This window comes from Melospiza melodia, chromosome 1, assembly GCF_035770615.1.
Source record: "Melospiza melodia melodia isolate bMelMel2 chromosome 1, bMelMel2.pri, whole genome shotgun sequence".
In the NCBI taxonomy this organism is placed as follows: Eukaryota; Metazoa; Chordata; class Aves; order Passeriformes; family Passerellidae; genus Melospiza; species Melospiza melodia.
This window is the reverse complement of record NC_086194.1, coordinates 32,648,535-32,888,649: the sequence shown is the minus strand read 5'-3', so window position 1 is coordinate 32,888,649 and position 240,115 is coordinate 32,648,535. Positions and strand designations below refer to the sequence as shown.

General features: G+C 42.1%; 7 protein-coding genes across 9 annotated transcripts; 1 reads left to right on the top strand and 6 right to left on the bottom strand.

Moving 5' to 3' along the window:
• The first annotated feature begins 24,922 nt into the window (after nucleotides 1-24,922).
• IGF2BP3 (insulin like growth factor 2 mRNA binding protein 3) lies at nucleotides 24,923-136,667 on the top strand. Its single transcript, XM_063153171.1, has 15 exons — nucleotides 24,923-25,194; nucleotides 26,418-26,478; nucleotides 49,104-49,152; nucleotides 93,775-93,826; nucleotides 93,920-93,983; nucleotides 102,110-102,394; nucleotides 104,553-104,687; nucleotides 105,248-105,370; nucleotides 107,769-107,904; nucleotides 109,737-109,868; nucleotides 124,694-124,813; nucleotides 128,800-128,874; nucleotides 131,754-131,885; nucleotides 133,001-133,114; nucleotides 134,049-136,667. Exons 1-15 carry the CDS (start codon nucleotides 25,020-25,022, stop codon nucleotides 134,148-134,150), a joined length of 1,755 nt encoding a protein of 584 aa, XP_063009241.1. The 5' UTR covers nucleotides 24,923-25,019; the 3' UTR covers nucleotides 134,151-136,667.
• Nucleotides 136,668-139,589: 2,922 nt separating this feature from the next.
• MALSU1 (mitochondrial assembly of ribosomal large subunit 1) lies at nucleotides 139,590-145,993 on the bottom strand. The gene is made up of 4 exons (XM_063153180.1): nucleotides 145,810-145,993; nucleotides 144,091-144,269; nucleotides 141,586-141,667; nucleotides 139,590-140,394 (listed from the first exon to the last, which is right to left on the bottom strand). Exons 1-4 carry the CDS (start codon nucleotides 145,991-145,993, stop codon nucleotides 140,216-140,218), a joined length of 624 nt encoding a protein of 207 aa, XP_063009250.1. The 3' UTR covers nucleotides 139,590-140,215.
• A 2,216-nt stretch (nucleotides 145,994-148,209) lies between these two features.
• On the bottom strand, nucleotides 148,210-166,289 carry GPNMB (glycoprotein nmb). The gene is made up of 11 exons (XM_063153161.1): nucleotides 166,011-166,289; nucleotides 160,976-161,125; nucleotides 160,126-160,269; nucleotides 158,611-158,790; nucleotides 157,255-157,413; nucleotides 156,478-156,786; nucleotides 155,171-155,293; nucleotides 154,378-154,480; nucleotides 153,261-153,466; nucleotides 151,684-151,771; nucleotides 148,210-150,932 (listed from the first exon to the last, which is right to left on the bottom strand). The coding sequence occupies exons 1-11, from the start codon at nucleotides 166,246-166,248 to the stop codon at nucleotides 150,779-150,781; spliced, it is 1,854 nt and encodes a 617-aa protein (XP_063009231.1). The 5' UTR covers nucleotides 166,249-166,289; the 3' UTR covers nucleotides 148,210-150,778.
• Nucleotides 166,290-184,417: 18,128 nt separating this feature from the next.
• On the bottom strand, nucleotides 184,418-191,305 carry LOC134416464 (nucleoporin NUP42-like). Its single transcript, XM_063153147.1, has 7 exons — nucleotides 191,197-191,305; nucleotides 189,596-189,845; nucleotides 188,851-188,945; nucleotides 188,458-188,534; nucleotides 186,506-186,592; nucleotides 185,333-185,417; nucleotides 184,418-185,199 (listed from the first exon to the last, which is right to left on the bottom strand). Exons 1-7 carry the CDS (start codon nucleotides 191,303-191,305, stop codon nucleotides 184,589-184,591), a joined length of 1,314 nt encoding a protein of 437 aa, XP_063009217.1. The 3' UTR covers nucleotides 184,418-184,588.
• A 3,335-nt stretch (nucleotides 191,306-194,640) lies between these two features.
• LOC134416456 (nucleoporin NUP42-like) lies at nucleotides 194,641-198,656 on the bottom strand. The gene is made up of 5 exons (XM_063153135.1): nucleotides 198,270-198,656; nucleotides 197,346-197,417; nucleotides 196,770-196,856; nucleotides 195,605-195,689; nucleotides 194,641-195,465 (listed from the first exon to the last, which is right to left on the bottom strand). The coding sequence occupies exons 2-5, from the start codon at nucleotides 197,358-197,360 to the stop codon at nucleotides 194,891-194,893; spliced, it is 762 nt and encodes a 253-aa protein (XP_063009205.1). The 5' UTR covers nucleotides 197,361-197,417; nucleotides 198,270-198,656; the 3' UTR covers nucleotides 194,641-194,890.
• Nucleotides 198,657-198,794: 138 nt separating this feature from the next.
• KLHL7 (kelch like family member 7) lies at nucleotides 198,795-220,963 on the bottom strand. Of its 3 annotated transcripts, none has more exons than XM_063153114.1 (11): nucleotides 220,945-220,963; nucleotides 216,283-216,385; nucleotides 215,171-215,264; nucleotides 213,851-213,975; nucleotides 211,943-212,118; nucleotides 211,374-211,548; nucleotides 210,069-210,211; nucleotides 205,158-205,398; nucleotides 201,940-202,141; nucleotides 201,588-201,685; nucleotides 198,795-200,052 (listed from the first exon to the last, which is right to left on the bottom strand). In XM_063153114.1, exons 2-11 carry the CDS (start codon nucleotides 216,359-216,361, stop codon nucleotides 199,769-199,771), a joined length of 1,617 nt encoding a protein of 538 aa, XP_063009184.1. In that variant the 5' UTR covers nucleotides 216,362-216,385; nucleotides 220,945-220,963; the 3' UTR covers nucleotides 198,795-199,768. The 3 variants fall into 3 exon arrangements, with proteins under 3 accessions (XP_063009184.1, XP_063009193.1, XP_063009177.1); XM_063153123.1 differs by lacking the exon at nucleotides 220,945-220,963 and adding an exon at nucleotides 220,868-220,880; XM_063153107.1 differs by lacking the exon at nucleotides 220,945-220,963 and adding an exon at nucleotides 220,293-220,451.
• Nucleotides 220,425-226,305, bottom strand: LOC134415207 (collagen alpha-1(I) chain-like). The gene is made up of 2 exons (XM_063150868.1): nucleotides 226,189-226,305; nucleotides 220,425-221,090 (listed from the first exon to the last, which is right to left on the bottom strand). Exons 1-2 carry the CDS (start codon nucleotides 226,303-226,305, stop codon nucleotides 220,425-220,427), a joined length of 783 nt encoding a protein of 260 aa, XP_063006938.1.
• Nucleotides 226,306-240,115: the final 13,810 nt, after the last annotated feature.

The following is a 240,115-nucleotide window of genomic DNA, read 5'->3' as shown; positions in this document are numbered from 1 at the left end:
TGGAGATTGTTGCTTCCAACAGATAGATCTGTCAAATTAACATCCTACTTAGCACAAGTCCATATAAAGTTGTCAGTGGGAGCAGCATTGTATTACAAGGTTCATTTTATGCTTCATGTTCAGTGATGTAAGGCAGTCCACTTGAAGAACAGGTGAAAGTGGTAATTCCTGCTGTCCTGGACATACTTGTAGATGCCTGAAATGTATGAATAATTGCTGGACTTAATTGGCCAGCTCTAAAACTGGCAGTCCTGAAAAGGAAAGGGTCATTTGCAGCTGTTTCCTCATTTGTGGGTGGGGCTTTTTTGGTTGGTTGGTTTGTTGGTTGGTTGGGGTTTTTTAACTGAGATCACTTGGGCAGAGATCTCTGGGTTAGCAGGGTTTTTTTTTTAACTTTCATGGCTTGCACTCTCCCCAGGAATGGCAGTCTCATCTCTGCTTTGTTATGAATGGATTTAAGAACACTGTTTCTTTAAGCTCCAGGTTCTGTGTATGAAATTAATTAGCCAAAGTAATTTTAACTGTTTCTGCAAACACAGCTACTAAAACATACACGGTTTTCTCTAGACATTTTTGTACTTCTAGTCCTAGGTGAATTGTTAGTGTAGTTGGAACTCTGAACAAATACTACGCTTTACAACAGAGTGACAAGTCAACCTAAGTAAAAAAAATTTGATGTTGCTCTGTGCTAGGACATAAGAAGCTGAAGTTCAGAATGAGCTGCAGGGAATATTTAAATACTTACTTTAGACAAACCTGACGTTTATCTAGGTTTATGTATAGCCTCAATTCTAGGCGTAGCCTAGAGATTGCAAGATAACACTTGCTCTTAAATATGTCCTGTTCCCAAATGCTTCCAAGAAGTGGCCACAAGAAGTTCACAACAGCTGCTCCCCAGGCTAGTCTGAGGCTGTGCATGTAATGGAAAATTTGCACCCGATGGCAACAGTTAGGAGACATGCTGGTTTACATGTGGAGACAGAATACCTTCCAAGAGGGGGTGTGTGTACAGAGACAATGCACACGAGAGGAAGTTTGTTAAGACAGTTGTTTAGCCATTTGTCCTGTGTAACTATACTTCAAATCTGCAATGACATTAAGACTTGATATTGCAGTACTCAGCAAAGCATTTGACTGTGGTGCTGCATGATGTGGAAATGGTGAGGCCCAGGCAGCTCAAGCATGCTTTTTGGGAAAGCACCTTCTGCTGCATGGCTTCACAAAGTAACAACTGGTCAGGCAGACTGTGCACCACTGCCACCCTTTACTATCAGTCCACTTGGCTGCTGCAGTCCTCTGGAGCTAATGTGAAAAACCAGAGAAGAAAAACAATCTGGGATAAACATTTTCTATTGCTTTCTACCAAAAGCAATTTGGTTTTTTGGCTGGGCAAATGATGCAAATGAATTTCCCTCATTCTCACAGTCGCTGCCTTTGCCTTTAAACAGCAGCATAAAGGAGAACACAAATTCACCTAAGCCACCTCACCTTCAGTGTCTGTAGACAATTTCTTATTTGCTGATGTTTTACTTCTGCATCAAATCTTTCAGGTAGCACTGCATCTGTACATAGACAGGTAGGGACTGTTAAGTTCAGCAGAGGAATGTTTTTGTGTCTTTCATACACTTGTATTTGTAAAGACAACACTTTGATCAAGTAAGGGTCAGTATGTCCAGAGAGCACAAAAAATGCCACCATCACACTTTCTCAGTTTGAAGTATTAAACTGGAACAAATAAAGCCTAATACTTTCCCTTCTCTTGCTTTAGATACAGAAGTTAAAACATTCATTAAAACTGGCAGATACACTAATGGTCTTGGAAAGGGTACAAGCCACTTCAGTGAGTCTGTTGTTGAATTTCCTGGGGAAGTGAGAGACCACCTTATACAGAATGATTTCTTAACCTTTCTGGTAGCAACTGAGGCTACATTTTTGATATCTAATGGTAGATCTCTTTCACATTCAAATAGCAACTGAATTGTTTTGGCAAAACATGAAAGAAGATCTTTGTCAACAAAGGTCTGCAAACCTTTCTTTAAGTCTATGTGCAAATACTATGATGCGAATTGTCCCACTGTGCAAAAGGCCAATGGTGCTTCCTGTGTAAGATTATTTTTTAAGCTTAAAATGTAGTTGTTTCTCTGTACCCCCCTTTTTCTCTTTTTTTTCCTTTGTTTTTGGTGGAGCATTCCAACTGTGAAGGTATCTGATACGTTAGGGATCAAGAATGGAGAGCTGTGGTTACCACGAGCCAATATTGGTGTAATAGTTCCACCAGTTCTGATCTGTGATTCCAGCCTTGTTCTTCTTCCAGTACTGCATTAGGACAAGGATGCACTCTCTGCACAGAATCTCAAGTTCAGTAATTTAGAATCTGCCAAAACTTCCAGGCTCAATTTTCTCATGCTGGACCAGTCCCATAATACTTGGATTATAGCAGCAGTGGTAAGCAGCACAGGCACAAGGTAATCTTCTACCATGCTTCTTTGTCTTTCAGGATTTACCCCAAAGGAAAGTACAGACAGAGAACTCCTCAAGTAGCTTTCAGGTGTATCACAGGGGCTTGTATAGACCTTTATATTTGCTTTAAAATAAATAAATAAAATCCATAAACTAACTGGGGTAGAACAGTGGATCAGTTCTGTGTGGAGCGCAGTGTTGCAGCTCTCTAGATAGAGGAACCAGGGGCTGCCTGGACCCCTTTTTCTCACTGTTCCATTTTTGCTCCTGTTCTCAGCATGTTAAGTAGCCAGCCTTTTGCCAGTTTGGTTTGTGGATCCAAGGGTGTGAGGGAGATGTGTATTTGCAGTAATACCTCAACAATTTTAAGATGGCCCTCTTTGTCTCATGGTAGAAATCTCGTAAAAATCATGGAGATAAAGAGAGCCTGATGGATGGCTAAAGGTAGCTGATGGGTAGGGTATCATATCCTATATGACATTGGGATTTAATAATTTGCAGTGGCTCTCCTGTTTTTAACAGGTTCTGTGGAAGCAGATGCCTAACTCCCACAGCAGTGCAGGAGAGAGGAACCATGGAGCATTGATTACTAAATCACTGTTGATGACACATGATTCCACTACACTAACAGCACACATCATTACAAATACTGTCTAGCATCTAATCTCTCAATAAACACACGGACTGCCTTCACCAGGGAACATTCGACTGGTTGATGACTCTCACATGCACTGCTGGGATATTTTGGTGTGATCTGAACTGTGGTAGGATGGCAACAGAATGGAGGACTTTGCCAGCCAGCAGCTGTCTCCTGCTTCTCACCTTTCACAGTCTAACATGCTTTCCTAGTGCTCCTATTTCTTGTCTCCTCCTTGATCTAGATGTCAGCTTTCCCCTTTCTCCGGACCACTGGATTCAGTGCAGGATTGGGCAGAGAGGAGTATCATCTAGGGAACAAAAAGGTGATCTCTTTCACACTGAAAAATCCCAGATGTCAAATCCCACAGTTATTTTACAGCTGAATTCTCTCTGGTTGATGATCCTCACTTCCAGGCAGAGCTGCTAATTTGGATTTCTGTGTTATATCTTTGCCAGTTTTGTGTGGTAAATGCTTAGGAACTGGTTTCTTTAAAAAACCCAAGCAAACAAACAAACAAACAAAAAAAAAAACAAAAAAAAAAACCCAAAAAATAAAAACCAACCAAAAAACCCCAAACACAGAAAACCCTCACAAACACAAACAAACAACAAACCTCCAAACTCAAAAATCCCCCAAAACAATTATCCTCACCCCCACAACAAAAAACCACCTCAAGCCCCAAAGATTTTAACAGTGCATCAAATACAACTTCAGTCTGACAATTTATAGTTCCAGGAGACATGAATATTTTTCTGCCTTCAGAGCAATGAATTAACTTTAGAGGAAGGTTAATTACAAGGAGTCGAGTTTCCCATTAGCTAAGCCCTGACTTCCCCACTGCTGCCCCCCGCCAGGTGAGGGGCTGCTGCTCAGCACCTCCTGCTCTCGCTGGCTCTCCTCTCCCCCCACTGCAAGGTGTGGAGCATAGGAAAGTGTGCTGAATGCTCTGTTTTCCTTGGCAGAGAGGGGAAAAAAGCAGAGATAACAGGTCCTAACCTGCATTTCACATTCCAAAGCCTTTCTTCTTTGTGTATCAGCGGACACCTGAACAGGGAAGATGCCAGCCTCATCCCACTGGGCCATGTCCAAAGGAACATCTCGCAGACCTGCTGCCTCTTTAGAGCAGGTAGAGCAGGGTTATTTGCCAAGCTGAAGACCAGATTCTTGCTTGTGTCCAAGTGTCTTTTATGTGTTTACAACAAATATAAGTCATATTTAAAGTGGTTGATGCCAAATCTTCTGCTTGAGCAGTGACAGTAGCACAAACAATCACGGCTGTTGCTGTGCAGCCTGGGTATCCCTCCAGTGCAGCTGGCTCTGCCAAGGTGTGTGTGATACCACCACATCCACTGCTGGCACTCAAGAGAAAAGGTAGCAAGGGCAAAACTTCACAAAAAACCCCAAAAATCCCCAGTGCTGGGCTCACACCCACAGCAGAACATAAAGAGCAGGGTTTTTAATGTTTTAAAGATAAACATTCTATTGAAGTCTAGATTTCCAGACTGTTTTATATACAGTGTGTTTAATTTCTATCTATTGGAGGCTAGAAGGGAGCCCATGCAGCAACTCACTCTGTTGAATTTCATAGAAAGGAGTTAGGAACAACAAATCTTCAAAATATAAAAAGACAAAACCTTATGGAAGTTAACAGCTGGACTAAATATTGACGTAGCTGAAAATATTCCCTGGAAAGGAAAATTCATACTGGGATTGAGTCATGTGATGTGGTGGAAATGTAGGAGAACTGGATGGGTACATGGGTAACCTTGGAGAGAAGATTTGCTCTCAGTTCTCCATATATGAAGTTAATAAATGCTCTTCTTCCAATGTTTTTTTATTTTGTCTGTTCCAGCTTTGGAAGATGGTGGGCGATTTGCAAGAGGATCTGTGAAAGATGATTAAACAACGTGATATAATTGAAAAATAAGTTTATAAAGTCTAAGCTAGCACTGACAGATGCAGAACATGTAAGAGTGGCCTCAGGCACAGGGACAGCCTTAATGAGTAGCCTCATGCACAGGACTGGGCTGTCTGATCCCAAGTAGATGTCACAGGAGATGAGTTTTCAGAGGATGCAGTTCTGGAACTAAAAAATACAAGAGGTTTCTTTCTCATGTGGATTCAGATGCCGAAGGAGCAGAGCGCTTTCTTCAGTTTGAGGAAGGGGTTGAGCCCCTTGTCTCAGTCCATGCTTATCCCACCCACCCCTGGTGTCCCCAGCCCAGTGCTGGTGGGGAGGCCCCTCCTTGCCGAGCACCCATGCAGTGCCTGCAAGCTGCACATTGCAGAGCAGTTGGAAACACAGCCTCAAACACCAAGACGTTTAAAAAATATTACAGAATTCACATTTTAATATTCCCCTAAACTTCTGCAGTTTAGCAGATCTTTAGTTGCACCACTGAGCTAATTTAGGTCATCAAAGCCAGAGAAGCCTGAGATCTTAACCACAGAAATCAGAGTCACTCAGGACAGTGGTTATCCCTGGTTTAACCAAAAAGCAGCTGTACAGCCCAGTCCAGAGGCTGACCATTCAGCCTAAACCTCCCACCAGCAGCACCCAAGTGGATTTTGGCTCACTCTCCCCTACCAACCACCCCCCACTGTCAAACAGGGGTCCCGGGGCTGCAGCTGTTCCCCACGCTGAAATCAGGGGGACTGCTGTGGGCAAAACCTGGGGCTCCTCTACCCACTCCTAGCCCTAGGAAAGACAAAACATTCTCTCAGTTCTCTCCTCCAAAATATTCTCCCATTTCTCCGCTACCAAACCTGGGGGTTGAGAATTTCTAACCTTGAAGACCTCCTGTAACTGAGCACTGACTGATGCCAGCCAGGAGCACCTTGGGGATTCCCCATCCTTTGCTCTGCCAGTCCCAGGTGAAGAGGGATAGAAATGTGCTTGGTCAGAGACTCAGCAGCTCCATCACCTGCTCTGGGGCACCTTCCAAATCCACCAGCCACACTGCGCTGCAAGCCAGCTGCTCCAGTGGCTGTCTGAGCAGGCAGGATTGGAAATAACTGGTATCGTGTTTGGGCTGTGGAAGCAGAAGTATTTAGAAAGTTTGAATTGTGGCCCTCCTGTTGTTTGAATCCTTTGGGAAGAAGGTGCTACTTGTGCTCCAGATTTTAATTTCCTTTTAAATGGCCAGAGGAGTCCAGAAATGAATGAATTAAAAAGTTCATCTTTTCCTCATGAGGGTCCCTGGTGCCCATCTCTGACAGGGGAGTACAGAGAAAGAGAATCTATGTCTGCTTCTGCCCTCTTCCATCTGTGCTTAACCCCTGCCTTGCCTTTTCAGTCTGAGAAAGATATTTCTGTGTTGCACCAGTGAGGAAGACTCAGTGGAGCCTTCATCCAAGTCCCAGCCATGCACAGCAGTGGCTCCAGGCAAGCCTGCACAGTGCTCAGCCAGAATGGGGGCTTGGACCCCCCCAGCTGGGCACCTCCCCTCTGGGCTGTGTCCAGGTGAAACACCGGGTGAGAGTTTGGCACCCAGGTGTAGCTCAAGGTGAGCGAGGTGCTGCTGGCTCTGTGTGCCTGTGTGCCCAAAAGCACAAAAGCAGAGGTGTCCACTCCAACCCTGTGTGCCAACCCAGCCAGGTTAAACACTGCTCAAACCCTGTGTGCCAACCCAGCCGGGTTAAACACTGCTCAAACCCTGTGTGCCAACCCAGCCAGGTTAAGCACTGCTCAAACCCTGTGTGCCAACCCAGCCAGGTTAAGCACTGCTCAAACCCTGTGTGCCAACCCAGCCGGGTTAAACACTGCTCAGACAGCACTCATGAATTCCTGAGGGGAGAGGCAAGAAGAGCCAAGAGTCTGATACCTGGCTGGAATCTATGCTAGAATCTATCAAAGCCTTAAACTGGAAAAACTTTGTATGAAATTGTTTTACCCAAGTTCCCAAACTGCAAAAAGAAACAATTCTGTGGGGAATAGTGGATTTCCAGCTACTCACTGAGAGGAAATCTTCATTGTCTGTTGGAAGTGCACAACCAGAGATGCAAAAGCAGCATCTGCTTGCTTCTATGTCTCTTTTTTTGTGACTGTTGCAATTCTTCTTTGACTAAAAATACCATTAATCAGTTTAATTAACTAATAGAAGCAGGTAGCTGGGAAATTGCTAGACTGTAAAGGATATGCCTGTTTTTTTAATTAACTCCCCACAGTGGGCAGATCACTTGCTTATTTCTTCCTTTTGCATCTTCAAAATATTTTTTCACAAGTGAACATTTTACAGTTCTCAGTTTTTCCCATTCTTGTTGTAGCCACTAGTGTCTGACTTTCTGGGGTATTGCAAGCTGCATTGGAAAGGAGAAAGTGGGCAAGAGATCTCTAATGCATAAGAGGGGCAAGTAAGCAAATATAATGAGAATTAAGCAGAAGATAATAGGGCTGGAGTATCCACAGTGGGGGCAGTGTGGAGGAGCCAGTCAAATGAAAACTTTGTTAAAATTCGAAGCAAAATGAGCAAGCCAAAACTTATCGAAAAGCAAGACCTTTGTTTTCTGAGCATGGACCTATCCCTCTGCAAGGGCTCTTGAGCTCAAACTCCGTGGAGAAAAAAGTAGAAGAGCTGATGGTTTTGCACTAGCCTGCCTCAGAACATTGGGGTTCCCATGCAGAAATGTATCTCTGGGGAGGTGGAGAGATTTAACATCTAAGCTTTGGAGCTTAGCAGGGGAAGAAAGCCACTGTCAGAGGAAGGTGTTGTTTAATGAGAGAGGCACCACAGAGACCTGAAGGAGGCAGACCTACAGGCAATGCCATGAAAACTCCAGCAGTAAGGCTGGAGATGAGGGCTGGGTTATTGACAGAAATACCTGCACTCTCATGTCCTACCCTTGGGGATATAAGTCGCTCAAAAATTTTTCTTATTGCTCCACTTTGGCACAAGGAGAAAAGCAGTTACTCCTTTCTCCTCTCCTGTGGTCAGAAACCCACTCACAATCTGTAGCAATCAGGGCTCCTCCTTCCTGGCAGGAGACAGCAAAAGTGAGTGGGGAGCAACTCCTTGTGTCACCAGGGGCAAGACCTCGGCTTTTGCTTCTCTGAATAGGACCAAAATCTGCTCCAGCCCAGATCCAACCTCTCTGATCTTTTAAAACACGTCCTCATGTCTTTTTCTTGACCAGAACTTCTGGTAATAGCTGGATTTTAAGGACATTTGAATGGCAAGTCCCTTTGTCCTGGAATAGGTACAGATTCTTCAATTCCTGTGGCAACTGTTAGTCTGCTGAAACAGAGGAGATATAACGAGAAAGCAGGAGGAAGAGCAGGATGGGGAAGAGGAGGATGGGAGCAGGAATGTATCCACTCCACCACTTGTTTCCTGGAGAGAACTGCAGCTTCTTCTGACTCGCTAGAGAAATATACTGGGAACAACGGCAAAACAGAGTGTAATGTTTATTTATGTTCTTATTTTTAAACAGAAATAGTGAAGTTTAGTCATACTCAACAGACAGTTTTTATTTATATAGAGTATAGTAACCTTCCAAATGACAATGCTTGGTTCCATGTCCACACTACCCAGACTAATCGCTGTAGAGACTCATCTGCTTTTCCCTCCTCTGCTCTGAAAAAGCACTGAATAACATTCTTAAACTGCAAGCTTGCAAGGTGTCACAGGTGTCACCCTCTAAAGTAAGCAACCCAAATGACCAAATATCCCCTTTGAGACAGTGTCACTCTGTCTCTCCATGCAGATAGTCTGTGCTGCCCTGAGGATGAGCTGGGCTGCGTTAGCAGAGAAAAAGCAGAGCAGGTCTGGTGGCTTCCCACCTCTGCACTGTCTCCTGAGTTGGGACAGTTTTGCCTCAGCTTCTGCACCTGGTTCAGCCGCTGGATATGTGAAGTTAAGCAAAACCTCCAACACTCCAAGCATTTAAGGTAACTTTTTTGGATAGCCATGTATTTTTCATTAGTAAAACCATTCCCTGTGTTAATCTTTAGGCAGAAGGCTGAAGAAGTAGAAAAGTGCCTCAGGAGTGCTCTAGATGTTGAGTGCTCTGAGGGTACCCTTGCAACCTTCACAAGTTTGGAAACACTTGTTGCTTGAAGGTAATTTGAGTACAGGATGCACCTTTTAGCCCATGCACTCTGACAGGAACAGTGGTTCCAGAGGTGTAACTGGGGTGTCTCACAAGCATCAGGTTATGAATGTGTTTGATGGGCAGCAAAGCTGTGTTTATCCCAGGGACACTATAAAAACCTCTTGAGCTTCTATAAGAGCTTGCTCTCTTTTGGGGATTGCTTTTCTGCATCACCTGATTTCTTACCCCTTCCCTACTTGTCCTGTGAAGCACACAGAGGAGAGAGCATAGGGAAAACCTCCCTGGAAGCTCAGCAGAAAGCTCATGGTTCCTGATGGGCTTCCTGTCAGCCTGGGACAGACCTGCAGCCACAACCCCCCAGCACCTGTGGTGTGTGTCACAGTGATCCCTGTCTCACCCAGGAGGAGCATTGGGCTTCCCCCCTGCCCTCCCAGCTTGCCCAGCCTCACAGTGCCAAGGGAGGAGCTGTGTCCCCCACCAGCACGAGCCTGTGAGCCAGCCCAGTGCATCGTCCTGAGGCTGCAGGTGATAAATTATGGCTGTCTCTGGCAAAGTCCGTGTCCCAAAGATGAAATTCATTCCTTCTACAACTTCTCAAGGAAAAAGTAAATTGCAGCTGCTGCCTCTGTTGCAGCACACCCATAGGGAAGCTTAGCAAATCCAAGGAAGGGAGTTGCTATGGTCTCTGGTTGAACCACGAGCAGCTGTCGATGTATCCGGTTCTGGGCTTCAGCACCCATTTGCCCCATTGGGACTGGTGAAATGGATATGGGGAGGTAACCAGGCTCTAAGAGCAGCATCTCTGCTCATCTCTTGCTGAGCCTGGCTAGCAGCAGAGAGGATTTCCACTTGAATACCTACCCAGATAGCTAAAACCATCCTCGGCGGCATGTGGAAATATAAACCTTCCTTTTCCCGCCTGCCAAAGCCACCTGCTCTTGTCCCCTCCTGCTTTCTACTTTTAGCTCATTAGTTCCACTGTGACTACACTCTGCTGTCTCACTGCCTTTTACTGAAGGCACGTCACAGGCAACTGAATGTATCTGAGCAGCTGCTTGACCCGCTTGCTGCTGAAAATCAGCACGGACCAGTGGTGAGTCCCTAATTAATAACAGCCCCAGGGAAGAAGCAGCCCCAAAAACTCTGACAGCTCCAAACACTGACAAGGTCTTTTTGTCACACTCTCCTTTCTAAAAGTTGGATTTGTTGATCCTTGTGGGTCCCTTCCAACTCATGATATTTAATGATTCTCTGATTCTATGATTTCTAACTTGTTTGGAGTAAGAAAGATGAGCCTCCATGGCAATAGTGATAATTTTATGAGTTAGCTTCTTAAATATCAGCATGACAACGGCTCATTGAAACGTGCTGCCAGCTTACTTCCTTGATGCTGATATCCATGCAAAAACTTCCCATAATCTTCTACTAATCAGGAGGAATGTGAGTAGAACTCTGAGGAGGTACCCAAGAATTTTCAAATTCCACCAGGTGCATTGGATCAGGCTTAATCAGGAAAGGCTCAGCTTTGATTCTCTTCCTGTGCTGGGAAGGTGGTCTTCCCCTCTAACAAGACAAAGTGTTACCTAGATCAGCATCACCTTTATAATCAAAGTACAGTTCCTCCTTGGCAAAGATGGAAGAAGAAAACTGTCATGTGTAAGAGAGAGATAGGAAGGATTTGCCACTCATTTGGGTGTGTGGCAAAAGCTAAATGGCATTTGTGATCTTCAGCAACAGGAATAATGAATGCACCAGAAGTGAAGAGAGAAAGGAGGCATAAGGAAGGAATTTCCTGTTGCTTTGCTAAACCACACTGGAATGTGGGCAAGGAGAGGGAGACACAAGGTACAAGGCAGAGGACAGGAGTGCAAACTGGAAAATTCAGAAATTGCTCAGGAAGTTACAGAGGGAAGGGAAGGGAAGGGAAGGGAAGGGAAGGGAAGGGAAGGGAAGGGAAGGGAAGGGAAGGGAAGGGAAGGGAAGGGAAGGGAAGGGAAGGGAAGGGAAGGGAAGGGAAGGGAAGGGAAGGGAAGGGAAGGGAAGGGAAGGGAAGGGAAGGGAAGGGAAGGGAAGGGAAGGGAAGGGAAGGGAATCAAGAATTTGGAGAGAAACAATTTGTGGAAAGAGGACATTCTGGGACACACCATGGGACAAACACACTTTGGAGCAGGTGGCTGTGGAAATTTTGTGATTTCTGCCTGTGGAGAAGAGTGGGACTGAGCAAGATGAAGATGAAAATGAAGAAGAAATTATGCTTGTCCAAGAAGTCACTTCTGGCAGTGGATGACACTACCTGGAGCTTAGTGTTTTGTCCACTTTCTGCAACCAGTGCTAAGGGTTTCCCTCCTGCCTGTCCCTCTCTGTTACCTCATCTCTCTGCAACACTGTCGCCTCCTCACTTCCAGCTGCAGTGAAGGTTCTTGTTACAGAAAGTTGATTTGTGATGAATCCATTTGTATGGTATATTGCTGAGTACAAACTATTAACATTTAAATCAATAGCCATGGAACTTGTAAAATTACATAAACAGCAGAGAGATTTGCAGGAAGGAGAAGGTGATGTTTACAGTCTTAAAAGTCATTAATAAAGAAGAAAAACTTCAGTTTCAGAGTGAGCTACAAAAAGAGTTTTATTTCTCTTCCTGCAGATAATACACTGTTTTTCTTCTAGAGTCAGACAAGTCTTTAGCCACTGAGTGAACAATATGGATTTTTGACTACCACTCTGCTCCTTTTTTTGCTTTCCTTTATGCTGGCATGAGTTTGCTCTTCCTGTCAGACATCGGTTACTGCAAACCCACAAAGATCTCATCTGCTTTTAACTTCCTCCTCTCAACTCAGGGTCTGCACTGCTTCTTCCCCAGCACAGTGCCAATTTCTTGGCAGAAACTGCCTCTGCTGTAGCCAGTGTCTGCCTGAGCTTCAGAGCATGCTGACCCCAGCATTTCCACCAGCAGCAGCTTCCCGAGCCCACAGCTGCCCCACCCGTACGTCTGGTGAGATGTTTCCACCACCAAAGTCCTACTCGTGGGAGATCACTCACCAAAATAGTTGTCAGATATCTGAGCACTGTTTTTCAAGAACAGTCCCCTGAAGGAACTGCTCAAGCATATTATATATTAGTCTTTCACTGCCCCTTGGGGCTGCTTCTTCTCTGCCCCCTCCAAAACCCAGTTGAAACTCACCGGGTTCCCTAAAGCAGCAGTAAAGCTCCAGCAAAGCCTGACACTCACCAAATCTGTTCTCAGAGGCAATGGGAACTCTGCAAATGGGGAAACCTACACGAGGAGTACATCATCCCATAGCTCCGTGCCTAAACGGGCTTCCAGAGGGATAGAGGCACCAAATACTGCTCAATAAGGAGAAGAGGGGAGGGAGGCAGGTAGAGAGACAGGGAGACAGAGAATAACAGCTGGGGAAAGAAAATTGGGTGGAATATTAAGGTCAAGAGTTGTAAAGGAAAGGAAGGGGTAGAAAAGAAACAGACAAATCAGAAAGGCATGGCTACAAGTCCGGCAAAGAAGAGTAGAGACTGAGTAGGAAAATAAGCAGCACCAGAGGTTTGTCACGCTTTTCCTGTGTAAATACACATCCAACTTCACAACTAGCTGCCTCTGTTGAACAGCAAGGATCCTGTTGCCCTGAAAATGAGAATGTGAAGGCACTGGAAAGGATAGGATTGTATTTCATGAAAATAAGAGGTTCTGAACAGGTCTGCAAGGAGAGTGCCGGTACCGTGGTAGGGCTGAATCCTGTCTCTTTGTGGGATACAGCTCCCACAGGGTGACCTGCTCTCTGGCTTAGAGCCTGCTACCCTTTTCCCTTTGGCTTTTGCTGGCAGAAAAGGAAACATTCTCAAAATCACTGCCTAGGATATCAGTCTTTCTGAGATCAGAATGATGTGTTTTATCTATGCAGGGATGTGAAATCCACTTTCTTGGGAACCACGCATGTACACACTCTTCTTCCTCTGTCTCCACTATCTTCAACACCACAAAGAAAATGTGAGGAGCCAGCATCCCTGCTAGGGGCATATGTCTGAATAGGCACAAGCTTAATAATGTCCCAATTTAAATATGTATAGAGCCAAGTGTGAATTGTTAATGTAAAAGCCCGCACATGCTCAAACATTTTGGGGTGGTTTGGCTTTTCCTTGGCGGTGAGGTTGGGGCTCTTTCTCGAGGTCAGCGCAAAGGAAAATATCGATGTCTTCCCTTTTCCCAGTGCTTGGAAACCGGGATCTCTGTTGTCTTTATCCCTGGTCTTTTGTGGCTACTGCAAAGGAGCATCTTCCAGAAGGCACCGCGTGCTCGTCCTGCAGCGGCCGCTGCCCTCCCGGCCCTTTTCCAGCCGGGGCCCCCGCCGCAATCCGCCGGCACTCCGCGACCCCGGCGGGGGCTGGGGGCGGGGGCGGCGGGGCTGGGCAGGGATTGCCGCGGGTGCGAAGGAGCGCGGGCCGGGCGCGGGGGGCTGGGAGAGCGGCGGCGGCCGCGGGCGCGGGGAGGCGGCGGGGGCCGCGCCGGCGCCTCCCGGGGCGCTGCCGGTGCCGCCCGCTGCCCTCGGGGGAGGCAGCCCCGGCCCCCGCGGCCCGCGTTCGGAGCGGGGCTCCCGGCTCGGTGGCCGGGCGGGGCCGGGCTGCGGGCGGCGGGGGCGGCCGGGGCTGCCCCAGCGCATCCATCCCGCGGGCCGAGCCCCCCGCGTCCCCGCCGTGCGCCAACCCCGCCCAGAGCGAGCACCCGACGGAAGCGGCTGTCGAGGGCAGGGAGCCGGGAGGTGAGCCCGACGGCCCGGAGCCATCGCCCGCTCTCCGCCGGTGCCCACCCACCGCTCCCGCATTCCCGAGCAGCGCAGAGCGGCTGCCTCAGCCCTGCCTCCTGCGCGCCCCAGCCCCGGCCCGGGCACATGTCCTCCCTCCCTCGCTCCCTGCCCCGCTCCCAGATAGCCTGTCCTCCGCGCCTCGACAGGCTCCGCATTGCATCGTTAGGCAGCAACACTCGCAAAGACAAAATACAGAGGGGAGGGCATCTTCTTTAATTTTTTGAGCCTCCCCATTCGTGTTTTGGGTACATCACAGTGTCCTTGCTGTCTGTGCTCCACTGGACGTAGGTGAACACGATGCACCCCAGAGTTTTCTATTGAGGCACTCAGCTGTAAGGGGACAGTGTCCATGTAACCCCAACTTCTGCTGCTGTCCTCACATTATCTCTTTGTTTGGCCATGTGTTTGCAGAGCCTATTTTCTGATCCTGTAAATGGCACTAAATCTGATGGGTTTCAGCAAGTAGTGCATGTTTCTACCTAGCATCCAATCAGGGAATTCCTAAGTAAACCAGGAACAGAAAAAAATTTACATTTGAAATGAAAATGGCGTATCTGGAGGCACCTAGTACCCACAGCACCAGCGTGGATTTGACTCCTTTGTGGGACATGGGTGTCCTGTTTGAAGAAATACTAGATGATGAGTGGAAAAATGGTAATTTCCCCCATTCCCAAAGGACAGCTCTCTGTGCCCACATGCAAGTGTGTTAGGATGTGTCAAAGAAAAGGCAGCATTTCTGTGATGCTAATGAGCTCCACTGGCCACTATCGCTCTGCTTTTCCTTTAGGACTTGATGGCTGCAGTCAAGGCAGCCCCACCACTTCCCTCCAGGATATTTCTCACCACACCACCCTGTTGAGTTTTTTCCTTGAGAATTGTTGAACTTCTTCAGAGAATTTTGCTAGAAAGGAACCCATTCTTATTTTAGGACAACTCCTTACTGTTAGGAGACAACATTGGCCAGAGCTGAAATGAGTTTTAAAAATTGTGTTAAAATATTCTCTCTCAGTGTTGTTTTCTGTTTAGTTCAGTTTCACCTAGATCAGAGTTTAAAATGGCAACTAACCATAGTGCAGGTCCTCATTCCAAGACAAGGAAAGGTTTTCATCTGTTACTTGGTTAGGCATTGATAGGGATTCCTAATGCGGTCAGGGGTATAGTGTTTTCACATATCTAAAGCTTATTCCAAATTTATTTCAGGGATCATGTACAAAAAGAGTTATGGAAAATAACAGATACCCTGGAAAGACTAAGTAATGTGTTCAGTATTTAACTGCAAGGAAGACTTCACCTCTCACACCCAAACAACAAAACACCGTTTTTATTTTAATATGTTGTTGGTATTTCTTGATTTTTTTAAAAGGTTATTTGCTAATCTAGGATATACTTCTTCAGGACTTTAAATTGTTTGTATCCCTAAAGTGTATAAAGAGCAAATAATTAAAAATAATAAAGATATAATCAATTAAGTTGGTTTGGGCATTACAAAATCTTAAAAACCTCCAACTAATTAGAAAATGCATTTGTTAAAAAATTTAGAAAATTAACATTTTAGCAAGAACATTAGTACAGAAGAAAAATTATACACTTCTGAAGCATAATGCAATGCAAAACAAAATTATAGGATTATTAGCTTAAAAATTCAGCAGCTTTGAAAAAAAAGTTTCTCGATTGTGTGTATGTTTTTAAAATTTGAATATGAGTTTTTCAAGCATAATGTTTACAACCAGAAATAGTCATTTGATAACCAGAACTCAGAGGTGTTCAGAGCTTTCTGCTGCTTGACCTACAACTTCAGAACTGCAAAGCATGTCCTGGCTTGTTTTCGCCAGGCTCCACAGAAGCTTTAGGATGAGACTATGCCTGCACAGATGCGTCTCGTGCTGTAGGTTTGCAACAAGATGTCCAACGTGAAAGAAAAAAACCCAAACCAACAAAAAAACACCCAACATTTTGTACAAGACTAAAACTAAATCAATTGCAACTTTATCTGCAGCAGATGGAACCAGTGGCTGTCTGTACAATGGGGTTCTTGTAGGGGTTTCAGGTATAAAAATCTCATATCTTTTTCACTCATTTTTTTCAGTCATAATTTATAGATAAAACAAAATATTCCCTCAGGCTACAGTTTGTCAAGGTTTGGGGGGATTTTTTTCTTCTTTTTGCTCAAATGAGTTTCTAGGCTGCCTGGAAATATGTATGGGGTAAACTTTATTTTTCTATGGGAAAAGAAAGGGGAGCTCCCTCTTTTCTAATTATTAAGACAACTGAACTTTGAAACTTGACATTTTGCTGCTTCTCATTGGAATACACCCATGAACTACTTTGAAGTTTGTTTTGAACCTCTGAAAGTTATTTACAGGACACGGGGAAAACCATAAATTAGGTTGACAGCTTTTGCATCCAGAAAGCTGATCTGGTTTGTTCTCTTTCTTCAAAAGGCAGCAACTGAAAATCCCCTTTGCAGCTCAGGAGTGTAACCTTCAGCCAGGCCAGGGAGAGGTTTCCCAAGGAGCTGAGGGGGCACCTGTTGGCCTCTGACTTGGTGGAGCCAGGAAACGCTCTTGTCTCGCTACTCCCACTGCTCAACTCCCCCTGCCCACACTTCTCCTCTGAGTAAATAACCACAACTTGCTAAAAACCTGAGCTTCCAAAACTAGCAGTTCCTGGGTGAGCTTTAGACTCCTAAAGCTTAAGGCAGTATTAAAGGAGTGCAATTAAAATCAAAAAGTTATATTTAATCGAATAATTAGATTATATGACTGATATGAAACATCCCCATGTATTATTATCTTTTTACAAACAGTGATTTAATTATTTTGATTATTTTTATTTCAACTCCAGGAGAGAAAGCTCTATTTTTACGAATTTGTCAAAGTTGCGGGAAATTTAAATAAAACTGTGTAAATTTCAGGGTTTACTTAAGCAATTTGAACACTGAATTCAATTAATTTACTTTGTATCTGTGTTTCATTGATAATAAAACAGATATTTGGATTTTTTTGTTTTGAAAGAAATTAAGATCAGATTTTGACTAGAACCATATTTCAGCTCAAAATTAGCATTTCAGCATTGAATATTAACATTAGAAATCCACACATGACTAAAACAAAGGGGCACAAACACTTTTGCATTTTCCTGCAGCCATCATTCAATGTAAGAAAGTAGATTGAAGCATGCAATTGACATTTTTTTTCCACCCAAAGAACAAAAAGAAACACATTTTGTCATTTCTTTGGTAATGCAGCTTTGACTATATTTTTTACATTATTAACTTAAGGCAAATAAGGCAGGTATTAGCCTTGCCTCTAGCTGTTGCCTGTGAGAATGTTTCAGTGTTTACATACAGGCTGGGGCTTTATCACAGGTCTGATGCAAGAAAGCTGAATTTTTTCTCTGGCCTCTGTGACCCCATTACGGTACTTTGTTAGTGTGCATTCTGTGAGCTCAGCCCCACTCCTACAGCATGACTATACGTTCAAACAATGGACTCAAAACAGGCTTGCAAAAAACAGCCTCAAACCCGCCTTGCAGGCTTGGGTTTACCTAAATAAATCACTTTTTTCATGTTTTCCTGCTTGATTTTCTAGCTTTGGTTTGAGTAGTATTTTAAGAGCATTTAATAGCTCAGATAAACTGTTTACTGTTGCAAAACTTTAAAGAAACCAAAAACATTTCTAGAAGAAAAACTTGAATCTGAAATTTGTAGAAACAACTACTTAGTCTAAGATATGTTTGTGTGCCTCCAGTTGTATCAAGGACTGCTCAATTGAGATGTAAATTGAGCTTTAAAACAGGAATTAATTAGCATGAAACCAATGCTATATGTATGCACTTTAATTTTATCAGACTAAGGCTTCTATTTATTTTCACAGCTTTTGCCTTATGGGGTTGCAGGGCATTTTTGTTTTACAGGTCTCTCTTCCACTACTTAAATACTTTTCTTGGTACAACTTTTAGTTACTTCACCTTACTCTGGGAAATAACTAGACTCTACACAAAGTGTTTTAGAAATAATACAGCCAAGCTTCATTGACCATTTAGCTGTAGAAAACCATAACTTGGGGGGAAAAATATGGAGATTTCCTTACATTAAAAGATTGTGCCAGCCATTTTATTATAGTGACAATACCTACCCAAACAGATCTCTTACAATCAAAGTTCCCCAGCATTTAATACCAAAACCATGTACAATATATTAAGGTAATCCATTGCAAAGGAAATAATTCTATGGTGTAGCTTTCATGAGAAACACAAAAGGCTGAACCTAATTTATTTTAGACCAGATAAACAATTACTGAAATGACCTAACGAAATCATTCATATCTAAGCACTAATGTCTGCAGGAGGGGCCAACAATGCCACAAGCTCAGCCTTCAGTTTCACAGGTACTTTTAAATTGCCATATAATCCATAATTCACAGAACCAAGTATTCAGTCTTATTAAGAAACAGACCGGAAACAAAAACATGACTATAATTAACATTAGGATGGTTTCTGATCTTGAGAAAAATAATACATAGCAAACGACAGAGCAGATATTGTAGTGGGAAAACACACTTTAAATACAAACATTCACGACCACATTCTTCAAAGGATATACATATTAATGGCCAATTTAAACAGCTCTTTTCATGAATGTTGCATTGAAATTGGAATGCTTATTCCTGACAAAATTTGTAAAAGACCAAACGATTGCCTGAACTGGATCCAGCAACAGAACAAAGGTATTTTAAGTTATTAAAACAAATTAAAACAAAACAAGAAAAAGTAAAGTATGAAACTTCAGCAGCTACCATATTAAATTTTTTGCCTAAATACAACAAAATAACTAATTTGTATCAAAATTAAGATATTTTAAAATATTAAAAGCAAATTGTTGCAGAGTGTCTTCAAAGGCCAACACTACACTAGTGTTTTTTAGAGAAAGGGAGGGGATATATCCTTATTAAAAAATAATGGCTACTTGGAAGGAAATCTGGCCATCAAAATCTAACCAATACCAGGTATTAAAAAGCAAATTTAACATTCCTTCTCTATAATTTTGAGATATGGAAGGTCCTGGGGCTGAATTCACAACAGATCTACGAAAATGTTAGCTGAAAACACCGTTATCATACCAGTAAGGCAAGAGAGATTCTGGAGAGGAGGGTCTCATTGTTCTCGCCAAAGGGATTTCATGCTTGGGTTGCTGCCCCATTTTACTCCCTTACTTGATATTTTTTTCCTCTTGGCAAAAGATCTCCTCGATGAAAGGAGGAGCAAACAAGAAATATATTCTGATTTCTCTAAATTGTAAGAAAACAAAACCAGAACAAAACCCCATCTGAAACAAGTTAAAACACACTTCACTCATGAGAAACACTTTTACTTCTTAAATAGCGTCTTCATTTTCAGTTCTTCATTCCTTGTAAAAGCCACACAAAATATTCTTTACCTAGAGGAAGCCATATTGGCAATTATTCCTGTCATTTGATCAAATAAAGTTCTGATTTTGTCTGGCTGTAATATATATGATATATTTATATTTTTAGTACGTGCTCCTTCCAACACAATTGCAAAGATCTCAGATTTCAGATATCGACCTGAAATATGGTTAAGCTCTCCTTTGAAAATCCCATTTTAAATCCAGCTGTGCCAAGTGAAGTGAACACTGATGAAAAGTTTATGTATTATCTATAATATATATATAAAGACAATTATTTTCATGTAATCAAAATGTGGGTGATCAGATTTTTATTTTACAAGATCTGTTCGCAAAGATCTGTTTGAAAGATGAAAACAAGATACATCGAGCATTCAGTACTTTGAATAAAGAGATCCCTGACGAAATGGGAAAAAAAATTACTTACTTTCAAATCAGCATGTAGAGATTCGTTCTAAGCCACAGTCACCAGCTTTCACATACCGGACTACTTATTTAGAAATTGTTTGTATTATTTTACTGCAGTAACACTGTGATCACATTGCATTACAAAATCAAGAACTCCTGCAACTTTCCGGTCAGCAAAAGAGCACAGACAGCTAACCTCTTTGTAATTCTTTTTTATTGGAAAAAAAACTCGAACAGAGCTGGCTACATTGTTTTATCTCAAGCTCTAAAACTTCCGATGCATCGTGCAGGTTTATTTGTTTCATTCCACGCCGGCACCGCCGCGCTCTCCGTCGCCGATTCATCGAGTTTTGTAGCATTTTACGATCACAGTTTCCAAGCCGGAGCGGAGCGGGACGGACCCCGGTGCTCCCGCAGGCGCTGCGCCGAGCCCCGGCCCGCCCCGGCGGCCGCCCCGCTGTCGGGGGAGCCGAGCCGAGCCGAGCCGAGCCGAGCCGAGCCGAGCCGAGCCGCTCGCAGGCAGCCCCGGCAGCGGAACCGGCCGCCGGCACCGAGCCGTGGCCGCCTCCAGGAGCCGCCCGGGCGGGCTGGCGGCGCGAGCCTGGGGAAGCTCCCCGGGAGCGGAGCTGCACGCCCGGGAGCGCGGATGGCTGCGGGGGCGACGGGCCGCTCCCGCCCCGGGCCGGGCACTCCGCGCCGCTCCCGGAGCGAGCATCCCGCGGCTCCCGGAGCGAGCATCCCGCGGCGCCGGCAGCGCTGCCCGTGCCCGTGCGAAGCCGCGCGCCGCCGCTCCTTTGTTCGCCGGCCCTCCCGGCGCGGCGGCGGCGGGGCGGCCCTCGGAACCGGCACCTCTGCGGCGTGGCACCCACTTACCGCCTTACAAAGCCGCGGCCGCCGCCGGGAGGGAAGGAGGGCGGGGGCGGGCTGGCTCTCCCGTCCCCTCCCGGCCCTGCCCTGCCCCGGCCGGTGGCGCCGCGCCCCCCGCCCGTCTCGTCTGCTCCGCTCCGCGCTCCCCTCCCCGCCCCCGCCGCCGCTTTCGCGCCACGCGCCCCGGGGGCCGGCGCGGGAGCCAATGGGCGGCCGCGCCGCGGCGGCGGGCGGCGCTGGTAGGCGCAGGGAGCAGCCAATGGGAGGCGGCGCCGCCGCGCCGCTTTACTACGAGCGGCTATGGCCGCCCGCGGGGGCTGCGCGCCCCGGGGATGGCAGCGAGGCGAGGGCGGGCAGGGGGCTGGACGGGCGGGCGGGCGGGCGGACGGACGGACGGATGGATGGAGGAGGCAGGGGGCGCGGCCGGGCCAGGCCGGGGGCCGGGCGGGTCAGCGCGGTTGTCCGGTCCCGTCCCGTCGGCGCGGGTGTCCGCCCCACGAGGACCGGCGGCTCCGCGCCCGCGCCGCCGTGGCGGAGGCAGGGGCGCGGCGTCCCCGCCGTCGTGGCGGCGGCCGCCCGGAGCCCGCGGGGATCCCCGCCGCCGCCTCGCCCCGCGCCGCCCGCCCGGCCCCGCTGCCCATCGCGCCCCGGCCCACGCGGGAGCGTTCCGCGGGCGGCCGCAGTCCAAAAAAATCCCCACGAAACCAAAACCCAGCCCAGCCCAAAAAAAGAAATTTGGTGGGAAATATTTGGGCTGCGGGCGGTCCGACGTGCTACCCACCCACCGTGCGCCGAGCCCCGCGGACAGGGGGGGCTCGGGCCTCGGGAGGGGCAGAGGGAGCGCCCTGCCCGCCCCCGGCCGTGCGAGAGGGGGGACGGACACGGCGGCGGCCCGCGGATTCTCACCCGGAGGTGGGGAGAAGCACATGGTTGAGTTTTAATTCTAAACGGCAGAATGTCGTAAAAGCCCTTGCTAATTAAAGATTGGCTGTGCTTCCTTGTGTGCAATATTTATGTAAGTATTTCAACTTCTTCTTGGCTTCTGTGGTCAGAATGAAACAAATGAAATACAGAAAAAAATTTAATTTTTTTAATAATGCCTTTTCTTACAGAAGTAAATAATAAAATACATTAAGATGCGGGAATGCTCTGTTGTGTGCTCACGCATTTGATTTGTGACTGCCAAAATAAAATACATCTCAAATTTTAAAGCTATGTTCTCAATAACGTTAACATTTGGGGGTGCCCTACTGGTCTGAACTATATTCATCTGTGCAGGGAAGTGGAGATTTGTCAGGCAACGTGAACCAATTTTTGCTGTTGAATTGCCTTTTTTGGCATTCAAGATTTGGAATTACTCTTGAAACCACTAACCAGCCCACACTTCTTAACAAACAAAGCTATACATTATTTAGATTTACAGAAAATATTTCAGCTTATTAGCAAGAGGTTTTCAGAATATAAAAAAAAAAGAGGGGGGATTGCTAATAAGTAAGGGGATTTTTTTCCCCCAACCATCTGATTACAAAGCGGTTTATGGTGTTGTTGGGCAACTGATGCATAGTGTTATCATGAACATTCAATCTTCATTTCTTAAAGAAATCTCATAACTAAACAGATTTTCAGATCAGAATATTAGAAGAAATATATGCACCCTGTTTAGCAATTTAAGAGGAAATACCAGATAATGCTATACACCAACCATGTAGAAATGAGCACATGCAGCCTGCCTTATAGATGCAGTAAAAATCAAATTTATAAAGAATGCAATTAATCTGCAGGAACAGTGACTAATTCCTTTCACAAGTTTAACTAAGAATTCAGCTGTTTGGAGGGGGCTGTTTTTAACTTAGATAAGCAATTATTTATTTTAAGCAGACTATAGAGAGTGGGGTTATGAAATACAAATTCATTTAGGAAAGAATTCTACATGCAACATCAAAAAGTCATAAACAGGTTAAATCCCTAGGAAAAAAAAAATTTTCTCTCTATCCCCAAGATAATTATTTGCTAATTTCCTACAAAATGGAAGTTGTGATTAAATTCTGATTAGTGAAACACAAAACACTCGATTTCCTCAATCACAACCTGACAATTAAAAGTTCATTAAAATAACCCTGAGATTAAACAATGGGTCGAAATTACAAATATTAGGGTTTTGGTCAACCAACCGCTTGGATGCGCACAACAAAAGGGCCGTGTTTCCAACTTACTGCAGCATTCCCCCAGCCCCTGACGGTTTCACAATGGTCTGGGGCTCCAGCCTCATGGTGAGCCATGGCTCCTTGCATCATCATACCACCACAAGAGAAACCTTCAGCGGCTGACTCACCCCCGAGCGCTGGGTACCACCGCCACCATCGCCGAGCTGCGGCGGCCGCAGCGTGCGTAACAAAAGCCTGACCCCTGCGCGGCTTCCAAGGAGATTTAAACCACCCCTCTTTAATTGTGTACTTATTAGAAGTTAGGCACAAAGCTAGGGAGCGTTCCCCTTTACCAGAGATTTCCAGACATGCCACAGGACATGTGGAAATCCAGTCACTGCTCACTAATAAAAGTATTTAACCATTTTCCATGGATATACCTATTAAAACGTACCACAAGAAGCCTACCACGGAATAAATGAAACCTTCGGCTAAAGTGCGTTGAATTATTAAACAAAACCTACTAGATCGCTATATTAAACACAGTGCTGGCTTTCATTTCCGTATCCTTTCTTCATCTTCAGGCAACGTTTTGTTTGCACTGGAAAGGCTCCACACCCCCAAACCCCTCCCCCACAAGCCCACCATTGTATCTGTACGAATGTGGAGAATTATGAATGGTTCCTTAGACCGGGCAGGGGGAGGAGGGGAGGAAAAGAGGGGGGGTCGCCAAATCCCTTTGTGTGCCGTTACCAGCCGAGGGCAACGGTGCCTTCGCGTTTCCCCCCACGCCGTCCACCATCGCCCAGATGGGAAGGGAGCGCGGCCCCCCCGCCCCTCCCCGGGCCGGGCAGCTCCCTCGCCCCAGGACTCTCTTCTTCATCATCCCCCAACTCTCCTCCACCCCTTTGTCTTTTTTTTTTTTTTTCTTTTCCCTCTCCCCCTCTTTCTCCTTTCCGTAAGGCTCAGCAGCGCAAGGGGCACCGCGAGTAATGCGGGATCATTACCATATGGGGCTCCTCCGGGGCTGGAGGGACCCCCGCCCCCGCCCGCAGCCCCCCAGCACGCAGCCGCGCTGCGCGGGAGCGGATCCCGCTCTCTCGCCGGCCGCCTCCCCCCCGCCACCGCACCCCCTCTTTTTCCTCTCCCTTTTCCTCCTCCTCCCCCCAGCCCATACTGCCGGGGAGCGGGATCGCCCAGGCACGACCCCGATGAATAATCCCCACCGCCTGGCACGGCGGGGGAGGAGCGGGCCGGGGGGGCGGGCATTGCGGTGCCTTTTCCCCTCCCTCGCCGGGATCACACCCCGCTCACACGGGGGGAGGCGCGGCCGCCCAGCCGTTTTTGGGCGGAGGGGGCGCACAGAGCGCACTCCCCCGCGGAAGGGCAGAGGCGGCGCAGACCGGAGCCCACCCAACTCCGGTTTCCATTTCCCCCGCCCTCCGGCCCTCTCTAAACTTGTCCTGTCCTGTCCAGCCTCCCCCCACCCCTCTCCCCGTCCTTCACCCCAGCCATCCTCCTCCTCCTCCGTGAGTGTGTGTGCGCCCCATCCACTCGCTAATTGAAGAGCTGGGATTCCTCACGTGAGAAGTTGATTTGTAGTTTGAACACGTGGCTCATTCAAAAAGCCGGAATATTCAAGTAATTTTTTTTTTCTCTCTCTCCGTCCTTCCCTCCCCCCTCCCCTTCTCTCTCTCTCTCTTTTTTTTTTTTTTTTTTTTTTTTTTTTAATACGGAGAGGCGGCGCCTGCATGCACGTAGTGTGACATTTTCATAGTCCGCCTGCTGCTGCCAAAGGGGCTTGGGGGCAAGACAAAAAAAGTAGTTTTTTTTTCCCCTTCCCTCCTCCTTTTCCTCTTCTCAGCCCGCCATCCGCGGCCCCGGCGCTGGGTGTTTCCCCCGTGCCCCCCATGCGCCCGGGTAGCACGGCAGGCACTTAGGGCTCCCGTTTGGCCACGCTTTTTTTTTTTTTTTTTTTCCTTTTTTTTTCTTTTTTTTTTTTTTTTTTTTTTTTTTTTTACCCCTCGAGAGAGAGAGGGAGGGACACAAGCTGCAGATCTGATTTTTTTTTTCCCCTCTCCCTGTCTCTCTCTCTCGCTCTCTCCTTCCTCCATCGCATTTTGTTTTATTTCCCCCTTCCTCCCCACCTCCTCTCGCAAGACGAGGGTTGCAGCCCGCGGTGCGCGCCTCCCCGAGCCGCCAGGAAGATGAACAAGCTCTACATCGGCAACCTCGGCGAGAACGTCAGCCCTCTCGACCTGGAAAGTCTCTTTAAGGACTCCAAGATACCCTTCTCGGGCCAGTTCCTGGTGAAGACGGGGTACGCCTTCGTGGACTGCCCCGACGAGAGCTGGGCCATGAAGGCCATCGAGGCACTTTCAGGTGAGCGGCCCCTTCCACCGCCCCCGCCCTCTCCCCGCAGCCCCGACGGCTCCCGCCTCTCGAGCTCTTCCGCGGCCGCGGAGCGGCTGCAGCGGCGGCCTGGGCCGCGCCGCTGCTCCGGGGGGTGCTGAGGGGGGCCGGGGGGGTTCCCGTTCCCTCCGCCCTCAGGTGAGGTGGGAACTGTTTTTCCCGAGCGCGGCCGGAGCCGCCCGGCCTTCCCGTGGAGCCTTTGCGCGGGGCTTACGCGGCGGCGGCCCCCCGGGAGTGGCCGGGGAGGGGCGGGAGCCTGGGCCCAGGGACCCGCGGCGCGGCGGTTCCCATGTTTTTCCAAGCCCCACGGCCAGCCCTGCCCGCCCGGGGGCCCTCGCTGCATTGGGGGGGGGCGGTGAGTGCAGTGAGGCGGAGGCGGGCTGCGGGCGCGGAGCCCTGCGCGGGGCAGCGCCGCACACACCCCCCGGGCACAGCTGGACTCCCCCGCAGCCCCGCGCTGGGGCCGCCTCCCCCCGGAGCGGGCTGAGGCTCCTTTCGGCTCGGCTTAGGCCGCGGGGCTGGGGGCGAGCCGCTGAATCGCTCCAAACTTGGGAGGGGGCAGCCCCGCCGCCCCCCCGCCCCGCGCTGCTCTGCTATTTATTTCGGTTTCTCTTCGCTGCTCTCACGCACCCACCACCGCCTCCAGCAGCGCCGGTTCTCGGCCCGACATCCTGTTTTTGTATGCTTAAAAAAAAAAATAAATTATTTTCGCGTGAAGCGGCTTTGCGGAGGGCTGCCGAGAGAGGCTGCCTAGGAGGAGATGGGCTCAGGTCCGCCGGGAGAGGCTGCTTCGGCGGCGACGGGCTCGGGCTGCGCTCCACGCCTCCCTCCCCGCCCGCTTCCAAGGCACAAAATCGCCCGAAGTTGGCGGCGCGGGGGGTGGCGGAGCCCCCGCTGCCCTCCCCAGACGGGGCCGAGCCCGGCTCCCGCACACGACGCTTCGCTCCGCGGGCTGCTCGCAGCGGCGGCGCGGGGCGGGGAAGGGGCCCCGGCGAGGGCAGCGCGGCTCCCCCGCGGCAGCGGCCCCGGGCGCCGGCAGTGCCGCCTTGCCGCGCTCCGCCGCCCGGGCTGCCGATGAATGGGCTAACGTGTTGCGCTCCCGTTTCCTGCTTCGCGCCCCTGCGAGCCCGCTCCTGGAGACGGGGACGCACGGCCGCGCTCGAATATTTTCCCCTTTCTGTTTATCTCGGCAGGTAAAGTGGAGCTGCATGGGAAACTCATAGAAGTTGAACATTCGGTCCCGAAAAGACAAAGGTAATTTATTTTTATCCACACCCCCCAGCCCCCCCCTCCCCTCCCCGCACCGCCCCTTGCCCTTAGTTATCCAGTGAGAAGCAATTTGAAAAATGCTTAGGTTTGTGTTTCTCTTCCCCGTAGATAAATGGACCGCTTTCTTAAACCCACAGGCGTGCAGTCAGTGCAGTCCGAGAGGTTTTCTAGAATCACCCCATGTATTTATAATGTAGTGTCTTGGCCAGGCAGCAGTGTTACTATATAATTTATTTTTTTAAAAAAACACCTTTCTATGGGAGAAGCAAATTATTGTGGTCTGATGGCAAATGATCGTGTAGATTTTTAAAATTTAAAGTTCTGCGAGAGGAGTTAAAATCTGTGTGCTAGCAGGAAATGAAATGTGGTGTTGTGCACTGTATAACGGGCAAGCACGTGAGCTCTGCTTCAGCAACAAAAAGCACCTTGTAAATATACTGGTGGTTATATTTTTTTGATCCTGCCATGTTGGAATCTGCAGCATTTTACAGGCACATAGTAGAAGTCTCATCTGTATTTGAGAGGATTTTATCATCGCTATTTTGAGCTAGTCTATAGAAGCAGCAGGAGAAGGACTCCTTCCCAGTAAGGACAGGATTTATGCATCCTTAATTTCTAAATATACGTTTAATTTTTGCAAAGCAGTAACTTTGTTGGGCCTCGTGTAAAGAAGCAATATTTGGAATAAAGCAGTAGTATTTTTATGCTGCCTATAGCAATTCAGCCTGCTTCTTTCACAAATATTTATATGATAGAAAACCTGGCATGCACTAGAGAGTAAAAAAAAAAATAGATCAAACTTTCCACGTGCTTGTCCCTGCACTCCATTATTCAATCTGGGAAGTATGTCTGTCTGTGAAACTTTATTACAAGGGACTTCTACTATTTCAGGATTATTTTTAAAATTGCAGTCTTTTTAAGGTAGTTGATTGGAGAAGATGGTTTATCTGTCTCGATAGGCACTTTATCATGGTATTTTGAGAATTAGAAGTTTGATCATCTGTTTAGTGTTAGAAGAAAGCTTCACTTTGAGAAAGTATGGAGGTTTTTTGCTCTAGTTAAGGGAAGGGGGAACCCCTCTCTGGACAAATTCATTGCATGTGACTCTTTATGGTTGTATTTATTTGATACTTTTCACTGAAAATTGTTATGGTATATGTGCTTTTTCTCCTTTAATGTGCAATGCATATAGTATTGAATTACAGTAGCCTGCATTTAATAGATTTTGGATAGAAAAATACTGTTGTAGATTGAATATACTTTTAGATTTAAGAAGAAAATTCCATGGGACATCTAAAAATTGATGATTTCCTATTAGTCTAATAAATTTACTGTTATGCTTGTTAATCTTAAGCTTGCACAAAGAGCATTCTATTTATGCTTTTGAAAATAAAATCATTACATTCATATAACGGTAAATATAAAATCACTGGTGCTTCCCCAACTTTTTTTTTTTTTTGTTTTGTTTTTAAATCATTGTTTAATGTGTTTAAAAGTATTTCTCAGTTCTTTCAGCTGCCAGCTGAAATGGTGTAAAAGTCCATTCTTTGTCTTGGGTACCGTGTCCTATTTGTGAATTAGCAATTATCAGAAACATTTATCTGTCTGTAACTTGTTGAAAAGAATTCTGCACTGAGCTTCAAGCACTTTTCTAGGCATGTGTTGCCTGCATATAGGCATATTGAAAAAAATTGCAGAGGTAATTGTACCAGCATACCCACGTTGCTTCAGCCAAAGCCCTTATTTGTTAAAACACCGTTTCACCGTGCATTATCTTGTTGGAATGCATTAGATATAGTTCAGATTTATACTACTGTTTAACAGAAAATTAAATTGTATTTCTCATGACTGTACTTCCTTCCCCTTTGTTTCTGCTCCCCCTCTCCCCACATCTAATATAGAGAGCCACTTAAAATTCATTCAATGGCCTCCATATGTAATAGTGACTCTCTTGTTCCTTTTATAAATATCTAATAATTTTTTGGGTGGGGGGGAAAGGAGGGTGTCAAAAAGTTGGAGGTTTTTTTTCCCTTGTTTTTCTAAACATTGCTTACTGGGCGCATATTTCGAGTTGTTAGTTACATGTAAAAGTGCAGTTTCCAAATGTTGAGTATTGTTGGTGAAAGTGGCAAAGGTGGTTTCAAAGTAGCTTATTTGAAGTCCTTGTATCTTTTTGCAGCAGGGGAAGGTGCGGGAGCAGCTGGGGTGTGGTGGGGGTGTCGCTGGCCAGGCCCACCCAGTGTGTTTGTGGGAAGGGAAGCGCTTTCCAAAGGGCCCTGTGCTCTCCAGCGGGCTGCAGAGACATGGCTGGAGAAGTGACGCCATTTAAAAAAAAAAAACAAACGTGCATGCGTCAAGTCTGTCTTTCAGCATGAGAGTACAATTCATAGTTTGGTCAAATGATTGCTTCGTAAGAGCAAAAGTTGTTTTGTAGTGCAACAAAATTATTCAATACATTGTATTGACCTCTGCTGCTTTGAGGCAGCCTCATGGAGACTCCTAGCTCCCCTCCTCACAGCCTCCTTAAACACGATTTTTATGGAGGTTTCTGTTGTTTTATTTTTAATTTTTTTTACCAGGGTATGTAGATTATCACTCACAAAAGTAGTTTGTGGGTATCTTTCTCCAGGGACAGCTGAGGTGCACAGGAGGAAAGGGTAAGGGTTTGGTAATCCATATCCTTGTCACATAAAGGAAGGTCAAGAGGTGGTGTCAGCTAGGGCTGCCATAAAGTTGAGCTGAATCTGGAAGACATGGAGTGTGCCTGGCTTGCTATTCAGGGCGAAATTCTTGGGCCCAGTAGTCACTGCATTCCAGCCTTTGCTGGATCTTCTGATTTGAAGTGGGCACACCCAGGTTTGCAAAATTGCCTTCCTACCTGCTGTGGAAGGAAGCAAGGAGAGAGCCTGTGTGTGGCTTTCCTCCCCCCACCACTTCCCTGGAAGTATTTAAAAAACAGACCAGGAGATACGCTGTGGTTGAAAAAAAAGAACCCTGGTCAAGGTTTTCTTGGTGGAAGGGTGGGGAATTACTTTGGGGGAGGTGCAAAGCATTTAATAAGCTCAGGAGTAGATTCCTGACTTACTATTGAAATCTCGAGGGAATGCCAAAGGAATGCAGCATTTCTGCATTCAGACCCCTCGGTGTGGAAGAAGGCTATTGCAATATTTAAGGGTTTAGGTCACTTTATGCAGGAGTTAGAGGAGGCATTGTAATGGTTTTGACTGCGAGGGAAGGCAGGGCACCGTTAGTCACATCCACGCTCAGCTGAGCTTTCTCCCGAGGAAGCGGCGGGAGGGTGGTGGCTGCCCATGGCCTACGTGGAACTTGTGGAGCGAGGCTTTGGGCACGGCCTCGGCGCGGCCCAGGAGCAGCTGGCATCTCACAAGGCGATGTAGGCTGCAATCTGATTATTCAAATGGCCCTGATGTCACTTGTGCGTAATGAGGGGGGAGGGCAGCCCTGGCTCTGGGCACCTGGGGGTGTGCTTGGCGCAGCCTCCCGGCCTGCCTTCCGTGCCCAGGTGGGCTTCCCACCCAGACCTGACCCCCTCTGCCTGCTCCTGGGGCCCTCAGGTACCTCAAATGCTCACACACACCTCACTTGTGCTAATCATGATGTGCTTTTCCAGTTGGAAGGTTGATTTCCCCCCCCCCCCCCCCACCTTGAGGTGGGCTCTTTGTTGAGAAAATAAATTCCCTGTGTCTCTTCTGGGGGATTTGTTTGGGAAGGGAGCAGGAGAAGTGGGTAACAGAGCTGCACCCTAGAGGTTATGCTGCTTCTTGGGGGGAGTAATGGCCTGCCAGCTGGGCTTCACCTCTGATGCTGAGGCGTCCAAAGGCTGATTTGAGGAAAACAGGCCCCAAGTCCTCCTTGCAGCCCCTTGTGTTCCAAGAGTGACCATTAGATGGGAACTGTGTTGTGTTGCTGATTTTCAGTATAATGAGGGTTTGTGTCTCATGTGCACAAGGAGGTGGGAAATGGTTTTGTGAAGCTAAAGTATTCATGGAGTCTGCAATGGTCATGGTTATTAAAAAAAATTAATTAGTGGCATTGATTTTTAGTTTTGCTTCTGTAAATATCAAGGAAGTAGAGATATGCTCAAAGAAGACATGTTAGAATATACACCTTTGCTGTATCTGCTCTCTTTTCTGTGTGCAGACTTACTGGTTTTGAGAGTGCAGGGCCAAAACTTTACATAGTGACTTAAAGTTTTTATTCTGTTTCCACATTTGTTTTTGCAGATGTGAACAGATTTTTTTTTTTTTGTTTTAATCTTTGAAATTTTACAACTAGAGTGGAAACACCAGTTGTGACTATTCCTATACAGACAATGAGTTGTTATGAAAAAACTAGATAATCTTCACCAACCGTGTTAACTGTTACATTGTGGGAAATTTAATTTTTATAGTTCCTCATGCTGTTTGATCATTAATTAAGAAAAAAATCCCTTCTTGCTGCAGTTTTTAAAAATCAGCTGGAACACATGAAACACAGCTGTAAATGTGTGTCCTGAAAGGTTGGTCCTGTTCTCCTTTTGCTAACTTCCCTTTACAGAAGGTAGCCTGAGAAATATACTTGTAGTGGACTTGAAATTGTGCATAGATATGGTAAATTTTAAAGGAGTGGAATAAAAAATAACATTTTGGAAGTGTAATTCAAGGGTAGTAAAAATATGACCAGGAAATGTTTAAGATTTTTTTTTATTATTTCTCCTTTTTTTTCCCTTCAAGCATGGGGTAATAACATTTTCCACATTTGAGACCTTGAAGGTGGCATTTTTATAAAATGGGGCTGTGTTCATTTCAGTCACTCTTTTAAGTGCAGAGCATAGGACTCTACAGTGCTGGAGTCCTTTCATGGCTTCTGGCTAGCTACTGGGTGGACTTCAAATGCTTAGTTTTGACCTGAAAATTTTTAAATGGTCTAAGATTTACCTACCTAACAGAAACTGTGATGCTTCCCATAATGCCTGTGAGAGAGGGACCCAGGCAGAATTAAAATACACCTAATACTTAGTTATGGACAGGGCTAGTCCTTCAGGGAACCTCACACAAAAGATTCTTTGCTCCTTAAACCTGTTCCTCTCCTTAGGGTCATTTTATCTTTTAGTGTTTTATTGTCCTGTGATTTTGCTAAAAAATACGTAGTGGCATGGACCACAGCTAAAGACACTCTTTGTTCTGGTGAGTTCATCCTTAATGAGCTCAGTGAGATAGGGACAAGACAACATTGATGGAGGACCTTTTTTTTGTCATTAAGTAAATGGATAGAGAACACCTGCAAAAATGGAATGCTCTAAAATCTAAGTATGGGTGAAAACTTCTTGCTTTGTATATAGAAGGGGATGGATTAGAAAGTTTGAATAGGTTTGATCCATTTAGCAATATCAAGGTGCTTTACATGGTTCTAGAGTGTTTCGAGACCATTTTATTTTAATGCACTTTTATTTTCATATGCAAAATATCTATCTCCACATGAGTCCATTCTTCATCTCTAATGATGGAGAATATAGAACTATGTAAAGTTATTTGCTAATTACTGTTGAAAGCAAAGATAAAACCATAACTTTCCCTTATTTTGTCTAGAATCATGATGGAATCAAATACTTGAGCATTATTTTATAGTTTTAGTCTCAGGCTTCCATACTTTTTCCTTTATTTTTTTTTTCCTGGGCATGTCAAATGTAGGCGCTTGAATTCCTTTTCACCCTGTATCTTTGCTGGATGAGTGTTACCTCTGCTGTCCAAATGAGGAAAATATCTTGGATGTGCCATCCAAAAATCTCCCTGTGTGTCTGTGTTGGGGGTGTGGTGGGGAGACCAGATAGCCCAGTGCTTTCTGGTGCTACCCAGGCTCTCTGGGCATGTCTGTCCATCTGGATACTTCAGTGATGGTTGTTCCTTGTCATCAACGGGAATGTGTGATTTGGCTTTGAAAAATTTTGTGTGCGGGAGCAAGAGCTCCCGTGTTTTTGTGGTAAGTATCAAAAAATTGTAATTTTGTACTATCTCCTGGTTTTGCTTCTTTCCAGATCTGCAATATTGGTTTGTGAGTGTGTCTTCAAAGACAGATATATTTAACACAGAAAGAAATCTTGATATATGTAGTGGAATACTTAGCAAATGAAGTGCATATTAATCAATATTAATTGACCCTAGTAAACCTTAAAATACTGTATGTGTAAAGGCAGTAAAAGAGTGGTGCCAAAAAAGGTGGTTTTCCAATTTTTTTTTTTCTGCCAGTGCATTGAAATTTCAAAATGAAAAATTGCAATATTAATTGTTATTTTGCTGACTCGTATCACTGTGACAGCTGGCACAAGAGGAACCTATAGTATAAAATGTCTCCTGTTCAGCACAGCCCCAGCAGCCATGTGCTTCCCCCATAGCCTGCCTCTTCATGGTGCAGGGGAATCAGCATCTGCTCAAACTGTCCTTCTGCAGGCCTGAATGAATGGGAAACTGCCACTCACATGCAAAATGAGGTGCTCTGTGCTTTTAATTAAGTCAAAATTTGGATACGATCACAAATAATGAGTCAAAGGAGGGATCTGAGTCTTCTTGGGTATGGGACTAAGTACAGAAATGAAACGGCCTTGAAATAGAGAATCTTCAGCTGGGAAGGGCTTTACTCCATTTTAAGTTTTTTGGTGTCTTGATTATCTTGTGGCTGTAGCCTCTGCATTATTTCTCACCAATCAGTGGTTTCTAAGAGAATGTGTATGTATATGTGTGTCTCTCGTGTGTGTGTATATATATAGCCACATATGCATTTTAAAAGATTCTATTACCATAAAATAATTTGCAGTTTAAGAAGGGACCAGCTAAAAATATCTAGAGAATTTATAAAAATAGTAAGGTTGGGAGTTTTTTTGGGTTTCTTTTTTTTTTTTTCCTAGTACCAATACCCTTGAACACAACTGGAGCTGAATGTTCACTTTTGAAAGATTAACTTTCATGCTCAGCTGAACTTTAGGAATGTTATTTTAAAATATGTAGTCTACACCATGTGTCTAATGCATTTTTCCTCTTTGAAAGTAAAAGTGTTTTATTGTTTTGGTAAATTGTTTTCTAATTTTTAAATGTTAAATATACATGTTCTGTGTGTTTTCCCTCAAAAATGGAGCTCACTTCACCTTAGTGGAGCATTAAAAATTGTAGAGCAGAAATCAGAATTCCCAGTAAAGGGAATTCTAGTGTGTGTGTGAACAGAAATTTCTGTTGGAAAAAATAATAAGCTTAAGTTATTAGTTGGATTTGCAGTTACTTATTTTCCTGAAATTTCATATTAAAGAGTGGTCAGAGATGGAGTAAAAACCTTGTTGGGCTTGGATTTGGAATTATTCATTAAATATCTAGCATGGATTGATGGAGGTCGGGTTCTAATTTTCCAGGAACAATCAGGGCAGGAGAGCAGGGCTGGGGCAGCCCCTGCCTCGGGTGAGTTGTGCTGTGCAGGTGCTCCACACAACTTTGATCCCAGATCCTGCTCCTGCACTCTCTGCCCCCCTCCCCTGCCATCAGAGGGAATCCTGAGCCCCCAGTGTGCAGCAGGGAGACTCCTGGGAAACAGAGGTGACAAAATGTCTCTGGCTTTGGTAGGGAAAATGCAAGTATCTAGCAAAGGCAAAAGACACCAGTTGTTTGTGTTTTCTTAAAAAAAACAAAACAAAAAACAAACAAAACAGTAGTTTTAAAGCAGTTACAGAACAGATAATCCAGAAATTTAATTTTGGTGATAGAGTGGATTATTTGGTTTATAAGCATTGGGGAAATTCTGTGCTGTGGTGGCTTCCTGGTTATCATGGAAGAATAGTTCAATTTTTCCTCCTACATCTAAATTAGAAATTTCAAAGAAGAGTCTCTTTAGGACAAAACATAATTTATGGGATGCTTGAGGAATTCAGGTAGTACTTTAATCTATGACAATAGATTATAAATATAATGTAAATATTATCCTTTTTTAATATTAATCCTGATATACCTGCTTTAAATGATTTTCTGGTGAAAGTTTGGTGGCAAACTTATGCAGGTGATGGCTAGGGAAAAAAAAATTGTCTATCTTGGACTATTGCAGCTAACTTAGAAGTTATTTTTCAAATGATGTTGCTAACTGTGCACCAGCTTGCACAGGCTCCCCTCACCATTGAGCTGCTGGTTTGTCAGAGTTATGTACTTCTGTGCTGTGGAGAGCACAGGAGTCTTTCCTACCAGGGCAAGAGGATTCCTGAGTGAAGCACATCTTTCTTCATGGCAAACCATTGCTGTGGTGCACAGAGGGAGCTGTTCACCAGGGCCAGGCCAGAGGGATTGGATGCTGAGAGTGTCTCGATCTCAGTGGGTGCTGGGGCTGATCAGCAGCAGGAGCTCTCACACGGTGAGGTTTGTGTTAACAGGAGCTTGATTACTGAGTTCTAGGTGGGTGGTGGGCAGCAGCCTAACTTGGTGCTGTGCTAACCAAAAGTGTTAAAAACTGTCATTGCTGGTCAGGAGGCACTACTGCTGACCTGAGAGAAGTGCTGGGTATCTCAGTACTTGTTTGATACTTGACTGTATGAATTTTCTACATGCACAGAAGCTTTTAACATAGGATGAGAAATAATTGAGAAATGGACAGCTCTTACTGTTGTGTTTTTGTTTTTTTTTTTTTAATACTGTGTAGTCATTACTAAATTTCTTTTCAGAGTTTAATTCTGGAACTCAGTAGTAGTGGTGTAAAATTTTTCTTGTCCTGCTAATACTAGTTCATTTGAAGATCCATCAGAATGCTTATTCTGCTAAAATACTTAAAAAAAAAAATCCACCCCCAAAAGCAACCAAACACACCACATTGTTGTTATTGTCAGAAAGTAGAGAATATTTTTTTATTAAATACTAAGATATTTTTTCCTCAGTAATGATTTGAGTCTTAATAGCAAATGGTGAGTTCCTGTTCTATTTGATGCCTTGCTCAGGGCTGCTGCTTATTGTATTTATTTAGAATGTATTATACGCCTCTATTCAGAAATGTTCTTTTTTTTTTCCTGTCATGCACTTGAGAGAGGATTTTTATAAATAATGTAATTTCTTCCCATTCTTTTGCACTGGCTAGTCTTAAACAAGAAGTGATTGTTGACATGTAAATATGTCCCAAATTCTGCATTTAACATAGTATGATAAGCTTTAGATAAAAGTGGTGGACACGCCCTTTGTGCAACTGGGCTTTGTGACAGTTGTTCAGTTGAACTCAAAGCACGAGCAGAATTGTGTTTAACCTGTTTATAGTTGAAGCTACCAATTTTTTCTTGGAAGTAGTCTTGGGAAAAGAGTTTGAAGACTTGTCATTAACTGAAGTCTTGAAATTATAAGGATTGCTCTACCCTTGTGTTTGACTAGCTTCGTTAAAATCACAGAATTTCATTCAGTGGCTGCGGTTGGGTTTTGCCTGCCTCTGTGGCAAATAATGAGCTTATGCATATTGCTTTTCTTCCTGGCCCTTGGGCTCACGTCACCTGATCCACAGAGTTCACCCAGAATGACTGTTGCTGGTTTTGCACACGCTAAGCTCAGCATCTTAACGTGAAACTGAGACTTCTGCTCGGATCCAGCGCCGCACGCGTGGCTATTTCAGCCTCCCGCTGTACAGCAGGGCTGTGTTCTGTGTTTTGTGCTGGAACACTTCAAAAAATGGTTTTCCAAATCAAAGTTGAAGTGGAGGTTAACTTTTTAAGCTAGATTTCCACGGCTGGTGGAAATCACATGTGATTTTTGTATTCCAGAAAGCCTCTCTTTGACATAGTTCTCCCTTGTGTCACCAGATGTATCATTTTGGGTGGTACCTTTGGACAAAAAAGGCAGTAAAAGGAAAAAAAAGGGCAAAGCATGGAAAAGTCTGTCCAAAACGTAACCATGTTTTACTGTGATGAAAGCCTACAAATTCCAAATGGCATTAGAGCAGTGATAGCTTTCTGGAGGTGGCTGTGGTGTGTCACTTATCTGTTGAGACTGGGGCGAGATAAGGAGAGGATGATCTGGTTTGGGGGGGGCTGAGGAGGTGCCCTGATCTCTTTTCCCTCTAACATCCATCCCTGTGAACTTCCCTTGCTCTCTGTGTGTAATGTGTATGTGGCTGTGAAGTATTAAAGCATGTCTTTGAGGTTTGGGAGAGGCAGTGATTGCTTTGTTTTGGGGTTTTTGGTATTCTGGTTCTGGTTGTTACTGCTAGTTTTGTCTCATTGCATAGCCCAGCTCTAGGCACGAAGCTGGTGCCAGCATCATTTGAAATAAGCTGAATTTTTGGGGGGATAATGGTGGGAAGTAAAGAAGATGCACAAGCAGTAGTGTTAGCAAAAGGTGATCAGTAACCCCCAAAGAAGGATGACTTATATCTGTGGTTAAATACCTTACAACACCACAATCTTCCTTAAGCTTTTTTTTTTTTTTTTTTTTTTTTGCTATTTTAACTTTCTCCAGGTCTTTAAAAAAATGTTCTTAAATCCTCAGTTGCTGGGTATATCTATATCCAGGTGGAAAGGCTGAATTTAGAAGCTTTGAGAGACATTTAAACTATGCTAAACTGTGCTCTCAGGTAAAAGCAACTCAATCTGTTTGTGGGGGCAAGTACCACCTAATTTGGGTATCTCTGTTTATGAATCAGTGCCATGTGATTGTAAAAATAAGATAATTACTATCTTGTGTGATAATAAGCTTGAACATCTGTATACAAACTAAAGTCAAACTAATTATCTGCTAAATAATTTATTAAATGTGGTCAAAATTATCATCTTAGTTCGTATGAACTTTGCTCATAATCTTAATTTAAATACCCAGCAAAATGCCATGTCTTTGAAAACTGCAACTTACTAAATGCAAATAATCTTAACGCTAATGATGATTAACTTATAAATTATACTTATGATTTAACTGGTTAGCTGTAGCATGATATAAGCATTTTCTCTTCTTTAAGAGTAACTAATCAAAAATTACAATTTTGCTTAGTTTAATGTGAAGTGAGTTAAAACAATGTCAATATTAAATGCTCTGTAAAGAGTGTACTTTCCAGTGCAGAAATGTAAACTCTGTATTTTGTTCTCTGGTCATGGCAGTGTATTCAAATCTACAATGACTGTGAAAAAGTCAGTGCTGTCTGTGAAATTCATCCTCAAAACCTGATGCTATATCCTGTTTTCTGTGAAAAAGAAATTTAAAAAACAAGAAATTATTTACAAGGTGATAGTATTATCCTATAATTGCTCTATATACCACTAGCTAAAGTCAGGGTAAATTTTTTAATAGCATTACTAATGTGGAGGAAATCATTATATATTAATTGTAAATGTTGCTAAAGAAAATACACTCACACTTGTTATATACAAACAATTTTTCAGAATAACTTCCCTTTGAAAGAAATTGTAGAATTGAAATGTTGCATAATTTAAAGTCAGTGAACAGTTGAATTTTAGTTGTTGACTTTTCCAGTTGAACAGAATGAAATGATACTCTAAGGCTTTAATCAAGCCCTGGTATGAAAGCTCAGGGATTGCTTTCATATATTATACTATGTAAGCCTGTGTGCACTAATCAAAGCTGCTATGACAAAAGCACAGAAGATTGTTTTGGTAATTCTTAAAAATGAAGTTCAATGCAAGATATAATTAACAGCATTTCTATTAAGTCAATATAAAAATATAAAATATTGCAAAGGACTGTTTACACACAATCTGTGGTGCTTTAACTATGGCAGTACAAATTATTTACTGTGCATGAGGATTTTACCCTGACCAAACCTATTGCTCTTAAAAAAAAATAAAAAAAATTGCATGGTTATTACTGCATAGATTCACTTCTTAAAATATGTCAGCTAGAGAGCTAATTTTTTTCAGTAACCAGTCTTTAGATCACACCTTAATATATAAAATATTGCTTACGTGTGCAAGGTGTGTCTCTTTAGTTCTATGTACCAGCTGAAGGATGGCACATTCTATTCTTCAAGGGTGTAAAAAGGGTATAAAATTTTTTGATGGGAGACTGTGCAGGTCTTCTAAATAACATGTTACATTTTTCTGAAAGTACAGTTGTGAAATAATTTCATTTGGTGCTCTTCTCTGCACAAAATTTTTGTGCAAGTGAATAACATTGAATTTGTGGAGGACAATTCTTCAGAGAAAATTACTGAAAAAGTGAAAATAATGTTTGAAAACCATACACCAAATTTGTTTCTCTTTGCAAGTAACAAATAATAGAAGTAAGAAGTAACAGAAATATAGAGAAAACAATGGCATTTAGGAAAGAAATTAGGAAATGCATCTATTGATATTGAGCATAAAAATGTCAAGTTCAAACAGCAGAGTGGTCACTTTTGATGACTTTTGGGTTTTGCCAGGGCAGGTGAAAGGAAGGGAAGCTGTTTGGTGGTGAGAGTGCAAACCCTAAGGGTTCCAGCACTCCTCTGGTGAAGGTGTTATATCCCATCTGATTTAGGTCACTTAATCAGTTTAAGGCCACGTGGAATTGCAATTAATAAGGGACAGCACTTGAGAGCTCTTCTTGCTGGTGTTCTGTTAGTTCAACAAAGTGTGCTGGGGAAATGATGGCTGGAGCAACCACCAAAGTGAGAGTTGGCATCAGTGCAGTCTTGGCTACAGCATGCATCAATTTATACTTGAAAAGTTTGTCTTAAACTTGTGTTAATAAGGCTTATTGTACTGAAGCTGTTTAGATAGAAGAACTTACTTATTTTAAAGATGATGGGAAAACAGTGAGCTAGACATTTCTGATGTAAAACTGGTGGAGTATTCTACTTTTTCTCCTGTTAGTGTCGTCTAGAAGATTTAAAAGAAACAGTTTGTCTTTTCAGCAATTTTAAAATTTTTCTTGATTTGCCTTGAGATTGAAAGGTAGAAATTATTTTTAATTTAACAACAAAAAAAAAAGTTTTTTCATGTGAGCAAATTACCTGCAGGTCATGTTCCAGACTTTGCTGGAACATCAGATGATGAGCATAGTATCTTTCAAATGCTCAATTATCATGTCAGTCTAAGCTGTCCTCTTGCAAGTAATAAAAATGGAAGTTTCAGTCAGTGTGGATGCAGAAGGAAAGCCATGCATGCATGTGCACACACACACACTCTAAATACTTTGAGTGGCTCTAAACACTGGAAAGAGCCTGATACCTGCAGCTCCATTTGTAAGTGTTGATTTGCTCTGTGCATTTGTTAATTTTACTTTTGGTGTATTTTGTTCTTTTAAGCACTAGGACTATTAATATTTTTAGATATTATCATATATATAGTTGCCTAAATGAAGTAGTTTGCCCTTGTTTCTATCCTTTTTTATCGTGGAAGAGAGTTGAAAATGTCAGGGAGCCAGTATGGTAGCTGAAGTTCACATCTACACTTAAAACCAGACTAAGAAAATATTTCAATTATTGAAGATATAGCTGGTAAGCTTTTTGAAATTAGATGGTGTTTTCAGCAGCATGAGTGTTTGTGTTTCCTTTTTCTAGACCCCACAGGAATCTTTGTTTATGGAGATCCTTTTTTAGGAATTGGACATTAATTTGTGTCAGTTTTTGTGGAGTAGCCGGAGAGAGGCAGTGAGCAGGTTTTCTTTAAAAACTGCATGTGTAGGGTGAAACAGCGAGGTGATGGTGAAGTGGGGTGAGTCCCTCACCTACCCTAATGTCACACTCAGTTTAAGTTCTGAAATAGCTTGTTCTCATCCTGAATGTTTTAAATCTGATATTTGATAGTGCAAAAAAAAAAAAAAAAAAAAATGTAGCAAATGCTGAGACTGAGTAAAAGAGGTCTTCCAATTAAATGTTATAAGTGCATAGGAGAGCAACTCTTGCTATTTTGTTTCCCCTCCACTCCCTCCCCTCCCACAACTGAATTTGTTTAATCTGGAGGGTACAGTGAACTCAAATTGAGTATGAACAACTGTAGTTTCCCTTAAGTGTGACCTGAAGGAGACCAAAATAGGTTGTGCTCCCTGTCTATCGCTGTGGTGTCAGGAATCTGGGAAGCATTTCCCATGTTCTCTGCACACACGGGCTCGTGGTTGAGCAGTTGGTCTCAGCAGCATGGTGGCTACTGAATTCCTCTACAAGTGCTGCTAATTTTATTTGGATATTTCAGTCTGAGAAGGGTGAATCACTGAGTTATTGTTAGATGAGATCTAATCTGGTGCCATACCTCCCGTACCAAAAAAAAGTTGCCAAAATTTTACATAGTATGTGCTACGTGTTCCTTATTTCCATTGGATTTCTACTGGTTTGCAAACTGTTGCCGAGTAAGAGATGGTAGTAAGGAAGAGGTGCAAAACAAAAACACTGCAAGGCTTTATCCAGCAGCTACTTAGAACAAAGTATCTTGTTGGCTTTTTGATTTTTGCAGTCTGGTACCTTTTTTTTGCTTCAGAAATCACTCTGAAGTATCCTTCACCTTTCCTTTTTGCTGCTCGGGTTCTTTAAAGGGAGCTGAATTCACTGGAAATTACAAAAAAAAAAAAAAAAAAAGAATGTTTTTTTTTTGTAACCTGCTGCTCCCTATCCCCTTGTGTGGCCACGTACTGCAGGGGAACCTGATACAAATTTCGGTCTGGGGCTGCTTCTTACAGCTGATGTAGATTTTCTTAGCTGGTTCATAATGGAACTAGTGACTGCTCCAAGTGGCAGGGCCCTGTGGGCACTAGGAAAACAAGTGATGGGAGAGAAGAGGCCTTTGGCTATTTTGGTGGCTGAAGAAAATGAGGGGTGTGGAGAAGAAAGGAAAAAGCTGAGCACAGTGTTCCATTAAGAATATTAAGTAAACAAAATATTTGTGCACGCTTAGAAGTCCTTTTGCTTTTAAAGGTGATTATTTTCAATCCTTTGTGCACCTCATGTGTATTTTCACTTTTGTCTATATCCCAGTTAGTAGCAAGTTAGTTGTGTGGTGAGAGAATAGATAAGTGACCATAGCTTGAAAAAGTTTGGTCATCAAAATCAGCTTCATAGTAGAGTTGTTTAAGGAATAGAGACCCCTGCTCAGAGGAGGAGGGAAAGAGAGAGTGTGACATTTGGAAAAAAAAAAACTTACACCCCTACCCCACCCCAAAAAGAGGGGGTGGAACCAAAGAAAACCAACCCAACCATAAATGTCACAAGCCACAAAGATGAAAAAAGCCATTTTTCTGAAGGACACTAAAACTTGCCATTAGATTTAAAGCAGTGTTTAATTCTTTACTAAAAAAAATTAAATCTTGACAACCTTTTCTGTTAACAACACCTGAAAAATGAAAGTTTTTTCCTTTTTAATGAAAAATTCAATGTTAATATGGCAATGGCAGAATCTTCAGAATTTTCTTTTTAAAGTGCCTTTATGGTCCACTCAAGGGAACTCACAAATAATAAATTTAGCTTTTAGTTTAATTAGTGATGTGAAGAATTGTTGGGCTAAAACCCAAAAGCAGATGATAACAGGTGAGAGCCTACTATCCAGGTGATCCACTCAAACACAAGAACCGCAGCTGGGCTTACGCTGCTCGATGTGCCTGCTTTGCACCATGGGGCTTGGACGTGCCCATACAAACCTCGTGGCCGCCCTTGTGGAGCTGGCAGTCCATTCACAAAGCTGCAGGTTCCTTCAGAGTGCCCGAGTTTCTCGTGCAAGGAGAGGGCGGCTGGGCGGGCTGGTGGCTTTGGGCGCGGAGCTGGCGGCGGCGCTGGCACTGCTGGCCCCGCGCGCGGCTTTCCGACGGCTGGCCCCGGGCAGAGGTAGTAAACAAACCCCGTGTTTTGCAGGCAGTGGTAGGAAATTTGATCATCAGCACAGAGGGATCTGTGAGGTAATCCAAGAGTCATATTTTCATTCTCAATGCTGAGATAATGCACCTCTGCGAAGCGGCCGCTTCGCTGGGCTGTATGTGCGAGATGAAAGGGGAAAAGTGTAGTTAGGAGCCAACTATTGTGTCTTGCATGGGCTTTGGGAAAAAATTTTCTTTGTCTAAATTTTATGGAAAATCCTTATTCTGAGCGGTAGTACAGATTGCTTTTAAATCTGGGTCTGGGATTAAATGAGTCAACACAAAGAGAAGTATTGCTGCAGTTTGCCTGTGGCTTAGCCAAGTTTTGTCTGCTTGAATTGCTGAATTGGGTCTGAAATTCGAGCAATAACATTTCCTCTTCAAGTATTGTGCTGACCAGATCAGTGTGTAGAAATAAAAAGTGGTGATGTTTCTTAACAATTCAGTATTTGAAACCCTTCTCCTTTATTCTAGGGAGTAAGGTAAGTTGAAGATGAACTGGCTGTTTCATGAGCTAACAGCTTGATTAGACAAAATATAGTAATGGTGCCATCAGGGTGCCCTGTAATATAGACTAGAAATTAAATACCTTTTAATACAAGTGATATAAACACCTCTGTTTATCAGTTAACTGAACCTGAGTTTGTTTTTGAAAGAAATTCAGAGTACCTTCATTTAAGGTAGGAAGTGTGATCATTTGGTTTTGTATTAGTCAGAACTAATTTTTAGGAAAAAAACATGTTGAGATCTCTAACTGCATGAGTATATGCATACAAAATTTCATAGATAAAGATGGCTTAGAATATCCATTCAATAAGCTTTATTTTAATGGACTTCCTGCTGTTTATGAGGTACTTTCAGGAGTTAAATGTGAAAAATTTAGAGTGAAAAGATTGCTTAAGTCAAAATTTTCAGTGTGAAGCGTGGGGCAGGCAGAGACTGCAGCACCTCTTGCAGGACAAACCACTCCAGTGGCTCAGTCTGTCATTACTTCCACTTAGCATAAAGAAAATAATGACAATTCCCCCTCCCACACCCTGTAACTAGAAAACTACTGCTTTTTCCCCCAAGCGCACTGATCTGAATTGAGAGTTAAGGATTATTTATTTTGTCCTGTACACGTGGCTGCTTTTTCCCCCCCTTTCTTCCCACTAGAAGTGTGTTAAAAACACTGATTCGCTCTGTTGTGCCCAAGCATCAGCTACTTGAAGCAACCTGAGGGGGAGAAACTAATGTACTCTGTGTGGGGGTAGCTTTTGTGTGGGATTTTCCCTGCCTGTTTTTATTTTGCTGGCTGCAGAGTAAATAATAAGACACCTCTTTCCCTTCCCCTATAAATTCAGTTGATTACCAGCAGTTTTCCATTTGGCTAGGAGAGTTGCTAACTTTGTTTCCATGGCTGTTCCTGTCAGGACTTTTCATACAGAACTCATTTCTTACCGTATGGCGTTACCCACACTCCATAGAAGGTTTTTTGCTGTGTGGTGTTTTTTTAATGTTTCATCTCCAGCTGTCTATGTTCAGTTTGGGTTGTCAGTGAAGGAAGGCTGAGAACTGACAATTTTTGTGTTCCTGCCATTCTTTGGAGCTCGGGGAGAAGAGGGGCTGTTTTGGTGAGTGGGTTTGCAGTGGCATCAAGTGTAGCTGTCAGAGCTGGGGCACCACAGGCTGGGAGGCAGCACTGGGGGTACCAGCCTTGGTTCTGTGGGTATTGGCACACTCTGCACCTGTGCCAAGACTGTTCCAGGTAACCAGCATGGTTACAGACCTAGAACACAGGAAATGAATAAGCTTTTGCTCTTTGCTTGCTCTTAAGAGTGGCAAAGGTAGACCATTTGCTTTCTATCCCATAGGTATTGAGTTCAAACAGTTCAATGGACTAAGATTGTGGATGTTCACTTGATCTGCTTTCAAACATGTTTAAGTCTTTTTCCATAGGCTCTTGTTGAAAAGGAGTATGTTTGTGCTCTGTGGGTTTAAGGCATTAATGTTGTGTGTAGTTTGTATGGCTGCTGAAATAAGAGACTATTAATGGTGTTATTGTTGAGAAATGGGAATTAAGGAGTAGGAGGCAGCATGTTTCTGGGGGGGAGGGAGGATGGCAAGAAGGGCTCTGGTGAGAGTGTAGGTACAACCGTGTGGAAGTGCAGTCACTTTGATACTTGCATTTGTTTCCCTCTGTAAAATTTTCACACATCTATGAGATAAAAAAAAAATGGGGACTGTGAGCAAAAGCATGATACTTTATTCTTTGCTTTATGATTGTCTATCTTCTCTTATTTAAAATTATTTTCCCCTATGGGGAGGTGCAATCTGATGTGATTTGCCTTTGCTAAGTGTCATATAAAATACAGAGTGAGACTGTATTAGTGAAAGTGTACAGTGAGACTTAATACAGGGAGGCAAAAATAGACAATTTTGACACCCTTTTAACTTACTGGGAACTTGGTCTATTGAAGGAAAAGATCCTGGTGTACATATTGAGGGCAGAGAGAGAATGAAAGGGTATACATAAAAGTGAAGAAGACAAGCCACAATTTCAGCATTTTCTTTCTCCCACTACCCTCTTCCTAAGACATATTTAGTATTGTTTCATATGTGTGGAGGGTTCCTGTGAGCTGGGAGCACTGGGTGTCCCTGCACATGTTTGTTCTGCCTATTGATGTAGGAGAGGTGGCCCCTTCAGAGATCACTAAAATGACTTTTAGTAAATTATCCATCTTTGTGGCACTTTGCCCTTTCCGTCTCTGTGCACACATGTAGCACAAATATGCTGATTTTGCCTGGTGAAGGGGCACAGTGGTGGCTGCTTGTTTTACTTGTTTTCAGTGTTGCAGATATATTTGTGTGCCCCAAATACAAAGCTCCAGAAGAAATATGTTGGCAAATGGTTGTCAGCAGTGGCTTAAAGCAACTGAATTCTCTTACCAGGATAGTACTTGAAAAGAAGAATCAGAATGTGTGCAATTCCTCTTAAGGAAAGTAAATTTTTGCCAAACAATTGTTTATGGAGTGCAGAAACCAGAGAAGTCTCTTTTCTTACCCAAAACACTTTTATTACGTATCTTTGAAAAAGAGAAATGAGTGGGAATACCTGTTCACATTCTGTGGACATAAGTAGCTTTCCAAAACCTTATACAGAGCACAAACCTAATTTGCCCAGACTTTTTTTTTTTTTGCAGTTGACATCTATTTGCAATACCTATTTAGAATGGGAGAAATGAATTAAGAAATCTGCTTAAACTGGAAAAAGTGCATACACAAGTCTTATGTGAGTCACATTGATGAGAGGTGCTGGCACGGTTTTACTAAGAATTTCAGACTAGATGGGCTAAATATTAAAAGAAACTGAAGTGTAATAAAATACCTTCATGGGATGAGAAAGGAGTGGTTTTTGTTTTACCCACTTGGTGTGAGTGTAAGTAGTCATAAAGTAACAAAACTTGAGATTTTTTCAAAGCAGAACATAACAAAACCTCTGTAGGGTTCCGCTGCCTGGGATAAAAAAGCTTTAGGATCTTTGCATATTTCTACTTCGCTGAGGAAAACAGGGTGATGAGGAAGATGGAAAGCATCCTGAAAGAGCTAACTGCCTGAGATGGGAGTGTTTTTCCAGGAAGATACTCTATACTTTTTCCTTTCCCCACCTATTGAGCGGAGTTCTGACCCCGTGCAAGGAGTGCTTGCAGAAACCAGATCGCATCCTCACGGAAGCAGCTGCAGCTCCGTTAAACTCAGTCAGGATTTGTCAGCTTCACCCCTTTCCCTCTGCCACACTTTTGCGCTGGGTTTGGGGTTTTCCCGAGGCGCCGCAGGGCCGGTTTCCTGCGGGCGGGTGCCGGCGGGGCCGCTCGCATCCCGGTGTGCCGGGCCCGGCGGAGCCAGCGGGAGGAGCGATCGCGGGCGGGCGGGCGGGAGCTGCGTCCGCGCCTCCGGCCCCACGTGCGGCACGGGAGCGCCCTGCCCGCCGCTCCTCAGCCCCTGCCAGCGCCAAACAGCCGGCTCCTGTCAGCCCTCCCTCCTGTGTGTACAGCTACGAGCTTCGTGGGCTTGTAGGCGTCCTTAAGGAATGTATTGGGACTTCTCTAATAGCAAACGAAATGGCAAAATCTCAATGTGTCCGTGATCTTATGCAGGTTCTGTGTGATTCCTCTCTCGGCCATGCAGAGCTTTATTCAATTATATTTTTCCCCCACGGCTAATTGAGATACAGAAATAGTGAAATAAAAAATTTCACATGCAGCGGTAAATAGCAGATTTCAAACTTGTGCACTAGGAGACAAGTTAAAATTACTTGCAGCCAAGAAACTGATGAAGGTACAAATAGCTCCAAATTAAGTGGTGTGTTTATAGCTACTCTTGTACTTTTGAAGTGACCTTTCAGTTTTGTACAATAGGTGTCTCACTATTGCCATAAATTGAGGTGCACAACAGGACTGTACCTGTTTTGTACTTAGCTTGCCGTTTTCTTTTGCTGTTTGTGAATGTGGCAGGGGAACCAGTAATTTTAAGGTGACATTTCTTCCTTGCTTGTGTCCTTTCCTTCTCCTTTTCAGAATGTTCAAGTTATTTCTGGGCTACAAATGTTGGCTGGCTAAAGTTTTAAATTGTATCAAACTTTTTCAGTCCCTTGAAGCCACAAGGGGAAGGAAAAAGCCCAGTGCCAAACCTTGTGCTAGTCCTTAGCATTAGATGATTAAAAGCACAGATTGCATTTTCTGGTCCATCATTCGGGAGTCGAGCAGTAGAGAAGATTTTCAGAAGGATTTCCTTCTGAAATGAGATGTGAGGTGGTAGCTTTGTTAAACTTGTATAAGTGTTTCTGGAAAGGACTTCCTCCCCTCCAGCCCCTTCTCACCAGTGGATGTCCCCTGTTCAGTGGGAGCATTGGTGGCCAAACTCGGATGTGGGGCTGGGATGAGACCTGCTGTGGGTATGGGGTGTTGGGCTTGGGTCCTTCTGTGAATGGTGCTCCCTGCTAGGAAACTCATGAATTTTAATTTGAATCTACAAGTCTGAGAGTAATGGCACAACATGCTTGAAGCACATTGAATAGTGTATTGGCTGCCAATTTTGTGGTTTGGGGTTTTACTGTATTAAAATTGCCCAGTATTTTTAATGTTGTATGCACATCCCCTTTTATGTTCTACCTCAGGACCCAAGTTCCAGGTTGCTGTGTGCGATTATATTTTGATGTTTCAGAGCAGTGTGTCACTGCTTTAGGGTGACTGTTCTGCAGCAGTATCACTAGCTGAGATGGTGGTCTGAGGGAAACTTTGCAGGCTTCAAGGAAATGTTCTGCTCTCTCTATTACAGTGAGGCAGCTCCTGACTTTCCCTGCTTTACTGAAAATGAAACCTTAACAGGGTTGTGTGTGGTTTGGGTTTTCGTTCTCCCTTCCTTGCCTATTTATATGATCAAATGCTGAAGTCTGCTCCTACTTGCTTGAGAGGGAGTGAAAACAGCTGAGAAATGCTACAAAACTAAGGCTTGATTTTGTTTTCTGGCCAAATCATGTTTGTTGCTTGATCCATGGTCGCTGTAGTGTTGGGGATGGCACCTCCACATGAGGAGCAGTTCGGGCAAGTGGCTTTGTGCTGTAACCTCTGCTTGTGCCTTGAACAAAGCCTGTGGGGAAGAGCGTTTTAAGATGTAAAACACTCACTGCAGGCCTGGGTAGGTGGTGGTGTTAGGGAAAGGAGTGTATTTTAAAAGGATTTGGGGGCAAAAAGGAAAGCTTTTGATTTTATTGCTAGACAGGAACATCTCAAAAACTTGTTTTGCTTGAAGACTTCACTGGCTTGTATAAATTTAACTGTTATTAAAAAAATCCTTAAAGTGTTAAGCATTTTTTTCTGAGAGAGGCCATTATTGAATAATTAAAATGTGAGGTAGAACTAAGTGTTTGAACACAAGACACTTATTTTAGCTGCTTTGGTGTACCAAAATGCAGTTGAGACTTTTGAAGTGTCTGCTCTCTCTTGTCCCCTCTCCCTTCCCCAGAGCTCCCCAGGATGGTCAGGCTGACCCCACTGGCTCAACATACCTGAGCCTAGCCGAAACTGTGTTAATCTACACATTCTTGTAAATCCCAAGGGGTTTGTGGCATCTCTGGCATTTATTTGTTCTCTCACTTTGGGGGAAGGGAGAAGACAAAGGACTTGGCTGTGAAGGCAGCCAGCACACTGCCAGGCTTTGCAGCAGCACTTCAAAGTGAATGTTTTGTTTAGTAGATAAGTGAAAACTGATGTAAATTTGGGGTGAAGATACAATAAATTTACTGATTCTTACCCTTTCCTCCCAATAAGGAATGAAGAATGTTAATCATGTAAATATTAGAAAATAGTCCATCATTAGATTAATGAAAAGCTTAATATTAAACCAAATGTATTTAAATTTGTATTCCTTACCTTGAAGGATTGTGACATTGTGATGCATTGTCTTGTTGAATTATAAAAAACAAAACAACAAAAAACTCTTCAAGTGTGTAAAGGAGAACCCAGTACAAATACATGGGATCATCACACCCATTTATAACAGAGAATTAGATACTGAAGGCCTTAAAGCTAAAATAGAAATACTCTTCAGGAAAAGTGGAGGCTTCATGAAATGTAACAGCTGTCAAATGTGTAACAAGTATTTCTGTAACAGTTCTTTGGACTTGAAATGGTTTTGACCTGACATTCCCCCCTCGGCGATCTGTTGGTTTTTTTGAATTCTGTATTTGATTTTGCCCCTTTTAGTATGACAGATGCTAAAATGTATGACACTGCTATGTATAGTCTATCTTGCAATAATGTTTTCTCTGGGTTTTTTTTTAAACTATTTTCTTTAATTTATCTGCAGGAGTCGGAAGCTTCAGATCAGGAATATCCCGCCTCACTTGCAGTGGGAGGTAGGAAGTTACTTTAAAAAAAAATTTATTTTTGCTTAAAAACTATGCTTCTGTTTCTCTCTTTATCCACAGGACTTTTCCCCTTCCCCCACCTTCCACTTGCGTTGCACACACCACCCATTCTGTTCTGGGGAGAAATCCTTTGGAAGAGGGAACAATAGAGCCTTCTAAGCAATTCAGATAACTGCCTTCATTTCTGTTTTCCAAGTTAACCATAAAAAATGTTGAAATGGATTCCTTGGTGAATGCTGACTTCCTGATGCAGTCACTCTCTTAGACTGAAAGCTCATCCATTTTGGACCTTGCTGGTGTTCGGTGTATGAGTTCAGCAAACTTAATAAAAATTCTTATTTAAATAATTGGTCAAAAACTTTTACAGAAGCAGAAATTTAGTTCTGGTCCCTCTTTGGGTGTGGATGTTTTGGGGGCTTTTATTTTCCTTGCTCCTCTGTATTGGTGGCATTATGGCAAATTGTTTGTTCACAGTATTCTGATTATTGGCTCTCACCAGTATGATATGTACTTGCTATTTACACTCCACAAATAGTGTTCTAATTTTTGCAGTAGATTGCCAGCTGTGAGAACAGATAAATAAGTTTTCTTTACTCTTTTTTCTGCCTTGTATATGTCTAAAATGTTTTTTTCAAGTTTTATTAGTGTCAAGCCATCCTCCTGCCTGAGGGGATTTGGAGGGTGGTGGTTTTGGGGATAAAGATCCTGTAGCATTGTTCTCCAGCTTGGTCTGTGGCCTTCATCTGACTTTCCATCTGCAGCTACTTCTTTGTTTGCACTGCCTGATTGCCTCCTAGCTTTGAAGGAAAATGGAGGCACTGGTCTGTTGAACCAAGGCTGTCACCACAGGGTCTCTGTCCGGTGTCACAGCACCTCTCTCTGCTCCAGCCTGCCTTTCTGCTGCCAGCTGTCCTTTGAGCTTTTCCTCTGCACCTCCCAAGCCTTGCACACTCCTCAGCTTACCAGTATCCACTTGGTATCTCTTATTTCAATTTCATAACTGCTTTTTTATGTCAAACTTCTGGGAAGCATAGTAATAGAGATGGTTGAGGCTGACTAATTTGAAAATGAAGTTATTTTTTGGTACAAAATTCCTCTGAGGATTTTGTGTAGGAATAATAAGTATCACAGCAGAGGCATACAACTCAGATGTGAATAAACAGATGTTTAACAGAAGTGCTGAGTAGTTAAAAGAAGAGCAGAGTACTTAAAAATGCTTCTACCTGCTCATGACTCCTTACACATGTAGCTGATACTGCTAGTATAATACAGGTATCTAACCTGTTTTCCATTTGATTTCTGACTGAAATGATCCCTCTTCTCTGTTGTTGCAGTTTCTGTAGTGACATCTGGTCTCAGACAGATATTTTCTCTGCCCATCTTTTTAAAAACACTTTATCTTCCTAAAGTTCCCAAGGAAGAGCCAAAATTGTCCCTGTTAAAATCATCTCAGCATTGCTTACATGCTCTAAAGTTACTTTTACAGACCTGACCCTTTGAGCACAGAATTTATAGACCCAAAAGTTTCTACAATACTTTTTTTGCATTCTCCTGTGACACCAGAGTTGCCTGGCAAGTTCAGTTTGTACACTAACTTCCTAAAACTTTTCTTTGTAAATGCTGGTGGTCTGGCACCTCTGCACTCAAGCAGGTAAGCTTTGCCTGTCCTTAAAATAGTAGTGCTGATAAAGTACAGTGACTGGTGATTTAATTCATCAGAGAATTGTCCCATGTCAGTTTACATTGGGTTCTGGTATCTTGTTTTTGGTGTTAAAATCCTTGAAAAAACTTCCTTTGAACTCTGTAAGAAGGTTTTTGATGATTCCCCCTTAAAATAAGTCTTTCTTAAAGGAGAGAGTAGAAATGTATGTGTTCAAAAAAGGTATTTATATTGAAGCAATGTTCTTGCAGAATGCGTTCTGAGTGGATGGTATGTGAGTGTGCATGTGTAGCAGCTGGAGTGATTTTACTTAGATTGTGTTTTATAGTCCCTCTGTGCCAATTCACTTGCCTCATCACCCCTTTGTTAATTGCTTGAATCAAGACTGATTTCTAATAGGTGTGAAATCCTTAGAACCAGAGCAAAACAACTGATGAAAGAGGTCTTTAGGTTAGTTAGTCCAGCCCTCATGTATGTTCCAGATTGAAATACAAAACACACTTTGTACTCTGCAGCACCTTTCCTTTTACTGTGACACAGGATATGTGAAAAGAACAGCAGATTAATGTTCCTGTGAACTGTTTTACCCCAGTAAAGCCACAGTTCAAAAGGTTCTGGTGCCATCCTTTGCAAAAGCTGTAGTAACTATCTTGTTTTAATTTTTTTTTCTTTATAAGAACAAGCTCTTTATAAAAAGCCCATGGGAGTGCCCCTAGAAGTCAGTGTGCTTGCCTCTGGTTCTGTGAGTCACAGCTGTCCTTGTGGCCAGGGTGTCACACAGTGGTTCCTGCATGCCTTGGGCCATGTGGGACTGGGACCAGTGAGGACCTCTGTGCACAGAGATGGCCCTTGGCCCATAAGAAAACACCCACAGGACCCTCTTTAAAGGGATGCATCTATAATATTCTCAAATACAGCTCATCTGGAACAGAGATTGGTAGCAGCTCCCACTTCTGAGCACCACAGATGAGTTTTGCATCCTGGTTTCCAAAACCAGAAAACTTTTCAGGGAATACTGAAGGTTAATTTGAACTGAGAATGTTTTGAGTTCCATCACCTGAGGAAGGTGCCCCACTGTTGATATAGGTCCTTTGTTCTCCATGTAGGTAGAAGCTGGCTTTTGAGATTTGTGGAATGCTGGAGTAAATCCATTTCTGGTGAAAACCTAGAAACCATTCCACTGGTGTACCCTCTTATCTTTCTAAGAGATGTGCATGTCTATTTAGTAAAATTTAGTGCCATTAGTAGAAGAGAAGAGAGAAATCATTTAGTGATAAGGAGATTTTGACTTCCCCCCCTAGATGTAACTGTGTGTCCTGAAAACTCATGGTAAGGCACTTGTCCCACAGTTATTCTATATAGATTGGGAAACAGTGGGTATAAATGGCCAGAGAGTAACAAGACTTGTCAGGAATGAAGTTATTGAAATTCAGAGTAGCTATTTGCTTTTCTGAGTGTCCCTTTTGACAAAATATTCCAACTAATGTTCTCCTTCATGTAGGTTGACATTACTGATTAAAATATGACTCTCAAAAGCAGTCATAGCAATTGGGCTTGTTTCCTCTGTGTTATGTAAGCCCTCACTATGCACTTATCAGACCATCATGGTATAGGCAAAAAAGGTAAGATAACCCTTTTAGACCGTATTCAGAGCTAAGTGGTGGAGAAAAGGGCAGATAATGAACTGCTGTAATCTGCTGAGTTACTACTTTGAAGCAAAACTGTAAGGTTGCTATCCTGAAGAGCTCACTTGAAAAGTGCAGCTGTAAAAGATAAAATTCTAATTTATTCCAAGTCATTCAAGGTTAAGTTTGTACAAAACTTGTCTGGTAATTAATTTGAACTTCACAAGATTTTTGGCAAGATTCTGTAGGTTTCTGTATGTGTGGGTTGGGTACTCTTGTGCTCCTTGCCCAGATAGGAGAAGCTGGAGGTGGAGGGAAGACAGCATCTCTGTATGAGCTAAGAAAATGTAGAAGTTGCCTTAGACTGTGGTTGGGGTCTGGACTGATAAAGGGTCAAGTTTCTACTCATCCATGAATTCACTTGCATCTTGCCCCTACCCTCACTGGGCTGTCTCTGAGGATTCTGGATCAGTGACTGGTTCCATAGAAGCATAATGACTTCTGCATGCATAATCTTCCTTTTAGGCTGCTTACACATAATTTGCCTATAGAGGTTATTGTATCCATAATTTGTAATTTGGAGCACTCAAGCATGATCAGATCTTATTGTTTAAATAAATCCTTTTATCTTGTTGCAAAGTCTCTTTTGTGAAGCAAATTGTCGAACAGTTAGTGCATCACTTTTAGTGGTAATATGTGGGTAGTAGCAGTGTAATATGTAGTGGTAGTACTCTTCCCCTTTTCTGTCCTCATTTTTCAAATACAGAGCCCAGACTGATGCTAAGAATCATGACCAGTGAAGGATTTGGAAAACCCTTGTTTCCTATGCTCTAGATATACCAGACTTATCTCTTAATCATTAGAAACAAGTACTCTGGCTGTGTTGCTGCTGCAGAAAAGTAAATAGATGTCTTTTTACTCTTTCCTGAACTGCAATCTGTAGCTGATTTGACTCCTAGTTTGTAATGGCAAGTACTCTCTCTCTTAGCTTGTATATATTCAGCACTGGAGGGGTATTTGCAAGACAAAATTATAGGCCCTCTGGAAGGAGATATAGGTATGGTGATTTAAAACTGAAGTACCTATGCTTCTGGTGTACCACAACGGGAATTCAAAGAGTTCTGAGAAGGAGCTGTGCAATGCCATCCCCTTTTACCTCTCTTTCTTTTAAAACATTTTAAAACTGACATCTATGGGTGTAGAAGATGCTTCGAGAGATTTTCTCTCCAAATATTTTTTCCATGTTTAGTGAATAAAACACTAGAGAACAGACTTTCAGGACACAGATGGTGCCAGAAATGGCACTTGCTGGCTCAGCAGGAAGGTAGCTGTTGAAGAGTTCCCACTTATCTTCTGTGGGCTTATTTCCTTATCGGTTTGGATGGAGCAGATAAACAGATAGTGTTGATGAACTTGGTAACAAAAAAGGTAGACTAAAAGCTGAGCCTGTGAAGTGTGAACCTGTTGAGTGAGCAAAGAAAGCAGGAAAAATGCTGTGAATGTGTATTCCTAGCTTTGCTGTGAGACTTGCAGGTTGCTTTCGGGGACAGAAATGTGTGGGAAGGAAGGTCTGATTTAGCTCTTCTGAAAGCAAAAGAATGTTACTAAAGAGGGTTTGCTTTTCCTCACTTTTTCATGGAAATGAAAAATGAAGTCTCATAGTTATGTGGAGACCTCCAATGTTTCAGATTCCCCAAGCAGAAGTAGTAATGGAGAAGGATTTCTAGAGCTGCAAAGTGAGTCCGGTTTCTGATTTCCGACCGTGCGAGGAAGGTGGAGATGTCTCAAACCTATCTGCATATTTTGTAAGACAACTTTGAGTATCACTAAAAGAATAGATACTGATTCTCACTGGGCAAATGTTTGTAAGCCTTACGGTGCATAAGTAACTGTCCTGAGGATCTGTAGTAGCTTGTATTGCTGCTTTGAATAAAGCAGCTAAGCTCTGTGGGGTCACTGCATCTCTGAAGAGATGCAGTGTAAAAACTAATCTTTGTGAGCTTAAGATGCAGGGTATGAAGAGGACAGGTGGGGATCTTGTGGATTTTAAGAAAAGAAAACCAATGAAACTATAGCAATTAAGAATAAGTTATGATTATGTAAAGCAGATATTTTTCATAAAACCAAGATGTAAATGGGAGCTGCAGGAATGAGCTGTAAGTAAAATGAAAAGAACTCTACAAGCAGGGTGACTCAACAGTAAAGATGTATACAATATATCAAAATAGGGTCTCTCACCTCAAGCTTCCTCTAAGAATCCTAACTTGATGTAGTGCTATAAAAATAATGTTTAGCTATAAAAACGCTAGCAGAAAGCTAAGCATGCACAAATCTGCTGCTGCCTGCTAGGTCTGGGAATCTCTGGTAGGGATCTTTGAGAAAACAGTGTGCTACATCAGGCACTAAGCTGTATTTCTTGTCAATTGCTACTTGTCCTACTCAGCAGGTGAATGGAGAACATGTTATTCTGCTCCCTGCAACAGTCTTTTACATACTGGAAGACCTATGATGCTTTGGGAGGTTTAAGGAGGGAGTTTAAGTTCTTTCAACTTCTTCTCAAGACTCTTATTTCTAGACTATTGATTGTTGTGAAGTCTCTTGCCTGGGAATGTCCCATGAGGCTTCTCCAGAGTAATTTCTATAGTTTAGGATTGCTTTGAGCTCTTGGCACCAGGTATATTGTCACTCCATTTCAGCTTTGTGCCATCTTCAAATTTAGTGAGCAGAAACCTGACATAACACTAGATGGTGTATTCCCTGCAAACCCTGTGAAACTGAGCCTTTTGGTTTGACAGGGGGCTGGTGATGACTGTGACCTACAGGGATCCCAGGGTCAGCCTCTCACCTGCTGTTGTACTGTTGGCAGAGTCTGCCTTATGGGCTTGTTGTACGGGAGAGTGTCAAAAGCCTTTGGAAGGGAGAACCCCTTCCTTTCCCTGATGAGTTCTCTTAGGATGAGAAACTGGAGATATTTATCAAGAATTATGTACATCAAACAAAATTTGAATCTTGATCACATACTTCATTTGATTCCTAACTACAGGATAGAGGGCAGGGTACCTTCTGGGGCAGTGCAGACCCTCAGAAAGGCACTGCTTCCTCCTGGGCTTGGCTCTATACCCAGGGGAGCATGGGGGGCTGCCTTTGCTTCTCCTCTGACAAGAAGAAAAGAGAGGGTGATCATCTTTCCTTTCTTATCTGACCTGGGACACCCACTCTGAATTAACTGCTTTTCCTCATCCATGTATATTTCCCATTATCTGGCTGGGCTTAGCTGCAGGTGAGGCAATCTGATACACGAAAGTGACCGTGGCAGACCACCCAGTTTTCACTTCAGATGACATACTGGCTTGTGTTGGGATTTTAATTGCCTGGCTTAATTATTAGAGGGTGATATTTACAGGTATATGTGAGGTAATCAACACTACTTGCAGGTGTTTAAAATACAGTGAGGGAGTGGAGGTCCTGGGATAAATATGCAATTAGCATACTTCTCACTTAGGTTGATTTATTCTTACAGATGTGTTGGTTACAGCACTGCTGATAATTGTCATACAGTTGTTATTAAAGAGGGGAAAAATCCAGCGAGGAAAGCTAATTTTCTTTGAGATTTGGGCTGCAGCATTTTTTAATTTAAATCAGAGTCCTACTAAAAACAGTTGATAGTGATACTTTCATCAAACGTCTGCCCCTCTGTAAGACTTAATGTCCTAGAAGTCCCTAATGAAGGTATTTTGTTCTTCTTCTATTATAGTTGTAGGCTTAGAAAAGTCACATTGCATTAGTTAATACAAAGGTTTCTCTAGGAAACTTGTATTGTAGTAGCTAAGTAGTGAGTAAGGAAGTTAGAGGTGAGGTCAGGGCTCTGTTGAGAGCCCAGAAGCCCAGAAGATATAGAAGGTGATCTTCCAACCAGAGGAACTAGACTTAGTGTTAAAACCCTGCTTCAGAGAAATGAGGAGACTCATGGTATCACAGCTGGTTGACTGACCTAATTCCTAGGTGTGCAAGTTGCTCTTCTTACTCCAGGGAATTAAGCCAAAGGACATTAAACCAAAAGAAGAGGAAGTAGAAGATTTTGGGCTGTGCTGCAGGAAATGTGGTGATGGGTGGATGTTCAGGAAGCCACAGGACTCATATGGCAGAGGCAAGAAATTTGGCTGAGGAAGTTTTAAACTGTGCCTTGAGGTGTCTCAGCTTTTTGATCATGACCTTGAGCCAGCTGAGTAGTAAGTTGCAGTGACTTTGGAGCAAGGTTTGTGAGATGCTGTGGAGGGGACAAGGAGTGGAGAAAAGGTTCCATTTGGACCTGAGACTTTTAAGCTGGGCCACACAACTTTGTGGTTCAGTGAGTTGTCTACGTATCTGCTTTAGGAGTGTAAACTGCTTTTGGTTGTGATGGGCTCTAATTGTCAAAACACAGCAAACTGGTGAGTTTTAAGTGTTAAATTCCAGCTAATATGTGCATAATATTTGTCTTTTGAGACTGCTTTTGTAGCCTGGTCTTACTAGTCTTACTTCCCTTTCAGAATTCAATGCTAGAAATAGCCATGTGAAGGGTATAGAAAAAGGAAGAAATGTTTCAGTGCAACTGTTTGACCAAAAACTTTCTCCCATCCATTGTCCTGTGACTCAGATGAGAAAGTCTGTTCTCATTACTGATTTTTAGTCTTCTGTGATAAGGGAAATTACAACTTGTAATCTCTTAACTTTTCAGAAATGTTCTAATACCTAAAACAGCTGTTAGTGTGCAAGAATTTTGGCATTGTCACCATAGGGTTGCTCGGCACTGTTAAAACAACATGTTGCTAGCAAGCCTAGAATAATAGTTACTTGTTTACCCTGTCACTAACAGTGACCCCAAAACTTGAGAAATCTTAACATAGAAAATTTTCTTGGTTCAAAACTTTTTGGGAAACCAGCCACCAATCCTTCCTTTTTGTCTGCAGTTCTAGAAACATGTTGGTGGAGATCTTTGTTCAAGGACTCAGTTGTAAAGGTGTTGCACTCCTTAGCTATAATTTCTACTTAAGGAGTCACTTTAATCAGGATGCAACCATTTATCCGGCATTGTGACATGTTTGTTCTGAGAATTACAAAACCATTCAGGTTGAAAGGGGTCTCAGGAGGTCTACAGACCAACTTTCTGCTCAAATCAGAACTCTGGATTGAATTCAAGCCACTTTGCTTAAGGATTTGTCCCCTCCAGGAGATCTCTAGAACTGCAGTTCTGCAACCTCCCTGGGTGACCAGTTCAAAGGATTGATTATCCTGCTGGTGAGAATTATTTTCCTTGTACCTGGTGAGGACATCTGTTGTGCCAGCTTGAACCTGGTGTCTCCTGCTCTCCCACGCTCCCCCTCTGTGGAGAGCTTGGGTCTGTCTTCTCAGTGGCCTCTGGGGCAGGCTGCTGCTATGCTCTCCCCAAAGCCGTCAGTTTTTGGGCTCAACACGCCCATTTTCCTCAGCTTTTCCTTGACTGGAGAGGTGTTCCAGTCTCCAGTCACCTTGGTGGCCCTTCGCTGAGTTTATTCCAGGTTCTCAATGGCTGTCTTGTGCTGGAGGTCCCAAAACTGGCTGAAGTTTTTTTCCTGTGAGTGGTTATCCCCTTTTACTCAGTATTCATTAAGTTTCCTCCATCCATTGCCTGTGTTCTTGTCAATGCAGGATGTTTTTGACCTCCTCTGCTGCCAGATCAGACATTTGTTTCTTCCCTCCAGGTAGGATGTGGCCAGGTAGGGTGCCATCCTCTGAGCCCTAATGTTACCCAGTAGAGCATCATTACTGGAATTTGGGCTGAATGTAGAACCTCTGCAAGTCTCTAACCTATATATATAGCAGGCAAACCTGTCTGGGAATGGTGTTGCAGCTCTGCAGATAGATCTTGGATGTTGTATGCCATTGCTGGATGAATTTCCTTAAACACAGTGATAAATTAAGCCATTGTTCAAACCACCCTTAAGTGAGGCAGCCTGGAAATCAAGTGAGTAGCACCACCACAGTGCTGGGAAGAGCTGCATTTCACAGGTTCATTGCCACTGGTACTCCAACAGCATAAACCCCAAACTGCCAAGGAACTGCTTGCTGAAAATGGTAGGTTCTGAAGCTTTACAACTTCATAGCAAGTCTCAAAATGTGTTTTTGGCCCACAAAGTAATATGCTTTTCTTATAAGAAATATATGCTTATCCCTGTCAAAGATATTGACATAGTTTTTCTTTGTCTCTTAATTAATTATTCATGCTGCCTGATATCAAAATCTTACTCGGTTTTCTCTCTGTCAAATAAGGAGCCAGTAGTTCCTACTGGTGTTAAGTCTTCTGCTGAGGTGCTGGTTTTAGATGCTGAGAGTGCAGCCCAAAAACTCCTGAAGAAATTAGACATCCATACCTTTTCTGTGAAGCTGCTGGTAAAGCTACATGCTTTTATAAGGAAAAAGACCCTTCAAATGTTGTAAAATTGGTGTGATTAAGAAAATAGTTACTCCTGCCCCACTCTTAGGTAAGTTCTGAACTAATTTCAGTTACCAGCCTTGAAAGAAGAGGCCACTAGCAGGGATTGTTGCTTCAGACTGACTTACCTATTGTATAATTTGAAAAAGAATTGGAGGAAATGTATAGAAGAGTTGTTCCTCAGGCAATAGAACAAGAAATTTTGACTTCTTGTTCACAGTAGCCAAAGGAATAGAAAAATGTTGATTTCAAGTGGCCTCAATGATTCTTTATATATAAACTGAGAAGAATGGATTAAGAACAGGAAATCAGCAACACTGGGTCAGAAGGGAGGTTAATGTACAGTAACCCACCTTTGCTGTGCCTTGGGAGGGGTACAGCAATAAGGGCAAGGATATAGAGATAGTTCACCAGAGCAGTCTACTGGCTTTTGGCATTTTGCAGCCCTGAAACCTACTGACCTAAAACCAGTGAGTTTGTATTTGAGAAATTAATCTAGAGTTTCTGGCAAGCATGTTGTTGAACCATGCAAATTCCTGACATCCACAATACACTGCAGTGAGTGGATTCTTAGGGCATGTTGAAGGAAGAACCATCCCATTTCACATGCTTTGAACTTCCACCCATCTCCCAGCTCCTGTATTGGAAGGAAGAGTGAATAGAAATGTCTTTGTTAACTTTTTCTCCTTCTCTATTTTCCTTACTGTTTCAATGGCCTTTATTCCTCAGCCCTTTCTTTTTCATGCTGGAGAGGTAGAGCCTGCTTAGCTGTTTTTTGGAAACTGTTTCCCATTCTTTGATTATCTTTGTCCATTCTTGGAATTTTTTATTGGTTTGGAATTGGGAAATGAAATCTGCACATTCTTAATTTTAGGTTGTTTCACTTTATGAAGGCAGTTGCTGTCGGACTTCTCTGTGTATGTGTTAGGCTTTGCTCCTTTGAACAACAACAAACCCCTTCCCCCCCAAACCAACCAACCAACCAACAAGAACTTGCAGTAAAACCTGTAGAAAGCTAATAAGTGGAATGGGGCTTGCTTCTTATGTCTCAAGAGATTAGCAGACTTTTATTTTTTATGATGGCCATGGCAAAAATCGACAGTATCAGTCAGTGGCGCAGATCCTCCTCTGGGCACGCTGCTGGTTGCCAGGAAATGTTATATTTGAATCATATGTCTAACACATGTTGACCTAACTTTATGCAACTGACTCTTTAGTGGAGGGAGGGAAACAAAATGTGATTATTTCCAAGGGTCTGGCTAGTTCCAGTCCTATTGATGCTATAATGCAATGGCAGTCGGAACATTTCTGCTCATAGCTGTGCTTAGGCATGTGGGATTTTTTCCTCTTTTGCTAGCCAAGTAGAAACTGGCTTTTGGGCTATCTCTCAATGACCAACTCTGTTGTGGGGCTGCTCCTGACACAAATATTTCATTGCTACTTGTACAAGTACACTGCTGGATTGTCTCTGTGCTCCCTTCCACAGTCAGTTTTGGTTGTAGCCTTGAACTTGACCATTCAAGACTGAGGCCCCATCTTTGTCCCCTCTTGCAGCTCCTATTTGCTTTCATCCAGTGCTACGGGAAAATCTTGAGTTATTTCTTGGATGAGGGGAATAGGGGAAGAAAGTGAGTTCAGCTGCAGAATCTCCTGCAGAAAAATAGGAGACCTGCAACTGAGGCAAGCAGTGGAGCTGTTGTATCAAGTCCAGGAAAATGTCACTTTTACAGGAAGGCCAGAGATACCAACCCAACCTGCAGCTGCATGATGCCATTCCATCCAGCAGCTAGTGCTCACTCCAGGAGCTGGGTGATTTGGGTACTGCCTGCTGGGCTCAGGCCTTCAAAACTTGCAGTTGAGGACATGAAGGATAGGTAGGAGGTCTCTAAGATGTACGTGAACACCAGCAGAGCCAAATCTGCTGAGCAGGGGGAAGAGAGGTAAAGGTCTGTTAATTTTGTGTTATTCTAAAGCCCAAAGCTCCCTCTGATCCCATGTCCCAAATTGGTAGCCAAGTACATGTGGGCAGGGAGGGATGGGAATGTAACTTGAAATAGCTCCCTTATTTTCAGACATTGAGTGTTGTGGCAATCAAAAAGGGGGGATGTGACTAAAAGCCATCAAAACCACTTCCAAGCACATGCCTTTTAGTGAAGCAAATGAGCAGGGTTTTTAGAATATAATGCAAACAGGAAATCACTCTGAAAACTGTAGCCCACCATTAACTTGCTGGGGGAAGGGAAGACAGATTTAAACTATCCTTGCAAACAGCTGCTTTGTTATAAAACCTAATAGGGGATTGAATGCATGTGTAAGAAATGAATCCAAATCAACACCTTTTATTGGGTGCTGGGGTTTTTTTTGTTGCTCTTAGTAATAAAATCATGCTGCTGTTATGTGAGTAGTAGATAGCTGTTCATGCAACAATTTCACTTATTTGCTCATGTAGCTCCTTCACTGAACTTATAGTTACCAGTGTGAGCAGCAGCTAGGAGGCCAACCTCAGCGATGTACTTTGAAGTGGAGGGGTTATAATGATGTGCCAGTGGCTTCTAGGAAGGTGTTGCTCAGCCCTTTGCATTGGATTTATAATGAAACCTGTAGCCTTCATGATTGCATATAGCAGCTGTTGCCCTTTTGGATGTGGTAGTTGATCTGCTGCCCATGAGTGTGTGCTAGTGTCATTGTGGAGATTCAGCAGAGTTTTAGCCTGGGCAAGTCTTACATGCTACCTTCTCAGCACTTTGTTTCCTTTTCTTGGCTTGTTGTTTTCTGGTATCTCTGCTTTTCTGTCCAAATCTATAGAAATTTACAGGAACCACCATGGAAGCTTAAGGTGAAGTGATGTGTATTACATCCCAACTACAGGAATAGTTTTCTTCTTTTGGGGTACAGGACTCATGTGGACCTGCAGCATTCTCACAGGCAATGTGGGATCAGCTCATAATTCCTAACTTTATGATTTGTTGGTATTGGTTATTGCAACCCTAATGGTCACAAGCAACCTAAACCAGGAATGGCTTAAGTACTTTAGTGACTGCAACCTTATAGACTTGCCTGTTGCCATTTAATTTTGGCCTCTTGCTAATGTTCAGTAATTAGCACGTGTGTAGTTGATCAGCAGTTTGGGTTTCATACCCAGGAGGTAATCTGTTCCTGGTGGCATGCCTTTTTTTTCAAAGGTGTAGTAGAAGAATCAGCACAGTGGTGGGAATACTTGAAAACTTGGCTTTGTGTCTGGGACTGCAGTGGGAGTGTGCAGAGGGGATTCATGACACATCAGTGATTGGGACTGTCCCAGCTGTGCAATCTTCTGGGAATTGTGATGGACTCTGAACACCTTTAGCAGATGCAGGTGGCTGTAAAAAAGGCATGAACATTTTGGATATGTAGTGTACATTCCAAAGCCAGCCTTCAGGTATCTGAGCTCACTGGCTGTAGAATTCATTCTGGGATCTAGGAGGAGGGTGGAAGGACTATGAAATATATGAAAAGAGATCATAAGCTTTTGCCAGCTCAGCAGCTGTGAGAAAAAAAAAAAATCAGGTATTGCTTACTGATGCTTCACCACTTTGCTACATGCCAGCTTCCAGTCTAAGCCAATGTCTCGTGGTGCCTCTGGACCCTATGGAAATGCACGCCATGGTGACTCTTTTGGATGGCCATATGTTCCAAAAGTAACTTCTGCCTTTGCAAAACAAATAGGAGAACAGGAGAACTCTTAAAGTGGTGTCCTCACCTAACTAATGAAATATCTTAACTTGCTTCAACATGGAAGTGTGGGTTTGTTTCCAAAATAGATATAAGCTATGCAATGCTTTGTTTCAGCTTGTCAAAGTGATCTTGCAGCTTCCCTAGGATGCATGAGGCATTGATGCGTTTGCAAGTGCCCTGTGTGCCTTCCTGTTTAAAGTCTGCAGGCAATCACCTCCTCCATCCTTTTGGAATGTTACTGTCTGCAGAGCAAAGACAGGAACAACGAATTTTGTTCTTGCAGTAGGAATACTTGATTTTCTGAGACTTTGCATGTCAACAGTTCCATCTAATTTGTCATAACCAACCTGTTTTGTGGCCACCCTTGTGTTCCATTGTTCATGTTTCCATGGAGTGGCTGTTAATTGTCCATGGTTTAGACAGTGAAAAAATGCACATCACAGAGGTGAGCAAGGCATGGGTCACTGAGACTGCAATGTGTAAGGGATGTTAGAGTTGCAGCCTCCAGCATCCTGGGATTACATTGACTGCCCTGCATTGTTCCCAGTTCTGCTGCTATTATCTCCTAAGCTTTGTGGGATTAGAAGCATTGCCTCCTACATGTAACTTGTAAGATGTCTTTCTGCTTGGCAAGGAAGGTACAATGCTGTCTTTTGCTTGCATTTTTGATGCAATGAGACCAGCTGTTTTAGTAGCTGATGGGACCTTCCCAAATGCAGGGGAGACCTGCTGATCTTGAGATTAAAGAGCAAACTCATCAGGTCTGTTTGTTATATGGCCTTTGTTGTGCTGGGGGTGATGGCAAACTTGAAAATCTGTCCCTGACAATGCCAGGCTGCTGATGCAAAGGTGCTTGGAGCTGGCCCCAGGATTCTGCAGGGCAGGAGGTGTTTGTGCTGGGCTGGGGGGCTGCAGGTTTGTGGTGGTGGAGCACAGGAGTGTCTGCTGGAGATCCCTGCTGCTGCTCCTGGAGCCCATCCCTTGCAGCGCTTGGCACCAGGAAGGGTCTCCACAGGCACTGCCCTGCTCATGCCATCACAGACATGGAACTCTGCAGGGTTTAAGGCCTCTAAAAATATTTTTAATAAACATGCACACCACTGGATCTAATACACAAATGAAAAGACTACAGAACTTCTGAGTTGCAGCAGTTTGCCCCTCTCAGAGAAGCAGGTGGTACAGTTGTGTGAAAAGGTGGAGTGGAAGTCAAGTAATATGCTGTTTTCTGTATTGACTCTAAAAAAAGGTCATATTTGAGAAGTAAGCAGGTTGTAAACTGCCCTATAACTAGTGGAATGAAAAATCATCATGGTACAGTGGTTTTTGACAGTTTTTCTCTTTAAATTTCCAGTTTTAGTGGAAGTAAGTACAACTAGAAATGATCAACAGCTGTTCCAGCAGAACTTTGACAATTTTCTACTCTGTATGTGGTAGAAAATATGATCTCTCCTGCCTTCTTATATCTAACCAAGTTCATGTGATTGAGTTTGGGACAGAAGAAATTTCCATTTTGCAAGTAAGAGAAAAAGTTGCCTTCAGTCTGAATGGGAAATTTTCAATGAATAATGATAAAGCTAATGTCTAAAGTATAAGAGTGGGTACTGCTGACCTTTTCTGCTAGAGAGATCTGTGTGGGGCGAAGCCCCTAAAAACCCCACTGACTTCTGCAGCATGTTGACTTTGTTCACTGTCACTTCTTTGGGTCATGGCAAAAGCTTCTTAGCTGTAAAAGTTAAGAGTTTAAAGACTTCTTTGTTTTGAAAATGTGGAAAAAGAAATACTTCTAAAGAGTGTTTATCTTTTGTCATCTAATTAGGGTAGATAAAGGTATAAACTTCCTTTCACAAGAGTTTTCTCTCATTCAGGCAATGGTAAATTTATAATCAAGTGAGGGATCATTTGAATACTAGGTTTCAGGACACTGATATCATCACATTCAATTTGTGTCTAGGAAGTTAATTATAGATATTGAATATTAGTTCTGCTTTTCTTTTTGACATCTTAAACTTGGCAAAAGAAAAATGTAGATTATAAAAAGGTTGAAAATTAAAGTCTCTAGCTGAGTTCTAACATCTCATGCACAGTTACTTAAACTTTAAAAAATGCTTTTAAATAGATCTTCCCAGACTGTTAGGCTGATGCCAGATGAACAGTTATGGGGTATTTCTATAAATCCGCAAAGGAAAATTTTACCAAGAGCTGAATCCCAATTTTTGTCTGCAAGGAGGAAAAGTTAAAAAACAAAACCCAAATAATCCAACAACAACCCAAAACCCAACCCTTTCTTGGTTTGTACTTAAAACCTGATAATAAGCATTTTCATAACTTTACCTGAAAAAAAACCCACTGTGATTGTCCATGAATTATTCTCTCATTTGAAGTCCCCCATCTTCCTCCTTGCCAAGTATTTGCTTTTCACCTGTTTGGTTTCTTTCTCTGGGTTGAGCAAAAAGTGAGCTAAAAAAAAGTTTCTGTTATCTTACCTGCTTGGTAACCTTTCTGAAGCTGGTGTTAGCAGGGAAGTGTAGGTGCTGTGAGCCATCCTGGTGCACACTGGGGTGTGTTTTTTCAGCAGGCAGTTTACCCAGTGGCTTTCTAGGCCTGCAAACTATTGGATGAGGCTTCATACCTGGAGACTTACTGCCCCAAAAGGAGACTCCTAGCCTGTGAGCCAAGGGTCCTGTCCTGTTTGCCAAGTAAGAGAGCTCTGCAATTCCCTTTTTCTTTCATTTCAACAAACTCTTGGAGGAAGTTGTTTTTATTTTCTTGTCTCCCACCTCCTGGTCCTCGATGCTCTCTAAGCACAGCAGCTGCATGGTAACATCCTTATGCTGTATTCCATGGGTGCTAGAGGGCCTCCTGGATTTGTAGGGCACACAGCTTTCCTGGGCCTTTTGCTTCCCTCAAAGATCAGGACAGGGTGGGGACAGAGGGCATCTTATCCTCCTTGCCAGGGACCAGTGCCAGGTTACATTGTTATGGAGAAGGTCTTTTATGAGCTTGAAGTCTTGAGTGTGTGGATTTTTTTCCCAGTTTTTGTGTTGTCCTGGTGCTGAAGATGTCATTCTTTCCAAATAATTTGATAGCCACAAGTTGGAGGATACAGAGATGGTAAGCATTCCAGCAGTGCTTGAAGATGCTCAGAGTGAAGGGGTGGGAAATCTTAAACCTATTCTTTCTGGGGAGTGTGAGGAATAAGTAGTTGGAATTATAGAATTGTGAGTATTTCTTTCACCAAAATAAGTAGGTTTTCAGGTTGCTTTGTTTTTTCTTGTTCTAGAGAGAAAATTAAAATTGTAGGAACATTATGATTTTTTTATAGGCATAAGAAATACCTGGTGGGTGATGTGGCAAACATTACTTTAGAACTAATAGATTGCTTCACCACTTGCAACTTCATGGATGCTTTCTATGAATTCTGTCTAAAATGTCTGCTTCTATTTAATTTTAAGGAAAACTGGCATTATTTTTCTAAATTAAAAAAAATCTGACATAACAAGATATCAAAAAATCTGATATAACAGAACTGCAAGGAAGTTTTATATTGTGCTAGCTCAAAGTGGTATTCTTAATAAAAAGCCTTCATATTTTGTGGTAGCCCATAACAGGAGTCTTTGCACCTGTGATCATGTGTATCAGATGCACACAAGATCCTCAAGTAGAGATTTTATGTTGTGCCTATCTTGTGTATAAAGCTATAACCCATAGAATACACAGCCTCCATCAGTTGTTAATGGTCATTATGAATGCAAAAATCTGCTAAATGAGATATACGGGACAGAAATGACCATAAGTAAGCTTAGACCTCCTAATTCCCTATCCATTGCTGTCAAGTCATAGTCTGCTAGGGGTTTAGAAGAATATTCATTGTATTTGGGAAAGAAAAATATTATCAGCACAGCAAATGTTTCGTACAGAACTGATTGTGCATTATGCTGTTCTGCAAACCACTTCTAGAACCAAGCTCTAAAGGTATTAGTTAGCAGTTCTGCACACTCATTCTCTTTTCAAAAATGTCTGAATAACACTTGGCTTGTTCACACTTTTTGAGATTTCCCTTACCTTGTTGGGTTAATGAAACTGCTTTTTTCACCTCACTGCTTGTGTTGCTTAAATACCTATCGTCTGATAGTATCTAATTTCTAGTGATCATTCTTAGGTGATATTTGTGTTTTTCCTTGCCAAGGTATGATGGTCACCTGAAACAGAGGTAACTATTTTGCCAGGGTGCATTAACTTCTCCTTTATTTTTGCTATCATTTCAATTCATATCATCATTACCTCTTGCATGCTTTTGCAGCTTTGGCATATCTGGCAGAATATCTTGTAGAAGCATTGCTTTTCATTTCCCTTGGAGAGCGATCCAGATGTAGCAATGCTGTCTAAGGAAATCCTGCTCCTTGACTCCAGCTGCAGTCGTGAGGGGGTCATTTACATGGTCTTTGCTCTTTCCTGCAGTCCCATGCTATTGTAGCTGTTGTCTCCTCTGTGTATCTATAAAATTTATCAGTCAGCCTAGCCTTTCACAATCTATCAGTGAGAGGATCTTTACTCCAGGAAGCAAGAAAACGGAAGATTAGAGAGAAACGTGGGAAACTAAAAGACGTGGATTCTTCCTTTCTGTTTTCTTGTGATGTAAGATATACAGAATAATTTTGCAATATATCTGAATGTAAAATTTTTTTTCTTATTTCTAAGAGCTACTTCATCAAACTGTTCACTGAGTAATGTGAGAACACTGAACATGTGCTATCACCCAAAATACACAACCCACAGGGTGATACTGACTCTGGATGCAGGTACCATGATGCCTACCACTTGCATTGGAAGCGGTGTGCTCCACTTAAAGTCTGTTTTGGGATCATCAGAGGCATTTGAATGAGCAGGGCACTTGCTCTTCAATGTGTGTCCTGCGTATGTCACTGATTTAGTGAAATTGGGGTTTGTGTGGATGGAAGTCCGCCATAAGTAAAGGTATTTGTCATTTTGATTTTCTAGTTTGGTTTAGGAGATGAACATAGGTTTTTTTAAAATATTCCTGAAGTGTGTTGTGTGCTGTTCCCTCTTGTTCATGATGAGTCCACTTTGCGTCGCACAGTTCTTCACAGGTGCTTCTTACAGTACTTGGGGGCCATCTGTGCTCCTCACTTGGTGACCTGTGACAGAGTTTGTCCCCACCAGCCCTCCTGCTTTCTCTGGGCCGTGCCCCAGCCGGTGGGGCTTGCCAGGGCGTGGAGAGGCAGTTCGCATCTCTCGGGAGTCGCTGGGTGGGTGCTGCGGAGCGCGGCCCCTCCCGGCACAGGCGGGCTCCTGGCCTTGGCCGGGCCGGGACGTTCCTCGAGTGCGAGCGCCGGGCTCGGCGCGATCTGGCTTGGGACAGCGCCCGATGGCTGCGCCCCTCCCTCAGCCACGGCCCAAAATAAACATTGCGCAAATTGCAGGGCCCTCAGACAAGCGACCAGAGAAAACTGCTGAGCTTCCACTGAGATTAAGACTAATCAAAGTGGGCAGTGATTGCAGGAGTCAGTCTTTGCTTGGAGTGTGTTCTAACGAAGCCTTCGCTGCCCCATGAAGGCACGGAAAGAATATGAAATGACACAACCTACAAAGACTTTACCACTAATTGCATTTTATGTTGTTCAGCTACACCGCAATCTTTCTTGGTCTCATTTTTGGTGGAAAACCCTTCTGGTAAAGAGGAAAATTTTGTGTAGGCTAAGTAAGTAGGAGACATTGAGCTTTTGCCATGAGGTGAAACATAACTTCTGTGGTAAATACACTTCAAAATGCTAATGTAAAAAAAAAAAAATCAACACCCCCTCCTGCAAATCAGTGAATTCCTGTGTCTCTAATTAGTTTAATGGAGAAAAAAAGATGGTATATGAAATGTATACAGTTTCATTTTATGAATTCTAGTTTACTGTGTGAATAATTCTTTATAAACATAGCTAGTGATTTAAGTGATGACTCATTAATGGTTTAAAAGAAGGATAGTAAAAATGAAACGTGGTTGTTTGTGTGAGAGCTATTTTTGTGTGTGTGTGTGGTTTGGTTTTTTTTAAAGTTATTTTGGGAGTTACTTTCAGTGGAATCCCAAGAGTTCTCTACAGTGCAACCGTGATTGCCCACCTTGCTGGTTTTGGTTTTTCCTTTAATACAGTGGCAACAAACTGGGAAATGTTGCTGCCAGGAAAGCTAACTAAAGGTACAGCTTTAAAGAAGGGCTACAATGAGGGTGATGTTAAAATGGTGGTAAATTTTGATACTTGCTACAGTACCAGATCATATCCTCCTACTGAACTGAAATTATGATTAAAACCCAGTGTAATTCTAACTTTTTTTGAAGTGTTGCCACCTCAGTGATTCTGGCTGGCCAATTCCATTCTATGCAAGAAAATTCCTCTTCTTGAACACTGGTAGTAATCTTAAGAAGAAAAAAATTCACAGTAATTAAGTTTTAGAAGACTTAAAGCTCTGTATCTTTTCTTATATGCTAGTTCTTCAGAGCAAGGCTTATTTTTATGATTCATTATATAAATCACTCTGTTTTATTTAGCACTTTACTGAGAGTATTGGACTTAAGAACAGTATGCATGCCTCCTAAAATGTGCATAAATATAAGAACTAAGATACACTGATAAAAAAGCCATGCATTTAAATTTCAAAGAAGTGTCATTTCCTGTCTGTTTTACTACAAAAACTTGCCTATGCATGGAGTTGCAGCAAAAACAACTCATCGAGGTGTGTTCTGCACTTGAGCAATTTGTCTCTTAGTAATATTGTTGCTTTTACATCTTCCAATTAGCAGAACTTAATTCTAAAGATAGTCTGGGCTTAAAGTAATGGGAACTCCAAATTCAGTGACTCGTGGGAGGTTCTAAACCAGTCTGCTTTTCTCAGCCTTGCCTCTTCATGTGTGTATAATCAGGTCTTGAAATCCATAGTTCTTTTCCATTATCTAAAAGATATACATGATTTTGGTTGAACCTTCTGTCAGACCCTCTGCTCATCTGAAAGAAAAAAAAGGCAACCATGCTTTCAGAACACTTCCAATGAAGAGTTAGAATTATTAACTGAAGGTTTACGGCAGAACAGTTGCCTTGAATAACGCTGTGGTATGTTACTGCTGATAGATTAGGAACACTGACCTATGATTTTTAGGCAAGCGTTTGACTTGGTGGACACTTGGTGTGATAGTTTTAACAAATGTCAGTGAAAGGTTGTTGCATTTTGTAATAAGACAGTGTTTTTAAAACAGTATTTGCTTTCATTTAAGGCAAATTATTTCAGAATGGAGAATTTTACTTGATAGTTTGAGAAAAAATGGTAAAAAACAACCCTGAGCATAACCTTGATGCCTTCAGATTTATGTGGTTATATACCTATTTCCCCTTTCTTTCCTTTTTTTTTTTTTTACTTTCCTGATGCTTTTCCACTTTGCTGCTGCTTCTCTTTCCTGAGTCTCCCCTGTTCTCCCTGGTCCCTTTCCCAACAGAGTGCTGCACTGACTGACCAGTTTGGATCCCAAACGCTGTCTGGATGAGGCAGCCCCAGAGGGTCAAAGCTCTGTAGGGCTGGTGGTGCAGGCAGACTTTGGCTGGAACTGAGGGTTAAAGGTGGCCTGGAGTGGCACAATTTGTGCTTTGCATGACAGGGAGAGTGGGGAAAGGACAAAGGTAGCCACATGCCACACCTGAGATCAAGGTTTTGAGGTCAATATGCAGCAACCCAGTTAGTAATTGCTTGGGCTTGGAGGGCAGATTAGCTGCACCCTTCACCCCTGGGTTTAGCTGGGTAATTTTTCAGCAGTAGAACATCCACAAATCTTTAGAGCTGAGCTCTCTAAACTTCAGCAGTGTGGATGCTCACAAAGCAGTTGTGCTGGGCTAGTTTGTGAAAATGTCACCTGTGGTTTACACAGATCACCTGAGTAGTAGCACAGGAGTATGATCATATTTAGGAGAGAAGCTGCAATATGGGGATTAGGTCCAAGTCCTACTTTGCTTATCCCAACACAGTAACTTGGAACTGTCTTTTGTTTCATTCGGTTTTCTCTTGTTTTTTAGCAGTGTGTTTTGTGTGATGTATTCTCTTGTATGAGCAAGTGTTGAAAGTGAGGTAGTGTTAAGCAAACATCTGTTCCTATGGAAGATTAGTGGGATCTCTGTTTCTCAACACCTTATTTACTAATGCAGCCAAAAAGAGATGCAAATATCTCTCCACTTTGTTCCTCCCCCTCAACTCCCCAGTCCCAAGTTGTATTTGTTTTCTTGCTTTGCTGGCAACAGGAACTTTACAGTGGTCCCGTGCTGTCCTTATTTACTGTCCTAAGAACAGCACAGTTTGCACATCAGTCACAGCAGCCAAGGCCAAAGCAACACTGCCATTCTGTTAACCCTTCAGAGCAATGTCTGACCACCTCTTGTGCCATCTGCTCCTGCCTTTGACCTGTTTGCTAGTTGACCTTGTCTTCTGTCCTGAACTCTGTATGGCTAGCCCTGGGTGTAGCTGTCACGTGTACTTGCTGTTGGAGTACCTGCAGTCTGTGGACCATGCTGGTCAGCACACAGCACTTGTTTCATTGTCAATGAGAGTTTGAAAAGAAGACACTCTTGAAAGTTCTGTTAACTTTGCTTAAACAGAACTTAAGGTAGTTTCTCAAGCTAGTGAAAATGAGTGTTGAAGTCAGCATAGGTGTGGAGATTTTTCTATGCAATTATAAAACTCAAGTAAACTGACCTAGGTTGTTTTTCTTCCAATTTCTGACTTCAGTGCTGTAACAGCTGAATGGCTTTTGCCACTAGAACTCTGGAGAGCATGTGGCAGCTAATTTTCATATTTTTGTTCAGAATGAGCAGAGCCTACCACAGGCTGTTAATTAGTACCTGCTCTAGTATTTCTGTTTTTTGCAAACCTGTTGAGGATGCTGCAGACCACATACCAAGTTGTAAGGTTTTTTGGTGGGATGGGAATGCACATAGCTTTGAAGAATAAAACTCTTGGGTACAGAACCCAAGCATTCTGTAACCTTAGGTAGAATGCTGCTTGTCTTGCACATACATTTGTCCTATTAATATCTTATTTTATTTGGTTATTGCCATGTTTTCAGGCAATGCAGTGCTTCACAGTTTTCTGTTCATTCACACATGGCTATGCTAGCATTCTGAGTCAGGTGGTGAAGGTTTGGAGATCTGACCTTGCTTTGACAAAAAAGATTTGTTTAATAGCTTTTAGATGGCCTAAGCACAGCTCTTGTGGTGCCCTGATGCCACTACAGGGGAGAAAGAAGGAGTTTATATTCAATTTTCTGAAATTGTGCAAATTTTAGTCCTCGTTGTCTTCCTCACTGCAAAGCTTATTAGCTAAGTGTAAAGGTGCTCAGTGAGTCTGCCAGTGCCTCACAGTAAAGAATTTTCTTGAAATGACCCAGCTGAGATTTCAGATAAAGGACACTTGATAGTGGACAATGCAGCAGACTTGTCTGTGACAGTGGCTGGAGACAGTAGTGGGTATATAAGTATTAATTGAAAGCAGAGGGTCAATACATGTTATATGTATTGGCAAAACCTTTGTTGTTTGATAATTTTTCCTATTTAAAAATGAGAGCTACCTGGTAAAGCGTGACTTTATGGTGTTACACAGAGTGTTAGAGTTTTGGAAGTATTGAATAACAGTAGAAATGATGGTCAGGGTTAGGGCTTCTTGCTTCCTTTAGACAGCTGTACAAGCTTTCATCCAGTGGTGAAACATTTTTCTGGGGTTTTTTTGAACAGCTGATGCTAGAGGTACTGAAAAGTTTGAAAATTAGTCATATGTAGAACCTAAAATAGAAAACCAGTGGGGAATGTAAGGTCTTTGACAACAGTTCACTTTTTTTTTTTTTTTTGGCAGACCCTTTATCATTCTTGCCTATCTGAAAGACTTTCTTTTCACTTGAAAGACATTAATGTAGTCCATTAGCTTTCTGTTTACTGCCCAGCCCCTCGGCTGCTTCAGGATTTTTGAGTGCTGTGCAGCCATTTCCTTCCGCTAGTGCTGAGCTCCGGGGCTGCGTCGGAGCCCTGATGCTGCCCTGGTGAGTCACCCTGTAAAACTGAAGCAGTCCCATGTGATTATTCACACACAAGATTTGGGCTCATCTGTCTGTAAATAAGCATGTGCTTGTCTACCTTGTTTTTCCTGTAAACTGCTGAAGCAGTGAAAGTGCTTTCTAGGCATGTGCCCTTGACACACAATGCTAAAAATAGGGCAGTTTGACATTGCTACAAACTCGCAGGCTTCCTAGCTGTCTGAAGAGTCACTCCCTTATTTAAGCAGTCGTTTGAGTAGGCACGTTTTCACTCAAGAGGTGTTCTGAGTGGGTTTTTTGTGTCCTAATCTAATACGTGGAACTTCCAGTTTTATTTCTTCTGTGTATGAAGCAAGGTTGGGCAGCATATCTGTAATGCTTTCAGTAACTTTTTATAATGTCACTGAAAGAGAGAAGAGGTGGGTTTTGGCCTGTTTAAGGTATCTGTGCCCTTTATGATATTTGTGCTTTATTGAGTATTTTAAGCACTTGTTTCACTTCTGAAATCATATTGCTGTTTTTTGTCCTGGTTGTTGTCACCATTACTGAAACCATTTCAGATGTGGTTGAGACCTTGTTAAAAGAACAATCAGTTATGTTAGCCAAAGCTGGTCTATTTTTGACTGTGCTTTTGTTATACTTTTCTTCCAAAAAAGCTGAACTAGTTAAGCCCCTGAAAGCGTTTCATGCTGTTTTACTGGCGTGACACTGGCTGCACCATGCGAAGGTTGCTGTACTTCCCTCAGATGTGTTCCACAAAACTTGTGCTTTGGACCTGTGTGCTGTGACACCATGTGGTGTTTCCCCCTGGTCATTCAGGAAGCAATTCCTCAGAGCACAGCCTGGTTGAAGCACAAAGCCTGCATTTGGAGCCTGATCCTGAGAGACAGCTCTCTGTGCTGGGTGTAAGGGGGATGTTTAGAGCTGGCTATGTGAGGCCAGGGGGAAGGGGAGGGGAAGAGAGATTTATTTTAACTAACTGAAAGCTTAATGTAGCTTCCTTCCTTCCCTGCTTCCTTTGCCCCCTGCTTTACCTTTACAGTAAGAGCATACAATAGTCTGTGTGTCTTTATACGTGCTGCCCAAAAGGAATGGGTGGGTTTGCCCCAGACTGTCCTCCCAGCGTGCCTGTGCCCTGTGCTGTGGCAGTGGTGTGAGGATGGCTCAGGCAAAGCAGGCTCTGAGCAGGGGACAGGGCTGGAGGTGGTTGCTGTGTGATCAAGGACTCTGTTCATCCCCCAGCCCTTCAGTGGAAATGCTGGTCTAGCAGCCCTGAAAATTCTGCAGCGGCGAAATGTGGGGAGCGGGGCCGCCTGAGCAAGCGGCATCCGTGGGCCAGGGACAGGCTGTGAAAGTGTAAGAGATGTGAGCAAGCACTGATTTTGGTAGGGCAAGGCTTTGCTTTGCTAGGTTGGTGCTGATGAGACAGCAGAGGTCTGTCTCATGGCCTCCTCACATGGCCTTGCTAATCAGCCTCCTGTTCTCTTGGTGTGGTTGTAGCCAGCTTACAACTCAGCACATCTGCTGCTCTAGGTGCAGAAATTCCCTGTGCCCCCTCTCTCTCTCTCCACTTCCTCACATGCATCCACAGGCTCAAGACTTCCCTCAGGCCTTTCTCTTGTAGCTGGTATGACTGCAAGCCCTTCCACTGCTCCTTGAGGTCATGTTTTGTGGGCTTTGGAGGGCTCTGTGCTGCAGATGCCTTCAGAGCAGTTTGTGTGTTTTTTCAAGAGGTGGCACATGGAGAGTGACCAGTGCTGTGGGGAAAAACCTGATGGGACTAGCCTGGTAGAGGGAAGACTCAGAGGTTCAGTGCTGGAAGCAGCATTTGCAGGGAGCCATGGCTCTGCAAACATAATTTGGCTTATGCCAAAATGATTGCCCTTTCAAACAGAATAGCTCTTAGGGCTTGCACCATATCCTGCCTTATAGCAACACTTAGTGTTGCATGGAATTCCTTGGCACTTATACCCATGAAACTCTTGAGTGACTTTCACTTTAAAATAATCTGAGATCCTTGAGAAAATGAATGTTTAGTCTCTGTACTTCATCATTCTCTATTGCTTTAGAAGCAGAACTGAGGAGTTTGCAAGCTGTGCTTAGTTTCTTTCCCAGCTTGAGCCACCATAAAGAACAAGTTACATGGCATTAAAAGACAGAGACTAGGCTGTAAAGCAGTACAAATTAAGCTGTGCATTTCTAAATCATGAATAATTCTGAAAACCCTGTTGTATGAGAGAAATGCATGTCCCTGCATTTTTGAATCAGTTGCAGAAACAGCGTATGGTTGGGACAAAGACAAGGGGTGGAATGTGACTCATGATGCATGAAAATATATAATTCACTGAAGTCTTTCACTGCTCATAAGCAACAATCTAAAATGAGAAGAAACATGGCTTAAAAAAAATTTCTAAGCATGAAAGGACTTCCTCTGTTGGTACCCAACAGGTTGACACCCTTGGTGGAGTGGCTGCACGGCTTTGTAAGCAGTGCCTGGTCTCACTTTGTGAGATTTGTGGCCAGCCACCCTCTCCAGCCTCTCACCCCACTGTCGCCATCTGCAATGGCTCTTGGTGGTGCAGGAGAACATGGGCTGCTGCTGGTGAAGCTGCAGGTGCACATCTGGCTCCCACCTGAGGCTTTGTCCCTCCTCTCTCTTGGTTACAAGGCAGGCTCTCCGACCTTGCTGCTCAGGTGCTCAGAGGTGCAGTGCAAAGGGCAGCTCTGCCTGCTGCAGCCAGTCCTGGGCATTCCTGCATGGATCCCTGGGCTCTGCATGTGCTCACACGTGCTGGGAGCGCAGCCTCCTCGGCAGGGATGGGCACTGCAGGCCATGAGCTCATTTCCACGGCACCTCACACAGCTGTGTGGGGCTGAACTGCATGGTCCTGTCTCCAGCTCTGCAGGCCTTGGAGCTTCTCTTGGGAAGTTATTGTTGTGAGCAGGCATGTGCTTGACTTGCATGGTTTTGTGCTGGTGCCTGTGACGTGGGAGGAACAGGACACGCCTCGGCAGTGCCGTGCCTCGCAGTCCTTACACAGATGGCCCATCCTCGTGGGGTCTGCTTCCTACCAGATTTACAACTGCCTGCTCATTATTACATTTGGAGCTGTGTGTGAGTGCTGTTTGTGGAGTTGCCTGCATATTTAAAGTTTGCAGAGATACAATTCTTCTTGGTGATGCCTGGTAGAGACCTGTGCCGCTTTCTTTACTTAGCAGCTGACACCAGAAACAAAATAAACCCCAATATACTTGCCGTGAGGGTTTGATTTTTCTAAAGCTAAATAAGTAAGATTAGACACACTTTCGAGGGTCTAGAATATTTGCTGTCTCTGCTGGGAAGGGCAGGGGTGCTGAGCTCTTCTGCTAGTTGGCTTGTTCTGGGTTATGGAATTTAAGTTTTGACATCCAAGTTAGAAAACTGAGTGTTTTTTTGGAGCTGATTGGTGGTTTGGAACCACTGCAACAGCACAACATATACTTGCATGGGGTAGTTTAGAGGTATATACAATGGAGCATTTATTCACTTTTTATTATTATTGGCCAGTGCAAAGAGGTGATTGTATTTTACACAAAAACCCAGAATATTTCAGCCTCTCCATACATAATTTACCACTTGGAATTTTGTAATTATGGTTCTAGTTGAGCTTGGAGTTGGTAACTCCAGAACTTGAACTGTTTGCCTTCTCTCTAATGGTTAGAAAATGAGCTTTTATTGAAAGGTTTAGGATGACCCATGGCTGCTCTTTCTTCGTGGTGTAACAAATGAAGGACAGGCATACAGATGGTTTCCTGCCTGCTATGCTCACAGCCCTTCTTGGGGCTCATGTGTTGCTGATGTGTACTTACATATTGCACTTAAACAGTTTCAGAGCTTTGAAGCTGGAATTGCAAGTGTTTCCTCAAACTTTTTAAAGGAAATTTATTATGATTTTTATTTTCCAAAGCTGATGATGGCTAAGAATGAAGAGATTTTGTAGTTTGTGCATCTTGATGCTCCTCTGTTACAAACTCAGATTGTTGCCTGTTATGTTCATGGCACTGCTGTGATTGGTAAGGAGTTCTTGTGTTGTCACTTGTTCTGCGCTACTCTGCTTTTCATGCTTGGCTTCCACTGCCATATTTAGAGAATTTTTTTAAGGCAGAAATCATATGTAAATTATATCAGCCTTCAAACCCCCAAATGAAAGCTTTGCTACCTTTTCTATTTTACAGCTGCAATTAGCTCCATGTACTCTTAGCATCCACCAGCTCTAGAGCTTTGTTTTCCCTTTTTCTTCAAATCACTGCACACCTATTTGATACTTCTACAATGCTTTTAATTTCCATTTAAGAACACAATAGAAAGTAGATTTGGAAAAACTAAAGGGAAGAAAAAACAAATCCTTGTAATACTGCTCCTTACATATTTTGTATTTAAAGGGCAAATGTGTTTACACAGCTGTACTTATTTGCTCCCCCAGTATGTGAACTGTATGAAAGATGGATGATAATGTTTTTTGCCTATACACTCATGTACAGATTTATATTAGCAAATGATGTTTTGCTTTATGACCCCATTTCTGTCTTTTAATGCTGCATAACTTGCACTTCATAGTTGGCTCAAACTGAGAACAAAACTAAGGAGCTTGCAAACACCTTGGTACTGTTTCTGAAGCAATAGATAATGATGAAGTGCAGAATCTAAGCATTCGTTTTCTGGAGTATCTTGGATGATTTAAAAATGAAATTTATTCAAGGATTTGATGAATACAGGCTTACTCTATGCCAGTTACTGATATATCAAATTATATTTGTAGAGACAAGAGTTTTAATATTTTCCCACTGTGAGTGAAATGACTGTGGATGTTTCCCTTTACTTCACACTGCTACCTCCTTTGAGATGAACATCCTCCTCTCTGCTACTTCTGTATTGTTAGTGTCTTTACCCAAGTGTCTCTCTGGAGTTTGCTCTTTGTGTGCCATTGTAAGATGTATGTGGACAACTGAAGGTATCTCCAGCAGGAGTAAAACCTGACCAAAAAAAGACCTAAGGGCATTAAGTCTTTCTACTGCCTTTCATGAAGAAAAAAGTGTTTGAGTGCATAAAATGTTTCAGTACCTGTTGGGTAATGGTAGAAGTCTTAATAAATCTTGATATGGGAAGGATATCTGGAGTGGTGAGTGTCTAAAATTCATCCATACTCCGACCGTACAGATTCAAAAGTTCACTCGAAATCACTGACGTGTAGATGATTGTGCCTTATGCTGGGTGAAATGACCTGGTGTTTAGATCTTGAATAACTCTAGTGATGGTGTTTCATATAGCTGTTCACAGAATTTGGGCGCCCCACCAAAAGCCGAAACCAACTTCAGCCTAATGCATCAGGCTGGTCTTTGTTCTGATACCAGGTAGCTGCAGTTGTTGTGGGGCAAGGTCTAGATTTGGTCCTCAGCTGCAGTCCTACTGTGACACGAGTGGTGGTGCTTGGGTTGACTGGACTTCAGCAGACACTGAAGGCCAGTGAAAGCATTTGAACTTTAAGCCAATGTTCTGTGCATGCAGCTTTGTGTGCGTCCATGTTGGCATTGTCCTCTTCTAAATGGTATGTGTGGGGAAAAGACCACAGGTGCCTCAATACTGAGATATGGGATCAGAAGTAGAGGGTGTGTCCATGTCCAATGTACAGTATTCAGGTACAGGGTTTCCCCTTACAAAAGGATGTGTACAAAGCCTACTGTGTACTGTGTGGTTGCTGAACATCTTTTCCTAAATTAGTAATTTTTGGTGTTGTAAAACTGTCCCTGGTAGACCTGCTCTCAGCTGCTGATGTGAGTTCTAGTCATGTTTTTTATGTTTGGCCCGAGGAATATTTAGCTATGAATACCTTTAGGAGGCCACTTGAACTGTGTTTATAATAATAAACACAATGCTATGACAAGATGCTGAATTCAGTAAACAATATTCCATATGTCCTACCAGACTCTGAGATGTCACTTTTTAAAATGAACCAGTTGTGAGTTAAGTGACCAATATTCATGCTATCCTAATGCTAATGCTGTGCAGGGTTCTTTGAGGTGTGTGTGCTGTGAGCACATCCCACAACCTGTGTTTTTATGCCCAAAGTCAGCTTGCTCTTCCATGCTGAGTCCTGCTACCCTGCAAGTGGGAGGGGTATGAATGAATATGTGCAGTATGTTGTGTGTGTGGATATGCATTTGTACACAGTAGAAGGACACTATTTTAACTTCTAGAAAATATATAGTCAGCTGCATGCATTGAAGCACAAGCAGCTGCCATCCACATCGGCAGCAGTGGCAGTGAAGACCTCAGCAGGAGTGTGGAGAGAAATGGGGGGCTGGACCACTTCTGTGAACAAATTTAACTTATCCCAAGGATGGATTTGCTTAGACTTACATCTGCCAACTGCCAAAACTAATTTGAATGTTTGTCTAAGAGGTTTCTAGGAGAACAATGTTCTATATTACAATATTACTTAGGAGAATGTACTAAGGTGGTTAATATGACAAATAGCTTCACTAGCTTCATGTTTTTCTTGTTGAAGCTTGCTTTTAGCATTTCTCCTGTGATGAAGAGCCAGCTGAAGGTGTTACCTGTACCATAACAAGAAACAGATGAGAGGAAGTGGGTAATGGTTATTTGTTAGCTTTTTAAAAAATTATACCAAGTATTTATGTAACACGTAGTCACAGATGTAGTCAAGAGTGCAGATAAATCAGGCTTCCTTTTCCCAGAATTTGGACAGAGATCTCTTGAGTTATTTCCTCATTTCTTGTCTGCAGATATAAAAATATCGCAAGCATTGAAGATTTTAACAGGAGTTTTAATGCAGCCAAAACAGTAAGAAACATCTTCTCATACAGGCATTGTTGTTCAGAGACTTAGGTTCTGTATCATTGTCACATCAGAATTTCATTGTTAGCTAGATATTGCGAAGAAAAATGACTAGAGGTAACTTTTCTACTTAAAAGAACCCAAAGTGGATAGGGCTGAGGTGGAAGACAGGAGGAAAAAGTGGAAAGCCTGCTTGGTAGTCTTGTGTTAGATACCTTCACATACAATGCCCTGTTATTAAAAATGTACTGAGGGGAAATTTTGTCCTCTGATTTTAGTCAAGACTCATGGAAGGGGAAAAAAAACCATTTAAAAAAAGCACTATTAGTTAGCATTGAGATAGATGACTTCAAGGGGAAGATTGAGAGTGGAGCAGTTGGTCCATCAGTCCAGAAGGCCTGGTCATTTTCTCATCTAGAAGTAGGCTGCTGACATTTTTGTGCATATCCATTCTTGTGAGGATTCTTCTGAAAGGGTCAAGGAAAAAAATACCAAGCAAACTGAAAGTGAAATCTGTCTTGTTTGTCTCTGAGCATGCAGAAATGAACATTAAATGAATCAAAATTTAACCTCAGAAGACACCGGTTGACTGAAATTGGATATCTAAGACTGAGTATTGAAATGGCTGCCAGAAAAAGGAGGGTCCAAGATGATTTCTCAGAGTTAAGTCTGTCTGTGATAACACCTGGTGTGTACTTTAAGAGCTGCTCTGTGATGGCCACCGCTGATAAGAGGTTAAGGAGTGCCCTGCATTGTCCTGGTGGGAGACAATGCAAGGAATAAAGCTTGTATGGCTCCTTGTCACCATCTATTCATATTTCCAGAGTGTTAACCCTGAGGTGATTCCTTTATCATATTGGAAGGCATGAGAGCCTTCATTAACCACAAAGAGGGCACACCCTGTGCATGTTGTAGTGTGCAGAGGCAAAGTGTGTCTGCCTTAATTATGCTTTTTGTTCCTGAACACCCCAGAACTGGGCTGGAGGGTGACAAGGGAAAAGTCTGGGTTGGGTTTTCCCTTGCTTCTTCAAGGAAAAACTAATATGGTCATCCACATGTACTGAACTATCTGCCTTTTTCTTGTGAAAGTTCAATATTGCAGATCAGGTTGCATGCAGAAATTTTCCTGCATGCTACTTGGGAATAGCAGAAGATAAGTTGGAGCCTGCAGCAAAGATGAGCATGTTGGAGTGTCTGTTTACAAATCAAATATCTGCCTGGCATGGCCTGTCCTGGCAGCAGAGCTGTGTGTGCACTAAAATTAAAGAGGAGGCTGGAAAGGGAGACATTCCTTGTGTTCTGGGCTGGTCTCATTGGTTCAGCAGCATGTACCACTTCTGTGCTGCTGGCATGGCGGCCAGCACAACTACAGTAGCACATTGTGCACTGGTGGGTAAGAGCTCAACAATAAGGGACTGGAAAAGACCACTTTCCATAGGGAGGTTTTTAGGAGGCTGAATATTACCAAAATAATTTCACAAAGCTATATAATCTGAAAAGCAACTGAAGTGACTGCTCTTGATCTGCTGCCAGACCTCATGGGGTATTGCTTTCCACAGGCTGCTGCAGTGCATTCGGCCATGTTACCCCATCCCATAATTTTTTTCTGCCATAACTGAGCTGACTATTTGTGCTGATTTGCAAGTTAACCATGCTCTCAAGTAAGCAGAGGGAAAAGTGATTTTACTGTTGCTATGTGGCAGAATGGCCAAATGCTTGCATGTATTTTTGGGGTGGTACAGAGTGTTTAGACTTTAAATTCTAGCCAAGGGTGTTCAGGTTTCTAAGCCTGCCTCTGTGCCTGGCAGCAGCTCCTCTGGTGTTGTCAGCCCTGCTGCCAGGGATGTTGTGATGTCCTGGAGGGGACAATATGGCAGCCTGTTAGTCTGAAACTCCCACATTCATTTAAAGTCAAAAATATTACATGTTGGTAAAAGGCCCCCAGTGCATGGAGCATTTTCTATTTTTAAAGTAAAGAAACCCTGTGATGTCCTCAGCTTATCCTGCCTTGCAGTTTGGAGCAGTAAGTCAGCAGAAAGGCACTGTTTGTAGTGCTTCCAGGAGCTGTGCTGGTGCAGAAGCCTATTCTCCACATTCAGTGTCCACGTTTTTTTTAGAGTTTGACACCTTCTCGTTGCTTATTGGGAAGTTTGCTTCTAGTTTCACAGGGGAAGAGGAGGGTTTGGGTTTTTGCATTTATTTTCTTGGCATTTAAATATTTCTCATCTCCTCTGGGATGCTGTGCTCTGTGTCTTGTGGTCTCTGTTTGTAATTTAAGAACATTTCTTTATTGTAGAATATGTGCAACCAGGCCCACCTTTATTCAGTTGACTCTTGTATGAAGACTATCTCAGAGTACCTTGGTGCTGAGCACAGCTCTGTGTTTATTAGAGGATTTTGTCTGTCATGCTTCTGATTCTCCATCCTGCTCCCCTGCTTTCAAGTATCTGGGTGATGAAAATCATGTTGTCAGTGTTGTCTTGTGTTTTATGGCTTCTGGTATATGACTGCTTAAGCCTGCTGAGCTATTTCTATCTCCCTGAAACAAGCACCAGGGGATGTGTTATGTGTAAGGGTATGTGGTTGTAAGGGAGTGTGGATTAGGTGACTTCTAAGGTTTCTGCTACTGTGTTTCTCCATCCTTCTCATTTTTGTTCATCTTATGTTCCCTTGCACTGGTGAGCTGCTCTTGTGTGGCCTCTGACCTGGGATCCTGATCTTCCTATTTGCTTCCTTCTCTGACCTGGTTATGATACAGCTTGTCCCTAAATGCTGTTGTTGAGGTTTTCTTGGATGGCTTTCATGATGCCTCATTTTACAAGCACCTCTAGAACTTACTGCTTCCACAATAGCTCAGACTTCATCAATGTCCCTTCCTACACGGCTCAGATCATGTTCCCTCAGAAATCCCTCCTGACCGCTCCCGCCCCGCTGTTCGCCTCCATCTCAGGAGACCTGGCAAAGGCTGGCCACTGCTCCTGGTGTCCATCCAGCCTCCCAGCTAGGCTACACCTCCTTCAGCTGCTTGTTGTGCATTTTGCTGTCCAGGCAGCCCTTGGCTGCACCTGCAGGCTCTCTGGGCTACCCTGGTTTGGTGCTGCTGCTCGTGCACAGCTGCTGAGCTCATGCGTGCCTCTAATGCTTCAAAATAAAGCTTTGCCCTGTTCCAGCAGTCTTCTACTACTGCTCTCTGCATCTTCTTGCCATCCTTAGCTCTGAATAGAATGTTCATTCTTATCCAGATGCCATGAGCAAGGATTTAAAGATCTGTGATTCCCTAAATATTCAACAGGCGAATAACCAAGATTTCTTAGTTCCTCTTACACCGCCTCCTCTTTCTTTCCATGTCAAGAGCAATGCACTGAAGTACTCTTTCCCTCAGTGCCTAAAAATCTAATTCCCCTTCTGTTGAGCTGAGTATTTAGCTATGAATCAGTGAAAAAATCAGAATGAAGTGTGCATTCATACAGGCGTATACTGGGATTTACACTCCTACTTCCCTTATTTTAAACAGTGCTGGCTTTTTAAATGTCAAAAAATTTAAATTTAAAGTTTTTTTAAGGAGAAGGAGTTGTTTTGACAAGGGAACATAGTTTGTTGTACAGTAAATGTGAAAGTGGTAAATGGCATACAACTTCTTCATGCTGTGCAGTATTCTTCACCTTTACTCTTAAATTTTAGTGCTACAGATTGTTTTTATTAATGTTCAGGGAAACATTGCTGTAGAGAGTTATAGTACTTTCAGCAGAGGATGGCTTGTGCAGCTACTTATGGAGTAGCAATGAAACACAACTTGAGCCACTTATTCAAATATTTGCAGTGCCTGTTCAGAGCATAAGAAGGAGGTTGCATCAAAACTGAGTCCAGGCTTCTGGAAAACAGGTTTGTGTTGAGGGGTTTTTCTTAAGACCAAGTGTATCAGTCTAGTCTGGTGTAACCAAACTGCTCAGATCCTTGCTCAAGGATGACTTTTGCAAAGGACAACTCTACTGAATAAAAGGACAGTAAACACCTCAAGACCTTATATCATCCACATTATTTAATATTCCCCTTTTCCTCTATGAATCCCAATGCTTGTAAGAAATGAGGGTAGGTTTTTTCAGATCTGTATAACTACTGAGTGATAATTACTGCAGAGTGAGTGCAACAGTGTAAACTTGCCTCCTTTGTGATTGCATTTCTTTTGTTTCCCCTTTAAAATGAGGGAAAACATTCTAATTTTATTAATAATGTGGTTGAACAATAAGCTTGAACATTTGAGAGCTTGCTGGGGACTGAATGCATTCTGCAAATGGAAAGCTCACTACTTTGTAGAAGGCCCTGAATGCAAGTAGATGGAAGTGAAGGTCACTCTTACACCCTAGGTATAATTAACTCATTTAATTGTGGCCCTTTCCATTGAATTGTTCCAGTGATCTTACTCTTCATTCAACTGCTCCTTCAAAACTGATTCTTAAAAGTAATTCACAGTTCATAAGCTGTCAGCTAATACTCAGCATTCGCACTCTGAATTGTTTTGCTACATATAGGTCAAATGCTATTAACATAGTGCATCTCTTGAAATCTTAATTTCTAGTTTAGATAATTGCATTGAAAAATTTGTGGCTATTTGTAAACATCTTGAACCTTACCTGTCAGATTAGTGCATGAGTTGGCCTTAATACCAGGATTCTTTAAGGTAGACTGGGAAAACCCACACATCTTGGTAAATTTGTGTTTAACAGAATTTCATTATAATATTTCTTTAACTTTAGTGTGGATTTTAGTAGCTTGGTTTTGAGTGTTTAAATTTGTACACCCTAATTTTGATGACGGAGTGATTAGGTAGCCACTAGATTGTGTGTTTTACTTCAGAAATTTTCTGCACTCAAAAAACCCATGTTTCCCCTTTGCTCCAAGGTTCATGTTTTTGGAGTCTGAAGGCTTTGGCAGCATGTAATTGTTGTTGTTTGCAAAGCTTTCATCTCTGTGTTAGCACTGTGGAAACCTTTACTGTGGATTTTATTTCAATTCAGTTTTGCAGCTCAGGTAACTCAAGCATTTGAAGATGGTGTACTTGTTCCACCAGGATCACTCCATGTTATAAAGTGTGTATAATTTTTGCTTCTCTTTGATCCCAGGCTTCAGTTCTTGAGTATTGCCTGCAACTCCTCTCCACTTTTTTTTCAGTGCCCAGCCCTCACAGTAGGGACTAGGTAAGGTTGCCCTCTTTCCTCCCCTTTCCCTGGAAACAAGCCACACTAACTAGGAGAGGTGGGTTAAAAAAAAAAGGGAAAAAGTCTTCTCTAGCTGTGGGGATTGACTTGTGTAATTTCAGGAATAGGTGTTACAACTGCTTGCGTAACTGGGCTGCCCTGTGAGTTACAGGACAGCTACTGATGGTCTGCCCTCAGGGGCAGGAGTTTGGTCATGCCAGCCCACCTAGGGAAGTGAAGTGCATGGTGTGCACCTACGGCTTCAGGGAAAGTTTTGGATGAGGATATCCAGCACCCATGTGCCTGGAAGCCTCTGTAAATGCAAATAACAGCTCCCTCCCTTCAGCAGTCTCCTGTCTGTCAGAACCTCATTGCTTGGAGGCCAAACCTACACCTCTGCTCCGCAGCAGTGCTGTCCTCAGTAGATCTGCTGAGAAGCCGAAGGCAGGCCATGCATCCTATGGATGACCATTTCATAAAGGGAGAAGGGGAATCTTACAGCTCCAGAAAAATGCTTCAATCTTTTTATAGTTTTTCCTGGTTATAAAGAGACTCGAGATAGTCATGAAGTGGTTGTTAAGGACTTATCTTTTTCCTGGAAGCTTGTCATTTTGCATCTTGTGCACAATAGAGGGAATGTCTCAGACGTGATCTCCATCTGAGTTATAATATACTACTTTTTTATCTGCATTAATCTGTGAACTAAATCCATTTTACAGGATTTTCCTCTGTGATTCCCTCTATCATTTTTGGATCGTTGCAAGCAGATCTTAGCAGAAATTCTTAATGTTAAAATATGGGACAACCTTCCCAGGAAAGATTTCCCTGGTATCAAGCTCTGGCTTGGCTCTGTTTCTACAAAGCACAGTCATATCTGTACCAGAGGGAACACTTTTCATACATGTGGCCCCTTCTTGAAATTATGCCTGTGCCCTTGTGGAGAGATTTCTTGGAATTTGTAATTGTTGATAGGTTCCAAAAGATGATTTGAAAATTGATTTTTTTTTTTTTTTAAGTCTGACAGATATTTGTTATAATTGCAGGATTCCAGCTTTACAGAAGGCATTTTTTTGAATGCACAAACTATTATTGTGCTGAAACTAAAAATATCAGGCTAGCACCAGCCTTGTAGAGCAGTAATGAAGTGGCATCAAGACTTTTAAATAGCTACAGAAAATAGCTTTTAAAAGTGCTATTTTTGCACACACAGACAAAAGAGAGTAAAGTGTATAGGAGAAATACAATTTTCCCTGATAAAGCTCACAATTAAAAAGAACACATTTTCTGTAATGACATGGAGGTAACAAAATTGAGAGGACTGAAAGGATGAAGGGGACAGGAAAAAACATAGATGTTTCTGTTCTAGTTTTCATGGCCCAGAACAGGACATGGCAGCTTGCACTGCCAGGCTGAGCCACGGCCTTCCTGATGGAGACCAGTGCTTGGTGCCTCCACAGGAAAGGGCCAAAACTGCCAATAAGGCACCAACTGCATCTTAGTATAGCCCTGTGAGTAAAGCAGAAAAATCATCCTTTATCCCAGTGTCTTTTCCAAACATTTCTTTAAGATTTGCCGGTTCCCTTGCTTTTGTTCTATCATTTAATCAGAGTTGAGTAATGAGTGTTCAGCGGATAGTAATGCTTTTAAAACTTTTTTTTTTCTTTTCTTTCCCTTTGGCAAACTACAAATGACATGGTAGAAGTAGTGAGGAGTGTTTCCACTTAAGCTGCCCTCCCCAGCTGGAGAGGAGGCAGCTGAACATGAGCTGGTGCTGCTGCTGCATCCTGCTACGTTTCACAACCCCCATGTGCCAGCCCGGCGTGTGATCCCTCCCTCCCTCCCTCACACCGAGCCCAGAAATGTCCTGGTAGCCCGTCTGCCCCAGGAGGAGGGACCCCAACAGTGCCCACAAGGAGCTACTGGGAATGGGGATCAGCTCCATAAAACAGCAGCTCCCGCCTTTAAGGACCAATCAGTGTGACAGTGCTTTTTCATTTCTGGAAATAAGGATGGGTACTGAATCAGGAGGGTTAACATTAGTGTTAACCTGGTTCATAAACTCCAGTGTTATCTGCAACTGCACTTGAAGTTACACCCTTAGTGTGAAGAGAGGGGAGATTAATGAAGTATTGTAGCAGATATTGTGAGGTGCTTAATTGTGTTCAGATAATGTTGCATAAATACTTTTTCTCTGTGTTTTCAAACTTGTTTTCATTTAATTTAGATGAAGGGTGAATAGAAGCTGCCAATTTGGCCATCTCTATATGATTCGTTATTTCATAATACCTGTATCATATTCCCTCTCAGTCCTTTCCAAACTGAATTATCCTGCTCCCTTTAATCTCTTTGTGAAGGAGGCCACCCATGCATCTAATAAGTGAGGTTTTTTGCTTTTCTCTTAAACATGTCTCAAGTACTTTTTTTAGCCTTGCAGACCATTTAACGCCATTTGTCAGCCTTGATACTATGATTTTTCTTTCTTCATCTCGTGCATCTTTAGCATAATGTACGCTAATCTTTTGTCCTTATCAGACATTAAAGAGACTATTTCCAGCTTAGGGTGTAATGTGGGAACATGAAAGCACATGAGAACTTTTTGTGTTCTGTGTTCAGCACCTGGGCTAATCTAGTAGCCCAAAAATTTCTTTTGAAATTTCTTCTCTTTTCAGAGCTTTATTAGAATATTCTCTCAGTGAATTTTTCTATTGTATGAGTTAGTTTTTTTAGAAAAAAGGAGAGGGAGGGAGTTTTGATACTGATGTTATCTGTTATGATTTATCATGTTGCTTATACTTGTTGGATTCCTTTTTTTTATTTAGAAACCAGCCTTCTATTGGTACATCATAGTAATTATACTTTAAGCAATTTCTGACTTAGCAGATTCAAGGCAGGTACTTTTAAATGCTATTTCATATTAGTGTGGTTTTAAAGCATTTAGCCCTCTTTTTCCTTTACCTTTTTAAATATACAGGGATTGTGTGTGTATATATATATATAACAATTTAAATGGTCCAGCAGTATTATCTAGAAATACTTAAACACATGTGGTATGTGGAGTTAGTTATAATAGTTGTACTCACAGTTCCACATGATGTTCTACCTGATACCTATTTTCAGTTGCTTCCTATGTTTTGCTTAATTCAAAACACTGAAATTGAAATAGTTTACAACATCCCTTACCTCCTTATTTCTTTTAATTGAGCATTTCAGAAGTTCCACAGTTACACCAAGGTAAATGGGGACCTGCTGTTTGCTCTTAGCCCTGTAGGGAGGGATGCTGGCTGGGGCCAGAGGGTGGCTCTGCTGCCACCAAGTCCAGCCTGTGCAGTGGAGATGAGCAGTCCATAAGAGCTGTGACCCAGTTATTCACCACACACTTTCTTAATTTGTTAGCAAGTCAAGGGCTTTGAGGAAGACAAACCCTTTTGGTTAAGGGGAATTGAATTTGTTGCCATGGCAAACTGAATCCTGCACGTTCTGGTCTCTGGTGCTGTGCTCCCCTCCCTAAGCAGAAGTTGCTATTAGTTGCTAACAGTGGCTTCAGCTTGTCTTGTGATGAGCCTGAGGTCTTTCCTGCAGAAGTGCTGTGTTCCCCTTACTACCAGAAGTGGCACTGAAGCTGCCCTTTGAACACACAGACGTGCTGAGCACTATGGAAAATCAAGCCCTTGGTGTCCAAATTGGTCACTCAATTAGTAGATCCTTTGACAATTTTGTCTTTGTTCTCTGTGGTTCAGCATTACATTCTTAAAACCCTGGTAATGCCACCTAAACAGAATTGTATTATAGGGTAAACTTATTATTAGTTTTGAACATTTGGATACAACTGTAAGTTCCCAGGAGAAGAATTCACTCCAGGGTTTGTATGGGATGTGGTAAATAAGCCAGAGTTATTGTTTTCAGGCGCTGCCTTTCTGGTGTGTGCAAACAATGACTTCAGCAGCTTCCAGGCTTATTTTTCTGATTCTTCCAGACTATGGTCATGGTTTCATGAGACAGTAAACTGGGTTTTGGAGGGCCTACAAGATGAAAAACACCATCACCACACGCTGCAGCGCGTTGAGCCATTGCAGACTGGCTTTGCCTATTCAAATGCCTTCACGAGGTTTTGGGAAAATAACTGTGTCCTGGCAGACTGAATTGGGTATTCCATGTCCATGCTGCTTTGCCTTCACAAGGAACCAGCATGCTCTGACCTGTTTGGTGAAAATGGGCAAAGTTGCTGTGTTTGGGCTGTGGGGGGTGGCAGTGATGCAGGGAGGCTGAGCAATGCACTGGGTGACCTGGAGCTCAGTTCACCTGTCCACCACAGTCTGCATTCAGGCAATGCAGTGTTATCCAAGTTACACCTTTCAAAAATAACCCTCAGGAATTTATTAGGGTCTTCTTCAGTTTAATTTTCCTTCTAAAGCCATGCTAGCTGGGATCCTTGTTGGGAATATTGATTTTTTTCTACCAGCCAAAAATAATGCCAAACTGAAGGTGCTTTGAGGAGCCTTTTTGCCAAGGTCAGTTGTTGGCAGCTGATGTGGCTGTGAGAGGAGCAGCACCTCTGCCAAGGTAATATCACACCTCCAAGTCACAAAATGCCAGGTCTGCTCCTGCTGCACTGCAAATTCTAGTACACCAGGGCCTGGTGGGGGCCACATCAGACTAGTTAGGCTCAATTAATATAATTAATGGAAAAGGACATTATGGTAACTTTTTTTTTTTTTGTTGACTTAGGTATATTAAGAAAGTACTTGAAATATGGAGATGGCATTCATGGTTCAGCCAGGCTCAGTATCTGTGATATCAGCACTGCTTTTTACCCCACCCACATCCTCCTTTCATTACCTGGCTCTTTTGTTTTCCTTCACCCCCCCCCCCCAATTAAATAAAAAATTTTTGTTTGTTAGATCACATTGTAGACTCAAAGACTTTGCAGCCAAACATTTCTATGTGGTTTCTCAACTGAATTACCCTAATACTTCTGTCTCTTTTAGCCTCTGCTATTTATGATTTCAGTTGTGTTGTCTAATTTTAATTCCTTGTCAACATGACACAGGAGTCATGGAAACAAGGGGGTGGTGGTGGTGGTCTAATGGATTTGGTCTACATGAGAGGAGAAAATTTCAGGTTCTCCAGCAGCAGTGTGACGTTCCTGTCGCTAGGTGCATGTGTGAGAGAGAAACAGAATGGATAACTGTGCTTACAGACCAGATGTCTTGAGACTAATTTCCTTACAGTGTACAGCAGAAGTCCTACAGCACTATGAGATGATGTGTATAAAATAGTCTGTTCTGAAAGTGTAGAAAACTGCTCTGATTTGTTCAAAAGTGCTGCTTCTAAACCTGTGAAATCTGTACGAGAGCTGCGGTATTTTAACGTGTGCATCGAGCTCTCGGTTTCACTGAAGAGTAATGTTTCCTTCCTTTTTTTTCCATGTAAAGGAGCCTTGATTTGTGGGGCTTGGTGTAGGGTAATGCTGTTTATAATGAAGTCAGAATTGGCTTTTAGAGCCTGATGAATGAAAGTCCACAGTATAAGACTGCAGCTTTTTGTGAGAGAGACATCTGTGCTATAACAAGAGCAGGAGACCCAATTTAGACAACTGCTAGAAGGAGGGCTCAAGAAAAGGAAAGACCTTTTTTTTCTAGCTTAGATTAAATATTTGTACAAATAAACTTTTCAGCTGCTCATCAGAATTGCTGCTGCACCACCAACTTGGCTTTGAATTTTGTTCTGATTGCCCAACAAGGCTGTACACGAAGAGTGTTACGGAAGAGCAGCTCAAACAAAACATGTTTGTTTTGCAGCAGAACTATGGGCTTTGGACTAGAGAGAAATTTGGGGAGAGTGAAAAGATAGCAAGAGACATATGAAGAAATGAAAGATGTAAATAGAAACTGACTGTTGCAGTAAATACATGTAAAGCAAGGAACTTGTGCAGGAATTGAGTTCTGTGTTTTCAAAGTGAGTTACAATAAAGGATCTGGCTTTGAATATGACTGCAATGACTTTTCCCCACTGGATCAGCTGGTTCGGTTAAAAGTGTTCTCACCCATGAAGCTTGCTCCTCACACTCACTCACACATACCCCAACTGCTGCTGGAACTTTTGTACTAGTGCATTTTTATTTAAAAGGCTACCTCTGGAGTGATGATCACACTTAAAGTCCTGCTGCATGAGGCTGATGGGAGATGAAAATTCAAGTTTCTCCTGAAGACCATGCTGTAGAGAGCAAGTGTCTTTGACCAAAGAGGATTGTTTCTCATTTTGGTTAAAGCAAGCTCCAATCCTTTGAGGAAACTTCTCATGAATCTTTTCAGTAAAGCAACTATTTTAAAAAGATGGGAACCACTTGGATTAAAGCCCAGATGGACACTGTCTCTGACTGAAATGGATCAGAAGAGGATTAAGGAGCAGTATAAGTGGAGAACTCCTGCTGGAGAGGGGTGTGATACTGTACATGCCATTCTGGGCTGCTCCTCAGCATTAACAGCAAAGCAGTCTTGGGGTTCTTAGGCTCCTGGAAGCAGACACAAGGGATAGTGGTGAGAAGTTTCTGATGGCTGATCACAAACATGCTGAAAGTGCTTTTTAGAGAAAATGTGTCTTTTAACAGTTGTGTGGATTCAGCTTTAAAGTATTTATTTTATTAGTGAAGATGGTGACTTTAATATGTGGGTTGCAATATAAAGGTATGCTTAGCCCAGAATATAAGTTGAATATAGAAATACCTTATAAAATATTGATTAATTATTACCAAGCAAACTGTTGTGGTACCTTTGGTATTCTAGCACTCTTTGCCTGTATGAATAAGGATGAAAATGAAATTCTGTTTTAAAATGATGGAGCTTTGGGGGCAGAGTGGCCATGAGTGGTGGTCTGCACAGTTCAAACATAATCACAGCTAAGCACACTTGCCCATGTTGTGGCACGGTCTGTGGTGTTGGGCAGCACAGGTGTTGGCATACTGTAGGGACAAAGGAATTGCTTAATCAGACTAGTGAACTATTTGGTATCTAATTTCAGATAAACATCCCAGAAAGGATCTCTAAGCCAGGAAAAGCTTTGCTTTTCTTGTTTTAAATCCCTGACCCCACCTGGGGTTCTGTTCACCCACTGGTTTCAGTGGATCCCTTAAGCAGTCTGTGAAAGGAGGTTTTCCTCTAATCTCATGCTGTGGCTCTCTTGGCTTGTGTGAGGTACAGCTGCAGACCTGCAAGACCTCACAACTCTCCCACTCATCTGTGCCAGTGTTTTAATTGTCTTAAAAGGATCTTCCAGAGACTTTTAATTTGTTTTAATCCCCTGGAGCATCTCTGCTTCAGTAATATTTAGCAAATTTCAGCGCAGACATTCACTTAGATTCCAATTGTCAGATCCGAGGAGCAGCAGAAAAATTATTTTTTAGGGGATTGAAAAGGGAAATTCTCAGACTAAGCTAATCTCTACTTGTAGAATGAGAGGACAATTAACAACTTGTCTATGAAAACAAAATTCTTGCCAAGAAAACTTACTAGAGTCTCTACAAGAAGGATGGGGAAATTCTGCAGTCAGAAGCAGTAATGCATTCTCAAACTTGGTGAGCACTGAATTGCCTTTTAAATACCTGGTTTGAAATGTTACCTTTGAAACATCTCTGTGCAGTTTAAACTTTAGTAGGTGGTAAAGAGTGGAAATTGCACTGATATAATTTGTCTTTGGGTTTGGCATATAAAATACAGTTGTAGTAAAAGTATGTGGTAGATGGATAGATTATAATTTAGGAATTGTAATCTCATGGAGATGTAGTCTGAATTTTACATCTTTACATTTTTAGGGACTGGGGGTTTGTGCACACTTGATTGCTGGTTCTAGCAAAGGGAAGTGGCACAGATGCTTTTTTATGCCAACTGCTTTCCTTTATCTTTGCTTCTTTGTTTTCTTCCTTTCCCTAAGGGGTTTCCTCCCTTTCTTACTTACATTTCTCCTTAAGAGATTATCTGAAGAAATGTCATTTTGGTTACAGAAGGGTGTGCAAACTTACTTTTTCACTTCTTAATGTAAATTGTGAACCTTTCCAGCATCAGTTAAATTTGAGACAAAATGTTAGGATGCAATACACCACAATGCTGCTGCACTTCTGTCTGTGCTAGTTACTGCCAGAGTCACCATTTTCTGCAACATTATTTCTCACCAGGAAAAAAATAAAACTCTATACCATGTGAATTTTAGATGTGGTACAACTGTGGGTGTGTTAATGCTTTTACAGGAATACTCTGACACCTTGATTTTTCTCCAGAAGCTTGTGTATTTCCCCCTTCTTCATCCTCCATTTGACAAGAATAAAACTATGCAAAATACAACTACTTAATTTAGGTTTCTTTTGCCACTTGTCACATACATTTACCTGTTTCTTCCTAGCTTTCTACTGAAGGAAAAATTAATTGTGATTTTCAAATAATGGTGAAGGTACTGTTGTGAATGGTTCCTCTGGCATGGTGATCTTTGAGAAATCTGTCAAAATAATTCTGAAACAGCTCTTCGTGTGCTGGTTTTTCCTGTTACCTTCTCCACACAGACAATTCTCCACTAAGGAAGAGAATGACACTTTTATGTACAACCTAAGTGTGTTAGGAGGAAAAACCCCAATAACTCTAAACAGGGACAAAGATAGATATATGTTCTTGGAATACATGGAGAAAGTTTTATTTTGGATTTGCTGTCCTCTAACTTTTTCTGCCTCTCCTTTAGCCCACTCTGAGAACAGTGAGTTTTTTTTTGAAGGTTTATTTTTATTGAAGGTTTATTTTCAAAGTTTGGAATATACAGTGCAGTGTGCCTGCCTGAAGTTTTACTTTGTGTTTTCACATTAATGAAGTTTTAAATGCAGATTTTCTGACAGGAGAGAGAAAAAAAGCAATGTATGCTTGTTCTTCCTGGAATAATAATTTCTTCTTTATTGGAATGGCTGTCTTAAATGATCTATATTCTCCTACGATAATTTAAAAGATTCTGGTGGTTTTTAGAGGCTTTTTTTGTTTTCTTAACCTGCTTTGAAATTTAAATCTGTAATTTTTTTTGCCCCTTATAGGTGCTGGATAGTTTGTTAGCTCAGTATGGAACTGTGGAGAACTGTGAGCAAGGTACTGTTACTACTCTCAATTTGCTTTTAAATTTGAAGTGGGAAGTGAATGCACACTGAACTTACCCTCCTCCTGTTGCATTTTCCTTTCTAGTGAACACTGACACTGAGACTGCAGTTGTAAATGTAACATATGGCAATAAGGACCAGGCTAGACAGTAAGTATCTTTTTTAGTTGTTTCTGTCACCTAACTTGCATTTTGGAGTTCATGTTGTTGTGACTTTACGTGTGCCTTTGCTTCTGATCACGTCACCATTTTAACAGTAAATTAAGGCTTGACTTCTAAGAAAGTTTGGTGTAATTCACCTTAATTAACAATTTTTAAAATCAGCTTTGCTTTCATTTTGATGAAAAGTGAATTAATAATTTCAAAAAATGGAAAAATTGAAGAAACTTTTTTATTGGGGAGAGCAGAAAATTAATTTGCCAGTTGGGGGAGGATAGGAGTTATTGTTTAATGATTTTTTAGCCACATTTCAGTAATGCCTTCTTGCAGTGTTCATTGTTTTGTGACTGTTTCTTAACAAACAATCATAGCAAAAATAACAGGGGAAAAATATGTAGCTGCTAACCAGAATACAGGACTTTTTTGTTAGAAAATTTAATGCTGCTTCCCAACACACAAAAGGCATAATATGCATACCTAAAATAATTTATTTGGTATTTTTGAAATTTAGGCTGCCTACTTTATGCTTGCCTATATCTTCAGTGATTGCGAACTTTTAATCTAGTTATTAACATTTTTAGAATGTTTTACTTAATCATTGTTTGTGCATAATTTTCCTTTAAAAATCTGTATTATGTACCATGCTAAAGGTTTAATTTTGCTTCTCTACCATAAAAAAAGGACTTGTGTGGTTCTTAAGTTTTAACCTGGTGACAGAAACTTACTTCCTCTCTTTCTAGTCATGGCAGGTCAAACAAAACCAAACTCATGGAATAGCCTACCACAATCTATTTTAACTTTGAAATTTCTGCCACCTTGTGGCAAACTAAAACCAGCAGTTAAGATGCAGGGTGTGCTTATGGTGTGCATTAATTCAAAATTACAAATGAAATAATATTTGTACATATAATTAAGTAATTATCATCTGTGCGTAACTTGAATGCGACACATGTATTTAATCTTTCAAAGCATTAGGTTACTTGTAAATGTATTATAAACAAATGTGATGGGAAACTTGTGTCAGTGGTATCTCCTGTGTATGCTGGAGCCAAAGGAAATGTTTTCTTGAATTCACTGTTTAACTTTTCTCAAAACCTGAATTGTTCTAACAAGTCCTTCAGGTTCTTCTGTTGCTTTTGATTCTGCTGCATAGCAATTAAGAAAGGCTGTATTTCTAGTTCTGAAGAAATCATGGTGCAGTGTTACAGATTAGTACTACGTGTGCCGGTTTCTCCTTTGAAAATATAAGGAAGTACTAAAAATATCATGGAAAGAAGTAGAATATATTTTTTTGAGCTGTCATCTGTGATGTGGGTTCCTGGACTTGTCCACTCCCTTCTGAAGATGAAAACAACAGTTTCTTCCCCAATTTTAGATGCTAAATTTTAGGGTCAATCGCAAGGAAATGCTGGGATAAGCAAAGACTCTGAAGAAGTGTCTAAGATGATAATTTTTTCTTTTCCATAAGAAACCATGTGACACTAACTGAGAACCTGTTGAGTTTGAAGCAGGCAAATTGGCATGCAGCATGGGTGTTGTAGGGCAGCTGAAGCAATGCAGGTTGAATGGTGGCAGTTTTGCTCCTTGGAACAGGTAGAGAAAGTGGAGGAACATTGATTTGCATTTGTGAATGGTTTCACATGACACGGGTTTTCTAAGCAGATGAGTCCATATTATGTACAAAAAATATTAGCTCAGATTGTCTGAGTTTGGGAGGTGACCTTGCAACTGTTTAGAAACCCAAGTCTCTAGATCAAGGTAATTTTAGGGAAAAAACTGTGAGGGGTTGGAATGAAGGCTCACTACAGGACCTGCATGTGTGTGGATTTTCCACAGTGACTGTTTCAGTGAAATGGTTTTCCCAGACCTGACCTAGCTCTGCTGCTTGGAACTGGCTGTGGGGGATGGCAGTGGAGAGGGAGCAGCGTGCAAGTGCTGATAGCTGATAAGGGCAGTGCTGGTCATCCCGTGAAGGACATGCAGTAACAAGAACTGACTTTATCAAAAGCTGTTTAGGGCTGCAAAGAGTCAGCAGCTGGTAACAAGCTTTGTAGTTTGGAATTCAGCTCTTTAGGGAAAATTTGCTTTGCCATGGCTTTTGGATCAAACACCATGACATGAAAATTTCAATGCTGCCACATACAGTGGGTCCCTAGTTCTAATTGCACCTCAGCTGTACTTTTTGCAATGCACACACTAACCTCTCAGTAGTGTTGGCTGAGAGAACATGCAAAGTTGGCTACTTCCCTGCTGGATATCTGTATGGCATTGCCATGACTCTTGGAGTGTGTACTGGCAGTGTGAGGTGAGGGTGCTGCAACACAATCTGGAGATACTTTTGATAAGCAAGTGTGGTATGCATTGCTTGGAGGACAGTACTTTTGAATAAAACTTGTGGTTCCACCCAGCTGGGAAACTAAGCTGCCTTCTGTCTTGCAAATCTAAGTAGTTGTGGCAGAGGTTTTTTCCTCTAGGCTGGTACTACAGTTGTGGCATGTTCAATTCAGGTCTGCATCCAAAATTAACTTGGAAAATGAAGACACTGAAGATTGCTGCAGTCTTTTTGAGAAAGAAGTCTTAGAACAGACAGCACCCAAAATCTGAGATGTGCACAGTTCCTGACTTCTAGCTGGGACAGAGGTCTGTCTTTGACATGATGTGGTGGTGCCTCTTTCCTACTGGAGAGGCACAGTGTGTCTTGTCAGAAAAAGCAGGATGCTGCTTCTGTGACCCCAGAGCAAGGGAGCCAGCATGGCAGATCAGGTACTGTTTGGCAGCCCAGGAGCATTGTGGAGGGATGTGCAGAGCAATGTGTGGGTCTTGGAAAGCCACTTTTGCTCTCTAGCACTGTGAGTAGCAAAGAGAAGGCTGGCCCTACCAGGTCTGACACCACATCCCTCCTCTCCTCTCCTGCAAGCACTTGGGAGGAGAAGAGATTTGTTTGAGCTCTCAAACTGCCCCTGCTGCTCTCCCTCCCAGAAACTGGAGAGGGCTTTACCAAGTGTGTGTACTGCTTGGTTAGTGGCATAGGCAATGATTGGATGTTGTAGTGGGTTGTGGAATATTTGAAAGAGAGGAGAGGGTGAGGGACAGAGCCTGGAGCCCGTGGTTCACCCTGCACAACCCAAGCAGCTGCATGCAGGTGCTGAGGCAGCCTGGCACGTGCTTGCCAAAAGACAATCCCCCTTCTCCCAATATCAATCCCTGGCTGCAACCAGCAGGACATGCTGACTGTGTCCTTGTGACATGCTGCCACCTAAATTATGGCTGCTGGCTTCAAAAGTTATACCACCCTCCCTTTTCCTGCCCCAAAGATTCCAGTGTGTAGGAGTCTAGTACATGCTACAGGATTTAGCTCTACCCAGGATTTTGAAAGTCCACTAGTGATTACCTCTTAATCAGAATAATTGCAAAAAAAATTTTATTAGCCTTTCAATGAAAAACACATCTGTGTGTGTATGCACAACATGTATCCTTGAATGAATGAGGGTTCACATAACTAATACTTTTACATGCCATTGTGGGTCAGGGCTAATGTTACCATAGGAATCATAATACTGAAAACTCAGTGGTGTATTAAAAGCTTAGGTTTCATTTTGGCTTTGTTTTCAGAAGTACTGGTGAAACCCAGATTTTTATTTAATGTAAAAAAAAATTATGCTAAAGAAAATTTGCCATATATGTCTTCTCATATGCAATTGTATCTGGTCAGGGATGAAAAAAGAAAAGTGGTGTATGTAAAAGCCTCATGTGAGAGTGAAATATGTTCTCCTTCTATTGCTTAGTGTCATCGTGCTATCAGTGGAAGAATGATTTCCAGCACAAGACTTGCTGCTTTTACTGTAATAATTTATCTAGGGTGTTTAAATTCCACTAACATCAAAAGGGAGAAGGCTGGGCAAGCACCCTCTTGTAGGGAACTCATGAGAGGACAGTGGTGAGATGTCATTTTGATGGGAAAAACTCAGGTGACTAATTTACAGAATAGTTGTTTAAGGTTTCATTTTCATGTAGAAACTCTTGGTTCTGAGCAAGTGTCACATGAACATGAGCCAGGCTGCTATCCATCTTATCAGTGCATAGACAGTAGTTGCTGCAGTCTCTTAATGAATTCATTTTATTAAAAAATTCAGAGCTATGCTAAGAGAATTCTGTGTACCAGCTCTCGCTGGTATGTGAAATGGAAACATTTTCTGTTTCTACTAAATATAAATTTTAAACAATGACTTCAGGGAGGAGAGCACCTCCTAATGGGACAGGTAACTGAATTTTTTTCTCCATCTTTGTCCTCGTTGGGTGGCTCTTTAGGCTTTTAGACTCTGTATAAAAGTGGTTTGTGGTTTGTTTCAGCAGTGCTCCCTGACAGAGACGGTTTGCATGGCCTTTATTAACTTGTGCCCATGGAAGGAGAGCCCCCAGCACTTGGGAAGGCAGGGGTCTCTGTGGGAGGACAGAGGTGGTGCTGCTGTGTTCTGGAGCCTCCAGGTGGTCAGTCAGTGAGAGCATGTGCTTTGCAGAAGGAGCTTGGTGTAACCTGTGGTTGGAGGAGTGCAGCAGTGACAATAGCTTTGCCTGAAACAGATGCCCCTAGTGCTGTGAGGAGCTGGTCACCTGCTTTGAGCTGAGGCTCAGACTTCCCCTGAGAGCAAGGCCGGCTCTCCTGATAGCAAGTGCTGTCCTAGATGCTGTTCTACAGCAGTTTTGCATCCATCTAGAAGACAGTTCTTAACCACTTGTCTCTTCCTAGGTCTTCTTCCACATCTGTCTCTCCAGCCCCCAAAGCACTGCCTAGATGCCTCTAAAACTGAGCTTGTTATGGTGCTGAAGGGCTGCTGAATCATGACATTGCCTAATTCTAGCCCTAGGTTTAGTGCCACAAAAGTGGTAAAAATTAGTCCAGAAGAGCTGAAGTGTATGACTGTACTATAAAAGTCTAGTGAAAATTGTCAAATATTGGAACATGAAGGCCAGAATCAACAAGCCAGAGGGACCTTTCAAAAGCTGAGGTTTGTTCTCTGTAAGAAATGCACTAGAACAGGGTATGTGCTACATCCACTGCAAATCAGTTATCTTGGCATTCCAGTCTGTGTACCCAAATCAGTGTAGAATATGGAACCACATACCCAGGAAATATCAGTTCCACAAAAGGCTTGAGAGATCAGTATTTAATTACTGATTCTTCTTCTGACTTCCCATCATTTGAACAAGTCAAATTATAAAACAAGTCAGGCTGTAAAATATGGAGAACTCAGTGACTCACAGGGTGAATTATTAGTGTGTTGTTTTTCCATGTCATCATATGGCTTTTGTGGCCAGAGATTGTTCACTGCTGACATAATTAATTTTCCACAATGGCAAATGAACTTTTCTCAGTTTGCTTTGAATTTAAGGTACTTATAGACAGATGGAACCATTTAGTAATTTATAAATTGTTATTAAGAAGAAAAATTCCAACCTTCTTTCTAGGAAAAGTGTGGTGCACATGTATGTGTATATGCAAGTGTGTGTGTATATATACATAGTTGTTGCTGTAAAGTGTTTTTTGTGAAAGCATGATAGGTATGAAGCCTGGTTGCAAACAATAAGCCTACTCTTTCCTTTCCCAACCACTTCTAAGGAAGAGTGAGAAGCCTGTTGCCCTGATTTACTGTCAGGTTTTATGTTAATGCTGGGATTCTGGTCAAAGATGTTTTAAAGCCAGAGGAGGCTGATGCATTTTGGGAAAGAAGCAATGCCTGAACTTGTCAAATAAAGGCTTGGAGGGAAATGAGCTGGGATGGACGTTAATCTGGAGCCTATCAGCACATTTGCAAAATTGTCGGTGTTCATCTCTCCAACATCTTGATGTTTGATTCCAAAAGAAACAGGGCTTGTGCAACTGGATGGTCTGGCAGTGCTGTTTCCCTTCATGGTAGAAATTCAGCCTTCTGGTTGATTTCAGGGAAACTCAGCCTAGAAACAGAGGTCGTGGATATTTGCAACCAACAAGAAATTAGCCTGTTCAGGGTGTATGGAAAGGAAAGGTCTCAGACCCCTTTTCCAAGTAGGATGTCCAGAAAGAGAGAGAGGCTTCAGTGGAATGTCTTTCAGACATTGGAAATCTATGCAAAAATTAAAAATTGAGACAAATCCATAGAAACGTAAGTCTCACTAGTCTGCTCACTCCTCTTCCTGTTTTGTAAACATGTTTTATTGTGTAATAAAATGCTCTTCCAAGTCCATGGAGTAAAAGATTAAAAATGTCAGCTCTGAAATAACCTCACCAAATTTTAATCCAGCTCGTTTGCCACTTGCTGTAAAGGATTCCTCTATTATGGGAGTAATTACACTCCTGGCAATTCCCAAAGGACCTGTGTCTCATTTGGTTAACAGAAGTATTTAATGAACAGTGATCAGTTATTCAATATTTTGCTTTCTTTGTTCATTGGCATTGCCTTGGGCCTTATTTATTATCAGCCCTTATTAAACATTGTTCCAAAGACACAAATTACTTATTTTCTCATAAGCTCTTTACTGTCAGACTGGAGTATTTTGAGGATGCTGGCTCAACCCCTGGGAGAAGACGGACCTGTTATCCTTGGTATCCAAATACCACTTCTTAACTGGGCTTCAACAGCTCTTGTGACCCAGACTGTGAAATGGGACACCCAGGAGACAAATAGTATTTTTCACTTGCTGGCCTTGAAAATGTAGGCAACTGGCTATCATAATCTTTTATCTCTGTAGTAGAGGCAGGCATAAAAGTGTTGCTGAGGCTAATGTTTGGTAAACTGGCAGTAGTGTCCTGCAAATATTCATGAATGGAGGGGCAGGGTTAAGTTTCTGAATTCAGAGACCTACCTCCAGAGCATATAGTTGTTGGAGCTTTATAATGAAAGTATTGGTGAGCTCTTTAGTAAAAGATGCAGACTCCCTCCCTCCCACGAAGGCCTTCAATTTAAATTTTGGTTTTAAAGAAAATCTGTCAGTAATCTTTGGTCCAATATTAAGTCTGGCATATTTCAGTGCATATTTCAGTGACCAGTATATTAATGATAATCTGAACAGTAATACTTTAAATTCCTTTTTGGGGCAAACATGTTTATTTTATTCCACTGGTTTACCAATGTGTAGCTTAGTTATCCCTACTGTTTGCTAGATATTTAGTCTTATTGACTCTAATCTGTTTGGGAGTGGAAGGTGTCCTACCTTCTGGAAATCTATCATTTTTGAGTTGAGTTGTTCCTCCTGGGAAGAGGAGACCCAAGAGCGCCTGCAGAGTTGTCCTTGGTTAGGAAGAGGGACAGAGCAGACGGAATGCTGAGTGACCAGGAGCTTTTCAGCATGAGAGACCACAGCGAGAGAGGGCTGGGTACATTTGGGCAGTATCCCTCTTCAATGCTTTACTGTAAGAACAAGAGAAATTGAAACAACATTTTAAGTGCCTTCTAACAACTTTGCTTTCATGGGGAGTTTAAGATAGACATGGGGCTTTAATTTCCTTGTTAACTTTTAAACTTACCTTCAACGTGACTAATTAATAAGTTGCAAGGTGCTGTTGCAGTCTAAGGGGCATTTCAGATGCCATTGACTTGGTTTGAGTGCTTCTTTTCCTGCTGAGGTGAAGGTGCTCTCTTCTTTCATAAAAACGTGTTTTTTCATTCCTGTCACAGCTATATCAGTTATTGTGAAAGCTCCAGCCAAATAGCTGTGCTGGCAAAAACCCTAATGAAGGTGCTCTGATAGCAGCTAGAAAGTTTTCCCTCTGGTGCAGCTTTAATTCTATTTGGGAAATTGATTTAAATTAAATCAGGCAAAAGAATGCTTTTGAGTGTATAAGCTCTGTCTCCTGTGAGGTTTGGCTGGTAGGGTTGGACCAGCAAAATCTTTAAAGTGTAAAGAAGCCCAGGACAAGCAAGAGCTAACTTGTAGTGCTTAATACAGTGGCTTTGTGTAATCGAAATCTTGGCTGAAGAGTTTCAAATGTAACTTTTCATCTTGGAATGTGTTTTTAGTTTCACCACACAAGTCAGAGAGGACAGAAGTCTGTCTGAATAACTTGTCATTTCATAAGGCCCTGTGTGTGCTCGTGGGGCTTTTTTTTAATCTCCTCTCTCCTCCCCTTTCCAAATAAACAGAGCAATAGAAAAACTGAACGGGTTTCAGCTTGAAAACTATTCCTTGAAAGTTGCTTACATCCCCGATGAGATGGCAGCCCAGCAACCTCCACAGCAACATCCCCAGGGAAGACGTGGATTTGGCCAGCGGGGCCCTCCCAGGCAAGGGTCACCCGGCGCAACCACTCGGCAGAAACCGCAGTCGGACGTTCCGCTACGGATGCTGGTGCCCACTCAGTTTGTGGGAGCCATTATTGGGAAAGAAGGAGCAACAATCAGAAACATTACCAAGCAGACACAGTCCAAGTAAGTCATTTTACAAAACTGATTAATAGCTTTAATGTTGTGTCATCATTGCTTGTGTAAAGAGGAGTTTGTAAAACTTCAGTATACTAACCTGCATGATCAGAGAGCAAATGAAGATGACAGAGAACAGGAAATATTTTGCAATATTTATTTAAGGACTGGATTCTGTCCCTGATATGTGTTCAAGTGCTATCTGACTTTTTTATCCCTCTTTAAAATAGAAGTGCTAGCAGGATGGTACTCTGTCGGAGAGTTTTGCTTTCAGATGTACTAATATGGTTCTGGCACAAAAAGTGAAACTGAAAGAGCTGTAATATGTTCTGGGGGATGTACAGTCAGTGTGGTGATGTACCCAAGTGTCCCAAGTGTACTTCAAGTGTTTATCTAGTTTTAGTTAGATAAGGGCATTTTTAGGATTTGTAAATGTTGTCCTTTCAAGATGTGGGGGGAAAAGCCCTAAACAAGGAACTTTTTTTATGTCCCTGCTTCCCCCTCTGTTTCTGGAAAATACATTTGTTGATATCAAGTTGCAGACCACACCAAAACACAGATTAAGGAAATGCACAGGAGGCAAAAAGCAAGCTGCTAAGTGACCTAAGAAGCTTAGAGCACTGGGGTCTAGAGACACTGGAAGAAGAGATTGTTTCCAGTGTGTGTTAAATCCTGCCCACAAGGAAGAGCTCAGCACAGACGCAGAGGGAGGGAGGTGGGGTTCTTATTGCAAGAGTTTTTCTAGGATGCCCCTAAAAGCAGAGAATTGAAAGGCTGCCTTCAGAAGCCCCCACTGTAGGAGCCCCTAGTTTTGTAGTTGCAGCATTCAGGACTTGGGAATGAGCTGTGTGTGAGGGGAATGAGGGTGGGCAGGAGCCTCAGTTTTGAGAGTAGTTAATGAGGATAAGGGACTCCTCTCTAATTACACCCCAACCCCCTACAAACAGGCTTACCCCCCTCCCCAAACCCAGGATTATCATAACGCTCCCTCCAACCTCTCATTAGCACAATGTAGCCCAGGAGACTATTCAGCATGTTTAACAACACAGGTTTAAGAGATTTGTGGTGTCCTGACAAGACTTGGTTGTAATTTTTCTATGGGTAACCAACTTTTCAGGTGATACATAAAACATCTAATTCTTGGACTATAAAAATCCTGGAAGATTGACATAAGAAAAGTTTTATGTCTAGAAGAAGGGTGGGTGGACGAGAAATAATTGCAGGTTGCTAACTTTACAGATATGTGACTTTGAGAATGATGTTTTCACTGGTTTGGGGATTAAAAAAAGGAAATTTCATCTACTTTCATTTCCACCAAGGATTGCCGAGATGGGTTTCTTGGAAAATGTTGCATTGTAAAACAAAATGAGTTTTCAACACTTGAAAGAATTGCAAAAATAAAGGGGCTACTTGAAAAGCAGCATGGTTGTTTCAGTTAGAAAACAGCTGTTACATGTGAAAGAGGGGCAAAAACAAAAAGCAGAGGTGGAAAGAATATTGGCAGGGAAAAGTAATATCCAAGGCATTGTCTTTATGCAGGTAATAACTAATTTTTGTTAAATTCTTAGAGCTGCATAAACCTGTTGTAGAACAAGGCTAGTAGTTTCAGGGTGGTAGAGCGCAGAGTAAAGGTAATATAAGGACAAAATCAGGCCAGACAAGTATAAGAAACTAATCTTGTGGATGGATGCAAAGTACTACCATGCTACTTGCTAGCAGAGGAGTGCTGGGAAACTCTGCTGCTGAGGTATTTAAAATAAGATGGGACAAAGCCTGACTGTCCTGCAGCTGCACAGTCACTCTAAGTGGAGCTGTGGGGCTGGAGATGGGGCACTGGGAAAGCTTGATGAGATGTTGTTGTCTTCAGGGGTTTGCCACATTCTGTCTATCAACCCTCCTGAACATCTTGAGGGGAGTTTACCAAGAAAAGGAGATCCCAGTGTCTACAAAAGTGGGGTTTAGCTGGTAAAATCAGGACAGGAGAGGCTCTTCATAACACTCAAATTTGTACGTAGGAAATGCTTAAGTAGTCGTAAGCTTTTCAAAATTAAACTACTAACATATAGTCACTGTTAGCTCAAAATAAGTTAGTTTTACAACAGTTGGAAGTGCACAAGGCTTACCATAGAGTGTGTGGTTACCATAGAGTGTTTTTCTTTCTTTCAAGAATTGATATTCATCGTAAAGAGAATGCAGGTGCTGCTGAGAAACCAATTACCATCCACTCAACTCCTGAAGGCTGCTCAACAGCTTGTAAAATTATTATGGAGATCATGCAAAAGGAAGCTCAAGATACTAAATTGTGAGTAAAAAGCATTTCATCGTGGAAGCATTAAAAGTTTTGAATTCTCACTAGCTCCATTTAAAGTTATAGTCTTTAAAGCTGTTAACAAGTGAATATTTGCTGTTATCCATATCTTAGTAGGTAAAGGTACTGAGATATTTTACCTTACAGGATCGTCTACTTGCTTAATTAGCCCCAGCATGCTTCTGTGATTTCAGTTGTTGTCTGGCTGTGATTTTGAGGTGAACTGGAGCAAATATGAAAGTTTCTTGAGCAACTGACAGCTTTTAGTCTGAGTGAGCATAACAAGTTGTGAGCCCTCACTAAAAGCCTTAAGATCTATTTCTTCCCTCCCAACAGCTCTAGTTACTTCAGTCTGAGCTTTATTTAGTTAAAGGTATGTTGCAATTGAGTTATAGGTGATAGTGCTTGAAAGCCCATTGCACTTGGACTTATTCTGCATCCAGTGAAAGCATGTAATTGTGGATATTTCAATGAAAACTAAATTTATCCATAACATGCATAAAAGCTTGTACTCTGGTCTCCAAAAGTCTCACTAGGTATAACTTCCATTACAGTACAGAAGAAATTCCCTTGAAGATACTGGCACACAACAACTTTGTTGGCCGACTTATTGGCAAAGAAGGAAGAAACCTGAAGAAAATTGAGCAGGATACAGATACTAAAATCACAATATCACCGTAAGTTTTTGGTGGCCTGATTTTCAGTGAGATGTTAAATGGCAGCAGTACTGCTGTGGGATGTTCAGGTACAGAGTTCTTAGAAAAATATTCTGTGTGTCGAAGGCTGAGATAACAGCCCTTCAGAGGCCTTTCCATCACATGGATTAAACTGTTGCTTAAGCTCAGTGAAATTTCATGTAAACAGTGAGTCTTCATTGTAAACTCAGTCAAGAGCAAGCCTAAAAATAACATAGGCTATGTGGAGCCTGTGTTAGACTAGATTTTAAGTGTCAGTTGTTTCTAATATATTATACCATATGTAATGATGATTGTTTGAAACTATAAGTCTGGATCAGTTCGGAGCTATGTGTGAAAATGAGTGAAATTAGTGATGTTTTAGTTTCCAGTATATATTAAATTCTTGGACTGGAAAGAAAGAAATAGAGCAAATGAATACTGAAAATGGTATCTTTAGTAGCAGTTCTGTCCCTCTTGACCACTGACAGCCAAATTACAACACATTGGCTAGTCTGGTGCAAAGTAATAGCTTTTTTGGTCTGACTTTGTGAGGGTATCTGAGACCTTTTCAAATTTAGCTGAGATTAAACAGGAGTTTTCACCTTTACTGGAAATCTGTAAATCACTGATTAGATTAACATCTCTGTAGAAGCTTGGCAGTCAACAGTAGTTTTACCCTGGAGTAATATCTTCAGAGAACCTCCTGTTCTGAATAATGAATGCTCTGGCATGAACTTCCAAGCATTTGAAGGCATCCTGGATTTGGCTTTAGCCAGGAAGGGTGAGAATTAGGCTTACAGGCTGTAGGAAAGGGAAAAGGTTTGGAAGACACATGAAGATGTGTGAAGAGGTGTGAATACATGCAGGAGACAAAAAAAGTAGTGCAGGAAATAATTCAAACGAGGACAAGGAAGCTGCGAGTAAATGTGGCTCTTCAAAAAGAGGAAAACAAATTTAGATGAAAGCACCTGAGGCCTTCCTTAAAGGTGTGTGTGTGTGTTTATGAATTAATCAGAGGAAAATAAACAAATGGAGAAAAAGCACCTAAATAGGTGTGCTTCAAGAATAGATTTTACAGGGCTAGCATGCTCTCCTGAATATGTTTGCATAAACATTTTATCTGCAAACAGTACACAGACTATTAATGCTAAAAGGAGAAAAATGAGTACAGAGTACATGGAAAAATGGTCTTCATTCCATGAAATCCGCTTGTCTTTATTGATGATGACACAAATAACACATTGTCTGTAAATAGCTACAGAGTAGTTTTTAATTTACTGAGTTAAAGGCTTCTTTGCATTATAATCTTGGCCTCAAGATTATATTTGTCATACTATGCCTAAAATAGCCCCCTGAAGTCATCTGGTGTAATCAATACAAAAATGAGAGCATATATGCCCATTGATTTTGCTATTTCTAATTAGTCTTTCTCATGATCTCTTCATTCAGGCCTTTGGGTAAGCTTGTCCATAGATTTAAAGGCAGATGGTTTGGGAAAGTGTTTCCTCTCTTCTCTGGGATGTTTCCCAACATTTTCCTTCCAGAGGCAGTACTTCAGTGCTCACGCACTAGAGAGTCAAGTGGATGTGTACTGTGCCTGCCCCTGCTCGGCTGAGCTGTGCAGGCTGCCATGCTGCCTGCTGTGCAGGAAGGCAAGGCCTCGTGTGCTGCTTCCTGTCCTTCCTGCCATGGGTTTCCTCACTCTGCATCCTGCTCTGTGCTTTGTCTGCACCCCTCTACCTTTCCTCAGTGCATGGCTATGCCATGGCTTCCCAGTGTGTTTAATCCACGTTACCACAGTAGGTTTGCATCTGTTGCCAAATAGAGCACTGGTTTAAAGCAGTCACCCTTTCATTTTCCCTGAGGAGTTACTAGTGTTGAGCAGCAAATGCTGACTTGCACACAGCTTTTCTTTTCCCCACTTTGAGGGTTTGGAGGCTCTCCTGCAGTTTCACTGAGGCTGGGCTTTTCTCCAGTTTCCTTAAGGAATATACCATAGTTCTCAAGGAAAGAATGTTTTTATGGTGTGCTTCTGAGGTGTCTAAAATGTGTGTGAAGCCCTGTCCCAGCTGGCAGTGCTGTGTGAGGTGGGACAGGGCTGCACTGCCCTGCAGCAGCTCTGTGTGCTCATGCACAGTGTGTGGCTCTGTTTTGTGCAGCAGCCAAGTGTGTCCCAGCCACCTCCCCCCCCGCAAACCTTGCTGTGAGGGTTTTGTTGGGTTTCCCATGAGGACAGAGTTTCCCCACATTATCTGAGGATGTGTTTGAACCCTGTTATGTACTGATACTACAGCCTTTGGAGGGCAAACTTGACATGCTTGGATGTTGTTACACTCAAACGATAAATCTGGATTATCTTCTTTGTTTGCTAATTAACTGTGCTTCTGTGTCATTGCAGATTGCAGGACTTGACGCTCTATAATCCAGAAAGGACCATTACAGTTAAAGGCAGTATTGAAACTTGTGCCAAGGCTGAGGAAGAAATCATGAAAAAAATCAGGGAGTCCTATGAAAATGATATTGCTGCTATGAATGTGAGTTTCCTCAGGGTGTGGGCTCTTTCTGGGACTAAAACCACAGAAGGATTTTGGGTGTGAGAGACCCCTGGAGGCTGCCTGGCCCAGCAGTGGGTTTGCTCAATGTAGGCCACGCTTCAAATTTAAGCCAGGTTGTGTAGGGACTTGAGTTCTCCTTAACATTTCCATGGATAGAAACCCATAGTGCCTCTGGGCAGCCTGTGCCCTGTCTCACTGCTCTCATGATGATTTTTTTTCCTAATATCACATCAGAATTTTCTGTTGCAGCCTCTCTGTTGCCTCATTTATTTGTGGGAGTGTAGGCAAGCATTTTTGTTATTTATGTATGCTATTTTAATGGAGACTTTTTCTGGTTTATTTTTGAGTGGGAGAACTGAGAACTTTATTTAGACTGAGGAAATGAATGAGCATTTAATTTTTTTCTTGTTGCAAGGACCTGAAGCAGGGTATGTTTGTGCTGTTGTGGCTTATGTGCTCTGGCTTGCATGTTTTTTAAAGAAGTGATTCAGTCTCATCACATAAATAGCATAATAATGTGTGGAAGAAAGATCCCTCCTGTTTTTAATTATTTCATTTAAGAAGGTCTTATTAAGGTTTTTTTCTTGATGTAGATGATAAAGGCATTTACCTATTTGAAGATGATTGGTGATTATATGATGAAAACAACATACCTCATTAGTTTGCCAAAGTATTACTAATGCATATTGAGAAATGATTGAGATTTTTGATAGTTAGGAAAAGCATTGTATGTGCATGTGTATCCAAATCTTATGGTCTAGAGTTGGAATGGAAATGTTTTTTCAGTTTACAGTAGTCCTGACTTTCTAGAAATGTTTGTTTTCATGCTTATCCTACCAAGTGAATATTCTCCCCACTTTTCCCCCGTGTCCCCCACACGAAGCAAATTGCAATACATGAGGTACTCACGAAGAACAAAGTATTCAGTAATGGTGCATTTTTGTTTCATACAACAAGCAGGAACATGGGGTGAGTTAGAGACTGTACTGCTATTTGGCAAAGGTACGGAAAGTCAAAAAACTACCTCTGTTACTGTATAGGTTTTGAGTTTAGTTTGTAGTGATTATTCAGGTAGTTTCTGAGGTGGTGAAGTTTTGAGGTTTTTTGGTGTCCTGTGATTGACTTATCTTAATGGCCTGAGATAGCACGTGTCTCTCTAGCTGAAATATTTCTAAAGCATGTTCATGTTTTTGAGTAATAATCTGGAAAAGGGAAAGGGGTGCTGACTAGTTTTGTATCAGACAACAAATGCTTCCTACCACGTGACGATGTCACTTTTCTCAGGTGTGGTCAAGCAAGGGACATGCAGCTTTATAGCTGATCCTTTCCCAGCAATTTGCTGAAGATTGCTGAAGATATCTCACTTCATCTTTTGCAAGGGAGGGAGGATGGGGTGATAGTGTCACATACATGTTCCCCCAGTGTAAGAAAAGCAGGGCTTTGTACATGATCTTTCTCTGTTTCTACAGGGCTGTCTTTTTAGTATAAGGACAAAACTACTGTTTTTCTGATAAATTTGTTCACTCTGAAAGTAAATAGTACTATTATCTGAACATCTTGCTGTAAAATTTGAAATGTGTTTTGATGACTAAGTTGTAGCAAGTGATCCCCATCTGCCTTTCCTACTATGTGTTTTTGATGTTATTGGTCTGTACATGTGTCTGGGAAACAGGTTTGAATGAGAGTCCTTTGGGTAATGGAAATTACTTTCTTTTAAAATAACATCCCAAAAGGTTAATAGCATATGCCAACTGGGATTTTATTAGAGTTAATAACCAAGACTCTAAATCTTAACTCTTCTGCCATTGCAGCTTCAAGCACATTTAATTCCTGGATTAAATCTGAATGCCTTGGGTCTGTTCCCACCTTCTTCTTCAGGAATACCACCTCCCGCAGTGAGTGTTGCCTCCGCTGCTGCTGCTGCTTCATATCCACCTTTTGGGGTAAGGGAAGCTCTGATTTTGGATGGTCAGTGCATGGTGATACTAATGTCTGCAATGCTGCATTTTTTGCCTTTTTCCCCCAGAAAATCTGGAAGGGTGTTTTGCTAGCTGTGTTCTGTCATTTTTCTAAATGCTGTCTGTCTTCCTGCTTGCACACTGAAAAGTATTTCATGTGGCTGCAGTTGGGAGCAGGCATTAGTTGTTTTTCTAGTGAAATGCTCAGTGAAACTGGAAAATAGTGCTGCTTAGAAAAGTTAGATTTTATTTTATATAGAATTTGAATTATTGCACAAAGAACTTCCACATAAAATAGCATTTCAAAATTGCTGGAATTGGCAATTAACAATGCTAGTCTGCAGTTTTATTCCTTGTGGTATGGAAGGAAAAGAAATTATCTCTTGTCATGAAGTGGGAATCTATGTGTAGCTAAAGTGTTTGTTTGAATGTAGCAGTTTTATAAATGCCCTGTTGAAATGCAATACTGCTAAATATATAGTATGTAAATTGCATGGATCAGTCTCCAGAAAGCTGTGATTTACTTGCCATTTTGCTCTCTAAAAAATATATGAAAAAGTTTAACAGAATCTTACTCAAATTCTTTGCTGATTCGTAAACATAAATGAGGAATTTTACTGTGGAGCAGAAGGTGATTCGTTGTACCAGAAACCTCCAGAGTCAGTCTGGAGCTGAGATGGTGCTTTGCTTTCAAGAAAAGACAACCTCATTACAAGGAAAAGGTGGTGTTTTTTAATCTCTTTTCTGTTTCTGTGCTGCTGGCTGTTAGCAACTCAATGCAAGGTGAATTTCCGAAACAATTCTAAAAAGTCTCTTAAGAAGTAGATGGCAGAACTTTACAAACTCTGCTGTGTTTGACTTGGTCCCCTTCTTTGCCCAACAGTGACATCTAGAGAGCTAAGTCTGAGACTCTTCATGAACTAGAAATGTGAAAATGCAGCACAACACTAAACTTCATCAAATAACTCAAGCTATGTTGTACTAAAGGGTAGTTGTGGTATAAATATTTTTCCCAGAGGAAGAAGCCAAGAGAGAGACAGTGCAAGGACCAGGAAAAATTCTTCTCTTGTAGCATTGTTTGTAAGAATGAACAACTTTGGTGTTATGAATGTATTATGAACTATTTTGAGTATAATAGTGGCTTTATCAGAAAAATGTGCTTCAATGAAAGCTACAATAGAAATATGTTTATACTCAGTTATTTTACTGTCAATAGCAGAGCCTCCATTTATGACAAACAAGTTCTCTCCCTCACAGTCCTTCTGCACTTCAATTAGATTGGCAGACTAAACTAAACAAGACAGGTTTCAGCTTCACTGCATTATAGAAAATGCCATCTCTGGTAATGAATTGCCTCCAGTTTTTTCTTAAATACTAGATGTGGTTTGTTAAAAGTATATAACTTTCTATATTGGTAATTAAAAGTGTGGCTTTTCCTGTCTTTTTACTCCAGATTTGCAGACTACTTTGCTATTCTTGAGATTCATATTGTAAGCCCACAGTTCTGTTCATCACTCAGTTTATTTTCATTTCTTTCCCACTTTCCCCCCCTGTTGTGGTTCCTTTTGCTTTAAATATGCACCTAAACAGTGCTGAATTTGGTGGTTACTCCTGTCTGTCCCTCTGTTGCTAGTGCACCTTTACCCCCCAAATGCACCTCTTTTGGCCTGCAAAGATCTCTGGCAGTATCCAGGTTTCTGGAAAGAGGATAATGGCAACATCTGGAAAAAAGCATCAAGAAACAAATGTCATTGTGCAGAAACTGTGCAGCTGGAAGTTCAGATCACTGTCTGAACTCTCTTGCTTCTGTTTGTGCTCATTCCTCTGAAATGGCTCTCATTCCGTGCAGTCTAGATGTGTGACCCAGCTAACATGCAGAGAGAAGGGATGAGCTTACAGACTGGGAGGTGAACTCAGATTTTGTGGAGGTTGGGGGTGGCACTGATACAGCCCCTGAGGCAGACACTAAGGGCTTCTAAAGCAAATGTATGAACAAAGGGAATTATCTCACCTGTTTGTAACTAAATGTGTTGGTATTTGGAAAAGAGCAGGTGGCTCTGTGGGCTTCAGGTGAGTCAGCCCCTCAAATTACTTGGAGTGCTTGTTGCTCTCTGAGGAGAGAAAACAACAAAAAGTATGAGTCTATTCCTTTAATGGATGCATTAGTTTCCATTTGGAAGACTTTTAAGTCTTGTGTATGAATTAATTTTCTGTAACTTTTGAGCTTTACTCTCCTCTAACTTTTTCCCCTAGTAGAACAGTTTTTCAGACACTGATTAAATTGGTTATTGAGGCATTCACAAGTAGAAAGAGAAAAAAAAGTCTGGCTATATTTTGAAGGAGAAATTGATACATTTTGAAAGGCTAAAGGTAACCACAGGGGGAGATCTAGGAGAACTCATGAGGGATTTAAAAACTAAAATAAAATCTGTGTGTCTAAAAGAGGCTTTGGGGAAACAAGGTCTTAGAAGAAAAATTAATGAAAAACTCCCAGGGAGACTTTATGTCCATTTACCTATGAGCTATTTGTTACCAAGTTCATTATTTTGACAAAAGCATTTGGACAACCCAAGTCCCTTTACCATGTTTTCAGTGCATGTCCTTTTATGCTTGGGAGCAGGGATTAGTGGATATTGAAGATATCCCTTTCAGGAAAGTGGAAATCCTTTCTGAAAACACTGCTGGCATCAGGGTCTAAAGAAGTGTATCCTGCTGCTGCCCTGCTTATTTGTGTGTAGTGCAAGTTTTCCTTCTGCTCAGGGCTGCCTCTTCCCCGTCTCCTGTAAGGTGTGCTCCCCAGCAGTCTCAGCTACAGCATCACTTGGCATCCAGGTGTCTGAAGTCTGTGCTTAAAGCTGTACAGAGAGCCTTGGGACACTCCTGTGCTGTGTCTGAGGGTGGGTTTGAAGCTTTTATTGCAAAATCTGTGTATGGACCTTTTCTTCACCTCATTGTGGGGATGGACTTGCCTGGGGCTCTCCCTTGGGTCAGAAGAATCAGGTGGTTGAGTTTGGGAGTTAGCAGCAGGGTTTCCATATGGAGCTGATGGTTCATATGAACTACTTTCAAGTGACAAGGTGTGGCTGTGACCTTGTATAGGACTTGTTCCCAAAGAAACTGAAGTGTCATCTTAATTATTGAAACAATGATCTGTCACATTCCTGCTTCTGCGTTTTTAACATGGGTATAAAGAGGAAAAACCTGCATAGACAGATCTAGGATTTTGTAACAGTGCCAGGGCTTAGCAACAGTTCTGAATGCTCATACACACAGCTGGAGCCAAGTGTTCCTGAAACATTCTGTACTCAGGAGCTTGAGGCTGAGTAGTTAAATAGGTTTGGCTGTGCTAACATGTGTGATGCTTCATCCTATCCCTCTTCATGCAAACCTTTAAGACATTTGACAAGAGCATAAACACTGTTCTCCAGCTGCTTTAGCTACACTCTGGTATCACAAACTTAGGAAATGGTGATGTTATCAGTTATCAAACACTAGTTTGCATTTAGTTCCTTGGACTGGGTCACATTCAGGAGAATGATTTCCATGTGACTCAGAGACCTTGCTCCATGATGGTTAACTGTGATGTACAGCACCAAAACCTCAGCTAAATTAATCTAAAAAGATGCAGATTGTGTCTCAGTAATAATCTGGGTGCTGCTTTTACTCTTTGTCATGGCAGTGGAGCCCCCACAGGAAGGCACAAGTTGTCCTTGGTACTTGTCTGGTGGCAGATACAAACACACACACGGGCACGTGGCCTTTGCACGTGGTTAACAGTGTCTGATTACCACAGCAGTGCAGGCTAACCATCCATTTTCTTGTATTTTTACCTACTGCTAGCAACAATCCTTGATATTGAAATTGTATAGTTTATTTGCAGAGTCCAGGTTCTGTTTGCCTGTTCAAAGCACTCATTTTGTGCAGTTGCTGAAAAGGGATGCAATGGAATTGCATATTGTGTTTCAGTTCTTGAACGTTCCTCTCTCTTCTTGCAAAAGTCCAAGATCTGTTTGATTTTTTCCTGGATTCCTAAAATACAAACAAATCAGAATGTGAGAATCTTTGCAGTGTTTATGGTTTGAGGGAAAAGTAGGACTTAACTGAGACATTTAAAAGTATTAAGAGCTAAAAATTCTTTTTACTGTCAAATGGCTGTGATTTTGCTCTTATGATCCTGGTGATAGGCTCAAGCTAATGGTCTTTTTTTGACTGATCAATGCCCTTGTGTGACCATATTAAGGACCAGTAGCCTTTCTGTGCTTATTTGTACCCAATGTCTTGTCCAGCTGCCTTTGGACCTGGAAAACCACCACTTTCTGTTTATCCTCAAATCTTTCTCCTTAGCTGTGCACTTAAATGCTTGTGTGTGTTGCAGCTCTGACACGATTGCCAAGAGCTTTGTTGGTCTGCCCACTGTCACTTGTAAAAAATGTCATGACCTGAGCACCTGCACAAAGTGCTGGGATTTCTGTGAGGAGGAGAGTAAGGTTCTGCAAAAGGGAATATCAACCATGCTTATGTTTTCCAGAAGATATGTTGCCACCAAAAAAAAAAAAAAAAAAGAAAGTACTTTTAGCAAGTATCCCAGCCAAACTGCTTCAGATGTAGTGTTGTACTGCTCAAAGCTGTTTTGATGGAGTTGTTGCTTCTGTCTTCTGAACTGTGGGGAGAATATGCACGTACTTGTCTCTCAAGAATAGAATTTTGTTCTCATGCAACACTGAAGGTTTTAAAGCTTCAAGCAAACAAGAAATCCTTATCTTAAAATCCAACTGTGTACAGTCATGCAATTAATACACCTGGCCCACCTACTGGGGTTAAGTGGGTTGTGCCCTTCCTTTTATAATTGGAACTTTGCATGTTTAATTTTACATCCAACTGCATTTCTTTTGCAGCCTCTGGATCTGAAATTTGGCATCCCAAGGGCATGGGGGAAGAAGGGATAACCTGTGGAGACCTCATCCTGCCCTTAAATGCCCTGAAACAGGGTAGTAGAATTAATTCTGTCTCATGGCAGGTAAACTCAAAGTAAGGTGAGAAGTAGAGAGCTTTTCTCCATAAGAGAAGTTCACACCAGCTGCTCCTCTTCTTCTGTAAGGTCATGGAAGAGATACATGAACTTCTGCCCTGTGAAAGTTGGCTAGAGTGAAGACATGCTCCTCTGCTTGCAGTGGGACTGCTTTCTCTGCTGGCCTTTTTGGACACCTGTTGTGGCTTCTTGAAGCTCTGCCTTCAAAAAAAGAGCACTCTTTCTAACCTTTTCTTTAGCCTCACAGTGAACTTTTATGTGATATGCATATGGGCTTCCAGGAAGAGACAGAGAGGAACAGGAAAATTAAAGAAAAAAAAAAACCCAACAAAACAACAAAAACAAAGAAGAGGTCATTTCATACAGTAAACAAACCCAAGAAATCAAACCACCTTTTTCTGATTACAAAAAAACTCTTGTACAGTTAGGCTGATAGGTTGCTTTCCTTTATTCTTTTTTGCCATCTCTTGAAGCTTTTTGTTGCAGGTGAGGAACATGCCAATGGAAAACTTTCTCCTTAGAAGATGTTGTGGTCAAGAGAAAGATTCCTTCTTTATTCTCCAGTCATTTTCTTAAATAATAATAGTAAAGAAGACAACCTCTATATTGAATAGACGTAAGAGAAGAAATAACTGCATTGTGCTTTTGGCAGGAAAGAAAAGTAATTTAAAATGAAAAATTGCTTCATTGAGGGCCTTCATTTGATGCCCTGAGCATAGATGAGAAACACAAGGAAGAGGAAAAACTGTCCTATGTTTCCAGGTACTTTGACTCTTACTTGGTGAAGTTGGGCTCCTTTGGATGTCTGGGTTTGATAGGATTAATTTGTGCAACTGTTATGCCTGATCTACCCAGAGGCAGTAATGTCTGTTCATCTATGATGTGTGTAGTTGCAAGTGGCTTTGCCCTAATTTGCCCAGCTTGTTAAGCAGTAGATGATTTTTGAGAAGCTGTCCTGCAGCCAAAAGAGGATGTGGTTTTGGGGGATGAAGAAGGATTTGCCAGTGCTTTTACAAAATGATTTTTCATTGGTGAAATTAGAACCATACATGTGCAGCACATGCAATCTTGAGGAGGGCACTGTAGGACAACAGCACTGTCTGAAAAAATCTACCTGCTAATTAGACTCCTTTTGAAGACTGCAGCCTCAGTGCCTTGAAATACACCTTTACTGATGGTTAATTTCTTACATTCATAATGAGGCTTTTTTTTTTTTGACAACTAAAAAAATTTAGTTCTTGGTGTGTAACATTGTGGGATTGTTTTGCCCTGTGGAGAAAATGGTTGGTCTTCCCACTGTGTTGAAAGTCTCCTGCTTCTTCCATGCTGTGCTGGCAGGGACATGTGTCCAGAGCAGTCAGACTATTCTGCCTCTGGAGATGGACCAACCCCTCAGTGAGGGAAGGAAAAATGCAACTGGCACCCGATGATGTTCCAAGATCTGGCAGGTCAGTGGTATAGGTTGTCAAGGTGTTGAAGCCTCCAGTTATTCTTAATAGCTTCTTTTAGAGTTCTCAGGTTGTCATAATGCAAATAGCATCACTAGTCATCCATGCTTTTTAAAATAAAAATGGTTTCTTCTTTGCTGCAAGTTTGAATACTTGTAGAGATTTGTAGTTTCTTGGAACAAGAGAATTAGAATTTGTGTTGGTTCCCTGCTTTTAGATTCTTGTGGGAAGATTTAATTGTTGTTCCCTTTGACCATCTCAGAGTCTCAAGCCCTAAGTACCAGGCTCCAAACCTTCTGGATGTTAAACTGAATGGGAAATTTAATTCCTTAAGGTGCCAAATATTTTGTTACTAGGGTGTACTGAGCTCCTTCAGGCCAGAAACAATAGTAGGTCAAGTCCTCATTCTGTTGTATCTGGCTCCATCTCTGGTTTGTTTGTTAAACATGACGGAAAAATAAGTGATCTTTGTGTTTACACAACTTGCTTTTCTGGCAGCTGTCAAGGAATCTGAGAGCAGTCCCTTTATAAACCAGAGCTGATGAGTACCTGCATCTTCCAAAGCCATTGATTTCATGGGCAACTTCTATGGATTTTGAGTGTCCGTATGACTGCTGAGTCACAGCTATTATTTTTGAAGTGGAAGTGTTTATATGCTTACACTTTTTGATGGTCATACAGTGTTGCAACACTGAATACCTATGCTTACTGCTTGTGAATGACCAGCAAAATTCCTGCTTACATAGTTTCACAATCTGTTCCTTATGTTGATTTCTGATTTTGGCTGTCTGTTCTGAATAAAAGGTGGCAGATTGCTTTTTTTGGCATTGTGGCCAGTCAGATTTTGCAAAAACAAAAAGTTCATGCCATGTTCAGAAATATGTCAAACCAGTTCCTGCTTGTAAATTGCCTTATAAGCAGCCTGCCAGAAAATGTTCCTTCTCTGCTTCCGTGATTTGTACTCCCTTGTTGCTAGCTAGGCTGTCATGTTGGAAAAACTTCTATGTGTGGTTCTTTTAGTGACTTCTAGTAGTCCAAGAAGATCCTCAGTTCAGAGACAATCATGATGAAAAGTAGTCAATTTGAGAGCCAAGAAGTGGAATGAGTAGTACTAAGTGAAATTATTCCAGTGGCATCTCACTTAAGGTACTGACCACTGTGTAAGAACAGCTGTCTTTGAGTTTCAGGTGTTGAAATGTCGTAGTCTCCAAAATGGAAATGTAGACAGGGTGGGCCATTCTTAGATTTTCAACCCAGAGGAGAGGATCAGCTCAGCTAGATGGACAGAGGACACTCACACACAATTTCTGGGGCTGATTGTAGGGGGGAAAGAGGTAGGGCTGCATGGCCTTTCCATGGGCTGTGTGTCCCAGAAAGGGTCATGCCCTTGGTTCATCTAGTGACATGAGTGTTTCTCACATAATGCAGCATTTGCACTAAAGGGGAGCATCTTGGATTTACCTGGGGCTCATGGGAAGGTGGAACCCTGGCTGGAGGGTGGCTGGGCAGTTCATGCATGGCAATGTGAGCAGTGCTTTAATGTGCAAATCAAAGTGAAAAATATGCATTGCTTCTTTTAAATTGTTTTGCTACTGCTTGACTGACTGAATTCAGCAATGCAGAATCCTTCTGAGTGTGATCCTGGATTTTCAGGCAGTGAGTGTGGCAGAAAGATTTAGACTCTCAGCATGGACCTAAATCTGTTTGAAGTAGACCTAAAAAGCTTGGAGGGTGCAGAGAGTTCAGGCTGCAGTTTGTTGATTTGTGCTGGCAGCAGCGCTTCAGCTCAGTGATTGTACATGATGGTGCCACAAGGTATCTGCAAGGATGTTATGAAACTGTGGATCATGTTAGACCTATCTGCTAAAACTTTGTTTTCCTTAATGAGCCCCTTGTTTCCAATGAAGGCTTAAAGTTTTAGCACTAGTATTGCAAAATGAATACTCTAGGATTTCTTTCACCATCATCTCAAGCTTATTTCTTATCATTGCATTGAATCCAACTAGAATGTCTTCAAGGATACTTGGCTAAATGTTCATTTCCCCTTGCTGCAAGTTTTCATTACTGAATAAATAAGAGCATTTAATGTAGCTGTGGGCCAGGATAATTCTTCACAGTACATTGCAAAAACATGGTTTAAATTTTGGCTTTGGATCTGGTACAGGGTTTGAATAATATGATACCTCACTTCCTGACAAACTCAGGGTATTCTGAAGACTGAATGAGCTGTCTGCAAATCTGCCTTGTCTTGGTAATCATGGTTTTTGGGAAGAGGGTAGAAAAGCAAAAAAAGGAACTTTTTAATGCAGTCACTTACTGTCTGTATTAATTTACTTCTGCCAAGTGGATTTGTTTACTATGTAAAAAAACCCCAAAAAACAACACCAGTATCTCACTAAGCTAAATGGTAGCTCCATGCAGTCTTACAACAGTTCTTAATTATTGCCTTCATAACTAAAAATCCTGATGCTGACTTAAAATGGATAACATGACTTTGTGACTTAAAATAAATGTCTTGTGCTAAGGTAATTTATTTGCAACATGAAACATAACAAGCTTAGGAACCAGGAAAGATCTGATTCTTCTCCCATTCATGTCTGGCTTAAAAGTCTATTGACTTCAGTGGGTACAATATTTTAAAAGATTTACAGCCTCATCCCAAATGTTGCCAAGGATTTACCAACCACATGCATTTGATGGAGCAAGGGATCTATGGAGACACTTACGCACATGACTGGAAAAAATTTTGTACTGTTGGCAGGCTTGCAGAAAAAGACTGAGATTAATGCTCAAATTAACTTGAGGGACATAAATAACAAACCTACCCCCTTATGAGCCCTGACTCATGCTGACTGAGGGAGCTGTGGACTGACCTAGCAGCATCATCAGCCAAAATCAAGCGAGGAGGGGTCGTCTTGGGGAAGAAATGAGGAGGCAAATATCTGTTGGCTTTTCTGTGTATTATTTGTTGTTCTCTGTTGTTCTTTGTTTTGTTTTTCAAATGCCATTTTTCAAATAGGATGTCCATTCCCTCAGCTGTAGTGGCTTGGGACCTGCTCTTTTACCTACCACCCTCTACTCTGGAGGGTCATAGCTTACTTTTCCTGAGTTTTCATTCTTGCCTGGCAGTGCTATGGCTCTGTTACCCAAGTGTGAGATGAGGAGCAATGCTTTTCCTTCTGACAATCTAACAGGTAAGGGAAAAGCTCTCCTCCTGTGTGACTTTCTGCAGTTTGTAGGATTGATGCACCAGGAGTTGGCAGAGAAAAGTTATAACAACCTTATCCTAAGGGCAGATGGTTTCTACAAATCTTTCTAACCCTGCAGGCAAGAATTGCAGAAAGAGGAGTGAATCTGCGAATTTTCTTGGCTGGGACTCCTCAGCTTCTAGCTCTGGTGTGCAGCAGTAGCCCTCATGCTGAAGGACTGGTGGCAATATCCCAAGGAGAGGAAGAACCTCACTCCTGCTGAAACTCTGGAAACCAGGAAATGATGGCTATGCTAAGCCAGTTTCCTAAGAGTTAATGTGCTAGGGTTGGCAGCAGAAGGAACAATCTCCTGTAGGGCTGCAGGGTCTGGCTGGAGTGAAGGGGATATTCCTGATGCTACATGCAGTGCAGGGGCTCCAGGTGAGCCCAGAGTAATGGGGAACCAGCCAGGAGTTACATGATTTACAAACAGATCAGTTTGTCTTGGATGGTGATGGTGGGAATTTAAAAGGGAAATATCAAAAAAAGAAGATAAATAGTTGGTATGGACTGTTGGGCTAGGGACAGATGGCTGGAGCTCAGGGACTTGCAGGAGGTGTGGAGGGAGGTGTATCCAAGCTGCTCCAGGAAAGAGTTGTATTAGTGTAAAAAGTCAGAGCTAATGGTGTGCTGCAGCAGTTGCTTAGTGTCATCCAGTGGGGTAGATTAATTTCCATCTCTGTGTTAGATCACCATTTTCAATCATGATTTAAATGAGCAAGCAGGAAATCTGATTTAAGTTGACTTATTGAATTTTATATGTGTACTTTAGTTATCTTTCTGAAAGCCGTAGTCTGTACCTTTGCTTACACTGAATGTCTATTTATACAAGTATGCAATTTCCCATTTGCTTTGGGTAATGTATATTTTCCTTTTTCTGTTAAAAATGATGAATGATGCTTTTCTTATTTTCTTGATTAATTTTAACTTCTGATTTTCATCAGGCAACATTTGGATGGAAATTGGAATCCAATTAATGAACAAAACCAGCATTTAAAATTGTTTTCATTAGTTCAATGTGCTGGATATAGACAAAAATTCCTTATCAACCCTGTTTTGTGACTAAAGCAGACTGATTTTTGCAGAAACAAAGCAAGTACTTTCAGCTATTTATGAATTGAACTAATTGTTTCTGGTCACCATGCTTTTGAAGAATCTGTTTTGTATATCTAAGAATCTTGGTTTCTGGAGCTCTTCTCTTAAAACACAAAGCCACAGAATCCCAAAACAACCTAGATTCTACATAGAAGTGAATATCTCAGTGGTCTGTGTGCCACAGCTACACAAGACAAACTTCTCTTATTTGGGTGGACTAGCCATGAGCCCATACTGCAAATATTGCTGAGGCAGAAGAGGTGGTCTGTGCATCACAGATACTGCAGAGGGCTCCTTGCAAATTAGGGTGGATGGATAGACTACAAATCTTGATGAACCCAGGCTGCTACTCTAAAAGATTTTCTTTCTGCATTCCTGTCTGTTCCCAGGGCTGGGCTGACTTTGAATAAAATATTTCCTTATGTAGGGGGAAAAAAAAAACTGAATGGAGAAGAAGAGAAAATTGTCCAGGAGACCTTACTCTTGTCAAAAAATATATACACGTACATATTTTGGCTTTTAAATTGTAAGTATATATTTAAGCAGACTTGGCTATAAGGGAGAGAACGTTGAAGCTCAGATTTCACAGAGTGGGAAATCAGTTCCCTAAATTTAGTGCTTCTAACATATGTTTAAGGTCTAGGAATCTATTTCTGCTATAACTCATGTTAGGAGTTCCTGGAAAGCTCTATGACTTATGTGGCATGGCATGGGTAAGATTAAATTATAGCTGATTTTGTTCCATCCTGAGATCCCCAGAAGCATCTGTAAGATTGATGGGTGGTGTAGTCATTGCATTAGGTTTTGATGTGTTTCTTTTGCAGGCTAGGTTTCCAGTAAATACAAAAGGATTTAAAAATTATTGTGGGTAAGGAGATGGACAGATAGTAATTTGAACCTGGTGTTGTGATACTCTCAAAAGCCTTAAAGTTAGACTTGATTTCTGCCAGAAGAAAAAAAGAAAGAGGAATATGGTTTTTGAGTGGTTAAAAATCAGTGTGTATAACATAATTTCTCTAAATCTTGCGTGATGCTATACTGGAGATGAATTTGGTTACATATATATGCCAATGTGGTGCTCCAGACAAGAATTTAAAAAATTCCAATGTTTGAACTGCTGAATATTGACAGATTCTCCACTATTCCTTAAACATGTATCATTATTACAGCAAAATGCAAGTATGCTATTAAAGAACATCAGTAACTCACAGAAAAGGACTTTTGAAAAAACGTCCTTTACGATAAAATAAGTTGAAATGCATCAAAAAGTCAAAACTATGAGGAAGGATGGGAGGAAGGTGCTACAGTGAGGTGATTGCACAGTTAGAAAGGCACAGGTACATCTTTTGTCTTCTGTTGCCTTTGCTGCCCACGTTTTGTGTTTGAGGGTGAGGCAGCAAAAAGGAATTTCAGTGGTGGATTGAATCCAGCCAAGAAAGTGGCTTGAAAACAAGCTTTGGGAAGGAGAGGGGAGAACTGCTCAGCAGGCAGATGGGCAACAGAGGGAAGGCAGGAAATATATGCAAACAAAAATAATGAAGTTTGATTTGTTTCTATGGTACAGAAATGTGTCTGGAGGTGGGTTTAGGTAGAAGCTGTGTAAATTCTTGAAAACCAAGTCAAGTTACACGTTTGCTTTGCTGCAGTGTTGTAGTAATTAGCTGGAAGAGGCTGGCTGGAGAAGCATGTGGCAGGAAAATTTCAGCAGTGGATTTCTGCAGGAGCTGAAGTATGTGTGGACAATTGAATGTAGGGGTCAAGAAGAAGAAGAGCGAGCAAGGGGGTGGATAAGCTGTCAGGACTGGAATGAGGGGTTGCCTCTACACTCAGTGCAATGGGTCCTTGCAACAAAACTGGAAAAACCTAAATGCTTCATGAACTTGCAACCATTTAGAAACAGTTTTTTGAAGCGCTAAGATCAAGTGAGTACCTGCAGTAGCATTTCCAAATTGCTGGAAATCTTGCTGGATTCACAGTGAACATGTTAAAGGACTTACTATGACAACACTCAGGATGTTTGTAATAATAGGAGAAGAATATGAGTAATCTTCTGGAAACTATATATACAAGTATATACTGAAGTGGCTGTATCTTTCATTACAAATATGTAGTTTTAGGGTGTAGTTTTGAGATCATTTTAAATTGATCTGGAGGCAGATTAAAAGAGGTGTTCACACTTTTTCCCATTCTCTAATTGTTGTTTCTTCCTCCCTTGGTCACAGACTGCCACTTGTGTGTTGCTCTGGTTATTTGGGTCAGGGACTTACTGCCTGCCTTAAAAACCAGCTGGATCTGCAAAGCTGCTGGCCTCAAAGCATGCAAGGCAGTGGGGAGGCTGGGAGTGGAGGGCTGCATCCATGTGGATTCAAACCAGCATGAAATGCCTCTGAATCCTAATGCCTTGTATGTGTGAAAACACAGGGTAAACTGTGCAACTGCTGCAATTGCCTCAAGTGTTTCTGTTCCCAATATCCTATTTTGGGGTTTCTTCACCTGGTACGTGGAGCTGTGCCTGGAATTTGTATCCCCTGAGGTTACAGTTGACTTGTGTTTACTGAAAATGAAGCGGTAAAACTTGGAAACGAGCATTTTGTTCAGATTTGTTTATGGTTAGTGCAGTGGGACTTTGCCTTGAAAGACTTAACCTTGAAAGGAGTTACTGAAATTTAAAAATAAGCTGGGGGTGTTGCTTTTAGGATTGCATCTGCTTTTTGCTTTGTGTTACATATAGCAGTGTGGGGCTTTTTCTGAAAATATCATGGAAAAAGCTGCTTGGGTGAGCTTCTCCATGTGCCTGTACCCCTATCAAAATACAGAGCTGAGCAAAGCTCAACGAGCTTGGTTGGTCCCATGTGCTCTGCTTGCTGGGGCTCAGTGCATGGTGGGCACTGAAAAAGCAAGGAAAAGGATTGTCTGCATTGTCTCAAAATACCTCTGCACAAAAAGGGCTTGTTGGCTTGTCTTAGTGAGGATGAGCAAAACAAATTTCAAAAATACATGAGAGGGATACACAGAGGAAGAAAAACTTTAGAAGGAGAGCTGTGTAGTGTCTTAAATACCTCCTAGTTCAAAGACAGGCTTGTGTGAAATGCTTTTTAGGGGTAGCCCTGATGCAAGTGGATGGATCAATGGTCCAGTAGCATGGTGTGTGCTTGATGGTGCTCCCTTCCTTTGAGACAGGCTCTTCTGGGGCTGCTAACAGAGCTGTGAGTTACTGTGGCAGATGCACTCCTGCAGCTTGATCATTGCTCTGCAGCACGTAGAGAGGATCTCGAGCGTTGTGTCATGCTCTCCAGCTGGGGTGTCTGCTTGGAAGCAACAGGAAGATGCAGTGATGCCTGATATCCAGTGGGTGCAATGCTGGGGTCCTCTCACTTTTCAGAAACACGGTGTTTAATTTACTAGCCTGTGTGAGGAATGCTGCCAGGGCTCCAACTCTTGCATAATGTTACACAGGAGGAATCACTGGCAGATTTCAAGCTGGCTATCATTCCAGATCACTCCCACACAAAGGAAATTGTAGCGTATATGTAACTCTGAGGCTTTTTGTACTGCTCTCAGCACAATCTAAAATTAAAAATATTACAGGGAAACTAGAAAGAGTTTGCTGCTCAGGCTGTAGTAGCCTCTTTCTGCTTGTAGTAGCCTCATCTGCAGGGTCTGGCATGTGGAAGAGAATCCAGACAGCTACAGGTAAGAGCGAAAGCCTCACAAAGAAACAGCTCCTCAATTGTTTTTTAAAGTTCTATGCATTAAAATTGTGAGTATTTTATACAAGACGAAAGAATCCTCTTTTGGCTCAAACTGGTTTTCTTGTTCTGTGGATTTTGTGATTTCCCAAAAAAGCCAGACCCTTAATACTCAGACATCACAGGGGGAAATCTTATTTCCCCCCTCATTTCCATGCATGCCTGTTCTGTACCCATTTTCCTGTCAGTCTGATTCATAATGTTCAAAAACATTCACTGCATTTTTGCTTCTTCCCCACAGCAACAGCCCGAGTCTGAAACTGTTCATCTGTTCATCCCAGCCTTGGCAGTTGGAGCTATTATTGGCAAGCAGGGACAGCACATCAAACAACTTTCTCGTTTCGCAGGCGCATCTATTAAGGTATTATTACACCAGCTAAAACTTTCTGCCTATTCTACATGACACTTTCAGCAAGTTTGCACAAGCAGTGCTTTCCTGAACATCCTCCCCCACTCCATGCTTAGAATATGATGTGATAAATAGTACATTTGTTTATAAATCATCTTTTAATCTTCCCTGAGACAAGATAATTAGAAGCATGTTTTCAGACGTCTCCTGAGGTGTGAAATATAAGCTGCAAAGAAAACTACTTTGGTGGTCTTAGAAACAGACTTGTGCCTTAATGATGCAGTGGTTAAAGGCTTTCTCCTTGCTTTAGGTAAAGTGAAAATTGGTGGGGTAAATTCCCCTCCTAAACACAGCAGCCCAGTAGAAGTCCCTACCCTCGTGGCAGCCCCTGGTCTGTGCCAGATGGATTGGCCTGGGCTGTCAAGCTCAAATGGCTCCATGCTGAATTGTTGGTGGTGGAACTTCACCCATGTGCTGCTCCAAGCTCCTGGGGCCAGTCAGTCCTCAAACAGCACATTTACCTTCTTGTTATTAGGTTTAACATCCAGCTGTTTGTGTATTGACCACCTCAGTGTAGCCAAGAACAGGATGGTCTGCAGAGGCTGACCTCTAATAGAAGCTTGAGTTTTAGTCATTTTGGTCAAATCTTTCTTGGCTGTCTACAGAGGTTAGTTAGTACCAGCTGCAGTTGTAGGAAGGCCCTGGCTTTTGGCCACTAATGCCCTTGTAACCACAAAGATCTACTCTAAATGCTTGAGCACTTTTTTCTTACAAATAATATTTTCTGCTGTTTTATGCTGTAATGATAATGTTTTGTCCTAAATTAGAAAAAAAAGAAAAGTTTAGAGAACAGCAGCATGTAGCTTTAGTATGCTGTTAGATGGGCATTTTACTGCACAGATAAAACAAATGCTTTTCTCTCAGCCCTCTTTATTTTTGTTTCAGAGGAGTGATCTGTTTAGTGAGTGCTATGGCAGGGATCTGCCAAAAGTCTGGGGCACAGGGCAGGAGCTGGTTATGCTGAGTTGAACTTGGTGAAGCTGAGCTTGGCTTGGAAGGTGCTCATCTAAGTATACAGAGCAAAATAACTGGGGAACCCTGATGAATGAGTCTTGTGTGTGGTTTGCTTAGTGCTGATCTGTTTACTGGCCAGTCAACTAATGACACACTGCCCAATTCCATCCTTTTTTGAGCAGAATGTTAAATAGTTATACTACCCAGATGGTTTACATTAATTGAGCACTAATAACCATATTTTTAGGGGGAAAATGAAACAAGAGAAAGTGGTAGGTGTCAATATTTCTTTATCAAATCTGTCTTGCGTGGGGCTGTGATGCATCATATGTATTTCCTCTTCTCCTCTCCATTCCTCCAGCTTGTATCTAAAGTTTATGGAAGGTACAGCTAGGTGGAGAGAGAAATGTGAAACAACCTGGACCTCCAAGAACCCGTCCAAACTAGTTCTTCAGTTGGTCCTTGGAAGAGAGTTTAGTGGAAAGGGAATTTCCAGTATTTCTCATGCATCTGGCTAACAGTGGCCTCGGGCTTCCTCTACTGGCTGGCACCCCTCTACCCCATGCATTTAACATTTCTGTCTTAATTTAAATTCAGATAAAAGTTTTCTCAAGCTCTGGTCTTTTGTTCCTTCAGTAGGAATAAAGTAAAGATTTTTTTTTTTTGTGAAAACATTATTAAATCTTAACAAAAGTACACAGATTCAGGGTATGCTTGCAAAATTGGGATGCTGCATGTGTACTTATCTACTAAAATAATGCAGCATAACCTGTAATCTGGCAAAACAATGTGGAGCATCATGCTTGCTTCTATGTGAAAGTATCAAATATGGCAACTGGTAAATTATTCAAAACTTCTAAACTTCCCTCATGTTGAAATGGGACCACTTCAACTTGCCCTCTGTCATAACTTTGGAAGGAAATGATAAATTGTGAATCAAGGAATCTGTGCTTTTAGCTAAGAGTTGGAGGAAGTGCTGCCTGAGTAACTTCTAACTTGCCCAACTGCAGTAACCATACTTTGTGGAGGAAGTCAGTCTGTGCACAGTGCTTGTTTTGAGTTGTGCTGTAGCTTGGTACAGCTGAAAGCCTTTCACATCCTCCTGCATCTCCTCTGTGCTCGTGCTGAGCTTTGTAGATCTGGTGAAACTCACAACCCACGATGTAAGAGTAAACCCCAGATGCACTGGGGTTCTGTATGACGCTGCAGTGTCCAGGCTGTCACCTCAGAGGTGAACGTGGCTCTTGCTGAGCTCAGGTTGTGTCCCAGTGCTGCTTGGCAGTGCAGGCTCACTGTGGGACTCCAGACTCAATTATTCAGCAAAAGAGCCAGCAAAAGAGATTTGAGTTGTCTGTTGCCCACCCTGTGCTGCTGGGACCTGTTGATGACAATTGTCATCTCCTTGGTTAAAAATTCCTTGCAGGGCAGCCCTTCCTGATGAAAGCTGTGTTTGGGTGTATCAAGTTGTCAGTTTGTGGCTTTTGGCATATAAAAGATTTTTTTCTGGTTAGGAATGAAAAGTTGTTTAATCTCAGAAGTTAAATTCACCACTTGTATAGTATTTGTATGTATATAAAAACTTTTTCCAAAGGCAGACAGAAAAATTAATACAGAATTGTCTTAGATGTTAGTTGGTATGTGTTTCTTTTGCAGCCCTCAGCCATGTTTTACCCCAGCTTCTGAGAACAGAATATTCTAGGCTAAAATCAAAGCAAGATATGTCCCAGAACATTTAGACACACATAGGATGTAATGAAGGTTTGATGGAAAATATTTTTCCTAAAATTTTAATGAAGGTGCTGGTGTTTAAGAAAACTAGAGGTGGCTGAGAGAAACCTGTCCACTTTACACAAATGACAATTGTCAGGCTGAGCTCTGTTCAGTCAGCTGTCTCTAAATGTGCCCTGAAATTTTGCTCCTCTAAAATACTTTTTCCAAAGAATGAATGGATTTAGTCTGTGCTTGTTCTTACAACGTCATGACATATAAATGTACTGCTTTAAAATTAATGTGTATTTTTAGATCTATCCAATTGGAATTCATAAATAATGAAAAATAGATATGCAAACCAGATAACTAGTATGTAATGCCTTCTCCATCTTAGGGTACAATATGAATAATGTTACAAACTTTCCTTAGCAAAATTCTTTAGTGAAAATGATGCCTGGTGACTGGTAATTTGTCTGAAATAAACTACAGCTGTTAAATATGAATAACATCCCTATGCCAACAGCTGAGATGAAATTCTGTAGTGTTTAATATATTGCTCATTCAACAGCAGCTATGTAATACTAGATGTAACAATGGAAATGTCAGTTGTGATAAACAAAAGATTCATTCGGAATGTCAGAGGCTAGCTTGAATTATTCAATGCCACTGGAGTCTGAGAAAAACACCCACAGAAATCTTACTGTTGTGGTGACATGAACTGCTAAAGACCCTACAGGCATCTCTGTCTCAGCTCTGGTGGAGCTTAATTTTTATTTGGGTCACACATTGTCCGGTATGGAGGAATGTTTTGGATCTGATTAGTTACAACAGTAAAGTGATCCTCTGTTCTCAGGGGAATGGATGAGAGCTTTTGCTAATGAGCAAAACTTGTTAGAAAGACTATTCAAGCTAGTGTGTAGGGATGAGAATCTGTTTATTAACCAGATTTGTCTTTTTGAAGGCTACATGTCTTACATCACTCATAGCCACATGAAAACGCCGTGTGGGATTCTGCCATGTGTGGACGAGTAGCTGTGTCTTTAATTTTCAGAAGTAAATTTGCTCATGGTGGTTTAGCCAGTTTCTCCATATTTCATTACAGCTAATTAATGCACTTTAAAGAGAACAAGCCCATCATGACTGAAGTGTGATGCTGCTGCTGTAACAAATAATTTTTCACTCCTGAACAGAATGTGAGACTGAAATGGGGAGGGGGTGGCTTTAAACTATTCCTTCAAAAGACAGCTACCAATAGCTATGTTTATCCATTCCAGATTGCCCCTGCTGAAGGACCAGATGCTAAGCTGAGAATGGTTATCATCACTGGACCTCCAGAAGCTCAGTTCAAGGTACAACATACAAAAACTTGTCAGTATGTAGTGGCCTTTGGATCCTAAGGGACAATATTGAAAAACGAAACTCTTGGTTCCAAGCACGCTTTATACAAAATTTCAGAAAATACTTGAGTTTTGCTTTCCTTCTGCTGGAAGGTCTCATGGGAATATGAGTAATACAGTACTATTAGAGGCCACATTCTGGTCATCTGAAAAAACATGTGTGTTCCATGTAAGTGAGATCAAGTCTAGCATAAAAATATGGCCATATTACATTCCTAAATGTCTCTTCTATCTACAAGCACCTTTGAGTTGAGTCTTTTAATCTGTCTTGGTATGTGCAACAGTTTTGTGTGCTTAATTGAAATAACAAAGCTGACAAGATGAAATTGAGTCTTCCCAGGTTGCTGTTTTGTGCCAAATGGAAAATGCTTCTTGGGTAGCTCTACAGATAAATGTAAGATTTCTAATTGTATTTCCACTGCAACTACAAGGAGATATTCAACCTGATTATCCCATCTGTGCTCAAATTAAGTTCCAGAGTGGCCTTCTGCCTTAAATGTCAAGGGATAAATCTAGTTACCCCAAAAGGAGTTGACTGTGCTAGGAGTGATGCAGGCAGCTCAGTGCAGCAGCCTGGCATCATCACAGGTGTGGCCTGGAGCATGTAGAAAGTCACTTGAGAGTTTCTTGTATCCTGGCATCGTTTTCTTGCCTATTCTCATTTTTGACTTTGTATTTTTACTTCAGGGCATCTTGCAAGAAGGAGGTGCACAAATTTCAGGGATATCAGTTTCATTAATGCCTTTAGGATTTTTGGAAAATTATCAGGGCAGGTATTTTGCAGTGGTAACTACAAACTTAGATGCATTTGTGATTGTTGCTCAGTTACCATATGCATTTGAGATGCCATTGAAGGCAAAGCATGACTAGGAAGCTCTGTGTCCTTGATATTTTCTGTGTGCTTGTGGGCTTGGCCACATGTACTCTTATGGTCTGGGATCAGCAAAAGGTCAGATACTGATCAGATATCAGTGGACTTACCTTCAAGGAGTAGCATGCCAAAGGAAATTTGGGCATCCCTTATCCTGACTTTTCATGTAGGCAAAGGCTTGTCCTCAGGTTTCCTCCCCAAGATAAACTGGGAGTCCCACAGGGCTCTTCTGGAAGCTCTTCTCTCCAACCTGACTCCTGCAAGGAGGAAAGTGTCCCTTTTCTGCACCTCATATGTAGTTTAACACCAATCAATCACTACTTTGCACTTGAGCTCTGCTTGCAAAGGTGCATCAGTGTAGTAGCACAGTCCATGCTCCTGGGCTATGCTGGTCTTATGAAGGAAAGGGATTATCCCTTGGGCTTTATTCAGCTCCAGACCTTGCAGTGTTTTAGCTTCTCTTTGAGCAATGCCCTCTTGACTGGGATGGGCAGAGGCAGAGCTCAATCCTTCCTTTGATCACTACTGTTAGCCTGAAGCTGGCTTTAGGGCCAGGTCCACACTTCGTTAGTGCTCTCCCTAAGCTCTGATTAAGAAGGGTCTCCTCTCCTGGGACAGTGGTTTTTGGGGCACCAAGAGTGTAAACTGGTGCTCAACAACCTGGAGAGGGAATAGCTGCTGCTCAGATGAGTAATGAGCTCTGGGAGAGGCAGTGTTATCTCAGAGCCTGTGACTTGGGCATCCTTTCCTTGCTCCATTGTGCTCCGCTCTCTGTGATTCCTGTCCCTGGTGGCTGCAGTGGCTGCATCCCTTTCCTCCTGTGCTGCTGCAGCCTGGGGATGTTGCAGTGTGCAGGGCAGTTGTTGGCAAGGCAGTGGGAAGGGAGCACAGCACTGTTCAGAGCCTTGCTGCAGTGCTCCTGAGGACTCTGGCATCCCTGTGACACCACTGTTCATGCATGGCTGTGCTGCCTTGTGTCTGGGACAGATGAAAGTGAAGGGGAATCTAGGGGAGACAACACATTTCAGCCACCATTTTACTGGGCAGGGGCTTGCAGCCCAGTTAGGTGTTTCCTTTCCTGAAGACCTTCTCAAGAACTGAAAGACTGGAGATGTTGGAAGACCATCTACATTCCTTTTTTAAAAGTCATCCACATCCCTTCTTTCTTTATAATTCAGGAGTAATGTATGTTCTTTTGAAGCATCTAGGAGCCAAAGAGTAGAAGACTTGGTTACCATTTCTCACAAATTCACTGAAAATGTCTGTGAATAAGGAAATAAATGTGTTTAGAAATCAGCAAATCTACAACCTTACTCTCAGTGGACATTCTTCTTGCTATCTGGTACTTGTGTGCTTTCCAGAAAAAGGAACTGTGTGCTGGTTGGAATAGTGCTGTTCCCATGGAACTATTTAGATCTGGGCAGTTTGTTTCTTTACTTTGGAAATTTGAGCAAGTGCAAATTTATTTATTTTTAAACAATATGTAGTAATGGATTGTAAAAGCAAGCTCTTTGCTTCAATTGGAGTCTTTAGACCATGACTTGTTGGGGGTGTTGTGGCTTTTTTAGTTTAGCATCTTAAAAGAATGGGTTTCTGAATCAATTAGTTGCATTTTGTGCTTCTGGGTGTAATAAAAAAATTTGGATTGTTGTTCTGCCTGACAGTTCTTCTCTCCACCACTCTTTACCTCTAAAGAAATGTGGTAGTTTTCATACTGAAAAGCATAATAATAATGATCTCTGTTAAATTACTGTGTGGTTCCCTGGTTTGTCAAGCAGTCCTTGGAGTTGGACACTGGTACTTACTAGTTTGGTACAAAGACTTCTTTTAGAAAAGTAGTATATTTATTAGAGAGAACACTTTGTCAGGATTGTGTACTAAGAATTCACCTTTCTGTGGAATTTCTTGATGTTAACTACATTCCAAGAAGAACATTCTCTAACTGAAAGCAATTTTGCAGGCTCAAGGGAGAATCTATGGAAAACTTAAAGAAGAAAATTTCTTTGGACCTAAAGAAGAAGTGAAACTTGAGGCTCATATAAAAGTGCCATCCTATGCTGCTGGTAGAGTTATTGGTAAAGGAGGCAAAACTGTAAGTAGCTGAAATAAAACCCTTAGTGTTGCTTAATTTTGTTTCATATTCAGTGTGTATATACACATAAAGCTTAAACTTTTAGCTAAACTAATTCTTTGATGTTACATTAAAGCAGGAGCTGTTTTCTTAGCTGTACTTGTTACATTTTCCTTCCTTCTGCTGTGGAGTTGAAGCCAATCTTAGAATGATTTATTTCATTTCTAAATAAGTGGTAGGAATTTAAGACATGTTCAGACCTCAGTATTACCGAAAAAATCATACCTATCTTTGTTGCAATTAACTTGATGGCAATTCTTAGGCTCAGTTTGTTGTATAAAATAACATCACTGAGATTTTTCAATCCTAAAAAGGTGCTGGTGCTCTGCTGGTGCTCAGTACTTTCATTTGATGTTAAGTCAGGAGCTAGATGATATTTGCAAAGACTTGGTTCAGTCTTGGGGGTCCATCCTGAATGCAACAGGGTCTTTAGGTCAAGTGTCAAGAGGCAGTGTGGCCTCTTCCTTTACTTGCAGTGGCAAGAGGTTTAAGGACAAACATGTCTGAGAAGCTGCTCATCTAAAACTTTATTTACACAAAGATAAGCATTTCTAAAATAAAATTAGTTTAATGAGACAAAGACTCTTACCTCTACTTAACATGACGGAAGCCTGACAAGCTGCTGAAAATAATTTGAACAAATAGAATTTCCCACCTGCTCAGTCTGAAGCTCTTTATATTGTATAGGTTTTTGAAGGAAAAATATATAAACACTCTGGCATTTTTCTTCCCTATATTGTATGATTTTTCTGACCTTACACTTTTAAACTCAACTGTAAATACTGTGGCAACTATTTGCTTTTTTAAAGTCATGTATTTAACACCTTCTGTGTGTTGTATTTAGTCTTTAAAACACTTTTACAAACCCAGAGGACTTGGTGCTAATTTATGTTAAGAGACACGAGAGGCCCAGCTTGCAGAGTGCACACTGCTGCATAAAGATGCTTTCTGTTAGTGAGGGGTTTAAAAAAATGTAGCTTAGAGGATGATGTTTCAATGGTCTGTGTCTTTGAGGCTTGGTGGTTGTATAACATTTGTTAGTTTAAAGTTTTCTGACTTCTACTATCTGTTTATAGGTAAATGAGCTTCAAAACTTGACAAGTGCAGAAGTTGTAGTCCCTCGTGACCAGACACCTGATGAAAATGATCAGGTGGTTGTGAAAATAACTGGTCACTTCTATGCATGCCAGGTAGGAGGACTGCAATGATTTTCTGTATTTGCCTTGATGTTTCCATGGTCTTTCTTTTATAGCCATGTGCAGGAGCCAAGGGATGGAAGACTTTTGCTCAGGATACAGAAAGCAGTGCTTGCCAGGCTCCTCTGGTTGTCTTGCTGCAATAAGCTTTCCTCATGCCTGTGAGAGAGATTTAGAACAATACTGCACGTTCACATATGCAAAACAATCTCCTTAAATTCTTCTGTCAATTTATGCAGGCTCTGGCACTGCTAAAACTTTGCTAAAGCCCAAAGAAAACCCAAGCTGTGATCGGGCTGAAATTCAGAAGGAACAGAGACACAAGCCATACCATAGTATCTGGAAAGAATACACCCAGATATGTAATTCATCCACGTTGCCCAATCTCTTGATATAATATCATAAAGAAAAGGGTCACAAGATTCCTTCCTTCACTTAACTCAGACTTATTCCTTTTGATACTTTGCTGCAGGTGACTTGTAGTTTAGAAAGGAGATGAGGGGGGCTGGGAAGTCCTGTAAGTCTGACCTTCTGGTTACCCTAGTGTATAAAAAAATTGTACCCTCTTTATTACAACAGTGGTTCTTATAAAGGATTTGTATTTCCAGAGAAGTAAAATTAAGGTTGTAGCTTCAATAATCTCAACATTGGTAGTCATCTACCTATTCTCATGTTTTCTATGCTACAGATGAGAAAACTGACCATGCAAGTAGTTGAGGTAGGTCGAAAAGAGAAGAAAAATTAAAATTTAGGCTGTACATCATGATTAATCTCAAGTGTATTTTAATTGACAAGTAATCTAGTCAGTACTAGAAATTCAGTCATTCCAGATTTTTCTAATCCCAGTAGCATCTCTTGTTGGTTGTAAACAGCTGTCACTGCAGCATGGCATCATGACGGGTTGTTTCTTCTTCTTTGTGTCCTTCAGCTTGCTCAGAGAAAAATTCAGGAAATACTGGCTCAGGTAAGAAGGCAGCAGCAACAGCAAAAAACATTGCAAAGCGGACAGCCTCAGCCAAGACGGAAATAAAGGTTTAGGAAATGGCCCATCAGAGACAGATGCCAGACCAAAGACAGACTGTGTGACAGAGAGACAGGTGGTGAGCACCTGTTGAAGTTTTATGCAGAAGATCCACCAAGCCAATCACCTGTTCGAGGACCAGGCAACCGTTGAACGCTGTCTCTGAGAATGTATTCTTTAGGCTCTCTCAAACTTTTGAAACCCAGCTTTAAAATAAGGACCCCTTCACTTCCCTTTTGTTCTATTCTCACAATTTAACATAAACTCGTTAGTCTTTTTTATTGTTCTTATTATTCCCCAACAACTTTAGAACTTGGTTTAATGAAGCTTTCTCTTCTGAGTTCACTGGTTAAAAAAAAAGAAAAGAAAAAACCAACAAAAAAAAGAAAAGGCATTGCTCTTATAGGTCCAGTTGTAAAAGAATAAACACATTTGGAGGGTGGGATTGCGGGTGGGCTAGGGTTAGAGCAAGGGTATTGACAAGAGTTTAAGTGTTAGTCCCAATGTTGAAACAAGTGGCATTTTTTAAAAAGAATTTGGTTGCATTTTTACATAACACTGCCATGAATAACCTAAGGGAAGTGTTGAATGGTGTTGGCCAGGGCATAAAAAGATAAATATGCATTTTACTAAACTACCTCAGGCATTTAGTACCTCAATGAGAAATTGTTCCTTTTTTGCTTTTTTTTTTTGGTATTTTGTATACTTTATAAAGCTAATAGTTCTTGAGCATTTTATTTTTTTAAAAAAAAATTAAAATTTGATCAGCCACCAGCCAGGAGTACTACAGACTTATCGGGGAAAAATATAGTAGAGCACTTCTAGCTGCTGGCTGATGGGAGTAAGGTGGGTAAAAAAAACACAGCCTCAGATTTCCTGAGGGCTTCAACACCATCATTTGTTTAAAAAAAATTCAATGAATGTTCAAAAGATAGTGAATGATGCCAACATTCTGATAGCAGCAATGCCGTTTAGTTTTCTTTTAAGATGGGATGAAAAAGTTTGTGACGGTACTTTTTTGGGAACAGGACAAGGAAGTGATGGCAAGAGGCTGGGGTTGGGGGAAAAATTTAGAAGGCTGCAAGAGGCTGAATTTTTTTTTTGTGCTACTTGATTGAATGCATGAACCCTTTGTGCCTTTGACCATCACTACCTAATAATGCTACATTTAACCATTTGCAGCCCATTTGGACTTTGCCATTTTGTTCAAAGAGCAAGCTTCATCTTCAGTTTGATAGAACACTTGATCTGCTGGAGCATTTTTTTGAGGCCAGAAGGGTCTCTGCTGTCTGCAGATCACATCATACTGCTTTCAGTTACCACGATGGGGGAAGGTCAAACAGTGTTTGATCACATTGAAAGATAATGAAAGGCTAAGTTTACATATCCAGCCGCTGTTATGGGCCACACTAAGCCACTTTGAAGGTTTTGAAAATGATTACAAGAAAAAAAAAAACAAAACAACAACCTCTCTAGCCTGGCTTATAATAGATGCAGCAGGATTTATGCACGTTCTGCAACCAACCATTAGAGGAGAACAAAAAAAAAATGTCAAAAGGCAGGGATAACAGGAAAGTTACCAAATTTTTAAATTTCCAAATGTAATTTGAATGATGATTGTGGTAATAGTGACACATTCAAGTTTCTACAATAAACTTCAGTCTACCTCAGTTTAAGAAAAAAAAAATGTGGCAACACATGGTGCATAAAGACTGCTGTGTGTGTGTGTGCGCGTGCGCGCCTGTGTGTGTGTGGTCGACAGAGCCATGCTATTACCTCTGAACCTTTTTTTGTGATGTTTTTTGTGCATGAGATGATCAGAATCACCATGCTGCACTGATTTGAGGGGCACAGCGAGCAAAAACATTTGTTTCATCATTTTGTTATCTACCTCTTAGGTTCATGTTGAAATAGAGGCATTACTACATAGACTAGATAATTTTCCCAAAGATCATTGTTGTACAGATTAGATAATTTTGAAAATGGTCTGAAGTGTTTTTCCTGCATCTCTTCTTTACTAATTGGTTTAAAAACCACAAACTTATGTTGTAGTTTTAGCAAAGAAAATGAGTTTCTTTTCCTTTTTTGACAGTGACCTTCATCTAGCCTTTAGGATAATTTTTTTTTTCTTACAATGAATTTAAAATTACTGAAGTATGGAAAGTACATAGCATTTTAATTTTTGTTGAGGCTTAAGTCAGTCGGACGTTCCTTTCTTAACATTTGAGAAGGATTTGACTTATTTTCCATTAAAAATTACTTTACAGATAGGCGCTGCATTTACATCTGCTGATTTAAATACTGTCATCTCTCTTAAATTTCTAGACTTAATATGGTATCTCATGTTTTTCTTTTCAATTGAGACTTGGTAATTTGGAGTATTTGGGAATAGCTAGAAAGTAAATACTGTAAATGATTTCAATATCCAGAAAGTATGGATCATTTTTCATCTGTAATGTGCCCCCCAATGCAGCTCTACTTGCCAGATGCCTCTGAATGGAATAAAGAGTTTAACTCCTATCATCAGATACAGTTGTGTGGTGTTTTTTTAAATTATTGAGGCATAGGGACACACCGTCCCGAGTACTTGCGGTGCTTTGATCAAGTTGCTTTTCTGTCCATAATAACTGGATAAGGATGAGCAGTAACCTAGAGGTATTCATTCCACAGCTGCTAGGACAGCCAGGTTACAATGTTTGCACTTCCCAATAGAAGCTATGACTTCTGTGGCTTGTAATGAATCTTCTCCCTCCCATCTAACAATGCCATATTGTCTGTAGGACAGCCCATGCTTTATGGTTTGTCTTGCACCATTCACTTGGGCTCATTTGCTGTGGAAGGAACGTGGACTTGACAGTCCTGACTGTCAGGACAAACATGAGATTAGAAATGCAGTAAATTTTTTTTTGGGGGGTGGGGGGGGTGGTTAGGGGGAGAGGGGAGGCAGTTTTTACCCAGTCTTTACTGTGGTGGTCTTGGAATGATGAAGCTTTGTCATTAATGTGGCCCTAGAATCTTGGACAGGAAGAACCAGTCACATAGGCAAACAAATGGCTGGCAATCTCTCACCCCTACCATGACCACCCAAACACACCACTTGCCAGTGAGGTGGTATCACCTCTCCATTTAGATCCTTGTTAACATTATTTGGAGTAAAACGAGACCAGATGTTTAACTGAATGCTTACATGAGAGGGATGAGTTGGGCAATGAAGGAGCATCATGAATTACACAATTCCATATCTTTTCAAAGAGAACTGGGAAGCCCAACTTGTTTTCCAAACTCCTTCACCTTCCTACTTCACAGCTCACTTCCTGGGATCAACCAGCAGAAAGAGGGAATTGAAGAAATTGTCTGTAGAAGGCACTGCATAGAGTATTGCATTTTACAGGGCACCCTAAGCTCATTTCTCCATGTCAATATCAAACTTTCTTTTCAGCAAACAGCACCCTGTCACTTGAGCAGCATAAAAAGTCAAGCCTTGCTTTGTACTGCTGGTGCATTGTGACAGCTCAGCCCCTGACTGTTTTAAGCATTTGCTTTATCATAACATTCTTATTTGCTTCTAACCTTCCAGAGCTTTTATTCTTAAGCTGCAATTTCCGAGGCATGCGCTCTTTTCCATTAAATGGAGCATGTGTGCTGTGCAAGACAGCCTGGGCTTGATATGGGTGAGGTGGAGGATTCTTAGACAAACATGAGAAACTGTTGAGAAAGAGCCCAGTTTGAGTGCTAACAGAGATGTTAGCTCAAGTGACTGACACAAACACTGCTTGACAATGAAGTTACTCAGATGCAGTGCAAGAAATCAGAGAAATGATGACAAATGTTTCACTTAATGGTTTCTCCTGTTCATCTCATCAAGGGATCCTTCACAGAGCCAAACCTACATGTACCTGTCCAGAAGGACTGAATGCTGAATCCACACACTCCTTGCACAAACTGTTTGGTATTTTTATTTTACCCAGAAACCACCTGATTTATCCAAATGAAATAATTCCCAAACGTCTTCTTTCCAATAGGGCTTTAGTGTTGCACAGTACCGATCATCCAGGCTGAGTTAATTCCTACCTCCCAGCTTCTGGGACTATCAGGCCATAGTCTCACCAAGGCAGGCAGGTAACGTGGTTGGAGCACTGCAGCAGCTCACCAAAGATTAGAAATGCTTCTTTTAAATGGATGAGAACCAAGTTCTTTCCCTAGGCCGGCAGTTCTGATTGTTTAATAGCAACCAGTAGATGTTCACAGAACTCCTTTTCACATTTTCCTTTGCCAGTTAAGTCAGCTATATTTAATTTACTGGGTTTTTTTCTCTTCTGTTTCTTTTTTGTCTTTTAGACTAGTAACCCTTGTCACCTCTAAGAGTCCTAGCCTGTTCACACAGTTGTTGTTTTCTGGGTACTCCTTTTGTTACTGCTCTTTCAGACAGGAGACTGTACGTGGTTCTGGTTACTAAAAGTGGGTTCATATGATGGTGTAATGTTTGCTGCACCTATCTCTATTCAGCACATATAACTTATCCACAATAGCAGTAAAAGGGAAATGTTTCAGGGAATGAGTTGAAGTTACTCCTAGGAGGAAATGCCTGATTTAGAACTCATCAGGCTGTAAGACAGCCAAGGCTATCTTTCTCCCTGTGATTACTTTCAAAAAGTGTCACAAAGCATTTTGAAAACCTTTCTCTGCAGTTATATTTCCCAACAACATATTTGTTTTGTGGGCAAAGATGTTTTACCTGTATGGTTTAACTACACTTAACAAATACCCCTCATTGCAGAACTATCTGCTGCCTTGTATCAAAGAGCAGGTGAACTTGGAGGCAATCATTCATTAAAAACAGAGGTTAGACACAGCAAGAAAACATGACCTGAAATAGAGGGAGAAGTGGGTTTTGGTTTGTTTGGATTGTTTTAAACAAACACACTTCCTCCTGAACAACACAGCTACACAAACTGAGCACAAAGACCAGGCTCACTTTAGCCTTACAAACAGAAGATGCTGTGCAGGGCAGAGATGCAGACAGGGCTTGCAGAAATTTGTGGGCTATGAGGAGAAAAAGGTCATTATCCTCAAGATCTCCTGTTTCTGCTTTCTGATACATGGCAGAGCAAACTTCCCCAAGAGGAAGAGATCCTACTCCAGTGGTAACACTCCTGTCCTGTAGTACAGAAAAGCATGTTGTCTTACACAGACAAATTGGTTACCACCTTGAAGTTCTTTAACTGGTTATCAGACCATGCATCAGTCATGCTAAGAACACTGAGCAGTGACTTCTGAAAGTGCTGAACAGTCCATTCCCACTTCAAAGAGTTGAAAGTTTTCACTGCCATAGTGTATTGTCTCAGTGCCCCTTTTCAGAAAGCAGGTGAGAGGAAAGCTAAGAGAGGAGTCAACTGCACAAGAAGGATGAGCTGAATCCTCTCACATGAAAACAAGTAATTGAAGCACTTCAGTTTGGGGCTTTTTTATTATTATTAAAACCAGGTTTGCCTTGGCTGGAAAACTGATTTACTGTTCTGATAACTCAAAGCACATTTATTTGTCACTGTTGCTCTTGGCTTTTATGTTCTCAGTAACACCAGTTTGTTTTCTGTCCCCCCTTCAGACCATGACTTGCTTTATTGTGACCAGAAGCAAATGGCTCAACACAAGAAGAGTCATCTCAACTGTAGTATTTCACAGTTTTTCCTTGCAGCACTCCATTCTGTTTTGCACTGCCACTACAGGGTGTCTTCCAAAGATATTAGAAAAACAATTACTCTAGGGGCTGAGCAAGAGTTCCAGCTTAAGCAGCTGTCTTCGCCCCGCTCCTCTCACTGCAAACTCCACTAAGCCAATGGCTCTCCTGGGAAGCTCTGATAGGATTCCTTTGACATTTCATGGTTGGACTCTAATCTTGAGAGTTTTTTGCAATCTTAATGATTCTATGATGCTGCTCACTTTAGCTTGCTCAGAACTCTACCTGGGCACACCCAATAAAACCACAGTTTTGTACTGATCAACTGTACTGACTACTCAGCTCTCAAGACTCTGTGACTCAGGCACTCTCGTCCTCTTTCCATGCAGTAGCTGCTTTAAGTTCTTGTCTCAAGATGATCACTGCTGTTGGGAGTCAGTCCAAAGATAAAGTCCTTTGGCAGGGACTGTGGAATCATCTGTGCTAACTGGTCATCATAGGGACCAAGAGTCCACAGCTTCTCCAGTTCATAAACCTCTCGTGTCTCTGGCAGCATGAAATGAACCACTATGTTACCTGCACAGAACAGAAATTCACAATGAATTAGTGACAACAGTAAAGCACTACACCTTCAGCTGAGCAGAGTTCAAGCCCTCCACCCCCGTTCTGGCCAGATACAACACGACAGCTGATAAAAGTCCTTTCCTAAGCTGCTGCTTCCACTTTCTCAGTGTTAGGAATTTGTCAGTCTTTCAAAAAACTCCAAGACTACAGTAACAATATATGAGACACAATTCTTTAAAATAAGACACTATCACAAGACTCCAAACCAAAGAAATTATGGCTTCTATGGGACAGACGAAATACAAAAGGAATTTCAGTGAAAGAGTCCCCTAAGGTGATAGATGGATTTTAAGCTTTCTTGTATTGTCAGCATTCTGCTAAAGCCAAAGTAATTCTTCCTAGGAGTGTTGCTCACACTTTTCAGGTGGTTTTTACAATGAAATAGGTTCAGACTTTGATGTACTAAGTTTTTCTGGTTTCATTAATTCTGTGCCAACAGCAGAGAATATTAATTCCAGTGTTCGTCTAATGCACTTTTCTGTAGTTATTCCCTTGAATTCCAATTAATTTTCAGTTATTACCCTCAATAATTATTATCATAAGGTAGCCAAGGCTTAACATCAGTGGCTGCAGTGCTCCTCACTCATCTGTAGGTGAAGCTTTCATCTTTTAGGTCAAAACACCAAGCCAGGGAGTGAGATTCTAAAAGTAGCAGTGAAGGAGAACTGCTTTTTGAATGTAGTCTTTTGTATTTGTGTAGAGTTCCACACTTGTAGAATAAAGAATTAAACTCAGTGTCTTAGGACTGAGGTTTTACCCCATGTGATGGTATGATCTGGACAGTGAAAAAGTGTGTTCAATAGTTCACTAGTAAGGCAGTGTACAGTGAGCTCCCATTTACCCAAACATGGATTACAGAAACCTCAGGAAACTGACTGAAGTAGCTTGTTCCCCACTATTGTTACCTTCAATTTATTAGGACCTGTTTTAGCCACTGAAGAGTAGTTACTGGTTTTTTTCTCAATGGCAAAGATATTTAATGGAAAATCACTTATTATCTCAGTGAGTTCAAGCAACAATTGGAATTCCCAAACAGCAGAGAACTGTGAACTTTCCACAGCAACTAGGGTCCATGGTGAGATGCTTCTGTCAACAAAGAGCTCATGCAGAACTTTTGTTTTTCTCAGATTCACAAATATTTACCAAAATCAATGCACAGCCAGTCATCTGTCTCTTTTCCTTCAATCTGAATATGAGGACCACCTTCTTCTTTGAGATGCTTGTACTGAGAAAAAAAAAAAAAGAATGGCAGAAAATTAAGTATTTCACATTTATTTAAAAAGCACTCAAACTTAACAGAGAAGCTTGACTTTGCTGAGTTGTTTCAAAGCTTAAATTGGTTAGATTGCTTCATGCTGGTCCTGGGGTCTGCACAAAAGAAAAAGGCTAATATACATTTCTACTAATGGAAAATATATACAGATTTCTCAAATCTGAAATCCTAATGCTCTGGATTCCCATGCCATTGTCCAAGAATTTTGCAGGTATCTTTTATCAAGATGAATACTAAATACAACTGTCTTTCCATTACTGGATCAGGGGAGGGGGCAGCTCAAAGCAGGGCTGCACAAGGTCAGCCAGGGAAAGTGGGCAGCTCCCTGTGGTGCCTTTTGTAGTGTCAGCTTGAGAGGCTCAGCTCTCCCCAGGCAGTACATGAAGAGCCCAAACACCCACCAGGGCTGGAGGAGTTTGACAGCTCAAGGCTGAAGTATGGCCACTTTCAGATCTGGCCATAACCTACTTGCTCCTCTACTAGGAGTATTGACAGAAATGGCTCCAGAAGTCCATTCTGCCATGGAAGACAGAACACAAACCAACTGTACCAGCATGGCAAATGAGTCTCGCTTCACTGGGAATGCAATTACCACAAAATGCAGCTGTTAGCTGCTGGGTAATGATGCTAGTTTGCAAACCAGCATAGAAAACTTTCAAAATGTTAACTCAGAACCATTTCTACCTTCCTGTCTTTAAGATGGCTTGTGAGGTATCTTCAAAAGACTCCAACAGTCTGCTCAAAATGCTAAAAAGCCCAGTGTGAATTGCCATCAGCTATCATCAGGCTGCAAAAGCTGATCCCTGCTACAAGTCTGCAAGCCTTATCTTTAGAGCTGTGTAAGGTGGAGTTACAATACAGCCAAGTGTTAGCTTCCTCCTCTGACAGCAAACCAGATGGGGATGTGGGCCTTTGCCACTCACAAGCTTCTGGAAGCAGAACAGGAAGATCTCATGCTACACCTGAGCACCTCTTAGCTTTACTGTGAGTAAATCACAAGGGTGTAGGAATGGCAGTAAAGCTTGCCAACTGCCTGGCAGCACTCTGGAGCACTTGCTGTGCTTTACCTCTTAAGCTTCAGCTACTTTTTACCTAGAAAATTTCCAGTGTGAGACAAACTCAGCCAGCCCCAAGCACTTGACCAGGCTCCCCAGTTTCTCAGGATGCCCAGGAGGACACCATGGAGCCTCCCAAGAGGCTCTGCCCTTGCAAAATTGCTGCTTTTACAGCCACCAGAGGGTGCAGCCATGAAGCCCAGCCAAGTTTTTGCAGGGCAGGTGGTACTCACTGATCCCTCCTGGTCTGGGGGAAATGAAAAACTGTTAAGACTACAAGTTATACAAGCAATAGAGTACATACTAAACACTCTGATTTCGCATACTCAAATCACATTAATGCAACTTCCAGCCTAAGGCAACATTTTGGTTTGCAAAGATGAGCCAGTTCCTGCAGAGAACACAAGAAACTTCCCATACCTGCTCTGAAAGGCCCTGAAAAGCTAAACCATCTCTCCCACTCTCCTTTCCCCCCTGAGTCTCACAGCTGAAACCAGCGGGATGGGAAGGAAGAGAGCAAAGAGTGAAAGGAAAACCAGGGTCAGGAAGGGAAATAAAGTGGGTGGTGAGAAGGCAAACTCCAGGCTGAGTACAGACAGCTGACTGATGGGGCTGGTCATATTCCTCATGCTGTGCTTTCTAACAGCTGCATGGCTCTTCCCAGGAAAGAAAGTTTCTCCCTCCTGAGTTTCACCCTCATCTCTAAGCTCAGCCGGTAATTTTATTCTGACCTCCATTCTTGTACTGAAAAGCTCTCCTTCTTCCAAAGGCAAGCAGCAGAGGATTTCTGAGCAAGGATGGCTGCTGCTGCCTCTCCTCTCCTGCAGTACATGCACAGCAGGGGGACCATTAACCACCAGTTTGCTTAAAGCTCATGAGCGGATCCTGAGCCTCTTAAGAGGCCAACTTTTTTTCCAGCCTTACAATGTATCTGAGAAAGTGGAAATTTTAAGGATTGAGGCTTGAGAACAGCTCTTTTGAATGACTGGGAATAGGACTGGTGCTTGCTGGACAAAAATAAAGGCAGACACAGGCCATCGTCACCATCTCACATCATTCATGTTCTAGTCACCCAACTGTGTCCTCAGCGTTCCACATACAGAGAGGTCTGTTCCTAAAACCTAACACCTGCATTTTGTGTAGTACTGCTAAAGGAAAAAACCCAGTTACTTCCTACATGTATTCAGGACTAAATTACATAATGCCATCAGTTTTATCTTACCTGGTACACCCCTACACATACAATCCTGGGGTAATTCCCATCACAACACTTAAACCATTCCCCAAACTCAGAGAGAGCAGCAAGAACTATGGTCTTACCATTTTCAGCATGTAATTTGCCATTGCATGAAGATGCCGTGTTGAAAATCCGCTCACAATTATAAAATAATCACAGTATTTTAGTTCTGGAGATAGCTGGATGACACAGATGTCTTTAGCATTTTCCTGCCTCAGCAGTGCTACAGCCAAGTCAATGTTGAACTTGGGAAGAACAGTATCTGGAGCACATAGAAAAATAGTAGAGTGGGAAATTTTAATTGCAAAAATAAATCACTTAGAGCCATAAAATAACAATACCTGAATTACAGCCTAAGCCTGTCACTCACTGAGTTTGGTTTGATACTGACAATGCAACATGAACTGCAGATTTTTTAAAATCACTTTTACAGCCACCAAAGTGGAGAAGTAAGCACTTTTCCAGTAAACAACACCATCACTAATTGTAACAGTTACCCAAATGAAACTGTGGTTTTTGCTAACTTACTTATTTCTTGTTATTGCTATTTAAAAGCCAATAATATCATTCACTTGTCAATGTAGATTAATTAAACCTAAGGACTCCAAGAGACATTATTAAAACAACAGACAAAATGGAAAATATTTCAGAATGATGCTTTTCAACAATCTGTGATAATACATTGTGATTAAACTGTTCTAGAATCTCAAGTAGAAGAAACCAATATTTTAAAAATGGAGTTGACATGATGCAGAGTTAAGACATGTTTTTATCTGCAGGCAGAGTAAGGCCACTTTTTTTTCTTTTTACCTAGCCTGACCAGAGCATTATGATATTGTAGAGGAAGCTTTAGTCCTTCAACAGTTTAAGGAAGCCAGCTTACAGAACAGTAAATCAGTGAAACTATGTTCTGTTCACACCATGAAAAAAGTTTATTTCTAATTTGTCCTAATTAGGTAGATGCAACTTGTATGCACACTTTAGGCATAATTTGAATCTGTCAGCAGTGCTAGTCTGCCACTATAAAACGAACATTAGTGCAGACTGAGCACCAGCACAAAGCCAAGCTTTCTATTTCCCAATATAACGAAAAAGCCAAAGAAAGGAACAATAGCTACAATTATATGCATGAATGGGGATAAGAAATTGGATCAGATCTCTGTAAATTTAAGGCTTTCAGCTCAGGGTACTCTTTCAACTTTCTGCTGTGGTCACACATCTTGAAAAGCAGCAGTGGCCACAGATCCTCCGGACACAGTGGTGCTACAGAAAGCAAATATTTGCCTGGTGGCCACCTGAGAAGCCTCCAGAGCCTGTCTGGAGAACGCTGGGTGAGCATCACCAGGCACTGCCCGTCTCGGTCAGATCCAGGCGAGAGGAGCTGCGCGGAACAGCCGCAGCGCAGCCCCGGGCACACCCGGCCTGTCCCTGTGCCCGTGCCGAGGCTGTTACCGAAGGGCACGGCACGGCACGGCACGGCACGGCACGGCACGGCACGGCACGGCACGGCACGGCACGGCACGGCGTGCGGCCGGCAGGGATCCCTCACACACACCCGGACCGGCACCGGCCTCCCTGCACACGGCCGGCTCCTCGCTTCCCAGCAGCGCTGCGGAGGCCGTGCCGGCCCGGTGCCGTGACCCCGAGCCCGCGGTCCCGGCCGGTCCCACGGCACTGGGCACGGCGAGGATGCCCCGCAGCTGCAGGCGCGATTCCACGTGTGCCCCTTCCTCAAGAGGCGGCACACTCCGCTCAAGGTCCCGCTAGGCACCTCCGCAGCGCGGCCCCGGGCTGGGCCCTACCTGCCGGCTGGCGCTGCTCCGCCGCCCCCAGCGCCCCGGGCCCGGCTCCGCCTCCCGCCGCCGCCGCCGCGCAGCCCCGACCCGGCGGGGCCCGGGATGGCGGCGGCTCCGCCCGCGGGGCGCCCCCGGCCGCGGCCCCGAGCGGCCGCAGGAGCCGCCGCGCTCCTGCCAGCGCCCGCCACATGCCGCCCGCGCCCCGCCCTTTCCCTCCCGGCATAGCGCCTCGCCATTGGCCGGCGGCGGGGCCGCCCTCTCTCCTGATTGGTGCAGCCGGCTGCCGGTCGGGCCGCGGCGCGCGCGCGGCGCTGGCTCCTGAGCGGCCCCGCTGGGCCCGCGGTTCCTCCGCCCGGAGCGGCCGCTGGCTCCGGGGGCGGGCGGTGGGGTGGGCCCACGCAGGGTCACAGAGCCATAGACGGGCTTGGGTCGGAAAGGAGGTTAAAGATCGTCCCGTTCCGACCTGCCTGCCGTGGGCAAGGACACCCTTGAGCACTTCCCAGGGATGAGGCATTCACAACTTCTCTGAGCAACCTATTTCAGTGCCTCACCACCCTCACAGTAAAGAAATTTTTCCTAATACCTAAACGTACTATCGTTCAATTTAAAGCCGCTTCCCCTTGTTCTGTTGCTCCTCAGCCTTGTGGTGTCCCTTGTCCTCCCAGGCAGGTGCAGCTGCCCTGTCGGGTTTCCAGCTGCAGCTGGCCTGTGGGACTGTGGAGCCAGAGCGCAGATGCAGGTTAACCTGGGGGTACGTCCTGAGGGGGCTGATTGGTACCGTGCCTTGGGAACGTGGGCCAGAGGGCAGCAGAAGAGTCAGTTTTAAAGATGGTTTGACATGCCTGGATTTGAGAGGAAAGATCGTTCCTGCTCTGTAAACACCACTGTGTCATACTGGGTTGTTGGGCAGCTGGAAAGGGCAGGTACAGTACATGGGCGCTTCCATACACACCTAAACCATATATCCCAGCTCAAGCCTTTTGCCCCCTTTTATAGGCTACAGTTTTGCCTAAAAAACTGCACCTTGTTTGAAACTAACATGGTTTTCCTGTGGAATGTGTTTTCTGTTTGTGTAATTCCTGCATGGTGTTAATGGGCACAGGCTGGTAGTCTTGCTATGGAGAAAGTTGTCAAGGGCTGAGAAATTATGGCCTTTAAGCATTTGTATTTAATGTGGGCGAAACATATCCCTCCACCTCCCTCCCCTAGAAATCCAGGAGTTTAAAGGGACACTAAAATAAGAGAATTACCATTCAGAATGTTTTTCCCACTCTAACGAAGTATGATGGTCAAATATTAAGGTTTAAAAGACATAGTCATGGATGGTGCCAGACTCCTTCTGGTGGGGCCCAGCAACAGGGCAAGGAGCAGTGGCCATAAACTAAAACCAAGAAGTTTCACCTAAACATGAGGAAGAACTTCTTTACATTGAGGATGGCAGAGCTTTGGAACACGATGTGCAAGGAGGTCATGGAATCTCCCTCTCTGGAGACATTCCAAACCCTCCCGGACACGCTCCTGTGTCATTTGCTGTAGGTCTCCCTCCCTGGCCTAGATGATCTCCAGAGGTCCCTTCCAACCCAACAAATCTGGGATTATGGAATTCTGTGTGAATTGTAAGGACCTGTAGTGATAAAAGCTTTATCATTAAAGAAAATTTGACTATGCTGCATGAAGCTGGAAGTGATTGTTTGTACTAATAAGCCACAGTGTCTGGATGACTCTTGCAAAGTTTTGTTTCATTCCTCTACAATTCCTTCAGAGACTGGTGTTTTAAAGCCTTGATTTCAGCTTAATAATACTTTTGGTAAGAAAAAAGTGCCACATCTGATGAGCCTTAATTGTGTGCTATAAAAAATATTCAAGAAAAAAAGAGGGGAGGAACAAAATAAGTGTTTTGAAATTGCAACTCAATTTTTAAAGTCATTCTTAACAAACTTGCTACCCAGTTGATGTTTCTGTTTCTTTTGAAGACACGATTGAAAGGATGTTCTTTCTATGAAGACAATGTACATTTATCTTTGATGTCATTCTTGATGTTATTTCTCCAAAGGGAATGCCTGAAACCTGTCTTGTAACATTTGCTGACATTCACAAATCTGTTGTTTGTCAGCTGTTCTTGCCTTTGAAGGACATGAAGCTCATTTGTATCCTGATCTGTTCTGAAATTGTGTCATCTGGGTGTTAAGAAAGTCTCCTTGCTTCTCAGGTTTGTGGGGCCATTTCTCTGAGTACACTTGAAGGGAGACTGCAAAATCTGCTTGATAACCCTGGTAGAGCCAGGTGTGGGCTGAGGATAAGGCACATCCCATGTTTTATGGAGTTAGACACTATTGATCAATAATTGGGCAACTCATCAAGTTGCTTATCTTGCAGTTTCTTGTTCTGAGACAAAGCAGTGAACTCTTTTAAAATCATTACATGGTTTATTTGTCAGTGCAGCAGTTAAATTCCATTGTATAAAAGTAAAGATGTATGAAATAGAAGTTACAGCTGAAAAGGCAAAATGGTAATATAAAAATGTAGTATTCTGACATGGCACTTAAAGGGACACAGTGCAAGATATTCCTAATACTTTAAGTATAAAAAAGTTCTTAACAAATGCCTGAAAGGAGTTTTCTATGCAAAAGCTTAAGATGTCTTAAGATGTCATCTAAGATGCAGCATTTTGCAGAAACAAGATGTTTTCTGCATGTAGCCCAGGTGGTAGCCTGCATCTTCACTGATCCTGAGCTGTGACAGATTTTATGTTTTCATGCTTCATTACAAGTCATCTTAAACTTTCCACTAAACCCCTGTCCTGCCTCAAGCTAGAGCAACAAATACAAATTACAGTCCTGCCTGACTGATAACAGAGCACACACATAAAGGGTAATTTTTGTAGAAAATGTGTTTCCTGTTTAAGTCAGAAAATAACTTGAGATGGTAGTTCTTAGACAATAGGATGTTACATATGAGGAAGATGGAACAATAGCAAATACACTGCTTTTAATAATACAGCTGAAATAGCCACAAAAATTTAAAATAATGAGAGAACCTAGAAACAAAAGAAGAAAAGGGACTGTTGAATTTTAGAGCTAAAGAATTAATCTCACAGGTATGTTGGAGTCTGCATTTTTAAAAAAATATCCTTAAGTCATTGAAAGGTGTCTGTGCACACTGGGAAGGGGGAGTGAAGACTAGATTCAGATTACAAATGACAAGCATTTTGAAGATCTGCTAAAACACTGGGGAAATTTATAATTATGTTTTGTTTATAATTATAATTATGTATTGCCACAGGAACAGAAAACAGCATATATCAGAGATATTTCAAGACATGTTAAATAAGCTAATTATATTGAAATACATATCTTCAAAGAATTCAGTGTTTAGAAATGGATTATGTAAGGTCATTTGCCCAGCCTCCATTTTGGCCATAACCTTTGCTAACAACAAAGGAGTTTTTTGAAACATGAGCTATAAAGAATTTTTGGTCTGTTTGCTCATCTCCATGAACCTTTTTAGCAACCTCCTCCCTTTCTGCAATTAAGATGCCCTCCTTTTCTCATCATGCAAGGAGCCAGCCTTCAGCAGTTTGTGAAATGCCATGATGCTGAGTGATGAGCACGTGTGGCTGTGAGGCCAGATCACTTGTGGAAGGCCTCAGAATGAGTTCTTTTAACAGAACTGCAGCTAGAGTGAACAAGTGAAGGCACACTGATTTTGCATAAATTTACATTTTCTAAGGTGCATCATGTCAAAGCAGAAACTGGAGCAGAGTGTTTTAGTTATCTTGGGGTTTTCGTTTATTTGATTGAGTGGTCAGAGGGATGGAGGAGCAAGCAGAAATTAATGTCTCTTTACAGCAGGAAAGACAGAAAGGAAAAGAGAAGAGGAAAAGACAGTTGAATGCTGCCCCTTCCTGCTAGATCCCTTCTTCTGCTGACCCTTCATTGGACATAGATTGTTGTATTGCAATGTTATGTCACGTGGATTATTATTTTACAATAGATCATATCTGCCCCATTGGGAGCAGTGGTGCCAGTCCAGTGTCTCAAGACCAGTGGAAGCAAAGGAGGCAAAGGCAGCATCAGCAGCTGCAACTCAGAATTTTACATGGAACTCAAAGTTTGAACAGGGAGAGCCAAGCCAATGGGCCTCATCTTGTTGCCTGGGTGTCTGTGGTCTTGTTTATAGTGAGACTCATGCACGGCTGGCCATGTCCAGTGGGAAGCTAAGTGTGTCCAGCCCTGCTTTCTGGCCCTGAGGCCAGCTGGCATTGAATGAGCTGCACCCATGGTATTGAACCCTGAGACACAGGGTGGCTGCTGCCAAGCTCACAGTGGGGGCAGTGCCTCTGGTGGTTCCCAGAATGTGGGCTTGGCTTGGTGGGGAGCTGGCTGGCCTGGGGCCAGTCTGTGCCAGGACCTCCTGAGCAGTGCAACAGTGGCAGCAGCTCAGTGCCAGTGCCTGGGAATGCCTGGCAATAGGCCATGGACATAACACGTGCCTGCCCCCCATGTCTCTCTTTACAGCAAAGACATGAATCCTGCTAAGGCTCTAAGCAGCAATAAAAGCTAAGTGTTTACAAGTTCGTTGGTTTGTGGGGGGTTTTGTCTTTTTTTTTTTTTTTTATTAACTTCTTCTCTACCTTCCCCCACCCCCCTTCCAGATTTTGGATGTGATTAATTTTGCACGTTGTTAACCTAGAAATAAGAAAAGCCAGATAAGGGGGTGGGGGGTATTAGTAATTCAGAAGATTGTATCCTACATCACAAGCAAGAACAGCAAGTGCTTAAAACTACCTCGTTTTTCTACAAAAGACTGCTTTAATGTTGCTAATTGCACCAAGCCCCAAAAGTTAGCATCCTGTCTACATGTGCTTTCACCTTACTCCCTCGGGTTTTTTTTATAACAAGAAGAAAGCCTCATTAAAGTATAGTTCAGATACAAGTGCTGTACTTAATCTAATAGTCAGTGTTACACTAAAGGTTTAAACAATGCCAGGTTTACTCTTCAGCAGAGGATTTCTCTCAGTGCTATTAGGGAAGAAAACGGCTTTGAAAGTGCTGAAGTAAGCAGTAAATCCCTCCTGCTTCTGTGTTTGCTCTGCACTCCTCTCAATGGGCTTGTACTGCTTGTATCTCCTGCAAGGAATGTGAACAGTCAGTTGCTGGAAGACTTCTAAAGGAGGGTGCACATTTAGCATGTGACCAGCGCATAGAAGCACTGATCATGTGCTCATCATGCATTCCCTCTCCTCCTCCCCTGTTCAAACACATCCAGTGTCTGGCAGCCATGGGTCAGTAGTGGTGACAGGGGCCTGGATAGGCAGTAGGAGAACTGCTGCTCCATGGGAGTGTGTGTTTCTCACCACTCACTGGGAAGGGTGAGCCCACACTTGACTCAGGAGTCTTCGGGCAGTCTCAAAAGAGAAACTTCCAAAGTCTCATGAGAATAATAATAATGCAGCAGTGTGTGCTTCTGTCAACTACTAGCCTGCATGCTCAGCACCTTTTGCCCAAAGAATTTATTAATCAATTATTTAATGAAGAATTTGTTTGGTTTCACTGCATATATAAACCACATCATGCAGTTTGAGTTTGCTTTCTGCTTAGATGAAGTTCCCAGGCCTGCTAGTATTACTGTTTGTGCTAATGGGCACAGAATGTGCCCATTTTTTTTCTGAAAGTCCTTAACATCTGCATAATTTCCAATGGTTTTGTGGCCTAAACCAGTAATCTCATTTTCTTAAATATTTGCCAGAATATTTGTAAGCTCCAATAGTAACTAAACAAAAATGTAGCTAAAGCAAATTTAAATTGTTCAGTTTGTTAATTTAAATAATATTTTGACAGTTCTTGGAACTGTTTTTAATCATAGAAACTAGCAACTTACTTGTAAAGGACAAATGCCCCAATGGTAGCAAACACTGCCAACAAGCCAAGGAAGATAAAGACACCTGCTGTTGTTCCAGATGATGCTCCTACAGTTCAGAAAGTAGATTGATTACAAGTTAGCCTCTGTTTTACAGTGAGATAGACTTTCCAAAGAAAATGCCATTTTTACTTATTGCTGTATGAATTGAAGCACAGTTAGTAATTCTAAAATGCTAAACACTGGAGGTCAGTGGCTGGCAGGAGGTGGTGCTTTCACATCCTAATCCACGTAATTCTTGATTCCACCAGAGTGTGAGTTGTGCTTTGCCAGTTTTCTCATATGAGCTCTGCTCCTCAGACACATGGCTACCCTTCCAGCATGGACAGGAATGAAAGGCCCTGCTGGCACCACACAAGGTGAAGCTAATTTGATCCTTGCCATTTGTTATGCTGGAGAAATTTTTACACTGACTATAGGATAACTGACAAAATTAGATAGGCTCATCCAGAAGGCAACTTAAAGCAGCAATCTCTCTTAGATCCTAGTTCTGCTTTGAATATAGCAGAAGCCCAAAAGTTCAAGTCAGCTTTGCCCAGACAGACCAGGCTTACTGGGCTATAGTCTCTGTGCATACAGTTGAGAAAAACCTTTCTGCATGCTTAGTTTCACCTTTAGGAACCAGAATGCATTTAGAGGTCAGGCATTGTGCCTGATTCATAATGAACTGATTTCAGTACAGATAAACTTACACCTAGATTAAATCAAACCATCAAAAATGCTATGGAAAAAGACTGCAAAGGCTCAGTTGTTTGGGTGATAGTAATTAGAGAGTTCAGAAGAGTCACTGGGACACTGTAATAGGAAGTCAGGAGGGCAATGAAGTGGGAGCAGAGAGGCAGCACTGTCTTTTAGACTTCTGACTGAGGCTGAGTTTAATAGCTGGTTCTGTCAAGACTGCTTTGATAGCTATGAGATAGACACAGTGATATTTGTCCAACCAAAGGTAAAGCTCCTTTTTGGAAATAGTTTGGAAACGGTTTGGAAAACTGGGCAGACTCTGTAGTCACTGGATATAACACAGATCATTCCAGAACATAATTCATCTTATCCTCATGTAGAAATAGAAACCATGTCGAGGCCCATGGGCAGTAAAGAAGTCCCAGGGCAGCCAACTGTGCTGCAGACTTTGATTTCTTGAGCTGAATTCCCCTCTATTTCTGCTATCTCTCCATGTGTGGAATGGATTGGCTGGCATGTTCCCCACCTGCTTTTCTGCCCAACATTTTTCTGTGGAAAATTACATTATGGCTTAAGAACTGTTCATATTCTGTGATACTGAATAGCTTGTGTAATTACTGTACTCATTGGATTGTAAACAGAAGTCAAACCAAGGTCTAACAGCTAAAATTCCCCCAGGGAAATAATCATCATTTTATCTTTGCATGGACTCTTAGACAAGCTGGTGCAGTCTCAGCTGAGGCTTCCAGGCATAACAAGAACCTCGCTATGGACTCCTGTGTTCTCTCCCCTGCAGGGAAATGACCACAGGAAGAAGCTTTTCACCAACAACCCACATCTGCTCTTTGTGGACTCACCTCCATTTACAGAGATCAGGGCACTGGCAAGGGCTTGGCTTGTGTCATCACCCAGGGTGATGTTTATGCAGTAGGTCCCAGGTTCCTCAAAAGCTCTCCTGATGGTGAGTAAGCACTCATCTGTGACGTCGATGGGGTCACACACCATGCTCTTGGACACCTGGCACGTGGGGTCAGAAACCACCGTGCAGACATCTGTGGGGAGACTGGCATGGGGAGAGAGAGCTCATTGCATTGTGGAGTCCTGCCAGCCCACTTAGCCCAGTTCACAGACACATTGCCCTGGTGCACCAGTTTTATGCTGGTGCCTGTTGAAATCAGTGGCACTGTAGTGATTTAAGTGTATTTTATTAATACTATATGTACTTTTTGCATACCTATACATTTATATATGTACATGTGGATTTTATATAGAATGCTTGTATACAATCTGTATAATTATCTGCTTGTTTTGCTTATCATTTAACCTTTTATGGTTTTGATGCAGGATTACCTGCATCAAATCAACTTTTAAAGTCCCTGACCTTTCATACGCTTAATACACATCTTTAAGAAAGGAATGCAAATTCTTTTAAGTAGTATTTATCATGTGCTGGAAAAGAAGATACTCCCTTAAGAGAGGTTAATTGTATTCCAGTTGTATTACCATGGTGTTTCTTGTACTTCTTGGTCCTCTCAACTCTAACCTTCTAAGACCTAGGAATATTAGTCCAATGTTTGTGCATCCAAGAAGTTTCTTGGACTCACCCATTTACTCCAAGTGTCAAAAACTCATGGCCAAATAGAAAGGATTTCCTTACAATTTCAGTAAACTGCTTCCTGCTTTACTGTAAGTGCTGAAATCTTGTCTTGGCCAGGAGACTATAAATTGTGTTTTCCCCCACAATCAGTTCCTTATTTTTACTGAGACTGAATGTTTGCTCTGAATCCTAAGTCCCTGGCAGTAGCCTCTGTTGGCATAGTTTTAAAATGAGACTTGCATTATCTTTAGTTCCCATCAAGAAATAGAAACACTGCAGTTCCCAAATTTTGTTCATATGCATCTAAGTGCATATAGCATTCCAGCACCTAATTAGTTTTAAACTGGGAAGACTGACAGCTTCATTCACACACTTACCTCCCTTGGCAGGTAACAACAAAGTCAACCAGTGAGTTTTCAGCTTGACTTTCTGTCATCTGGATGCTTGTCATCTGAATAATATTTACCTCGAGGATTCCCTCTGGGAGAGGAAACACATATCAACTGTAGGACACATGACAAGCCTTGAAGTCTGTGTGTACTGAACCTCGAGTGTTTGGCTGATGCTCAGTTCAGGTCTTGTTTTTCATAACCTCCTCCCTCCCTCAGCACTCCTCTTGAAGGCTTTGAAAGCTGAGAAATTTTCCAGTGCTTTCCCTGTGAGGCTGCTTCTTTCTGGTCTGCCTTTTTTCCCCCTCATTATTGTTATTTACTTCCTTATTTTGCTAAATCACTTCCCACTACATGAGATTTCTCTGCATTCAAAGGCCAGTTCAACCTTAGGTAAACCTCCTCCCCAGCCCATGGGCTCCTGCTGTGGCATGTTCAGAAGCTGGTGACAGAGAAAGGAGTGACACAATGCACGTCCCCACCAGCACGTGGGGTCAGCCATCAGCAGGGATCCAGACCAAGGTCCAGCCTCACGTGTCTGAAAGCAAGGGGTCACAACCTCTGCAACTAGCCCCTGGCAGAGTGCAGGCAGAAACCAAAGTCAGCCAGTCAGATGTCTGCACATTAATCCCTAAAACTCTCAGCTATGTCCATGAGAAGGATCTTTTTGTGGATCTTATGTAATTGATAAAGACGTGTCTAAATAAACATTATTTCTACCATGTATTGTTGCTCATTGTTAACATCATTCCTCTGTGGAGGTGTTGACACACATCCTTACCTACAACAGCAATACTGCTTCCATAGTATCCATTTCTGTAAATGTGGCAGCCTCCATCAGGATTGTCCTGCACTGACTCCACAGTGGGAGAAGAGTCAGAATCGGAAGATGCTCCTGTTGGAGCTGTTCGAGGCAGAAGAGATAGAGATGCAACAACTTTAGAACAAGCCCTGCTTTGGGGTATTCTGAGCACAGCCACATGTTCCAGCTGTTCCTGCATTCCACAGGCTGTCAGTCGCCTTGGTTTGCAGCTGTGCAGTCATGTGTGCATCTGTGTAATAGCTCATGGCTGTAACCCCTAAAGAAAGCACATGTGCCCAGCTTTAGAACCCCAGAGTGGCCTGGGGAGCCTCACTCACTCCAAAAGCCACCTGGCTAGTCACCCATCTCTGTGAAATAAAAGGGAGACTACAAGGTGTAATACAATTAAATACTTCTTTAAAATCCCCAAATCAATTATATAAGAAATCCAAAGGCCAATAAAACATTTAAAATGCTTTTTTAAAAGCTGGTATTTTCCCACTGCTCTACATTACAGCTAGTGGAAAAATGAAGAGGGGAAATGGTGAAAATTATATCTTTCCTTTCATTTTTCATTCTCACTCCATATTTTGGTAAGAGCACATATTAAAAATATGAAATTTGAAAAATATAGCCACATTTACAGCTTCACAGTAGTAGTATTATGGCTGAAACTGCAGGCCTTCTTAAAACCCTCTGAGAGGATAAACCAATGCTGAACATAATAAAAGTTATTCTGAAATATGTTAGTCAATAAATTTAAAGTGGAAAAGCTGTTCTGGGTTAATACCATGTGGAAATCCCATATTTTTGAATATGACTAGGTTTTTCTAGTTCAATCCAATCTTATTTAGTTTTGGACGGAAGTTAATGCAATCCAGAAAGGAGATTGCTATAAGAGTGTTCTTAAATTCCCTTTTCTCACTTGAAATTTACATCTTACCGCAGAAGATGACCCTGAGTAGACAAGGCTAGAATCTCCTGACCAAGTGTGGCAGAGATAATGCAAACTTACATTTATGTTCACCTGAAGACCTTTGTATGCTGTAAGTGTGGTGGTGGAACTGGATGCATAAGGAGGTAAATGTGTAAGTGATCCCTACCACAGAATCCTAGAGGAGTTAATGCTTATTGATTCTGTCTCTAAGCCAATTTTATAGAGGGCTTCCAGAGGCTTGCAGCTCTTTCACGATGACAGTAAAACTACTAAAGATATTAACTTAAAACATCAGAATATAGAGTTTTAGCATAGCTCCTACTGCCAGTGCTGTTTAATAAGTGCTTACCTGCTGAGGTGGGTGGTGGTGCAGTGGGTGTTACTGGCCTGCAAGGTACAGGTATAATGGCTTGGACAGTTAAATTCAGAGTGAAGTTTCCTTGCAGAGTGTAGGTGTGAGATGTACTAGAACCACTGGCTACAAACAAGCCACTTCCATCTCCAAAGTTCCACTTGTAGGAGATGGCAGAATTATTCAGATAGTAGCTGGGATCGTGGATCTTCACATCAAATGTAATTGGTGAGTCTTTGATGAAAATGGAGTCTGAGATGTTGCGGTCGTGTTTTTGGAACATACTCACAATTACTGGAATTTTGTCTGGAGGGGGGAAAAAAGAGGTAAATAAATACAGCAGAGATACCTGGCTGCAAACAATAAACAGTTCCAAAGCCCCTGAACAGCAGCAGCCAGAGTGTGAGATGCAAACATGGTATCTTTAACACAGGTGTGTACTTTAATTTGATTTATGACCTGAGGAGTGAATGTCAGTAGGAAAGAGCCAGAAAAATATGGGAACAAATGAGGAATCACAGACATCTGTGGAAGAATGCATTATCTCTCGTAAATCGTTTTCCAATACAAAGTGGAGGAGTCACTGCTGAATTGGACAATAAGGTTACTTAAGCTACTCAAGGCAATTTACCAGAGATTCCACTTTCATGCTAAAAACCTTTATCAGGCCAATGTTCTTCTTTTCATGCCAGACAATGCTTGTGCTGAATTATTTTAACAGCTAAGCAACAAACACCCCCAGCATGTCAGCACAGCCAGTTCCAGCACGCTCACCTGTCACAGAGTAGGTGGTTTTTGCTCTTGCAACCGGAACAAATCCTGAGTGGCCTCTCCTGTAAATGGACACTGCCATCCCGTGTTCACCAAGGGTGATATTTGCTGTGTTCACTGAAAACTTTGCTGAAGATCGTCCCGTTGTTTGGTAATACTGACCTGAAACAGAACATGAACTCAGAACGTGAAAATGAACATTAAAATGGAGTCTGAACATCTCAGACTCCACTTTCCCCCTCAGCCTCACCACAAGTTGGTTTATGAGAGGTAAAGTCTCTGAGAATCTTAGATTGTCAAAATCAAAATTAATAGTTTAGAAATGTCTTCCAATAATCTGACAGGTGATTTTGAAGGACTGGATACTTTTACAGTGTGTTTACTCACATAAATTCTGGTTTTTTAAAGTTGTCAAAAAGATGTCCCCAGTTTCACTAATCCAAGAAAAAATTGCCAAGACATCTACTTCTTTCCAAAGCAGTTACAATACATTAAGTCATTAAGATTATGTAGTGGATGGTGTGAGGCATTTTCAGTGATCTTGTGTTTGCTTTCAGCGTAGCCAGAAGATAAAATACCTCTTGCTTCATATTCTAGAACCATTTTTATATATTTGATTTTTTGTCTTTTTAACAGCTGACTGAGGTAGGCAAATAGTAATCACCTCTGCATAAAATTTGGATGATGATTATTATTATTATTATTATTATTATTATTATTATTATTATTATTATTATTATTATTATTATTATTATCACTACTACTACTACTACTACTGATACTGACAATAATAGTGATTTAGCCAGGAGAACTGAAGGCACTAAGATTTAGTATGTAGCCAATGGCAGGAATAGCCCAACCATTACATACTCAGGATCAGGAAACGTTGAAAATCAGCATCTGTGACCAGAGCAGCAGAACAGTCAGTGGCAGTTCTTGCCTCCCTAGAGACAAGAAGTGCTGCACTGTTAAACTGGTGATACACAGCACTGTGTTCTCTCTTAAATCTGAAAGTCTTAAATGGCAGTGAGCTGTCAATAAATCGTCTGACTGACCTGCTCAGACTCTCTATTTTCCTAGAAAAAGATCTTGAGTAATCCTGAAAGGAAATTCATTTTCTTCAGTGGTAGTATTGTGAATGCAGGTTTAAAGAGAATCTTCTGGTAATCCATGATTCCTAAACCAAACAAGTGATGGCCTCTCTGGAAAAGTGGGGAATTAATTCAGTGTTTCCACTCAAGAGTGTGGAATCATTTTAGAAGCGCTTTTAGTAAAACATGCTTGACGAATGAGTTGTGTACAAAGGGAATAAAAGGTTTGCAACATCACCCCAGCCAAGGCATGTGTTGCAGCACTAACCAAAAGTGTGAAACACATAGACAAAGTTCCTTCTTCTCCAGCCCGGGTGATGAGGGAAAGGACGCCCATCTGGGAATACATGGTGGCTGTGGTTGCTTGTGCAGTTTTCCCAGCCACAGCTGTCAGTCCATTCAGTCCAGTTGTAGACATAGACTTGCTGATCCATGGAAGCTGGAGGATCTAAGGATAGAAGGAGGACATGTTCTGGTCAACTGGGAGGTGTGCAGAGAGTCAGAAAACAGGAGGCAAGCGCTGCAGGTTATAGCAATGGCTGCATTTAAACAGCAGGGGAAGTGGGGTATTTTTAGACTGACGGTAATTCATTTTCCTGAAGTTGTGCTTTGTTTGGTTTTTAATGTAAACACAAAATGGTTCTGTCTTGGTGCTATTTTGTTAAGAAGCTTTTTTTTAAACTTTACTGTCTCAGGGGCCAGACACAATTTAGAAGTGCTTGCCCAAAAATTTGCTGTTGATTACACAGGATGCTACTGTTCCACTGAGGATAACAGAGCTACCTAAATACTTGGCAGGCAGAATCTAAAATTGTAAGTACAAAGAGTGGCTGTGAAAGCACTCTAAGGTTTTATTTATTTATTGTTTGTTTTGTCAGAAAAGTTTTCTATGGCACCTTTAAATAACTTAGAAATTAATTTCTGTCATTTTCTGAATAGTAAATGGGAAGTTTCCTCCCCCAAACAGCACAGCAGATATTAAGTAGAATATGGATATAAGCTGCTAACAAAATAATAGATAGTTAACTGCAACCTAGGCTGACAAAAAACTTGCTGGTATGAAATGAAAATTACTTTGATCAGTAAAAAAATTTGTTGAACATTTATGCATTCAGAGGATGAAAGGTACAACAGCATGTGTTGTTCTAGATCCAGCAGCTTAAAACACTGGAATTATGATAGGCTTTTTTCTCCATGTAGTAGTAAATAAGATGAAAAAGGGTGATTTTCTGAGGAAAATATTGCTTGATTTTCAGATATTTATTTGTTCATTTTTTAATTCCTAAAATGTGGAAGTGTGAAATTTGCTTTTTTGTGCAGATATGGTAAGTGAATTCTACAATTCATAATTGAAAAAACAAACCCTCCAATTTTGTAATTTGACAGCTTTATAAACTTGAAAGAAAACAGTGTAACTGTGCAACGATGAAAACAGTGCAACATAGTGCCTGAGCTGAAAAGCCGTGACAGTTTTGTTGGGAAGTCAGATTATGCTTTGTGACTGCTTTGGGAAGGCAAGTTTATAGCTATGGTCAGTCTCAAATTACCTGGTCCGTGTATCTGGAGTGGGGCAGAGCACTAAAAATACCACAGTGATCTTCTTAGGAAAAAACTGGTGTGGCACAGGCTGGGCGTGCACAGGTAAGTGTTATCAGTTATCAGTTATCAGTGATATCAGCACAGCCGCTGTTCCCTGGGTGTGCCTGCGGTGCTGTCAGAGCTCAGTGACACACAGCAGCACAGGCAGGTGTGAGCCTGGTGCAGGGACATTGCCATTACCTACCCCGGGTACAGTTTCTCCTGTATACAATGTTGCCATCATTATCTTCTGTCTGGCACTTGGGAAACTGGAGAGTCACCGTGAAGCTCACGTTGGATCCTACCAGTGCTGGGCTGTCACTGTCCAGTTTGGCTGTCACCCTTCCGCCTGAAAAAAGAAAATTGGTCTTTGCTGCAGTGAAAGATGCATTGCAGCAGAAGCTGCCATCAACTTGCACCATTTACAGTGGAAAGGCTTTCTTGGTTACTCTGTTTCTAAGGGCTTTCGTGCTCCTAAGTCACTTGTGCTCTTACCAAAACCCCAACTTCAAACAATCAGAGGGACTCAGCATATCCCCCCAGATCACTCACTGGTCTGCCATTAATGTTCTTCCTAAAATTAAGAAGATAATTTTCTACCTGTGGGGGGGTCAGTGTATCTCAAAGGAGAAAATTTGCGTTTCTCCCCAGGGACAGTCATTGACCCTCAGCTCAGACATGGTGTTTGCTGAAGCTGTCAGTCTGAAGCCCACGTGCCCTGCTGAGGTAGCGGTTGAAGCTGCCTGTCCTCCAGAGCATGTTTCTTGCAACAGATTGTGCTGGAGCCCTGACCATCAGTACTTCTAGGTAAGTATTAATGTCTGTCTGAGATTAGTCATAATGGGAAAGCATTTTGTGAAATAACTCACTGTTCTGCTTCCTCAGACAGCCCACTGGGGATGGTACCAAACCCAATCCTCTCTAACTCACCATTCTGTGCAGCAGTGGATATTGCCCCTATGAAAATGCTCTATAGCACCTGCACTCTGCACTGTGGTGGACTTTGTGGCCGCTGCAGTTTTTCAAGTGTCTTTGAAATGTGTATGTGCTATCACCTTTCCAGCAGTCCTTCCATCTGGGATCTCCTTCTTCCCAGAAAGGATAAAGTTTTTCATTCCATTTATTTTGATCACTAGACCAGCCTTGTAGCTTCTTGTAGGATGTCACAGGAGAAGTGCTTCCATGGTTCAACACATCTTGAAACCCTAGAGAGAAAATCAAACATCAGTGTTAATGTAATGCAATTTTCCCTACTACTCTATAAAAACATTACTCTTGTGCTGAACTTTAATCATGCACCAGTAGAAAACTTTCCACCAGTAGAAAATGATGGAATTTTATCATTGCAGCTATAAACACTTATCAACTATAATCAACACAAAGACAATTCCACCATTGTCAGACTGACATATTTTTCTACTTGCAGACTTGCAAACTTCCCAGACAAAGAATAAATATGTTTACAATGTTTTGACCGTGTCAGAGCAATGGTTTGCAAGAGTTTACATAACCCTGCAACAGTCAGGCTCCCTGCACAGAGGTTGCTTGATTTCTGACTGCTTTGCCTGGTAATAAATCTACAAGTAAAAGGTTAATGGGATAAATTCATTCTGAGTTCTGCTCTAGTGGAAGTTGTGCCAGGAATTAGTTTTGACCCAGTGCAGCTCCTTTGGTGAGTTGGCTGGTGGTTTGGGTGGGAGGGGTGGAACCAATTATAACAGAAGCTGGTATTTCCAGAAAAGGAAATTTAGAGCTGAATAGTAAATTCAATGTGTTTATAATAGAACAACAATAACGTATTAGCTTCATGCCTTTTATTTAGAAATGGCTCCGATATTAAATAACTTCAATAACCTCTTTCTTCTCATATTACTACAAATGATGGGCTCAAACTTTTCCCAGGCTTCTAGGATCCCTCTTTCTGTCACAAAGGATACATAGTGAAAAGCAACATAAATATCCAAGTAACCTGTAGGAACACGTTGGCCACTGTAGGATGCCATAAAAATATGTTTATAAGAGGGCTCATGGGCATAGTTCCATGGAAGCCTGGAGGCTTTAAAGGGCTCTGCCATGTTAATCAGGTAAGGTAACTGCTGGGTGTGCCATTCTGTCACAATATTAAGGGAGTTAGGATTTCTGCTTTCCATGGTTTATTGTAAAGGTACAGCTGATGCAGATTTATACTTAGATTTATACCCAAGTGCAACAAAGTTCTGGATGACTTCAAGGAAAATGCAGAGGCCTGTAAGAAGGGCAAGAATTGCCCTGTATGCCGTAAGCAAACTGGTTGTATTGGAATTTTTCCAAGCTTTGGAAAAGACACAGAGCAGGTGTAGCCAGTCCAAGCATGGTCTATACAGGTGGGTGGCTCCTAATTTTACTGCAAGAGACAATCAGAGAAACAGCTCAGAAGAAGAGTGGAGCTGCTTTCTCTTGGTGTTTTATTGCCCAGTGAGATTTCTGCTGGGCAGGAAGAACATCCCTTGGCCAGCCCCATCCCCACTCTGAGCTGATGCCAGTAGCTCTCTCCCCACTCTTGAGGACTGAAGGGTTTGAGGAAAATAACAGATTTTGCACTCAGAGACACAATCTCCCACAGTCTTTTGCCCTCCAGGAACTCCCTGCAGTCTCACTTAAATCACTTGAATCAAGTCTTTCCTGCAGATTTAATATTTTTTGATGTGAGCAAGCATAACGTTATGACTGGTATTGACTTAATGACCTGTATCACATGCTGTATTGTTTTGAGTCTTGGACAGAAGGAGAGTTTGGTAATGTTGTTGTTCAGAAACTTTGCTCAGGAAAAAAACAAATTAGCAACTATAAAAGTACTTCACAAAGGCTTAGCAAGTTCAATTACACTTTGGGTATCATTAAATTAATGTATCATTCAAAAGTAAATGGCTACATAATTTTTGTAATTTATTTTTCCTATTCTCCTTGATTTTCTGTAAAAATTATTTTATGAATAAAAATGTTTTGATTTTGTCAGATCAAAACTTTTCAATCATTGTTTTTTCCCAAATGTTCAATTTATCAAAAACAGCTGGAGCACTTTTAATTTTATAAATGCTTTTAATTTTGTGTTTTCATTAACAATCCTTGAATTCAGAATTCATTTTCTAGTCCAGTAATAGCTGTTGTTACTGCTTCTAAATCACAAGCTGCTTAGGTATTTCTTTGCCTCTCTGATGTGCTTTGTTTATTTCAGTCAAATATAAAATGTTTCACAAGCTTCAGGACAAGACAAAGATGGTTTTTCAGATGAGGAAAGACTTCTGCACTGGTTTCTCTGACACATGGAACTGAAGATTTTCAGTTGGTGAATTTAAAGGAACAAAAAGCTTTACTGTATTTCTTTTTTAACAATGAAAACCACTCAAGGACAGATGTTGGTCGTAACCAAAATTAGAGCAATTCAGTTTGAAATAGACAGAGTAATGTTATGCTCCAAGGAACAGATTCCTGTAATAGTTTTGGTGAGGTGATCATAGGGGAAGAGATCTTATACTTTGATTGACTTTCTTCTTTCTCATTCTGGCTTTCATTTTGATGAAAAACATAGCAGAGACAAGTTCAGTATTTCCTGTGAAAGTGTATTAGCCATGAGAGAGAGAATGAGAGCCAATGTTAGGACAGCAGAAATAGAAAGATGACCCAGCTAAAGAGGATAAAAGTGTATTAGAAGTAAAAAGGTTGATGGAATGGCACCAGACTGTAACATAAACTTTCTAAAGTTAGGTATAAAAACATAATAAAGCAGGACAAAAAAGAATTTGAGCAGTAACTTGAAAAAAAACATAAAAACTACAAATTAACATTTTTTCACCAAATAGATAATAAGTTGGAAAGCTTGCCAGGAGGTATGGGGCCAAAAGATGATGTTGATGCAAAAAAAGCATTCAGGGAAGGTAAAGGAGTAGCACAAAAGTCGAATAGGTCAGCTGGTTTATATTTTCATTCACAAAGGAAGAACATAGGGAGTTTCTGTGATAGAATTTTTTTTTTTTACAATGACAGAGAATATCTCTCAAAATGAAGTGTTGGCACATAAAACCCAATTATGGAACAAATCAACAAAATGACAAAGTTGTCTAGATAGGATGGCCCAAGTATGGAAGTTATTCAAGAGTGAAATAAATGAGCTATTAACCATAGCATGTAACATCTTGCTTAACACTGCTTCAGTGACTGAGAAACAAAAATTGGCAAATGTGATGACAGTTTTTAAAAACACTTCCAGGGAAGATTTAGAGGATTAAAAAAACCCTTTGGGGCTCAAGTTGGAGAAGCTGGTAGGAACAGCAGTGAAGAACAGAGCAAGTAGGTACAGTGCATTAATATGATTTGCCATAAAAGGAGTGCATTGCTCACAAACATATTCTGAGTTTTGCAAGGGAGACAGAGAGCATGGGAACAAGGCTGACCTGCTTGTTACAGTCTGCCTGAGTTCCAGACAGCACTTGATGAGGTCCCTTGCTAAAGGAACATAAAGCAATTAGTTACCGTGGGTAAGAATGAAGGATTGATTTCACATGAGTAAATGATTGGTTAGGATATTAAAAAAAAAAAAAAAGTTATGAATAAGTGCCCAGTTTTCTCCATTGAAAAAATAATTTAAATGTTCATAATCTGGAAAACAGGTAACAGCAAAGTTCTTTAATCTGCTGAGGACTGTGCATTAAAGTAATAAAGGGGAGGACTGTATGAAATTAGATGACTCAAGAATGAAACTGTATGAAATTCAACAGCATTAAATGTAACCTTACATTGAGAATAAGGGGCTCTAAACTAGCTCTAAACTCAGAAATGGAATCTTTCAGCTTTGCAGTTTTGAATGCAGTACTCATTGGTAGTTGAAAACCTGGGAAAAGGCTAGATAGAGAACAAAGATGGGAACATCATTACAGCATTTTATAATGCCATGTCTTGAGTACTGTATGCTCTGTTCTCTGCAGCTCAATCACTATAAAAGAACTGAAAAAATACAGGGAGAGGTGGTGGGGATGCTACAAAGGGATAGAATTGTTTCCATATGAGGAACAGCTGTATAGACTGTGTCTTGAAGCCTGGGGAAGAGGTGACGGGGGAGAATATAAAAACAGAACCATGAACAGCATGGAGGAAAAAGCTGAAGGAACAAAAGTTAAGGGGAATCAAATGAAACCAGCAGGTTACAGGTTCTAAGCACATCAAAGGTACTTCTTCACATAAGGTACAATTAAGGTGTGAATTTTTTTGCTGGCAGGACGTAGTGTGTCCCAAAATTTTACACGTGTTGCAGCGAAAACCCAAAATGCATGAACAGATGGAAAAAGTCTAGTAAAAACTGTTAAATACAATGACTCTGCATTTGACAGAGGCAATTCTATAAATGCTGTAAATCATCAAAAGCTGGGAAAGTGCCCTGACCTGCACAGTTATACATCCAGTACTATTCTCCATTGGAGGCAGGTACAGGGCTAGGTGAATGCTCAGATGGATTCAGCTTTTAAGGTTTTCAATTTCCATACTGTACATTCTGGAATTTGAGCTTAAAATCCCATTTCTACATTCCCAGCCCTGAACTCAGTCATCCTAATAAGACTGGAGTCAAGCTGGGAGCCCGGAAAGAAGCAGCTCAGCCCACTCCCTGCCCACTGTGGCTTGCAGATCTAATTCCTTGGCTGGGCTCCTTGAGGTTTGGGACCCCCAGGTCCAAGTGTCCCCGTGGGGAGCACAGTTTCTGACCTGGCCCCTCGCAGGCGCGGCTGAGCCAAGCCAACTGTGCAAAGTCCATTCTGCATCTGCCGTTTTAGCCACGCTTGAACTGGGGAAGCATCGCTAAGAACTCGCTGCCAAGAGCCAAGCTTCAGCTGCAGCCGGCTCCGTGTACCTGCGGAGCACAGGGAGCGGATTAGCGAGCGGTTCTCAGCGCGCTCCTCCAGCTCCGGCAGCTCTGGCAGCCCGGGCCAGGCCGCCCTGCGGCGGGGCCGGCTGTCGCTGCCGGGCGGGCAGGGCTCCAGGCGCGGGGAGCAGCCGCTCCCGCCGGGCTGCCTGGGCACACGGAGCTCTCCGGGCAGGGATGAGGGCAGGGGGAGCACTCACGTGTGGCGGCAGCGTAGAGCAGCCCCTGGGCCGGCAGCAGCAGCAGCAGCAGCAGCAGCAGGGCGAGGGGCCGAGCGGCGCCCATGGTTCCAGAGCCGGGCCGGGTCCTGCCGGAGCTGCGCGCCGAGACCGCTCCGGTGCCGGCGGGAGGGAGAGTGAAGCTGCCCCGCCGCTCCGCTCTCCCATTAAATGAAGGGCCCCGGGACTCATCATGTGATGGAATTAAGCAGAGATGCATGATTTTGTCTTCGGCTTCTTTCGGCTCATGTGCTTATGACTCACTCCCTTTGCTTTCAGCGTTCCCTGGGATTACTGAGAGACCTGTTTGGAGCCACACCATTCACCTCACAGGCATTCTTATACTAGTTTTGCGCTGTGATCAATTTTTGTACTTAATTTGTTTTTAAATTAGGAATCCAAATTAACTCTTGCCCCAGCCTGATTTGCAAGTGTTGCTGCCACAGCTCGCTGCATTTGATGAACCCATCGCTCCTTAACCACATGGCTCATCTCCTATGCTGGGCAACAACTCTAAACCGAGTGGAACATGGCCAATTCCAACACATCTCTTGACTGGGGTCCTGATCAGAGGTGATTGTTAAGGAAAATATTATTTAAACATTCAGTGGGTAGATGCCCATCCAATCTAACCATGGCTAGAGGTACCATCACAGCCCCTGTGTGCTGATGGCCACTCAATATCCATGACCCTCACACAGACAACTGATTGTATAAACTTCTGGATTCTAGCAATAAACAAAAAATAGACTTTGCTGCCAGCCTAACAATGAGGTATAACCAGTGGCTCAAGAGGAGCAGAGTAGATTGGCAAACACTGCACCTGGTGGATCAAATTCAGATTCTATGGGCTTGCCAAACCAGGTGTTCTTCTACAGGCAGTGCAGCAGCTGCTTTTCACTGAAGCCCTGGCAGCCTTGTGAAGTTTTTGGCTGTTGTTTGCAGCAAAGGACAGGCTTTGGTGAGATGGCAAGGCATAGAGCCAAGTACAATCCTCGAGAGAGAATTGAGTAGTATTTTCAGTGGTCCCAGAGAACAGCACTCATAAGTGTGACACCAGCTAGCCAGAAAACAGCGAGCTGGGCAGCAGTAAACCATTTTTATTTTGGGCAGGGCAGGTGGAAGTCCATCACTCCAAGGCACTGTCAACAGAATGAAGACATTGCCCAATGGAAAGAGATTTTAGAACTCTGACTACTTTTTTTTTTTTTTTTTTTTTTTTTTTTTTTTTTTGTAGTTTCTTCTACTTTTCTAGTGTTTTCTATTAACTGTGTAAGTTATTACCACAACCCGGAGCACCGTAGCCAGCATTTCTCTCAGTAGTGCAGGCTCTGATGTCCAGTCCTGTGGATGTTGCATATTTAGAATCTGTGCTTCAGCATCCTTCTGGCTGGAGCTAACCCTCCCTGCTGCTGCCAGCCAAGGAGCTGGGTGACAGCAACAGCCTTGGGGCTACAGGCCTGTTTAAACTGAGCCCTCATTATCTGACAGAAACAAGGGGGAGCATAAATCCAAGTCAAAGCTCTAACTGACTGTGCAAAAAAATCATATGACTGCAGCGTCCTCATGTGATTGTTGCTTTTTTTGTTGTTGTTCAATCAGCTCCATTCCCAGTTGAAATGTCAGGTTTCGAAGGCATTCACAATTATTTTTTAAACCATGTGGGACATTAACTTTAATTGCACTCCTTTGTTTCCAGGTTGTTGATCCTAGAAGTGAAAAGTGACCTTCAAACACTGTGGTTCAGCACTGGGAGCCTGATCCAAAGTCTGCTGGGGAGAAAGGAAGTTTGAATGCTCATTCCCAAGAGGGTTTTGAGAACCTCCAGAGAAATAATGCTGACAACAAATGCCTGTTAATTAAAACCAAAAATTTATCAGCCTAAAAACAATAAAGTTGGTTACGATGGAGTTTTTTGCCATGTTATTTGATACATGAAATTGTTACATAAGTTTTGAGTGACAGTCTGAATAAGAACCAGCTGGTAGAAATTATTAAACATGTTGTAAATAGACTTCAGAGGCACTGAGGATCAGGCCTGTGGTTAGAGGAATCCAAACCCACCAGGGCTGGGGTAATAACTAAAAGGTGGCTTTACTGTGACACTCCAGTCCTTCACATTCTTCCTCCTCTGCTCTTGGGCCTTAGATTACACATTCCTGCAGGGCTGACACAGAAAATATTTGGGTCCATCTGTGGTGTGGTTGCAGCCAACATTCACAAGAGGAGAGGAGAAGGGAAGAAAGAGCCAGGCAGAACAGAATTGTAAAGGAAGTGAAAAGAATTAAAAGCTAAGAAAAATGTGATAAGTCAAGACTGAAGGGACCATCTGAAAACTGAGCTGACTTCTCTAAGTGTTCTAGCCATAGCTAACTTGTCTGAAAATGAGTGTCTGGAACACTGAAGGATTGCTTGAAACCCATGGATCATCATCAGATCTTAAATTACCTTTATAATTTCTACATTATTATTCTTGGTCTCTGAGAAACACCTTTGCAATTTAAACAAGTGAGTTGAATCAGGCAGCTATAAAGGAGAAAAGGTTTGAAATATATCCTAAACATCCTCCCAGCAAAGAAACACACATCCAGGGAGATTTAGGGCTTCATCTGACAAAGAAGTGCGTGGGCAGGAAGTGCCTGGTACTTCACAGCTTTAGCAGCTGAGTTATTAAATCTCATTGAGGAGATACACATCTCTGCTACCTGAAGGCTGTCAGATGACAGGGTGTGAACACATCATGTGTACCTGCATGTCTAGACTGACAGAGCTGGCATGCTCACCCTGCTATCACACCGCCATCAACGCAACACCAACACAGGAACTGTTCATTGCTGCTTACAGGAACTTTAACAAAAAAAAAAAAAAAAAAAAAAAGTAAGTGCAAAGGAAAAAAAAAAAAAAAAAAAGGGATTTGAAGTATGAACTTGGCTTCTGGCCAAGAAAGTAAAGCAAAACAATACAATCTTGGTTTGGCAGCCAGGTACATTTAGGTAAATGTTGTCTGCCATTACCAGTGATCTCTCAAGGGAACTCTGCTTAGGGCTTGACAAATTATTTTCCTGGGAAGAAATCATCTGTGCCTTGCTTCACACGGGACAGTGGGCATCAGCTGATTGAACCAAACATGTAAACAAAGCCACCTTAGCAGGCTGCAGTTCTTCTTGTACTGGAAAGGAAAAATAAAAAAAGCTCCTGATCAGTATCTAGTATCAACTATCTCAGTTTATCACTGAAAAATTATTTAACCCTTGCAACTGATCAAACAGGCTTTTAGTAATTCCAGCACCTTTGGTTTTTGCCTTTGTAGTAGCTAAGTTGTGCATTTTGCCATTCTTTTATGGGAAGGTGTTTCCTGCAGTCTTACATTTCCCAAATTCCTGTGTTGGGGTTGGTCATGGAATCACAGAGTGGTTTAGGTTGGAGAAGACCTTTAAGATCATTGAGTCCAACTGTTAACCCTGCACTAAACCACTCCCTAAGAGACACATCTGCACATTTATTAAACTCCTCCTTCCTGGGCAGCCTGTTCCAATGCTTGACAACCCATTCTGTGGAGAATTTTTTCCTAATATCCAATCTAAAATTGTTTCCATTTTAAAGACTTTTTAAAAGACGGTTTTCCAAACTTGGCATTTGACCACAGCATGAGATAAGGCCCAGGAGTGACCTTGTCTCTCTCTACAACTGCTTGAGAGGAGGTTGTTGCAGGGGCTGATCAGTCTCTTCCTCCAGGTGACAGCCAACAGGATAATGAGAAATGGCCTCAAGTTGCACCATGAAAGATGTAGCTTTTTTTTTTTTTGTGATACAAATAATTTTTGGGCATATTTGCTCTTGAGGGAAGGCTTGAATGAGCCTGCCACTCTGCTTGTTTTGGTCCCTCCCTACAAATTCTAAACTCCCTGCTCAGTCATTGCCATGTGTGTGAGAGTGGCCCAAAATGCCTCAGGAAAGCAGCTTGTGGGGAAGGTAGGGGAGCCCAAAAAATCATCTGCAGCACTTTGCAAATCCTCACAAGAGCTCAGCCTAGAGACACAGACCCACAGAGTGCCCTGGCCCACTCATCCTCACAGGTGGACTTGTCTTCCCTGCCCATGGCAGACCAGGAGTTGAAGACAAAGCACAATAACAGATTCTGACCATTCAGATTGCAACACACACCTTTGCTAAAGGTATGTAAAGGAAGTAAGGTTATTTATTACCTCTGGATGGGTTTGTTGTGGGTTTTTTCACTATGATGACACTGCAAGGAGGAGGTGCAGCTATCCTGGCAGTGCCCATGGTCTTCCAAAGTCTCTGTAAGCTCCTGGCCTGTTGTGTGGGCATCTCAGCTGACCCACTTCCAGTTTTGCAGCAGCCAGAGTTAATTTACAGTTTGGACATTGGTTTTACTCTGCTGCTTTTCTCATATTGATTTAATGAATTGTTAACGATGCATTTTATAGTCACCATGATTCATGGAGGCACAGAGCTCTCCCAGTCAGGAGAGTGGATAATTGCAGTGAAAGCACATGATCATGGCTGCATGAGACCCTTATTTTTTCATCATATTTTAATGAAATTAATTCAGGCTTCCCTGTTGCTCAGAGGGGTGTTAAAAGATTGATTTTGTATCATTCAGCTCAAGAGAGCAAATTTTTGCTGAAAAGTTCTGTTTTCTCTAAAAACATTAATTGATATTTTGGCTAGGAAGAAGAGAAAAATTTTAAAAAAAAATTATCCAGAAACAATCAAACCAGCAAACCCCAGCCAAAAAAGTGACCTATCAAAGAGAATATACTTAATCACTGCAAATGGTTCAGTTCTGCTGCTCATGGATAGAAGGTGAAAAAAGTGATTAAAAAAAACTCAGATCCAAGAACATCTGCTCAGTAGACTCTTTGGTGGGAGGACACTGAAGGAGAAGTAGTCTCACAGCCAAAGCTCCTTTAAAGCTTTTTTAAGAAATAAACTGAACATACTCAGTTGCACCTTGCTCCCTGTATATGCTGTTTCATTTATTATGGGTGAGGGATAAGAGTTCACCACAGAGGCTCAGTTGTTTTATGGTCCAGTGAAATTGCCTTGATGCTTAAGAAATAACCTCAGCACTTCCCTGAAATAGAAGTCAGAAGTAATGAAAATGCTGGCAGCTGAACTTTAGTGGAACATACTTTTTAATCTGTTAACATCAGAAAAAATTGGCAAAATGCTGCATTTTTTGGACTGTATTCCCACTGACTCATGGCAGTAATTCAGAGAGTAACCTCTTCCTTAGAGGCTAGAGCAAGCAGTGAATATACAGGCAATGGAGGGAGGAGAAAAAAGATAAATATATTACAAAGCAACCAGCCTTCTATCTAAATGCCCCACTTAGGCACTAATATTTATGGCACAAAAGGGAGGCAAACTGAGCAAGTGGAGCTGTTGTACTCCCGGGGAGGTGTTGCCATCACCTTAGGACTGAAATCCACCTGGATCCACCTTCTGTAGCTGACAGCATTGAGGGGGACTCACTGGGGCCTGGCGGGGAATAGAGGGGAAGAGCTCGTGCAGGCTTTGGGTTGGGTTGGGTTGGGTTGGGTTGGGTTGGGTTGGGTTGGGTTGGGTTGGGTTTCCCAAGTTTGCCTGCTGCCGTTTGCTCAGCGTGGCCCCAGCTTGCCAGGCCATGGGCTGACCAGGGAGGCACAGGAGGAGCAGCCTGGCTCTGCCATTATCTGCCCCTTCCCACTCATCCATCACCACCCTGCCTCATCTCCAGCTGCTGCAGAGGGTCAGGTGGCAGCATCAGCCCCTGGTGTTCTGCTGGCAGGGCAGGGGAGGATGCCCAGGCTCCTGCAGCCCCAAATCAGGGGTTACCACCCTGCCCCACAGCTGGAGGGGATCCAGCAGGAACTGCTGCTTGACTGGGACAAACGTGTATTTTTAATGCCCTGCTCCCAAATGCACTACATAACCATCTTTAAAAGTTCTGATCACATGTGGGCAGGGAAATATATTAAATGTATAGGAGTTAATCTTCTGAGTTCATCTTAAATGAACACCGATATCCTTTATTCATATTCTCTGCGATAGGAGCAGTAAATTTGCACTGGTTCTGTTTGAAATCTGCATTGGAATATGGTTATTTTATTTCAGCTTTCTTTGCCAGTACTGGAAAATCTAACATGGCTTTACTGTGTTCCCCTGTGAGAACCAAAAAATTGATTTAATACAGCAGCCTACTTGCAATCCCTGGCTTAAGTGAAATACTAAGAGCAAAATCTGTCTAGCATGGAGACTGCACTGGTCACCAGAGCTATAGGCCCAGCATGGGAAACACTGTATAACATGATTAAAATCATTACAGAAAATGTGTGTGCATCCTGTAATAGAAAAATCTGCTTCTTAGGTCTATAATTTTAGCTGTCTCCCCAAAAAGAACAAAATAGCTTCACAAATCTTTCCTCAGCCACGCTGCTTAATTGCAGCTGGTTGCTCAGAGCATTGCTGCATGCAGGGCTATGGGAGGAAGGGAGAGCTCTTGGTGCCCAGCACAGGAGGCTCCACTGCAAATGGTTCACACTGCAAATGTGAGCTCTGCTGCTCATGGACAGAAATTATTAAAATAATTTAAAAAGGTGAAAAAAGTTATTAAAAAAATTCAGATCCAATGTGTGGTTGTTGCCATTCCTCTCAGTAAAGGTTATTGTATCCAATATGAATAGTCTGAATTTAGTCCTGTGCTGTGTCTGGCATCAAAGTGTAAAAAACGGAATAGACCCAAAGAAAAGAAAGTAAAGAAAAGAGAAGCATAAGTGGAGGAAAATGGGTTGTACATGCAAACCTCTATATATTAACTATATATATTCTATATATATAGACTATTCAGTATGTATTTATTGACTTTCATGCTGCTGTTATAGTGAGTGGTATTTGGATGAAGGCAAAACATAAGTTTTTATGAATTAATAACAAAATTATGAAATGGAAATAGATATTATTTGATCTCTTAGTTACAAATTGTTTGTTCTGCTACATTTTAGAGTACCTACTTCTTCTATTATTACATAATGCAAAAGAACTTTTGGCAAGAAAAACTAGTAATCAAATGGTGTGTTGTAGAATGAGAAATAAAAAAAAAGAAAAATCAGGTTTCGCTAAGACATAGAGGCCAAGGAAAATCAAGTTATAAATAATTCTTCACTGAGCAATTCTTTTATCAGTTCAACTTTTGTGGATGTTCAGCAGCCCACCCAAGCATCATGAACCAGCTCCCCTTCCCTCTGGATAAGCCAGCATGGTCTTTCCAGGAGCTAATACAATCTCTGCCTGGGATTGATCTCACACTGACACCTCCTCCTTTGTTTAAGCAGCTAAAATGTTTCTGGCTAGCTAAATTGTGTAGAAAACTGTGTGAAAATCACAAAGCATTTAATTAAGGATTTTGTGCCAGGTCTTCAAGACTTTTAGAGCTACAGCAACTTTAAATAAAAGTTAAGGAGCATTATGAAATTTTTGAAGTCAAACATAGTAGGGCTTAAGGACATTATTTGATTGTGCTGGAAGGCACAGGGAGGACATTTAAGCTGTTCCATTGTGACATGCTTTGGACTTCAGGTGACATTTGTTGGAAAACTTCAACATAGTCTGTTCATGCAGATAGAAATCCAAAGCTCCAGAAAAGGCAACCTCCTTGAAATTTTTGCTCACATTACAGAGCTAACTCTTCATCACAACTCTGCACTGAAAGCAGAGGGATGTGCAAACTCTATCTTGTATTGATCTACAGCATGTTTTATAGTTTTCATTCTTGTGGTATTTGAATGCTTTGCATGTGTTTTCAATTGTGCAGAACTCTCTCACAAAATGTATTTGTAATGGATACTATTTTTAAATTGAAAAGAAAAGTTTCAGGTTATTTACAAAAGAGGAAAGGTGATTTCTTGTTGGGTGGGGACCACCAAGTCATCCAGAGGTTTGAGATTACTTTAGTTAAAACAAGTACCCATGATAAGAAAGGCTTTGGCTCTTAGGAGTTAATTCTGGTTAGAACATAAATGAGAACTATTCATTATTTAAATAAGAGCAAATATGGACTAAAACAAAGCAGAGAGCTTAAAAGACACTCCATCTTTACTCATTGCATTCTTGTTGGATGGGTTCTCTTGCTAGGCCTCAGTTTAGAGCCTTTCAGTCCCCTTGGTTAAGTTCCTTTTTGAATCCCAGCTCCTTTGGTGTTTAAGTCAGTCCTTTAATGCTTTTGCAGAAGTTTGTAGAGAAAGTTGGTGGACACAGGTTTTTTGCTAATAATAATTTGTAGAGATAGGGCTGAGAGCAGGCAGATACATCTTCAAGATACATCACAATCTTTAGTGAGAGCTTTAAAATTCAGTTAAAAAATTACTGGCCAGGGGGATTATAATGGACAATTTGGGCAACCAGAAGGCTATTTAATTCTATTTCTTATGTACCTGCAAACCATTAAAAAGAAGCAATTTTGTCCAGTATATGTAACCTTTCATTTACCTTTAAAGTCTCCAAATAAGCACATATTAATTTAAATTCTAACAGCCTACAGCAGGTTTTCAAATTGAATAGGGTGAGAAATTTTAAAAGGTCATGGGAATAAAGACAAGACTTATCTGGTTAGCTAAAAGGATTCCTTTGATGTTTTTATCTTCCCAAGTTTCACTGCAATTAAGAACTGGCAAAACGAACTTGCTAATAGAGCCACTTAGTGCTGGAACCAGAGCAGTATTTAGCAGGCATAATCAGGTATCACTGCTTTGTGCTAAGCATTTCATGACCATGTAATGACCATCCAGGCAGCCAAGCACAGAACTGCAGGAGCATTTCATGTGCTCTTTTGGTTCTGCAGTACAGCCTTGGCTCAGCCAGCCTTCCTCCGCCCAGCTGTGGTGTCCTGCACAAATGCAACCCGACCTAGCACTTTCCTATTACCTGTCTGATTCATTAACTGTGAGCAAAGGGTGCTCCTGTATTAACCCAAGCTGTTGTGGTAGCCACAGGATCAGCAGGGACTCCTGGTGAGTTCCAGTTTCACCAATATCAGCACCTGGCGCAGGGAGAGGGTGGCAGCAGAGAATGAGAACGGGCAGTGTAGTTACACCCTTTGTGTATGGGTAGGGCAATACCAAAACTTTGGGGAGCCAGGACACAGAGAAAAAGGTGCACAGAGATGCAATCCACTCCCTGCTGGGGACCCAAGCAAACTTCCAGTGTCATCCTTTTCTCATTATCATTGTAAGGGACTTCTCAACACCTGCTTCCTCTCTTTTACCCTCTCAGGCTATAATGGGCCACAGCTGAAGCAGGCAGGAAGAAGGTTCTGTCCCTGGCAGTGAAGGTATTCCAGGAGTGATGCAAGAGGGATGAAGGCTTGATCTGCCTTCGTGCAGATTTGTGCTCTTTGCTTTCTCTTACACTTGAATGGGTGAAGTCTTGCCTGACTGTTTCAAAAGTTCTGTCAAGCCTTGTATGACAACTAAATCCCTATCAGGAGATGATGGAATATAAACAGGCAGAAGCTGCATCGTGCTAGAGGACTTGTGATTACTGTTCAGTGGTGTTTCCTGTGAAAAGCCCATCTGAGCCATGCTCTGGAGTCTGCCCAAGCTTCAGTTTACTGGTGAGTTTAAATATTCTTACTCACACTTGGATTGCCTTGAATGTTTTGGATGTTTTCAGGGGGCCATGGTTGCCCTCTGGAGTAAAGGAGGCTCCATATACTGATGCATGGACAACTCTCTCCAGTTTGAACAGAGACTCTTGGGGCTTCTTCAGCCTGCTGTGTGTGAGGGAAAAACACCTCTTATTGTCTGGATTTGTTCAGTCACAATCCCACTCTCCTGTACCTTAAGTCTTATAGAGTAAGTTACATTTAAGATTAGAAGATTAATGAATATGCAAATTTCCTCAACTGAACTGAGCCAGCAGTTTTTTCAAAATAATCAAGATATGTGAAATGTCTTGAAAAACTTCTTGTGCTTTGGCAGAAATGCCATTCTCTGCCAAATGAAAGAGCAAGCAAATTAATATATTGTGTCATATGACAGGATAAAAGGTTAGTGATACACTAATGGGTTAGTGCACTACTATTTCTAGAAACTGATCAGAAGGGAAAAAAATTAATAACAATTGTTTTATTTTAATCATTTTAATCAGATTGTTATTCCAGTTTCATTTAAGTGAAAGATCATTCATGGTTTCTGTTCCATCAGAGAAGCTCTTCTGCAATGATCCTGTTTTTCTCCTAAGCTCTGGGAGGCTGGAAACTTCTACAATGGCAGGATCCTAGGAATCCTGGGAGAGGGCACTCGAGGTCCATCTGCAAAACTCTTGGATCATGGATAATTTCATTGATTTCCATTAAGTATGAAACTGGAAGCAAGTTGGCAGTTCCCATGGTGAAGTCATGAGCTTTGGTTCTTTTGCATCTGAACTTACACAGCGCCTTGTTCCTTGGTTAACTTCATGTTTGAACATGGAAGAATCTTGCTTTGATACTTGAAACAAGATGGTTTTGAGCCACAGAATGTGTGTATGAAACCTAGTTTCCTACAGTTTGGTGCCCTTTGTCCTCTTTAGTACCCCATTGAGGCAAAAGTCTGGTAAACTGCTCTAGATTCCAGATTTCTGTGTGTGCTGATCAGCCAGCCAGTTGCTAACAGCATTCATAGCAGCTGAGCTCAGCCTGCTTTCCCTTCCTTGCCAATTCTTACTATAGCTATGAGAATATGGTCATCTTTGAAAATTAATTTCCTGAAAATTTGTTGTGGGGTTAAAAAAAAGACTGGTGCAGAGGGACAGACAGAGGATCAGATGGAATGATCAAAACCATGTAATTTTTTTAGGAAACCTGCTAAAATTGAGTAATTTGGATATAAATCAGAAAGCATAATGCATTGGAGCTCAGCACTTTGCTGGCTCCCATGCTCTATGTCAGAGACTAAAACTGGTATTTGGGAGTCCTGTGATCATGGGGAATTTTTCAGATGGATAACAGCCAGCACCACAAGCCTGGGGCATCTTCTCTAAGGACGAGTCCACACTGAGGGCCTGTGAGAGCTGAGCAGAGCACAGGAGGTGCACAGTGTGCACTGGGCTTTGTGGCTTCTGAGTCCCCTGGCTGACCTCCAGGGCTGTGTGAATCATCACAGGCCCAGCATCAGAGGTGGGAATGCTGGAAAATGCAATTTATTTCCTCTTCCTCTACACCAAGTACTGCAATAGCTACAGACTTCTAAGTAAATTATTTTGGATGCACAGCTATAAATTTCAATCACACACACTCTAACAGATTTTTTAAAACAACAACAAAAAAATCACATATTGTTCTCATGTACTCTTTAGTTACTTTATAGGACTCCCTCTGTTCGTGACTGTTTCTGTTATTGTTGGAAGAATAAACCTTCTCAAAATAGATCATCGTAAGGATGGAATCTGTTCAGTGACCACTTAAGTAGAAGTTTGCTGCCAGAACCAGTTTCTTTCAGCTGTGATCACGAGTTTTTTGTGCATTTATTTGTTTGTTCTTCAATGCTGTCTGTAGTATTGAGACACTCTGCTAGTATCTTTAATGTTATCCAATATTTTTCCAAAACAAGGCAGATAAATACATAAGAAAAGGTCAGAGAGAGATCCTTGGTTTTTTTCAACAGCCTGTCATCAAGTGTCCAACATACCTTGGTTACTTCAGTATGGACTTATTACTGGCAACCAAATGTATTTCCTTCTGCAAGAACTGACTTAGGTTACTTGTATTACTTGTATCATGTGTGCTCTTTGATAGGTGCTGCTCAGAAGCTTTGCTGTGAAAAGGAGGATGGGCTTGTGTTTCAGCCATATAACCCAAAGTTAGAGTGTCTGGGTTTTTTTCCCTGACAGTATAATGAATTTCAGCAAATTTGCCTGAGTATTTTATGCCTTTTTTCTCCTGTCTTTTCCTCATCTTCTGTACAGTGACGCACAGAAGGGAAAAATAGGAGAAAGTTAATTTGATTGTTATCAGACACAAACAATTAAGCAGCTGTTTGCAGACAGACTACAGTCATCCCTGTGTGGAGCCCAGAGGTGTCTCCTCCTTTCCCAGGCTGTACACCTGATGGATGACAAAACGTGGTGCCCCCTCTGTCCCCAGGGCACTGAAGGCGTGGGGGACTAGAGCACAAGCCAGAAGGAAGGTGCATCACTGCATCAGTGTTCTTTGGGAGGAAAGAAACCTTTAGATGTGTTTCAGACAAGTGCCTGGAGAAGCAGAAGCATTGTCCTGCCAGGGTCAGGGGGGAGCTTTAGCACCCCTGAATTTCTAGGTGTAGTAAGTGCAGGCAGAGACAGCTGTGTGGGAAGAACAGGCAGGAGGAGTTCACCAGTGGTTATAGAGCATGATCAGAGGCTAAGTGGGACTCATTTTGCTAGAAATGCCATGTGATAGGGAGTTTGAATATGTGAGCAAAGGGCACTGATGGGACAGAACCTTGAAACAGCACCAGCAGGAAAGGCAGGTCGTGCTGGAGCTGTATCAGCACCCAGGGTGATGTCCAGCCCTGCCTGGGTGCTCGGGCTGGCTTGGAGATGTCTCAGCTCATGAGCACCCTGCCCCAATATCATGGGAGTTCCCATGCAGGCTCAGGTAGAGGCAGAGAGGTGTGGAGAGGAGGGTTCCTGGTGGCCATTTCCCTCTGCTAAACCTGCACAGGGAGGCTGAGGAAGTCACTACTCCATGTGTGCAGATGCAGGGGACTTTGGGCAAGAGCTTGGAAGATTGGGAGGTACATGGGGCAGGGAGTATGTAGCCATGATATTTTCTGAAAAATCCTTTCCTTATGATTTTTTCTCCTGGGAAGCTGAGAGACCTCAGGAAAAAAATGTAAACATTGATTATCTGCTGCTGTGGAATGCAACAGGTGGATCTGTGATTGGCTTCATGTGGTTGCTTATAATTAATGGCCAATCACAATCCAGCTGTCCGGACTGTCTCAGTCAGTCACAAGCCTTTGTGATCATTCCTTTTCTATTCTTAGCTAGCCTTCTGATGAAATCCTTTTTTCTATTCTTTTAGTATAGTTTTAATATCATCTATATCATAAAATAATAAATCAAGCCTTCTGAAACATGGAGTCAAATCCTCGTCTCTTCCCTCATCCTAAGACCCCTGTGAACACCATCACAGGAGTAAAGAAATCAGTCTCCAGCAAGTCAGGTAGGTTAGACAGAGTCAGAGATGTCTGAAGCAGACTCCAGGCAGAAGGATCTGCAGTAAAATTTGAAAAGGCCTTATCTCAAGTCAGGCAGGTCTGCCTGCAGGCTGGGGCTCTCTTTTAGGCTCTGCCAAGCTCCTGGGGTGAAGTTCAAGCAGTGCTTCACTTTGCAAGGGCCTGTTGGCCCCCAGCCCATGGGAGCTCCTGAACAAGGCTATGGGAGAATGCTGAAGGCTCTCTTCTGCCCCAAAGAGTTCATGTATCCTGTACAGAGGGTTCTTCTTCACCTCATCTACTGTCTATTTATCATACAGGAACAGTAAGTGATAACAGCCTTTTATTTTATTTTTTTTTTTTAATGCAACCCATGGTTATACACTTTTATTTCAGTTTTATATTCTTTTAGTTCTATTTAATCATTGCAGATACTTCAAGAGAAGCCACACTTGCACAAGTAAACTGTAATAACAAAGTTTCATGTGCCTATAAAGAGTACTTTAATACTGAAGTGCATCACAAGCCAGAGATGCAGAGATGCTGGTCAGAAAACCACCACAGCATTGGGCAGCCTTTTCTCTGATGGAAAAGTTCTCAGAGATCAAAACTGTATCTCAGTCTCCTCTTAAATGTGAAGTGACATGGTTTTACATGCACACATGCAAATGTTGCTTGTTTGATTCACACAGGAGGGTTGGTTTATTTGGTATAATTAGAACTAGTTAGTTTGTAGGGCATATGCAATGGGAATATTTCATGTGACTTGCAAAGATAAGGCTCCATTGAAGAACAGAATGTTCTTCCTTGATGTTACCCAGAATGCATTTAATTTGCTAAGAACTTACTGCCACAACAAAATAGAAATTCAGGTGGAACAGGATATAATTGCTGCAGGTACTTTAAAACCACCAGATTGCATTTCTGATGACTGCCATGCAATTAGCAATGTAACAGAGCTGCTTGCTGGAAGGGGGAAGGCATAGAACTTGTTTCTTATGTCCCTCCCTCATGTACATGGTAAGAACAAATCCTACTGGCTGTGGAGGAAAGACAAAGCAATCCATGTACCTGAACAAAAATGTGCATCAGCCTACTGACATTTAAGTCTTGTTCTGCTTGCTCTTCTTCCCTCCATTTTAAGATCTGGACTTGGTTTTTTTCGCAAGGGAAGTCAGTCCCACCAAGGAACCTGTTGTGCGATACTGGAAATTTGCAAGGGTGTTGGAGATTAAATAAGCACATTCCCTAAGGCTAAGCTGCTAAGAACAACTGTGGCTTTTTACTTAGCTGTTCTTAACAGGGGAACCAGGAAATTGCAAGTGAGAGTTTCAAGACCAAGAGGCATATTCACTCCCAGGGTTAGAGAGTTAACCTGCCTCTTTAAACTCAGTGAAGTTGTCTCTTTATGGCCAGCACCCTGAATCATTCCCAGGAGAGGTGACAGGCACATAGAGCTCCCTGCCCCAAATGCTCAGTGTTGCAACTCTGTCACTCTCTGTGAAAGTGTTGCTGTATTTTGGTTCAAAGGAACTGATAAAATCTACTTGTGCTGACTGCTGCATCCCTGAGGACATGTGCTGTTAGTCCTGACAAGCAGGGACTTGGTTCTCATGTTTTGGTTGGCTTGGCCAACCAAAAACTTAACAGAGGTGTAGAACAGGACTTTTCCAGGTGGGAAACTTTCTGTCTAAGACAAGTCTGTGAAAGTAGCACAATATTCTGGTTACTAGGGAAGTCCTGTTTCCTCCTTCCTGAGAGGGCACCCTTTCAAAAAGACGTCATTGCATGTTGCAGCCTCTGCTTTCACCAAGCAGTAAATATTCAGCTCTCAAGTTCCCTCCTAAATTCTCATTTCCAATGTCTTTACTTGCACTCTGAATCTCCTTCTACTCATCTTGCAGCTCTCTGGCAGCTGCAGGCTCAGAGCTAAGCTCAGCATTACTGTAGCTATAGGAGATTCCTGCAGCTCAAACTGCATTTTCCTGATCTGAACCAGCATGGCTTCAGATCCTGCTCACTGTCAGCACCTTCCTACTCCACAGGTTGCTCCCACTCTCTGAACACTAGTAGTCCAGTCTTTTCCTTCAGCTTCCATTAGGCTTATATTGGGTCAAATATAATTAGATAGCTACTTAAATTGATATCAATTTAGACAAGTTGTCTAAATAGAATTTGTGGTTTTTTCCTCCACTGTTGCTCAGGTAAATCTCTCTCTATCTTCTACATTAGGACATGGGAACTGGAGTAGAAACAAAAGCATTCACTCATAGATGTTTCTGATTAATCACTAACCCTAATCATGGTCACATAAACCTCTGAAACCTCCTAAATGCTTGTATCAAATGCCTTACTAAAAGCCAGTTGATCTGTCTTTGCAATCTCCTCAAATTATTTGTAACTGTCAACAAATGAAATACCTTTGCTCACTGAGGTTTATTTTTTCCTCAGTCTGCTAGCAAATCCCTGGTGCTCTGCCACTAATCTGAGTGATATCGCTTACCAAAACTGGAGCAAGTCCATTATCTGATTCCCTTGCTGACCTGTACAGCAAATTATCTGTACTTCCACTATGCTGCAGTAAGCTCACATTTCACAAATATTTTCTTACTTGTTTTCATCAGCTACTGCATGACATCCTTATTGATTTTCAACCATCCCTCATTTCGAGTACTTTTTAAATAGATTTCCACCATTTCAGTCTTATCAATCTCAATTCAGTGTTCCTGTATTAATAGGATTTTCATATTCCTTTCCCTCCCCAGGCACATTTATGAAAGCTCTTCTTTCCTCAGCCCTCTGGTTGTTAATTTATTGTTGTGGGTGCCCTTAGCTTGTTCTCTGAGGCTCAAATCCACTCAGCTGATTATTTGCAGTCCATCTTCCCTCATTCAGTGTAAGGCTACCCTGCCACTTGCTGCTGCACATTGTGAAACTACAGCGCATGGGGCTACTGTGATCTTTCATTTTTAAGACCTAATTGTTTGTAATGCTTTCTGAGGTTCCCAGGTTTCTTTTCTTTTCCTTCTTAGATGCTAAATCACATGTTGAGATCTGCCAATGCTGCCAGTATGTGAGGGAAAAGGGCAGAGAAAATTCCATTTGTTAGATGCTGGGTTGCTTCCTCAGCTGGGGCAGCAGAGAGTTTTTCTCCTGCATACAGCCAGCCTCAAGTGCTGCTGTCTGGGGATTAATCCAGGATATCTTGAAAACCAAAACTTCATTCTTCAAATTAGTTGTTTGCACCACACTGCAGGAATTTCAGTGACTCATAAATCCTGTTATTTCAAAGTAAGGGAAGTACTTGAAAATATCACATGGAGCTTGAATGTTCCAGGCTGTTTCACAAACCAAGATTTTCAGCTAATCAGGGGACGTTACACATCTTTGCTTGGACACCCACCTCATGTTTCCTGTTCTAAATCAAAATACAGTAAGTGACATCTGTGAGTTTGCTGCCACCCTATATATGTTTTCATATGCCAGACCATGATATTATCACTTTCTGGGGAGCAGCCATATACCAAACAAACAAACACAGTTGCAAAAAGGATAAGTTAAAAAATTAAAGAATTGTAGTTAATAGAAGGTATTATTTAGCCTCCTTTGTGCTAATTTTGATACAAAGTATACCAAAAGCAGAAAAGGAATAACAGAAAAAAAAAAGAAAAAAGAAACACAGAGAAAATATTGGGATAGATTTCTTTGGTCTAATAAATTGTTGCCTAATTTCTGCAGTTTAGTGAGCCCCCTAGAGTAATATTATTCCCTTCTCTTCTGTTCTATCCTTATCCCTACTTCTGCAGCCAAACATCCAGCTTGCCTTTTGCCAGGTAAGTCACATCACACTGCTCCCTGCCATCTTTTCAGAAGCCCATTTGTGAAAACACCGAATCCTAGTACCTCTGTAACAGTAATTTTTTTAAAAATTTAAAGGTGAGGAGATGATTTTAAAAACCATGTTTGATCAAACATTTTTATGTTTTGTCATCAGAATTAGGAATACCTCACCTAATCTTTGTTTATTAATGGCAATATGACCTAACACTTAAAAATTCCTTTCTTCCTCCAGGTCTCCATGTGTTAGAAGGATGTTTGAACATCTAGCCAATACTGTTTGGGTGTGTGCAGGAGAATATCCAGATTTTTATGGCCTTACAATTTTATTCTTTTTTAAAGCAAAATACTTCCATTTAAAACAGCACATGCTCGCTTTTAAGCCTGAAAAGCTCCTAGAGCAGTTTAGCAGCAATGGGCTGCTGAGATATGCAACTCCTGCAATATCTGCTACACCTGCACTGAGCACACACTGAGGAACCTGGATCTCCATGGAGGCTGCAGTGTCTGCCCCCAGCCTGCCATTCCAGATGCTGTTCCAGTCATTCCCACTCTTTTAGCAAGCCAGTCTCTGATGGACCTGTGGTGGGACACACAACACAGGTGAAGTTTTATGTAGAAATGTTATCTACAAGTGTTAAAGAAACCACTGGTTTAGTTATGTGTATCCTGAAGTAAACTTTTGCTTTCCTCTTAAAGATGAGGTCTGGTAATTATAGACTACTAAGGGGAGGGCCTTGTCAAGAGCAAATGCTCTCCTTCCCTGAATCCAGGATATCCTCTGGAAGACTCCTGACTCCTGCTTTAGAGCATCTTGGCAACAAAACTGATCCCTTAACATCATGACTTCAGCAGAAGTAACATTAGTATATGCACCCATCAAGTGACAACAAAATGCCATAATTCACCATTGTTCCTTTCATCAGAAAGGCAGTTTTGCTTCTACTTGCAAAGTTTCATCTAAGAAGCACCAAAATAACAACCCATAAGCTCCTTCTGCAGGATGAATGCTTTCAGGGCTGCATATGACAATCCTGCAGGCTTGGTGACCTCAGGGAATACTACTAGCAACAGCTGAGTTGTGTCAACTGGCACAGGAACTGGCTCCCAGGGGACAGAAAAGTGTAGTGTGGCACAGACCACACAGAGCCATCCCTCTCTCTTGACACACAGCCCTCCAACACTGCACAAACAATTCAAAGAGGTGTAAGAAAAGGGTGTCCAATAACAAGCACTGTAACTGCATGTGTCTTTCTAGGGTTCCATTCACAGTAGGCTGTGAATACTTGAATGAAGTACTGTTTCTTTTGAACTTTAGACTGTTTAGAACCTTTTTCTAAACAGTGTTTCCCCAGAATTTCACAGGACAACAAATAGAAAGAAATACTCCATTTTATTTTCAACCGTTCATTTCTCAGGTGTAAAAAGCCTGTCCCAAAATAACCAATAAACTATAAAATACAAAGTCCACACGTTTATACTTGTAATTTTATTCCTGCAGGAGACTTGAGAAATGAAACGTTAAAAGTGACATTTTATTTCATTTCAAAACATATTACTTCTGAATAAACTTAAAAGGTCAAAAGCATTTAAAAGTTCTACTGGTGGTGGCTTCAGAGGAATCTTTCCAATTGTGAACTCCTTTGCTTCAAACTGTTGCCACTCTTCTGCTGACAGTTCGCTCTTGGGAGTGAATAACTTGTCTGAGGCAGGGCTGGCGTTGGTGGCTGCAGCAGACGCTGAGGTGACAGGATGGGCAGCGGCACTGCCGCCCTGCCCAAATAAAGCTCCGCTCGAGGGCGAGCCAGAAGGGGCTACGGTGGCACCAAAGGCTCCAAAGGCTGCAGGGCTGCTTGCAGAGCTCCCAGCAGAAGCACTGCCAAAGCCTGAGAAGCCAGAAGTCCCAAAGGCACCGGCTGTGGCAGCTGCTTTGAAGGAGAAGGAGGCTGCGGAGGGAGCGGCCGGGCTGCCAAAGCCGACGGACTGGGCTGTGCTGGGAGAGGATGCTGTCCCAAACGCAGGAGGATTTGCAGCAGCAGAAGAGCTCCCAGCAGCAGGGCTGCTCCCAGATGATGCTGGACTGATGAGGCTGGAACTGGCTTTAAAGGAGAAATTGCTGGCACTGGTACTGCTGCTGCTGCTGCTCACAGGAAAGCCTGCAAGCAGAGAATTGACAAAAAATATTAGAATTGGTACCCCAGGGATACTAAACAACCACTAAATTTCAAAGATGCAGCAGCACACTACAGAAAATGTGTAAATGTTTTGGCTCTTAGCATAGGAACTTACTGGACAGCCCAAAGCCTGAGGTTTGCTGTCCTCCCATTCCAAAGGCAGGTGCTGCTTGAGTGCCTGGGGCCTTGAAAGCAGAGACCTGAAAAAATTCCAGAGACATACATGAAAACTAGATTCCAAAACAGGGAATTCTCTCTCAGTAGCTAGTTGAAACAGACCCAGAGCTGCCCAGTCCTACTGAACCCAGCTCCAACCATGCTGGACAGTGATCATTCCTCACAACTGCCTGTTCTTGCAGTGCTCTAAGGCCACACCTGCTCTTCTCTGTAAAACCCTCCAGAAATGCAAACCTGTAACAACTGATTGATTTTTGCCTGTCAGTCCATGACTTGATCCCTTCTGGGAGCTCTCATTCTCACCTCTTACCATTCCAGGTTGTGCTCTGTGACTGTATTTAGGGCACAGCTTTGACTCACTCTCTTCTCTGTCCTCAGCACATCTGTGTCTGTCACTGTCTCCTGTGGTAAAGCCCAAATCCTGCTTGTCCACCCTCAGCACTGAAGAGATCAAGGGCTGGGATCACATCACCCAACGTTCCCTGCACTTCATGCAGCCTGCACTCAAAGAGAGCCACTTCCTCCGCCTCCCTGATTATTTCATGTGGGCTTGAACTCAGGCATTTGCTTCTGCAAACCCATCTCCATTTACAAGTGTTTGTCACCTTCCCAGCACCAATGACTCTTTCTGTCTTCAAATGGTATCCAAAGGCTTCTCTCCCACTTATCCCTCAATTCTGACATTGGCCAAATGCTCCATTTATCCTAAGGTGTCTGGAGGGGAATTCTGGTCCAGTCTGCTGATCCTCTCTTGGAAAAGTCAACATCAGCACATGGGAAAAAAAGGTGTGGTGGGGATTGGCCTCTTCCTGGTCATGTACACAGCCAGATGTCAGGGGGCTTGCAATGAGAGTATTCCAAAGCTGGGATCCAGCTGCTGCCTTGCTACCATGGAACCATCCCTATGGACGTTTTTCCCCAGTTAACTGAAGGGCTTTATAATAGCACCTGGGATTCACTGATTTCTGGAGTCCTGAGAATACGCCCAGGTTGCACATCACAATTGCCACATCTCAGAAATCTCTTTTTAGCCACAATAAACATCTGTGTAAATTACTTCATTAAAAATGACATCATGCACAGAGACATGATGCCATTTGTGAATACTTACCAAAGATGCTTTTGTGGATGCATTTAAACCTTTCAACTGAAGCAGCCGATTTTTCCATTGTAGTGCTAACTTTTGAACAGCATCTATCTGAAAAGGGGGAAATAAAAGCATGGTTTTATTATTTAAGGCTTAAAAACAAAAGTGTCATCTGGCAACTGAAGGAAAAAAAAGATATCTAGAATTAGAAAAGAAATTTCAGTAACCCAATAAGATATTTTCTTTCCTGGAACTTCAACGTGAGGAGCTGATGTCTTTGTTTTTAACAGAGAATTCTTTTAAACTCTCTTACTATTGTCCTTAAACCAACCCTTTTACTTTACATAGGAGTAACATTCAGACAAGTTCTGGGACTTTTCAAATCCAAGTTCTATTTTTTTCTGAATTAGATGCTGGGGGGGGGGGGGAAAGAAACAAAACAAGATATGTAAGTTTTATATATATGAGAACAGACTCTACAATCTCGCCTTTCCACTTATGCACTCACTCGCTAGGCTGAAGTCCTAAGATTTACCTTAGCTTCTTCCACATTTTTGGAAAAAACCCCACCTAATTTCAAACCACTGTAACTCAGAACAGTTCCATTGTATCATCCTAAAATAGTCACTTTTGATGAAATTACCTTCCCTAATTTAAATCAACCCCCTGAGTGTGATCCATCAGACAACTGCACAGAACAGTGCAGCAATAAATGGTATCTGTGTCTTGATAACTGTGATTTACTACTAAGCCAAAACCTAACAAGTCTTCAAACAACCTTTCAGAAATTCCAAATGTGTACTTCCTACATTTATACTTAAGTTTAGCAACACACCTAATTTGATGCCTGGCCTAATTGAATTTTCTCTAAAACCTAGACAAGTAAAACACCTAGTGTCACAAATGCCTGCAAAAATTGAGTGAGTAATCTTTCTGTAGACAAATTCCTTCATTTTTCAAAAGAGTCTTGTACCACAAACATCAATAATTCTTTTGTGTCTAGTCACATGCTGGAAGATCATGTTGCTTGGTATCTGCTCCTGTATAACAAACTGGAAAATTCAGATTTTGACCCAGTTTAAGAACAGAAACACGGAAAAGACATGCTGTACCTAAACATCTTGTAAGAGAACTGTTTCATACAGTTATCACCTATACACTGAGAGTTAGAAAAGCTTGCATTTACTGCTTTGATGAGATCACTATTTATTTATTTATTTATTTATTTAAATAGCCACGGAGAGCAGATTGTTTATTATTTGTTGTTTATTATTATTTTAATTGAAATTTTTAAAAAATATGGGTCTCCTGTCTCTAAAAATGTGATTCTGGTAAATCTAAACCTATGAAGCAAGAATGGTGACAAGAGCAATTCCTTCTGTAACACAGAACCCAGATTAGGAAAGAGTGCAATGTAGTTTGAATTAATTTGAATTACTTGCATCTGTCCAACAGCCTAATTTCTTTCCTGGCACAACAATAAACTGTTAGCTTCCTTGGTATTGACAGGACTACAAGGGAGGAATGATATATACACACTGCGAGATGTTTTATATAAAAACATATGCCTTACTTCCAAATGAGTATATACATATCTGTTTCTAGAAAATAAGTAGCTGCTATTTTCATCATTAATTCCCTGCAACAAAGGTATGTAAAAGAACAAGGACAAGTTCTATTTAAAGCACCAAATAACCACCTATAACAATCAAACTGCCTAATAGTGTATAAGGCATTAAACTTTTGAGACAGGATTCAAGTAACTTCTACAAATAACACACAGGAGCAGGGACAAGATTCAGTCAAGGAGTGTCTATTATTGCATTCACTCTGATGCACAGGAATTGAAAAATATTTTGGTATTCTGATAATTTCCTAGAGTGGGAGATAAATGAATCAAGAGTTGCCACCTGAAGAACAGCAACAAGTCCTGTCCAAAGAGAGTCCACACCAGCCAAGATGTGATAAATACTTACATAATTCCCAACGATATTGTTTGCTCTGCTGTCATAATACTCCACACGCAGCTCTTCTGGTGAGACATCTGAAAAGCCTGCAAGGACAGGAAGAGTCAAAAACCTCCAAGAAAAGAGACTGATACTTCCAACTGCCCTCTACAGTTATGAGGACATGGACCTTGATACATTGTCTCTCTTAAGAGAGTTATAGTCAGAGACAAAAAAAACATTCATTACAGAGTGTCAGAGGTGTGAACGTCCAAACTGAATCTTCCCTCCACGAATATTACTTTCTGTTGTATGACAAGGCAAATCATCACCTTGCAAATGGTTGCTCAGAGGTACAACAATGTTGCAAGTCACAGAAACATCCTCAACAGCAGCAATACACAACACTGAAAACTTACCTACCTGAGACATTCGGCTTTTCTTTCATTGGTGAGTAACATGAAAATATCCATTGTCCAGAAGATTGCCAAATTTCCATGTCTTTCACTACACACTCACTAACAAAAAAACCAAAATCACAGATGAAGGTGAAATTGCATGGTCAAACCAAAAATGCCAGTAACAACCAATTCAAACAATTGGTCAGAACTGAAAACCTGCTACTATGAAAACCAATTGTTTTCTTAATGTAATCTTAAAAAAAGTAGTGGAAAGTGTTTCCAAAGCCTTGCTTCTTTGGGAAATCACACTGCTGCTTCTCAGTACCTGCCTGCAGCTGCTGGTCACTTGTAGCTGACTGTAACATTCACCTCTATGAAACCAATAGTTCTGCTGTTGGCAGAAAGATTTGTTGTCTTAAGTGACAAAAAACAAAGTAAAATAATTCATTTGTATAAGGGGCTTTGATTTCTGATTTTCAAGCACTGAAATCTGTTTCCTTGCTTATCTTCCTGATCACAACTTAAATACCACACCATATTAATAATATCACAGTTGACTGTCTGCCCAGCCCAGGTGCCAAACAAGGATCACTTCCTCCCCATGCCAGCATCATTCCAGAGACCCAAATGAAGTGATGCTCTCTCTGGTTCTTTCCATGTCCCAGCTTTCTCCCCACGATCCTGTCCTCTGCATTATCTCTAGGAATTCAGTGAGCTTTCAACCTGCTCATTCTAAATGCTTCCAGTAAGACAGGACTGTAACTTACAGAAGTCTCTCCTCTTCATCTTTAGAGCCATCAGCAACACTCTGACTGCTGGCTAAGGCAGAGAACCTGTTCTGTGAAAAGTCTGCATTTCTGCTGCTGCCTCCTGACGATCCAAAGTCAGAGGAGCCAAAGAATCCTCTTCCGTGATCTCTGCTGCCACCCCACGTATCAGACTTGAAGGAAGATGGCTGGATAACATTGCTGTATCTCTGGTTAGAGGCACCCCATCCTCCTCCTCTTCCGCTAGTACCTGCCAATTAAAACAAACAAATCAAACAAAAAAGCAAACAAATTTTTAATCATTAAGATATGAATCAACATCAAAGAAAAAAGTAAGTATTTAACTGTAACTAGTCTTAGAGTGGCAATAAAATGTTTGAAATTAAAACATAGTTTTTTCCTAGTAACTTAACCTCATTATTAAGTCAGCTTAACTAGTGAGTTACCCAGGATAGTTCTCAAGTCCTGCTTCTCAAAAAGAACAGTTTGGGTTGGAAGGTGCCTTTAAAAGTCATCTAGTTCCATCGCCCCTGTGCCTTAATGAGAGAGACACCTTCAACTACATCACTGTGCCAACAACTCGTGGCACTAAAGACACTGGCTCAGTTTTGCTTACGTTGTTTCATGAAGTAACTACCCCAGGAGAAAAAGATTGAATTGAATGCACTGTAAGTTTATGTTAGGGGCTCCTGCCTCTGTAGCTCCAGCAGGGGCTCTGCTCCAGCACAGGGAGCTCCTGAGTTTCATTTTGAGACCTCGGACACACCTGTGTGTGTCGTTACAGGCAAACCCCGACCCTCCTTCCAGCAGGAATAAGGACAACTGCCTGCAGTGAGTTCCTGCCATGCCATCGCTGCAGCCCCCAGCTCTCTGTCATGCCCCTTTCCTTCCCAAAGCTCCCACATACCCAGAGCAGATGGGAATGGAAACAGCCTTCACTGGGTACAGCTGCTGGAAACTTGCTCGCTGCTCATGAGAACAGTTTTCCAAGCTGTTTTCCCACTGCCTTGCGGCACATCCCGCAGCCACAGAATCACAAGATCAATTAAGTCGGAAAAGAGCTCTGAGACCATCGAGTTCAACCAAACATCACCTTGACCAAACAGACCTCTGACCAAACAGCACCGTGTCAACAAGACCACGGCACAAGTGCCACATCCAGTCCTTCCTTAAGCACCTCCAGGGAGAGTGACTGCACCACCTCCCTGGGCAGTCCATTCCAATGTTCGGTCACCCTTTCTGTGACTGCCCAACCAACCCTCCCGTGGTGCAGCTCACGGCTGTGTCTCCTGGTGTGCTGGGAGAAGGGACCGACCTCCCCCTGCCCACAGCCTCCTGTCAGGCGCTTGTAGAAAGCGGTAAGTCGCCCCCAAGTCTCCTTTTCTCCAGGCTAAACACCCCCAGCACCCTCGGCCGCTCCTGACAGGACCTGTGCTCCAGACCCTCCATCAGAGCTCAGCTCGGCGAGTGCGGAGCCAGAGGCTGCTGCCGACACCCGCCAGGCCCGCTCTGCTCGGAGCAGCGCCCGGGGCGGCCAGCGCCGCGTCCCCCCGCCCTCCAGTCCCGTCCCGTCCCGTCCCGGCGCGGAGCAGAGCGGGTACCGTGGGCCGGGGGCGGCCCGGGGCGGCCGGCGGCGCCGCGGGGGTGCTCGTTCCAGCAGCGCTCCCCGAAGCGGCAGTAGCCGCGCAGGAAGAACTGGCAGACGCCCATGGCCGCCCCGCCGTCGCGCGGCTCTGACGCGCCGGGCGGGCGCCGGGCGGGCCCGCGGGTGGGGCCGGGCCGGGCTCGGCCTCGGGCAGGGCCGGCGGGAGGCGGGAGTAGGCCGGCGCATACATCCCGTCGGAGCTGGGGATAGCGCTGAAACCAGCTGCTGGTAAAGCCAAGTGCGGATTTGATTTGTGCTGCGCAAACCTGCAGGCGCGGACACAGTAAAATAGCCGCCCCTCGGCTGTGACGGGCCCTGTCTCACATAAGCTCCGCACAGCCTGCGCGGTAAAGCGCTTCTGTGCTGTATCGCTGTATCTTTACGGGTAGACCAAGGGGTGTATAGCCCACGGCTACAGAATCAGCAGGGTCGGAAGAGACCTTTAGGATCACCCGGACCAACCACCAACCTATCCCTACCACTGCAATCCACTAAACCACATCACCCGGCAGATCCAGGCACCGCTTAAACACCCCCAGGGATGGTGATGTTGTCTGCAAAAATTGGATTAATTACCCAGTGAGAAGCCAATAATTACACATTTGAAAGACTTTATTTCACAGTTGCACAAGCCCGGTGCTAGATGGTACTCCACAAATCAAGCACACCAACTATCAAAACTTTTTGTATTTATACATTTTAGCAAACAAAGGAATTAGCCTTCATTAGCTACAAGTTACACAGCTCTCTTACTAATTCGTATTCTATCTTCTATTGGTTAATTGTTCTCTCACTTCTCATGTCAATTAGTCCTCATGCTCAGTCTTTTTCTTCTTGTGGGCCCATGGGTTTCTTGGGTTGGTGGTCCATGAGCTGCTGGTTACAGATCCCCCTGCTGGAATTACCTTTTACCTAGTCAGAGCTGGTTTCAGCACAGTTGCTGAGTTGTTTTTATTCTTTTCTTCCTTATCTTGAGGGTTCTGACAAATACTATTGTGGCATGTAAATTCTGCATTCTTTGTGTCCATTATCAGTGGTAACTCCTTCTTCCCAAGCTTTGTCAACCTCACCCAGGGCTGAGATCACTGAAGCATGTCCAGCCCTGAACCCTAACAAGGCAATTCTACCTACAAATAATTTGTTTTTCCAACACATGAGCACATTTAGAGCTTGCCAGCTGCTATCTCTTTCAGGGATTAAATCTTCCTTCTTGTTGATTAGGTTTGAAAGTATATAAAGATCAGGCATTAAACAACATCCTTTCTTAGGAAAATTGTACCACATATTGCAACAGTGACTCCACCACCTCCCTGGGCAACCTATTCCAATGTCTGACCACCCTAACAGTGAAAAACTTTTTTCTAATATCTAACCTGAATCTCCCTGTCTTAGGCTAAGGCCATTTTCTGTAGTTCTCTCACTGTAGGTACAGTATAGCTTGGAGATGTTGAGCTGTTGCTGTCTGAAGTGTATAAAAGTAGCTGGCTGGCACACAGAGGCTGTGCTACATTTAGGGATTCACTGCCCGTGTGCACAGCCATGTAACAAAGATCTCTGTACATCAGGCATGGCATCACCAGCCAGGCAAGGGAGGGATTGTCCCGCTTGGCTCTGTGCTGGGGTGGCTTCATCTCAAATCCTGGGGCAGTTTTGAGCACCTCAGGAGAAGAATGATATAAAGCTGGTAGAGAGCATCCAAAGGAGGGCAGTGAAGATCAAGAAGGGCCTTGAGGGGAAACTGTATGAGGACCAGCTGAGGGCACTTGGTTTGTTCAGCCTGGAGAAGATGAGATGAGTTGCAGTCTACAACTTCTCAGGCAGTAGAGGGGCAGGCACTGGCCTCTTCTCACCACTGACCAGTGACAGGACCTGAGGGAATGGCCTGAAGTTGTGTCAGGGAAGGTTTAGGTGGGGTATTAGAAAAAGGTTTTTCACCTGGAGGCTGGTTGGGTGCTAAGAAAGCTCCCCAGGGAAATCATCACAGCACCAACCTGACAGGGCTCAGGCACATGGTGTGACTCTTGGGGATGGTCCTGTGCAAGGCCAGGAGTTTGATTTGATGATCCTTGTGGGTCACTTCCAAGTCAGGATATTCTATGAACTCTACTCTGCATGCAAATCTGCTTCTTGCACCCAGTGGAATCCATACTTGGGAGTTCTGGGTGTCCAGGTGGGATGGCCAAAAGCCTTGACTAGACCATCTTGCTTCCTCTGGCAATGGAGAATTGGTTGACAGAACTGCAGCCTGTACTGACCAGCTGATCATGGACTCCATCAAATCCTCTCCAGTCTCAAGGTGCAATGCTGCAGAGAGACTCAAGTAAGTGCAAAAAGGGGAATAGAATTCTTGGATCAGCAGGTACACCAGTGTTCCTCTTTCAAATGGTGTATATTTATCAGTGTAACTAGTCAGGGGGATTGGGGTTGTGTAACTACTGAAGGTCTGGACCTAAGGGTAAAGGAATTGCATAACCTGAATGTTATTAAATTAAATGATGGGAACATGCCAATGCCCAATTCTTCCCCATAGCATCTAGGATGCATCTCCAAAAGCTGGAATGTGTTTAGGGGAGATCCAGTGACTAAAGATAAATGAAGAGATATTGTCATCATGAGTGGCCACTTTATAAATTGCAGTATGGGGAAAATGTGTCACTGCACATTAATATTATTTTACAGTGGATGTTGGAAAAGAGGATGAGGTTTTATGTGCAAATGTTACTTCCCTTCATTCCACACCCCTAAAACAGCAGGATGGAGATGGATAAAGAGGATACAGCTCAAAATATAGAGCACAGACAAGCAGTGGGGTCAGAGCATCAGCCATTTTTTTCTGGACATGTTCCTTGTACTACTTTTGATTTTTTCAATTGGAAATGATCTGTTGGTTCATAATGAGAGAATCCTGAAGGAATGTATCAGCTTTTGGAAACTATCATGCTGACTCATAGCCCTAATTAGTGGGATATGTAGGCTATATTGAACCCCTTTTTAATGTGGATGAGAAGAGAATGGTATGAGAGAAGTCAAAAGGATAGGCAGGGGTTTTGGGCTCTGAAATGGCCCCTCCTTCTGACCTGAATCCATGTGCCATTTGTGGACAGGAAGGGTCAACTTAAAGATGTAAACATTAGGATGCTGGAAGATTTTGATAATTAGTGAAGGGGACTGGAGGAAATTATACAGGCATCCCTCACAGATCATCTAGTTTCAGTAAAGTTGGGGAATAAAACAACAGATTATAGACAGACAGCAAAGGCACACATTCAGTAATAACTATCAGTAAGGGCTCACAAAAAATTTACAATATCAATTGTTGGGGCAATGGGGAAAAAAGCTTTTGTGGCCAGTCCTACATCCCACAGACAGTACATTTGGAGATAATACATTGATACAAGAGTAGGTTTTAAATATTTGACTGAAACATTCTTTCTTTTGACACCATATTTTTCATATAGTCTTTGTACAGAATTTCACAGGACAGCATATAGAAGGAAATGTTCTATTTTAGTTTCAACAGTTCATCTTTCAGATGTAAGAAGTCCATCCCAATACAAGGTTCAAAAGTTTATACTTGTGCATTTGTTTCTGCAGAAGAGAACTGAGAAAGGAAATAAAAATTAACAACATTTCAGAATAAACTGAAAAGGTTAAAAGCATTTAAGTTCTACTGGTGGTGGCTTCAGAGGAATCTTTCCAATTGTGAACTCCTTTGCTTCAAACTGCTGCCACTCTTCTGCTGACAGTTCGCTCTTGGGAGTGAATAACTTGTCTGAGGCAGGGCTGGCGTTGGTGGCTGCAGCAGACGCTGAGGTGACAGGATGGGCAGCGGCACTGCCGCCCTGCCCAAATAAAGCTCCGCTCGAGGCCGAGCCAGAAGGGGCTACGGTGGCACCAAAGGCTCCAAAGGCTGCAGGGCTGCTTGCAGAGCTCCCAGCAGAAGCACTGCCAAAGCCTGAGAAGCCAGAAGTCCCAAAGGCACCGGCTGTGGCAGCTGCTTTGAAGGAGAAGGAGGCTGCGGAGGGAGCGGCCGGGCTGCCAAAGCCGACGGACTGGGCTGTGCTGGGAGAGGATGCTGTCCCAAATGCAGGAGGATTTGCAGCAGCAGAAGAGCTCCCAGCAGCAGGGCTGCTCCCAGATGATGCTGGACTGATGAGGCTGGAACTGGCTTTAAAGGAGAAATTGCTGGCACTGGTACTGCTGCTGCTGCTGCTCACAGGAAAGCCTGCAAGCAGAGAATTGACAAAAAATATTAGAATTGGTACCCCAGGGATATGAAACAACCACTAAATTTCAAAGATGCAGCAGCAGCAGCACACTACAGAAAATGTGTAAATGTTTTGGCTCTTAGCATGGGAACTTACTTGACAGCCCAAAGCCTGAGGTTTGCTGTCCTCCCATTCCAAAGGCAGGTGCTGCTTGAGTGCCTGGGGCCTTGAAAGCAGAGACCTGAAAAAATTCCAGAGACATACATGAAAACTAGATTCCAAAACAGGGAATTCTCTCTCAGCAGCTAGTTGAAACAGACCCAGAGCTGCCCAGTCCTACTGAACCCAGCTCCAACCATGATCAACAGTGATCACTCTTCACAACTGCCTGTTCTTGCAGTGCTCTAAGGCCATACCTGCTCTTCTCTGTAAAACCCTCCAAAAATGCAAATCTGTAACAACTGATCGATTTTTGCCTGTCAGTCCATGACTTGATCCCTTCTGGGAGCTCTCATTCTCACCTCTTACCATTCCAGGTTGTGCTGTGACTGTATTTAGGGCACAGCTTTGACTCACTCTCTTCTCTGTCCTCAGCACATCTGTGTCTGTCACTGTCTCCTGTGGTAAAGCCCAAATCCTGCTTGTCCACCCTCAGCACTGAAGAGATCAAGGGCTGGGATCACATCACCCAACCTTCCCTGCACTTCATGCAGCCTGGACTCAAAGAGAGCCACTTCCTCTGCCTCCCTGATTATTTCATGTGGGCTTGAACTCAGGCATTTGCTTCTGCAAACCCATCTCCATTCACAAGTGTTTGTCACCTTCCCAGCACCAATGACTCTTTCTGTCTTCAAATGGTATCCAAAGGCTTCTCTCCCACTTATCCCTCAATTCTGACATTGGCCAAATGCTCCATTTATCCTAAGGTGTCTGGAGGGGAATTCTGGTCCAGTCTGCTGATCCTCTCTTGGAAAAGTCAACATCAGCACATGGGAAAAAAAGGTGTGGTGGGGATTGGCCTCTTCCTGGTCATGTACACAGCCAGATGTCATGGGGCTTGCAATGAGACTATTCCAAAGCTGGGATCCAGCTGCTGCCTTGCTACCATGGAACAATCCCTATGCATGATTTTCCCCAGTTAACCGAAGGGTTTTATAATAGCACCTGGGATTCACTGATCTCTGGAGTCCTGAGAATATGCCCAGGTTGCACATATTGCCACATCTCAGAAATCTCTTTTTAGCCATAATAAACATCTGTGTAAATTATTTCATTAAAAATGACATCATGCACAGATACGTTGCCATTTGTGAACACCTACCAATGCTGCTTTGGCTACTGCATTTAAAGCTTTCCACTGTATCAGCCAATTTTCCCACTGTTCTGCTAACAGTTCATCAGCATCTATCTGAAAAGAGAGAGAAATAAAGTGCATATTTTTATTACTGGGGAAGGCTTTAAAAAATAAAAAAAAAAGAAAAGTGGTGTGTCAACAAAAATATTTAGAATCAGAAAAGAAACTTCACTAATCCAACAGAGGAATTTTGCTTTCCTTCCATTTCAAGGGGAAAAGATGAATTTTTTGTTATTAATACAGGATTCATTTAAATACTCTTACTGTTGCCCTTATATCAAATTTTTATGTCTTCACATAAAGAGCAATATTACATTGGACATTCTGAGCCAGAGATCTCAGGCATAAAGATGATGGTATGGTAGACCATATGGACCAGCTGCTTTTTTGGCATTCTCATTGGTGCACAGGAATTGAAGGATATTTTGGCATTCTGATCATCTCCTAGAGTTGGGAGATAAGTCAAGAGTTGCCACCTGAAGATTGGTAACAAGTCTTATCCCAAAGACTGTCCCCATAAGTTATCATTTTTAAACTGCTTACACATTTCTCAATCATAGTTTGCTGTCATAGTACTCCAGGTGCAGTTCTTCTCAAAGAAGACATCTGAAAAGCCTGCAAGGACAGGAAAAATCAAAAACTTCTAAGAAAACAGATTAATACTTCTAACCACCCTCCATAGTTACAAAGACTTGGTACATTGTCTTGTCCTGAAACAGTTACAGTGGGAGACACGAAGGATTCATTACAGAACTCCAGAAGCGTAAACGCCCCAGATGAATTGGCAAACGCCGGCTCTTCGAGCACGAATAAAGATAGGCAAGCGCTGCCTTCGGCTCTCCGTTTAGTGCCTCGCCTTCCGAAGCTGCCCCACGCCGAGGGCGGAGAGAATGGGAACAGCACGCAGCTGCTGCAGCCGCTCCCGGCAGCAGAGATGCCCGGGCCGCTTTCCCGCGGCCCCGCGGCCCATCCCGCAGTCCTTCAGCCAGCGCACAGTCCTGGGAGTGCCGAACCAGAGGCTGCCCCGACAGCCCCAGCCGAGACCCGCCCGGCCCGGCCCGCTCTGCTCGGGGCTCCCGCCGGCAGCGGCCGCACGGAGCGGGCACCGGGGCAGGAGCGGGAGCCGCCCAAGGTCCCGCCGCGCTCGGGCACGGAGCGCCGGGGGTGCGGGGCCCGCCGAGCGGAGATGCCCCTGCCGGGGCCGGGCCCGAGCCCCGCAGAGCCGAAGGACGATCGCGCCCGCCCCGCGCTGCCGGGGACTATTCACCCCTGGCGACAACGGGGGCCGCGACTTTAAAAGCGGATGCAAAACAGATAAAAGAGCCTGTCCAGTCCAAAAAGCACACAGTTCCCTTCAGAATTCCAGTAGTGCGGAATCAAAGAGTGGAGACACCAGGAACACGTATCGTGGCCAGGAGAAGTGAAAAGGCAAGGGTAAACAAAAAAAGTCGCACACCCTTCACTTACTGCTGAATAAAGAAGGGAGCTGCAGGAACCACAATGGAGGCCGTGAGTGCATCTAGTCCTGTCTGTACAGGCAGAGTTGTCAGGATGAGGAAGGAAACGAGGATCAAGTCTACAAAGAAGTACTGACTTGGAAAAACCAGGATTTACTTAGGAGAAGCTGGAGGAACTTCAGAACTAAAACAGAATAAAAATCCACAGCACAAGCGAGGTAGAGGCAGGCAAGCACCAAATTTTGAAGTTAACTCACTAGTCTAATAGAACCAGACCTGAAAAAATCATCAAGTTAGAAGAGAGGCGACAAAACTACAATGCAGCTATGAATAAACTAGCACAGGAGCAGGACAGATGTCATTTGTATAGTTTTCCAGAACTGGCAAGAAGCACACAATGTCGATGACACCCAAAGCTTGAGAGGCTGGACTTAGAGGCTGTGTGAAGAAATTTACCATCATGTGGGCTGGAAGCATTTACAGAGCTCTGTGCTTCTAAACGAGAGATGAATAACCATGCGCAACTTCTGAAGACTTCTGTAAAGTATCTTTAATTACTTGGTTCATGCCATTTTAAAAACAGTCATTTTCAAGAAGAAAATCAATATATGTGTCGTATTGACTTTGCTTTTCTCATTCCTGTTCCCATGTTTGCTAATGGTTTGGCATCTACAATATGTACAGTCTGATGCCTGGGAAGATAGATTAAAAATTCTTTCCAAGTTTCCAACTTGCTAATTATAGTGCACAATTGTCGTCGACTTGCCCCACCATTCCCTACCTCAGTGTAATTAAAAAAAATAAAATCAAAAAAGTCTTTCTGTGAAGGCTTCACAAAATGCCAGACACCATCAGTGTTCCTCTAATTTTTATGTGTGGCCTCTCTAACCTTAAAAAATTGATAAGCAGTCATGCAAATGATGGAAGAAACTCACTGGAAGAGGGCAGCTATCATGATCTAGAGAGCTGTTGAAACATTGGGAATCTTTATTAGACAGCAGTCCCTGGTCTTTCCTGAGAAAATGTCTTCTTTTCATCCCAGTAAGATTTCTGCAGGTAGGTATGAAGGAGAAAAAATTGCTGTTCCTCTTCCTCATGAGTCAAGCTGTATTTACTCGCCTTCATTAAAGGAAGTGTCTCTGCAACTGGTCTTGGTAAAATTTAACCAGAATTTTTTTCTTTATCAAATGCTTTAGAGGCATTCTAGATATTTGGATTGGGTCTCTGTTTGACAAGGCCACACCTACAGTTCTTTTAAAGGAAGATGCCATGTGATATCACCTAGGTAAGTGGATTCTCAAAACACATCCCCATCTCTTTACAACAGACAAGAAAATGGGCATGACAAAAATCCACATTATACAATATGCTGTATATACAAATTAAAAGACTGCATCTCAATTTCTTCCTGTTACTAAATTTAACACGATTCAGTAAAACATGGAAGCAAAGCACCAAAACCATCTTTTCCCAAGTCCTTGAAGAATGCTTCGGCATCTCCTAGAGTCTTCAGATCTCTAGAGTTTCTTCATTTGCCCCACAAGTGTCTACAACACAGATTAAACAACTTGTCACTGGGAAAGCACGGACTTTGGAGTTGGCTGTCCACTTGTCTGTTTCAGTGTTATATTCAAGAATGTGCCCTAAGCGACCAACACCCTGAAAACCAGCCAGGACATAGACTATAGGTCCCACAGCAGCACATTTCACTGTTACACCTTTCCATGGCATTGGAGACACCATCTTCCATTCATTCATCTTGATATCGTAATATTCTACATTGTCAAGGCCACCTACAAAGCAAAGAGATAGACAACTGCTTATTATGTTGCACTGTATGGACTGCACTAGAGCATGCAAACTCATCTTTATTTTCAAGGTTTCAAAAATCCTACACTTAAAAAGGCAAACCTGATAATACACCCCAGCTTCTAAACTAGCAGCTTATCCTTGTATAAATACAAAACCAGGGAAAAGTGAAGAGGAGATAGAAAGTAAGATGTATTCTCACAAATTCACACTAGATGGTTTCTATAGATTCAAACATGTTACTTCATGAACAGAAGAAGCTTCAGTGCTGAATTTCTGACGAATTTGGGGCTAGTGACTAAAACTCAGGAATTACCTGAAACTTCCCTACAGCAGTGGCATTTCATTCTAGAGGGCTCATGGGTACTTTTACCAAAACTGGCAATTTACTGATAGAGGAGGTCTCTTGTCATGATGATACTAAAATCATCGAAGTGAAAAAGCCTAAGTTCCTTTGAAAAGGGCCAAAGGAACAAAAAGTTATTAGAGTATATTTTGTGACTAAGATTTGCTTATTCAGGAAATATGCTAGTAATTACACTTAACAATAGCTACAAACATGCTGCTGTCTCTATTTAACTCAGGTTTTACTTCCAGTACTCAATTATTAGATCTGAGAGATTAAAAAAATCTATCACATTAACATATATGAGTTTTTAAACCCAGACATAACTCTTCCTCATTTTACTACAGTAAGAACAATTTTTAACACTTCTAAGAGGAGCATCCAGTGAATACACTTATATTTTGCAAGATGGCAGATTATGGATTGATAAAATGTTTGGGAATCAATCATGATGGAATAGTTTCAGTAGCCAATTAAAAATCAAGCTGTACTCTAAAACAGCATTTATCTGAAATCAAGAATTCCACTTACTGTAAATAGTGAGTTCAAAAACCTCATAAATGAGAATTTTTCCATTTTGAAAATCATTTCAGAAACTCTGTGCAATTAAAATTCAATTCTTCTTGTAAAGTATTATTCTTCTAGTTTTAAAAGACAAGGAGACAGGCAGATCATAATTGACCTGGCCATGACAGCAAATGATATTTCAAAGCTAGAGCTGTCAAAAGAGGTCTCACATTTTCACCATTCTACAGTATCAGAATAGATTTAAGTCTTTAGAGTAAAGTTCTAAAATAGTGGCTACACCTTTACCTGTCTCTCAAAAGAATGCTAAAATCATGAATAACTAAAAACCCCCCAAAATAAAAAAACAAACAAACAAAATCTTCTCAGATGCCTGGTTTAGCCATATTAACTGCTTCAGAACTGGGCTACAGTAGGGGTGCATATCTGAACTTGACTATCACGAGTACAAGAATTTGAAAAATAAGGTAACAATGAGGTGGGGAGGTGAAAGGAAGAAGTAACACTGATGTGACAACAAGAAGACATGTTTGATGGTGCTGTTCAAAGCTCTACAGCTGAACAGAATGGAATGAATCCATTCCAAAACAGAAAAACAACCCCATGAAACTTTGTGTGACCAGATTAGAATTAATAGAATGAAAGTACCTAAACTATTTTGTCCACCCACAGCAAATATTTTGTCCTTTACAAACACCAGCCCATGATTCTTTCTGGCTTCAATCATTGGACACAGTTCAGTCCACCTGGGAAAATAAATCAAACAAAAAAAGACAAATCACCATGTGATTCAGAGAAACTAAGTATAACCTATCATTAGGAAAATAAAATATGGAAGAAAGGTGCTTAAGAAAAAACATCTTTCAAGCAGAACTACAAAGAACTGATTTCTTAATGCTGACTCAGGGAAAATTCCTCACCAGAGTTTTTCCTGTAGTCATCTACACTTCAGTCATTTCCACAAGAGACTAAAGCCAACCTGACTTAAAACAACACTTACGTTTCTGTGGCTGGGTCATAAACTTCACAGGAACTCAGGACTCTTCCAGAAACATTGTTCCCCAGGCTGCCTCCACACACATAAATGAGCCCATTGGCCTCCACCATTCCATGGCTGCAACGCTGAGTCAGCATGCTGGGCTTCGTGTGCCAGCTCTCTGTTCTCGTGTCATAGCATTCAAATAAATACAGTGCAGAATTGCCTTAAAAAAATAGAAACCCACCAAAGTGGCATTAATCTTTATGGTTGTCTTTCAAGAGAAGAGTCTAACAGCAATCATCAAATTGATGCTTTGTTTGCTAGTGGAAAAGGGAAAGCTGCTTTCCTGCCTCCAAAAGTAGAACTAACCAGCTTTAAACTTGGGATTATTCAGAAAGCATATACTTGTAATTATTTTGATTCTTTTGTTCCAAAATATGCAAGTAAGTTTATAAAATTGGTATTTGTGTTTAAAAAACATGAAAAAAGGTAAGTTTTTTTTTCTTGGAGGGAAATAAATGCTAAATAGAGATGTATATAAATTACCCATCCCATTGTCATCAGCTCATGCTACTCTTTCTACTTGGAAATATATTGAACTTTCAGATGTGAAGATGAAACCAGCTCAGCTTTGTAAACTCACTATAGGTTCGTGAGTCTTTTTCATCTTAACAATGTGACTTGTCCAATACCCAGAACACTTGCTGCCTTTGGAATTTGATATCTTATGTCATAACATACTCCTGGAATTATTAGCAACCAGAAAACAGCTACCTCTGCCCAATTTACTTTCTTCCTGAGGACTAGTAGATACTTATTGCCTGGAAGTGCAGGGTCTGTGTACTCTTCCCTCAAAAGCCAAGGAAACTCTTACTGAAATCAAAAGCAATTTTTCTGCTGAAGAGAGATGGGGGCTCAAAACTTGTGCTCAGGTAAGTGACCAAATCATAACCAAGGCAGGGAAGGCTGAATACAACTTTCTCAGAACAGAACCACATCCTTCTTCCCTTTGTTTCAAAAGGTGTATTCACCTAAAATAGTTAAAAGTGCCTTTTATTGTGCCTGTTTTACCTTGGCTTTCTACTTCTAAAATTAAGCATGTCACACTAGCAGCACTTACTACCAGCTGAAGATTTGAACCTTCAACAGGATGCTATGTTTCCAGACCCAAAATGACTCCTATAAACACAATCCTATAAAGTGTGCATTTGTTCACTCCCACCCTGTCACTCTCAGTATCACCACAAACTGAATAGAGTGGGACATTTTTTTCTTTGATGTAAACAAACATTCTTATTGTTTTGAAGTTGCAGAAATTCCCATCCATGGAAAAATCCATCAGACCCGTTTTTTCTTTTTTTAACAGGCAGAAGTTTTCATTTTCAGTATAATGTTAAGTATTTCTCCTGCACTGAAACAAGAGTGAAAGAATCTGATATTTCAGCTTCCAAACTCTGCTAGTTGTTGCAAATAGAACAGGACTCCCATCAATTCAAGATGGGGAAAAGAGCCATGTTGTCTGTAATGGACTGATACAGTAATCCAACCTCTTCAATTGATGGAAAAAAAATGAAAATTTTAGATTTCTTTACAGCTGAACACACTGTAGCATTTGATCAGATTAATGCTTTCAACATAATTGCCTGCTTCAAATTCAAAAATACTAGATTCAGGAGACAGACCTTTCCAATTTCAGTATTCACAAAATTCTGAAGAAAAAGTACAGGCAAATTAAACTCCATTATTTATGTTTAGCTTTTACTACCCTGTCTTGATTAACATGGTTAATGGACAGCAAAGTGGAATTGTGCAGTAATGTGAGGGTGTATTTGTAAGAAAACCGCTACATTAAACTTCAACTGTAGTTGTATTAACTATTTATCATGCATTAGAAAATATACTGTACAATCAAAAAATTTTCCTGTTATTCCCCATAAATGGAAACATGGGAAACTGTAAAGATTCATGAGATGTAGTGTTCCAAGCTGCCCAATGTGGCCTTAGTTAAGCCTATTTCAAGTAATAGGAAAGGTGCTATTTCACATTCACCACACGAGGTGGCAGCTGGGAACTGCTTATTCTGCTGCTACATTAGACTTATTAACATATTTTAGAGGTCAGAAAACATGGCCTAAATGTTACAACCTCCATTAAGTGACTTATCAGTGTTAAGCACTGCTCATGACAGTTTTTTCCCATGTTCACCTCCCTCTGCAGCAAGGCAGACCTCAAAAGGATCTTACTTCTACGATTTTTCCCATTTGTTTTTATTCCCAAGAACACAGCTTTATTACTGCAACTATTTTTATGGCTATACCATGCCTGCATTTCAACTTTTGGGTTGTTGATGATGTGCCATGTTTAGACAAAATAAAACGTTCCTGCAACACCACAGCATAAGTCACCTTCTAGGCTTTTTGGAGAGAGAAAAAAATCCCAATGGTCTTCTTTTTTTTACTTTACAATGCTGAAATGATCTAAAGGTATCATTTCTCCATTTGTGGAAGTAAGCCAACAGATAAACAAAATAACAGAAGATAACTTCTGTCATTTGACAAAAAAATTGGACAAATTCCTTGACCAGGACAAAGTACAATTTCACCACCAAAAGCAGTAATTATAAGAGATTTCTTTTCCACTTCCCCCCACGCCTGCCCCCTTCTTAAAAGAACCTCCTTAGGCCCAACATATGCTGCATAAAAGGAAGGCACGTATGCTGCATAAAAGGAAGGCCATTGCCAAAATACAGCTATTCTGGTCACACATCCCAGAAAATTTTAAACTACAGTGAATCCTGTGGATTTATAGAAGAAAGATAAGAGTGGGACTCCCAAAATATATTTCATTGAATCACATCATCATAGAATGGTGTGGGTTGGAAGGAACCTTAAAAATCATCTATTTCCAATCCCCGTGCCATGGACAGGGACACTTCCACTAGATCAGGTTGCTCACAGCTCCATCAAATCTTGTCCCTAATTAACTCTTTAAGAGGTGCAGTGTACTTTTTACTAATGTAAATACTATTCATGTCAGTGAAACCATTTTCAAAACACAACACAAATAGGTTATTGGACGGGCAAAGGGGGATAAAATCCTAAATATGGGAAAATAAACTCATTAGGCTAACATGGCAACGTGCAGTTTCTTGTCAACAAAATCATGCAAAAAACCAGAAAATTTTCCAGCTATCTTTCTTTGTGCTTTTTTGTTTGTTTTAAAGATTTTTAGTGTCTTACCCACTTCTGAACCACCAGATGTATAAATTTTGCCCTCAGCAGCACAGGCTGCAAGGCTATCTCGAGGTGTTGGAGGTCCTAGCTTGGAATACCAGCTATCCTTCACCACATTGTAGCAGTCCATTCGCTTTATAGGGAAGAGCTGGGAACCACCCAAAATATAAACTACGTTGTCCCAGAAGACACAAGCTGCATCCCTGCGCTTTTCAAAGGGACATCGGATGTCTGTCCAGCTGTAATCCTGCATTACAAAGAACAAGTAATGTCTAATAGATTATAACACTTACCTGTACAGTGAGTGTTTTCAAACAGAGCTTTTCATAGAGATTTAGATATGGTCAGTTTTAAGTTCCTTTTCAAAACAAACATGAACACTGTTTATTGAAGAATACTCCTCAGGCGTACTCTTGAAAAATTCTCTTAGACAACAGACATAGTTAGATGCAATGAACCATGACATTAAGAAATTCTATTTCCACATTCCCTGTGTGCACCCAGTATAGCTTCCCTGAAAAACAGTTTTGGTGTTTTTTTCCAAACAATTGACCTCCAGCTGCTATAATGTTAGAAACAATGCATGTAACCAATAAAGTAGGATTGCATTTTCTTTTATAGCAATGGAAAAAGACATCTTACATATAGTAACATATTATGTCTAAAAAATAATAAAATACAGAGTGCACCAAACAAAGACAATGGAAAAAGGAGAAGATAATATCCAAATTGACAAGCAACTCAGTAAAAAAGCTCTGATACATACTTTATTACCATGACAACTAGAAGCTTATTTACAGAATTTACAAAACACAAATGTTCTATAGCTATCCACAGTTGATAGCATGAGAAATAGGGTAATGCTCCATCACAAATACTGGCAGTCATGATGCCTAGAAACTGATTTTGCATAGACTGGCAAAATCAGCAAGTATCAAATACGAGCAGTAATGCCCAAAGCCTTAAAAACACCAAACTCAACAACTGATGGCAGACCAGGATAGCATACAGCACAAGAAACACTTCTTGAGTAATAGCATCTCACATATTCCATGAGCATAGCTTGAATCCTATACTGAACAGGAAAGTATGGGACCTCAACTGTTATCTGTGCCACCTCAAGAAGGTCTACCTCAACCTGCTGAATGACCTTCACTGTAATGGTTCACACAAGACGTTACATCATTACATTTTCTTAGCAAGGACATACTTCAAACACCTTGGTCAATGAGGAAGAACAGCGACTCCTACATGGGGGTTCAAAGAAAGAGAGGCAGAGCATGTTATAGTCCAGAACATCTTACAATCTTTTCTTGTAGCATCCCCCATATCAAGAAGAGCTGTCAGCTGCATGTGGCCTTTTATGGTGACAAACAGGTCCTGGGGCATCCTAGAAAGGAAAGCCATACTACAGCATGGCAAAATAAATAGCTGCATAAATCTTAAGAAAATGTCTCAGTGCATTGTGCAAGATCAACATACTTTCTAGCTCAAACTTCTGGCAATTTTACAAAATATCCCGTTGTTTTCCTTTCCTGTCATAAAGGGCAGTGACCTGACCCACTTTTATGGCTTCTGTTCATGTATCCATTTCATCCATACCTTTATCAAATGAAAAGCCATAACTTGAGTATACTCAGCAGTATCCTCCTCTTTCAGCAGGAGGCAATTTAGGTCATCCTCTTGCAATGCTCTTCGAAGTTAGTCTGTACCACATAGAATTATTTCACTTTTTTAACTGAACACATTAAAGAATTATGCAGAAGCGTTGCTTTACAGCACAGTCAAGATCCACACAGCCCTGGGTAGTGCAAGTCTCCGTTCTCAGGGACTGAGTAGGGAAAGATGGACCAAGGTAAGTACATGGTGACTCTTTCCCTGCTGATCTGTTTTCATCAAGTTGCAATGCAGGACACCAGAGCCAAAAGCTATACCTTTTTCTCTGTCATCAATTTATTGAATCGCTTATTAAAACTACCTGAACTCCTGAGAGCCTCAAGACCCTGTGACAAGAATGGCACACAAAATTACGGGCCCTGCGAAAAAGTACTTTTTTTGTGTAAGACTTTTCCTCATTTTCAATTGATTCCTCTTCCAAGTTTGTCATAAAAACCAGCAGACAGGTCCACTGTGGACAACCTCCCCATTAACAGCTTACTGACTACAGCTCTATGTCCTCCTAAAAGATATACTGGTTCCCTTGATCATCAAGAAATAGCATTGCCAGGCATCTGTTACTCTTTATTTGCCATTGTTGAATTTTGCACTGCTGAAAATTTAAAACTTCCAACCATTTCTGGCCACTAGAGATAGTAATTTCAAAAGAAGAAGCATATTGCTGACACAAAATCTCAATCATAAATAAATTCTGTAATGAGAATTCATAAAACAAAACAACAAGGATTTTATTCCCAACCCAGGGATTTTTTTTTTAATTCTGTGAAAAATTCAACAAGAAAATGCTTCCCACAACTGTTAATAGAACATCTAGGATTTCTAGTAGTATTCTGAAATCATGTATGCCTACTGAAATTAGTGCCAGACTGCTCCACAAGTGTTATGCCCGTCTGCATCTATCCCGTTGCATCATTTTGCTTTCTTGATGAAGAACATGCATCAATAGAAATACCAGTCACAGTGCAACAAAGAGAGCAAATATTGTCTTAAAATAATACTGCTAACATTCTCAACAAATAAAACACAGTATCCAATCCAGTCTTATTTAAAGAACCCTTCCAATAACAAGGAAATTACTATCAGCATTGGAGACTAATTTTGTGTGCAAAGGAATCAGTGAAAATTTAAATTTTTGCACTAGTTTTATCATATAACAGCTATGGAAACTCATATTGCAACCAAGAAAATATTTTCAGGAAAAATATAACTTCTGTTTTAAATTGTTTATGTGACATGTAATAATTTAATTAAATTTCTGGTTTTGATTAATATCAGAAGTGAGGGACTAGGTCACTATTCAATCAGTTCAACAGACAAGCAAAATTTCAATTTTTCCCAAGGACCTAACCTTGCAAAAGTACATACACAAGCTTAATTCTCTGTTCTGTGACTCTCCCATCATCTTTAGATGAGACCAATTAAAGTGAGTTAAATGGTAATTCAGCAGCGGTTCTGGATCATTGGTTTGTTGCTTTTAATAAACTATTGTCAGAGTTTAAAGATTAAAATCAAATACTCAAGCAAAACATCCAGAAAAGGACCTTTAAATAGCTTAAGAGTTGGAAATTAGGTAAAAGCTGTTCAACAAGACATAACAGGCTAGCTAAGAATACCCAAGGAAACATATAAGCACTAGGAAAACATTGAAGGAACACATGCTTGTTAGAATAAAGATCTCCAATTACCCATTTTTAGTTTTCTTTCCCTGCCCCATTCTTCCCCCACTCCTTAGCCCACATGCAAGGCTGTAAGTTTTGATTAAGAGGCAATTCTTCAACATTTCTTCCAAACTCAGTTATTTTTTGGTGTTATTCCTGGACAAGCAGTCTATGAAAGGTAAAGCTCTTTTATCCTATGCTTTATGTAGACCTTCACAGACACTACTCTTTACCTACAAAACAGATTTCTTTGCGAAAACCATGCAACTGCTTGAAAAGTTACAAATGCCCTGATGAAAGGCTTCCCAAACTTAGATTTTGGGAACGAGAGAATTATCTGCTCTGTACCCCTTACCTCCTTACCCCTAGCTGAAATGCTGCTTATCTTGAGTATATGTATAAAGGAAAAAGGCAGTCATTAGTTAAGAATTTTGAATTCCCAATAGGAATACATATTAAGTGTCTCTCAAGCTAAGCCAGCAAAGCTGGTGGGTTTGGGGATTTTACCCCCAGACTTGAGTGGTACTCAGAGGTGGCTTAAATTTTATCTTACAAAAGGAATGTGAAAGAAAAGTTCAAAACACATCCCAAAGGCTCATTCATTCAAAATTAGATTTGATGGGGCACACTTTGAAGTTCACACAGCCCACAAAACTGCTTGAAATTTTAACAAGCATTTGATACGCTGAATTAGAACCAAAATTTCTTCAACAAAATATTACTACATGCATGGGATCTCATAACTTAAGAGAGCCCTGATGCTTATATGGCAAATTTGTTCTGTATTACTGTATGTGCTTGCCTGGTAAAATAGGGTATAGGTAATGCTTCTGCATACAGTTGATGTTTTTAGACCCTTTCATCTGCATAGCTGAGATCTACACTATTCCTGAGACTTCATTTTATTCAAGAAATATGGAAACAAATTTCAGGCAGAATTTGCTTGGTCTAAATTGATCATCCCTAAGTTTTTTTGTTGTAAAAACTCACTTTCTTCCACTTATGTAATATTTGGCTCCCCATTCTTCTCCTTATATACTTTTAAGAACAAACAAAATTGTGAAACATTCGAATTTAGAAGTGGTTGCATATTTATAATAAATGCACTAAAAAATCCCAATAAAAACTGGGTTCTACACTAACATACAAGCCAGTAAATTATTATATGCTAAATAAACCTGCTTTGAGTAATCTCTAAACACCTATGTGCATGCACATGCATACAGACTTTCATATATTCCTAACCAACTGCATGATGCTTTAGTGACCTTTTGTTTATTTGCAGCTGAGAAATACACATACCAGTCAATGCTCAACTCAGACAGATTGATCAGCTCTCCACATCTAATATTGCTAAGAAGCAAACACAATCATTCTATTCAAAACAAAGTATTACATCTAGGTACACAGACTTAAAAATACTTAATTAACTATATTCTTCCAACTGTATACCCAGTAGGGATGGAATACTTCCTTCCTAAGACCATTTCGTAGATCATTATGTCTTAGTTAATATCACCAGCAAAGAAAACAGGTAGGATTACAAGCAGTGAATCTTAATGCATTCTGAGGTAACGATTACCTTGGGGTTAAAATATCTGCAGGACTGGGGCTGAGAGCCTCCAAACAAAGCAATGCGATAATCGTGCTTTTTTCTTCTCGGCCGCGTGCCTTCCACCAACTCTTCTCTGTCTTCCGGGGAAAGGAGGTGGTACCGCATCCCACCTGCAGGAAAACAGCAACAGCTGCAGAGCCACTGCAGCTCACACAGGGACTGGGAGCTTTCAGAGGCAGGCATGGGGGAGAGAGGGAAGGGAAGAAAAAGAGGAACACCAAGTTTCTACATGACATCTATACAGCTGTGATTCAAAATGGAAGAATGCACGGCAGCATGAAAGGGTGGGAGCATACAATCCAGATTTACACCCTATTCCAAACCGGCTGCTCCATGTGAAAACAGGACAGATACAGACTCATGTTATGTACCAATTGATTGATCAGCTCTTTTATCCAATATTAACAAGCAATTAAGATTATTGCATTGAAACAGACAAAAGAAAGCATTCCTAAGAGTGCAAAAATACTGGTGACATTACAAGCAACTAAAACCAGAAGACAAAAATCCTTATTTCCTATACAATGTACCCAACTTGGTGTCACACAAGAAGTATGACTCTGATGTCAAATGTCAGCAGATACTTACCAACATAAGGGTTAATTTGAATCCTGTTCATTGAGTGAAGGAAAACATTTGTGTACTGATTTTTAGATCTACACTAAATTGAAGCCAACTGGTTAACTGCTATTGAAAATGCTTTTCTTTCTTACATGATAAAATTTTAGAAATGGTGTCTAAAAACAAAAGGGAAGCTTGTTTCCTATTTTGTCTGCACCCTGAGAATGCAAATGTAGGACCAATCATTGTAGGATCAATGGTCAGTATATAACAGATAGAAACAGTAAAACATACACCTAAAATTCTAACTTGTTTAGGAAAGCTTTAAAATATTCAAAATATTGACATATTTATTTTATTAATGCACACACAAACATGAACAATATTGAAGTTACAAGCCTGTCACAAAGGCAGGCTAACTTTCAGTTACCCTAAGGAGTCATTGACAAAATCTCCATTCCATTACTTCTCATGGAGTTCAAGCCATTTGCTAGGAGAAAACAAATGAAAGTCACACTGTTACACAAGATGAGTTTTATTTACATAATAATCTGCTAATCCAACTTCAACTAAAACACAGCTTGGACAATCCTAGATGGATTTAATGGGAAAATGTTAGAACATTTTAAAGCAAACAATTTTCAAAATTTTTCAAAGCATTTTTAAAATTATATAGAGCATCATAAAGATTTCAGCTAGAGGTCAACTTACTGATCACCATTTTAAGGCATTCTGGGTTATCCTGAATAAGTGGTTCAGCCTGAACAGTTTTACTTAAGAAGTTCTTTGATATTAGAGGAAATCGGACTTTAGCAAGAATATCAACCATGAAGGGCTGGCGATTTGGCTCGTCGTACTTCAGCCATCTGACTGCTGCATCATAAACCTTCAACAAGAGACAAGGAGAGAAAGGGATAAGGTACATCACCACACAGCATGACAAGTAACAGAACCGTTACATAATTTAGCCTATGTACTATTCAATCAGAAGCCCTACAGCTATCATGACAAAGGAAACTGTTTATTCCCTCTCTGACTTCTTTCTTCCAACTTTGCTGAAACAACACATCTTCAAACTACACCTGAAATGTGAATATTTATTAATACTTGGTTTTGACCAAGCCAGGATGAACCTTTTACTCCACAATTTAGCAAGCACTATGTGCATCCTATCCTCTAGGAACATCAGTGAGACACCTGAATATCTGAAGCCAGTTCTTGATTAAAAAAAAGTTCAGTTAAGTTCACTGCTTTTAGCTGCTATGAAACAGGGATCTCACCTGGTCTTCTGCCCTCACTGTCAGTGTATCTTGGTTCAAGAGATGTGTCACACGTTTAACATCGAGCTGGAGAAACTCATCTGTCTTGTAAACCTCAGTGAAATGCTGATGGATGAAGTCATCTGCAGTGGCTTTCAGCTCTGGGCAGTCTAGGCATTCTGCTAGCACACTTATGCCTATGAAGGAAAATTCAGAAAAAGCCCCTTTTAAACTTGAACTGCAATTACCTTTAATATATGAAAATAGAATACAATTAATGTAATTTCAGTGATACTTACAATTCCAGTTTAATATTTATTACCATGCCTTTTTTACCCCCATTAAAACACACGCTATCACAACTCATCTGCAATTCAAGGCAAACTAAGACAGGGGCAAGCTGCTGATCCCTACCCCTACTGAACCGACTGGAGAGTCAGACCTGTAACACTTGCTGTATTAATTGTCTCTCCAGCACTATTTCCTCACTGCTTCTTTCCCAATTATAAAGCAGACAACAGCACCTTAACCAAGTCTGAGCCAAGCCACCCTAACCACATCTAACCAGAACAGCTTGAGAAACTGGATCCATGTTTTACAACCTCTCCTGACCTGCTCATGCACCATCAGTCACCAGCCAAGCCCAGTTTCCTTCAAGAGCCATGGTGAACTGGGATTTTTCTGTACATGCAACACAGTCAGCTGCAGACCAACACAAAGTTAAATTGATGTTGCTGGAAGGACAGAAGGTTGGCATAAAGGTATAAACAGCAGTAGCAGCTGAGAAGCATCACTGCCAACTTTGCCATTAAAAAACAGGTAAGCACAGAGTTTTTCAGCAGCAACTTCTCATCATGCCACAGGTCTTCCTTCTCACAGAGGAAATGGCAAGTGGGGTAGGAGCGACTCACTAACATACGGGTTGCAATTAGTCTGAGTTGCTCAGAGTAGTAAAATGCAAACTATACGACAAAACTTCAAGATTCAAATTGAGCCAAGTATTCTTTCAAATACTTTTTTTAAAAAATGAACTGTGTACTTGCTTATGAGTCTGCACAAAACATGTTCCAATTTAAAAACAATGCCATAAGGAAAAACTGATTCAATCTTTTTGCAATAAATTAGCAACAAAGTATGCAAGTGCTAGAGACCATAATTATTTTTTTTCACCTAACAGAAGCCACAGGGCAGAAATATGCCTCAAAGCAAGCCTAAGTGGTATTTTCCTTAGGTAAAATGCCTTTCTTCTAGTAGTTGTTTCAGAGCCACAGCTGTGCTGCACTGAAGTGTCAGCTGAGTCACTGTAATTCAGATATACTCTGCAAAACATTTCTATTGCTGCTATAAACATCTGTAACATGACTGAGATGTTACTTGGAGAGTACCTAACAATGACAATAAAAAACACAAAAAAAATCTCTTAAATTTCTGATTATATAAAGTGCACCAAATCTTAAGCATGAAAAAGTACTTAGTTCTACTTGTTGTTTACCTTCTCTGTAACACCGAGTCCACATCAGAGCTACAGAACATATCAAACCTGTCCAGATAACATTCATTGTTTTCAGTCAAAATAAAAAGTGAATAAAACCAAAAGTAGCCTAAACTTATTCTGTTTATACTTGTAAAAGATATGCTAGTTTTGGAGAAGTTACAAATATGTAAAATTCTGTTTGCAAGTACAGTAACAACTGAAAGCTCCACCTCACTAAACACATGCAGTTCTCTAACAAACAAGAAGCCCCAGCATCCTGCCAAGCTGGATGAGACCTTGCACAGTCAGCAGACCCGTGGCAAGGGGCAACAGTTCAGATTCAGAGAAAAATTATTTTAACATGCCTGGATTTAGCTACATGTTATTGCTATCCACACACAGACAATACAGCAAAGTTAAAAAATAAACAGCAAATTTAAGTCTATCTCTCTTACCAAGACAATTGGAAGCATCAACTTGTTCTTTTAAAAAGTCCACACACATTTTTTTCACAGGTTCAATCTGATACTGGTTTGCTGCATCTAGTAAAGACTGGACATTATTGCTGTTAACTGAGATTCTGCAAAACAGAATGTGTAAAATTAGCATCACTGAAATGACCTAAGATGTGGCAATAAAAAAAAATGAAACTTAATAAATGGCAAAATTATTTCCCTCCTATTTACCCAAGAATCTTTCACATACAGTCTAAGGACACATCCTTCCTGATCTTTCCAAACTGCTTTTGTTTGCTCTACTTCACCTAGGCAGGGCAAAGAGTAACCAGTCCTCAGATCTGAAGAGTAAGCCTTTAACACAGGTCCTCTGCAGTCCTATACTATTGCTATGAGTTGTGTGATTAACCACTTTCACAAAAGGTAAAAGAAACCCAAATCCAGAACCTTTTGAATGATGATTTTCAACTTCCAAACAGGTATCAGCAAAATCTGTTTAAACTCTGTTAGGACTGGTGTGTCTGATTTGCCCAAAGTGCATAAGCAGAACATTTGGCAGTGCTTCATGAGAACTTATGGAAGTCACAGCCCATCTAGGGCTTGGCTATCAGGGCAGGCAAACATGTGGCTGGGGTGGGCTGTTGACACAGACTGTCTCTTACCACTGATGGCTACACAAGAAGATTGCTCTCAAAAGAAAGGAGAAAGCCTCCCTAATGAGAGTTAACCCCATTAGATGAAAGGCCTGCCATGCATAGGTTGGATTAAAGCTGATTAAATTCTGTTTACAATCCCAGCCATCTGCAAGAGCTCTGCTTGGGTGGGGGGAGGGGCTGGAAGAGAAAAAAGACCCACAAAAACCCCCAAATACATGGAACAAGCTGAGACAGGGGGGAAACACTTTCACAGAGGAGTTATCCACCCTGCCTGTTTTGAGATGAAGGTATAACTTCCTGGAAATGGTTCTGTGCCACAGCTACCAGGGCCACAAAGAGAGACCCTGCTGACATCAATAAGGACCTGAATTACAGAACCGTGGGAAACATCATTTGACTCCAACACTGAAGTCAAAAGCTTGAAGTGCTTTGAATTGCTTTCTGGAGACAAATACTGTTTCCTTTAGTCTGTAGGGCTTCCTACTGGTTAAAGAAAAAGGAAGAAGGAAGAAGGATAGAAGGTCTAGTCACATCAGGCTTTAAACAAAGGAAGGAATTTCAATGGTAACAAAACTGATGAATCACAAAAACATTATATTAAGTTTTTATCATTTAAAATTGGCAGGCTTCCTAGAAAAGTATGAGCTTGAAATAACAAAACTACCTTGCAGTATAAGCAAACTCCACGAGCTGTTCAATAATGTCAGGCTCTGCATCTTTTAGCTCCACTTCAAAGGACTTTGATTCAATCATATTTGCTGCAAACAGATTAAAAGACAAACTTTTAATCAAGAACTCACTCTAGTTATTGTATGTTTTGCAAACAGTAGAAAATAAAGCAATTATTCAAAGTGGTAACCTCCCAAAAACTGCTCAGAGTTGATTGCTGTTTTCCCAGGATTGCTAATGCAAGTCAGGAAAGGAGGCAGTGGAACAAACAAGATAACTGGTGTGAGTACATCCTTGTATTATCTAAATTATGATAAAATGTGTTAAGTAGAAAAAGTCCTAGACGTTGTTGACTGTAGCCAGACTGCCATGTTGGCATTACCACTGTCAAAAGCCATTTCCACATTCAAGCTGATAACAATGGAGACAGCTCCAAGCTCCCCACATCCAGACACAGCACTAGGTTTGCCCACAGATGGGCAATTCCATTCAAGGAGCACTAGAATGAATGGTTATTTATTTTACTTCCACTCAACTTTGATTTTAGAGTAATTTTACAATTCATGGGTAAAGCATAGAAAAGATAAGGGGTGACAGATAGCTTCCTTTGTAGTTTTAAACCATGACTGAAGTTTTAAAGAGAGCATAAATGAAATAATTACAGAATCACTGAGTTAAAGTAATCACATTAAGGTTGGAAAAGATCTCTAAGATCATCCACTCCAGCCACTAAATTATGTCTCTAACCTCTGATAACCCAATTTATATGCAGAAATGCCTGATGGCAGACAAATTCTGTAATGGGACAAAAGAAATTCCCAAATTTCAGGTTAAGGAAGGGAGATGATAAACTAATACAGTGTATAGGTCCCAGATATTAATTAAGAGAGCTTATATATAAAGTAACACTTGACTTGATCACAAGAATTAAAGGAAAAATGAGGAGAGGGGTGAACAGAGATGAATGGAAGGAGACAAAATGAGATATCTTCACTTACACTTATCCCTCAAATTAATCACTTTCATAAGATTGACAGGTTGACAGACACATATATAACAGCATATCATAACGAAAGTTTGAAATGAATCAATTTTCAAAAGACTTACTAGTAAACATCAAGTTAAAAAAATGACTGGCTGAAGCAAGCACAACACGGTGAGCTGGGATCTTCCTTTCTTGAACCATAAGAATGACATCACAAAGAGTTTTCTGGATCAGAGGGAAAAAAAGACAAAAATCAGCATTTTTGAAAATATTTCAACAACATTTCTTTAAAAACAGCTTATGGAAATTCATTACTTTTTGTAACACACAAAAGTCAAGAGCATTATGTGACAAAAAGATTTTCTGGAAGTCAAAGTTCAGAAGCCTGGAGAACTAGCAAACATCAGTTTACCCAGGAATTTGTACAGGATGGTCACAAATAACATCAACTCTGATCAAAGTATTTCCTGTAGCTTTTACTTCAGCCTACAATAATGTAGCTCTGCAGCATCTAGTAGGGGCTGCATTTATATTGCACTGCTTCCATCTACCAGTGGCTCTCCTTTCCTCTGCCACTGATTTTCAAAACAATTCACAAGAACCTCATATCTGAGGACTGCCATCCTATTTCCCAACTGGAGTCAAAGTGATGAATGAGTTTAAAGCACTCAATGGAGCATTTTAAAGAAAATGCATGAAAAAATACCACTTCTGTGGAACGGTTTGACTGGTCATACCCGATGAGCAACTAGCTTCCAAACAAAACATCATTTATTTCTCATTTGTTTGCTGTTTATATGCAGGCAGCTAGTTTCTCCCCTACATGTGAACTGTCATTCTCCAGAAGGAGAAGGGAAACATAACTTATAAAAGTTGGCAGGGGCCATTGGGGTAAAACCACATAATTTTAACACGCTCAGAAATGATCTCTCTTCTATGAACATACTGAGTGAAATAAATGCATATCATACTACAGCTAATTATAACTATCTACTAAGAAAGAAAAACTGAGCAGCACTGCTTCCTCAAAAAATAGGAAATAATTTGGGACTATTACCTTAAAGTTCATGGAACTGCTCTCAAAAACATCTACATACACCCATCCAAGGCCAGCCCCAGAAAAAAATGTTTCTAGTGTGGGAAATACATACTTGCTTAGAACTGCGAGTTTTCCACATGGAGACAATATTATCTAGGGCTGATAACCCACATTTACAATTCCTTTAAACATGCCTACTTCTATTTTTTTTTACAGGACACTCAAAAGCACATACTGGACAAAATAAAACTAATACTTTCAAAAATATTATCAAAATGGAAGTTAGATGGGGGTGACAGATAGCTTCCTTTGTAGTTTTAAGCCATTTATGATTGAAACAACAGCACAAAAGGAGATCATTCTGGAAAAGCTTCAGAGGAAATCCTTTAAAAGCTGAAATTTTTAACACTTCTGGTTCAAAACAAGCATTGGAAACGAGCAGTACAAGATACCATAAAATCCTATGGCCAAGCTTTGCCAAGACTTGCAGCTGTTGCTTGAGCTCCACACTGCATTTCTAAGACACTTTAAATGCCTCAGCTCAGCATTTGTGACACCTCGGATGCTCTGAGGCTGCTCTGGTGCATTTGCCAACCCAAACAGACCATCGTTTCAACTTCTTTCCCTGGGAGGTTTCTGGGTGTGATGGTTCCATTCAACTACTGCTCTTCTGAGGATTGCTGTACTTCTTCCCAGAGGGCCCCACTGTTGTCAGGGGGTCACCTCCATGATGCAGCAGGTGACTGGTGTTAACCAAAGGACACCTCACCTTCTAATAACAGGTTCAGCAACACCTTGCAGCTCTATCCCAGCCTCATTCCCAATGACTTCATTCTTGGCTGACCTCCACTGAGTTCCAATGTTGCAACAAATGATTTATGCACACGCTGTCCAATAGCTCTGGAAAACCCACAAAGATGTGGTCATCAATGCTGGAGACAAGCATCAAGCACTAAACACACCTGGCCCAACATCTCACCTGTACTGAGTGCAGGTTTGCCCACAGTTTAGAGTAAACTCCCAAACTAATGGAGGATCCCAGCTCACACAAAAAGCAGCCTCCTTAAAATGAGCTGTAAGTTCCCATTGGTCCAGATTCCTACAGGATTAACTAATGAGCTAAATATCTAGAGCTGCAGGTGCACTTTGACACTTCCATCACAGGACATTTTAACTCATATTCAGGTTTTGTAACTACAGCACAGCTCTTGACTTGCCAAAATACAAGAGGAAAGAGCTGACTACAAATCCTCTTACAACTTTAGCACAACTAATGAGCTGAAACTAGTGTGTTTTCCTCTGGCTCCTGCTGACTTCCCAAATTTATCCTGTATAACCACACCTCCCCCACTCCCTCAGTAATACTTGAGCTCCTCTTCCAAACAACTCATAAAAGAAGCATGAGTTCCATGAAATCTGCAAAAATGTCTGGACCAGTCAGCACTGTCTGCTGTAAAGCTCACCTGAGGTCAGATGAGAAGTCTGCAGGCAAAACTCAGAGCAGCTACTGCCTGGGCATAACAGATTCTGGAATCTGAATCAGAAGTACACACAGACTTCATAGCACTTAATCCTGACCCTCTCACTCCTTGTCTGGAGTGGCTCATGGCTACATGAGAGCTGGCACCCCACGGCACTGCAAGATGAGGCACCACAGAACAATGTGGCACCACACACTGGAACAGGGACGTGGTAAAGCACTGTGAAATTCTGTGCTGGGGACTGCACATATATCCACAGGAGGGCAATATTTCCTTTATCTGCTCACAAATCACAAGAGCATCTGGCATGTCCTGTTAAACAATGGCAGAGGTATGAACTAAACACTGAGGAACCAAGTTATTAATTCAGCCACACCTTGGAATATGTTCACACTTTCAGATCAGAAACAAAGCCTACACAAAAAACACAGATCACAGGCCTTAAGTCTTTACTACCTGAAGTCATTGAAAAAAAAAATAGTTTTTCATACTTAAGAGCTTAGTTGCAAGAAATGGTTTATGCAGACAGCATAACTGACTGTCTATTACTGAGAGAAGAACAGGGCTAAGTGCCAGAGAAAAGCAGAACCAACACCAATACTTGTGAGGTCAGGACCCAGACTGCTGGTGCAGACAGCATTAAAAGATGGACTGAGCCTCTGGCAAGACTAACACTGGAGGACAAGCAACTAAACCCTAGAAGATACAACACAGGACAGTGCCAAGTGTGAAGCCCCTGCATGGCCTGGGTTTAGAGTCAGCTTTAACTGCCTGCACATCACTGTTTTTAAATAAAGTTCTACAACCAATCTAGATCGAAGAAAGATTTCTTCATATGCAAGGAGTTACATCTATCATCCTTCTGCTCTTGTACCATTACTTCAATGTTTTTATAAAAAAATAATTAAAAATGAATGTTCAATTCAGTTTGGACAGCTCAACTGAAATGCACTTGCATGATTGTGATTTTGGTTACCGCTCTTGCTCTATTGGTGAACAGAGGAGTCACCTTTAATACTATTAAAATATTGACCATGGAAGCTGATCAGGCAAGAGTTTCACAACTTGAGGCTGGATGAAGCCGCCACACTCCTACACCGCCACTGGCTTCCTAGTGCGATGGCCAGAGGTATTCAAGACAAAAGAGGTATTCACAATCTGTGAAACCAAACCATGGTTCTACTCTTCCCTCTCCTCCCGCGGCAGGTTCACTGTTCAGAGAGTACACAGTCAATTTGTTCAAAGAAGAGTTTCTGGTCAACAATCCAGCAGCAGCGCCTGCCCCCTGCCCTCGGGGTTCGGTCCGAAACGGGCTCCGTGAATGCTCCAGCTGGGGACACCGGGCCATCCATCACCCACAGCCTCATCCTGCCCGACCGCCCGCAAGGAAAAACAGATCCACGGCGTCTTCTGCCGGCAGCACCACACGGGGCCGGCACACACCAACCGGAGCTCGGCCCTCTCGCCGTGCGGCTCCGGAGGCCGGGGCACGGCGGTGCCGGCTCCGCTGGCTCCCCCGCGGTCGGGCCCGAGGGACGGGAAACCCTCGGGACCGGCCCTGAGGGCAGCACGGAGCCCGCCTGCTGCCGGTCCTGGCCGGCGCCCCTCGTACCTGCTTGCGCATGGCGTTCATGACGCCCATGAAGGAGGCGAGCAGCTTCGCCTCCTCGCGGGCGGCGAGCTTCTTCTCCGTCTTCTTCTTGCTGCTCTTCTCCGACCCGGGCGTGGCCATGCTCGCCCGCGCTCACCGCCGGCGCGCCGACCCCGGCCGGGAACATGCGCCCGCCGGCAGCCGGGCGGCGAGCAGCGTGTGCGGGGCTGGGCACCGGGCACACCGAGGGGCGCGGGCGGCTCCCGCAGCGGACGCGGCCTGGGGGCGGGGCCGGGCGCGCTGACGCCATCGGCCGGCGCGCGGCCCCACGCGGGGTAAACAAAGAGCGGGGAGGGGCTCGGCAGCGACACGTGGAGGGCGCGTGCGCGGCGGCCCCAGGGGCGCGGCCCTAGGGGGCGTGGCTTTTCCGGGAGGACACGCCTCCCTCTGAGGGCGAGGCCAGTGGGCGGGGGTGGGGGCGGGGCCGTGCGGCCTGAGGGGCGGGGCCGCGGCTCCTTCCCGGGAGCTGCAATCCCGGTCCGGGAAGGGCGCGCCCGGAGCCCCCGGACACCCTGCCGTGCCCCTGGTCACCCTGCCGTGCCCCTGACACCCTGCCGTGCCCCTGACACCCTGCCGTGCCCCTGATACCCTGCCGTGTCCCTGGTCACCCTGCCGTGCCCCTGACACCCTGCCGTGCCCCGGGAGCACCGGGAGCACCGCGCTGCCTCTGCCTCTGTCCCGAGCAACGGTTCCCGCAGCTCCCGCTGGAGGGATCTCGTCCCGCCTTGGCGATCTGTGTCCCGGTCTCACGTGGGCTGGCTAAGGAAACAAACGTGATCCAGAAGAAAACCTCTTTGTCCCGACAGCCGCAGCCACCCGTCTCCCAGAAATAATGCCAAAATGTTTGGTGCTTTGATTGTCGTTTTTTGAATAGGATGGTGACAGCCAAAGCAGGGTTTTAGCGTGAGCTTGCTGTTTGTGCATTCGTGTGATGTTCCGAATTTTAATTCCACTGATAACAAGGCGTTGAACAGCTTAATGTCATGACTTGAAGGGAGAGAGATTCCTGGAAAAATAAGACGAGGCTCTTTTATTAATAAAAGGAATGAGCCACTTTGTTCCTGATATCATGTCCCATATGGTAAGATTTAAAAAAATAGACTTTGATATTCTGTGGTTCTGCCATCTAAAAATTACTACTACATTGAAGCTGTAAGAATTTTAATGCATTTGACCTTTGCTTTGTTGAAATAAACAAAACTGACACAGCTATCACTTGACTTTCCAGATTTTATCATGTAACAGTAAAAAAAAAAAAAAAAAAAAAAAAGAGAAAACTAAGAATGTACTTCTGGCCATTTTCAGATTTCACAGTTTACATATAGTTTACATATACATATGTGAACTCTTTAAAAAGAGTTTACATACAGAGTTTTATTTTCATCTTGAAGGCAATCATAAGACGCCTGCTTTATCCATGGGATGCACAGAAATAGCTGTGCTGGGAGGATAAATATCTGTGCACTGCCATGTTCAGGAAGGTCGGCTGGCCAGGTTAAGGAGTTCAGCTTGTTGCTCCCAAGGTCGGACCCTTTGCTGACACGAGCTGTGGTGAGGAAAGATAAAATCAGAGGTCTGCCCCTCCTTTCCTCGGGGAAAAAGCAGAGAATTTGCTGCTGGTTCCTTTTCCACTGAGAAACAGCACTCGAGCCCTTCCAGGCCCTGCCAGCATTCGGTGTGGCAGCTCCCTTTGTACTGCTCTGTGCATCTTTGGGGGATGGCAGAAAATACAGGGACAGTAATCTCAGGGACAGAAATCTCTTACTCAAAATTTTGAGTTAAGGACTGGAAAGAAGAGCTAGCTTCTTGTGAATGCTGAGAAATTAAATTGAAATAATCCAAATTATTAGAATGTTTGTAACAGATTTAATACAAATGTAAATGTTGTAATGTACTTTGTCTTTTCTAAGCACATTGGTATTCTCAATGTACTCTACAAACACTAATAGTTTAATGGTATTTTATCCCTCAATTCACAAACTGAAGTTAAAATCAAAACCAGAAAAGGATTATCCTCTAATGCTCATGATAGGAAAACCATTGGCCTGACACAATAACATATCCATTGTGGTTTCAAAAACATATCAAATTACATTTTAAGCCATCAGCTAATGCTGCTAAACAGACTGGTGCAAGATAGATATCCTGAAATGTTTAGTAGACATTGCTTGTTTAATCTAATAGTCTCTAATACATGCTTGTGGTAGAGATCTTTCCATCCAGAAGCTGAAGTAATAAACATATTGTACTGAAAGGAGAAGATTCGCAAGTCCTGACTTTGCAGTACAGGCCCAGAATGACACAGGGTAGCCTGGGAGTGAAAGTTAGGATATTTACAGCATCCTTTTCTCTCAGGGGTGCATGTGCTTCTTTGGGCAGGAGGAAGGCTACTCAGTTACTTTGGCACTAATAATCTGTTATATACTATTTATAAATAGTAACAGTTCACCTGTGCCTTGGTTTTATCAGATTCACAAAGACAAGACGTAGAAGTTCTGAATGTGAGTATATGAGATATCTTATAATGTCACCAAAATAAGTTCTTTCACCCATTGTGCAAGAGGCCAGTCCATACAGAGAGACAATTTATTGACAGTTCTGTGCAGAAAGGGATGCTGGGTGGGAAATCCCCAAAGCCAGCACTAGGACTAGGAAAACTTTTCACTATTTATACATTTTAGCAAATGAAGGAATTAGCATTCATTGGCTACAAGTTATCTCATTCTTTTATTAATTTGTAGTCCTTTTATGGTTAAGAATTCTCTCACTTCTCATGCTAATTAGTCTGCATGCCCAGTTTCCCTTTTCTTTTGGTTTGTGGGTATCTTGGGTCAGTGGTGGCAGATCTCCTGCTGAAATGACCTTTCACCCAGTCAGAGCTGATTTCAGCACAGTTGCTGAGTTGGTTTTGTTAGTTTCTCCCTTATCTTGGGGGCTCTGACAAATGTCCTAGTGGCCTGTAAATTCTGCATTCTTTGTGCCCATTATCAGTGGTACATTCTTCTCCCTCAGGCTTTTTTAACCTCCCCCTAGGTCTGAGATCATTAAAGCATCTCAAGCTCTAAACTTTAACAAGGTAATTCTACCCACAAGTAGTTTATCTTTCTGACACCTGGACATCAATTATGTCACAATGATACGGACTTCGTATGGAATCTGCAGGCACACTATGAATTCATCTGTCATTGTTGCAGTTTTGTGTCTTCTCCCTTGGGCCTGTGGCAAGTAATCCATATCCACATGCCTTTTCTTCATTCAGATGAAGCAGCACTGCTTGCAAGGCCTCTCCTTTCCTTTCCCATTGTCTTGCCTGTAGTGCCTCTGCCTTTCGTGGGCAAAGTGTATGTGTTTGAGAAGATGGGGAAGATGAGGAAATTTGTGGGTCTTAGTAGGAATGTGAGTGAGGATGGGAGGGTTGTGCTGCATAGAGAGAACATCTCATACCAACCTGCAGTGCCACTTTTGCCCTGGAAGGAAAGCTGCCAAGAGAACCCTGCACTCTTCTCATGGAGATCAGGAGGACTACCTCTTCCCATACCAAGTCACCTTGCTTAAGAAGCACAGTGATGCTCTATGAAATATTTCATTCTAGTGTGACACTTAGCAGTGCTGTGATCTTATTTGTGGCAGTAGTGACAGATTCAGATGCCTTTGGCCAGCTCTGGTGGCAGGTCGGGTGCCCTCTGCTCCCCTGGCATGGCTTGGTACTGACAGGTACAGGCAGTGCTGCTGTCACGGGCACAGCCAGCAGCCCCGGTGAGATCAAACTGAAGCCTGGGACTTGGGACGGGAAACAGGCTTCATTCAGTGCATGAAGAGCAGCTGGCATATGTGGCATGAAAGAAAGATTGCCCAGATAAGGCCTGAATTATGCATTTAGCAGACACTGCTTTTAAAACCAGTTCTTTTCAGTTTGGCATCGATTTGTATTCAGTGGATTAGAGAAATACAAACTAACTTGTCACAGCAGAGAGCAAAATTATCAACGACAAATGCTCAGATGAGACTTTACTGGATTAGTAGAAATAGTACATCAAAGAAGAAAATAGACACTTGATAGAGACAGTATTAAATTAGGGATTGTCAGAAGGTTTAACTTTTTGAAGTGAGCTGCATTAGGGTCTCAGGTATATTTCTAACACAGTGGCAAGGTACTTCCCAAATTGCAATGTTTCTTATTCTTTTAATCTTAGCCCATCCCAGATACTTAATTTTTTTTACAAAAGCAAACTCAGGGCTGTTCTTTTTATTCCAGAGCAGGTTTGTTTTTTTTTTCCATCCAGCTACATAAAGGAATTTAAACTGTGTTATGCCAGAAGGAGTGCCAGGACAAGTCTTAGCATTGATGCTTACAAGAGACATAAACTTCAAGGAGAAAATGAGCTTATCACCACATTAGCCAGGGTGCCTCACTGTGTACATTAAGAAGATCAAAGGTTTATTTCCTTGTACTCCCATGAGCAACGGGAGACTTTAGACTGCCTGAAATCAATATTCCAGTTCTGACCAGCTCATTCTTAACTGCTAGTCTTTCCAGGAGCTTGGTCTTACTGGGTGCCAGTGGCCTCTATTGAGCAAGGATGTCTTGTCCCACCAAGCTGTGCCAGAGCACGAGGGGAATTTGGTCTGAACAGTTTCTTCATGTTTGAAGTATTTCCAGGATACTCTTTCATCTACAGTTTACAAGAGGTCATGATTTCTTTCCTTGGAGAGTTGTTTTAATGTTTTGAATGGAGGCTTTCTCACTGCTTGTTTCTAGAACCCAAGTACCCTTTTCACATGGCTTTATTTCTCTTTTTTTTAAATGAAATTCTTCCCCTTTTTCTTTCTCTCAAGTTTTAAACTTGTGCCTTCAGTGCTAATGAATGGAAAACTCTTGTTTTCTTACCATGATGTGAACTGTGGCTTACAATAATGCCTGGCATCCCAAATTTTCTGTTCTGACAGATGCATCAGTTGCATTAAACTTTACAGGCAAAGACAAGAGAGACTAAAATGGATTTATAGTTTATTTGTTCATTCATGATGTAAGGTAGGTGTGAGTTTTTGTTTTTTATTTTTTCCTTTTTGCATTAAAGATTAAGGTCTTAAAATTAAGATTAATTTGAAAACTTGGACCATGAAATAATTTACAATTGAAGCCACAACTGGCACTTTTCACTCTGGGTAGCTGCTGTGTGTTCTGTGTAACTTTTGCTGCTTGTTCACCCAAGCAAGTAATGCTTATCTGAAAGCAGCACATTTGTGCCAGGGAGAAGGAAGAGCAGGGCTGCCCCAGGAGGGAGGCAGCAGAGGAGGAGACCCCATCCTGACATCCCTGCCTGGGCAGGGTGCCTTCCCCACATCCAACAGAGCCAGGGCTGTGACAGGAGCAGCCGATGATGCTGAGGCCATCAGAGGATCTGTGGGTGCCAGTCTGCTCAGGGAGAGAGAAATGGCAATTGTTTCTCACTGTGGCTTGTGAGAATTTTAGGGAGTTGAGGAATGTGATAACTTTTTAGTACAAACAATCTGCAGGTGGCTTTTCCCCACCTTGTTTTCCTGTTCTTCTCAAGGACATGTGTGAGAAAAATGTTTTTTATTAACTAGCTAATCAAGTGATCAAGTGGAATGGTCTCTTGTCTGTTCTGGTGTCATTCTTGGCTCCAGGGTGACAAGGAGCTGAGGTGACAAAGAGCTGCATTACCTGGGCAGCCAGCAGCAGTCCTGGGCCAGGGTGGTCAGGCCTCTGGAGACTGCCTGGGTCCTCACAGCTCCAACAGCTTGGATGAGGGAAGTTCTTCCAGTGAGACCACTTTGGTTTTGAAAGCGTGCCTCCTGCATTGTCCCAGCTGAATTGAATGCTGTTTAATTGTACTGTTGTTGTAATAGAGCTGCTCTGCACTTCACTGGTCGGGCTGGGGACGTGCTGGGCTGCTTTGGCCTGGCAGCCAGGAGGGGACGTGCCTTCTGTCAGGCAGCTGTCCTTTTCCATGCCAGCATTTCCATTTTAGATCATTTGTGGGATGATTTATCGCCAGAGCCAGCCAAAGGCAGTAACTGTGACAAATGAAAACTCTGGAAACAATCTCCTTTCAGGAAGAGATAAAGTAAACAAGGCACAGAAAGCAGAGGATTCCCTGAATTGCTGTTTGTCTGACCCCAGCCAGTGGGTAATTCTGCCACAAGAGGTGTTACACAAAGTCATTAATAAATGTATTTCCTGGGCTTTGGTGTCACTTGGAACCAAATTCCAGACCTTTTCCTTCATATAGATTTTCTGCTCTGAGAAACAATAAATACTTAGGCTGTTTGCAATGCTTCTAAGCTAGCCCACTTCTTTGTCCCTTTCTCAAGGGAAAAAACAATATTTGATGTGTCCTAAAGCCAGTTCAGTAACTACTGTAGCACGGGTTCTACCAACACAGCAGTAGAGCAGCTGAACATAGCAAGCCCTCTTGTGAAGTCTAAGGATTTGGGGCTGGTTTTCTGTCTCTTTGCAGCACAGACTCCTGCTCTCTGTGATGCATGGGAGCTTGCCAGGGGCTGGGACTGCAGAGCCTGAACCTGCTGACACGTTTCTGGATACTGCAAAATGGCCTAGACTTCCTTGCCCATGAGAGGGAAAAGCAAGCAACCCTAGCAAGGGAGATTTTTGTAGCAAGGTCATAAAAAGCATAGGATTGGAAAAAAAAAATTAAGTGTACAGGAAAATAATTTGAAAAATAACCTTCTTGATTTTATTGCTTTAAGTTCTTGGGCATCAGTTTGATGAACACTGAAACATACATTCTTTTTAGTGAGTTTGAAATACCATAACCTTAAAGAAACAACATAAAATAGGCTATTGCCTTGTCTTCTTCCAGCATGTTCTGCCCTTCAGCATGTTCCAACAACCCCAGTCTCTACCAAGAGCTCTGCTCTCCTTTTGAGAGCTAGTCTTTTCTTCAGAGAAACCGAGCAGGAAAGATTATTTACACTTAAATAGCTGCTCTTGGGGATGGCTCTCAGTGTTAATAATCCTCTTGCTAAGTAGGGGAATTCAGGCAGTATGTGCTTAAGTGTCTGAACTTGCCTGAGCTCTCAGTAGGTTAACCTCCATGCTGGAAACTGGATCAGACAGTGGTGGAACTGTTTGTGCAAAAGTCCAAAGCCATGGGTGAAACTGCTGTCTTGTGTCACAGAGAACATCAGTCCTCCACAACAAGGGTTCCATCAGTTCACAGATCTATTTTCAGCCAAATAATAAACATTATCTGACCTTCCAGTAAAAATCTGTAAATGAACTCTTTGAGTGTGTCTATTTGCAACATAAATTTATAACTTAGTATCTTTTTTTTTTTTTTTTTTCTATAGGGCAATGTAGGAAGAGTGACACCAAGGACTGGTTTTATCTGAGATTGTCTCTGGGAGCTTTACCCACAGCTAAACTGACGTACAGAAAAGGAGTGTAACACTAACAATTGAGCGAAGTTTATGCCATCTCACCTACCAAAGAATGGCTGCAAAACAGAAAAGCTGGTGTTAGCAGTTCCAATTCACAACTTTTTACAGATTTCCCAGGGTGAACAAGGGGTATTCCTCAGGCCCTTCTACTTGAATAAGTCAATTAACTACTTCTTGTTCACAGACCAAAAAATAAAAACGATAAGAAAAGATTGATCTCATTAAGGAAAGCTCTTAGCAGGGCACAAATGTAAATTTTTTAATAGCAACAAAAGAGGAAATGACAAAACTGCCTTCATGGTCCTGTTGAATTCTACCATTGTTTAAACGACCTCACAGCCTCTATGCCCCAACAATAGTTGTACATATTATAAACACAAATATAAATGATATAAATATATACGATATAAATGATAGTTGTGTATATATATTTTTAAACAAATCATATTTTTCCACTCCAAATGCTGTCTGGAAGAGGATGCCTTCAAGGAAACAATGTGTGAGTCATCCTCAGGAGACCTACAACTGAGGCACCTCCTTTGGAACAAGGCCATGTACATCCATCTAAAATATCCAATTATAAACAGTATTATGTTACTCACATAATTGCCCAACGGCCTTAGAAACAATCTGGTTTTTTTATGACAGTAAGAATTAATGTTGAGTTGTTGATGTTAAAAGCTAGAATAACATCACACGAAGATTAAAATGCCATTTCAGAGATAGTTTATTCTGGATTATGTTAAAAAGTGTTAGCCTGTGATCATTTAAGACTCATAAATTTTTTACTCCTTGTTAAAAACTTATTTGAATGTCTGGATGTAAAAAATACTTTTTGAGGGTTAATGTGGGAACCTTAGGGCAGATGAAGAACTCATCTGTGGACTTGGCAGGTAAGATAACACTCACAAAGTTGTGCAGATTGTTCTTTTTTTTTCTGTGTACATTTCTGTATTATGAAAATACTATTATAAAATAGATTTTCACAAATTCCCAGTGATACGTGGGCTTAATGCTTGCTGTCTGTCTCAAACCCTTGGCTCTAGTTTTGAGTTCTCCCACTCCGAATGGTATGGGAGAAGTAAAGCAAGAAAAGAAAGCTTTGAGAAGAGGTAAGTATATGCTAGAGCCTGTTAGTTGCAGGTGAGGGATAGAGGGTCTTACAAAATAGAAACAAGGGTACACCTTGCTCACAAGGAGAAAGACCCTTTTGTGTGACCTGATGCATCAGCTCAAGGGGTGTGGAACCCATCCTGCAGTCAGCAGCACCCTGTACAGTGGTAAAGCTTTATTGTTATTCCCGTTGTTCCATCCTACTGCTGGAGTAGGCCTTGTTGGTCTCACATTCCTGGGCTAACAGGCCTGTGCCACATGGGGCTAGCACAAGAGTGAGCTGAACTTCATCCACTCTCCTGGGAATTGACAGTTCCCAGGGTGCATAAGGGCTCTAGAAGGAAACCCAGAAAACCCTGGTTAGTTAGCAAAGTGAAGGCACTACACAGGCAATGACAGTTCTGTCATTTCAGCATTTACCTGAAGAAAATGAAATACCTAGCCCCTCCAACTCTTCTCTCTCCAGTCACTCATCAGGCTGAGGTTTTTGGAGGTTTTCCATAGGACAGAGGTGAGGGACCTTGAGAGCCTGGGAGTAGCCTGGACGCTGAATGACTGCTGGAGGAGTAGGGATCATTGGTGTTGATAATGCATGTGCTAGTGGGAGAAACTAGCTTTGAGAAATCATAACAACACTGATCTATTTGTCATGCTCATTTGACTGCACATTTTGTGGGTAGGAAGAAGCTGATTTTGAAAGAAACAATTAATGGTGATTAAGAGAAGCTGCTCTGCAGTCAGTTGCTTTCTGGAGCAATCATGAGGGTGGCAGGATTGCTACGTCTCTCTGAGTTCTCCAGTGACAGTGGTACCTCTATATTCCCCTGCCTGCAATATTTTATGCCTTTCCTTTTTAGTCTTCTTCCTCTTGGATTTTCTTGGACTTCTTAATTACCCCTATTCAGCACCTCTACCTGTAACTTTCCTTTCCTTTTGCCTGAACTGTCTTACAGCTTTTGTTCACAACTCTCTCACAATTCTCTCAAAAGTACAAGCCAAGATTATGCAGCTAGGACATGCTGGACCTGATCCTTGGCACAGATAGCTGGGGGCTGACACAGGAGGTGACCAAGAGAGGGCTGAAAGACTCACTAGACAGGAGGTTACAGGATGCAGTAATCTGTCTGTATCCAAGCCCAGATGGTGCTGAGTACGTGCTGCATGGATGATGGGAATGGTATGGCTGCTTTCAGTAGTGTGTTATCCCTTTATAAAATCATCTGAAATTCAAGGAAATTAATAAAAGTCTTTATAAGTACGTAAAAGTCAGTGCCTGATACACACTGACCTACGATATCTCCCTTACTCTGTTGTGGCAGTGTGTTAGGGTCTCCCCGGTGCTACTGGGATATAATAGAGGCTTTACTGGTTTCCAGCAGGCAGTGAGCAGGGCTGTGACACAATCACTGACCCAGTTTTATCTGAAACAAACAATCCTTCTTTCTCCTCCCTGAAAACAATAAGATTGTTAGATCCAAGGCCAAATTCATGTTGTTGTGAACAGCTGCAAATCCACTGACGTCAGCAGAGCTGTATCCACTTAGCAAAACAGAGTCCAGCTCACGGTGGGTCTTTGGATGAATTTCAATTTAATTTCTATCTATCAAAAATTCTCCTCAGTTTTTCTTTAGATGGATATGTTTTTTCCTATTCTGTGTAGTGCAGGATTGTGCTGTCAAGCAGCTGCTCTTGTAAGCGATTCTTGCCTTTCTCTACAAAGCAGATTGGAGTCTGGCTGGATGAGCTGGCTACATCATGGACAAGCATGAGATTTTAAGAGAAGAAATAACACTTCTGATCTCAATAGCCCAATAAACATGATATCCCAATGCAGGATCTATGGAGCATAGCACACAAGGGCAGGCACTGCATGGCCAGCAAGAAGCAAGACTGTAATGTTCAAAGGGCTGCTCAAAATGGTCTTAATTTTACAAGTGGCAGTCACTGTGGCTTGATCTTGCCAAGTGTCTAAAACATTAGCCCCACTGACCCTGAGCTGCACTAATCTAGAGTGAAGCAGGGAACCAGCACTGCAGGAGGTGGAGCTTCAGAGCAGTCACTGCTGATTGCAAGGACTAATTTTTTCTGTTTTCTCCAGAAGAAGGGAAACTCCAAATGGGAATGGAGAAAGTGCTGGAAGGGCATAATGATCTCCACTGGTTTCTGCACCAACTTCCAGAACAACACTGCTGTGTTTGAATCACAGTGGAGCAAGTGGTTTGACCTTTGGGACAAGAAATTACTTCCAATAGGCTGTGTCTACATTAGGTTAGATTAGATTGTGCTGATCCCATTCCCTAATCAGGGCAGCTGCTTGGGAGTTGCACTCCAGTTCTTCCCACTGAACTTTTATCTTTCTCAGGAATTTGTATTCTCAGTGTTGAAATGACAGATAAGTAAACAGGATTTTTCAGGGGAAATGAAAATATGGCTACTTATAATTTCGTCAAAATGAGTTTTTGTACGGACATTTGTACAAGTAAGAAACTCTGGCAGAGCAAGAATGCTCACAGTTCTAACCTTCATTTAAGTGAAGTATTTCTAGATTACTCAGGAGGACTTTCTTCTGCTGACATGTGCATAACACAACATCAGCAATGAGGGTCCATTGATGATACTCTTTGCGCAGAGTCACAATTAGGCTGACCTTTGATCCAAGCAGTGTGAATGACAGCAGTTTGGGATGCTTACAATGGGTTACTGAAAAAAAATGAGGTATGTAATAAAATTATTAGCACTGACATGCAGTGATGTGGTGGAAGATCCAGATCTGAATCACTGAGGGAAAACGCTGCATGTACAGGATGGATTCTGAGTGTCCCATCTTCATCTTACTTAGCCTGAGGCTGTGGGAAGAGCAAACAAAGAACATGTAATTGTTCCCACACAAGAACAGACAAGCCTACATTGAAAAGATAATGATAAAACTAGCAGGATTCAGAGACATGGCACGCAATCTCCAAGGAGAAACAAACTTCAGTCAGAGACCTTGAATATCAAAAGGAGTTGAAAGACTTATAAACCCTTTGAGAAGACACAGGAGGGGAAGATAACCTTTCAGAAATTCCCTGTGGAAACAAACTGAAGGAGAGAGATTGCAAAGAGAATTTAAATATACCCAACTGTTGAGAGATGTTAGTTGTTTAGATTAAATAAGTAAATTTTAAATAGAATGAGTCAATTAGAGTTACAAATTTGTATGATTTAGTGTGCCATTTGCTTAGTTTTACTTTCTTAACATGAGTAACTGGATTTGCTGAAGCCTTAGGCCACAAGCTGTGAACTTTGACTGACATCTATTCTTTAGGAAAACAACAACAAAAAATTCTTTTCTTACTAATTTTCGTAGTAGTTTGTACAGTGCTGTGTTTGGGATTCAGTATGAGAATAATATTGATATCACACTGGTGATTTCATTTTTGGTGAGCAGGTGCACAAGAGGCACAAACCAGAAGAGAAAGAGGATACAGTTGGCAGCAGAAGATGCAGCTGGAGGAAGTAAGAAGAGTTAATGGCCTGCCTGTGTGGAGATGAATAAAGAATCCCATATGGTGTTAGAACACCCCAGCCCACAAATCACCATTGAACTGAAAAGTCCTGTGCAGGGCACATGAGGCACGGGTGCATAAATCATAAGGGTGTAATTGCCCAGGGATGCCTTTGTTTGCAGTCCCTCTCTGGAGACACCCAGATTGAGCTGACTCTGCTGCTGTATCACTCTAATAAATTTTTTATTCTTAAAAAGTCCAAAGCCAAAACTCTGCTGCAGGAAACCTAGGGTTGAGAGTGAAGGAGAAGGAAACACAACCCGAGAATGAGTGTGTGTGTGCACAAGGAGTCAAAAGGGACCATCCATTGGCTCACTGGATCTGCCCTCTGTAAAGGAGCTCCAGTCCTGTCAGTTGAAGTGTTGGGTCCTGTGTGTGCAGCTCCTTGAATGGTGTGAGAATGCTCAGGCATTGGCCCTCAACACAGCCTCCCTGTGTTTATTTATATTAAATAAAAGAATGCTATACTAAGACTATACTAAAGAATAGAGAAAGGATATTTACAGAAGGCTTAACAAGACACTAACGAAAAACCTGTGACTCTCTCCAGAGTCCTGACACAGCTGGACCATGATTGGTCATTGTGTAAAAACAATTCATATGTTGGATAAACAATCTCCAACCATATTGCAAAGCAGCAAAACACAGGAGATGCAAATGAGATTGTATTATTTTCCTTTTTCTCTGAGGCTTCTCAGCTTCCCAGGAGAGAAATCCTGGCAAAGGGATTTTTCAGAAAATATGATGGTGACACCTGCCAGTTGTACATGTGGACAGTTTCACAGTTTTGGAGATATTTTTATCTTTCATATGTCAGTAATAGACCTGGATTTAAGCTGGGCATTCTTTGCCTCTGTCATTGGCTCTGGAGAAAACAGAAGCACAGTCATGTGTGAAGGACTAAGATAGTTGAAACTGATAGTCTGGAAGTGCAGACAGGACCCCAGCAGGAAGAAGAAGCATCATGATAATGCATCACACACACACAAAAAGATGATAACTAAAGGCTTGGGATGTGGGAAGAAGCCTGCTCAGACTGGGCTCAGAGGTATTTATAGCAATGATAATAATAAGAAGAAAGAAAGAAAGAAAGAAAGAAAGAAAGAAAGAAAGAAAGAAAGAAAGAAAGAAAGAAAGAAAGAAAGAAAGAAAGAAAGAAAGAAAGAAAGAAAGAAAGAAAGAAAGAAAGAAAGAAAGAAAGAAAGAAAGAAAGAAAGAAAGAAAGAAAGAAAGAAAGAAAGAAAGAAAGAAAGAAAGAAAGAAAGAAAGAAAGAAAGAAAGAAAAAGAAAGAGAATCTACATTCCTCCCTTTATGTCTTTTTCCTACTCCATATTTGTGATTTTACCTTTTACCGTCTTCTCCTTTTTGATATGTATAATCCTCCTAAGGGTAGCATTTTATGAATGAGCCTGTTAGATGGTTGCATGTACTAGTAGTTCTTGTAACTATTCCTCCAGCTGTGTGGGTGATATCCTTCAAAGAAAATGCACTAGTGTTTCCTAGAAGTGTGATTTAACATTATTGCCTGTTAAGTGGAGTGGTTTGGAAAAGCCTTTTGTAAAATCTTTAGAAGTATCTTATATTTTTGGTAGAGGTATAGTATTTACTGGGTTTTTTTTCAGCTTGTGACAGGTTCCTAAGCTGCCAGGCACTGACAGCACATTCCCAGCCTGCCAACCCTAATACCTTTGGCAGTAGATGGCTGCTTTTAGCAGCAGTTGTCTGCTGCCAAATTACTTTGCCAATGTGTTTCTGATTTCCAGACAAGTTGAAGTGCAGGACAGGCGTGCTCAGGAAGTTTGAGAGAGGGCACATCAGGATTCCTACCCATTTGTAGACCAAGCAACTGCTCAGCACATATCATACATGGTGCTGTCCCTTGCGGGCCTGCTGGTCACAGACACGGCTTCATCCCAGTTTATCCTGCATTATCTCACACTGCTGTCACTACAAAGATCTAATTTTGCCATTTGAAGCTTTCAGTGTGTCTTTAAGTATTGCCAAGTTTAAGAATCAGGGCCTTACTGTCAAAGACTCTTGTGATACTCTCGTCTCATTTTTTCTCTTCTTGCTTCCAGAAAAACAATTCCTTTGTGTAATTCTTCTGTCCTCACCTCTGATTGCTTAATGTTATTCTTCTGTCCTCACCTCTCACCATTATTTCAGTGATTTTTCTTCATGTGGAAAAAATGTTCTCATTTTGTATATAGTGATTTTTCTAAAGAAAAATCATTAATTTCAGACTACCCCCTCATCTGCAGGCACCCATTACTGTTTCTCTTCCTGCACAAGAAAAGCAATGGGAGCTCCAGGAGGCAAACTCTTTTGTTAATTAAAGATGTCTTTTACAGTGAATCTGTGTTTGTGCAGACTGATTTGCCAGTTTATTTAATCAGGAAGACTTGGGTTATTTATTTGCAAATTCATTTGATCAGGAATAGTTTTGTTTGCTTTGGTTTCATGGCAAAATCTGGCCTGTTGTGTGCACTCCTTTCCTGGGAAATTCCTCCATAAACCTACTCAGAAGCAAGAGCCAGAATCCACACACAGCCTCTCCATTCCAGACAGGCTGAGCCTGCAGACACCACCTGCTCTCACACAGCATTTGCCCCACATCATTATTCTCTGCTCCTGTCCATGGAAAAGGAACAGAACAGAGTGAACAAAAGGACAACAGAATGACTTGGCACAGGCCACCCCTCTTGCAGGTGGTGGACCTCTGGAGGCTGGAAGGAGGCAGCCAAGGTGCAGCCATAGTCTGGCAGTGGAACGGGCTTAAAGGAAAATAAGTGTGCTTCCCTGCAAAATTTTATTTTGAGAAAACGTCTACAATGAGTAGTGACTTCAGTTTCATTCAAACAAATTGCAGAAACTCATTTCCAACAGAAGAACTTAGACATGATGCTTCAGAAAACATATTCATTCTCCTTTTCAGTTATTCTCCTGAGTAACTCCTTTCCAGTTATTGTGAAGATCTATTTGCATTTGCAAATATGAAGTGAAAATGTAGCAAGAATATACACTATTTCTTCTAGCCAACATCTGGTATTTTTATTGTGGAGAAAACAAAAAACCTCATATGCAAAGCATTGCATATATTTTCTTTTTAATTTATACTGTTTTGCATAACTGATTTTAATATCTCTTTTGTTTTAACAAACCTGTGCTCTAGGTTAGCATATCTTTGGAGTGCACAATAATACATATTATTTTACAGTTAATGCATATTTTAATCTTTCAAGAGATATTTAAGGAGTTTCTTTTCATATAATAATTTAAAATTATCTGGATGAGCCAGTTTTATTTACTCGTATTAGATGAGGTTTGAATTGTTTCTTCTAATCCTTTTTCCTCATGTGTCCCTGGAGGGAGTTGCAATTTAAAATACCTGGAACACAAACATTGTCATGTTGCTCTTCACACGTTTCATTACTGCAGCAGTTCCCAGTGAGTGAAATTACACCAACCCTGCTGATGTTAGAAGCCTTCACACGGGGACAGCAAAATCCTTGTTCAGCCCTATCGCCTCCAGTAGATGTCATCGTGGCAATGGAGAATAATGCCGGGGATACTGGGAACGAGATCTGCTTTGCCAAGGCAGCAAGAAAGCTTTGCAGTAATAGACTTTGTTTCTTGTCAAAACAAGGTAATTCTCTCAAAGCTTTGCATTTATGGAGAGCTTTTATTTTCTATAAAGAAAAACACGTTGAGCAGTAAAACACCAGGCCGTGGTCCATGGCAGTGGTGTCTATATGCTCTGAAGATGGTTGTAGGTACAGATGTATCTGGAAAGAAATGCATGTGCAATACTCAGTTTGTAGATTCTTTGATTTTTGGTTTGTTTTTTTTTTTTCCCCCACAACTATACAGTTTTCTTGTGTGCATACAGTGACCTGTCCTGCTCAAAGCCATCATATCCTTTCTGTTCTACTTCCCCCCTCCCTGCCCTAATCCTCTGGAAATAATTTCTCCAAAGGAAAGCCCAGACTCTCCTATTTCATTTTTACCCCAGTTGAATCTTTCCACACCCGTCACCACCTGAGCTGCTGGGTGCCCAGCCAGCTGTAAGGTTTGTAGCTGCCTCAGTGGGTTGTTGAGCAGGGAGTAAATCCACAAACCTGTATTATTACCAGGTATAATTTTAATGTCTCCAACAGAGAACAAATCCCCAGAAAAGCCAAGAGACAAGTCAGTCACTGGTGGGTTTACCTGCACAAGGGCTGCAAGGCTCCAATGTACACATCTATATAATTTGAAAAACATATTGAACACATATGGAATTACTGAAAATATGCTAACTATTGTTCAATAGCTGATCTGATTTTCTCACAAAGGTCATGAAGTTCAGGATTAGACCCCTTTCTCCACCTTGGAAGTCCCAACAGTTTTGTTTGAATGTGTGATATGTATTTAGTGATGTTGTCCCTTTCTAATTTTAGCCACTGCTATGTCTGTGTTCTTCATGACAGACTGACAATATGTAAGATGTCATCAGATAAAATAGAGCACAAGCTGAGCTGAGTGAAACAAGCTGCTGAGCTGAAATGTGACTTTCTAAAAATCAACAGGGTGCAGCTATATCAAATAATAAGTACATAATTTGAATGGTCTCTTTTGTCTAGATAATAGCCCTCTGAATAATGAGGTTTTAGTTTGTAAAATGGCAGGCTTTGGGGAAGCAGAAAGCAAGAAAGCAGAGCACTAAAGGCCTGAATAACTTAAGAGTCTGCTTCTCCTCCTTACTCCAGTCTTTGAGACTGAAGCGAGTCTCTGTGACTAACATAAATTCTAGGGGAAATGGCCAGATAACTAAAACAAATTTGTGACCTCTCAACACTAAGAGGAAAGCAATTCTTATTGGCAAGATTTTTGTCATTGTTCACATTCTTAAAAAAAATGTTGGCTGGAATTTTGTCCTTGACCAAGTGGAAAGGCTCTCTGCTGGCAGGAGAACAATGTATTTAATAAAAACAAAGCAACTGATGCTTTTGACAGAACAAGAACAGACATCTGTCTGGCTGTTCTGAGTAAGCAAAAATAGCAGAAAAGCCTCATAAGGGTCTATTAAAATAAATGGGGTAATGAAAGGGTAGCAAAGAATGCACTTGTTTATAAGTTATCACCTCATCTGGGCACTGTCAAAGAACATGGGAAAAAAAGTATCTCTTTAATCCTCAGGAAATGTAGGATGTTATATTATCAAAGTTAACAGTGAAAGCAAACTGTAAAAAACCCCTACAGTAACATTTTAAGAAGTGTGAAGATATAGCTATTAACTATAAAAACAGGAGACAAATTTAGCTATAATCTGTCAGAAAAGGCAACAAAAATAATGACCTAGCTCATGTTCACCTTGGATTTTGCTTCAAATATTTGAGATATTTTTTAGATATATTGTCCTATTTAAGAATATTTATGTTCCCATTAGCAGTGTTCTCATATTTTTTCTAAAAGCATTTTATAGCACTGTAATTTAATTTCACTTAAATCTTAAAATATTCAGTCTCTAACTCACTGCTTTGAGAGGAGAGAATAAGCATCACAGATAAAAGCCTGGAAGCTCTGGAAGGTAATAATAAAGAGACATCACTCAATTCTCTGTATCTCTCTCTGAGCAGGGTCAAATATGCCCAAACTCTTCTTAAAAACCTGAGCTGATGGTAATTCCACGTTTTTCTCCCGGGATGAGTAGCTGCAGTGCTATCAGTACAGTTAGACCAGGAGTATAGGAAATATGGAGACAAACTTTTTACTAAGGCCTGTAGCGATAGGGCAAAGCATTAGGGTTTACAGTAAAAGAGTGTGATTGAGACTAGATGTAAGGAAGAAATTACTTACAATGAGGGTGGTTAAGCACTGGAACTGATTGCCCAGAGAGGTGGTGGACATCCCATCCCTGGAGACATTCAGGGTCAGGTTGGATGGAACTATGAGCACCCTGATCTAGATGCAGATGTCCCTGCTGGCTGCAGGGCTGTTGGACAAGATGACCTTTAAAGGTCCCTTCCAATCCAAACTGTTCTATGATTCTATGATTTCCTAATTCCAACCTTCTGTCTCCCTCGCAGCTTAGCTTGCAATTTGTCATCCTATCTGCTTTAAAATAAACATTAATCTCTCTCAGGATTATGAAACTTAGCAATGTAATTGAAGCCTTAACTTTTCCGGGGGGAATTGCTTGAAATGCGAGTCTCTAAGCCAGGGCTGGTTCTTGTACACTGGGAGAGCTACAGCTGAGAGCAGGATGTGGCCATGGCCGTGGCCACGGGTCAGACCAAAAAGATGCTTCTGTGCAGACACACTGATGCTGCTTTTCAGGGCTGCTTTCACAGTTCTGTGTGGAGCCAAACACAGTACATGGCCTGAGGACTTCCTAACACTGGCTGGGTGCCAGGGTGTCCAGGCTGCTCCTCTGAATTAGCAGAGGACCCATGAACTCTGCAGGCTTGGCTCTAGCACCCTCACTTTGGGGCTAACGGGCTTACATCAGAAGGGAGAGCTTCCTACATAAAAACGTGTGCGTGTATTTCCAACTCTTGAGATTCAAAGGCACAGCTGACAAGCGTGACCCAAGAGCCCCAAGAGGAAGCAGTGAAATGTCAGCTGGCGGCTCGGAGCACAGCCGCAGCCCCTGCATGAGCTCAGCAGGGCGGGAGGAAGTGGCGAGCGCGGCCGGGCAGCCTCGCACCCCGCCGGCAAGGCCCGGGGCCCGGCCGGGCCCGCTCCCTGCCCACACCCCACGGCTGCAAGGCTCTCTCGAAAGGAACATGCCGCTCCTGGCCTGCCCAGGGTGTCTGACCGCCCCTGTAAACCGAGCTGCTAATTTTCTGTAGTCCAGCAGCAAGATAATAAATACACGCATTCAGAGTACTGCCAACGTGCCCAGGCACACGGGGCGGGAGAGGAATTTTCTGTAGGAGTAACAATTAGCAAGCACCTGAAGTACCATGAGAACTCAAACATCCCTGAGTTGCTTTGCAGCATTTTTCCTCATGTCTCTCGCAGCATCCTCACCAGCCCTCCCTGTTCCTCCTTGTGTGTACAGCGAGGAGCAGACCCCAGTCAGGCTCTACAAACAGTTGTGGTTTGGGAGAGGAAAGCCAGCTCAGCCGTGATAATTAGGATAACTGTGATACTTTAATTGAGCTGCTAATACCAAGGCAGAGGTGTTGCAGAGAAGACCTGTGGGTAGCAGCTTTTCTCTCAGTCCTTCGCTGAGCAGGAAGGACTGCGGTGCTGAGTGCGTGGGCAGTGTGCCACAGGACTCACAGGAGGTGAGTCCTTATCTCTTCCTTCTAGCTTCCCCCTCCCAAAGACAGCCTCTGCTGCTGTCAGTTCTCTCTGTGTTTGACTGTACTTCTCATAACAGCAATCTCCACATTGCTCCTCTCTTCCCCTCCCTTACCTTGAGGGCTCATTTCTAAAATTTTGGACCTCGCAGGCTTTGATGCAATGCTTGTGCCTTTCCACTCAAACAATTAATCTTGTGAACTGCTGTGCTTAAAAACCTACATACATGCTTTTAACCTCTGATAAAAGCCTACGATATCCATTACTTTTTCTTCCTCACACCTTTTAAGTGTGAGGAAGAAAAAGTAATGGATATCCTAGCTCTGGTGTAGTGAGGATAGTCTATATATTGTTTATGTTTATGTTGATTTGGTTGCTATGTTTTTAAACATTGCCTTATGTTAGTG

Coding starts and splice junctions, on each gene's coding strand:
- MALSU1 (XM_063153180.1), bottom strand. CDS start 145,993: ATGTGGCGGGCGCTGGCAGGAGCGCGGCGGCTCCTGCGGCCGCTCGGG. Junction 144,270..145,809: donor GGAGCAGCGCCAGCCGGCAG/GTAGGGCCCAGC, acceptor TATGTGCTCCAG/ATACTGTTCTTCCCAAGTTC. Junction 141,668..144,090: donor CAAATTACATGCTGAAAATG/GTAAGACCATAG, acceptor TTTTTTTCTCAG/TACAAGCATCTCAAAGAAGA.
- LOC134415207 (XM_063150868.1), bottom strand. CDS start 226,305: ATGGAAAAGGACAGCTGCCTGACAGAAGGCACGTCCCCTCCTGGCTGC. Junction 221,091..226,188: donor GCAGCTCTATTACAACAACA/GTACAATTAAAC, acceptor TTGTTTCCTTAG/CCAGCCCACGTGAGACCGGG.
- IGF2BP3 (XM_063153171.1), top strand. CDS start 25,020: ATGAACAAGCTCTACATCGGCAACCTCGGCGAGAACGTCAGCCCTCTC. Junction 128,875..131,753: donor CTCCAGAAGCTCAGTTCAAG/GTACAACATACA, acceptor GCAATTTTGCAG/GCTCAAGGGAGAATCTATGG. Junction 133,115..134,048: donor GTCACTTCTATGCATGCCAG/GTAGGAGGACTG, acceptor TGTGTCCTTCAG/CTTGCTCAGAGAAAAATTCA.
- GPNMB (XM_063153161.1), bottom strand. CDS start 166,248: ATGCATCTCTGCTTAATTCCATCACATGATGAGTCCCGGGGCCCTTCA. Junction 158,791..160,125: donor CAGGAGAAACTGTACCCGGG/GTAGGTAATGGC, acceptor TTCTATCCTTAG/ATCCTCCAGCTTCCATGGAT. Junction 150,933..151,683: donor GGGGCATTTGTCCTTTACAA/GTAAGTTGCTAG, acceptor CATTCCTTGCAG/GAGATACAAGCAGTACAAGC.
- LOC134416456 (XM_063153135.1), bottom strand. Junction 195,690..196,769: donor CAGTAGCCAAAGCAGCATTG/GTAGGTGTTCAC, acceptor GAATTTTTTCAG/GTCTCTGCTTTCAAGGCCCC. Junction 195,466..195,604: donor CTCAGGCTTTGGGCTGTCAA/GTAAGTTCCCAT, acceptor CTCTGCTTGCAG/GCTTTCCTGTGAGCAGCAGC.
- LOC134416464 (XM_063153147.1), bottom strand. CDS start 191,305: ATGGGCGTCTGCCAGTTCTTCCTGCGCGGCTACTGCCGCTTCGGGGAG. Junction 188,946..189,595: donor GATGAAGAGGAGAGACTTCT/GTAAGTTACAGT, acceptor TTTTTTTGTTAG/TGAGTGTGTAGTGAAAGACA. Junction 188,535..188,850: donor AGAAAAGCCGAATGTCTCAG/GTAGGTAAGTTT, acceptor CTGTCCTTGCAG/GCTTTTCAGATGTCTCACCA.
- KLHL7 (XM_063153107.1), bottom strand. CDS start 220,412: ATGGCCACGCCCGGGTCGGAGAAGAGCAGCAAGAAGAAGACGGAGAAG. Junction 215,265..216,282: donor TTTTAACTTGATGTTTACTA/GTAAGTCTTTTG, acceptor ATCTGTTTGCAG/CAAATATGATTGAATCAAAG. Junction 200,053..201,587: donor GGGTGGACAAAATAGTTTAG/GTACTTTCATTC, acceptor TTTGCTTTGTAG/GTGGCCTTGACAATGTAGAA.